Source organism: Homo sapiens, chromosome 11 (assembly GCF_000001405.40).
Source record: "Homo sapiens chromosome 11, GRCh38.p14 Primary Assembly".
Taxonomy (NCBI): Eukaryota; Metazoa; Chordata; class Mammalia; order Primates; family Hominidae; genus Homo; species Homo sapiens.
In genome coordinates, this window is record NC_000011.10 from 6871433 (window position 1) to 7159790 (window position 288358).

Here is a 288358-nt window from a genome sequence, read left to right on the forward strand (position 1 = left end):
TCTCCTCACCATCTTACTTCATTCTCATGCCCTTAAGCAGTGTTAGTTCTTTTAAGCTTACTGGTATGCAGTATGCATGTATGAGAGTAGATCAAAAGTTCACATGCATATGCCTTTATAACCCCAATAATTATTTCCTTCACACTAGATTCTTCCCAAGAAAAACAACCTGAGCTTCCCTAAGATCTCTATTCCATATTCAGGTTCTTATGTTTTGTTGAAGTAATATCGTAAATTTCAGTCATAGCTTTGCTTTGATGAGAACAAAGCTCCAGAATAAGTCTTCTTTAACCACAAGATTTCTCCTTCTTATAATCTGGTAGTACTCTATTTGTAGATGTGCCCTAATTTATTTAGCCAGTCTTTTACTACTACAAATCATGCTGTAAATAATGGACTTATCCATATATCTGTTTTTATATTTTTGCTAGTGTACCTGACAAATAGAAATCTAGAAATTGAGTTTCTTGGGCAAAAGTTAAATACATACATAATGTTGCTATATATATTGATTGTCTATCTAGCTCCCCTCTGAACTTATTGCACCATTTTATGCTCCCACCAGCAATTTATGAGGTGTTTGTTTCCCCACAACTCAACAATAACATTTCTCATGAAATATTTAGAATTTCGATTATTTAATATTTTATAAAAACTCAATGAAATTTTAATTTGAATGAAATAAATTTTGAAGAATAAGAAAGAAACAGATGATCAAATCAGAGGAAAGGTGTGCATTTCATTGAAACTTGAGTTATAGATTAGACGATTAGCAATTGGTGATGTCTTGGTGTTTTATTTTCTCTTCTTGAAAGGTTGTTTTTCACTTTTATTTTAGCCAAATCTATCCCATCTCTCAAGACCCCACTGTGATTCCTCAAGAAGCAGAAATCACTCTTTCTGTATGCACCCATTTCAAGTTTATTAATAAATACATTAAATTTTGTATATACTACATGTAGAAACTGTACATGTACTTATTTTTACATGTTTGTCTTCCTCCAACTTTTCTGTAACTCTTCAAAAATAAGAATTGTTCAAGTGTTTCTGGTGTTTTGTTTTGTGTTTGAGACAGGGTCTCTCTCTCTGTCACCCAGGCTGGACTGCGGTAGCAGAATTATGGCTCACTGTAGCCTCAAACACCTGGGCTCAGGCCATCTTCCTGCCTCAGTCTCCCTAGTGGCTGGGACTATAGGCGTACATCACCATGCCTGGCCATTTAAAAATTTTTTTTTAGTAGAGACGAGGTCTTGCTATGCTACCCAGTCTGGTATCGAACTTCTGAGTTCAAGCAATCCTTCTGCCTGAACCTCTCAAAGTGCTGGGATTATAAGTGTGAGCCATTGCATGCAACACAAGTGTTTCTCTTTTCTTTTCTTTCTTTCTTTTTTTTTTTTTTTTTGAGACAAAGGTCTGCTCTATTACTCAGGCTGCTGGGGTGCAATGGCACAATCTTGGCTCACTGCAACTTCTGCCTTCTGGGTTCAATCAATTCTCATGCCTCAGCCTCTTGAGTAGCTGGGATTACAGGCGTGCCAAGCCATGCCCAACTAATTTTTTTTTTGTATTTTTTAGTAGAGATGCAGTTTTACCATGTTGGAGCTCCTGGCCTCAAGTGATCTGCCTGCCTCAGCCTCCCAAGGGCTGGGATTACAGACGTGGGCCACCATGCCAGGCCAAGTATTTCCCTTTTAATATGACGTAGGCATTCCTGAAAAGCTTATGTAATGCAAACCTTTACATTAAAAATATTATGGGGAAGTAGGGCTAGGGTTAGGGCTAGACTCAAAATACATGCAACTTTAAAGACAAGGCATTAGTAGAAACAACATTTGGTTCCCAGAGAGACAATGTAGACTGCCCAGGCAGGCAGCTCATTGAGGCTGGAGGTTGCCACAGTAGATATTTAAAATATACAACAACAGTAGAATGAAAATACCAACAATGCTTGGATTAGAACAATGATGCTTGATGCTGAGACAATTTGTACTGGGGTAGGGGGTAGTCCTTAGTATGGGTAAAGAATTTGAAGTAAAGCAAACAAGAATAACCCAAAACCTAAAGAAAAAGTTGTACATAGTTTCAGGGAAAGGATTCCAACAGAAGAGTGCCACATGCACAAACACAGGAGTGCTGAGAGACTATGATGTGTGTAAGGAACACAAAGCATTTTTGTGTCACTGAAAAATCAGCTACACTGGGGATTTGAAACTGGAAAAATAAGCAGAGATCACAGGAAAAGACCTTGTTAAAGGATTTACTTTATCCCAGGGGCCATACGGAGTAATTGAAAGACATTAAGCAGGTAAGTGACTTAACCAGAGTTGCTGGTTAAGACAGCAACTGGTAAGACAGTTGCTGATAAGACAGATCACATACAAACCAAGGATGGTTTGAAGAGAATGAACCAGAAGCAGGTTCCTACCATACTCTAGGCCAGAGAAAATAAATCCAGAACCTAAAGGCAGTGGTGGTAGAGCTGGAGAAGGTGACACTGAATTAGTGTTTAGGAGTAAAAATAATCAAATTTGGGGCACAAATTAAAGGATTATATCCCAGTTCCTGGCTTGTACTTTGGGGTGGTGCCATTTACTGAAATGGGGTATCTACAAAGAGGAGGTTTGAGGTGGAGGAAGCAGACAAGCACATTTATATCTCTTATCATTGTTTCAGTCCGTGTGAATTGTATGATGCTATATTATATTCTTTTGTGCCTTTGTCTAAATTCCTTATGAATGGGGCTCACTGTACCTACTTTGTGTCTGTGTAGATGTTTCCCTGATTATTTACCACATTTTCTTCATTATCTATTAAATTATTCAATAACAATTTACTGGGCATCTACCTTTCTAGGCATTGGGGTAAAAAAATGAATAACACAATTTCTATTTCAAGGAGCATGTCATCTACTGTATGAGACAAATACATACAATAATGATTATTCTAAAATAAGAACTATGAAAGTGGTATTCCAGTTCTCCAATGTTACTAATATATTGAAATTTTCTGCCCATCTTTAGAAATTGTGTTGCTTTGTTCTTACTACCACCCTGTACTGGATACTGGCTTGTCCTCACCTGTGGGCTCAGATTTATTCCCATTCTGAAAAAATGAGTGCAAGTGTCACTTGTCGGCCAAATCCCTGACTTGGACTCAGCCACCCAGGATTCCAACACTTGCTGAAAAAACTACTCAACTTATCTGTGTCTCAGATTCCTTGACTGTAAAATGGGTATAATACTATCTGTATCTTCAGGTGTTGTGAGAATCAAATAAGATAATACATGCAAAACACTTAGAACGGTGTGTGGTGCTTATTTGCTGCTTCATAAATGCTCATTCTTACTATGAAAGTAGATGAGGTATCAAGGATGTTTTCATAAAAGAAGTGATTCCTTGGTTGAATTGTTTTAAATGAATATGAATCAGCAAAAAAATTAAAATAGCATTTTCTCATTTTTTTCTCTTTACCGCCCTCTTTCCTTCACCAACCTAAATTCACTTCTTGCACCTGCTCAGAACTTTACTCAAATATCATATTCTCAGTGGAGCTTTCCCTGACACTTTCCACCTCTAAATGTTTGTCTCCTTCTCTACTACTTTATTCTTCTCCATTGCTCTTATATACCATACTTTCTACTAACATAATTAATTAATTAATTAATTTTTGAGTGGAATTTTGCTCTTGTTGCCCATGCTGGAGTGCAATGGTGTGATCTCGGCTCACCGCAACTTCCGCCTCCCGTGTTCCAGCGATTCTCCTGCCTCAGCCTCCTGAGTAGCTGGGATTACAGGCATGCACCACCACGCCGAGCTAATTTTGTATTTTTAGTAGAGACAGGGTTTCTCTATGTTGGTCAGGCTGGTCTTGAACTCCCGATCTCAGGTGATCAGCCAGCCTCCACCTCCCAAAGAGCTGTGATTACAGGCGTGAGCCTCCGTGCCTGGCTTAACAGAATTTGTTTATAACCTGTCTTCCCTATGATGAGTTTTATGAGGGCAGAGATTTTTGCTTGTTTTATTTACTAATGTATTATCTTCAGTATCTAAAACAGAGCATAGCATACAGAATTATCTTCTGATAATCAATATTTACTGAATTAATTATTTTATTTTAGAGATTGAATAGTAGGGGCTATAGTGAGTTTTGGCAATGAGCTGGATAAGAAGATTTAGAAGATAGGTCTAGCATTATATCAATAATTATAATGGTTAACATTCATGGAACATGTACAGTATAGCAGACAACATGCTAAGTGCTTCAGATTTTATTCCTCCATATGTTTATAGTCATCACAAAGAATTTCAGGGTCCCAATTTTGAAGCTTCGTTATTAATGCAATGATGAAATCTTTTGTTTCCTTTTCATGGGATTTCATATTAGTCACACTTGCATATTTAAGTTGTATTTTATTAACATGTAAAATGTGAGCTTCAAGTTTCTTGAGAGTCAAGACACAAGTCAACCAAGAGAGCTGATGAAAAAGTTCATGCTTAACCCATCTAGATTCTGTCCATGGTTCTGATGCTATCTTGACACATACAACCACTTGGAAAATACTCATCCCTGGGATCAAGATAAGCCACCCTGACTATGTTGTGTGTCTTCTTGTTTACACTGCAATTTTCAGAGTGTAGAAATTGAGATTCTCACAATATAGTGAAACCTTCCTGAGTATGGGCTTCTTGAGATTGAGACACATTCGGATCTCCTCCTCAGGAATCATTTAGTAATTGCTGAATCAGTTTCTTTGATTTTCTCCTTCCTACATTTTTGTTTTGCAAAAAATATACCTGCCTGACCTCACCACTTTTCATTATGTGTCACGACCTCTCTCTTCATAAATGCTTGGCCTGCCTTTCTTAGCACCATTATTGAAGAGAGATAAGGTAGGAGCATGAACATAAAGCTGTGATTTTGCCCATTCTCTACAGAGAACAGAAAAATCAGGACATGTATAGATATATATAGTATGTTAATTAAGTCTGGAAAAGTAGAATTCTTTCCCCAAAAATTGTGAATCTAATGGTCAAATTTGTTTTATTATATTTTGGAGAGTATAGATGTTTGATCCTCAACAACTCTAACAAGGAAAGTAAAGAATGAGGCCACAGGAGGTCCCCTTTATAAGAATATAATAAAGGTATAAATAACATATGAGATTTCTTCTACCTTCCTAGATTTTGAATGCCCAGTGAAGTCCTGGGCAGAAGAATGATGTGGGAAAACTGGACAATTGTCAGTGAATTTGTTCTCGTGAGCTTCTCAGCCCTGTCCACTGAGCTTCAGGCTCTACTGTTTCTCCTTTTCTTGACCATTTACTTGGTTACTTTAATGGGCAATGTCCTCATCATCCTGGTCACTATAGCTGACTCTGCACTACAAAGTCCTATGTACTTCTTCCTCAGAAACTTGTCCTTCCTGGAGATAGGTTTCAACTTGGTCATTGTGCCCAAGATGCTGGGGACCCTGATCATTCAAGACACAACCATCTCCTTCCTTGGATGTGCCACTCAGATGTATTTCTTCTTCTTTTTTGGGGCTGCTGAGTGCTGCCTCCTGGCCACCATGGCATATGACCGCTACGTGGCCATCTGTGACCCCTTGCACTACCCAGTCATCATGGGCCACATATCCTGTGCCCAGCTGGCAGCTGCCTCTTGGTTCTCAGGGTTTTCAGTGGCCACTGTGCAAACCACATGGATTTTCAGTTTCCCTTTTTGTGGCCCCAACAGGGTGAACCACTTCTTCTGTGACAGCCCTCCTGTTATTGCACTGGTCTGTGCTGACACCTCTGTGTTTGAACTGGAGGCTCTGACAGCCACTGTCCTATTCATTCTCTTTCCTTTCTTGCTGATCCTGGGATCCTATGTCCGCATCCTCTCCACTATCTTCAGGATGCCGTCAGCTGAGGGGAAACATCAGGCATTCTCCACCTGTTCCGCCCACCTCTTGGTTGTCTCTCTCTTCTATAGCACTGCCATCCTCACGTATTTCCGACCCCAATCCAGTGCCTCTTCTGAGAGCAAGAAGCTGCTGTCACTCTCTTCCACAGTGGTGACTCCCATGTTGAACCCCATCATCTACAGCTCAAGGAATAAAGAAGTGAAGGCTGCACTGAAGCGGCTTATCCACAGGACCCTGGGCTCTCAGAAACTATGATTGGCTTAGATGGAAACTGAAGGGGTAAAATGTAAGTACACACACAAAAAATAGAAAAATGAATTCCTCAAGTGGATTTTGTGTTTCTACTCTTTCCAGGTGACACGGTATGCCTACTGAAATTTTTTACTTTCTACTAAGACCTATTTCTGAAAGAAAGAACATGAGTAATGTGCTACCTGACTTCAAACTATACTACAAGGCTACAGTAACCAAAACAGCATGGTACTGGTACAAAAACAGACATATAGACCAATGGAACACAACAGAGCCCTCAGAAATAATACCACACATCTACAACCATATGATCTTTCACAAACCTGACAAAAACAAGAAATGGGGAAAGGATTCCCTATTTAATAAATGGTGCTGGGAAATCTGGCTAGCCATATGTAGAAAGCTGAAACTGGATCCCTTCCTTATACCTTATACAAAAATTAATTCAAGATGGATTAAAGACTTACATGTTAGACCTAAAACCATAAAAACCCTAGAAGAAAACCTAGGCAATACCATTCAGGACATAGGCATGGGCAAGGACTTCATGTCTAAAACACCAAAAGCAATGGCAACAAAAGCCAAAATTGACAAATGGGATCTAATTAAACTAAAGAGCTTCTGCACAGCTAAAGAAACTACCATCAGAGTGAACAGGCAACCTACAGAATGAAAGAAAATTTTTGCAATCTACTCATCTGACAAAGGGCTAATATCCAGAATCCACAAAGAACTCAAAAAAATTTACAAGAAAAAAACAAACAACCCCATCAACAAGTGGGCGAAGGATATGAACAGACACTTCTCAAAAGAAGACATTTATGCAGCCAACAGACACATGAAAAAATGCTCATCATCACTGGCCATCAGAGAAACGCAAATCAAAACCACAATGAGATACCATCTCACACCAGTTAGAATGGTGATCATTAAAAAGTCAGGAAACAACAAGTGCTGGAGAGGGTGTGGAGAAACAGGAACACTTTTACACTGTTGGTGGGACTGAAAACTAGTTCAACCATTGTGGAAGTCAGTGTGGCAATTCCTCAGGGATCTAGAACCAGAAATACCATTTGACCCAGCCATCCCATTACTGGGTATATACCCAAAGGATTATAATAATACCAAAGGATTATAAATCATGCTGCTGTAAAGACACATGCACACGTACATTTATTGCAGCACTATTCACAATAGCAAGACTTGGAACCAACCCAAATGTCCAACAATGATAGACTGGATTAAGAAAATGTGGCACATATACACCATGGAATACTATGCAGCCATAAAAAATGATGAGTTCATGTCCTTTGCAGGGACATGGATGAAGCTGGAAACCATCATTCTCAGCAAACTATCACAAGGACAAAAAACCAAACACCGCTTGTTCTCACTCAGAGGTGGGAATTGAACAATGAGAACACATGGACACAGGAAGGGGAACATCACACACTGGGGCCTGTTGTGGGGTGGGGGGAGGGGAGAGGGATAGCATTAGGAGATATACCTAATGTAAATGACGAGTTAATGGGTGCAGCACACCAACTAGGCACATGTATACATACGTAACAAACCTGCACGTTGTGCACATGTACCCTAGAACTTGAAGTATAATAAAATATATATATATATGTATAAAAGAAAGAACATGAGTAATGAAAGAAAGCATTATAGTATCCCATAGTATCTATGGGATGGTGGTACCAATGTCTCTGGAGATGCTGCTAGTTTATATAAATTAGGATCCTCAGAAGATCGATAACTATAATCCACCATGTTTTAAAATTTGTTTTAATCTTTCTTGAACTCCCACATCCATTTCATTTTATAATTTTCTGCTTTAATTTCTTCTATTTGTCCAAAACCTACCTGCATATTTCTAGGCTGTCTTTGTTTACAAAGTAATTAAAATAAAAATAATAATGCTAATAAATTGTAGAGTTTTGTTTTATTCTTTTACTCATGTTTTTCAACAAATTTGAGTTTGAACTCAAAATTTTAACAAATTTTTATTCAGCACTCAGCATGTTTCAGACTTCGTTTAGGCCCTGAAGACACCTTGGTTTATAAAACAGATAAATTTCTTACCCCATAGAATTTACATTCTAGTGATAAAACAGATAATAAAAAGATACTTCAATCCTCCAGTGGTTTATAAAGTATACGTGTTTAGAGGACTAGCGACTGAAGAGTTCTGTCTCTGCTACCAGTCAGTCTGTGCCTTATCTGGAGAAAGACTACTCCACAACGACAACTGTCTAAATCTCACATTATTCACCTGGTGTATGAGAACTGCTTGATAGCAAAGGTATAAAGAACTCCCAGTCAAGTATAAGTGGGGAAATTATGGGGAACTGGTATAAAGAACCCAAAGATTCTTTGCTTACGAGATTTTTTTCTGTAATCTTATTGTGATTGGATGGAATCAATTGTCTTTTTCAAGCTTGTGTATCTTTCAACCACACAGTAGCCTCTCTATGATTTTATCTAGTGAACACAGTCCAACTCTGGACTCAGCAAACAGCAACGTTGTGTATGGGCAACATAACTGTGTGTAAACTTACTCCTGGCAATTCATTGATAATTACAGGGCAAAATTATTTTACTACACAGGCATGTCCACCTCACCAACTCTGTAAACAACCCTATCTCTGTGTGCCATAGAAGTACCAGGACCAGTTTCCTTTCCTGCACAAAGTGTCCTTCAGCTCTCGTGACACAAGGGCTTCAGAAAGATAGCTCATTCTGTAAAATGACCATAAGAATTTTCAAAAGAAAAGGCAGATCATGGGGTTCTATTTGCATGATGGCAATCACACAGTTAAACAGATTGTCACCATTAAATATTGGTAGTCTCCAATTTCAGTCAAATTTTAATCACTTGTTCACATTCCTTTTTCTTGACCTTGGTGGGTAAGGTAAATAGTGGCCCCCCCCCCGAAGATATCTATATTCTAGTCCCTGGAACCTGTGAAGGTGGTACCTTCCATGGTAAAAGGGCTGCAGATGTGATTGACTTAAAGATTCTTATATAGGGAGATTATCTTGTGCTATCTGGATGGACCCAATCTAATCACAAACATCCTTCTAAGAGGGAGGCAAGATGATCAGAAGGAGGGACAGAAAGATGTAAGCATGGGCAGAGGTTAGAGAAGACAGAAGGTGATATGCCACTGATTTTGAAATTAGAAGACAGGGCCATGATCCAGGAATGTAGGCAGCCTGTGGAAGCTGAAAAAGTCAAGGGGACAAAATTTTCCCCTAGAGCCTTCAGAAAATAATGTAGGTCTAGCTGACACCTTAATTTTAGCACAGTGAAACTGATTTTGGTCTTTTGAACTCTAGAATTCTCAGATAACAAATCTAGGTTGTTTTAAGCTACTAGGTTTGTGGTAATTTGTTACAGCAGCAATACGACATTAATGCACTTGGTCTTACTTTATTCTTCTCAGCTAATATCCAAGTTTTTGCTACTTTTCCCTGTACCACTCTTCCTTCTTTTATTCAAGAAAACAACTTCCACTTCATCAAGAAAATTGGGGTGATCAGATTTAAATGACTTTTACTCATGCCCTTACATCTAAAAATGTTTCCATCTATGCCCACATCTATGCCTATTTCTCTTAATCTGAGAAATACTTGATTGCATAGCCTCTTGTCTATGAACCATGCTTCTTGGAGTATCTCATCTGTTTCACCTGTAACTTCAATCTCTTCCCCTCTTTTGTCTCAAGCTGTAAACAGGCCCTGATCCTTAAAACAAAAACGAATTACAATCTTGATCACGTTTCTCTTATCTTTCTCATTTACGCTTGGACTACTTTTGTACCATCTTTATTGAAATAACTTACATATTATACAACTCACCCATTTAAAGTTTATAATTCAATTTTTTTAGCATATTCACAATGTTGTGCAACCATCACCACAATCTAATTTTACAGTTTTATCACCCCTAAAAGAAAACCCACACCCATTAGCATCAGACAACTTCTTGGGGAAAAAAAGTTTATAATTTCTATTTTATTTTCATTAAATTTACTATTTATTCACTGAAATCTAGTTTCTTCCCCTATCACTTCATTGCAATAGATCTTTCAAAATCATTAATGGCCTCTATATTAACCTGTCCAGTGTTTAATCTTGATTTTGCTACTCTATTACAACTCTTACATTGCTCATGTATTTCTTTTGAAAATTTCTACACCTGTTATTTCCCAAATACCATTCTGTTCTGGTTTTCTTTCTGCATCTCTGAACACTCGTTCTCAATCTTCAAGGAGTTTTCTCACAAACACTTAACCATTGGAAACACTATGTTCCCCAAAGTTCCAATAATAACCTTGGTGCTTTTTTTCACTCTGTTGCTTTTTTAAAAAATAGCTATATTGAAGTATAAGTAATATAGAGAAACTGCATATATTTAATGTATACAATTTGATGAGTTTGTACAAAGTCATATACCCATACCATACACACATGAACAAGGTGAGAGAAGGAGAGAGAGAAAGAGAGAGAGAAACCTCATCACTCTAAGCTTGAGAGTCAGATATTTGCAAGTGTCCATAAGACATATCCACATTGATTTCCAAAAGGCACCTCAAAGGTATCTTTTAACTCATGTCAAAAACTTAACTCATTTTCTTTATCAAATCCTGCTTCTTGAACTGAATTCCTATTTCAAAGACTGTCACTAGCACTACCTAGTCAACAAAATCAGAAATCTGATAATCAAATGAGGCTCATCCTTCATACCAGAAAGTCCAATAAAAAGTCCTCACCTAATCAGCACGTTGTCAGTTACTTTCTGCCACAATACTACATTACACATAATCTTCACTAAATTCTACAAGGACTGTATGATTCTTTTTCTGGATCATAATTTAGAAATACTGTTTACAAAGAAGAGTTAAGTTTACTTCTTCCTAAAACTTTTTATTGCCTATTTAAAAATTTTATTACTATTCTGCTCATTCAAAATATTGTGATATATTCATAAACTGACCATCCTTCAAGATGTATTTCAGATATTACCTCTTTCATGGCGTGGGTTCAATTGCTTCCAACCTGACAGTATTTTCTTCTCTGAAAACACATGCACACAAACATATGATCTACTTTTATTCTGTCCTACTTCTTTGCTCCTTGATTATACTGTTTTCTTGTAAGGACAGGGTTTATAACATACTTATATCTCCTACATGGCCTAGCACAGTGACTTGAGCATGGGAAAAATGCAATTAATATACATTTGATTTCCCATGAAATAAATTGGAAGTGATAAATAAGTCCAAACATTCAACTATCCAGGATCCCTCACAGATATCCATATATAATCCCTGCAGAGAAATGCTGACTTATCAATATTTTAGGTTTCCAATATTTAAAACAATTCTATATTTATGATTAAATGTGGGAATTAAAAATGATAAAAACTTTATATCTGTCCATCTGAAGGGTGTCTGTATTATCCAAGAAAATGTGTAAAATACATAACTTTTCTATCTACTCCCTGCCTGCAGTTAATCATTTCTATGTAAATTACATAATAGGGTTGGATTAGAAAATATAACAAAAAATATACATTTCTATAGTTTATAAGTTACATTTATAAAATTCTACTTTTATCTTTAAAACAGCCCTTTGAAATAACTATTGTTATTGTTATTCCCATGTTGGAGATCATCTAAAAGATTTTATCTGGTTTCATGCCTTTATATACTATGTACAGAGTACTGATCCCCAAAATTTTATCTTCAAATGTGATATCTCCCCTGAGCTCAAATCCAATATCCAATTGTATTCTTCATCCCTCTGCATTTATGTCAAGTAGGCAGCTCAAACTTAATTCATCCAAAACACTTCCATAAAACTTGCTTTTTTATTCCCCTCTTCTACTCACCAGCAAATATTATCACCATTTATTCAGTGACTCAAGCCAAAACCTTAAGAGCCATTCTTATTTACTCACTACCTTTCATCCCTCATATTGAACCTATCAGCAAACCTGACAAATGGTTTCCAAAATATATGCTATATCCAATTTTCTTTGATCTATGCTGCTATTATCCTAGACCAAGACACAATCGTTCTTTACCTTGACTACTGCAGTACTTCCTAACATATCTTCCTATTTCTATCTTGCTTCCCTATAATCCACTATCCGTGGAGGATCCTGAGTAGTCTTTTCAATATGTAAATAAGATTGTGTCATTCCCTTGCTTGAAAACTTTTCACAGCTTCCCATCACTATTAAAGTAAAATGCAAAACCTTTACTAATTCTACATTCCCAACTTGTGCTAGTCTCTATCCACCTTTCCAGCCTCACTTAAAATCCCCTGGCCTCTCAATTACATTGATATAGTACAATGATTTTGAACTGTGGATCAGAATCACCTGGATAACTTTAAAGACACACTTAATGTCAGCACTTCTCTTTTGGCCACAGAGAAGTAGCTTGAATTTAAATAATTCTCCCCAAAACAACTACACAACTATAAAAGATTGACAAAACACACAAAACAAGTGCTTAGAGATACAGGAGAGCAGCAAATGCAGGACTTGAAGAGAAAAGGTAAGAGGAGGGAAGAACAATAAGGTAAGTGCCACATTCACCCAAGTGTTTTCCCCAAGGGCGTTTGTCATTTCTCTAAGAGGAAAAGAGAGTGTTAGCATAAAGTAGCAGTCACTGAAATAAGAGGGTAGAAATTAGAATTCGGGGTTGCCAAACATATTAACATTGAGAATCAAATCACAAAGATGAGGGTACCACAGATAAACAAGTCCAAAAATTTGCATGCAATATATTTATAAGTTGTTTGTCACTCCTAAACGGTGTATGCACAAGAAAAGACTCAAGGAAACTCAAAAGAAAGCAGCATATGAAAGGCTAAAAAAATATATATATATGAGCTGAGCATTTACTAACCGATTGGTGCTGGGAGATAGAGGGTAGGGTTTAAGTCTTGTGAGGTAGATCACTCTGTGCTTTCAGCTGAGATCCCACAAAGGTAATAATTTAGGAACAAATGCAAAACTAGATAGAAAAAGCCTAAAAAAGCCTAAAACCAACCATCAATAGGATTGAATTGATCTGCTTATGTTTTTACCCTGTCAAAAGAAAACTGCATCCTCTTAGAAAGAAAAAAATCATCCAGAGCCTCTACAGGGGGACTATTTAATGAAAAAATTATAAAACATGCTAATGAAAAAGGGTCAAAAATGACTGAAAACCGAGAGAAAAAATGGGAAATTTATCTATAAATATTTGTGACATCTGTGACATTTGTTTGCCAATCTTTTATGGATAATTTATTTGTCTATGTTTAGATATATTGCCATTATTCATAAAAGATTTAGAGGTGATTTAGATATTAGAGTTCTAAGTTCAAAATAACTATTACTAATATTTTTAAGAAAAGAGAGAAAAAGATTTTTTCATGAGATAACTACAATTCATAAAAAGAAAAACAGACATAAAACTAAAAAATAAACTGAACTGAAAATTCATTAGGTAGGCTCAATAGCAAAGTCCACAAAGCAGAAGAGATAATTTATAAACTGTAGTCTTGTTCAGTAGAAAGTATGGAGACAGAAGCACAGAACAAAAAGGAGGGAAAATAAAGAAATGAGCATAAAAGTTCAACTAAGCAAAAAGGTCTAAATCATGGATAGTCAGATTTCCAGGAGAAAACAATAAAGTAAAAGAGATGCAATATCTGAAAAAAATACTAGCTCAGTGAACACCGATCGGATAGCTAAAACAAACAAATAAATAATCACATCAAAATGCTGAGAAAGATATAGAGAATATGTAAAAAGCATCTATACAATCACAAAATCAGTGGAAGACAGAAGACAGTGGGATAATACTTTTAAACTGCTGAAAGAAAATCAAAACTACTCTCAAGGACTTCTACTTTTAGCCAAAATTGAATAACAGGAATTGGATTTACCCCTCACCTAAAACAATAAAATAAGAAACACATAAAATACATGAAACAATGATCCTTCAAGACACAGGCATCAAGCAACAAAGGAAAGTAGCTGCTGAGAGACTGGAAACAAATGAGGTAAACCTTATGAATGTATAACAGAGAAGAGAGATCTGCAGAGAAAGAGAACCCCAAAGATCTAAAAGGGTTCCATTTTGCCTGTTCAATAGAGTCAAGCATATACATCTGAAGAAACTGTCCAAGGCTGGGGAAATAGCCATCAGAAAGAATCAAAGGAAGCATCAGAGGTGCTTGGCATGAACACAGCGTCCGTAGTAGTTCCTGTTCCCAACATTCAGGCTGGAAAAACTCGTAATTCATGGAATAGTGGGTAGAAGACACAGGAAGGTCCAGTTTCAGTAATGGGGAATACTTGTCCCTATACTGAGCACTGCTTCAGACCCACCTAACAATTCATACAGCAAAACACAAAAGGACAAAATTATCTCCAAGTGAATTAACTGAATTCTAAAACAGAGCTCAAGAAGATTTATAGGAATACAAAAAATACCCAGAATCCACCGGAGTACAATTCACCAAGTCTGGCATTCAATAAAATATTATGAGTTATGTAAAGAGGCAAGGAAATAACGACTTATATAATGAGGAGAAAAATCAGTATAAATCAACCCAGAACTGACTCAAATGTTACAATTAACAGAGAAAAATATTAAAAGTTATGTTATTGCATATGTTTAAAAAGTTAAGTAGAGACATGAAAGCTATAAATAAAAGACAAATTAAACTTCTAGAGATGAAAACTAAAATATCTGAGATAAAAAATATGCTGAATGGGATTCACAGCAGGTTAAATATTACAGATGAAAGATTAGTGAGTTTGATGAATAGCCATAGAAAATGCAAAATAAAACAGAAAAATGAATACAAAATATGAGAAGAAAATCAGTGAACTATGGGACAGCTTCACACTGTGTAACATGAAGGTAGTTGTTGTCACCAAGGCAGAGGAGAGGACAGAAAAAAAAATTGAAGAAATAATGGCTGAAAATTTTCCAAACTTAATTAAAACTATAAACCACAGATCAAGAAACTCAGTAAATGCTAAGCACAAAAAAATGAAGACACATAACTAAAGGCATGTAATTATCAAATTGCTCAAAAAACAATGATAAAGAGAAAATGTCAAAAGTGGCCAGTGGGAGGGAGGCGAGGCATTCTATGTATAGCGGTATAAAGATAAGAATAACATCAAATTTCTCATCAAAAACAATACAGGTAAGTCAAAATGAAGCAAGACTTTTATGGTATTCAAGAGAATAACAATTTTTCAACCTGAAATTCTACACTTGGAAAAATATCTTTCAGAAAGAAAGGGAAATAAAGATGTCTTCAGGCATACAAGACCTCAAAGATTTATCACCAGCAGAACCCACACCATGAGAAATATTAAAGAATGTCCTGTTGGCAGAAAGAAAAATGATACACGGGCCAGGTGTGGTGGCTCACGCCTCTAAATCCCAGCACTTTGGGAGGCTAAGGCAGGCGACTCATTTGAGGTCAGGAGTTCAAGACCAGCCTGTCCAACATGGCGAAACCCCATCTCTACTAAAAATACAAAAATTAGCTGGGCATGGTGGCGTACGCTTGTAATCCCAGCTACTCCGGAGGCTGAGGCAGAAGAATTGCTTGAACCTGGAAGGCAGAGGTTGCAGTGAGACAAGATCACACCATTGCACTCCAGCCTGGGCAACAGAGGGAGATTCTCTCTCTCATAAAAAAAAAAAGATACCATAGGAAAATCTGGTATTTAAAGAAATGGAGACCATAAAAATAGTAGTAATATAAGTAAATATATTTAAAAATTTACTTAGTATCCAAATTTTTTTTTACCAGAAACAACATTATTTAATGATAAAAAAGTCAATTTACCAGGAAGATATGACAATTATAAGAGAGAAATAGAAAACAACACAACAATAGTAGGAGATTTCAATATCCCACTACATCTATACACACACACACACACACACACACACACACACACACACATATTAAGTTCTGGGATACATGTACAGAACGTGCAGGTTTGTTACATAGGTATACACGTGCCATGGTGGTTTGCTGTGGCCATCAACCAGTCATCTACATTAGGTATTTCTCCTAATGCTATCCTTCCCCTAGACCTCCATCCCCCGACAGGCCCCGGTGGGTGATGTTCCCCTCCCTGTGTCCATGTGTCCTCATTGTTCAACTCCCACTTATGAGTGAGAACAGGCGGTGTTTAGTTTTTTGTTCCTGTGATAGTTTGCTGGGAATGATGGTTTCCAGCTTCATCCATGTCCCTGCAAAGGACATGAACTCATCCTTTTTCATGGCTGCATAGTATTCTATGGTGTATATGTGCCACATTTTCTTAATCCAGTCTATCACTGATGGGCATTTGGGTTGGTTCCAAGTCTTTGCTATTGTGAACAGTGCTGCAATAAACGTACGTGGGCATGTATCTTTATAGTAGAATGATTTATAATCCTTTGAGTATATACCTAGTAATGGTATTTCTGGGTCAAATGGTATTTCTGGTTCTAGATCCTTGAGGAATTGCCACACTGTCTTCCACAATGGTTGAACACAATGGTTGAATGAGTGAATTTACACTCCCACCAAAAAGCATTCCTATTTCTCCACAGTCACAACAGCATCTGTTGTTTCCTGACTTTTTAATAATCACCATTATCACTGGTGTGAGATGGTATCTCATTATGGTTTTGATTTGCATTTCTCTAACGACCAGTGATGATGAGCTTTTTTTTTTCATATGTTTGTTGGCCACATCAATGTCTTCTTTTGAGAAGTGTCTGTTCATATCCTTCACCCACTTTTTGATGGGCTTGTTTGCTTTTTCTTGAAAATTTGTTTAAGGACCTTGTAGATTCTGGATATTAAACCTTTGTCAGATGGATAGATTGCAAAAATTTTCTCCCATTCTATAGGTTGCCGAACAGACACTTTTCAAAAGAAGACATACAAGTGGCAAATAAGCATATGAAAAAATGCTCAACATCACTAATCATTAGAGAAGTGCAAATCAAAACCACAATGAGGTACCATCTCACACCAGTCAAAATGGCTACTATTAAAAAGTCAAAACAACAACAACAAAACAGATGCTGGCAAAATTGTAGAGAAAAGGGAACACTTTTCTGGTGGGAATGTAAATTAGTTCAGCCACTGTGGAAAGCAGTTTGGTGATTTCTTGAATAACTTAAAACAGAACTACTATTCGACCCAACAATGCCATTACTGGGTATATACCCAGAGGAATATAAATTACTCTACCATAAAGACACGTGCATGGTTATGTTCATCGCAGCACTATTCACACAGCAAAGGCATGGAATCAACCTAAATGCCCATCAATAGCAGGAAATGTGGTACATATACACCATGGAATACTATACAGCCATGAAAAAGACCGAGATCATGTCTTTTGCAGCAACATAAATGGAGCTAGAGGCTATTATCCTATCTTAACACAGGAACAGAAAACCAAATACTGTGTGTTCTCACTTATAAGTTGGAGCTAAATATTGAGTACACATGGATACAAATAATAGAACAACAGATATTGTGGCCTACTGGAGGGTTGAGGGTAAGAGAAGGGTGAATATAAAAAAAACTGCCTATCAGGTACTATGCTTATTACCTGGGTGATGAAGTAATCTGTACACCAAACCCTTGTGACACGCAATTGACCTATATAATAAACCTGCACATGTACCCGTGAAACTAAAAGTTAAAAAAAAAAACAGAATCATCAATAACTCAAATATTACAGGTAAGAAGTTTTAGGTTGCCACACCTGTTAAAAAACTCCAGTGAGCTGAGCTTAAGGCAGAAAATAAGAAATCCATGAAAGGGTAGTGAAAGAACAAGCTATAATTATCAACTTATGTCTGGGGCAGGATTAGGAGCTACAATAGCTATGTTTTCTGCTAATTATTTGCCTTTTTTGCTCTTCCTCTTTCAACTTACATAAATAATCATGACAGGAGCTATTCTTTTATGTAGCAAGTAGAAGTGTGAGCTACTTGATATCATGCCGCTATGATATAGTTCTTAATGGAACTTTATGTGTTCCCTGTATTAGAAATATGAATTAATCACTGAAAGAAGTGGATGCTGAGGGCAAAAGGTGTGTACTTCACCAGTTGACCTTTCCAGATCTACCTTCTATCCTTTTTCAGCTTGCTATGTGCTTCAGAATGTTTGACATCTTTTATGGATTATACCAAAAGGCTCCTTGTTCCCTGGCTTCTAATTGGAATACAATAGTGGGGGATCAGAAGGTGGGTGGAAAATGGGCTTGAGAAATATTTCTTCTCATGGCTTCCTTGCCTTCACATAGCCTAAGTCCACAGTTACTGCCTTGTGCCCTTAGCATATTTCTACCCTCTCCAGGTTCTAGTTCCCTCCTCTTGGTCATTCAGGCTTAGCGTTAGTTACAGCTTCTCACTCTTGCTATGTGTCACTATTCTTGGAATATGTCACTATTTCTTGCTGGTTTCCACAACTCCTATATTCATCTTTATGAAGATGTATCCTGATAAATATGATCCTTATGTTTCTAAAAGAGTGTGAGAAGGAGAGCAGAGCTCATATATTCTGCTTCATTGTACCCATGCTCTTCATTACCCATGTTAAGCACACATACAGGTGCACATGCCAACATACATGTAGCACCTAGCTCATAGTAAGTGATTCAGTAATGTCTATTTATTGATCATTTGATGATGCAGAGAGATTCAGAAGTACCAAAAGAAAAAGGACTTGAAGTAAGATCTGAAATAGACAGGTGATAATACACAGCATTATTAAAAAGGTAGATTTTACAAGGCTTATAAAATATGTGTGTTTCTCGGGGGATTTCTCAACCCTTAGGTGTCAAAGGACCAACCAGAAGGAAGCATATCCTCCTTCCGATTGCTCCACGAATTACTGTCCTTCTCCTTCTATGAAAGAAATGCAGGATGAAGGATAGAGGGTGTGTCTATGGATAAGGCCCAAGAATAAGAATCTTACCATATTTTTTATTAATTTTTAATTTACAATTGACATAATTATATATAGTTTGGGAATACAGTGTGATGTTTCAATGCATGGAAACACTGTATAATAATCAAATCAGGGTAATTACCATATCCATCACTTTAAGTCTTACCATATTTTAGATTCACAAAGAAGAGGGCTACCCAGCAAGTCTTCTTTAATAATATAAGTTTATTTTATCCAATATATTAAAATATTATTTTATTGTCATGCCATCCATATAAAATTACTAATGACATGATTTAAATTCTATTTTCATATAGGTGTGAAAATTTGAAATCTAATGTGCATTTTTTCTTCTTTTCAACTTTTATTTTAAAATCGAGGGTACACACGCAGGTTTGTTACAGAGGTATATCATGTGATGCTGAGATACGGAGTACAAATGAATCCATCACCCAGGTAGTGAGTAGGTAATAGGTAGTTTTTTTAACCCTTCCCCCTCCCTCCCATAATCTAGTAGTCCCCAATGTCTATTGTTCCCACCTTTGTCTTCATATGTACCCAATGTTTAGTTCCTACTTATGAGTGACAACATGAAGTATTTGGTTTTCTGTTTTTGTGCTAGTTCACTTAGGATAATGGTTTCAAGCTGCATCTATGTTTCTGCGAATGACATGATTTCATTCTATTCTGTGGCTGCATAGTATTCCATGGTGTATATGTACTTTTGTTTTCAAAGCAGGAGAAAGTTTATTAAAAAGCTTTAGAACAGTAAGGAAGGAAAAGGAAAGGAGGAAAAAGAAGGAAAGTACAACTTGGAAGGGGGCCAAGCAGGTGACTTGAGAAACCAAGTGTGCCAATGTACATTTTTAAAAATCCAATCCACCTGGGTTGATTCCATGTCTTCCCAGCAAGTCTTTGAAGTAGGAAGCCAAAAGGTTCTCTGAGCTCACTGTCAGTGTGAGATTCCAAGCCTTCATGGGAAATTCCTTGTGGCTACTTTCCTCAGAGCTGCCTTCACATCCTTGTTTCTCAGGCTATAGATGAGGGGATTAAGCATGGGAGTCACTATTGCATAGAAAACAGACACCGATTTTTCCTGCTGTTTGGAAGACTTGGGTGTCATGTAAGTGATAATTGCTGATCCATAAAAAAGTATGACCACCATGAGGTGGGAGCCACAGGTAGAAAATGCCTTGAGACTCCCCACAGTTGACTTCATCTTGACCACAGTTACTATGATACGGCCATAGGATACCAGAATCAGAAAAACAGGTATGAGGAGAATCACAACCCCCATAAGAAAAATGGCCATCTCTGATGCATGGGTGTCTGTGGATGCTAAGATCAATAGTGCAGGGGCCTCACAAAAGAAATGAGCAATGCTGTTACTGCCTCGGTAGGGTAGCCTCAGTATGAAGGTGGTGTCTACCACAGACACCAGAATGCCACTGGTCCATGATCCTGTTGCCAGCTGGACACACACTTTCCAGGTCATGATGTTAGGGTAACGCAGAGGATTGCAGATTGCAACATAGCGATCATAGGACATCACTGCAAGAAGGGCGCACTGGGTACACCCAAAAATGAGGAAAAAGAGAAGTCGAGCTGCGCAAAGTGTGAATGCAATGACCTTCTTTCTGGAAAGCAGGTGGACTAGTGCCTGAGGAACTATGTTGGTAGAGAAACAGAGGTCAGCCAGAGACAAGTTGCAGAGAAAAAAATACATGGGTGTGTGAAGTTGGGAGTCAACATGAACAAGGGAGATTAGAAGCAGATTTCCAAGCACAGTGACCAGGTAGACACCCAATAATACGATAAATAGCAGCTGCTCGGTGTGTGGCCCATCAGAGAGTCCCAGAAGGAGGAATTCTGTCACTTGTGTCTGATTTATCTGTCTCATAGTTTGTTGTCCTTTTCAGTAAGAAGTCACTATGTGCTAACCATAGACAGGCATACCTATAAAATTATATAATTCAGAAGTGCAGGCTTAGGAACTGCCCCAATTTCTACTGAAAATTTCAAGAACCCCCTTCATAAGATGATCATGTTTCTTTCATTGGAACATTTTCAGTGTTGTAAAACAAACTTTAAAAGATGTTGCATTCATTGTTGATGTCATCTGGCAAGAATAGATTTTTAAAATTATTTTTCTCACTCTGAATACCACACTTTTAATAATACAATATTAAATACAGACTGAGTTCATCTATAAAGTCCTGCCATTTAATTTCTGTTTGTTCTTAACTAAAACCCCTGAGTCGTAAGTGCTCTTGTCACATCTCCTCTTCCCCGCTTATGATAATATAGTTTTCTGTTGTATTTTCCGTGAAAGGACAGACACGAAGGTATAAGAAATCAGAAAGAGCCAAAGTACTGGTATGTTTTATTTAAGAAACTAACCTGTCTTACAGGAGCTGGGAAACCAAAGATTAACTCAGGATACCCTTGGGAATCCTATCTGAAGCCTCAGCTTGAGTTCTGTTCAGTCTCAACTGTGAATGAACTTCCAACATAACAGACACACCATCAAAACAGAATTTTCATTTTAAGCCACCAGCGTGACTAGTTTCATACTCAGCCCAAACAGCACTACTCCCCAGCTCTCTCTGCTAAAAATTATATGCATTATCTGTCCACTCCCCCCGCAAAAGTAAAAGTTCCTTTGAAAATAGTTTCCATGTCTTTTTCACCTCTGTGTCCTTTACGAGTCATAGCAGAGAACTTCATTTCATAAATGACCATAATTCATTAAACAAATAATAATTTGATCACATAGTTAAGCAGAGTCATTTAGAAGTTTTGCCAATATCCCTAGAGAGATTTGAAATAATAATCCAATTTTGTGGAGCTGTTCCAAAAAGAAGGGAAATAAATTTACTTTAAAGTGTAAAGTTTAAGATCCTATACACGGGTTGGGCTATCAATCCTTTAACTGTCTGGTGAAAGTATCTCAGAATAACGTTTTAAATACATCAAATAAAATGTATAGGATTACTAAGGAAACCAGTTATATCAAAATACAGTTATCGAAATAATTTTAGAAAACAGATTTGTAAACAGCAATATATGTGCTTCTTTATTAATACACTAAAATTTTGAAATGTAGTGGTGGGTCTAATAACCATCTTCATTTCAAAATAATGATGAGTTTAAATATTTGGAGATCTCTCCAACAACTGCAATACAATATAAAAATTCTTATAATTACTACTGCTGACAAAGTCATAAATACTTCTAATATTGGTGTGGGTTGGTTACTTGCATTCAAATTGGAAGGAAACATCAACTTTCAGTTAGGGGAAAATAAAAATAAAGAAGTAACATTTTACTCCAAGTTGCAGAACTCACTTGGGTTACAGGAATCCCCAGGAGATTTCTTAAAAAAAAAAAAAAGACATAATTACACCCTACATAATCTAGTAACAGAGTCTCAGCATCTGGATTGGTCTGTGAGTCAAAGAAATGAAAGATTTCAATTCCTAATTGGTCTTCAGACTAAAGTTGGAATTTGGCATTGGGAGGAAGGTCCCTTTGCACTTCTACTTAACTGTTTGGTGCTTTAGATTTTTAGCATTGCTCCCTGCTCACTTTGCAGGCAGAAGGCCTTAAGCAAACAGCTCAGTCCAACATGCATCACCTGTATGACAAAATCCAATTTATAACCCTTCCACCTTTGCCCACTACTGGTAAGCCATGGACTCTACACTCCTTTCCTCACTTCCTGGGATTTCTCCTGCAACATCTTTTCTCCAGACAGGAATGTAGCTGTCCTGGGCCAAAGTTACCACTAACAACCAATCTGGGAAAAGTTTGACCTAATTTCTTTTCTCTTCTCCACTTTTATTTTAACCACCAGAGGAAGAAGCCTGAAAACAATTTCACCTTACTGTTTTACTTTACAATGTACAGATTAATTACTTAAAAGGTTCTTTTTTAACTCAAAATACAGATTATTCTTTATGTTATTCTCCTCTTTTACACATCTAGGAAAATCTGTCAAAACAAAAACAGTCTCATATCAAATCATATAAATGTAATGGTTACACAATATTACCATTATATCAGGTAAATGGAGGTGTGGATGTTGATTCAATGGTAAAATAAAAACCAGTGCCACCAAACTCTAAAATCTTTGAAAGGATAAAAGCCTCTTACCTAATCCTTAAAAGGAACTCTATATTCCTCCTCAGTTTTGAAGATAAGTTACTTAATTTTAACATTTTGTTTGCTTAATTGTATTTTAAATATACATCAAATATATATTTTTCAGAACAAAAGAAAAAAATTAATAAATTGGACATCATCAAAATTAAAAATGTTTGTGCTTCAAAAGACACCATTAAGGAAGTGAAAAGACAACCCACAGAGTGGGAGAAAATTTTTGCAAATTCTGTATCTGATAAGGGACTTATATTTAGAATATATAAGAAACATAACCTGGTAATAAAAAGGCCAATAATATAATTAATAACTGGGCAAAGAATCTAAATAGACATTGTTTCCAGAAGAGGTATGCAAATGGCCAGTAGGCACATGAAAATATGTTGAATGTCATTAGCCATAAAGGAAATGCAAACCAAAACCACAATAGCATACAACTTTACACCTACTAGGATGGCTAGCAGGTTACCATATGAATCAGCCATCCCACCAGTAGGTATATACCCAAGAGAACTGAAAGCATATGTTGCACACAAAAACTTATACATGAATGTTTATGGCAACATTATTCATAATACTCAAAAAGTGCAGTGATCCAAAGACAAAAAGTGAAATGTCTTTGAATATATAAAGAAAAGGTGATATATCAGCTGGGTGTGGTGGCTCACGCCTGTAATCCCAGTACATTGAGAGACTAAGGCAGGTGTATCACTTAAGGTCAGGAGTTCGAGGCCAGCCTGGCCAATGTGGTGAAACCCCGTCTCTACTAAAAATACAAAAATTAGCTGGGCATCATGGCACATGCCTATAGTCCCAAATAGTTGGGAGGCTGAGGCAGAAGAATCATTTGAACAGGGTAGGCAGAGGTTGCAGTGAGCTGAGATCACTCCACTGCACTTCAGTCCATGTGAGAGAGAGAGACCCCACCTCAAAAACAAACAAACAAACAAACAAACAAACAAAACGGTGATATATCCATATAAAGGATTGAACATGGTACAACATGAATAAACCTTAAAAACATTATATTAAGTGAAAAAAGTAGTCACAAAGGATGACATATTGCATGATTTCATTTATATTAAATGTCAAGAACAGGCAAATCTATAGAGAAAGAAAGTAGATTGGTTGTTGCCTAGGGCTGGGGTTATAGGAGGACTGGATGATGATGACTAAGGAATGTATGGTTTCTTTTTGGAGTAACGAAAAACTTCTAAAATTGATTGTGGTGATGGTTGCATAACTTTGTGAATATTCTAAAAGCCATTGAATTATACACTTTAAATGGTAAGTTGTGTGGTGTGTCCAACATGCATCGCCCAAATGTATGGTAATAGTAAGTCTCTTTCCAAACACCCTCAAGCCCAATACCCTTTCCATTAGTAACCATAGATCACAGGTTGGTATACATCTTTCCAGATGTCTATTAATTCAAATTAATACACACACACAACACACAAACACAAATGCATATGTGTATGTACATGAGTATGCACACTTTTGTAGTTAACATATGATTTAATGACTTAATTTTCCCAACAATCGCTATTATCTTGGAGACACTTCTTGACCAATATATATAGCTATACCTATGTCTTGCTATTGATTTCATTATATTCCACACTACAGTTTAACTACAGTTAAACTACAGTTAAACCAAAACTTAGTTAACTATTCTCTTATTGATGAACATTAATATTGGGGCCAATTTATGCTACCACAAACAATTATGTTATGAACATTCCTATACATATATTGTTTTTCACTGTTACCAATATATCTGTTAAGGTAAACTACAAACATTCGAATTGCTAGGTACGAGCTTTATCCAAGATGGAATATATAAGGGTAGGCATATCTTTACTTTTGATAGATGCTGCCAATATCTAAAAACTGTAGTGCCTAGCAGTTATAGAAGTGCCTACCTTTATTTCAAGGGAAATCAACTCATTCAATAACTGATAAATAAAACATAATTATGAATAATTACATCTCTGCTTGATGATTACTTACGGCCCCACACTGAATATAGATAAATTCCACCCTCCCGTATCCATCTGCAGGCAACCTTACCAGCCTTATCCCATACCAACTAACTAGAACACACTGCATTTTTACACCCCACTGTTTTTTGCTCCGCATAGTCCCTCTACTCAAAGACATGCCCACTAAATCAAGGTATCATTACTTTCCTTGGGCACCCATCATACTTTGAATATTCAATCAATCTTATTTTTTGAGCAAATACTGTGTACCAAGCATATGCTAAAGACTGGGGATACAGACTGAAAACCCAGTTCCTAACACTAAAGAACTCCAGAGGGGAGGGGCCAAATTGTTTCATCCCCAGTGCCTACAGTGGTCCTTGGAATATCATAGATTCACAGCCAATATTGGTTTAAGGAATCTATATAATCTATCACATCAAACTAATAGAGAATTGCTTCTAAAGAGAAAAATAGTGTATTATCAAAACAGCTGATATAAAAATAAATTTCGAGAATACAGGTAATTTAAACATTGCTACATTTTGAATTGCCGTCCATCTGGTGGAAGGTGCTACCTGGTTAGTTCTTAGAGGCTCCGGGATTTGGTTCAGCTCAGGATCTTTAGACTCAGTACTCTTTCTGCCACAATTTTCACTCTTCTTAGAGTAGAATTTTTTTTTTTTTTTAGAATTTGATTACAACTGTATCAATAATGTATCTAAATCTCAAGGAAAATTAAATGATAGACAAACAATCTTTCTCAGTTTTGACAAAAGAAGATATTGAGCATAAAACTAAGCATTCTTCACAAAATTTAAAGTGATGACTACAATCAGTGGTTAATTTAATGAAAGTGAAGTTACAGGATATTGCTATGATTTCTATCCCTTCTTCATCTGGCTCATAACCATAGCCAGACGAATTTTTTAAGATTCTGTCTAGGAAAAATATACTCCAGAAACAATCCCACAAACTTTCCCTATTCCTACCTCCAATACACACGGACATACACACACCAATACACACACTCACAAACAACTAATCTATCTTAGATGCACAAGTATACCTACAGCATCTTGTACTTACCTCCATCACAGCTCTTAACAAATTATATTAAAATTATTTGTCTTTCTCTGTGACTGTAAGATAGTCAAGGGTAGAGATCACATCTGAATCATCTTTATTCACAGAAAATAAGAGCAGTCATCATACATTATAAGTGTCCAACACATGTTTCTTGAACTGATTTGACCTGAGCCAAAGTAGCAAGAGACAGAGAGGGGAATGTAAGGAAGAGATGAGTGTGATTTATGACTTGTCAGATGCTAGGAGTTCTCACTGACCCTGGGATTATGCACTAGAAGGCAGCACGCCAATCTCTCCTGATTTTTCTTTAAAAATGTTATTCTCCCATGCAAATGTAGAGGACGAAATGTTCCTCCAGGTGACATTGAATCTGCTCCCAGGGTCAAGAAGCTCCTATAAGAAAATCATGTTCACTGTCAACCTTTCTGCCATTTCATTTTACTTTTTTTCTAGATTTAACATACATTTGTGAGTTCATTTCTATAAAAATAAAATATGTCACTGGATATGGAAAAGGAAGACAGGGTCACAGAAACATGCATTATCTAACCTGATGTGAATTTTAGGAAGAAGAGACTGAGTAAACCCCTAAGGCACCAAGAGAAAACTACTAAATTTCTCTTCTGATTCCAAGATCCTTCACACTTAAAATCCTCTATTCCTTATCATCCATACCTATTTACTTTCTTCCAAATCAAGTTCAACAAGGCAAGAAAACACTACCCAAAGGAACAATACTGACTCCATGAAAATTCTGCCTATATCTACATAAGGTGAGTGTCAGGATTCTTCTTCTCAGGTAATTTTGCATTGTAATTGTGGTTTGATAAGGTAGATCCACTGTGGAATAAAACCTTGGCTAAATCTATTACAGAAGATTTAGCTCTATGAATCAGATTATTTGGACAAAATTAGTTGAATTTTAAAAACCAAATCTATGACAATGTTAAAACCAATTCACTCCCAATATATCAGTTATCCCTTCTTTGTTCATCTCATGCTTTATCTTCCCCCACCCTCTAATAATCTTACCAATATTTTGTCCTATGATGGAGAAAGATCAAATTGGCATGGAAAGCCAATAAAGACACTCCACTATTGATGGGAAAGTGCTTCAGGTGCACTGGAGGCAGCATGGGCAGAACACGGACAGCAGGGATATTTTCATAAAAGCAAAGGGCTCAGTAGAATCTCCAAAGTCAAGAACAAAGCAGGAAGGGGAATCCCCACAACTCCCATGTCCTTCTGCTCCAGCCAAAGGTCTTATCATGGACTTCACAGTATATTGTGCAACAATAGTTCAATTTAAATGAGGTGAACAGCAGGGATACTAGAAGCAGTCTCTGGAGCAGGTGAAGTGCTCAGGTGAATTCTGAATCATTAGGGGGGATCTTGAGCTGTGCTTCCTCTCAGAAGGTTCCCAAATGGTTATAAGGAGGGCAGAAAATAACATGCAGTTAGCAGTCACATCTCTGTTTACAGGTCCCATCATGAATTCTTACATGTCTTCTCTTTGGAGAAGCATTGTATTGTTGCAATTAAGTATTTGGTTTCTGAAGGAAAAAATACTAGGTTGCAACTTAAGTCTACTCCATACACCGTATAATTTTGAGAAAGTTCATCATTTGTAGATTATGAATGTGATGTGACCTAGATAATAATAATTAGATGAATGTGATTAACATAATGTATTCATGTAGTAAGAAGTCAATAAATACTCTCTCTGATTATTATAACTAGGGCTACCGGATTGAGATTATAAATAGGTATCTGAGTTTTGGCATTGTTCAGGAAATGTATTATACAGAAATGAATCCTAAATTGCCCAGAAAGAAGAGAGGCTGAAAAACCTTCAAGTACTCTGATTAGCTTTTTAAAATTCCTCCAAAGAGTATCTGAAGCCGTGTTGGGCATGAGTGGAGGGAGTGGAGATGAGGGTCTGAAAAGAAGAGAGCCTCTGGCAGAAACCCCACTCTTTCAGTTGCAACTCCTGAATGACTATCCTAAGACAAAAAGCCAACTGAACATGGACCAGCTCTCACAAAACATGATTGAATAGGATATTCTATCAGGTCAAGTTTGTCAATGGATGGTTAAAAATCTTCATATCTTTACTGATTTTTCTGTCAGTTTGTTTTCAAAGTTACAAAGGGAAGTTCATCAAAATACATGTGTAAATTTTATATTTGGTAAACTTTTGTTATTTTATAATTTTGTATTTAAAAATAATTTCAAATTTTCAAAAAAGTTAAAATTGTACAAAACTCCCATACCTCTCTTACTCCTATTCTCCAATTATTATTTTGTCACATTTTTATCATTTGTCTGTATTTACAAACATATCATTTTAAGAACTTGATAGTAAGCTATAGGTGTGATCCCCAGAATATAATGAACTACTAAAAATGAATAAGAAAAGTTGGAAATTTCCAGTTTTTTAAAATGGGCAGAAGACTTGAACAAGCACTTTCAATATAGGAGATAAAAATAACTAATAAGCACATGAAAAGGTGTGCAACATAATTAGCCCTCAGGGCATATAAACAAAAACCATAGTGAAATTCCACTAATCCTCATCAAAAAGGATAAAATGACTGAGCAATTTACATTGCTTATGGGAGCATAAATTCTTAGAGTCAATTTTAAAATTCCATTTGGAAGTATCTTTGAATACAGAGCTAAACATGCCTTCCCTATGACTCAGTAATTCCACTCCTGAGCATATACCTAACAGAGATGAGTGTTTACATCCACCAAGAATGTATATAAAGATGTTTATAACAGCTTTATTCATACTACCTCACACTGGAAACTATAAATTTATATGGGCAATAGAAAAGATAAATTTTGGTACAGTCATGCAGTGGAATACTATCAAATAATTTAAAATAAATGAACTACTGCTACAAATAACCATATAGATGAATCTCACACAGTGATGTTTTAGTAAACAAAGCCAGGTGGCACTGTTGCAAAAAATAAAAGACTAATAAACAAATAGAAGAGAATGAAGACCTCATAGATTGACCCATGTGGAAATCGAATATACAATGAAGTTCAGTCCAAAAATCATCACGGAAGGGAAAATAGTTTATTAAATAATGTTAGTAAAGTGGGTTTACTACATAGAGAAAAATAAAGCTGGACTCCTACCTAACATGATAGAAGAAGGTAAACTGTAAATGAATTAAATATCTAAAAGTTGCAAGAGAACAATGACACAATTGAATAAAACATAGAACATCTTTCTGACCTAGAGTGAGAAGCTTCTAAAGCACAAACCATAATAATAATTTTGATAATGTGATTTCATAAAAATCTGATATTTGTCTTCAATGAAGGACATCATAGACAAAACTAAAAGGCAGATGAGAGAATCGATAAGATATTTGCACTCTTTAAAACCAAAAAGAAATAAAAATCTAATACCAGGAATTTACAATAAACTTCTAAAAACCAATAAAAGAGGAAGAAACCTCCAAAAGAAAAAAAGAGCAGAGGTAATAAAAAGGGAATTTATTAAAAAGTAACTTCATTGGGCTACAAGAATATAAAGCAATACTCAAATTCATCAATAATCAAAGGTATGCAAATTAGAGCAACAAAGATATATCTAATAGGCATGCAGATATTCAGAAGTCAGATACTGTAAAGTGTTGACAAAAAAGTAGAATATAACACTCATTTACAGTTGGGAAAGATGTAGAGAAATGTAGCCACCCTGGAAAGGAATCTGGCAATTACTTGGTCACCTTATACTTGCTTATTCTGTTACAGTCACTATTGTTAAAGATAGAGCCAAAAAATTTGTGTTGCAGACATATATGGTACACTCCTGAAATGTTTGTTGGTCTGTTGTTTGTGTTGGTGAGGTGTTGTGTAATTTGGATATTACTTTACTCACCGGGAGAGAAGATGAATGAAAGTGTGACAGATGTATACCAAAGAAGATCCCACAGCAGTTAGAAAGAGATTAGATACACACGTGCAACTTGAATGATCTTAAAGACAGAGGTGGATGGAAAAGTGAGAAACAAAGAGGCATATAGCAAAATATCATTTATGTAAATTAAGAATACAGGCGCAAAAATGTCATTTTTCAAAAACAAAATAAAAGTATTGCATACCTTAGAATGGTTACAGGATCAGTAGGAATCAAGTTTGGGTGTAAATTAAGCAAAAAAAAAAAAACAGTAAATAAATAAATAACAAGAGAGGGGCTTTGAAATGACTTTGAATGCACAGCAATGTGTCATATACTGAGGTATTATTATTCACTCATTCCTCTGCATCTGATAATCAAACAAACAAACAACAACAACAAGAGTAATGAAGAGAAATTAAGATTGCATGATATTTGTATGGAAATATAAAGTCAGAAAAGGAACAGATTACAGGAAACAAAAATAGACTGAATCCAGCAGAAGTTTAGTATCTTGTATAAAACACATTTAAAATCACTGAGACATTTTCCCATAAGTGGTACTAACAGAGCATTTTAGGAAAACATCTAAGGTGGATTTCTATCTTACTCATTACATCAAAACAAATTTTAGATGCATAAAGAGGTAAATGAAGCCATATATGTAAGTAACCTAGGAAAATCTTAGAAGAAAAAAATGGGTGGTTTTTAAACAGCATAACTTTTAAAAACAGAAGCCTTTCAAATATTAACAAAAAATCATAAGGGTAAAGACTTCTTGATTTGCTTAGATTAAATTATAAAATATACATGTGATGCAAAAATACAGAAAGTCAACTGGAAAAATACAAAACAACTTATTTCCAAGGTAAAATCAAAGAGCTATTTTTTTTTCATGTTATTCAAGGATTTTTCAAAGCACTAAAGGAAAGTTGAACAGCCCAATTTAAAAAAAATGAACAAAGAAAATAACCAGTCACTTCACAGAAAACAGAAATGAAAATGACCAGCAAACATAGAATATTATACGCATCCTCAAGTATAAAGTATCACATAATATAACAATGAGATGCCATTTTTACATAAAAGACTAGTGAAATTAAAGAGTTTGAAAATATCAAATGTTAGTAAAGATATAACTAAATAGAACCTGTCTTTGATGGGAGTGTAAATTAATGCAACCTTTTAATAGGGAAGTTGGCAATCTATTGATATTTAAAAGAAATATATCTTTAGACCCAGAAATTAAGCCTCAAGAAACTTTTCCTTCATGTATGTCTGACAAGGGCACAAGCATGCATATTTAAAGACGTTCACTGTGGCACTGTTTTAATGTCTAAAGATTAAAAATAACCTTTGTTAGTCCATTTACATTGCTATAAAAGAACACCTGAGGCTGGGTAATTTATAAAGAAAATAAATTTGTTTTGGCTCACGGTTCTGCAGGATGTACAGGAAGCATGGCACCATCATCTATCTGCTCCTGGTGAGGGCCTCAAAAAGCTTCCACTCAAGGCAGAAGAGGGAGGAAGCATGTCATAAAGGGAGATAAGGAGCAAGAGAGAGTGGGGAGGCAACGTCAACTCAGAGTGAGAACTCACTCATTATGCGGAGGAGGGCACCAAGCTATTCATGAGGAATCAGCCTCCATGACTCAAACATCTCCCATCAGGCCCCATCTCCAATATTGGGGATTACATTTCAACATGTGATTTGGAGGGGACAAAACAGCCAGACCACATCATAACACAAGTGTCCACTAATATGGATTAATAGACACTTGGGTAATATTATGGACTATAGCTCAATTATTTTAATGAGTTAGGTTTATATGTGCTATGAAACCAAAAATAAGCTGCAAATAATGTATGAGCCAAGTTACAAAACCAATAAAACAAGAAGATTCAAATTAATAACATCTACTTAATGTGATGAGTGATGTTTTGCTGAAACTAAATTGCCATTTGAAATATGATTGAGAGATTGACTTCAGACCATTTTTTTGAACCTCACATGGCTATACTACCATCTAACTCAGGTCTTCCACCATTTTTCTCTTACATCTTTTGGCCTTTAGAGCAGCAGTCCCCAACCTTTTTGGCACCAGGGACTGGTTTTGTGAAAGGCAATTTTTCTACAATGAACTGGTGAGAATGGTTTCAGGATGACTCAAGTGCGTTATATTTGTTGTGTACTTTATATTATTATTATGTTGTAAGATATAATTAATTATACAACTCACCATAATGTAAAATCAGTGGGAGCCCTGAGGTTGTTTTCCTGCAACTAGACAGTCCTATCTGGGGGTTATGGGAGACAGTGACAGAGCATTAGGCATTAGATTCTCATAAGAAGCATGCAGCCTAGATCCCTCACATGTGCAGTTCACAATAGGACTCATGCTTCTATAAGAATCTAATGCCGCCGTTGATCTGACAAGAGCCCGAGCTCAGGTGGTTATGTGAGCGATGGGGAATAGCTGTGAATACAGATGAAGCTTTGCTTGCTCAACTCCTGCTGTGCAGCCCAGTTCCTAACAGGCCAGGAATTGGTACCAGTCCATGCCCCATGGACTGGGGACCCCTGCGTTAGAGGATATGGATGTAATATTTAGATATAAAATTTGCCTTTGTTTTGAATGTTATTAGCTAGAGAGAATTATAGGAATAATTCCATTTTGATGAGGTCAAAGCAAGTTCTTGATTTAATGGTTTAACAAACTGAAGTCTCATTCTACAAAACTGTACTTTGATGTGAATTATCCCCTCAAAAGAAAAGCTCTAACTTTATGTCCAGTAAAAGCATGCAACTTTATTATAAGAACACATTTGGAGGGTGGAGCCAAGATGGCCGAATAGGAACAGCTCCAGTCTACAGCTTCCAGCGTGAGCGATGCAGAAGATGGTGATTTCTGCATTTCCAACTGAGGTACCAGGTTCATCTCACTGGGGAGTGCCAGACAGTGGGTGCAGGACAGTGGGTGCAGCGCACCGTGCATGAGCGGAAGCAGGGCGAGGCATCGCCTCACCCGGGAAGCGCAAGAGGTCAGGGAATTCCCTTTCCTAGTCAAAGAAAGGGGTGACAGATGGCACCTGGAAAATCGGGTCACTCCCACCCTAATACTGCGCTTTCCCAACAGGCTTAACAAATGGCACATGAGGAGATTATATTCTGCACCTGGATCGAAGGGTCCTACGCCCACGGAGCCTCGCTCATTGCTAGCACAGCAGTCTGAGATCAAACTGCAAGGCGGCAGCGAGGCTGCAGGAGGGGCGCCCGCCATTCTCGAGGCTTGAATAGGTAAACAAAGTGGCAGGGAACCTCGAACTGGGTGGAGCCCACCACAGCTCAATGAGGCCTGCCTGCCTCTGTAGGCTCCACCTCTGGGGGCAGGGCACAGACAAACAAAAGGCAGCAGTAACCTCTGCAGACTTAAATGTCGCTGTCTGATAGCTTTGAAGAGAGTAGTGGTTCTCCCAGCACACAGCTTGAGATCTGACAACGGGCAGACTGCCTCCTCAAGTGGGTCCCTGATCCCCAAGTAGCCTAACTGGGAGGCACCCCCAAGTAGGGGCGGACTGACACCTCACATGGCTGGGTACTCCTCTGAGACAAAACTTCCAGAGGAACGATCAAGCAGCAGCATTTGCGGTTCACCAATATCCGCTGTTATGCAGCCACCGCTGCTGATATCCAGGCAAACAGGGTCTGGAGTGGACCTCCAGCAAACTCCAACAGACCTGCAGCTGAGGGTCCTGTCTGTTAGAAGGAAAACTAACAAACAGAAAGGACATCCACACCAAAAACCCATCTGTACGTCACCATCATCAAAGACCAAAGGTAGATAAAACGACAAAGATGGGGAAAAAACAGAGCAGAAAAACCGGAAACTCTAACAATCAGAGTGCCTCTCCTCCTCCAAAGGAACACAGCTCCTCACAAGCAACAGAACAAAGCTGGACAGACAATGACTTTGATCAGTTGAGGGAAGAAGCCTTCAGAAGATCAAACTACTATGAGCTAAAGGAGGAAGTTCGAACCAATGGCAAAGAAGTTAAAAACCTTGAAAAAAAATTAGACGAATGGATAACTAGAATAACCAATGCAGAGAAGTCCTTAAAGGACCTGATGGAACTGAAATCCAAGGCACGAGAACTACGTGACGAATGCACAAGCCTCAGTAGCCGATGCGATCAACTGGAAGAAAGGGTATCAGCGATGGAAGATGAAATGAATGAAATGAAGCGAGAAGAGAAGTTTAGAGAAAAAAGAACAGAAAGAAATGAACAAAGCCTCCAAGAAATATGGGACTATGTGAAAAGACCAAATCTACATCTGATTGGTGTACCTGAAAGCGACGGGGAGAATGGAACCAAGTTGGAAAACACTCTGCAGGATATTATCCAGGAGAACTTCCCCAATCTAGCAAGCCAGGCCAACATTCAGATTCAGGAAATACAGAGAACGCCACAAAGATACTCCTCAAGAAGAGCAACTCCAAGACACATAATTGTCAGATTCACCAAAATTGAAATGAAGGAAAAAATGTTAAGGGCAGCCAGAGAGAAAGGTCGGGTTACCCACAAAGGGAAGCCCATCAGACTAACAGCTGATCTCTCGGCAGAAACTCTACAAGCCAGAAGAGAGTGGGGGCCAATATTCAACATTCTTAAACAAAAGAATTTTCAACCCAGAATTTCATATCCAGCCAAACTAAGCTTCATACGTGAAGGAGAAATAAAATACTTTACAGACAAGCAAATGCTGAGAGATTTTGTCACCACCAGGCCTGCCCTAAAAGAGCTCCTGAAGGAAGCACTAAACATGGAAAGGAACAACCGGTACCAACCACTGCAAAAACATGCCAAATTGTAAAGACCATCGAGGCTAGGAAGAAACTGCATCAACTAACAAGCAAAATAACCAGCTAACATCATAATGACAGGATCAAATTCACATATAACAATATTAACTTTACATGTAAATGGGCTAAATGCTCCAATTAAAAGACACAGACTGGCAAATTGGATAAAGAGTCAAGACCCATCAGTGTGCTGTATTCAGGAAACCCATCTCATGTGCAGAGACACACATAGGCTCAAAATAAAGGAATCAAGATCTACCAAGCAAATGGAAAACAAAAAAAGGCAGGGGTTGCAATCCTAGTCTCTGATAAAACAGACTTTAAACCAACAAAGATCAAAAGAGACAAGGCCATTACACAATGGTAAAGGGATCAATTCAACAAGAAGAACTAACTAACCTAAATATATATGCACTCAATACAGGAGTACCCAGATTCCTAAAGCAAGTCCTTAGTGACCTACAAAGAGACTTAGACTCCCACACAATAATAATGGGAGACTTTAACACCCCACTGTCAACATTAGACAGATCAACGAGACAGAAAGTTAACAACGATATCCAGGAATTGAACTCAGCTCTGCACCAAGCAGACCTAATAGACATCTACAGAACTCTCCACCCCAAATCAACAGAATATACATTATTTTCAACACCACACCACACCTATTCCAAAATTGACCACATAGTTGGAAGTAAAGCACTCCTCAGCAAATGTAAAAGAACAGAAATTATAACAAACCGTCTCTCAGACCACAGTGCAATCAAACTAGAACTCAGGATTAAGAAACTCACTCAAAACTGCTCAACTACATGGGAACTGAACAACCTGCTCCTGAATGACTACTGGGTACATAACGAAATGAAGGCAGAAATAAAGATGTTCTTTGAAACCAACGAGAACAAAGACGCAACATACCAAAATCTCTGGGACACATTCAAAGCAGTGTGTAAAGGGATTTACAGCACTAAATGCCCACAAGAGAAAGCAGGAAAGATCTAAAATTGACACCCTAACATCACAATTAAAAGAACTAGAGGAGCAAGAGCAAACACATTCAAAAGCTAGCAGAAGGCAAGAAATAACTAAGATCAGAGCAGAACTGAAGGAAATAGAGACACAAAAAACCCTTCAAAAAATCAATGAATCCAGGAGCTGGTTTTGTGAAAAGATCAACAAAATTGATAGACTGCTAGCAAGACTAATAAAGAAGAAAAGAGAGAAGAATCAAATAGACACAATAAAAAATGACAAAGGGAATATCACCACCGATCCCACAGAAATACAAACTACCATCAGAGAATACTATAAACACCTCTACGCAAACAAACTAGAAAATCTAGAAGAAATGGATAAATTCCTTGACACATACACCCTCCCAAGACTAAACCAGGAAGAAGTTGAATCTCTGAATAGACCAATAACAGGCTCTGAAATTGAGGCAATAATTAATAGGTTACCAACCAAAAAAAGTCCAGGACCAGATGGATTCACAGCCGAATTCTACCAGAGGTACAAGGAGGAGCTGGTACCATTCCTTCTGAAACTATTCCAATCAATAGAAAAAGGGGGAATCCTCCCTAACTCATTTTATGAGGCCAGCATCATCCTGATACCAAAGCCTGGCAGAGACACACAAAAAAAGAGAATTTTAGACCAATATCCTTGATGAACATTGATGCAAAAATCCTCAATAAAATACTGGCAAACCAAATCCAGCAGCATATCAAAAAGCTTATTCATCATGATCAAGTGGGCTTCATCCCTCGGATGCAAGGCTGGTTCGACATATGAAAATCAATAAACATAATCCAGCACATAAACAGAACCAAAGACAAAAACCACATGATTATCTCAATAGATGCAGAAAAGGCCTTTGACAAAATTCAACAACCCTTCATACTAAAAACTCTCAATAAATTAGGTATTGATGGGACATATCTCAAAATAATAAGAGCTATCTATGACAAACCCACAGCCAATATCATACTGAATGGACAAAAACTGGAAGCATTCCCTTTGAAAACTGGCACAAGACAGGGATGCCGTCTCTCAACATTCCTATTCAAGATAGTGTTGGAAGTTCCAGCCAGGGAAATCAAGCAGGAGAAGGAAATAAAGGGCATTCAATTAGGAAAAGAGGAAGTCAAATTGTCCCTGTTTGCAGATGACATGATTGTATATCTAGAAAACCCCATCATCTCAGCCCAAAATCTCCTTAAGCTGATAAGCAACTTCAGCAAAGTCTCAGGATACAAAATCAATGTACAAAAATCACAAGCATTCTTATACACCAATAACAGACAAACAGAGAACCAAATCATGAGTGAACTCCCATTCACAATTGCTTCAAAGACAGTAAAATACCTAGGAATCCAACTTACAAGGGATGTGAAGGACCTCTTCAAGGAGAACTACAAACCACTGCTCAATGAAATAAAAGAGGATACAAACAAATGGAAGAACATTCTATGCTCATGGGTAGGAAGAATCAATATCGTGAAAATGGCCATACTGCCCAAGGTAATTTATAGATTCAATGCCATCCCCATCAGCTACCAATGACTTTCTTCACAGAATTGGAAAAAACTACTTTCAAGTTCATATGGAACCAAAAGAGCCTGCATTGCCAAGTCAATCCTAAGCCAAAAGAACAAAGCTAGAGGCATCACGCTACCTGACTTCAAACTATACTACAAGGCTACAGTAACCACAACAGCATGATATTGGTACCAAAACAGACATATAGACCAATGAAACAGAACAGAGCCCTCAGAAATAATGCTGCATATCTACAACTATCTGATCTTTGACAAACCCAACAAAAACAAGCAATGGGGAAAGGATTCCCTATTTAATAAATGGTGCTGGGAAAACTGGCTAGCCATATGTAGAAAGCTGAAACTGGATCCCTTCCTTACACCTTACACAAAGATTAATTCAAGATGGATTAAAGACTTAAACGTTAGACCTAAAACCATAAAAACCCTAGAAGAAAACCTAGGCATTACCATTCAGGACATAGGCATGGGCAAGGACTTCATGTCTAAAACACCAAAGCAATGGCAGCAAAAGCCAAAATTGACAAATGGGATCTAATTAAACTAAAGAGCTTCTGCACAGCAAAAGAAACTACCATCAGAGTGAACAGACAACCTACAGAATGGGAGAAAATTTTCGCAACCTACTCATCTGACAAAGGGCTAATATCCAGAATCTACAATGAACTCAAACAAATTTACAAGAAAAAAACAAACAACCCCATCAACAAGTGGGCGAAGGATATGAACAGACACTTCTCAAAAGAAGACATTTATGCAGCCAAAAAACACATGAAAAAATGCTCATCATCACTGGCCATCAAAGAAATGCAAATCAAAACCACAATGAGATACCATCTCACACCAGTTAGAATGGCGATCATTAAAAAGTCACGAAACAACAGGTGCTGGAGAGGATGTGGAGAAACAGGAACACTTTTACACTGTTGGTGGGACTGTAAACTAGTTCAACCATTGTGGAAGTCAGTGTGGTGATTCCTCAGGGATCTTGAACTAGAAATACCATTTGACCCAGCAATCTCATTACTGGGTATATACCTAAAGGATTATAAATCATGCTGCTGTAAAGACACATGCACACGTATGTTTATTGCGGCACTATTCACAATAGCAAAGACTTGGAACCAACCCAAATGTCCAACAATGATAGACTGGATTAAGAAAATGTGGCACATATACACCATGGAATACTATGCAGCCATAAAAAAGGATGAGTTCATGTCCTTTGTAGGGACATGGATGAAGCTGGAAACCATCATTCTCAGCAAACTATCACAAGGACAAAAAACCAAACACCGCATGTTCTCACTCATAGGTGGGAATTGAACAATGAGAACACATGGACACAGGAAGGGGAACATCACACACCAGGGACTGTTGTGGGGTGGGGCAGGGGGAGGGATAGCATTAGGAGATATACCTAATGCTAAATGACCAGTTAATGGGTGCAGCACACCAACATGGCACATGTATACATATGTAACAAACCTGCACATTGTGCACATGTACCCTAAAACTTAAAGTATAATAATAATAAAATTTAAAAAACCACACATTTAAAGCCTTCATTGTCATGTTTATATTAGGACGGTGCTAAGCAAATTATACTCCACTATGTAAGGTGGTCACACAGCACTCAAACAATCATGAACTGAAATGAAAGCACAGGCCTGAAATCAAGTTGGATTAGTCAATTAGAAAGTCAGCATCCAGGTGATCCAATACCTCCTCATTTTCATTTTTATTTAATTACCATATAAAGAAAGACACAAGTTTGAAAACTTATGAACCCCTGAGAATATATCTGTTGATGCCATTTTAAATGACAATGGTGTAAGGTTTGGAAGAAGCCTAAGTATGATTTAGAAACTTTAGTCTGTGGTTTCAAACATAATGCAAAGTGCCCCCCCAGGGTGTCTCAGAGGATGAAAAAAGGTAATAAAGTTGAGGGTTTTAAAAGCTCCAGGGAATGCCCTCTTGACGTAATTCTCAGGACCTCACTTTTAATTATTTTCTCAAAGAAAAATACGTTGTTCAGAAGTGTAACCTAGGTAAATTAGAATTTGTACCTTGAGCAAAGTAAAAAGGCTTGGAATGAAGTCAGACTCCTAGGATGACGCTAGTACAGGCCTTGGGAGGAATTGCTCAGGAGCCAACCTACAAACAGGTGAATGTCCTTGAAGTGTGGATCTGCAGACACAGAAGTTGCTCCCTTCCGTACTAGATCCTTGGTTCCTTCACCAGTGACCTCACAGTGCTGTTCCTGTTTTGTCTCTGCCCTCAGGTGAGAGAGAAGAAGCCACTGATAGGCCTCAAACTGTAGGATTCTCCAATACTGATTGGGGGTTGGAAGCGGGCAAGGTATTGGGAAGGTGAACTTTGTCATTTTATCGCTTACACATCAATTTTTCCCTTGCTAGATTCCCAGAGACAATTCAATTCCTACTCTTCTCCTCCAGAATCCCAGCCTGAAAACCCTCCTCCAGATCTTCTCCTTCATGGATAAGACTGTTTTCAGAGAGATCACAGAGGCTGTACCCTCCTACATTACTTTCCTCTTACTGTTGAAAAGTACCTCTGCCTGATTCTCCCCTGCCCTCGGCTGTCAGCCCTTCCGTCTTCATTGTCTCCCTCAGTTTGCATTTGTTCCACCATCTTCCCTAGTGTATGGCCCACTAAATAGGCAAAGAGCTGGAAGGACACTAGGAATCGTGCTTTCAGAAGCTTCATCAAGAGCTTGGTCATGCTCTGGGTCTAAGAGATATGAAAGAACCAAGATTGCATGAATACACTGTTGTAAGAATGCTGGCACTGCTGGCTCCAATCCCCTGGTGATCTAAGGCACATAGAGGAGAGTAGGTCCAATTACAATCAGTGCTGCCCTCCCAGAATGAGTAAGGATACCCACTACAGGTGCCATCACACATATACGCAATAAGCAAATATGCTTCCCATACAAGTCAGACAGAATAAGTTCCCACGTGACTCAGCCTTGGTCAGTATCCAGTTGGCTCAGTACCTCCTCTGATACTGTTTATTATGTGGAAGATTTGGTAGCCATGGGGATGCATAAAAAGAATATAAAATAATTGTGTGAGCGTATCTTGAATATCTGCATGTTCTATGAGATATTAAGTTTGTAAAGCTGAGAGGAAGTCCATGTGGCTTGGGATGTGTGTGTGTGACAAGGAAGAATTCCCTTGTGTGCAGCTCTGTGCCTGTGTGAGACTCTTAAGAGAAGATATCTGGCAAGGACATATTAATTAAAATGTTGTTAGGGCCTCAGAGAGATAACAGATTCATTTCTTGTCCTTTCAGTTTGGGGAAACAACCTGTCTTCCATCTCTCTTTCTGTACTCCTTTTCCTCTTTCTGCCTTCTCTCTACACCTCTGAATTCCTGACTTCTGTGTTCAGCTTCCCCTCCCTGATTTCTTCTAAAGTCTATTCTCTTTATTCTATTTTTACCAGTTATTTTTTCTTCTTCATTTTCTCTCTGCATTAGATAAAGAGATACCTTTGTTGAATTAATTAGGAAAGTTTACAAAGTTACATGAAATCTTCAGAGTGTGAAAGTATAATTATCCCTGGTCTTCCTTGGAATATGAGACTAAATTTCATCTTAGTCCTTTTGATTTATTTGACTCCTTTCCTGTTTTGAGATTAAGCCACATTCTTCCTAATCCACATATACACTCACATCCTGTCTTTGAGATATAGATAACCATTCCCTATATACTCTACCTGAATTCTAAGTTGTTATTGTGTGTTAAGAATTATTAGTGTGGTAAAGGTATTTTTTTAACAGTCATCTCTCACACACACGCTCTCATTCTCTTTCTCTACACACACACACACACACGCACGCACCATATATATAAATCATACCCATACACGCAATTTTGTAACCTACTTTTTAAATTCAACAGTATGTCAAACATCTTTCCATGGGAAATACATATCTACTTAAATTTTTAATGATAAAATTTATCATATTATCATCATAATAATAACCATCAACATTGCAGTCATTTCTTTACTGCAGTTTCTAGGCATAATGCAAATTTTCCACTAAGTTCTTAATTTAGTCTTTACATCTATATTATGAAGTTGTGGTTTTATGTTCATTTTACAAATTAGGAAACAGACAAAAAGGAGTTAAATTGTCTAAAGTTACAGAGCTAGGAAATAGGGAACAAAGATTCAACCAGGTATGTGTGACTAAGACGTCTGCACTCTTACCCACTTCTCTATACTGCATAGGTTCTATTATATAGGAAAACTATAATTTATTTAACGCAACACCTATTATTTGACTGTGGGTTGATTTAGTCTGGAAATAATTCTGGGTGTGAGTATCCTCTGAAACAAAGCTTTGTGCATACCTATAATTATTTCCAAAATATAAAGTCCTAAAACTTGAGCTGTTCAGGAAAAAAGAAAAGTTCATTTTATAATTTTTAAATATCTTCAAGTTGACTTGCAGAGAGATTTTATAAATGTACATGCCTACATTTTTCGTATCTGTTTGTTCTACTCTCAAAAATATAGTGGGTGATTTCAATCTATTTCATCTTTTCTAAAATGATGAGAAAGAAACAGTAACTACTTGTTTTATTTTACATTTCTCTGATTCTGAGTGAGGATGAACATTCTTTACATAGTTAGCTTTTTGGGTATTTGAATTTCTTTTATGAATTGCTCATTAACATTTCTTTTTCCATCCTTTCCATTGAGAAGTTCTTCCTATTCTTGATTTTTAAAGGCTCTTTGATGTGGTAGTTTTTCTATTTGTTACTTACATTTTACATATATGTGTTCTTTAACCATTCATTTAAAATAGTTGTATAATAAAATATACCAATCTTAAGTTAATGGTTATGGTTTTCATCATGTCCTTAGAAGGTCCTTTCCCACTCAAAGATTACAGAAAATAATTTAATCTTTACATCCATATTATGAAGTTGTGGTTTTACTTTCATTTTACAAATGGTTTTCATGGTGTCCTTAGAAGGTCCTTTCTCACTCAAAGATTACAGCAAATATTCACCTATTATTTCTCCTAGCAATATTAGGGGGTGTTTTTATTTTTTTTGTTTTATATTGAGATATTTAATCCATCTAGATTTTGGAGAAGAACTGATGTGAAAATACTTTCTTTCTCAACAAATAATCAGATATTCTAACACCATTTTAAATAATACACCCTTCTATCAATTTAGATGACATCTTTATCATTTGTTCCTCTATATACTTGAGTTTGAGTCATTTCTCTATTTTAATCCATTGAGGCATTGATATCTGCACTAGTACAATGCATATAAATTATCCTAATAGTAAATCATAAGGTTGGATAGGTTAAATCTCCCCACCCTCCCCATAACCACAATTCTTTTTCATATTTTTCAGATTTTTTTCTCTGAATATTTTTACATGTATTCATCTGGGTAAACTTTAAAATTATTTTGTTAAGTTTCCCATCAGAGATTGTTTATTGGCTTTGATTATAACCGCAGTTATTTTTTAGATAATTACTGGGGAATATTTCTCAAAATATGATTCATGGAATACTCATATCAAAATCACCAAACTGACTTGTTAAAAGGCAAATTTAATTGTTCAACCACAAACCTACTGAGAATCTCTAGAACTCAGGAACTTTTATTTTTAACAACCTCTCACAGAGAGAATTATTAGGGACGTTAATATATGAGAATCAATAATTTGTTAATGATATCTTTACAATATTTAAATCTTACATCTAGAAATTAGGTTTATTTCTCTATTTATGCATGTTGACTTTTCCTGTATTCTTTCTGAACATATTCATGTTAAATTCACACCTACATATTTTGGCAAAATATATATGTCTATATATAGATTTTTTTTGAGACAGAGTCTCACTCTATTGCTCAGGCTGGAGTGCGGTGGTGTGCTCTCAGCTCACTGTAACCTCTCCCTCCTGGGTTCAAGTGATTTTTCTGCCTCAGCCTCCTGAGTAGCTGGGACTACAGGCATGTGCCACCACGTGCGGCTACTTTTTGTAGAGACAGAGTTTCACCATATTGGCTGGGCTGGTCTCGAACTCCTGACCTCGTGATCCACCTGAGTCAGCCTCCCAAAGTGCTGAGATTACAGGCGTGAGCCACTGTGTCCGGCCATTAATTATATATTTTTAAAATTAATTTTATAATTAGTTCTGATTAATATATAAGAAAACCATGCACATAGTTACATATATGTAACTTACCTATTTACAGATTTTTTATTAGAACCAGTTTTCAGATTATATAAAAATTTACAAACAGAAAATCAACCTACAAGTAGTGATAAATTTACCCTCTCCTTTCCAATAATTATACCTGTCATTTCTAGTTTATATTTCTAATTTTTATTTCATTAGCTAACTCTTGGCAAATAAACAGACACCTTTTTTGTAACTCAGAATTTAATGTGAATATTTCTAGTATTTCACCATTAAGCACAATGCTAGCATTTTGTTTCAAATATCTATTATACAAAAGAAGAAATACTCAGATTTCTTCTTTAAAAAGTATACTTAAGTTCCTGTTTGACTCAAACTACTTATCAAGAATGAAATATGAACTTTATCAAGTATCTTTTGAGGCATTTACTAAGATATTTTTTCCCATTCTAATCTATTAATATGAAGAATTGTTTCAATAAATTTACTAATGTTGGCCTAAATAAGCACTTATGGTAAAAGCTCACTTGATCACAATGTTTTATTACAATGGAATACTGCTGTTATCTATACACTTTCATTTTATTTTGACTTTACGTCTATTTTATATGTATTCATTTAATGTCAACTTCATTAAAAAATTGACTTTTCCTTTTTTCTCTACAAATGAAGTAAATGAAATAGTAATCACCATTCCTTAAAAGTTCAAAATAATTCTGAATTTGTTAAAATGCTATTTTTATTATAATGCAGTTTAAAATTTCACTTGATTTCCTCTTTGACTCATGTGTTATTTACAATTGTATTGATTAATTTCCAAATGCTTGGGGATTTTCTAGATTTTGTTATTGGTTTATAATGTAATTCTGTCATGGTCAGGGAAATATGCCTTATGTGATTTCAATCCCGTGTTATTGAGACTTGATTTACTGTCTAGCATATATAGTCTAACTTTGGTGAACATTCCCTTTGCATTTGAAAAGAATACATATGCTGTACTTATTGGGTAGAGTAATCTATAAACGTCCTTTAGGCTAAGTTGGTTGTTCATGTTGTTCAAGTCTTCTGTATCCTCATGGATTTTCTATTTGTTCTGTCAGGAAGACTGTTGAAATCTTCAAATATTTCTCTGTTTTTTTTGCTAATTATCCTTTCAGTTACATCAATTTTTCTTTGTACATTTTGAAGTTTCATTAAGTGCATTCATATTAAGTATGGTTTTGTCTTTGTGGTGAATGACACTTTTATCATTATGAAATGTCCTTCTTTGTTTCTGGTAATACTTCATATTCATATATTCCAGTTTTTCTATGACTAGTGTTTTTGTGGTATATTCTTTTTCATCCTTTTATTTTCACACAACTGTTTTTATGTTTAAAAATGAATCCCTTGTAGACAACACATTACGTCTTTTTTGTCCAATCTGACAATCACTGCCTTTAATTAGAATGTTTAGTCCATTTATTTTTATTTTCTTTTTTTTTTTCTTTTTTTTTTTTTTTTGAGATGGAGTCTCGCTCTGTTACCCAGGTTGGAGTGCAGTGGCGTGCTCTCGGCTCACTGCAAGTTCTGCCTACCGGGTTCATGCCATTCTCCTGCCTCAGCCTCCCCAGTAGCTGGGACTACAGGCGCCCGTCATCACACCCGGCTTTTTGTATTTTTTTTTTTTTTTAGTAGAGATGGGGTTTCACCATGTTAGCCAGGATGATCTAGATCTCCTGACCTCGTGATCCGCCCGCCTTGGCCTCCCAAAGTGCTGAGATTACAGGCGTGAGCCACTGCACCCAGCCGCCCATTTATTTTTCATATAATTATGGATACAATTTAAGTCTACCATCTTACTTGCTTTGTAATATTCCTATCTATTCTTTGTTCTTTTATCCTCCTTTCTTGCTTTCTTCTTGAGTACCTAAAAATTATTCTATTTTTAGTTTTATTTTTAACTATAACTCTTATTTTATATTTTAATGGTTATTCTAGGGGTTACATTATGTATCCTTGACTCATCACGATCCTCTCTTACTGCCTACCCTCTCTGAGGTATCACCTTAGTGCCAGGGGTTTTCAGTGAAGGTTCTTTACTCTGGCAGACTGAAATTCCAAAATCTTGTAGCCTTCCATGAGCCCTCTGGCAGTTGCTGTTTTGGGACTTGGCAGTTCTATCCTGCGTATGTATAGTTTAATATTCAGCCAAGACTCAGAGAGATTCCTGAAGTCCCTATCTGCAGCTTCTTCCATTCTGCTATTCCCTTCCATAATTCAAGCTATCAATTATGGATCTCCGTCTCATCAGTTCAGCAAGGGTCTCATGCTCTCCTTAGGCTCCCGCTCTGTGGACCACAGTCCTGAAAGTGCCTCCAGGCATAAAGCTAGTGTGATCATAGGGCTTACCTTGTTTGTTTCCTTGCTATATGGCATTATTTTCTGAGTTGGCTGTTTGTTGTTCAAGGTCTGAAAATAGCTGTTTCACATATTTTGTTTTATATTTGCTTTCTGCAAGAGGGCTAGTCCTATAACAGTTACTTTATCAAGACTTCTTATCAAGCAGAAGTAAAGAAGTGACTTTAGAGCATCCTCAATTAGGTGCTACTAAATTTTCCCATTTTTATTTTTTTCTTATATTGGTAATGTAGGGCTTTTTAAAGTATCAACACATTAGAAAAGAATAAAAGTAACCTACCCGTAATTCCAGTACCCAGGGTCAACCACTCTCAACATTTTGGAAATTTTTTTCTTCTAGTCTTTTCTGTGCATTTTGAAAACATATATTAGCATTGGTCTCTAAGACAATAGCAAAACCACTTTTGGTAAGTACCAATGGGAGGTGATTCTCATTATTATTGATAATGATATTAATAATCATTATCTGTAGGATCCAAAGGAAATAGTAGTGATCATATAGACCTAGACCACCAGAGAAGGGGAAAAAGAAAATGACAGGTCCAACTATTCTGGAGGCTGAGGTAGAAGGTTGACTTGACCCCAGGAGTTTGAGGCTGTTGTGAGCTACAATAGCACTGCTGCACTCCAGCCTGGGTGACAGAGCAAGACCCTGCCTCTAAAAAAAAAAAAAAAGAAAATAAAGAAAGAGAAAAAGAAAAGGAAAAAAAGAAATGACAGACATTACTTTGGGGCTAACAGTGATATGTTCCTAAGAACATATAAGTTATTCTCTGTGGAATTTCAGAAATAATTGCAGGAGAAGAAGTGGTTCTTTGAATAGGCTGTTTCACTAATTTTGATAACTCCAATTATAGCTAAATAAATAGATACTGTGCCCTTATATTGTTGATATTTTGCCCATATTGTGCCCCCTTTCACTGTTGCAGCTACATATATTTGAAAACATGCTATAAGTAAATTTTTGAGACTAAATTTTGAGTATGGGGCAAATTTTTCCCTGCCACATTCTATTCAGAACTGGGTCAAAACACATGAATATTTAAGACTTTTACTGTAATTGGCAAAATTACTTTCCAGAAAGAGTAATACAAATTTTCCTAACCACTTGCTTTTGCAAATGTGTCCTGTTTTTGTACCTTCATTATACAGCTAATTAATTCTATACTTGTTAATTGTATAATTTGGGGACAGTAACTTAACCTTTCTGTGCCTCAGTTTCCTTATCTATAAGACAAAATTAATAGTATTTTAATTTACCTCATAATGTTATTGGGAAGATATAATAATATAAAACCCTAAAATTAATGCTGTTATGGGTTCAATGCTTAATGAATATACTAGTTATTTTTTGTTAAGGTTTTGGTGTTAAAATCTTAGATAATTACGCAAGTGAAAATTTATCTTTCATTGTTTTAATTATTGAGTTATAATAATATTGAATATTTTTCTTATATTTAGTAGCTATTTGTATTTCTTCTTTTAAATAGTCTGTTCATATCTTTGGCCCATTATTTCTTGGACTTCACAATTTTCATATAGCTTTCTACAAACTCTTAATGTAATCAGGTCATTTAATTTGACTTCTTTTCCTATTTGGATGCCTTTCATTTTTTTCTCTTCTAGTACTATATTGAATATGAGTGGTAAGAGTGGGTATCCTTGTCTTGTTCCAGTTCTCAGTCAGAATGGTTCCAGCTTTTGCCCATTCAGTAAGATGTTGGCTGTGGGTCTGTTACTGATATACCATCTTTCACCAATCAGAATGGCTTTCATCAAAAAGTCAAGAAATAACATATGATGGTGAGGCTGCAGAAAAAAGGGAACACTAATACGCTGTTAGTAGAAGGTAAATTAGTGCAGCCACTGTGGAGAGCAGTTTAGGGACTTCTCAAGGAACTAAGAATTAAAGTAATATTTGATCCAACAATCCCACTGCTGTATATACACCCAAAGGAAAATAAATCATTCCACCAAAAAGACACACACAATTATATGTTCATCACAGCACTATTCACAATAAAAAAGACATGGAATCAACCCAGGTGCCCATCAGTGGTGGACTGGATAAAGAAAATGTGGAACATATACACAATGGAATATTATGCAGCCATGAAAAAGAATGAAATCATGTTCTTCACAGCAACATGAATGCAGCTCAAAGCCATTATCCTAAGCGAACTAATGCAGGAACAGGAAACCAAATATCACATGTTCTTACTTGTAAGTGGGAGCTAAACATTGGGTACACATTGACATAAAGATGGGAACGACAGACTCTGGGGATGACTAGAGTGGGGAGAGTAAGGGGGTAAACGGCTGAAAAACTACTTCTTGGGTACTATGCTCACTACTTGGGTGGCAGATTGATTTGTACACCAAACCTTAGCATTTGTACTCCAAACTTTGTAACAAACCTGCATGTGTACCTTAATTCTGAAATAAAAGTTGAAGAAAAATAAAATTATTTAAATTTTTTTTCTGATACCTCTCTCCAATATTTTTCTCAGTTTGTGGCTTATCTTATGATACTATTATCTCACAGAAGTCTTTCCATTTGTGTGGCAAATTCTGCATATATTTTTCTCCATGGTTTCTTAGAAAGTATTTGTGTTTTTCAAGTCTGGTCCTATCCAAGTATCACAACAATTTTAACTTATTTTTTCTTTTTGTATTGCTTTAATTTTAATATCTTATTTCTTAATCCAAATAGTTTGGCCTTTAGTGTAGTATAGCTAAGGCTTTACTTTTAAATCCAGCAAAAGTCTGTTGCTTCTTAATAGGTCAAATTAAGTTTGATTCCTGAAAACTGCTTCACAGTTTTGAAGTATGTGTTATAATTAAATATGTCGTATTTTAAATAGTTAGTGGTAGAGTTTTCTGCATAAGGATAGTCCTAACAGTATATACAGTCATTTCCTAACAGTATATTTATAGCCAGTTAGTAAAATCCACATGAACTCTAACATCCTTACATCAGAACTAGCCAAGAGGGCTTTCACAGTATCATACTTTATCTATTAAAAAGCGGCACTGTGGAGAGAGGACTTGGAAAATAACTAAGTTGGTTTAAATTGCAACCAACTAATAATAATAAATATATATATTTATTGTTAATTAGAACAAGCTAGATAGCAAAGAGCTAGAAATACTCAACTAGGTGTCAGTTTTAACATGACCCTCTTCTACAAGACTTGATGTCACAGACCCAAAAAAATGTGTTCTTTTTTCTTGTGCCAAACAGGTAAACAGGCAAAAATATCAATGGGAGAAGAAAACCAAACCTTTGTGTCCAAGTTTATCTTCCTGGGTCTTTCACAGGACTTGCAGACCCAGATCCTGCTATTTATCCTTTTCCTCATCATTTATCTGCTGACCGTGCTTGGAAACCAGCTCATCATCATTCTCATCTTCCTGGATTCTCGCCTTCACACTCCCATGTATTTTTTTCTTAGAAATCTCTCCTTTGCAGATCTCTGTTTCTCTACTAGCATTGTCCCTCAAGTGTTGGTTCACTTCTTGGTAAAGAGGAAAACCATTTCTTTTTATGGGTGTATGACACAGATAATTGTCTTTCTTCTGGTTGGGTGTACAGAGTGTGCGCTGCTGGCAGTGATGTCCTATGACCGGTATGTGGCTGTCTGCAAGCCCCTGTACTACTCTACCATCATGACACAACGGGTGTGTCTCTGGCTGTCCTTCAGGTCCTGGGCCAGTGGGGCACTAGTGTCTTTAGTAGATACCAGCTTTACTTTCCATCTTCCCTACTGGGGACAGAATATAATCAATCACTACTTTTGTGAACCTCCTGCCCTCCTGAAGCTGGCTTCCATAGACACTTACAGCACAGAAATGGCCATCTTTTCAATGGGCGTGGTAATCCTCCTGGCCCCTGTCTCCCTGATTCTTGGTTCTTATTGGAATATTATCTCCACTGTTATCCAGATGCAGTCTGGGGAAGGGAGACTCAAGGCTTTTTCCACCTGTGGCTCCCATCTTATTGTTGTTGTCCTCTTCTATGGGTCAGGAATATTCACCTACATGCGACCAAACTCCAAGACTACAAAAGAACTGGATAAAATGATATCTGTGTTCTATACAGCGGTGACTCCAATGTTGAACCCCATAATTTATAGCTTGAGGAACAAAGATGTCAAAGGGGCTCTCAGGAAACTAGTTGGGAGAAAGTGCTTCTCTCATAGGCAGTGACCTCTGAGTCTGACTTTTAGAGCTATGGCAACATTCTTTAAAAAGGAGCAAGATTTTAGTAGGCAATTATGAATTAGGTTATTTCAGGAAGAAGTGTGAAAATGAACATGTTCTAAAAACTGTGAATACTACAATCTAAACTAGAACATAGGGAAAAAATAAAAGCATGAAAAGTTAGGTCATTTCTTGATTGTAAAAGGTGTTGGGTGCTACTGTGAGGAGTTTGTAGTTAATTCAGCTGCCATGGCATGTTTTAAGCACAGTCACAATTGAATCTAGGAGGTTTCAACCAGATTATTCTGAAATAACAGCTAATACAAATTGCAAGCATAATTCTAACATCAAAGATATCTCAAGTTTGTATGTCTTCAGCATACAAACCTTAGAATAGGCTCTGATTAAAACAATTAAAATATCTGTAAGAGTCTTTAATACTGGGTTCATTAGATCCTAGAGCACTTCAGCTTGTGAAAAGGTACCAGAGGAAATAATACTTCCTAGTTCTTCATGATCTCTCCTGAAAACCCCCCAAAATTTTATATAATCACCTCAAATTTCGTGTAAGCATAGACTATCAGAGTAAAAAGGGAATTCAATAGTAAAATAATCCAACCACATATCTGAGGCTTAAATTATTTCATAATATCTCATCAAATAATTGTTCAGCATTTGCCTAACCAGGAATGACACAGCTCCTTACTCGGGCCACTCTCTTTCATATAAAGGTAGTTTTTACTATTATAGAGATCTTCCTCATGATAAGTCAAAATCAGTTTTCCTGTATCTTCAATCTAGTTTCTCTAGTTTTAGTCCTAGAGCAATTGTCATTATTCTTCAATACTAGAACATACTGAGGTCAATTTCTGTATTTGCCCAAATTCAATTGTCTCTGCCAACTGCCCACTAGTTTCTTTACAATTTCTTTATCTAATATGCTTTGGTACCCTGTATTATCTTGGTCATCCTCTTTTGAATGAGCCCAATTTACCTAAAGAGTATTTCTTTAAAAAATAAAAGAGAAATTAGAATTTGGGGTGACCCCTTCATAGGCTTCAATGCCTGCACACCATGTCACACTGTGGCCCAACTTCTCTAAAATAGTCAATTCCAGAGTCTACTTCAGTTCCTCACAAACCCATAATACAAATAAACTGGCTGGTAGCCTCTTCGCTCTTTCACTTAAAACTTCTAACATTCACATGTTTAGAGGAGATTCTAAGTCACATGTTTAGAGGTGGTTTTCCATGGTAACTATTCTACAGCCATCACGCACTTGGGGTCCAGAAACCACAGACCTCAGATTGACTGTGTAGAAGTCCCCTCCAGTGAAGAACTATCCAATAGCTGTACTTATTTCTTTCTTCTTTAATTCATGTATACATGTGTCCATTTTTAAACCAGCTATTGATCTCTTACTTCATTTTATCTTCTCCAACTCTGAGTGTATTTGGTATACTCAGAGTAATGACTGAGACATAACGTATATTAATACACATTTTTTACTATCTTTTTAAAATTTACTGGAACTGTACCACAATAGGCAAACTTTAATCTGGGGTATGATAATCACTAAAAACCTTCATTCAAATGATATGTGTTAGTTGAGGTGATATAGAGAAGGATAAGAAATTTTTAGTTGAATTTGGTAACTTTGGCTGCTGGTTATGATCTAGATGAGATCTATTTCAGTGAATAGAGGAAAAATAAGAAAATGTAAACAGACATTTGGAGATGTTTTACCATGAGGGAGAAGGAGGAAATGAGGTATGGTTAGGAAAGTGGGATTCTGGGGGTTTTATTCATTTTATTTTATTTTAGATGCTTAGGCTACTCCCCCACCCATTCCTTGCAGATTCTAGCCCCTGACTCACTGCCACTCTCCTGAAGATACTGCTCCTGTGTTATAGTTGTTGGTTATTTTAATTTTCCCATAGAATGAAATATTCAAATAGTTTGCATTCTGAGATTCCTTAATCCTCGCTTCTCCAATGATTACAGCTACTCATTCCCATGGTCATATCTTAAATATTGGTGTTAATGATAACTGCCATCCCATCTGACCAAATTTCAAACACACTCCTGAGTAAAACAAAATGATTGCTATTTTAAAGCACTAAAGTTTGAAATGGTCTGTATGCAGCAATGGATTACTGACACACTGAGAATTATGTTCCCACTCATTCCACCAAAATAGATGCCAATGGGGCTTCTTCACAAAGCTGTCTGCATGAAACCACTACATACTAGGGAGGGAAGGGGAAAATAAAGACAAAAAATTCTAATGAAAACATACTTAATACATACACCTAGAAATCATCATAATGATGACGTATCAGTCAGGGCTTTTAGTTTCAAGCAACAGAAACTAAGCATGATTTAAGCTAAACGTAAAAATATTGAAATAGTATTCGAGTCATGTAGCCAGAACCACAGACCAAAATTGTACCACAGAATTGGCTCTATGAGGACAAGACTTCCATTCAGCACTAGAAGCATGATTTACCTGCCAACACCATCAGCACAGGACACTGCTGCCGGAGCTGCTGATTCTGGAAACTGAATATTGCTGCATCCATTGCCACTGTTGGAAAGAAAAAAAATGTCTTCTGACAAACACAACCTGAGTCAGGCGATCAAATTGAACACCAACAATGATAAGTCATGTTGATAGTATGTACCTGTGATATGATATAATAAAAATGGCACTCTATCTCTGTGACCTTCATCTCCAGTCTAATCATAGGAAAAATATCAGAAAACTCCCAATAGAGGGAGATCATACAAAATACTTGACCAGTACTCCTCAACACTGCCAAGGTTAGGAAACACAAGGAAAGTATGAGAAATCGTCACAGTCCAGAAGAGCCTAAAGAGACATGACAACTAAATGTAATGTGATATTCCAGTTGGGATCCTGCATCAGAGGAAAGAAAAAAGATAAAAACAAAACAAATAAACCAGCTAAAGAAGTCTGGTCCTTACCAGCCTGGACAACATGGCAAAAATCCATCTCTACAAAAAATAAATTTAAAAAAAAATTAGCCAGGCATGGTGGCAAGCACCTGTAGTTCCAGCTACTTGGGAGGCTGAGATGGGAGAATCACTTGAGCTCAGGGAGGTCCAGGCTGCAGTGAGCTGTCACACCACTGTACTCCAGCCTGGCAGCCTGGGTGACAGAGTGAGACCCAGTCAAAAAAAGAAGAAAGAAAGAAAAGAAGCAAGCAAGCAAGAGAGAAAAAGAAAGAAAGAAAGAAAGAAAGAAGAAAGAAAGGAAAGAAAGAAAGAGAAAGAAAGAAAAGAAAAGAAAAAAGCAAAGAAAATAAGAAATCTGAATAAAGTATTGTGGACTTAATGTATCAATGTTATTTTATTTTTTATTTTTATATTTTATTTTTATTTTCTTAGTTGTAACAAATATACCATAATAATTTAAGAGGGTAATAACAGGGAAAACTAGTTGTGGAGTAGAAGGTAACTCTGTATATTACCTTCTCAATTTTTCCAAAACTGTAAATCCAAAACTGCTCTAAAAAATAAGGTCTATTTAAAAAGAAATAAAAGAAACTATATGGTGTGTCCTTGTTTTTTTGTGTCACTAGCTGTTCAAAGTTGCCATCTTGTTTTACCTTAGTCCACTCCTGGCCTAGATATAAAGCTCTCTCTGGTTTAAGTTCTTTCACTCTGCTCCTACAGCACTGTCCACATGCCTCTAGGCAAGCACTAATCATATTATCATGTACTTAATGCCACCAAGCATTCTCTCCTTTGTGACACACACATCCCTTCCCTCTGTGTCTCCACACCCACCAGATTTCCTCCTACCTCTCAGGCTGATCCTCCTCTCTCTTTTTTGCAGGTCCGCCTTCCTGACTCAACCAATGGTGTTGGTGTTCCCTGGGCCAATTCCAGCCCATTTCCTTCTATTTTCTCTCTTCCTCTCTGTCCCTTTCTCTGCAGTCCTATTCCAATGGATAGCATCAATCACCATCTACCCAGATTGACCCAAATTTTACAGGTCTAGCCCCAGACATCTCTAAATTCCCAAATGCCTACATCCAAATGCCTAATTGACAATGCTTCTCAGATGCCACAAAGTACCTCAGTCTTAACAAGCCAAAACTGAACAACGAACTGCAAGCCCTCTCACTTCCATACAAAACTGAATGAATGAATCTGTGAACCAATAAACCAATAAAGACCATGTAAGAGACAATGTCTTGTCGAAATTGTCATTGTTTTTTGATTCCAGACAAATGGGGTGTGGGGAACAGAAAGGCGATTTGGACTAGTTTCCCCGGACGGGATGAGGCAGCGCCGGAAGTATGACGCTCATTTCTTTAAGCCACTAGAAGCTCACCGTGAGTCCATTCACAGGGCCAGAGTTCCAAGTGTGCGGCGTGGGCGGGGCCTGCAGAAAGGGACGGGGCCTGCAGAAAGGGACGGGGCTGGCAAAGGCCTGGTCTACCTCACCGATCCGGGTCGCGGGGGCTCCTAGGGGGTTCCTTCCACAGCTGGTGCGCGTGCGCAAGAGTGCGTCGAGGTTGTTCCGCGGCAATTTATGAAACTCGGAGCCGGCAGTGAGTTGAGGGTTCGGCGAGGTCAGGGATTCCTAGTTGCAGCGTGATTACCAACGCCAGCTCCCTTCACTGTCCAAGACAGCGATTCCGCGGCTCCTCTGAGAACTGGCGCTTGTGAGTGACTGAACGGGCCACTGGAGAGGAGCGGTGCTCACGGGTATCGTTCTCGTCAGCGGGCGGTGGGGACGCGGGGTCTTGGAATTGGGAATCACGCTTGAGGGCGTCCATGCGGAACGTGCAGCTTACCTCAGCTTGCTTGCAGTTACCCAGTTTCCACGCTGCCCTCCAAGGTCTGTGCCGGAAAACCTGGAGGAGGGCGCGAGCTGACGGGAGGGATGGAAACGTGGGCTGCGGAAGTAAGACAAGCGTTGAGAGCAGCGACAGAGGGCGAGGGGGTGGGCGGCGGGACGGCTGGGGTCAGGATCCAGCTCCGCTAAAGCAAGGATTTAACCACACTCCTGTCGCCTCTTCCACTCTGCAATAGGGGCAGTCTCCAGACGCGCAGAGTGGTTAGTATGTTATGATCAGCTGGTTTGGGAATGGCTGGTATTGATGCCTCATGGAAAAACCAAGCGTGACTGGATCAATCAACTGGGAAAGACAATGGAGTTTTAATTAATTCATATTGCCTTGTTTTCCCAGTCATTCCTGGCCACCTCCCTAAAAGATTAAAACCTCCAAGTATCGTACTTATTTTAAAATAATTCTTTCTCCATTTAACATAAATGACTTCTATTCAGTCACTTATTTGCAAACTGTTTTCTGTTCCTCTTTATCTAAGCTACTCTCGCCAGGTGGTTCTTACCTCAAGCAGCTGTCCTACCTACAACCTGTTTGATTAGAAATAACCCTCTTCACAGACAGTACCTTTTTTCCATAATTAGCAGCTGTTCGAGTTCCTTGCGGCCATAAAACCGTAGAACTGGTGCCACCTGGTTATATTAGTCTAACCATCCACTACAACTTCAGGTCCCTCCGTCACAGTGGTACTGGCTCCGTGTCTTAATCCTGAATCCCACCTTTATATCAGAGGCATCTATTCAGTACTTTAGAGTTTAACTGTTATATTTCCTGGCTTTGTATATTCCAGTGTTCATCATTTGCCACTTAAGCTACTTGCAGTCACGTCACACCTTGGATCTCTATCATCAAAACTATTCCACCTCGGAAATCTTACCTAAATGCAGCATGCCATCCTGAACGTCTCTCCCTGTCCTAGCTCTGTAACTGTTTACAGTGAGTAATTCATTAATTTGTGTTTTTCACCTACAAACCTCCCAGTATATTTGTTGCTTTTTTTTTATTTCCTGAGTTGGATATTTAATGCATCTCATTCTTGTTTAATTATATGTAAGGCTTTTCCATTGCCTATCAGGAGCTTCAGCTGTGCGCTTTAGATTTTGACGTACAATGTTTTTACTGTTTTTAGATACTTTGCAGTTGTCCTTTTGATTCTCTTTTATCTTTTTTTTTAGAAGCAAACATTTGAATTTTAAAGTAGGTGAAATTGTTTTTTCTATGTGGTGTTAATTTCTGGTTTTGCATTCTAGTAATAAATATGGTTTCCACTACTCTTGTTTACCATTTATCAAGGATTTTCTATTTGGTAGCCTAATAAATTGCTTTTGTAAACATTCCCTTAGGTGCTTGAATAGAAACTACATTTTATCTAGTTTTATTTATCTATTAGGCTAAGCATATTATTTATATCCACTATACTATTACTTTTTTGACTTTATCTGTCAGAGTCTGAGAAAGTTACCTAATATCCCATTTCTATTGTATCACTGTTGACTTCATTTCTTGTTTTCTGAGAATTTTGCCAAAAATGTTTCAAGTATGTTGTACATTTAATGAGTTATATTTCATTATGAGTTATAATCATTTAGTTTCCTCTAATGTATTTGTGCTTTTAATTCATTATAATTTTAATTCACTAAACTCTTGAATATTTTTTGTTTGCCTGGTATTTTTTAAAAATTCTTTTACATTTAGTTTTGGAGTTCTCGTTTCGGATGTCTTTTGAGTTTTATGTAGTTTGAGTTTAAATTTTTACCCGGTACATTTATTGTTGCAATTAACATCTCTGTTATTTTTACTTTTTAGTATAAAGCCTTTTCTGTTTTGTCTTTGACATATGGCCTGTGAGCTTTTATTTTTTCTTTCTCCATTTATGTTACTTTCAAAGTATCTGGGCCCATAGTTCATTTTTTTGTTGGACTAAATTATACTACTTCAGGACTATTCCACCAGTCATATTTAAGAGCTCTCTCTTGGCTGGTGGCTCAAAAGTGGAGCTAATGAGGCCAGATCAGGAGGGTCGTGGATGTCAACAGTTGTGGCGGGTTTTCAGTCTGTTGTATTGACGGTGGGCCTTGGCAGCTGCGAATGAGGAGAAAGATGGTCTTTTGTTATGAGTTTGGGGAGATGTCAAGGAGTACTCCAGAGGGATTCATTACAGGAAGCACTTGTTTCAGGGCAACTGGAAGCAATTTTCTATCCCGCGAGACCCAGGAATAGCCCATGAAAGGCACCATTACCCTTTTCCTCCCCTGGCCATGACAACCTAGATGGGATCTTTCAAGCCAGAAGGCACCTGCCTCTGTGGCTTTCCACTTGCTGTGGGAAATCCTCTGGGGAGCTTGCATTCACAGAGAAAAAAAGTTTCTAAATAAATTGGATAAAGTTACAGGAAAATAGAGAAGACAGTACAACAGAGTGTCCATATACCCCTCCACTAATTTTTCCTATTAGTAACATTTTGTATTAGTATAGAACATTTCTTACAATTAATAATACTACATTAACTAAAGTCCATGCTTTATTCAAGTTTAATTTTTACCTAATGTCTTTTTTACTGATGTAGAATCCATCCAGTATACCACATTACATTCTGTTGTCATGCCCCCTTAGGCTTCTCTTGGCTGTGACAGTTTCTCAGACATTCCTTGTTTCTGATCATGCTACAATTATGAGGAGGTATTGGTTAAGTATGGAGAACCATCTGTTGGAATTTGATGTTTTTCTCATTATTAGACTGGGGTTATGGGTTTAGAGCAGGAAGATCACAGAGGCAAAATGCCATTTTATCACATTGTCTCGAGGCTACATACTGCCAACATGACTTATCGCTATTAATGTTAATCTTGATCACCTGGCTGAGATGGTATTTGTCAGGTTTTTCCACTGTAAATTTACCTTCCCCCTCCCCCCACCCCACAGCATTTCCTCTTTGGCAGGAAATTCCTATGCAGAGCCCATACTCAAGGGGTGGGGAGTTATGCTGTACCTCGTGAATGGCTGAGAATTTGCATAAATTATTTGGAATTTTTCTGCATAGGAGATTTGTTTACTCTCCCCCATGTATTAATAAGTTGCCATTTATATCACTGCCTTATGAGTATTAATTTAATTGTTTGAATTATCTAATATTCTGTTGCTTATATTGTTCCAGATTTGGCCATAAGGAGCTCTTTCATTTGGCTCCTGTGTACCTTTGATGTGCCCCAATAAATGTTTCAGTTTCTTTTTTTTTTTTTTAATTTTTTGAGCATTTCTTTACTTTCTGGCAGTACAAGATGCCCCATGCTTATGTTGCATGAGCCTCAGTCCTAGAATCAACCATTTCTCCAAGAAATCCTGGTTCCTATTGGAGAATGGTATTAGAAACCAAGATCTGGGAGCTAATTATTCTTTTGCTGCTGGGCTGTTCTTGCTTCTAGACCTACTTAGCCAACACAGCAAGGAAATGTGTGTTTATACTAATTTATGTATATATACATATCTGTAAATATTTATGTAACCATCTTCATCTAATTCAGCCAAATACAAGTTCACACTTAGGTCTCCAACTCTAATCCATTATCACATGGATCATTCTAGTCTCCTTCCCTTGGTTTTCTGTAAATTTCTAGTCAAACATTGAGAAACCTGGCTCTTACCACTCATCTGCCATTAAACTGTCTTTTCATAGTTCTGTGTATCCTTCCCCTACTCTGTGCGCTGATACTTATTTGAATGTTGAATGATCTGTGCAGGCAGGCATTGCCATGGACAAGGTCACACAAACTTTTGGCCAATATGTAAGATCTAACATTGTAACATACATGTGTGCATATGATCTACTGAGAGCTTACTGTGTGTCAAGAAATGAGATGATAGCTCTTTTAATCCCTATAATTTGATCAGATATTTTTATATCCATTTTACAGTTGAGAATGCAAACTTGGGTTAATATAATTTGCTCAGCTTTATACATATAGTAACTAGTACATCTGGGATAGAAACTCATGTATCTATGACTCCAAAGTATGTAGTCTCATTTATATATTGCCTATAGCAGAGTTTTTAAACCTTGGAATTATTGACGATTTGGACTGGGTAATTCTTTGCTATAGGGGACTATCCTGTGTAGGATATTTAACAACATCCCTGGCTTTGACTTCCTAGAGGCCAGGTACAATCTCTAGCTGTAACAGTCAAAACTGTTTCTAAACATTGCCAGATTTCCCCTGTTGGTAAAATATCCTGACTGAGAACCACTGACCTTAGATAATCATAATAAAAGTGACACCTGAATAGTAAATTGCATCTGGACTTGGAGAACTGTAAATCAAATAGAAAGTTGTATCTGGACATCCCTGAATGTAGTGACTCCTATAATTTGGCAGGCTCTTTGAGACAACCCATAAAGTTGTGCTCAGTTGTTATGAGAGATACTGGCTCCTGGGGGAATTCTTTTGAGTCAGAGTGTTTCCTACACCACGTTTATGGGTCTCATCTCCCTGTACTTGAGCTAAATTCTGCAAAGACTCACACTGAAGAAAAGTGCATATTATTCTTCTGCTAGCAAGTTGTTTTTTGCCTTCTGAGTAAATTGGTGCCAAATATGACCTATGGTAGTCTTGCAAGTCTAAATGTTCAGTTGCGCCTAAGACATCCCTGGTGGGCATTGCGTAATTCTCCATAGTAACTCCTAACAAATATAAACTTTTCATTGTAGTCTGGGAATCCACTTTTTGATTTATTCCTAATAATAGTTTATGGATATTATTCTAGTATATTTTAAACAATTGTCTCTTACCTTAATTTCTAATGCTATTGTCAGTTTTACTCATAGAATTTTATTGGCATTTTAAAGAGAACTTTGGGTAAGGTTTTTCAGTCATATCTATTCTGAAACCTTAATATCCTACCTGAAGATTTGTGTTGCTTAATTTTAAGGTAAAAATGATTTGCTACCTGATATAGAATAAATCTAATTGTAATTCAATTACGAAGTTTTTTTAAATCAAAGGACTCTTCATCATTTGTTTTGGGATGTCTATTCGTGTGTGTTTCTTTGTCCTTTGGGAAACTGGTTAGGAGAAAGGGAAAGCATATTTTCTAGTTCTAAGAAAGGAAAATAAAAATAGGAGAATCCATAATATGCATTTTTCTTAGGCAATTTTAATAATATTTGTGTTTTAACACTATGCTAATAGATGTTTGTTCCCTGTGGGTTAATTTCTATCTTTTTTCAGTTGCTCAGGTACCTGAATATTGGCTTTGTGTCTAAAGTTTCTGGAACTTTCCTCCTTACCGTGAAATAACTTGGCTTAAATCACACTGCATATAGTACACAGGTGCTTAGCTCAAGCCTGAGAATTACTGCAATCTAGTAAGGCGGATTTGAACTACTGTGGGAGTTCTATTTAGGAAGATGCAGCCTCTGAGCAAGTTGATGGCTATCTCAAAACCTCGAAACCTGTCTCTACGTGAACAAAGAGAGGTTCTGAGAGCAGATATGTCTTGGCAGCAGGAAACCAACCCCGTCGTGGAGACACATGACTCTGAGGCATCTCGTCAAAAGTTCAGACATTTCCAGTATTTGAAAGTGTCTGGGCCCCATGAAGCCCTGAGCCAACTCTGGGAGCTCTGTCTTCAATGGCTGAGACCAGAGATTCATACAAAGAAGCAGATTATAGAACTGTTGGTGCTGGAACAATTCCTGGCAATCCTGCCTGAAGAAGTCAGGACTTGGGTGAATTTACAACATCCAAACAACAGTAAAGATATGGTGACCCTCATAGAAGATGTGATTGAAATGCTTGAAGATGAAGGTAAGAATATAAAGAAATTAGAGGTAAAATACTTGACCTTTCCCATGTAAAGAGAAATTATCTTTTTTTGAGGCCAGAGAGTATCAAGTGCCAGATCTTGAAGGACTTTATATTACTCTATTAGGAAGCCTTGACTTTATTCTGTAGGTAATAGAAATAGAGAATTAGATCTCACAGATTGGGTAGGGGAGTGAGACAGTTTGATTTGCCAGTTAAAAATATTATGTTGACATCAATTTAGAGCAGGAGTTGGCAAAATATGGCACACAGGCCAAATATTTTTTAAAATAAAGTATTATTGGAACATAGCTATGTCCATTTTCATTTTGTCTATGATTGCTTTTGTGCTATGACCAGAGTTGGTACTTGTAGCAGAGACTGTACTGTCTGCAAAGTCTAAAATATTTGTTATCTGCCCCTTTACAGAAAAAGTTTACCGACATCTCCTGTAAAGGAGAGAGATCTGAGGGTTCTGAAAATAGGAAAACCAGTTAGACTATTGTGATAGATTAGGTGTTAGAGAATGAGCTTTGGGAAAGCAGGAGTTTGAACCTAGAGGAATTATAAACGTATAAATAGGATACCTTTTGACATAAATTCACATGTACTGGCCTGCATGAGTGGAATTTGGGAGTGGGGGAGAAGGTGTAATACTTTAATTATGTGGCAAGTTTTATTTGAGGTCCCTGTGGGACTTTCACAATGAATAAACCAATATATAGTTAACAAGCTTCAGTGTTCAGAAAGAGAAGATTTGGAAGCTTATATGTATGAACACAGAAGTAGGAGAAATACAAATCCTTAGGGAGCATCAATATTGAAGAGCTGGTCTAGGCCAGGTGCGGTGGCTCACGCCTGTAATCCCAGCACTTTGGGAGGCCGAGGCGGGCAGATCACGAGGTCAGGAGATCGAGACCATCCTGGCTAACATGGTGAAACCCCGTCTCTACTAAAAATACAAAAAAAAAATTAGCCGGGCATGGTGGTGGGCGGGCACCTGTAGTCCCAGCTACTAGGGAGGCTGAGGCAGGAGAATGGCGTGAACCCAGGAGGCGGAGCTTGCAGTGAGCCGAGATGGCGCCACTGCACTCCAGCCTGGGCCACAGTGCTAGACTCCATCTCAAAAAAAAAAAAAAAAAAAGCTGGTCTAGCTATCAGTTACAGGAAATACAGAGGATAGTGGAACATGTTAAACTATACCGTGATAATACCATGTGTAAAATCCAAACTGGGAAACTATAAGACAGTCCAGTTTTTAAGGGAATAGGGAGGAGTATGGCAAAGTGATATAGAGATTAGTTATACATCTTTTAAGTTTTTAAAATCATGTGAATGTGTGGACCTTATAAGACATGAGGCCATGAACTGGATATCTGATGAGGAATTATCGATTGGGGACAGTGATTATATTGGTATTGTGGTTATATTTAGTCTTCGTCTAAAAATTTTCTTAATGAGCAAAAGAAGAGAAGCTTGATAAGCAGCCTGGAAAGTAATAATGTAGGAAATCAGAGAACCAGAAAAGATTGGTATCTGAGTTAAGAAAGGAGAAATTTTCAAGAAGTTAATGTTCAACAATGGTATAACAAAAAGGTCACATTAAGATGAATTTTAAAAATAATTCATTGAAATTGTTGATTAGGAGGAATTTTGAGGTTTAGTTTGAGCAGTTTTAGCAGATTTGAGGGGTGCTTATTTGTAGTGAGTTATATTAGTTTTCTATTGCTACTATAATAAATTACCACAAACTTGGTGGCTTAAAACAACATGAATATATTATTCTACAAGCCTGTACATCAGAGATCCAACACGGGTCTCCCTCAGCTAAAATCAAGGTAGTGGTGGTACCGTTTTCTTTCTGGGGCTTATGTTCCCCTTCCCCTGTCTTCAAAGCTAGCAACAATGGGCCAAGTCCTTTTCACACTGCCACATCTCTAATACTTTATTCTGTTGTCATAGCTCTTGCTCACTCATGGTGCTTCTCACTGTCTCACCACACTGGAAAAGGTTCCTCACTTTTCAGGATTCATGTAATTAGGTTGTGATCACCTGAATAATTCAGGATGATCTCCCTCATCTTAAGGTCCTTGACTTTAATCACATCTGCAGAGTCTCTCTTGCTATGTATCCAAGGACTAAGACATGGATATCTTTGTGGGCTGATATTCTGCCCATCATGTGGGTTAAAAAAAATAGGTATGAGGTGGGAATGTGATCATTATAGCCTATTCTTGAGAAATCTAGCAGAAAAGGCAAATGAGAGGTTGCAGGGTAATACAGAACTGAAGAAAGGCTTTTGGTTGTTTCTTTGGTTTGTCTGGTGGCTCTCTGAAAAACCTGCTCATAGGGCTTGCCTTTATTTTACCTAGTTCAAAAGTCACTCAGTACTGAGGTGGCTACCTGGGGGTATTTTTCAAAAACATTTCATGGAAAATGTATTAGCTACTGCTGTCTGAGATAATAAATAACAGTTGGGATGCTGGAGAATGATATGCTTTGAGGGAATAAGGGATTTTGAAAGCTCGCATGTATATCTGAAAATCTGGAAGATTGAAGACATGTTCAGAAAGACCTGAGAAAGCCCTAACTCTTATCTCTAGCTGACCTTCAAGTGCTACACAAGAAAGAAGTGAAGAATAACATAGAGTTAAAAGTGTCTGAGTGAGTGTGCCCTAATACACACAATGCATCTGCAGAGACCAGTTGATGGTTTTTGTTTTTGATATTGTTTTTATGTTTCAAGGCATTTAAGGAAATCTCTGTGGTATCACAAGCTGACCAGTAAGCTGAGGGAACAGATTCATGCAGGTAAACATAACATAGCATATAGAGTTTACAAAATTAGTTCAAAAGTTACTAAATGAGCAATAACTACAACAGTTAGAGCCTCAAAATATATGAAGCAAATACAGAAGTGAAAGAGAAATAGATCAAGAATAATAATTGGAGATTTCACTCCACTTTTATTAACAGAAATACTAGAAAAAAAGATTAAAAAGGAAATAGAAGACTTGAGAAACACCATAAACTGACTTGAACTAACAAATATACAGAGCGTTCTACCCAAAAAACAACAGAAGATACATTTTCAAGTATACATGGAATAGTCTCCAGGATAGACCAAATGTTAGACTAAAAAACATGTTTCAGTACATTTAAGTAGATTGACATCTCATGAAGTATCTTTTCCAACTATAGCAGAATTAGAAATCAGTAACAGAAGGAAATCTGGATAATTCACAGATAAGTGGAAATTAACAGTCACATAATCAGTGGGTCAAAAAGGAAAGCACAAAGGAAATGAAAAAATATTTTGAGAAATGGAAACAAAAATACAACATACCAAAACTTATGACATACAGTGAAGGCATGGCTCAAATTGTAGCTATAAATGCCTACATTAAAAAGATCTCAACCCTCCACCTGAAGGAACTAGAAAAAGAAAACCTAAAAGCCAGATGAAGAAAGAAAATAAATATTAGAACAAAGATAAATGATGTGGAGCCCACAAAAATAATAGAACCAACAAAACTGAAAGTTGGTACTTTGAAAAGATCAGCAAAACTGACAAAGGTTTAGCTACACTGATCAAGAAAAAAAGGACTCAAATTACTAACATCAGGAAAAGTGGGGACAATACTACTGACTTTGCATAAAATGAAAGGGCTCATAAGAGAATACTAGGAGCAATTAAATGCCAACAAATTAGATGCACTTAGATGAAATTCACAAATTCCAAAAACACAAATGACCAAAACTGACTGAAGAAGAAATAGAAAATCTGAACTCAACTCAGCAATAACAAAAGACTGGTTTAGTTATTTTTAAACTTTCAACAAAGAAAACTCAAAGATGATATGGCTTCACTGGTAAATTCTACTACACTTTTGAAAAATTAACACCAGTATTCTCAAACTCTTCCAAAAAATAGGAGGAACACTTCTTAAGTTATCCTGTGAGGCAAGTATTAATCTGATGCCAAAGCCAGACAAAGACATCACAACAAAAGAAAAATGGCAAACCAAATCCAATAGCGTTTTAAGAGGACTATACAAAATGACTTAGTGGGATTGATCCCAGAAATGCAAGTATGGTTCAACAAATGAAAATATATCAGTGCTGTACATCATATTAATACAGTGAAAGGGGAAAAATTACACGATTATCTCAATTGATGCAGAAAAAGCATCTGACAAAATCCAATGCCCTTTTATGACCAAAAAAAAAAAAAGGACTAGAAGTGAACTCACTCAGCCTGACAAAGGACATTTATGAAAAACCCACAGTTAACATTGTACTTGATAAACTTGATGAAAAAGTGAAAGCTTTGTTCTTAGAATCAGGAACAAGACAAGAATGTCCACTCTTGCCACTTCTATTCAATGTCATACTAAACGTTCTAGCTAGTGCAATTAGGCAAGAAAAAAAGAAAAGGTATCATGATTGGAAAGGAAGAAGTAAAACTATCTCTACTGGCAGATGTTATACTCTTATATATCCAAAATCCTAAAGAACCCAGTAAAAAACTATTAGACCTAATAAACTCAAAGTTGCAGGATGCAAAGTCAACAAAAATAGGTTATGTGCCTATAGCAATGAACAACCCTTAAAAGAAACCAAGAAAATAATTTCATTTATAATATGTCAAAAATAGAGGTGTAGGACTTGTCTGCTGAAAAGTACAAACCATTGTTGAAATTAAAGACCTAAGTAAATCCTGCGTTCATGTATTGGAAAACTTAATATCATAAAGATAACACTCCCCCAAAGCAATCTACAGATTCAAATGCAATCCCTATCAAAATCTCAGCTGCTTTTTTTTTTTTTTTTTTTTTTTTGTCAGAAATGGACAAGCTGATCCTAAAATTCATAAGGAATTGGAAAGGACCCAAGATAGTCAAACTGCCTTCATAAAGAAGATAGTTTTAGAATGTATACTTCTCAATTTCAAAACTCACTAAAAAGCTGCAATAATCAAAGCTATGTCGTACTGGAATAGAATTAAGAGTCCAGAAATAAACTCATACATCTATGTCCAGTTAATTTTTGACAAGGGTGTCAAGGCATTAAATGAGAAAATAATAGTTTTTCAACAAATATTGCTGGGACCCCTTGATTTCCATATGCAAAAGATTGGAGTAGGGGCCTTACCTCATATCATGTACAAAAATTAACTCAAGATGGGTCAATTGTCTAAATATAAGAGCCAAAATCATAAAATTCTGAGAAGAAAATATAGAAATAACTCTTCATCACCTTAAATTTGGTAATCAATGCTTAGCTATGACACCAAAGATACAAGCAACAAAAGAAAAAATAGATAAATTAGACCATCAAAATTAACACTTTTGTGCATCAAAAGATACCATCAAGGCAGCGAAAAACCTACAGAATGAGAAAAAACATTTTGAAAATCATATATCTGATAAGGGTCCAATATCAGGAAAATATAAAGAACTCTTACAATTCAATAACAAGATAAGGAACAGTTTTTTAAATGGACAAAGGACTTGAATAGATATTTCTCCAAAGAAGATATACAAATGGCCAAAAAGTATAGGAATAAATGTTCAGGATCATTAGTCATTAGAGAATTGCAACTCAAAACCATAACAACACCCACTAGGATGGCTATAATAATTACAAAAGGAAAACGAATAGGGTTAGCTAGGATGTGGAGAAATTGTTTGGAATTGTATATCGTTGTTGGGAATATAAACTGGTTCAGCCACTGTGAAAAACACTTTGGTGGTTCCTCAAAAAATTAAACATAGAATTACCATATACCCCAGAAAATTGAAGACACATATTCACATTAAAAAGTGGAAACAACCCAGATGTCCATCAACTAATGAATGAATAAACTTTGCTATATACATACAGTGGAGTATTATTCTGCCATAAAAAAGAATGAAGTACTGATACATGTTAAAAAAAAAATGGATGGACCTCCAAAACATGCTAAGTGAGAGAAGTCAGACCCAAAAGGTCACATACTATATGATTCAATTTATGTGGAATGTCCAGAATAGGCAAATTCGTAGAGACAGTATAAGGAAAGGGAGTGTGTATGAGAGTGACTCCTAAATTAATATGGGGCTCTTTCTTGGTAATGAAAATGTTCTGGAATTAGATAGTGGTGATCATTGTACAACATTATGAATGTATTAAAAACCACTGGATTGTATTCTTTAAAATAGCTAATATGGTGAATTTTATATTATGTGAATTTTGCCTTTTTTTAAACTTAAATTCTAAGCTTAATAGAGAATGAAGTGACTTCACTAGAGCCACGATAGAATGGGAGAAAATTAAAGAATCAATGTAGTGTAATGGGACTCTGATAAAAGTTGGAGAATATACAAAAAGCAAGGAAGTAAAAATTGAAAGGATAGGAAGATGCATTTAGCTATTGATTTATCCAATTTTATACTCATGGCAGGATAGTTCTAAGTAATAAAGACCAGAGTATGAGCAAGGAAGTAGATTGTTTGCTGATGGTCATTAGAGATAAGAAAGTCAAAGGTCTATCAGTCTGGGTTGCTGGAAGGGGTGTCTGTGTCAGTGTTGAAGCAACCTATTAAAAGACTGTCAGGATTTGGGGTGAAAAGCAACAATGTGAAGCAAGTAACTGAAGTTTTTATTGGCCTAGTACAATTACTTTAGTGTTGGTCATTCACAGTACATTAGGCTCTCTGAGGGCAGGTATTTGTGTATCTCGCACATAGGAGATAGTAAATATGTGTTGAAAAAATGAATGCGCAATAGCTTAATATATTACAGCATCAAGAACAGTATAGCTAAATGGCATAGACTAGTAAGAAATATTTTTGCATGAGAGAAAATACTAGGAAGTGGAAGGGAGGTACAAGTAGATCAGAACAATTTCCAAGATCGTAGTGCTTAGAGGATAGAAAAAGGTGCCTTTGATGATGCCAAGATCCATTTAGCAAGGGAGAAGGAAGAGTCTGTAAAGAACTTGAGAATGTATATAGATTTTTCTTTGAATGGAATGAGGGTTTCAGAAAACATGACGGTAAAACTTCAAGAAGGGGAGGTCAGCAGGGAAGAAGTAAGGGAAGAAAAGGACATTCAGAGAGAGCAATAAATAGGATAGCTGATTGGAGAGATTTGCACCTTTCCAAGATACCTCAGGTATTTCCAAGAATGTCAAGAACAAGGAACAACATTGTATTGATTGTCCTAAAGATTATGGAATTGAGCAGATTGACATTCCACAAAGTGTACAGACCTGAATAAAGTTAACAGATCTCAGGACCAGGCTCACACTTGTAATCCCAACTCTTTGGGAGGCTGAGGCAGGAGGATCACTTGAGGCCAAGAGTTCAACACCAGCCTGGGCAGCATTGAAAGACCCTGTCTCTAAAGAAAAAAAAAGAAAAAAAAAACATTATCCAAGTATGGTGGCACATGCCTGTAGTCCTTGCTATTCAAGAGGCTGAGGCAGGAGGATTGGTTGAGGCCAGGAGTTTGAGATTGTAGTGAGGTGTGACTGTGCCATACTGCACTCCAGCCTGGACTGAGCAAGACCCTCTTTAAAAAAAAAAAAAAAAAAGTTAACAGACCATAATATTTGCAGCATTCACACGGTATGTTGCTGAGAAATTTGGATTTTTGTTTGCTTTTATTCAGACAGGGTCTCATTCTGTCACCAGGGCTGGAGTGTGGTGGTGCGAACACCACTCACTGCAGCCTCTACCTCCTAGGCTCGGGAAATCCTCCTGCGTCAGCCTCCCAAGTAGATGAGACCACAGGCACACACCACCACACCTGGCTAATTTATTATGATTATTATTTGCAGAGAAGGAATCTCCCTATGTTGCTTAGGCTGGTCTTGGATGCTAGGCTCAAGCATTCCTCCCACCATGGCCTCCCAAAGTGTTGGGATTGCAGGTGTGAGCCACCAGGCCTGCCCTGATGTGTTTTAAGAAGTCCCTATGCAGTTGTTTAAATTGTTGAACCCAATTATACATTTATAATAGAGAATTAATGCTGATTATGATGTAACTGCATGGTTTTAAGATTTTTGGGGGGTTTCAAAGCTCATTAAAAGTTTTAAAAATGGGGGTGGAGATGATCCAGATTTGCCAACTCTTTTTAAGTAAAAACATTTTTTAAATCAATAATTAACATATTAGAAGACATTTTAACATCAAAAGAAAGTCCCTTATATTGAATAAATGTAATGTTTTAACAAACTTACTACATTGTTTCTACTCTTTATTTCACCGTGAATCAGTGAAAACTTCACAGACCAGTGTGACACTTGAGGATCACTGATGTAACTCATGAATCTTCCAGAGTGGCCCTTGGATAAATTTCTCACTGAATGGCTGGATAAGAGAATTGGTTGTCCCTCAGAATTTTATGTTTTGAAAGAAGCAATAGTTCAAGGTGGACAGGTTGCTTAGGTCTATGTATAGTAAGCACAGAGCAACTTACAGGAAAACAATCCTTGGATAGAATTCTCTCTGGAGTGTTTGAAGAAGGGATTGGTTGGATAAAATATTATAAGCTCCAAGTAGAATTACAGCCTGTGATGGCTACGCTGTAGTTAGGCTTTAGTTATGACAGAATTAGTTATTTTTTGGAATCTGCTATAAACATAGATGAGGTCTGAAAATATTATTTTGTCCCTCTTTCTGATTCAGTAGATCTCAGCCCATGGTAGCATATCAGAATCACATTTAAAATATTTTAAAAATACAAGATCTAGGCCTGACCTTTGAAGATTGTGATTGCTGGCAGGGCCTGACATTATTTTTTTCAAAGTTCTATGGATAATTCCTGTGAATATCATATTAAAACAACTATAATTATTAGAAGTTGCTCCAGGGCAAAACTTGTCTCCCTAATATTTTCCTTCATCTTCCTCAGATATGCCCTGCAAGGACTCTGCCCTGCAGATGGGGAGCATCAAGGAGAAAATGAAAGCTGGCTCACGAACAGGCAAACCACAGGTGAATTAGGATTCTAGTCTTTACTGAACACATATGCTCATTTTTAGTATTACCTGCTTTCAATTTTTTGATCTTTGAACTTGTGCCAAACATGGTTCCATCCAAGAACATGAGACTTTTATTTTCCCACAGGACACTGGACCTATTTTAGTTGGTGATACACTGTTAGCCATATAGTCTCTGTGTATCTGTTCCGTCAATAATATAGTTTCTATTTTATCTGTAGACACTATAGATGTAGAGCCTACTCAGAAAATGTTGAGAATTAAGCCTCAAGAGTAGAATCCAGAGCAATGTCGCTTACTAGGCAAGAGTAGAAGAAACCTCAAAGCATACTAAAAAGACAGGACCAAAAGATGTAGGGGAAAACCAGGAAAATGATGTCACTGAGACCAAGGGGTAAGAATATTTAAGGGAGAAATGCTTTAAAGGGTCAAAATAATACAGCCCAAGTAGTGTCTGTTCACTTAAGGAGATACTAAAATGCACTGGAATCTAAGCCAGACTGTGGTGTGTTGAGGAAAGAGGAAGTGAGGAAGCAGACAAAATTAATGCAGACAACTTATTCATAAAGACTGGCTTGAAGGAGAGGAAAGGAAGATGTTTATATATTTCAGTGTGATTGAAGGTGCCAATAAAGACAAGGTTGAGGATGCTGGAGAGAGAAGTGGAATAATTGATGGTGTGATACAGGAGGGAATTTATTAGCCAATATTTATGTAGTGCATAATATGCCAGATACTGTTCTGAGGGCTGAAAATATGATTGATAAACGAAATCCCAGCCTTGTGAAGATCACATTCTAGTAGACGTATACAGGCAAATACAAGCAAATAAGGTAATTGTAGATAGTAATAATAATTACACAGAAAATAATGCAGTAGTAACTGATTAGTAGGGAGGCTACTTTGGGCAGTCAGGCAATCTTGCCCATTTGATGAGTGACATTAAACTGTGAGTCCCAAATGATAAGAGTTATCAGGCAGCATTTCTTAATTAAAGAAAATGCCCTACCTCTCCTTCCAGCAGAGCCTACATTTTCATTACAAATCTCTCTTAGAACTACCACAAACTCTTGCTGTTTTGAACTCCTTTTAGGTAAATTATTTGTAAGGCATAGTAATTTTTTGTTCTACAGTTATTCCAGTTGTCTTTTTTCCCCCTCAACCATGTATTGTAAGCTACTTTAGAATAAGGACTGCACTTCACTTTTCTTTTGTATCCCTAACAGAGTATATATAGTACCAATTTGTTTGGCCCTTACTAAAATTTGATTTTCATCACTTAGAACCTCAAACATTGTCCTCAGACATTGTCCTATCAATTTCTGGTGTATTCTGGCTCCTACCCTATTCCTTCAAATCCATTCCTTCTCTGGTAGTGTTTTGGGGAGTGACACCTTTGATTAAAAAGGAACTTAATGTTTTAGGAACCAGTGACATTCAAAGATGTGGTTGTGGAATTCAGCAAGGAAGAGTGGGGGCAACTGGACTCTGCTGTAAAGAACCTGTACAGGAATGTGATGCTGGAAAACTTTAGGAACCTGAATTCATTGCGTAAAGGTGGTTTCTATATGTTTACCTAATCTGTCCATTTAGTAATCTCTTCCTACCGTTAAAAGCTATAGGACTGCTGAAGTGGCTAAGTTCACTTTTGGGTCTGGGTTGAGGTTTGCTAATATCCTTTGGACACAGTAGCAGATTTTCTGACTCATCTGGATGAAAGTCCTTTCTGATATTGAGCCAGAGATACACAAGTCTATGGTGCTCTTCTGGCCTTACCCTTCAGCAGCTTGGATTACTGTGTCGGGATAGAATTATCTTCTCTATAAAAATGTCTGAAGTGTCATATATGTTTGTTGTTGTTGTTCTTTTTATTTTCTCCATGAACAGCACATCTACTTTCCAAACCATTTGAGAGCCTTAAGTTGGAGAGTAAGAAAAAAAGATGGATAATGGAGAAAGAAATACCAAGGAAGACTATTTTTGGTAAGAACCAGGTAGATATGAGGCCATAGTAAGAAGCTTCTGTTTCCTAAACATACAGACAATGTGCAACCCAATCTTTGAATTGTTAGTTGGGAAGGAGATAGCAAAACCTAAACTTTGAGGGGGAAAAGACATTATTCGCTTTTGTTCACAGGTTCTTTTTCTTATGTGGTAAAACAGTCACATAAGGTTAGGGATAGGACCACAGACACTTAAAGCTGTGTGACCTGAGAGAGCCTTTCTGCCAGTTTCCTCATCTGTAACATAGAGTTAATAATAGTATCTACCTCCAGGTTACTGTGAGGACTAAATGAGTTGGTGTGCCTAGTACACTTAGAATAGTGCATGGTATGGCTGGGCGTGGTGGCTCACGCCTGTAATCCCAGCACTTTGGAAGGCGGAGGCGGGCGGATCACAAGGTCAGGAGATCGAGACCATCCTGGCTAACACCGTTAAACCCTGTCTCTACTAAAAAATACAAAAAATTAGCCGGGTGTGGTGGCGGGCGCCTGTAGTCCCAGCTACTAGGGAGGCTGAGGCAGGAGAATGGCGTGAACCCGGGAGGCGGAGCTTGCAGTGAGCCAAGATCGCACCACTGCACTCCAGCCTGGGCAACAGAGAACAGTGCATGGTACATGGTAAGTGCTACATCAATGAAAATTACCCCACCTAACTTTGAATGTTATTCTTTATTTTAAAGAAAAGAAGTCAACTTTATACTAGAGTGATTTCTAGTAATCTTCCATTTTTCCTTTTTTTTTTTTTTTTTAAACTGTATCACTTATTTTATTTTCTGGGAACGGAGTTCTCACTGTGTTGCCCAGGCTGGCCTCAAACTCCTGAGCTCAAGTGATCCTCCTGCCTCAGCTTCTACCTGGAGAACTTCTTAACTTTTGCCTTAACTCCCTATCTTCTTCATTTTTGTTTATTCCTCATTCTTGTTAATACTTTGTAAGAGAAAATAAAATTGTGATATTAATATAAGTTCTAGTAAGTGTAGAAAAATAAGGAATATAACTTGCTCATTACTTCAGTATCCAGAGCTATGTAGTATTAACATTTTTTAAGCCATTTTCTTTGTTTGTAATGTTTTATCTCTGTGGTTTCTGAATATTTCTTTTCTGAAATTGTGGAACAATTTTCAAAATTTTTCCAGAATTCATCAGGAATACGTCATTTTATATCCTCTTTTCACCTAACATACCATCGTGATTACCTATTTCACTAATTTTGAAAATGTGGTTTCTAATTCCCATAAAATATTCAATTATATCATAATACATTTAACCATTCCCCCTGCCCCTCCACTGTTGGACATTTAGATTGTTGCCAATTTTTCAGGCATGTCTGATAACTTCCATAGGATACCCTATTAGAAGAGGAACTTGACATTAAAGAGTATAAATATTTTTAGTTGTCTTACATTATGCTAAATTGTCTACAGAAAGGTTATACCAATTCATACTCTAATAATAGAGTATTATTATCTCTTTATCATCATCCTAGCAAACACTGGGTATTACTTACCCGAATTCTTTATTAATTTCATAGGCAAATTACTCTTTTCTTCCTTTCTAAGGTAAATACCCTCGGTCCCCGCTCCCATTGTGCTTTGGACCTCATTTGTCCCTACCTTTTCTCACTTGTATTTTCACCATTTCTGTCTCATTTTTCCATCAGCTTTTTAAACTTTTCTGGTCGTTACTGATTTTTAAAAGTTTTCATTCAACCCTACATCCTCCTCTAGCTATTACTCTTTTTCTCACCTCTTCTTTGTAGCCAAACTTCTCAAAGTACTTTATGCTTGTTTTTCTCATTTCCTCACCTCCTATTCCGTACCCTATTTCAATTTAGCTCTTACCCCAGACATTCACCTGAAACAGTTGTTGCTAAAGTTTTTAATGACTTCATGTAGCTAACTCCAATAGATATTTTTGAGACATTCCTTATCTCACTTGAATTCTCAGCAGCAAGTCACACTGTTAACTATGCCTTTTTCTTAAAACATTTTTAGGTTCTCGTAATACTTCTGATTTTCCTCTTTGGTTGGCTATTCTATCTCTGTCTTTTGCAGACTTAGCTTTCTCTAGCTATCTGATAAATTTCAGAGTTTGTCAATATTTAATCTTGTTTTGTCTTCTCTTCTTGCTCTTTTCTTCCCTAGTTTATTACATCCACAACTAAAACTTAAATTATTTCACATATATAGGATTTACAGATGTATATCCTTGGATCAGACTTTTTCTCTGGAGATTTATATATGCTATGACATTTCTCTGGGATATCTTAAAGATGCCTTAAATTCCATGAAACTGAAGTCTGATTTTTTTTCCCTTTCTACTCTTCTATTATTCCCTGAGTAAATGACACTGCCCTCTACCTAGTTACACAAGATACAGTTTAACTATTCTTGACACAACTTCTTCTCCTTCACTTCTCTAATATTTGTTCCTATTTTACTTCCCCATTATCTCTTGAATGTCTCCACTTTTGTCCAACTGCAGTGCTGCTTTGCTAGTCTAGGTACCATCATCTCTCACCTGAACCACCACATTGGCATACTTCTCAGCTCTATTATTATTGCCGCAACTCCAATCTTGGAACCATACTGCAACCAAGGAGATCAGATTTTGTGATCTGCATTTTTTAAATACTATATTGATTTCAGTATTGTTTATTTCACAACATTCTATTCTCTGCCTACTTCTCCAATCTCACCTTGCACCACATCCTCCCCTCACTCTTTGTACTCAAGCCACACCTATCTACTTTCAGAAAATCAACATCAAATATATATTAAGCATCTATATACTGTGTCCTAAGCACTCTCACAGGTGTTGGTGTGCAGCAGAGAAAAGATGATTCTAAGGGAACGCATTCTGGTTGTCCCTGGAATGTGGCTTGTGTTCTCCCATCCCAGCTTTTGACATAGGACACTCTTCCCCCCGTTCTTTACCTAATTGACCCTTATTCCTCAGATCTCAAATAAGTGCACATTTCCTTAAGGAAGTCTTTCCTAACTTGGTTTTTTTCAGTTGTACGCTTGTGCAGCACCTTACTCTTCCTTTTAGCAGTTATCACAATTATATTTTACATGTGTCTCTGTGAATATTTGTCTCCCACATTAGGCTGTATGTTCTTTGAGGGTAGGCATAATGTTTCTTTTTACCCTACCTGTACATCTCCAGCCCGTGGTGCATATAGGAATAAGAGAAAAAAAGACGGATGGATAGATATTAGATAAGAAAGGTAAAAATTATTTTTTGGGTTGTCATTTAGTAAAGGGCTGTTTATGTGGTTTATTGATTAAAACTGTAGGGGTTTTTAATGTATTAACATCTTATTTAAATTCTGTGGATCACAGTTGTGGCAAATGGGATATCTCAGAGTTTTGTTTTTTACTTTTATTCATGGTGTCTGCCACACTTTTTTAAAATTTATGTAACTCTGTATTTCCCCATTGTTTTATATCTGTTCATTTTACACATGTTTTTCCATCTTAAAACTAGGAAACATTTTCTGATTATATTCTACTTTCATCTATCTCCTCATCTAAACATAAGAAATTAATCTGGAATTTACTTCAATAAATGTAACTTATTTTCTCAAATAGTTAATGGATTGTGGTGGATTAAAGATGACCACAAAATCTATGTCATAGTCTCCATCATGATGTAGACTTTGCCAAGGCAGGAGGACTTCTTGAAGCCAGGAATTCAAGACCAGACTGGGCACCATGGCAAGACTCCATCTCTACAAAAAAATAAGCTGGGCATGGTGGTGCATACCTGTAATCGTAGCTGCTTGGAGGATTGCTTGAGTTCAGGAGTTGGAGGCCGCAGTGAGCTATGATTGTATCACTGCATCCCATCCTGGGCAACAGCAAGACCCTGTCTCTAAAATAAATAAATAAATAACAAAATAAAAAACAGTGAGGAAGTTATATGAAAAATGAGTTGTACAAACATGAGTAACAAAGATTTAATTAGGGAAATACAATTGGAAATTCTGCTATTACATAAATACTACTAGAACACTGTTTTTGGTTATCTGTTACTTTTAACAGATTACCCAAAACATAGTGACTTAAAAGAGCAATCATTGTATTCTCAAATTTTGTGAGTTGACTGAGGAGTTCTTATGTTCCATACGATGTTAGCTGGGAATGCAGCATTCCAGGGCTCAAATGGGATGGAATGTCCAAGATGGCACATCACATGGGTGGTAGTTAATGCTGGCTGATTCTCAGAACTTAACTGTTCTTATGGGCCAGAGCACCTGCATGTGGCCTCTCTTTGAGGCTTGGGCTTCTCACAGCAAGGTGGCTGGGTTCTAACAGGCAACATCCTGAGAGAAATCAGAAGATGTCACCTTAAAGACTAGGTCTAGAAGTGGTATAGTGTCACTTCTGCCACATTCTGTTGGCTTAGCAATCATTGGATCTGCCCAGATTCAAGGAGAAGCAGAATAAACTCTACTTCAGGATGGGGAGTGTGGCAAAGGATGTGCAGCCATTTTGATCTACCATAATCTGTCCTCTGGCTACAAAATATTTGTGTTCTTCTCCCTTGCAAAATATATTTACTCTCTCATAATAAGACCCCCAGAGTCTCACCTACTATGGCATCAAGGTTGAAGTCTAGGATCTCATCTAAATTAGGTCCAGGTTTAGAAGACATTTCTCTCTCTGAAGACTTGTGAATTAAAGGAACAAGCTATCTGCCCCCACACACCCAGTGTACACTGGTGAGGCGGAGACAGGAAATTTTATAAAATAATAGAACCAAAGCACAGATTTGATATGGGAGACGAAGGACAATGGTTATTGTTTTTTTATGGACTCCAGTATAAATATTAGAAAAGCAAAGACTCAAAAATGAAGACACTGAAGTTTTTTCAATATGGAAGATGACTTCAGTCTCTCATTTGTTAAGCTAGAGGACTATGATAGTCAAGTGGAGATGTCCTAGAAAGTGATGAAAACAAGGAACAGTAATGTATGTGAGTGCGAAGCTGACATGATTTGGTCACCAATAAATGTTGGAGAATAAAATTATTAGGCATACTTGAAGTTACAAGAAAAAAGTCAGTGAAATTTAATTTTTTTATTTTTATTTTATTATTATTATACTTTAAGTTTTAGGGTACATGTGCACAATGTGCAGGTTACACTTGTATACATGTGCCATGCTGGTGTGCTGCACCCATTAACTCGTCATTTAGCATTGGGTATATCTCCTAATGCTATCCCTCCCCCCTCCCCCCACCCCACAACAGTCCCAGAGTGTGATGTTCCCCTTCCTGTGTCCATGTGTTCTCATTGTTCAATTCCCACCTATGAGTGAGAACATGCAGTGTTTGGTTTTTTGTCCTTGCGATAGTTTACTGAGAATGATGATTTCCAATTTCATCCATGTCCCTACAAAGGACATGAACTCATCATTTTTTATGGCTGCATAGTATTCCATGGTGTATATGTGCCACATTTTCTTAATCCAGTCTATCATTGTTGGACATTTGGGTTGGTTCCAAGTCTTTGCTATTGTGAATAGTGCCTCAATAAACATACGTGTGCATGTGTCTTTATAGCAGCATGATTTATAATCCTTTGGGTATATTCCCAGTAATGGGATGGCTGGGTCAAATGGTATTTCTAGTTCAAGATCCCTGAGGAATCGCCACACTAACTTCCACAATGGTTGAACTAGTTTACAGTCCCACCAACAGTATAAAAGTGTTCCTGTTTCTCCACATCCTCTCCAGCACCTGTTGTTTCCTGACTTTTTAATGATCGCCATTCTAACTGGTGTGAGATGGTATCTCATTGTGGTTTTGAGTTGCATTTCTCTGATGGCCAGTGATGGTGAGCATTTTTTCATGTGTTTTTTGGCTGTATAAATGTCTGTTCATGTCCTTCGCCCACTTGTTGATGGCGTTGTTTGTTTTTTTCTTGTAAATTTATTTGAGTTCATTGTAGATTCTGGATATTAGCCCTTTGTCAGATGAGTAGGTTGCGAAAATTTTCTCCCATTTTGTGGGTTGCCTGTTCACTCTGATGGTAGTTTCTTTTGCTGTGCAGAAGCTCTTTAGTTTAATCAGATCCCATTTGTCAATTTTGGCTTTTGTTTCCATTGCTTTTGGTGTTTTAGACATGAAGTCCTTGCCCACGCCTATGTCCTGAATGGTAATGCCTAGGTTTTCTTCTAGGGTTTTTATGGTTTCAGGTCTAACGTTTAAGTCTTTAATCCATCTTGAATTAATTTTTGTATAAGGTGTAAGGAAGGGATCCAGTTTCAGCTTTCTACATATGGCTAGCCAGATTTCCCAGCACCATTTATTAAATAGGGAATCCTTTCCCCATTGCTTGTTTTTGTCAGGTTTGTCAAAGATCAGATAGTTGTAGATATGCGGCGTTATTTCTGAGGGCTCTGTTCTGTTCCATTGATCTATATCTCTGTTTTGGTACCAGTATCATGCTGTTTTGGTTACTGTAGCCTTGTAGTATAGTTTGAAGTCAGGTAGCGTGATGCCTCCAGCTTTGTTCTTTTGGCTTAGGATTGACTTGGCGATGGGGCTCTTTTTTGGTTCCATATGAACTTTAAAGTAGTTTTTTCCAATTCTGTGAAGAAAGTCATTGGTAGCTTGATGGGGATGGCATTGAATCTATAAATTACCTTGGGCAGTATGGCCATTTTCACGATATTGATTCTTCCTACCCATGAGCATGGAATGTTCTTCCATTTGTTTGTATCCTCTTTAATTTCATTGAGCAGTGGTTTGTAGTTCTCCTTGAAGAGGTCCTTCACGTCCCTTGTAAAGTGGATTCCTAGGTATTTTATTCTCTTTGAAGCAATTGTGAATGGGAGTTCACTCATGATTTGGTTCTCTGTTTGTCTGTTATTGGTGTATAAGAATGCTTGTGATTTTTGTACATTGATTTTGTATCCTGAGACTTTGCTGAAGTTGCTTATCAGCTTAAGGAGATTTTGGGCTGAGACGATGGGGTTTTCTAGATATACAATCATGTCATCTGCAAACAGGGACAATTTGACTTCCTCTTTTCCTAATTGAATACCCTTTATTTCCTTCTCCTGCCTGATTGCCCTGGCCAGAACTTCCAACACTATGTTGAATAGGAGTGGTGAGAGAGGGCATCCCTGTCTTGTGCCAATTTTCAAAGGCAATGCTTCCAGTTTTTGTCCATTCAGTATGATATTGGCTGTGGGTTTGTCATAAATAGCTCTTATTATTTTGAGATACGTCCCATCAATACCTAATTTATTGAGAGTTTTTAGCATGAAGGGTTGTTGAATTTTGTCCAAGGCCTTTTCTGCATCTATTGAGATAATCATGTGGTTTTTGTCTTTGGTTCTGTTTATATGCTGGATTACATTTATTGATTTGCGTATATTGAACCAGCCTTGCATACCAGGGATGAAGCCCACTTGATCATGGTGGATAAGCTTTTTCATGTGCTGCTGGATTTGCTTTGCCAGTATTTTATTGAGGATTTTTGCATCAATGTTCATCAAGGATATTGGTCTAAAATTCTCTTTTTTTGTTGTGTCTCTGCCAGGCTTTGGTATCAGGATGATGCTGGCCTCATAAAATGAGTTAGGGAGGATTCCCTCTTTTTCTATTGATTGGAATAGTTTCAGAAGGAATGGTACCAGTTCCTCCTTGTACCTCTGGTAGAATTCGGCTGTGAATCCATCTGGTCCTGGACTCTTTTTGGTTGGTAAGCTATTGATTGTTGCCATAATTTCAGAGCCTGTTATTGGTCTGTTCAGAGATTCAGCTTCTTCCTTGTTTAGTCTTGGGAGGGTGTATGTGTCGAGGAATTTATCCATTTCTTCTAGATTTTCTAGTTTATTTGCATAGAGGTGTTTGTAGTATTCTCTGATGGTAGTTTGTATTTCTGTGGGATCGGTGGTGATATCTCCTTTATCATTTTTTATTGAGTCTATCAGAGTCTTCTCTGTTTTCTTCTGTATTAGTCTTGCTAGTGATCTATCAATTTTGTTGATCCTTTCAAAAAACCAGCTCCTGGATTCATTAATTTTTTGAAGGGTTTTTTGTGTCTCTATTTCCTTCAGTTCTGCTCTGATTTTAGTTATTTCTTGCCTTCTGCTAGCTTTTGAATGCATTTGCTCTTGCTTTTCTAGTTCTTTTAATTGTGATGTTAGGGTGTCAATTTTGGATCTTTCCTGCTTTCTCTTGTGGGCATTTAGTGCTATAAATTTCCCTCTACACACTGCTTTGAATGTGTCCCAGAGATTCTGGTATGTTGTGTCTTTGTTCTCACTGGTTTCAAAGAACATCTTTATTTCTGCCTTCATTTCGTTATGCACCCAGTAGTCATTCAGGAGCAGGTTGTTTAGTTTCCATGTAGTTGAGTGGTTTTGAGTGAGTTTCTTAACCCTGAGTTCTAGTTTGATTGCACTGTGGTCTGAGGGACAGTTTGTTATAATTTCTATTCTTTTACATTTGCTGAGGAGAGCTTTACTTCCAAGTATGTGGTCAGTTTTGGAATAGGTGTGGTGTGGTGCTGAAAAAAATGTACATTCTGTTGATTTGGGCTGGAGAGTTCTGTAGATGTCTATTAGGTCTGCTTGGTGCAGAGCTGAGTTCAATTCCTGGGTATCCTTGTTAATTTTCTGTCTTGTTGATCTATCTAATGTTGACAGTAGGGTGTTGAAGTCTCCCATTATTATTGTGTGGGAGTCTAAGTCTCTTTGTAGGTCACTCAGGACTTGCTTTATGAATCTGGGTGCTCCTGTATTGGGTGCATATATATTTAGGATAGTTAGCTCTTCTTGTTGAATTGATCCTTTTACCATTATGTAATGGCCTTCTTTGTCTCTTTTGATCTTTGTTGGTTTAAAGTCTGTTTTATCAGAGACTAGGATTGCAACCCCTACCTTTTTTTGTTTTCCATTTGCTCGGTAGATCTTCCTCCATCCTTTTATTTTGAGCCTATGTGTGTCTCTGCACATGAGATGGGTTTCCTGAATACAGCACACTGATGGGTCTTGACTCTTTATCCAATTTGCCAGTCCGTGTCTTTTAATTGGAGCATTTAGTCCATTTACATGTAAAGTTAATATTGTTATGTGTGAGTTTGATCCTATCATTATGATGTTAGCTGGTTATTTTGCTGGTTAGTTGATGCAGTTTCTTCGTAGCCTCGATGGTCTTTACAATTTGGCATGATTTTGCAGTGGCTGGTACCGGTTGTTCCTTTCCATGTTTAGTGCTTCCTTCAGGAGCTCTTTTAGGGCAGGCCTGGTGGTGACAAAATCTCTCAGCATTTGCTTGTCTGTGAAGTATTTTATTTCTCCTTCACGTATGAAGCTTAGTTTGGCTGGATATGAAATTCTGGTTTGAAAATTCTTTTGTTTAAGAATGTTGAATATTGGCCCCCACTCTCTTCTGGCTTGTAGAGTTTCTGCCAAGAGATCCGCTGTTAGTCTGATGGGCTTCCCTTTGTGGGTAACCCGACCTTTCTCTCTGGCTGCCCTTAACATTTTTTCCTTCATTTCAACTTTGGTGAATCTGACAATTGTATGTCTTGGAGTTGCTCTTCTCAAGGAGTATGTTTGTGGCATTCTCTGTATTTCCTGAATCTGAATGTTGGCCTGCCTTGCTAGATTGGGAAAGTTCTCCTGGAAAATGTCTTGCAGAGTGTTTTCTAACTTGGTTCCATTTTCCCCGTCACTTTCAGATACACCAATCAGACGTAGATTTGGTCTCTTCACATAGTCCCATATTTCTTGGAGGCTTTGTTTGTTTCTTTTTATTCTTTTTTCTCTAAACCTCCTTTCTTGCTTCATTTCATTCATTTCATCTTCCATCACTGATACCCTTTCTTCCAGTTGATCGCATCAGCTCCTGAGGCTTCTGCATTCTTCACATAGTTCTCGAGCCTTGGTTTTCAGCTCCATCAGCTACTCTAAGCACTTCTCTGTATTGGTTATTCTAGTTATACATTTGTCTAAAATTTTTTCAAAGTTTTCACCTTCTTTGCCTTTGGTTTGAATTTCCTCCTGTAGCTTGAAGTAGTTTGATCATCTGAAGCCTTCTTCTCTCAACTCGTCAAAGTCATTCTCCGTCCGGCTTTGTTCCGTTGCTTGTGAGGAACTGCGTTCCTTTGGAGGAGGAGAGGCACTCTGCTCTTTAGAGTTTCCAGTTTTTCTGCTCTGTTTTTTCCCCATCTTGGTGGTTTTATCTACTTTTAGTCTTTGATGATGGTGATGTACAGATGGGTTTTTGGTGTGGATGTCCTTTCTGTTTGTTAGTTTTCCTTCTAACAGACAGGACCCTCAGCTGCAGGTCTGTTGGAGTTTGCTAGAGGTCCACTCCAGACCCTGTTTGCCTGGGTACCAGCAATGGTGGCTGCAGAACAGCGGATTTTTGTGAACCAGAATGCTGCTGTCTGATCGTTTCTCTGGAAGTTTTGTCTCAGAGGAATACCCGGCCGTGTGAGATGTCAGTCTGCCCCTACTGGGGAGTGCCTGCCAGTTAGGCTGCTCGGGGGTCAGGGTTCAGGGACCCACTTGAGGAGGCAGTCTGCCCGTTCTCAGATCTCCAGCTGCGTGCTGGGAGAACCACCGCTCTCTTCAAAGCTGTCAGACAGGGACATTTAAGTCTGCAGAGGTTACTGCTGTCTTTTTGTTTGTCTGTGCCCTGCCCCCAGAGGTGGAGCCTACAGAGGCACGAAGGCCTCCTTGAGCTGTGGTGGGCTCCACCCAGTTCAAGCTTCCTGGCTGCTTTGTTCACCTAAGCAAGCCTGGGCAATGGCGGGAGCCCCTCCCCCAGCCTCGCTGCCACCTTGCAGTTTGATGTCAGACTGCTGTGCTAGCAGTCAGGGAGACTCCGTGGGTGTAGGACCCGAGCCAGGTGCAGGATATAATCTCCTGGTGCGCCATTTTTTAAGCCTGTCGGGAAAGCGCAGTATTAGGGTGGGAGTGACCCGATTTTCCAGGTGCCATCTGTCACCCCTTTCTTTGACTAGGAAAGGGAACTCCCTGACCCCTTGCGCTTCCCGAGTGAAGCAATGCCTCGCCCTGCTTCGGCTTGCGCAGGGTGCACTGCACCCACTGTCCTGCGCCCACTGTCTGGCACTCCCTAGTGAGGTGAACCCAGTACCTCAGATGGAAATGCAGAAGTCACCCGTCTTCTGCGTCACTCACGCTGGGAGCTGTAGACCGGAGCTGTTCCTATTCGGCCATCTTGGCTCCATATATGAAATTTAATTTTTAAAAAATTGCTAGAATATAGAGTATACAGAGTATATAGAAGCTAAATGAGAGGAATTTTGAGAAAGGAAGTGGAACATAATTAAATAAAACGGAAATGAGGACAGGTGAAAGGAAGAGACCCAATCTTAATTAGAACGGTAAAGTTTTGAATTCTAGGAAGTACAGTAGAAAAGTACCAAAGCACTAATGTTGGAATTGGGAGTTATTTTGAGCCCAGAAAAAGGACTTCCTGCTATCTTATATTAGAGTTCTTTTTGCCTTTGTTATATGTAGGGAGTAATTGTGGCTGTATGGAAAATGGGGGCACTATGATTGCAAGTTTGCTTTTAGCTGGTTAAGGTATGGTGCCTGGGAATACAGACATGTTCTTAAAATTATTACTGGTGTTTTATAGAAAGGAATATTTATTGGTAAACAGCTTGGGATAAACAAGATGCTAGAAGAAGGAATATTAGGCAGAGACTTCATACACTAGTTACGAACCAGTGATAACTTGAATTATGATATGATATGCCACCCGCATCCTTGTTCATGTAAAGATATTTTACTCGAGCCCTATACCGTTTTTTTAGTATTCCAGAATAGCTCTCCTATTTTATTTACTAACCTCCTTTTAACATTTTTGTACCATTTATTTCTTTTATAAGTATTTTTTTCTAACCTTGCCTCACATTTCCATTCTGTATTTAAGACCCGTGGTATATGCATATACCTTATACAGTTCAGCCTCCATTTCCTATTGAAGCAGTTTCCCTTCTAGTTCATGGCATTTTTTATTTCTCTTTAGACATGAAGAGTATTTCTGGAGAAGAATCATCCCATGGAGTGATTATGACAAGGCTTACCGAAAGTGGACACCCTTCTTCAGATGCCTGGAAAGGTGAGAATTGGTTATATAGGAACCAGAAAAAATGGGACATAAATTTGCCACAAGAGGCTTTCATTCCTGAGACAATTTACACTGAGGAGGAAGATTTTGAATGTAGTGAAAATAAGAAAAGCTTTGATATTAATTCAGTTAGCTCAATTTGTGCTATACAAGTGGGAATTCCTTCAAGAAAGGGGTCTCCAAAATGTGATAAGTTTAAAACTTACTTCAAATTTAATTTAGACTCAGTAGGTAAGCAACATTCAGAATATGAATATGGGAATGACTTGAGTTTGAGTACAGATATTCGACACCAAAAAAGTCATACTACAATGAATTCCTATGAATGTTATCAATGTGGGAAAGCCTTCTGCCGAAGTTCATCCCTTATTCGACATCAGATCATTCACACAGGAGAGAAACCCTATAAATGCAGTGAATGTGGGAGATTCTTCAACCGACGTACAAACCTTACTAAGCATCAAAAACTTCATGCTGAAGCAAAGGCCTGCACAAGCAATAAATGTGGAAAGGCCTTCAGTAAAAGTGAAGACAGTAATAATCCAACACTCCATTTTGGAAACAATTTCTATCAATGTGTTAACTGTGGAAAATCCTTCAACCGGAGCTCCTCTCTTATTCGACACCAAATGATTCACACGGGAGAGAAACCATTCAAATGTAAGGAATGTAGTAAAGCCTTCAACAGGAGTTCAAACCTTGTTAAACATCAAAAACTGCATACTCGAGATAAGTCCTGAAAAAAGAAAAAATGAAAGATTACCTTCAGTCAGAATGCAGAACTCATTTAACATCATGAATTTATGCTGGATAAAATCTCATGAATATAATGTAAGAAAACATTTGTCAGATTTTTCTTTAAATGATATCACAGAATTAATGTTGGATAGAAATATCATTGGATAGAAATCTGTTTGAAGGAATTTTCCTGGTTTTCAGATGAAGCCATAAGGCTTTGGAGTTAAACCACAGTATCACCATACAAGTATTTGTTTATCATTATTTTGATATCCATTACCCTCACCTCTCCCTAGTTCATAAATAGGTCTATAGCATACTAATATCCACCTGATTTATTGACGAAGTAGACATTAGGCAAAGCCAAACAATACTCTTGGAGTTGATATTTAATAAAACTCAGCCCTTTTAAGAAGGTCACAAGAAATCATTAGCTCATGCGAATATAAGAGAATACTTCTAAGGACAGAAATCTCTGAATCAATGGCTAAGACAACAGTAACAGCCATTTACTCCACTCCTGACAATACCCTTTGTTGTCTTGCTGTTGAATGGAGACTAGAGTTGGGAAAGGGTTATCAACTGCAATGGGAGAAGTATGTATTGCTGTTAATCTATATGTATTCTTAAAATCTGCATTTGTTTATAGCAGGTCCTTGAAAAATGTTTTTGTTTTGTTATAATGTTATAATTGTTATGATGTTGATGAGAAAAATATCGATTCCCAGCCAGGGACACTGTGTGGAGTTCGCACACTCTCCCTATGTCTCCGGGTGCTCCAGTTTCAAACCCCAAAGATGTATACATTAGGTTAATTGACATATCTAAATTATCTCAGTCTGAGTTTGTGAGGAAGTGTGCCCTGCAGTGGAATGGCTCCTAATCAGGGTTTGTTCCCACCATTGCCCTGAGCTGCTAGGATGCGCTCTGTCCACCCATGGCCCTGTACTGGAATAACAGGGTAAATAATTATCTTATCTGTTTTTATTAATCCGTCTTAAATGTGTATATAGCTCAGATTTATTTTAATGTCTGATATTGGAAGCGTTTGGGGTCTTTAGAAGTTTGATGATGTTGTGACCAGACATTTGCCTTAGGAACTTAACTCTTGTTTGTATCCATTAGTCTATGGTAAAATTGGTTTTGTTATACATCATTTCACTTAAAGTTGCAGTTCCTAAGAACCTATTGATGATGTTCAGTGCAGACTTACTGTACCTTTGGGAATTTAGGCTGGAGAGACGTCCATAGCCTTAGGTATATCATTTATACCAGACATTATGAAGTTATTAAAGTCTCCTATACTCTGTACACCAGAACTGTGTCTTCTGTAAACTACCTCAGGATCCCATCTGGTTCTTGAGCCAAGAAGTATGACTTAATCTGCCCCAAAAAATTCACACTGGAGACATTCCCAATTAATGATGATGGTAGCTTTTTGTGAAGGTTCATACCTTATTCAAAGGCAGAAAAGGTATACTGGAGTGAACTCCTATGATTAAATAATGTCAAAATCTATGTTTGTTCATCCTTTATATTGCAACACAAGTTTTATTAGGACAAAGCCCTACATAAGTAATTGATATAGAAATTCGTATAAACAAGAGATAACTTGTAGAGAAGCCTAACAAGAGAAAAGCACTCTGAATGTAAAAAATTCTTGAGGTATGTTCATTCATCATAGTACTTACATTAAATACAATGGATTCTGACTTTTTAAATTTAGGTATTCCAAGTCCAATATTTCAATTTTTGAAAATAAGCTGTGATTTTCTTTTGGATGGTTGAAAGATAGAAGTACTATTTTCACTCTTTATCTTTTCTTTGAACAACTAGCTATTTGAGCCTAAGTAAAATACTTATTTTTTTCTCCTAAATCTCCAAGCTTTCTTAAAAAAGTGTTTACTATGTTCACTAAGTTTAACATAACATAGTTTCAAATAATAATTTTTGGAGTGCATTTAAAGCTCTTGCAGAGCATTTATAGCCAATTAACATCTTCTCGCAGCCTTGTTTCACAAGCCTGTTTATTTAGTACATTGTATTAGCGTTCTCTAGAGGGACAGAACCAATAGGATAAATGTATATATAAAGGGGAGTTTATTAAGGAGTATTGATTTACACTGTCACAAAGTGAGGTCCCACAATAGGCTGCCTGCAAGCTGAGGAGCAAGGAAGCCAAGTCCCAATTTTACATAAGAGTCCAAGTCCCAAAACCTCAAAAGTAGGGAAGCTGACAGCGCAGCCTTCAGTCTGTGGTTGAAGGTCCAAGAGTCCCAAAGCTGAACTCGGAGTCTGATGTTCAAGGGTAGGAAGCATCCGGAACTGGACGAAGTAGTAGGCTGGAAGACTAAGCCAGTCTAGTCGTTCCAATTTCTCCTGCCTTTTATTTTGGCCACACTGGCAGCTGATTAGATTGTGTCCACCCAGATTGAGGGTCGGTCTGCCTTTCCCAGTCCACTGACTCAAATGTTAATCTCCTTTGGCAACACCCTCACAGTCACACTCGGGAACAATACTTTGCATCCTTCAATCCAATCAAGTTGGCACTCAATATTAATCATCACATATTTGAGTTTTACTATATACCATCAAAGGTCGATATCTAAGCTGAAACATGAAGAGTGTAGATTAACCAGATTGTGTCTGGCAAGTGTGGAAATGTTAGGAGAGATGATAAAGGCAAAACGAGGGGCACAAAGCTATAAAGGGATGAGGGCATGGCAAGTTCAGGAAACATAAGTTCATCTACTAGAATACAGCATTGGGAAAGAATGGAGCTTTCATTTCATAGAGGTAAAGCTACAGAGAGACTCAAGGGGCACATCATGAGAGGTCTTGTAAGCCACTTTAGAAGTTTGAGCTTCAGCCTAAAGGTAATAGTGAGATAAAATTGTTGTTAATTCCATGTTTAGTACTCTGAAAATGCTAATTGAAGTAACAAGATAAAACTCCAAAGGAGGAGAAAATCATTTGCTGCTGATATGGTTGACTCATGACAACCTAATAAAATTCGTTGAAAAACTGTTAGATTTAATAAATGAATTTAGATAAGGTAAATATAGCAACTTTGCTCAAAAATAATCTTGAATAAGAGGAAAGCTGTGTCTGGAATGAGAAGACTACTATAGAGATTTTGAGTCTCCACACATTAAACTACAAATGAAAAATTCTAATCAGATATTCAATGGGGAGGATTTATTTCACAAAGTGATTATAAAGTTTACTTTGTAGAAGTAAGAAAATAGCTGTGACCATTTTTTTAAAAGCAAGGTAATGAGAACATTACTAGTAACATAGTGTGATACTAGTCTATTCACATGTGTGAGACAATTGTTTATAACTAGACCTAGGTGTTTATAAGAATTTAGCATATCGTAAATTGTCACTTCAAATTAGAGTGGAAACTATTCAATATTTACATATATATCATATACAGATGTATACATATATGAATATATATGATATATGTTGATATATTTTTTGAAAATTTGACCATGCTGTGGAAAACTGGTCTAAAAAGTTAAATGCCAATCTCAACCAATAAACAAGGGAAATGTTCTATTTTCACTAATACTAAAAAACTTAAAGATCACATATTGGGCTGATAGACAACATATAAAAGGAATAATAACACTCAGTTTTAGTGGGACTCTTAAGAAATGTAACTCACATGCCACTATGGGAATGCAAATAATTACTAACTTTCTGGAGGGCCAACTTGACAATATATATTGAGAGCGTTTAAAAAGTCAAGTTACAGGAGGGAACAGCGCAAGTTAGGATTCAAAAAATCACAAGACCATATGAGCTCCAAAGAGTGACAAAGAATGCGCAGTCTGCATAAAGGAAGAGCAATGGGAGTTGAAGAAAAGACCAGCATCCAGCCTACAAAGAGGAAGAAAGGAGCTCCATAACTCAGCCTGAGCAAGCGAAAAACAAGTTTGAGTCAAGAACCACCAGATTCCCACTCAGCAGCATCAACAATCACTGAGAGGTGAGGCCAAAGATGAGGATAATAGGGTAAAGCAAGTGCTTCACCCAGGCTCTCTTCCTTCTACTTAAATATATCATAAGCACCTTACTAGGCTGTCCAGCTATTTCATTTTTAGAGAGTTGTAACCCAGGTGTCATTGCCATAGATTGCCCTGGATCGATACCCTGATTACTTCACTCGTCACTCTGGCACTGTGGAATTAAATGATTAAGAGCAAGAAACCCATTTCCAGGGCAACAGCTTTTACCATCATCTCCAGCCTTCAGAAAATGGACACTACAGAGCTCTTCAGGGTTGCCTTTGCTTCTTTTTCAAAATATCTTTAAATCTTTGGTGAAGAGAGTACTAAACTGATTCCAATATTCTATCACCCTGGACCTTTGGATTCTTCTCTCTATGGTATGTCAGAGAAGTTTTGTTATTAGCTGTAGGTCAAATTTGACTCTAGGCTTTAATTAGCCAACTTACCAGAATAGGTTGCTCTTTCTGGTGTTTCCATTGAATGCCAGAATTAACAGAATAGGTTACTCTTCTGGTGATTTCATTAAATCCCAGGTTTCAGATGTTTGCATCTGAGACAATAAATCCAACCCAAATGTAACTTACATTTGGTCCATCGTAGAATTTGCTCCCACATGTATTCTCCAGGCTTTTTGCTAATAGAATTGCCAAGCCTGTAACTCTTAAAATAACAGGTATTTCCTTCTGTAGGAACAAAGAATGCTTGCATTTTTTTCTGTCAGGGTTATATTCAGATCTAAGTCTCATTATGACCCTGGAGCCAATGACAAGTGGTAGGGGTGGGAGCTGAAGAGAATTGGTATCAGCTTGTAAGGCAAATGTAAGGTGTAGTCAAGAATATGCTTTAATGGAGAGAAGGTCTGATACCTTCAAGTGGATAAGGAGTACCATTTCATTGGCAAGAGAGATTCAAAAGAATGGGGTGCCCAAATTCTCAGCTTCATCAGTGTCTGCCCAAATACCTTATGTAATATTCTCACCAGTTCTCTTACCTTCACTGTCACCAGGATATGCATTTAATTGGTGCGGCAATTCTGCAACACTTTATGTTGAGTAGGGTTTGATTGTCAGCCATATCTACCTTACAGCCGCTGGGTTTCAGACTGCCATCGGGCCTTTTGGTTATCCTCTTTTGATTCTTAATTGTGTATTCACAGCTTTTAGTTGCTCTTCTTCCATATGTTCATTCCCTAGGGTGACAGAATCCAGGTGGCTCCACATATTTAAAAATCATTTTTTTCCACCATAACTAATGCCACAACCACTTGCACTCTCGACACCTTGTCCTTTACCTGCACTTTTATTCTATTCTAACAGTGATAATCTGAGAAATCTTGATGTCCTCAAATGCCAATGTTTCCCCAACAGAAAGGTTATCCCTGTGCTTTTCTGCAGCCTAATGCTGAATCCTGCTTAGAGGATCTATTTTGTAGAGCCGCTTTGGTCCCAATCTTTGTTTTCCTCTGGGTCAGCAGGAAACAGATGTCATTCTCAATTTTAGAATAAGAATAGTTTAATATTACGGGACTATTTTTAAAGGTGTGGGCAAAGCTTAGGGAAACCATAAGAAATAGGAAAATACCCAAAAGCTAGTAATAAGGGTTTTTTTTTGTTTGTTTGCTTTTTAATCCTTAGGCCTGAAAAGGCAAGACAAAGGAGTCATCACCAGAATCTAGGAGTCATGTAAAGAGGGCACTTTGGTAAGAGCTGCAACCTGAGATCTAGGAAAGCAGCAGTCAAAATCAACCCTCTTATCTCCTGCCAGGGACTCCCATTGGCTATAGCCATGGAGTTAAAGAACCCATTGATGTCATCCATTTAGGCCAGGCTCCCAGAGAGGAGAAAAGTGGAGAGTGGATCTAGAAGGGAGAATAGAGGATATCTGGTATGGGATCCAAATTGATCTGATAAGGGACTTAGAGTGAACCCCAGCCCTTTTATATATTATCTATGATTCACATCCTTGGAAGTCCAACTCCTTCTTGGACTGGTTTCTGTACTCTATTATGTTATCTACAGCAAGTGGAAGTGTATTTTTTAAGTTTGACTGTTCATCTCACTTGGTAATGCTTGGTGTCTTCACCTTGTAATATAGTGTCACTGGTTCTTACAGGGTGGTCCCCAGACCAGCAGCATCAACATCTGTTGGGATTTGTTACAAATATCAGTCCTTGGGCCCCAGTGCAGACCTAATCAGGCAGAAATTCTGGAAAATGGACAGTAATTTTTCTTGTAACAAGCCCTCTAATTCTGATGCAAGTTTGCAAACCTCTGATCTAAGCTTGACATCTGGGCCTAATCTTACCAATGACGCTGATTGTAAGTTTCAGTAATGTTTCTAAAATTGGCCTTGCATCAGCTATCACCTATATTTTTCCTGTGTCATGTTGTGTGTCATAAGTCCTTGTTTCTGAAGGGCCCTTGTATTCTAGGTTTCTCTTCAGTATATTCAGTATATTCAGAAACTATCAATTCTCAAGCAAATTAACAGCTCTACCCATTTTCTTAGTGCCCTTTATTTCTAGTCTACTCATCCATCTTTCCTGGGCATGGGCATTTAATTAGTGAATTCAATTGAATTAATCACACAGTCATGTAACTACCACCATAATCCATATATAGGACAGTTCCACCACTACAGAAAATTCTCTCCTATTCTTTTATAGTCAAGCTGTTCCCCCAACCCCAGCCCTCATGACCCCTGATTAGGCCTATCTATATATAATTTTACCTTTTCAGAATGTGATATAGGTGGTTTCATAGAGTATACAGGTTTCTTAGTCTGGCATCTTTCCCTTAGCCTACCTAATTGAGATTCAAACATGTTATTGCATGTTATTTATTGCTGAGTGGCAATAAAATAAAATTGCTATTAAAATATGGTTACATATATTCTACACTATATATGAACCATCTGAGTTCTTCACATATATGTGTTATTCATTTTAAATTTGTTATTCATATATATAGGAATAACTCATTCATTCACCAGTTGAAAGACATTTGGATTGTTGCCAGTTGGAGTTAAATATAAAAAAAGTTACAAATATATATATAACAGTTTGTGTTAAGATATGTTTTCATTTATCTTGGTATATACCTAGGTGTGAGATTGTTGTGTCCTATGGTAGGTGTATGTTTATCTTGATAAGAAACTGTCAAACTATTTTACAAAATGACTGTATCAATTGGCATTCTGACCATAATGGATGAGAGTACCTGATGTTCCACATACTAACATTGGATATTCCCAGTTTTGCTTTGCTTTAGCTATGGTGTACTAGAATAAGCTCACATTGGCTCACAAAAAATAACTGTTAAATTATCACAAATTTTGTGAGCTAAGTGAAATTATGTTATAGCTTGGAATCAACCAAGATTTACACCACAGAAACAAATGCTGTTAATCCGGGTTTTTTAAATGTTTTCTGGAGACCTAGCTAAACATTTACCATACCACTATGTTAGCAATTGTAATAAGTATGTAATAGTACCTCATTATCACTTCAATTTGCATTTTCTGAATGACTATATTTTCATGGGCTTATTTGTCATATATTTTTGATGAAATGCCTTCTTAAATCTTTTGGCTATTTTTAAATCTAGTTGTTAAGTTTTGACAGTTTTTTATATATTCTAGATGGAAGTCATTATTGGATATGTATTTTGTGTAAATATTTTTTGCACAGTCCATGGCTTGTCCTTTCATTTTAAACAGTGTCTTTCAAAAAAGTTTATAGTGTTGATGAAGTTCATTTTATCAATTGTTTCTCTCATTGATTGTGCTTTCACTGTCATACCTAAAATATTTCTCCTGTTTTCTTCTAGAAGTTTTAGAGTTTTAAGTTTTACATTGAGGTTTATGATCTATTCTTAGTTAACATTTGTACATTATGTGAGGTATGGGTCAAGCTTTATTTGCTTATGGATATCCAGCAGTTTCTGTACTATTTGTAGAAGACTGTAGATTGAATTACCTTTGAACATGTGTCAAAAGTCAGAGAACAGTTATGTCAGTCCATTTCTGGAGTCTGTTTTCTTTCACTGATCTTTGTGCCTATCCTTTCAGTAGTACATTAGTCTCTTGATTAATGAATATTTAGCCTTGAAATCAGATCATGTAAGTCTTCTTAGGTCTTTTTTTTTTTTTATTTTTAATGTCTTTGGCTTTCTTGTTCCTTTGCAGTTCCATATAAATTTTTAGACTTAGCTTATTTCTACAGAATAATCAAGATGAGTTTTTATTAGGGTTGCATTAAATCTAAAGATCTTCTTTTGTATATGTGTCTTTTAACACTGTTTTACATAAATTAGTGTGTGTATTCATGCACTGAAATAACATTCTCAAATGAGTGCCCAAGTAACAATCTAAGAAACTCTTTTATACATTTGTATTTAAACAAAGTTTTACATGCATTACATCATAGTGAATACATTCATTTACTGAAATAATACTACCAACAAGCTGTACAAGTAGAACTCCTACATCATCTTTTATACATGGGTCTTTACATGCATCATTTGTGGTGAACTCAGATGTGGCCTCCATATTAATGTGAGTAAACAGTGTTGAAAGACAAAGATGCAGAAGAAATATCTGAGTGAAACTTCCACACCAAATTGAGAACAGTGTTATTTCAGTAAAGGCATATTGAACACGGTAGTACATGTTATACAGAGTTTAAAGTCACACATGTAAAAGTGTTGCTGAGAGTGCCGCTTGTGTACCAGGTTGAAAATGGTGTTATTTCAGTGACTGGAGGTATTCACTAGTATGCAATGATGTAAAACCTGTTTTTAAACACGTGTATAAAAGATGTTTCCAAAGTGCTACATGGACATCAATTTGAGAAACATGTTTTTAGTGTACAAATGTGTTCACTCTATTCAAACAATGTTTAAAGATACCTAAATAAAAGATGTTTCTAGAACTATTTATAGACAAATCTAAAGATCAATTTTGGGAAATTTCACATCTTAAAAATACTGTGTCTTGCAATATGTAAACATGGTGTGTCTTAAGGTTTTTTATTTCTTTTATCAGTCTTCTGTAGGTTTCAGCATACAGATCTTACAAAGATTTTGTTAGATATACTTCCATGTAATTAACATTTTTAGTACATTATAAATAGTACTGTTTTTATAACTTGAATTTCCATTTGTTTATTCCAGTGTATACAATTATTTCATATTGACTTAGCTTCCTATGAGGGTGCTAAATTCATTCTAGTAGTTTTTTGTGATCTCATTGAGATTTTTTTATATAGTCAATCATGTCATCTGTGACTATTTTTTAGTATTTTAGTTCTGTCTTCAGTATACTGGTCTTTTTCTTGTATGCCTTGGTCTAGTTTGGATTAGACTAATGCTGGTATAATTAGGTGAGTTGGAAAGTTGTTCCTTATTTTCTATTTTCTGGAAGAATTTCAGTAAAACTGGTATTATTTCTCCTTAAATATCTGATAGAATTATCCAGTGAAGTCTTTAGGCTTTGAGCTTCCTTTGTTGGAAAGTTTTAAATTATGAAATCTATTTTTTAAGAGGTATAGAGCTATTCAGGTTGTTTCTTCTTGAGTGAGCCTTAGCACTTGGTGTCTTTCAAGAATATACCATTAAATATTACACAGCCATAAAAAAGAATGAAATCATGTCCTTTGCAGCGGCATGGATGGAGCTGGAGGCCATAATCCTAAGCAAATTAATGCAAGAACAGAAAACCAAATACCGCATGAGTACACATGTGCACAAAGTAGAGAACAGTAGACATCGGGCCTAGCTGAGGGTGGAGGGTGGTATGAGGATGAGGATGGAAAAACTACCCATCAGGTACTATGCTTATTATCTGGGTGATGAAATAATTTGTACAGCAAACCCTAGTAACACACAATTTACCCATGTAACAAACCTGTACATATCCCCCCCAAACTAAAATAAAAAATAAAAGTTGGAAAGAAAAAAAAAATGTTTATATCATCTAAGTTGTGGAATCTATAGGCATAATATTCTATGGACAGAATTGTTCACAATATTACCTTGTTTTCCTTTTAATATCTATAGGATCTATAGTCCCTTCTTTCCTGATAGCATAACTTGTATTCTCCATTTATCTCTTAGTCTGGCTACTGGTTTATCATTTTCATTGATTATTTTTCTATTTTTAATTTCATTTTTATTATTTTGTTCCTTCTGCTTGATTTGGGTGTACTTTTTTGTTTCTTAAGGTAGATGCTTATTTTTTTTTAAGTATATGGGAAGTTGACATTTCTTTTATTATTTATTACACTTTAAGTTCTGGGATCCATGTGCAGAACAGGCAGGTTTGTTACATACGTATACACGTGCCATGGTGGTTTGCTGCATCCATCAACTCGTCATCTGCATTAGGTATTTCTGCTAATGCTATCCCTCCCTGATTCCCCTACCCACCGACAGGCCCTGGTGTATGATGTTCCCCTCCCTGTGTCCATGTGTTCTCTTTGTTCACCTCCTACTTATGAGTGAGAACATGCAGTGTTTGATTTTCTGTCCTTGTGTTAGTTTGCTGAGAATGATGGTTTTCAGCTTCATCCATGTCCCTGCAAAGGACATAAACTCATCCTTTTTTATGGCTGCATAGTATTCCATGGTGTATATATGCCACATTTTCTTTATCCAGTCTATCATTGATGGGCATTTGGGTTGGTTCCAAGTCTTTGCTATTGTGAATAGTGCTGCAATAAACATACATGTATGTGTGTATTTATAGTAGAATGATTTATAATCCTTTGGGTACCCAGTAATGGGATTGCTGGTCAAATGGTATTTCTGGTTCTAGATCCTTGAGGAATCTCCACACTGTCTTCCACAATGGTTGAACTAATTTACACTCCCACCAACAGTGCAAAAGCATTCCTATTTCTCCACATCTTCTCCAGCATCTGTTGTTTCCTGACTTTTTAATGATTGCCATTCTAACTGGTGTGAGATGATACCTCATTGTGGTTTTGATTTGCATTTCTCTAATGACCAGTGATGGTGAGCTTTTTTTCATATGCTTTTTAGCCACATAAATGTCGTATTTTGAGAGGCATCTGTTGATACCCTTTTGTTTGTTTTTTTCTTGTGGATTTGTTTAAGTTCTTTGAAGATTCTGGATATTAGCCCTTTTTCAGGTGAATAGATTACAAAAATTTTCTTCCATTCTGTAGGTTGCCTGTTCACTCTGATGATAGTTTCTTTTGCTGTGCAGAAGCTCTTTAGTTTAATTAGATCCCAATTTGTCTATTTTGGCTTTTGTTGCCATTGCTTTTGGTGTTTTAGTCCTGAAGTCTTTGGCCATGCCTATGTCCTGAATGGATTGCCTAGGTTTTCTTGTAGGTTGTGATGGTTTTAGGTCTTACGTTTGTCTTTAATCCATCTTGAGTTAATTTTTGTATAAGGTGTAAGGAAGGGGTCTAGTTTCAGTTTTCTGCATATGTCTAGCCACTTTTCCCAACACCATTTATTAAATAGGGAATCCTTTCCCCATTACTTGTTTTTATCAGGTTTGTCAAAGATCAGATGGTTGTAGATGTGTGGTGATATTTCTGAGGTCTCTGTTCTGTTCCATTGGTCTATATATCTGTTTTGGTAGTAGTACCATGCTGTTTTGATTACTGTAGCCTTGTAGTATAGTTTGAAGTCAGGTAGCCTGATGCCTCCAGCTTTGTTCTTTTTGCTTGGGATTGTCCTGGCTATATGGGCTCTTTTGTGGTTCCATATGAAATTTAAAGTAGTTTTTTCTAATTCTGTGAAGAAAGTCAGTGGTAGCTTCATGGGGATAGCACTGAATATATAAATTACGTTGGGCGGTATGGCCATTTTCACAATATTGGTTCTTCCTATCCATGAACTTGGAATATTTTTCCATTTGTTTGTGTCCTATCTTATTATACATTTCATCTCCTGATTGCTCTGAATTACACTTTAAGCTCTCTGTGTGGCTCACATATATGGAGCCTTTTTTTTTTTTTTGAACAGGCACTCTGGTATGTAACAAGGTTTGAAATCAAATTTAAGCCTGGGCACAGTGGCTCACACCTGTAATCCCAGCACTTTGGGAAGCCAAGGTGGGTGGATCACTTGAGCCCAGGAGTTCAAAACCAGTCTGGGCTAAAGGGCAAAATCACATCTTTACAAAAAACACAAAAGTTAGCCAGGCATGGTGTCACATGCTCATAATCCCAGCTACCAGGGAGGCTGAGGTGGGAGGATCACCTGAGCCCAGGAGGTTGAGGCTGCAGTGAGCCATGAGCATGCCATTGAACTCCAGCCTGGGCAACAGAGCGAGACCCCATCTCAAAAAAAAAAATTTAAATTACTTATAATTCATGTCCCTTTTTCCTGGGTAAATGTTTTAATAAAACAAGGCTTGAATAAAACAAGCTGCTTCTGGTTTTCCAAATGCCTCTCTGATTGTTCATTACATTCTATGATTTCTTTGCATGGGAATTAGTCACTGGCCATATCTTTCCATTATTATGCCATGTGCTGATTCTTCCTAATAAACTGGGTACTTTGGTGTTGAATCACTGGATTTGATTCAGGTTTCCATTTCTAAATGAAATCCAAAATGTGAATTTATTCCATGTCCTTATGCTTTTAAGAAAGAAAGAAAGCCCTCATATTGACAATTAGAATCTCAGTAACAGTGACTTTGCTTCCAAGGATAAACTTGTAAGCTGTGAAAGAACATGTCAAGCATATTGTCACTTTAAGTCCATTGCAATTTCTGTTTACTTTCCTGTATCAAATTTTCTCCAAATATACATTTGAGCTACTCCTTGTGGAATTAAGAAAACTCACATTTTTCCTGATTATCTTAATCTCTGATTACTGAGGTATGATTGCCACCACAGAGAAAAAAGCTCTACTAAAAAAAATACTTTTTTCCAAAAGCAAACAAGAAAATTTTCAACCTATGTGTACAAATAACTTGAATGTACTCCATTTTAAATTTTGACTTTGGAATCATATAAATGTTTAATTAAACATAATTGCATCAGTAAAGTGAAAATAGCTAAAAAAAAAATGTAGTTAAAACAAATGAACCCAACTATATATTGGTAGCAAAAGCACAGAATTATCTCAAGATTTAAAATATAGTATACTTATTAAACATGATGGATTATATCCTAAGAAAAAAAATTGCAAAGAGCTTTAAACTACATACTAAGGCTCTCATCTTTTCATAACTAATATTAGCATTGGTAGTCTGTTATTTTTTATTTTTTGAGACGGATTCTCGCTTTGTTGCCCAGGCTGGAGTTCAGTGGTGCAATCTTGGCTCACTGCAGTCTCCACCTCCTGGGCACAAGCAATTCTCCTGCCTCAGCCTCCTGGGTAGCTGGGATTACAGGCACCCACCACCATGCCTGGCTAATTTTTTGTATTTTTAGTAGAGATGGGGTTTCACCATGTTGGCCAGGCTGTTCTCAAACTCATGACCTTAAGTGACCCGCCTGCCTGGGCCTCCCATAGTGCTCGGATTACAAGCGTGAGCCACTGTGCCTGGCCAGCATTGGTATTTTGAAATATATATCACCCCCTATGACATATTCTTGTTAAAACAATTAAACCTCAATCTATTCAAGCTTCTAGGTCTGCAAGTGCAGAAAAACATGGAAATACGAATAATACAAGATGCTGATAACACTACAAAATGCAATCAGTGAAATAAAAATGTAAAAATTTGTACAGAAAAAAATGATCCAATTTCTTTAACAAAATGCATGAGAACAAGTTATAGATGACAAGCAACTTAAGAGGCATATTAACCAAGTCCAATGTTTTGCCCTTCTTTAGATCCTGATATGAACAAATCTGTGAAAAGACATTCTTGTAACAAGTGGGGAAAATTGAACATGGACTAAGTGTTAGAAAATATTTGGGATTTACTGCTATTAACTTTGTTAGGTGATAAAATGTATTTTGGTTATTTTTTAATCCTTGTGTATTAACAGTACACACTAAAGTGTTTACGGGCGAAGTAATGCCTAGGATTTGCTTGAAAATACAGAGAAAAACAAGGGATAATTTAAACAAGAATGACAAATTATTGACATTATTTGAAGCTTGGTGATGAATAAGTGGGCATTCATTATACTGTTCTCTGTATTTTTGTGTATTTTTGAAATTTTCCATCCTGAAAAGTTTTAAAAATAACTTACCCTCTCTATCTCACCTGTGTCAGTGTGCAGATACCTACTACAACATATGCTCTGCTTCTTACTGAGCACAAAACTAGATATTCCGAGACATCCTTCCTTGCAGGTACATGTATACATGTGATAGTTCTAAACAATGGAATGTGCACCAAACATGATAAATGAAGCTTTCAGATCTGCCCCATACAACCCTGTGGGGGAACTTTATCATGCTCTTCTTCCTTGCAAGTGATTGGTAGAACAATAACCAGAGCAATCTTGAAAGCCAGGTGTTGCAGATGACAGAGTGCAGACATCCAGAGTAACCTAAAGGGTCATGTGGAGGAAATACCCCTTCAGCCAACTTTAAATATTAGCCCTGGACTGTTACATGAAAAAAAAAAAACAAATTTGATTAAGTTTGGATCATTAAATTTGAGTGTATTTCTTAGAGAAGTCTGCCTCCTTAACTAATAAGGATCGTCTCTTATTCTTGCCTGAATCCTCATTGCCTAGCACAGTGTCTGAACATAGCAGATGTTAAAAAATGTGTAAGTATAATCTAAATCCTTTCCATCACATCTGTCAACAGTGAATTAATCATATCTCGTTCTATGAGAGATTATTCTTCCTCCATGGCAGAGTTGTTGCTCCTTTGCATTTACATAGTTCTTTGGGCTAGCTTGTATTACAGTCTTTTTATTGCAGTTTGTTAATGCCTTCTCCTCTATCTCCCTGAAGACAGCAATAAATTTTTCTGTACTATTTTGTATCCCATCACCAATCAGAATGCCAGGAAGATAGTAGATGCTCAATAAATGCTGACTAATAAATGCCTATCATAGAGAAAACACAAAATGGATAGATTAAAACATGAAAATCTTTGAGTTCTTTGAGTACATATCCATAGAAAGGAGTAGAGAAGAAAAGTGAGAATTATTAGATTTTTCTTTAAGAGGAGAAGCCAAGAAATAGGAATTAGAGACATAGAAAATTGTTAGGAAGAAATATATGGAATGATACTATAAGTTCACACATTCTGATTCAGCCTTAGTTAAAATTTATCATCGAAACCATAGACATAAAGTTAAAACAACATTTAGCAAGAACTCAAGCTGGGAAGAGAATATTGATAAAGGTGTTTTTGAGTACATAAAGCAGGGTTAGCCATTGTCTCTTAGGAATAAACTGGAAAATGTTATAGAGTACTTACAGAATAGCTAACAAATTTTAAATTAAAGTCATTTTTAAACTACATATTGGCACTGTAAGGTTGTTTTTGCCAAGTCTATTTACTAAAGGAAATTTTTTTTCCCTGTACTACTCAGAGATGTGTTTTAATAGTTGTCTTCCCAAGACTACTCATCTAGAACCTTGAGACTGCCTACTATTATCTGGGAAACTACATTAAATGTTTGAGTGAGATAATTATATTTGTAAATTTAAAATTAAAGACCAGGCATCAGTAACCTTTTGTTTTCTTTGTGGAGAATGAGATAGTAAATATTTTAGACTTTATAGGTTATATAGTCACTCTTTGTCAAAACTACTCAATTTTTTACAAAAGCAGCCATAAACAATACATAATGAATGGGTATGACTGTTAAAATAAGACTTTATTTACAAAAACAGGTGACAGGCCAAATTTGGCCCACATAATTCATCAGCCCCCGTTAGACTAAGTTTATCCTAGGAGACTTTTTTTTTTTTTTAACCAATATTGTAGCAGTTTACTTCCTATAAATTCACAGATTGTTTTTTATATTTAACTTAATAACTATTGAATAACTACAAATACTGTAAACTCTCCTACTAAATTGGGAATGTATCTTTAAGCTTTTCTCCTTGCAAGAGATTTTTGCAAGTAAAATTCACGAGTGATTTTAATAAATGGATTTTAAATTAGAGTGGAAGATCTTTTACTTTCATAAATACCAAAACTCTTATATAAATCAATGGAAGGTGGAATTTCAAGGAAAGCAGAAATCTTCCCTGGCAAATGCCAAAGAAATTTTGACAGAGATGAAACTGAAATAATTACATTGTATTTTCCTATAAAATGATTATCAAGACAGTATTACAATAGTGTGAACTATAATTGTAGGGCTCAAGAGACTAGAAAGAGCTGATCTGTCGAGAAATTCAGACTGTGCATTTCCAATGTCATAAAATAGCCCTTAGCATTGAAAGGATTTTTTTAATTTTTTTTATTATACTTTAAGTTCTAGGGTACATGTGCAAAACGTGCAGGTTTGTTACATGTGTATACATGTGCCATGTTGGTGTGCTGTACCCATTAACTCGTCATTTACATTAAGTATATCTCATAATGCTTTCCCTCCCACCCCACAACAGGCCCCGGTGTGTGATGTCCCCCTTCCTGTCTCCAAGTGTTCTCATTGCTCAATTCCCACCTATGAGTGAGAACATGCAGTGTTTGGTTTTCTGTCCTTGCAATAGTTTGCTCAGAATGATGGTTTCCAGCTTCATCCATGTCCCTACAAAGGACATGAACTCATCATTTTTTATGGCTGCATAGTATTCCATGGTGTATATGTGCCACATTTTCTTAATCCAGTCTATCATTGATGGGCATTTGGATTGGTTCCAAGTCTTTGCTATTGTGAATAGTGCCACAATAAACATACGTGTGCATGTGTCTTTATAGCAGCATGATTTATAATCCTTTGGGTATATACCCAGTAATGGGATGGCTGGGTCAAATGGTATTTCTAGTTCTAGATCCCTGAGGAATTGCCACACTGTCTTCCACAATGGTTGAACTAGTTTACAGTCCCACCACCAGTGTAAAAGTCTTCCTATTTCTCCACAACCTGTCCAGCACCTGTTGTTTCCTGACTTTTTAATGATCGCCATTCTAACTGGTGTGAGATGGTATCTCATTGTGGTTTTGATTTGCATTTCTCTGATGGCCAGTGATGATGAGCATTTTTTCCTGTGTCTGTTGGCTGCATAAATGTCTTCTTTTGAGAAGTGTCTGTTCATATCCTTCACCCACTTGTTGATGGGGTTGTTTTAACCTTGTAAACTTGTTTGAGTTCTTTGTGGATTCTGGATATTAGCCCTTTGTCAGATGAGTAGATTACAAAAACTTTTTCCCATTCTGTAGGTTGCCTGTTGACTCTGATGGTAGTTTCTTTAGCTGTGCAGAAGCTCTTTAGTTTAAATTAGATCCCATTTGTCAATTTTGGCTTTTGTTGCTATTGCTTTTGGTGTTTTAGACATGAAGTCCTTGCCCATTTCTATGTACTGAATGGTACTGCCTAGGTTTTCTTCTAGGGTTTTTATGGTTTTAGGTCTAATATTTAAGTCTTTAATCTATCTTGAATTAATTTTTGTATAAGGTGTAAGGAAGGGATCCAGTTTCAGCTTTCTACATATGGCTAGCCAGTTTTCCCAGCACCATTTCTTAAATAGGGAATCCTTTCCCCATTTCTTGTTTTTGTCAGGTTTGTCAAAGATCAGATGGTTGTAGATGTGTGGTATTATTTCTGAGGGCTCTGTTCTGTTCCATTGGTCTATATCCCTGTTTTGGTACCAGTACCATGCTGTTTTGGTTACTGTTGCCTTGTAGTATAGTTTGAAGTCAGGTAGCGTGATGCCTCCAGCTTTGTTCTTTTGGCTTAGGATTGACTTGGCCATGTGGGCTCTTTTTTGGTTCCATATGAACTTTAAAGTAGTTTTTTCCAATTCTGGGAAGAAAGTCATTGGTAGCTTGATAGGGATGGCATTGAATCTATAAATTACCTTGGGCAGTATGGCCATTTTCATGATATTGATTCTTCCTATCCATGAGCATGGAATGTTTTTCCATTTGTTTGTATCCTCTTTTATTTCATTGAGCAGTGGTTTGTAGTTCTTGAAGAGGTCCTTCACATCCCTTGTAAGTTGGATTCCTAGGTATTTTATTCTCTTTGAAGCAATTGTGAATGGGAGTTCACTCATGATTTGGCTCTCTGTTTGTCTGTTATTGATGTATAAGAATGCTTGTGATTTTTGCACATTGATTTTGTATCCTGAGACTTTGCTGAAGTTGCTTATCAGCTTAAGGAGATTTTGGGCTGAGACGATGGGGTTTTCTAGATATACAATCATGTCATCTGCAAACAGGGACAATTTGACTTCCTCTTTTCCTAATTGAATGCCCTTTATTTCTTTCTCCTGCCTGATTGCCCTGGCCGGAACTTCCAACACTATGTTGAATAGGAGTGGTGAGAGAGGGCATCCCTGTCTTGTGCCAGTTTTCAAAGGGAATGCTTTAAGTTTTTGTCCATTCAGTATTTTATTGGCTGTGGGTTTGTCATAAATAGCTCTTATTATTTTGAGATACATCCCATCAATACCTAATTTATTGAGAGTTTTTAGCATGAAGCGCTGTTGAATTTTGTCAAAGGCCTTTTCTGCATCTATTGAGATAATCATGTGGTTTTTTGTCTTTGGTTCTGTTCATATGCTGGATTACGTTTATTGATTTGCATATGTTGAACCAGCCTTGCTTCCCAGGGATGAAGCCCACTTGATAATTTTTGTGGGTACATAGTAGGTGTATATATTTATGGGGTACATGAGATATTTTGATAGAGGCATGCAATGTAAAATCACATCATGGAGAGTAGGGTATCCATCCCCTCAAGCATTTATCCTTTTTGTTATGATCCAGTTACACACTTAGTTATTTTTAAATGTACAATTACTGACTACAGTCCCATTGTGCTATCCAATAGTAGGTCATATTATTCTATTTTTTTTTTGTTCCCATTAACCATCCCCACCAGCCTCCCAGCCCCTAACTACCCTTTCCAGCCTCTGATAACCATTCTTCTATTCTCTACGTCCGTGAGTTCAATTGTTTTAACCTTTAGGTCCCACAAATAAGTGGGAACATGTGATGTTCGTCTTTCTGTCTTAGATCTCCGGTTCTATCCACATTGTTGCAAATGACTGGATCTCATTCTTTTTTATGGCTGAATATTACGCCATTGTATATATGTACCACATTTTCTTTATCCGTTCCTCTGCTGATGGACACTTAGGCTGATTCCAAATCTTAGCTGTTGTGAACAGTGCTGCAACAAGCACGAAAGTGCAGATATTTCTTTGATATACTGATTTCCTTCTTTTGGATACATATCCAACAGTAGGATTGCTGGATCAGATGATAGCTCTATTTTTAGTTTTTTGAGAAACCTCCAAACTGTTCTTCATAGTGGCTGTACTAATTTACATTCCCATCAACAGTATACAAGGGTTCCCTTTTCTCTAAATCCTCACCAAATGCTATGCCTGTCCTTTGGGTATAAGCTGTTTTAACTGGGGTGAAATGATATGTCATTGTAGTTTTGATTTGCATTTCTCTGATCAATGATGTTGAGCACCTTTTCATGTGCCTGTTTGCCATTTGTATGTCATCTTCTGATAAATGTTTATTCAAATCATTTGCCGAGTTTTTGACTGGATTATTAGATTTTTTCCTATAGAGTTGTTTGAGCTCCTTAAAAGGAATTATTTCTTAAAAGGAAAAACAAAACAAATCTCAGTAAAAGTGGCCTGAGTATCATAAAATTGATTTATTTTCCAAAAAGTCCAATTAATGTCTTAAAATATGAAATGTTGACACAGAGACCAAGGATGCTAAAAATAATATCTTATGATGAAAATAAGGGCACAGTAGAGGTTACCTGAGAATAAATCCAGAGAACTGGCAGTGTTTAATTGATGAAGAAGCGCCTACATTGAGTCCAGAAGATCGTATCAGCTAATGAATATATAGAAAATATGTGAAAATGATGTTGCAGTATTGAGGGAACTTAACTGACTTTAGTCTTGTCCTCAGACAAAGGAAACTTGGAGGAGTTTTTGTTGTTGTTTTATTTAATAATTCCATTTAAGAAGAAATTGCTTCCTCTCTGACTAGCAAATGCTTTTTGGTTCTCACCTGGAGAGGTAACTTACAGATTATTTTATTCTCCACTAGTCACCACTCTTCCCCATGCTCTAGCTGAGTGATTACAATTGACTTGAAAAATCAGTATCTTGTTTGTGGAGAGAAATACACATGTATATGTTTTCTGTTTCTTCTATAAGTTTCCTGTGGCTGCTATAGCAAATTACCACAAACTTAATGGCTTAAAACAACTCATCTTTATGTTCTGATATCAGACGTCTGAAATCAGTTTCAATGAGCAAAAAGTCAAGATGTTGGCAGCATCGTGCTGTCTCTAGAAGGTCTGGGGAGAATCTGTTCTTCACCTTCTCTAGCTGGCATTCCTGGGCTTGTGGCTACATCACTTCAATCTCTGTCTTTGTGGTTGTATCGCCTTCTCTTCTGTGTGAAGTTGATAGGGACTGAATTGTGTCCTCCAAAATTCATGTGTTGAAGTCCTAATTCCAAATACCTCAAATGTGACTGCACAGTAGTCCCCCCTTTTCCATGGTTTCACTTTCTGTGTGGCCAACCACAGTCTGAAAATATTAAATGGAAAATTCCAGAAATCATAAGTTTTAAATTGTGAGCCATTCTGAGTAGTGTGATGAAATTTTGCTCTCCTGCTCTGTCCCACCCAGTCCAGCACAGGATGTGAATGATCCCTTTGTCCAGCATATCTGTACTATATACTCTACCTGACTGTTAGTCACTTAGCAGTTACCTTGGTTATTAGATTTTTTAAAATATAGATGTATATAAGGCTCTGTACTATCCGAGGTTTCAGGTATCCACTGGGGGTGTTGGAATGCATCCCCTGTGGATAAGGAGAAACTATTATATTTGGAGATAGGGCCTTTAAAGAGATGATTAAGTTAAAATGAGACTATTAGAGTGGGCCATAATCCAATCTGTCTGGTATCCTTGTAAGAAGAGGAGATTTGGACCCACAGAGAGACCTAGGTATGCATGCAAATACAGAAGGAACATGTGAAGACAGATGGAGGCCTCAGAAGAAAACCAAACCTGCTGACACCTGGATCTTGGAATTTTAGCTTCCACAATTGTGAGGAAATAAATTTCTGTTGTATATGCCATCCAGTCTGTGATATTTTGTGATAATGAATACACTCTTGTGACAACAAACCCACTCCCAAGATAACATTAACTCATTCATGAGGGCAGAGCCCTAATGACCTAATCACTCATAAAATTGAAATATATATACTCAACACTGTTGCACTGAGTTTTAAGTTTCCAAAACATGAACTTTGAGGGACACATCTAAGTCACAGCAAAAGGAAACTATAAAGATCAGAGACTCAAATCCGGGAAAAGGCAATAGCTCACTCTGTTGGTGAATTTCAATCCCATCAGTGTAATGCCTCTTTTTTCTAACTAACATTACTAAGCATTTACTACTCAGAAACTGATTCAAAAGTAATGTTATCTCCCATTGATATGAAATGTCGAATGTAGGTAAAACAGTGTTCAGTTAGTGAACCCAAGTGTTCATCAGTAGGAGAATGGATAAATTTACAATGATATATTCATAAAAATAACACTCAGCAATAAAAAGGAATGTGCCCCTATACATGCAACATGGATGAATAAATGTGAAAAATACACTGATTGAATGAAGCCTTAGAAGAGAAAATAATCTATGGTTTCATTTATATGAAGTTCTTGAACAGGCAAAACTGATCTATGGTGGGAAACATTTAGAACAGAGATTACCTCTGGTGGATGGTGTTGGCGACTGATTAGAAAAGGGCATTTGACAAAGCTCAGTGAATATACATTTAGGAGCCGAGTTGAAAACAAATACTGAACTCTGATTAATATGTGTGCTGCGATATGTAGGAGACAGCATACTGATGTCTCTAGTTTCACTTGAAATGATTGAAAAATATGGATTGATGGATGACAGAAAAGTAGATGGACAGGTATGATATATCCAATATGGTAGAAGGTGAATAGAAGGACAGGTGTAGTGGCTCACAGCTGTTATTCCAGTGCTTTGGGAAGCTGATGCAGGAGGACCACTTGAAGTCAGGAGTTCAAGACTAGCCTGGGCAACATAGCAAGGCTCCATCTCTACCAAAAAAAAAAATGTATTCACTGTAATATTCTTTCAACTTTATGCTTGAAAATGTTCATAATAAAATGTTGGAAATGTGGTTAATATAATCCACCTATATACTTAATTTTAAAACATTAATTGGAATTAGTTGAATTATAAGATGAACAAAAATGAGAAATGTAAACTCATAAAATTGAAGTATGTTTTCCAGCTCTATCACTGCTAAGATAGAGTTGCTGCCTAACAGCAGCACTTCTGCTCACTATTATAATAAAATTACCGTGTCCCCCATTGCCTAAATTTTATGCTGTTTTAAAGCTCTTATCCACCAAAAGGAACAAGCACACCTTGCCATGTAATGGAATACAAATTTTGGATCAGTACAACATAGGGATATATGTGCCAATTACCAATTTATTGTCTCTCACCCCCAGTCCACCTTTCTTTGTCCAACTCTATGATACTGTACTCTGAGTGACATAGTAGCAATACGGTTTCCAAGAATATCAGGGACAATGTTGAAAGGATAAAGGAATAAATCTAGAGGGACTTCTGCTAGCAAATTTTACAATTTGCTTATTGAATAACACAGTAATAATAATAATGATTGTGGTATATTAGAACAAGCTGAGTCTGTGAAAAACCATAGATTTATAATAACTTGATTTTTAAGCATTTAAAAGAAAAGTTTCTCTATATGGACACTGCGTTTTTTCTGTTACTTATATCTGTTTATAAGTACTTGCTCTTTCTGTCTGTGTAAGCAGGAAAGACAAATACTGTGAATAAGCCAAATAGTCCAATTAAAAGGAGGAACTATTTTAGGAACAGTAATGAGTAATCAGTGCTGTGATTTCCACATAACATCCAAGTAGAAGAAGGAGGTTAAGTAGCATGTTTAAATGTCCTAAGGAGGAGAAGTAACTTGGCCGAATTGATTCTTCATCTCCTAACAGGTAGTTCTATTAATTATAATAAAATACTAATAAAAATTTTTGTTGCTTTTAAATGTTATTAACAGACTAAGTCAAAATGACGTAATGACTTATAAAGTATTGACTAAGAAAATAATTTTAAAATATATTGCTGAGAGGACTGGGGATGGGGGCAAGAAAATAAAACCTACGTGACAGCTATAAACGTGATAGACTTACAGATGTAAAATATTTTTTAAAAGCTTATTTATTTTATTTTGTTTTTCAACCAACTTCCTGAAACATAACCTAGAAAATTGTCAATTGTTAACATTAAAAAGCAACAAGTACACATGCACATGCGTGCAACACACAACAAAATTTAAACGCTAAAAATGAGGTTCAGCCCAATGATCGGTGGTTCAGGATCATATTATTTTGGAAGAAGCATTAAGTTCCTTTGTCAACAATCAATCAGTTAACAAATCCCAGAAGCTATGTATGTATGCCTTTTGTGTTTGTTAAAATTACTGCAGTCATTGGAAGAAATCAAAATAATACTAAAACTCCAATAAAAATTAAAAATACAGCTTATTTTGCTACAAAAATTATATAAAAATTAAAATAATAAATGAATTAAACATATGTCATTTTAGAACAGGTTTAGATGTAACTATAGCAATGTTCTGTAATCATAAATATCAGTTTGATATTTAATGGTTTGGAAGTGATTCAAAAGTCTACAATACTAAATTCAGTTGCAATCGTTTAAAATACTTCAAAGTTTTAATAAGTCAGTGCTCTAGAAAAATCCGTTTTCAATGTTTGAATTATTAAACAGTTTAATAAACTAAGTGTACAAATAGTTGCAGTTTTCCTTTTTGTTCTTGAGTATTAAGTAATAAAAATCAGCCAGTCATTTGAAAAATGAAATTAAACTGATCTTAGTTTACTTTTTATTATTATTATTATTATACTTTAAGTTTTAGGGTACATGTGCACATTGTGCAGGTTAGTTACATATGTATACATGTGCCATGCTGGTGTGCTGCACCCATTAACTCGTCATTTAGCATTAGGTATATCTCCTAAAGCTATCCCTCCCCCCTCCCCCCACCCCACAACAGTCCCCAGAGTGTGATGTTCCCCTTCCTGTGTCCATGTGTTCTCATTGTTCATTTCCCACCTATGAGTGAGAATATGCAGTGTTTGGTTTTTTGTTCTTGTGATAGTTTACTGAAAATGATGATTTCCAATTTCATCCATGTCCCTACAAAGGACATGAACTCATCATTTCTTATGGCTGCATAGTATTCCATGGTGTATATGTGCCACATTTTCTTAATCCAGTCTATCATTGTTGGACATTTGGGTTGGTTCCAAGTCTTTGCTGTTGTGAATAGTGCCACAATAAACATACATGTGCATGTGTCTTTATAGCAGCATGATTTATAGTCCTTTGGGTATATACCCAGTAATGGGATGGCTGGGTCAAATGGTATTTCTAGTTCTAGATCCCTGAGGAATCACCACACTGACTTCCACAATGGTTGAACTAGTTTACAGTCCCACCAACAGTGTAAAAGTGTTCCTATTTCTCCACATCCTCTCCAGCACCTGTTGTTTCCTGACTTTTTAATGATTGCCATTCTAACTGGTGTGAGATGGTATCTCATTGTGGTTTTGATTTGCATTTCTCTGATGGCCAGTGATGGTGAGCATTTTTTCATGTGTTTTTTGGCTGCATGAATGTCTTCTTTTGAGAAGTGTCTGTTCATATCCTTCGCCCACTTTTTGATGGGGTTGTTTGTTTCTTCTTGTAAATTTGTTTGAGTTCATTTTAGATTCTGGATATCAGCCTTTTGTCAGATGAGTAGGTTGTGAAAATTTTCTCCCATTTTGTAGGTTGCCTGTTCACTCTGATGGTAGTTTCTTTTGCTGTGCAGAAGCTCTTTAGTTTAATTAGATCCCATTTGTCAACTTTGGCTTTTGTTGCCATTGCTTTTGGTGTTTTAGACATGAAGTCCTTGCCCATGCCTATGTCTTGAATGGTAATGCCTAGGTTTTCTTCAGGGTTTTTATGGTTTTAGGTCTAACGTTTAAGTCTTTAATCCATCTTGAATTAATTTTTGTATAAGGTGTAAGGAAGGGATCCAGTTTCAGCTTTCTACATATGGCTAGCCAGTTTTCCCAGCACCATTTATTAAATGGGGAATCCTTTCCCTATTGCTTGTTTTTCTCAGGTTTGTCAAAGATCAGATAGTTGTAGATATGCGGCATTATTTCTGGGGGCTCTGTTGTGTTCCATTGATCGATATCTCTGGTTTGGTACCAGTACCATGCTGTTTTGGTTATTGTAGCCTTGTAGTATAGTTTGAAGTCAGGTAGCATGATGCCTCCAGCTTTGTTCTTTTGGCTTAGGATTGACTTGGCGATGTGGGCTCTTTTTTGGTTCCATATGAACTTTAAAGTAGTTTTTTCCAATTCTGTGAAGAAAGTCATTGGTAGCTTGATGGGGATGGCATTGAGTCTATAAATTACCCGGGGCAGTATGGCCATTTTCATGATATATGCACCCAATACAGGAGCACCCAGATTCATAAAGCAAGTCCTGAGTGACCTACAAAGAGACTTAGACTCCCACACAATAATAATGGGAGACTTTAACACCCCACTATCAACATTAGACAGATCAACGAGACAGAAAGTTAACAAGGATACCCAGGAATTGAACTCAGCTCTGCACCAAGCAGACCTAATAGACATCTACAGAACTCTCCACCCCAAATCAACAGAATGTACATTTTTTTCAGCACCACACCACACCTATTCCAAAATTGACCACATACTTGGAAGTAAAGCTCTCCTCAGCAAATCTAAAAGATCAGAAATTATAACAAACTGTCTCTCAGACCACAATGCAATCAAACTAGAACTCAGGATTAAGAAACTCACTCAAAACCACTCAACTACATGGAAACTGAACAACTTGCTCCTGAATGACTACTGGGTACATAACGAAATGAAGGCAGAAATAAAGATGTTCTTTGAAACCAACGAGAACAAAGACACAACATACCAGAATCTCTGGGACACATTCAAAGCAGTGTGTAGAGGGAAACTTATAGCACTAAATGCCCACAAGAGAAAGCAGGAAAGATCCAAAATTGACACCCTAACATCACAATTAAAAGAACTAGAAAAGCAAGAACAAACACATTCAAAAGCTAGCAGAAGGCAAGAAATAACTAAAATCAGAGCAGAACTGAAGGAAATAGAGACACAAAAAACCCTTCAAAAAATTAGTGAATCCAGGAGCTGGTTTTTTGAAAGGATCAACAAAATTGATAGACCACTAGCAAGACTAATAAAGAAGAAAAGAGAGAAGAATCAAATAGATGCAATAAAAAATGATAAAGGGGATATCACCACCGATTCCACAGAAATACAAACTACCATCAGAGAATACTACAAACACCTCCACGCAAATAAACTAGAAAATCTAGAAGAAATGGATAAACTCCTCGACACATACACCCTCCCAAGACTAAATCAGGAAGAAGTTGACTCTCTGAATAGACCAATAACAGGCTCTGAAATTGTGGCAATAATCAATAGCTTACCAACCAAAAAGAGTCCAGGACCAGATGGATTCACAGCTGAATTCTACCAGAGGTACAAGGAGGAACTGGTACCATTCCTTCTGAAACTATTCCAATCAACAGAAAAAGAGGGAATCCTCCCTAACTCATTTTATGAGGCCAGCATCATCTTGATACCAAAGCCTGGCAGAGACACAAGCAAAAAAGAGAATTTTGAACCAATATCCTTGATGAACATTGATGCAAAAATCCTCAATAAAATACTGGCAAACCGAATCCAGCAGCACATCAAAAAGTTTACTTTTTATAAGAATATAAATTCCAAATGTATCAAAGTTTTAAATATGAGAACTAAAATAATTTTTAAAAACTAGAACATAGATATATCTTGTTAAAAATATTATGAAGTGGAAATAGCAAACTCAGAGACATTGTTTTAAACTTGTTAAAGTTTGTATATATTAGAAAATACGAATAAAACCAAAAATAAACTGGGAGAAATAGTTTCATTACATATGGCAAAGGAAGTGCTAATATCTCTAACATAAAAAGCTGATAAAAACAAGGAAAAGACAAAGCATCAAGTAGAAATCTGGCAAAGAATATAATCCAAAATTCTACAGGAAAAGTCCAAATGAATGATAAATCCATATAAAGGTGATAGGCTTATCTAATATTTAAAGAATTATAAAGTTTAACACCAATACAGTATTTTTTCTCTTATGAGACTAAACGCCTAAAACATGATAGTACTCAGTATTGGTAAAGGATATAAAAATTAACATACTCTCAAACGCTATCTTTGGGGGTATGAAGTGGTAAAATATTTCAGGAAGATAATTTGACAATGTCCCTTAAATTTTTTTTTTTTTCAGATGGAGTTTCCCTCTTGTTGCCCAGGCTGGAGTATAATGATGCAGTCTCGGCTCACTGCAACCTCCACCTCTGGGTTCAAGTGATTCTCCTGCCTCAGCCTCCTGAGTAGCTGGGATTAGAGGCACCCACCACCATGCCTAGCTAATTTTTTGTGTTTCTAGTAGAAATGGGGTTTCACCATGTTGGCCAGGCTGGTCTTGAACTCCTGACCTCAAGTGATCCGCCCACCTCAGCCTCCTAAAGTGCTGGGATGACAGGCGTGAGCCACCACGCCCAGCTGTCCCTTAACATTTGAAATGTGTATATCACCTCATTTAGCTATTCTGTTTCTAGAAACTTATTTTTACAAAGAAAATTCACAAATGCACACGAAAATGTATGCATGAAGATACTTGTCACAGCGTTGGTTGTAATAATATGGAATTAGGTCAAATATTTATCAGTAAAAGACTAAGTCATATTGTGCATATACTGAAATATGTGATAAACCTAAATTTACTGACAATCTGCCCATGATTTACTTTTATGAGAAAAAAGGGAGGTGAAATTTATTGTATATGGTATGATTCCATAGTTTGAAAACTAAGATATAAATTGGTATGTTGCTACCTGCACAAAGAGGGGAAAATTACATAAACTAACTTTTTAGAAGCCATTTTATCCAGATAGTAAGATTAAATTGGGTTTTCACAATCTTTTACATTTCTCTTATAGAAATAAAAAATAGTTAAAAAGAGAACAGACCAGTAATAGGTTCCAAAATTGAATCAGTAATAAAAACCCTACCAACCAAAAAACTGCACTGGTCACGATGGATTCACAGCCGAATTCCACCAGATATACAAAGAAGACATAGTATCAATCCTACTGAAACCATTCCAAAAAATTGAGGAGGGGGGCTCCTCTATAACTCATTCTCTAAAGGCAGCATCACCCTGAGACCAAAACTGGCAAAGACACAATGAGAAAAGAAAACTTCAGACCAATGTCCCTGATGAACATAGACACACCAATTCTCAACAAAATACTAACAAACCAAATCCAGCAGCACACCAAAAAGATAATTCACGATGATGAAGTAGGCTTTATTCCTGGAATGCAAGATTGATTCAACAAATGCAAGTCAATAAATGTGATTCATCACAAAAACATAATTAAAAGGAAAAAAACTAATCTCAATATTTACATAAAAAGCTTTTGATAACGTCCAATGTCCCTTCATGATAAAAAGCCCCAACACAATAGACACCTAAGGAGCATACCTCAAAATAATTAGAGCCATCTATGACAAACCCACAGCCAACATTGTACTAAACAGGCAAAATCTAGAACCATTCCCCATGAAAACTAGAACAAGACAAAGATGGCCACGCTCACCACTCCTATTCACCTTAGTAGTGGAAGTCCTAGCTGAAACAATCAGGTAAGAGAAAGAAATGCATCCAAATAGGAAAAGAAGTCAAGCTATTTATCTTCACTGATGATATGATTCTATACTTAGAAAACACTAAAGACTCTGCAAAAATGCTCCTAGAGCTTATAAACAATTTCAGGAAAGTTTCAGGATACAAAATCAATGTACAGAAATCAGTAGCATTTCTATATACCAATAACATTTAAGCTGAGAGCCAAATCAAGAATGCAATCCTATTTACAGTAGCCTCAAAAAGAATAAAATACCTAAGAATACAGAGAGCCAAGGAGGTGAAGAATCTCTACAAGGAGAATTACAAAACACTGTTAAATCAAAGATGACACAAAAAGAAAAAAGGTCCCATGCTCATGTATTGGAAGAATCAATATTATTTAAATGGCCATACTGCCCAAAGCAATTCACAATTCAACACTATTCCTATTAAACTATCAACATAATTTTTCACAGAATTAGAAAAAACTATTCTGAAATTAATGGAACCAAAAAAGATCTCGAATATCCAAAGCAATCCTAAGTAAAAAAGAACAAAGCCAGAGGCATCACATTACCCAACTTCAAACTATATACTACAATGCTACAGTAACCAAAATAGCATGATTCTGGTATAAAAACAGACACATAGACCAATACAACAGAATAGAGAATCCAGAAATAAAGCCACATGCCCACAACCATCTTATCTTTGACAAAATCAACAACAATAAGCAATGGTGAAAAAACTCCCTATTCAATAAATGATGCTGGGATAACTGGCTAGTCATATGCAAAAAAATGAAACTAGATCCCTACCTAACACCATAAACCAAAACTAACTCAAGATGTATTAAAGACTGAAATATAAAGCCTCAAACTACAAAAATCCTAGATGAAAACCTAGGAAACACCCTTCTTGATATTGGCCTTGGGAAATAATTTATGGCTAAGTCCTCTTGCAACAAACCAAAAACTGACAAGTGGAACCTAATTAAAGAGCTTCTGCACAGCAAAAGAGATCATCAAAGGAGTAAACAGACAACCTAGAGAATGGTAGAAAGTATTTGTAAACTATGCATCCAACAAACGTCTAATATCCAGAATCTACAAGGAACTTAAATCAACAAACAAAAACCCCATTAAAAATGAGCAAAGGACATGAACAGACACTTTTCAAAAGAAGATATACAAGCAGTCAACAAATATATGAAAAAATGCTCATCATCACTAACAGAAAAATGCAAATCAAAACCCCAATGGGATACCATCTCACACCAGGCAAAATGACTTTTGTTAAAAAGTCAAAAACAAAAACAAAAACAAAAACAGATGTTGGTGAGGCAGCATCTGTTTCTCTGTTTCCCTGCAGAGAAAAGGGAATACTTATACATTGTTTTTGGGGATGTAAACTAGTTCAGCCAACCGTGGAGAGCAGTTTGGAGATTTCTCAAATAACTGAGGGTTGAACTACCATTTGACCCAGCAATGACTTCTGGGTACATACACAAAAGAAAATAAATCATTTTATCAAAACGACACATGCACCCATATGTTCATTGCAGAACTATTCACAATAGCAAAGACATGGTGACCATCAATGGTGGATTGCGTAAAGAAAATGTGGTACATATATTCCAAGGAATACTATGAAGCCATAAAAACGAATGATATTATGTCTTTCGCAGCAACATGATACAGCCGGAAACCATTACCTAAGCAAAATAACACAGAAACAGAAAACCAAATACCACTGGTTCTCATTTATACCACGGAGCTAAACATTGGGTACACATGATCATAAAAATGGGAAAAATAGACACTGGGGAATACAAGAGGTGGGAGGAAAGCAGTGGGGAAGAGCTGAAATAAACTACCTTTGGGTACTATACTCACTAACTGGATGACACATTAATTTGTGCTCCAAACTTCAGTATCATGTAACATACATTTGTAACAAACTTGCACATGTATCCCCGACTGTAAGATAAAAGTTGAAAAAAGAAAAAAGCAAAAGAAAGAAAAAGAAATCCACACATAGGCATCTGGTATGTATATCTATCTTTTGTTATCTTTTCAAGAATTTGTTTAGAATGAGCCAGTTGCCCTGCAGCTTATTAACTCAGAGAAACTAGTCACAGTCAAGTTTCTGAAAATGCAAAGATGCAGGTAGATGATAAAGCACTCACCAAAGTAATAACATCCATTGTAGTCTCTAGTAACCAGTCAGTTGTTCTTCTGCTATAAATCTTGACATATCACAGTATGTCTTCTTTCAAATTGCACCCCACTAACCCCACCTCTGACAAATTACATGGCATTTCAGCATGGAGGGAGGAAGGACTTACCTGGGATTTGGCCATTTCTTCTTCTTAGGAAAGTGGAAAACTGGAACAAAAAAAGAAAGAAAAGTAATTATAATCAGAGCTTGCCTTACAGCTCCAGATTAATCACTTTTAAAACCTCACTTATCAACTATATCTAAGAACATTCTGTAGGAGACTGAATCCCTGTGTCCTATGTAAGGAAGAACCATGTTGAAGTAGTGTGACCTGTCAGATTAAATGTTAAGTAAAAATTTGGAGCAACAGCAATTCATAATCATAACCAATGCATAATCTGTTCAATTACCTTGTAGAGAATTATACCCATGACTTATACCTTCTTCCTCACATCGATAGGGAGAACACACTGAAGGAAGCAGAATGAGGGGCACTAAGCACTGCAGGAGAAGATGGGGATGGCAGACTCAGCCTGACCAAAGAAATCAATCACATCTTGGTAAAGTAAGCCACTCTCATTTGTGTCTGGATTAGAGTAGGATGAACATCAGAAAAGGGCTCTGTGATCAGCCTCCTTTACTAGGCTTTAATGTAACTGATTTTCCCTTTATTATCTCCTAAACTCCTAATTTAGAACAGCATATAATAAAGCCTTTTTGTGCAGCTTTCTATCCAGGCACCAAGAGGGGAAACCAGCTCTTATATGCAGAAGTGACATACAATGCCTTCCTCCAAAATGCTAGCAACAACCATCTCTGTACCCTCAAAAGTGAACTTGTTGAGGGCAAGACTTAGGTGTCCTATCACACTGAATCCCAGAGAAAGCAAACAAGATAGAATTAAATTGGCCTGTGTTTGTTCTTCAGCCTCCCCATCAGAGCTGAACTAGAGATGACTCAAACACAAAATCATTAGGCTTCCTGGGGTTTGTGGTAAAATGGAATATGAGATATGCTAAAGATGTTTTCACTACAAAACACTCAAAATAACCAAATAAATATAATACCTTGATAATTTTGAACTTTACCTGAGCTATGTGATCCTATAATCCTCTTAAGAATCTAGGGTGTGGTGGCTCATGCCTGTAATCCCAGCACTTTGGGAGGCCGAGGCAGGCAGAACACAAGGTCAGGAATTTGAGACCAGCCTGGCCAACATGGTGAAACCCCATCTCTATTAAAAATACAAAAATTAGCCAGGCATGGTGGTGGGTGCCTGTAATCCCAACTACTCGGAGGCTAAGGCAGGAGAATTGCTTGAAGCTGGGAGGCAGAGGTTGCAGTGAGCCCAGATCGTGCCAATGCACTCCAGCCTGGGTGACAGAGATCCGTCTCAAAAAAAAAAAAAAAAAAAAAAAAGGTATTATGTTGGTGCAAAAGTAATTGCACTTTTTACAATAAAAGTAATGGTAAAAACTTTTGCACCAAGCGAATAAAATTGCTGGGAAAAAACATCAGCAGTCTGATCAAACATCCCACTTTCCCAAACCTACTTCTTTCTAGCCACGTTTATGCCTTCCTATAAAAGAAGTAGACATGGGTTCTGGAGCAAGGACATTATTTCTGGAGAAGATAACTAGTCACCCTTTGAAAAGAAGCTTCTGATATACTACTAGGCCCTAGTGGACACTGAACACCTACCTGGAACATCAAATGACTAGATAGCCACACCCACCCATGAACTGAGTATTGTCAGATCAACCAAGTTATAAAATTGGATAGGTACTATAGCAGTCCATCATAGGAGGGAAATGGTATGTTTGAGATTGATTCAGAGGGCTAAAATTTCATGAATAGGTGGCCCAGACTCCCATGTTCCCTAGCTCTGCTGCACTCTTGGCTCTTCCTAAACTTGTATCCATGGCCCTACAAGTAGCTTCCTGTGACCAGCTGACAGAGGAAGTGAAAACACAGGCCTGGGTCACAGAAGAGTTGGCTCAATATTGCAACCACCAGACAAATCTGGTTCAATTTTTATGTAACAAGGTTGTGAGTTATTTTTCAATTCCCATGGACCCTCAGGTCATGTAACCTGAGTATGCCCAGATAAACCAAGCCTGCAACCATAGGGAGAACCTAATGCTCAGACCTAGCAGCAGAAACTGAATTAAGAAGCAGACACTGCATGTCATAACCCAGGATCAAATCAAATTGAGCTCTGGCATCACCTACATGGCAGGATGCAATCAGATAATGCCTCCCAGCACTACCTTATTGCAAGATCCAATCAGATCATGCTTCATTGCCCTATGCTTATAAAACCCAACCCTGCCCCTAGCTCAGGGAGACAGATTTGAACCTTTCCTCCTGTCTCCTTGCAAGTCAACTTGTAATTAAGCTTTTTCTATTTTTGAAAGCTTGTGCCAAAGTATTGGTCTCCATGTGTATCAGGCAGCAAGCCCATGGATTTCTTCGTAGCAGTATGTTGGAGCCAAAATCATACTGCTGCTGTACCTCAGCCCCACTCAAGGATAGCCTTAACAATGGTGAAGGGAAATCTTTCCAGTGGCAAAGTCACAAAAAAATGTTGAAAAACCTCATCTGTTAAAGTATTATACACAGAGCTGTGTATGGAATATGCTACTATTTTTATTTTTAAAAACCAAAAAGGATATGCATATCTATTTGCTTGTGCATGTATTAAAAATGCTTTGAAAGAATTCATTAGACACCAGAAAAAAATGGCTGCCTCCAGAGATAGGTACTGGATAGGTGAGAGAAGTGAGAGGGAGACTTACACCTTACAACCTCTGTATCTTTTGTATTTACAGCCACATTAATGTATTATCTATGTTTTAAAGGAAAATTAATGTTCATTATACAATGGAATACTATCTTTCAAAAATTCTTAAGAATGTCTTTCTGTTGTCTTTATATATATTAGGTGGATATTACCTAATTCTAATTTGTCAATTCCAGATCCCCAAAACACACACACACACGCGCACATGTGCGCACACACACAAAGGGGACTTTGAAAAAGAAGGGTGATGAGAATATATTTGTCCCTACCAGGTATATATTCACATTATAAAACCAAAGTCATTTAAATTAGTGTGGCACTCCTGCAAAAATTCAACAGACCAGGAAAAATGAGAATCAAGCAACAATTATAAGAGCTTGTTTATGAAAAAGAATCACAAACCAGTGACTGGAGAAGGCATTATGGAAATTGGCAAAATATGTAGGCATAGGCAGGAAATCAAGTTAGCATCACACTTGATATCACATACCAAAATTATATCCTCCTTTTCAAAGCTTTCCAGCCTCATCATGTGAGAAAAGTGTTTTCATCAACACCCTGACTTTAATCCTGGACAAGCTGCCTGGACTGTGGGAAAGGGCAAAGAGTCTCAGGTCACAAACCTTGTAATAATCATGGTAGAGTTCTGGACAACCGCTTACTATTTCTTTGCCTGCGTTTCTTCATGGTCAGAATGGATGGCTCCTTGTTATCTGTGATTCCACTTTCCCCTAGCCTCCCTGCTTCCCTCCAGGATGTCCAGCACCAGCCAGTGTACAGGCCCAAGGTCTGGACACCCTCCCTGCCTCTGGTTTCCCTAAGACACTGCCTGCGGCAGGGCTGGGGCTGTGGCAGCACACACCGTCGGGGCTGGTACTCCAGTGCTCCCCCGCCCACCACAGTGGATGAGGGCCCTACCCTAGAGCCCCCTCAGGCCTCCTGCACTTACTGCCACCAAACTCCAAGTCACCCCTACACACCCGCAACTGCTTTTTTACTTCCTCCTTAAGAGCTCAGGCTAAGCCTTCCTTTTCTCTTTGTGCTGTCAGTATCTCATCTCAGTTCAACATTTGTAAGTAAACTAAACAATGCTTTAGAATCTTTATGACTTCTACACTTCTAGAGTTCTCATATTTTCATTGCATGGCTCATATTTTCATGATTTTGTGTCCAAATTCTACTTTGCCCGACTTTCTGTATGATTAATCATAACTCCTCATTTGGTAATATTTTAATACCACTTTTAATTTCCAATATAATCTCTTACATTGACTGGTTAGCCAGAGCAAGCTTATTATTACTACAACTAGTTACCTGTCAATTTGTCAGAACACCACTGGCTCTACTGGCATCTCCCCGTGAACCGCCTCTTGGTGTTCATAACGTTGTGTAGTCCCCTTCCTGTGAATCTAGGGTGGTCCTGTCACTCTTCTTCCTTAATAGAATATGGCAGAAGTGATAGTTTGCACTGAAATTTCATGAAGGGCTGGAAGTTTCTACTCTTGAGCTCTTAGGATCCCTGAGCAACTCAGGAAGAATCCAGGAATTCTGCTGGAAATGCCATGTAGAAACTATGTGAAGAGGGAGAAGTCCTGAAACTACATGGAGAGAGAAAAAGCACAGCCCAGCTTGTTCCTTAATGCAATCACAGGAATGCACACTGGCAAGACGAGCAGAACCAAGCAGCTCAGCTCAGCCTAGCCCAGATTTCACAATTGTGAGCAAATAAAATGGTTGTTGTTAGGTAAAATGGCAATAGGTAACCAAAACATCAGTGTTAGCAAAGTGGCATAATTAATATATTGTCAAAGTTGTATTTCAAGAGTGAAGACTGCTAATAATGGCCAAAGAATCTGTGCTGCTTCCGCAACCATCAATAGGATAAACATGCTATGAATAATATGACAGGATATCAACTTTGTCTTAAATCAACCTTTTTACACTAACAGTAAAGTATAAATAAAATGTGTAAATTGTCCTCAGAGGGAAAAATACTCAGCTGTATTAGATTTCGAGGACAGGACTGACAGATCGTGCTGTGCCACAGAATTATGTCACATGCTGTGAGAAAGCTGTTCCTCACCAAGGGGCCCATAGAATCAACCATTGGGACTTTTCTTTCAGCTTCTACAATGAACACATTTCTAACATGTACCAGCTCTGAGGTCTGAACGAGTCATCCAGCTATGTATGCTTTCATTCTGGGACATCTGACCCAGGTTAAGATTCTGGCTAGTCACATTATTGTTAAGTAAACAGGAGCATAGGAGAGCTACGGTAATACTATTTTTAAATCAACTCCATCGTAAAACCAGCAAGGCACATTCCTGGCCAGTCACAATGCACAGTCATAACATGTTTTTGGCTAAGGAAGCAGTTTAGTAATGCTTGCAAGGATAAACTCCTATGATGGCAGAATGTCCAGATGTCCCGGTATCACATAACAATGTATACTTTTACGATATAGTCATGCTTTGATGTACTTATGCACTAAAATGCCACAGAAAACTTTTTAAAAACAAAGTACTAAATTTTGTCACGCTGTCAGCCTACCCCCACATAGACGTAATAGTTTTTACATAGATAAGACTCCTATACAAGAACAGTTTAAAACAAAGAAGGCACATTCCTCCATTTCGTTTCTGAGGACACCCTACTCTGTATCTGGGTAGCTTTCAATAAACTCTCTTCTCACTGTACTCTGCAACTCGCCTTGAATTCCTTCCTGCTTAGACCCAAGAGTTCTCTCTTAAGGTCTGGATTGGGACCTCTTTTTCTGGCAACACTATTTCCTACTTCATTTTAGCCTCTGATCCTCAGAGAAATCACTTTGAGCTGATTCTTTTTGTATCTACCTACCTATTTCTAAATACTGCACTATGCTTATGCAGTAAGATTGACAATTTTAGGTACTTCCTTCTGCTTTTTTTCTATTATGGGAGATGGAAATTTGGTGTTTTTATACCCCCTCTCACTTACCCTTCCATGATCCTACTAACATAGTTTCTATCAATTTTTTGTTAATTTATTTTCAGTGATCACATTTTTATGACTATGCCATATTGTCCAAACAGAGATAAGCAGTGTTCTATGATTACATTTTCTTCCTTATCCTATTTTTTGTTCTTTCTTATGCCTTTATGTTTGATTGGCTTGCCTAGATTTTATATACAGTTTAACCTCATTACTAATGGATTTCATATTTGTAAATTCACCTACTCACTACAATTTATTTGTAACCCAAATCAATACTTGTAGCACTTTCCCCAGTCATTTGTACACATGTGCAGAGCAGAGCAAATTTCAAGTTGCCCAAGGTGCATGTGACCAGCTGAGGTTGAACAAAGCAATGCCATACCTTCTTGTTTTAGCTCTTCTACCATAAAAAGCATCCTTTCACAATATATTTAGTGCTGTTTTAGCATTTTTGTGCTTTTTGTTGATTTTTGCTGTTTAAAATGGTCCCAAGTATAGTGCTAAGGTGCTGTCTAGTGTTCCTAAGTACAAGAGGGCTGTGATGTACCTTAGGAAAAAATACATGTGAAAGAGAAGCTTCCTTCAGGCATTATAGTGCTGTTGTCTTGTGAGTTCAGTATTAACAAATCAATATAGTAAATGTTATTTTATATATATTTTATATATTATATATTAATACCATTTAATACTAATATCGCATATTAAAGGCAAATTATGTATTGATCCGTTGACAAAAATGTTGTGATAAGAAGCTCATAGGAATCTTACCCTCTGGTGAATCATGAACTTTTCTATGCCACAATTTCTCTTGACTATAGAATGTGCCTTGTGGGACCTTTCTCAAAGCAGTTGTGAAATTTTAATGACATTAAACTTCTAAGACTGAGAATCAGTGTGCTGTGAAAATTAATACTTTATTATGTGAATAGGCACTATTCTAGAGAAAAGATCAATTTGTTTGGGCAGTAGCCTTAGGACTCATCTTATTTCGACATTTTATTTTATAGCTGAAGCTGCTTAAGCTCAGAGAGGTCAAAAGATTATCCCAATCCCATAACATCAGTAAAGGACAGATTCTGGGTAAAACCCCAGTGAGCCTTTTGGATCCTTCAGCCACTGTGCTGTCACTGTTCACCAGGAAACTATTTTGAAGAATGTTAGAGTTCTAATTCATCTGACAATTAATTTTAATGTTCAGTGAAGGATATCTTATGGGTGCAGTGATTGTGGTCTGTATTCCAAATTTTAGGGCCTGATTAGACAGAAACAGAAACACACCATAGCATTGCCTTTTTGACTGGGTCATAGTTTTTCAGCCTCTGCATACCCCATATTAATATTCAATAGATATTAGGATTTAATCATTCAATTTGATAGGAATTTCTGACAGGATCTGCCTGACTCTGATACTTTTCTCACCAGAATTGCTGATGAGAGTCTGTATTACTCCCAGTTCACACTGAGCCAATGATTATGTTTGTTGACATTAGGTAGAAATATACCTTGTCTTCCCAAAAACTGATCTCAGCTCAGGAAGCCTTGCTCTTAACCAATAGGCTATATTTATTCCTAAAACTGCATTTTTCTCACTTTGCTTGAAACACTTTTAACTCCTCCTTGTCCACCCCCTCAGGTTATTGCAATTTATTCTGGACTAAGATGAGAACCTCTCTCTTTGGAAAGCCTACCCTGACTCCCCAAAGTTGGGCATGACTATTCCCATGGCACGACTTGAACTTTATATTATCCAAATGAAAAAACAAAACCCTCTAGTCCCTTAAGAGTAGCTTAAATCTCAACATTGATATTTGAGGTTAATGTTTTAATTAATCTTGAAACATTAATCTAGACAGACTGATTTCACAGTCCCTAAAACACTGTGTTCAACTGTAAGATTTTACAAGCAATTCTTCCTGTCTGTAAAGTAGTAAAGGATTTTGGCCTCCTTTTTACCTATTAAAATACTAAATAAAGTCCAGTTTTAAAATTAATTTCTGATATATTCATCATGGTCAAAATATATCCAATATTTGATTATTTCTGTCACCTCCACTGTTAACACTATGTTAACACCTTATCTCTTTTAGGGGTAACTGCAATACCTCCTAATTGGAATCCCTGCTTTGGCTCTAGCCTCTACTTTGTCAGTTCTTAACACAGCATTCAGAATAAGCCTGTTTAAATTTGTTAGATCACTTAAAACCCTCCAGTGGCTTTTTACTTCACTTAGAATAAAAGACAAAGCCTTTACAATTACTTACAAGGCCCTATTACCTTTAATTTCCCTCTGTTTTCCTCCTCCCTTACAGTGCTGCAGTACATTCCAGGTCCATTCCTAGCCTCAGACCCTTTGCACTTGCTCTACCCTCTACACAGAATTCTTTTTCCATGGAGAGCTCCATGGCTCACTTGCTCCCTCACTTGTTTTAGTGAGATAACATCCTGGGATCTGAGTATGTGCATATGAGCTTCTACCATATGATGTTACATAACCCTGTTCTTTACAAGCCCCCTAATAGTATGAAACTCTATTTCCATAGAACATATTCCTGTAGAATTACTGTAGCAAAGAGTAACAGCAATTTTAAGGCTCAGGATTGGCCAAATTGTTTTTCCAAAAAGTCGTTATCAATTTACCCTCAACATAAGCATAAGTATACATCACTCCATACTCTTGCTGAAAATGGCTATTGTCATTTTTGTTAATAAAAGTGATACTGCTTTGCTTTAATCTGTTTATGTTCTTCGTCAAAATTTTAAATTAGGTGTCCATTTAATTAAAAAGAGTTTGTACTGTCACAATCATGGCAAATATTTCTCCTATTTTTGTCTGACTTATATGTTTTTCACCCAGTTTAAAAATTTTTATGTGGTCAAATTGTGTATTTTTTCTGAGTGTTTAAAAATCCCTCTAGAGAATTTTAAATATTTTATAGTGGAACCTCCTTTAAAAAAACAAAATCAAGTCATTTTTGCATATGAAGAGATAAAATGTGGCTACACTTGCAGTTCTTTTGCTTCTGAAGATACTAGTCTTCATGAAACCACATGGAGGTCCATGGAACACAGCTTGAAAACCTGTATTCAATCAATGTTTTATTCTGATATAGGTCATGAAATGAAAGTCTTTTTTATTAAAGAGTTAAATAATGATCTCAGCACAATTTACTGAATAATCCTCCTATTCGCAGATCTTTATCATGTGTGAACTCTATAAGCATATGCACTGTATGTTCAAATACACATATATAATCCATACACTGGTATATTTCTAAGCTATTTAGTGACTTAGAATCCTAACTTTTTTTTTCAAATATACAATTAAATTCTCCATTATTACAACTTCATATACCAATATACAATTTATTATATGTTAGGGCAATATCATTAATCTTTCTTACAATTATCTTTGCTCTTCTCCAATGTCTATTTTCCTTAAAAGACTAGAACATCTTTATCTCAAATTCATTGGGATTTTCATGAGATCTGAAACAAATATATAAATTAGGAACATTCCCTTAAGGAAAATTAAGACTCCTCTAGTCAAGTCCTCTTTTATATTTCCCCGTTTTTTATTATTTTCATTCTGCATTTTTGTAAATTAAAAACCAGATTTTTTGACAATTACATTTCCTGAATATTCCAAGAATTTAGAAAACTAATGATTTTGTATTTTTGCCCAACTTAATGAGTTTAAATTAGTGCACTTTTCACCTTTAAAAACATATTGTAGGTACTCCTTTATGTTTGTCTAATAAACCTTCACCTGGTCTCACATTTAAGCAATATCACATTTTCATCTGTTATAGCACATAATTAGAAATTTTTAACCCAGTGTTTTCAACATTTTAAAATGAAGCATTGAACGTGTTTTGATACATTTGGCTTTAATCATCTTGATCCGTTTATTTTAATATTTTAGGCCAACTTCTTGGGGATTTTTTTGGTAGTCATTGCTACAGAGACTGAATAATTTTTGCTTTTATCTTCTCCCATTTTGAAAGGTATATGCACTTTTTTTAGTTTTATTAAGTTGTAATTTTAGGTTTGTAAAAAAAAAAAAAAAAGGCCTTTCTTAAATTGTCATTCAAAAAGAAAATGTTATTATGAGTCCCTGCTATTTAAGATCAGAAATGTGGCACTTATGGTCTCTCTCCAGTTGCCGGATGTAGCAACTAAAAACAGAAATGACCAGTTAAATTTGAATTTCAAATGTATGAAATTTTAGTGTAAGTCCCATGCAATATTTGGGACACCCTTATACTAAAACAATTATTCTTTGCTTATATGAAATTCAAACTTAACTGGGTGTCCTGACAACCTTACTCTCCTACCCAGACTCAGCATTTGTACACTTTACACTCAGCATTTGTATATTTTTATTGCACATTTAATTTTTTGAAGTTTTGGAAACTATCCAGACAACTGCATATCTAATTGATTTCAGTGCTTATCACTAGTCCTTTTATACCATGATTTCCACATTCACAAACTCTCTTTAAGGCACATATACGCTACACTGTTTTCTTGCTTATCAAAAATATTTGTTTCCTGCACATATGAAAGACACTTTTGTTATAAAACTGGTGATAATAAACTTTTCAAATCTCAAAATTCTGAACGTGCTGCTCCATTGCCTTCTGAGTTACTGTTGCAGAGCTCTGTATCCACCCTCCCTTTCTGGTTTTGCAGATAACCAGAATTTTTCTTTCTGCATGCTTTTAATTGCTTCTTTCTAACCTGTTTCTAAGGTTGCTTTAATACTGGTTTTGCCTAAAACTTAGTGACCATATACTTTTAACTCAGAGAAAGTTTCTTAATGTCTTTGATCATTGATTCTATGCCAAATGTTCTTTCACCTTCCTTAGAGACACCTTTAATTCTCACACTGGACCTCCATCCTCTGATATTCATATCTGTTCTTTCTTAGTTTCCATCTCATTATCCTTTTCAGATACATTTAAGATCAGATCAAGTTTATCTATTAACTATCAATTATTTTATATTCTTCAGTGTTACTTTTTATTGCATTTATTTTGATACAGTATTTCAGAGCTCCCTGAAGTCCTTCTTTGTTGTATCTATTTCTCTTTTCACTTTAGATACTCTTCTCTACTTGTATATTTCTACTCTATCTTTACTGAGTTCAGATTCTCTGTTATGCCACTAAGGACACCAACATTTCTGGAAATTTCCTCTGAAGCCTGCAGCAGCTAATTTTCAGGGCAATAAGTTTCCAGGTCTTTAGGATGATATTCTTTTCTTCAGTATTGCAATTCCCTCTAATTTTCCTAAACATGTCCACTTTTTTTTCTCTTGGTATTACTTCAGCATATTTGTGTATCAATAATTAAGACTGTGTATTCCGACTAACTCTATTCTGAGATAATGGCCAAACTCTCTTTTTACATAATTAGCTTCAGGGTTCATCGTTGCACAGAGTTCTGAGTTCAATGCTGTCCTTGCAGATATTTCTCTATTACCACTCTGTTCTACTGAGATTAAATAAAATTCTACTGCTTGGATCTCTAATTCCGAACCAATGGAGTATCTTCCATTTCTAGCACTTTTGTCCATACCCTTCACACCTTAGAGAAAATTCTGTACTTCTTGTTGTTTGGTATCTGAACCTATTATTAAGCGTGGAAAACCGGAAAGGGAAGGGATGAGTGCACTGTAGTCACCTCAAAGTGAAGCACCCCTGCAACAGAAGGATGGTCCCTGGGTTTTCTGGTTGACAGAGATAACAACTCAGATACACTGTCTCAGACACAATGTCATACAATGCTTTCCTATCTTTTATTAGGTGGCTTTTGTCCATAAACAATTGAATTCTACCGGCCAAAACTGAGTTTTAAGTTCTATGTGTTTCCATCTTTTCTGTTACTTCCTAGGGAGTTTTTAGGGGAGTTAAGAGATGTCGTTTAACAGTTGGCCAACCAGTTTCAATTCAAACCAAAATTTAAGTAAATATTTTGAAGACAGTGAAAATACAAAATTGAACACACAATTTCATGCACATTAAAATGCACAGAAAAAAAGACTAGAATGAAATAGAATGAAGAGTTTTCTCCTTAAATGTTTAATATATTTATGACTGTATTATATTTATAGTAGGTAAAGAAAAATACACTATAATTTTAAATATATAGGGTTTTTTCTAAAGATCTCCTTTTGAAGCAAATAATTCTTAGTGGGAGATAGGGGAAACTATAAATGTTGCTTGGGATTACTTGTGTTATTTATAAGATTTCCTTAACAGCAGGATTTATAGGGTTTAAAGGTTAGGTAAACTTTGATTAAAGCTGTTAACTAAATGAACAATATTTATAAGTTTCCTCTTCTATGATTATTGTGAAGATGTGAATTATGATCAAATCCCTTATAATATTCACGGCATTTGTAAGGTTTCTCTCCTGCATGGACTCTTTGATGAATTCGAAGAGCTGAGCTATGACTGAAACCTTTACCACACTTAGCACATTGATAAGGCTTCTCTCCTGTATGGACCCTCTGATGAATGTGAAGATTAGAACTGTGACTAAAACCCTTTCCACAATCATGACATTTATAGGGCTTTTCTCCTGTATGGACTCTCTGATGAATGAGAAGATGTGAACGCTGACTGAATCCCTTGCCACACTCTTCACATTTGTAGGGTTTCTCTCCAGTATGTACTCTTTGATGAGTGTGAAGCTTTGAACTCTTACTGAAGCCCTTCCCACATTCAGGACAAGTATAGGGTTTCTCCCCTGTATGGACTCTCTGATGAATGCGAAGATCTGAGCTGTGACTAAAGTCCTTTCCACAGTCATCACATTTATAAGGTTTCTCTCCTGTATGCACTCTCTGATGAATTTGAAGATTTGAGCGCTGGGTAAAGCCTTTACCACAGTCTTCACATTTATAAGACTTCTCTCCTGTGTGTACTAACTGATGAATTCGAAGATTTGAGCTCTGGCTGAAACCCTTACCACACTCATCACACTTATATGGTTTTTCTCCTGTGTGGACTCTCTGATGAACATGAAGTACTGAACTCCGATTAAAACTCTTACCACACTGATTACATTTAAAAGGCTTCTCTCCTATGTGAAGTCTCTGGTGAATGTGAAGTAATGAATTTCTACTGAGGTCTTTATCACACTCAATTTTATAGAATTTCTCTTCTGTGTGGACTCTTTGATGATTGTGAAGACTAGAGATCTGGCTGAAGCTCTTACCACATGCATTACAGCTATAAGGTACCTCCCCTATGTGAACTCTCTGATGAAAGTGAACTCCGGAGCTCTGATGAAAGTTACCGTCAACTTCATCACATCCGTACAGCTTCTTACCTATGTGGTTTCTTGGATGTCTATACAAGTCTGATCTCTGAGAGAAGCATGCTTTACAGATGGAGCATTGACAGAGGTTTTCTCCAGGTTGATTTCTCTTGTGGAAAACACACCGTGAGTTCCAATAATAAATTCCTTTACATTTATTACATCCACAGTACTTTTCTTCCATTGAATCTCTCAGTAGGTCTTCTTGACATATCACCCCAACATACTGTGGAAGGGCTTCCTCCACTGGGATATAAGAATGCTGAACTATGAGCTTCTGTTCTTTTTCCATGGAGAGGTTTTTCCTGGATATGCCAAGACGGTATCTGCCCCCTTGAAAACCATGTGAACCACTCATGTAGATTTCTCTACCATAGTCTTGAGTGGTTTTTGTTTCTAAGGACTGCCAAGGCATAAAATTTTTATATTTTAAGTTCCTGAGACTTTTGCTTTCAAAAGTCAGTTCATAGTTCCCATACCCTGGTACTTGTGTGGAGAGTATTAACCATTCCTGACACTGGGAACGATCTTGCTGTGTGAGGTCTTTGGAATCTGTCCCTTGAACAGTTTCCCCATAGTTCTGATTCTCATACATCTGGGCGCCAGCATTCCACCAGCCTTGCCAGTAGGAAAAATTTTCATATTCTAAGTATCTGAATTTTTCTTCTTGGGATTTGTAGCTCTCATTCCAGTTTTCTAGAAAAATAAAAAGATAATCCCATGGTGAGATAAAAGCTGTGTTGAAAAATTTCCAACTATCTAAATCAATGACCTTTAAATGATAGGAATATATGTGTGGCTGGGGGTAGGAAAGAAGGGTTATGACTCTGCCTGCTCCATTTGGGTCTGAAATTCATTTATTTTGTTCATTCATGTATGTATTCATTCATTCACTTATTTATTCATTCCACAAACATATCTTGAGCAGGCACTGTTAGAAAGATTTAACTTCTATTTACCACGCACTGTTAGAAATGAGAATAATGCCAACTGCTTCATGGAAATAGTCGTAAAGACTGAGATTTAATTAGATTACTTCATTTTGTATGCTCTTATAAGAAACAAAATATATTGTTCCTATTTTTCTGTTCTAGAATAGCATGGTAGATTGAGAAAAAATGACTACATTAACTCACTACTTTACCTACACCTTTGGTGTTCTCCTTCCACACTCTCTCTATGCTTGGCTACACAATTTGCGTTGGTAACTGGGAAAATAACAAAAGTAACACAAGCAGAGACTTGAAAAGTCCTTGCCCTCTCTCGATGCTTTTGAAAATCCCGTGACCACCACCATGTAAGTGTGCTTGGGTTGGCTTGTTTGAAGAGAGATATATGGCCAACACATTCCCACTACCTCCACTGATACTGAGCCGACTGCCCCACATTTGAGTCAGGCCAGGCAGCTTAATCTTAGACCATTCAACCACAACCAAATCCTCCATGATAAAAGATCATCCAGTCAATGAGAATCATAAAAAATAATAAAGTTTGTTTTTAAGCCACTAAGTCTGGCATAGTATGTTATACAACAAAAGCTAACTTATACAAATAGCATGAAGAGAGAAAAAATTTAGGACCACACAAAATTGACTACATATGGAGATATGTGTTTTAAGGGTAATGCAGAGAATAACTAAAACTAATAATCACAAGTATCTATTAATGATATAACCTAGGTGTCCTGGAATCTGTCTTGCTTTATCTTCTATTTGTAACATGATTTAAGAAACATTTTTGAGAATATCTCTTCCAACACCTCAATATAACACCCAGATAAAAAAACAAAATACTCAACAAAACTGCTCCTAGAAGAAACTCTATTCCCTATGAGACGGGATAACTTTACCTACTGACATGACATTTGTGTAGTTCTCCCACATGACCTCCCTGTAGAGTCTTTTTTGAGAAGAATCCAGGAATTTCCACTCCTCCCATGTAAAAATAATAGTCACATCTTCAAATGTTACTGCCATCTGGTCAAAGATCAGGCTTTCTAGGAAAAAGAAATCTAAGTGAGAAGATGGACAAAGATAAAGACATTTAGCAGATAAGATATGTGGCAAGCCGAATAGAAAAAACAAGAACTTCAGTAAAGGAGAAAACCAAGAAAGGTAAGGAGAGGTAATAACAATAGTAGTTAAATAGCTAAATAATATATCCAATCATGAAACATCATCACTATCAAAAGAAACACCTATACAGCACTTGTCTACTAAGTTTTTTACCTATATTTCAGTTACTCCTCACAGAAATCCCATGTTGTAGGTAGCTTTCTACTACTATTATGCATTTTAGAATGGAAAACAGATAAATATATGTATTAAAACTGCCTAAAGTAATTATTTTAGTGGAAAGAACAGATCATAAATTGGTTATGTGACAAAGCCATTTTATTTTTTAAAATTTTCATTGTATCTATTTGATCACACATTCTCAATTCTAAATTTCAATTTAAAATATTGAGTACCTACTAAGAATAAAGGAAACAGATACTTTTAAGGAGTTTACAACAAAATGGAAGGAAAGCCAAATACTATCATCATCAGCAGCAGCAGCAGCACCATCATAGCTGCAGCTAAATCTTATTGAATGTTTATTGTATGAATAGGGCTATGTTATCTCATTTACTCTCAGAACAATCCAATAAGGTATTATTATTCACAATAAATGAATACGCAATCTAACGTTTAGCAAGACTAAGTTACTTGTATAAGATTATGTAGTTACATCATAGAGGTTTTTAAACCCAGCACTACCTATTAAATAAAAGTGAGATAAATTAAAAATGTTTGATGAAGGGTTGTCAGTTGAGATTTCCATATACTGTCATAATGTGTTAATGAAGAAGGGCAAAGGAAAGATGTACTGAAATATTCAAGGGTAAAAAATATGCCACCAAACTACTATTTTCCAAATAAACTACATGAAAATACATGTCTAAACAATAAAACATTAACCACAAATAAGAACTCAAGAATGAGAACATTCAGAGCCATGTATTTAAATACCTAGTGGTATATTTTTAATGTTTATAAAATAAGTTTAATAAATTTTAAATATAATGAATCCACTTTAAATATATAAATTAAAAAAAGAAAAATTTGGGATGCTCAGAAACTCAAACTACAGGACTGAAAACTGTGAAAGTTGGTATCTGGAAAATAAATGGACTCACTGATCTCTAATTTTATAAAAAGTACAATAAAAATAAAACTCAATCTGTAGTTACTGGATTTGTTATTTTTTAAAAAATTTAAGGATTTATTTTAAAAACATACTAGCAATTAGGAGTCTAATTTCTTTTACTGGAAATAAGTTCATAAATATTTAAAATACTGAAATAACATAAGTAAAAATTAAAAGCCTACCTTCCCCCAAATAATTTAAGAAATAACCACTATAACCAGTTTTCACTGTGTTCTAACCTTCTTCCATGTATACACAACACACATTCATACTTCACTGATTTTTTTCCTTAATAAAGACATGATAATTCTGCAATTTTCTTTTTTTCATTTAATACATAGTGTACAACTTCCCACTTCAGTACAGGTAGACCTGTCTTATTTGTGATAATTTTTAAACATGCCCACAAATTATTTGATCCTTTCCATTCAAGAAGTGAAGCCTAATTCCCCACCCCTTGAATATAGGCTGAACTTGGTGAGTAACTTCTGATGAATAGGAAATAAAGTGGATAAGGAAGTAGTGGCATGCAACTTTGGAGGCGGGGTCATAAAAGTCACTGCAGCTTCTTTCTTGCTCTCTCTCTGGGATCACTAGCTCTGGGAAAAGCTATATGTCATGTCATGAGAAAACCTAGGCAGCCCTGTGGTGAGGAACTGGGACCTTCTGCTTTCGTTGAGAAATGAGACATCTTGCCAACAGCCATGTGAGTAAACTATCTTAGAAGTGGATCCTCCAACCACGGTGCAGCTTTCAGATGACTACAGTCCCTGCTGACAGCTTCACTGCAACTTCATGAGACACCTTGAGACAGCTTAGCTTCTTCCAGATTCCTCACCCTCAGAAACTGGGTGAGATAATGTTTGCTGTTTTAAGTATTAAATAATTTGTTATGCAATAATAGATAACTAATATTATTTGTAAAAGTTACGTAGCATTTCATTTTATTGATGTCCAAGACTTAAATGTTCCCATATTAATGGACGTTAAGATCATTTCCAGTTTCTTGGCTACAACATATAGCAAAAGAATTCTCTTAAATATATCATATTTCTATTGTAATATTTATATATGATAATGTCTATATGATAAATATAAATAATTCTATATGACAAATAGATATATTTCTGTATGATAAACTTCTAGAAGTGAAATTGTCAGGCATCTGTATTTCAGTTTACTAAAAAATACTACAAAATGTCCCTTGAAAATATTTTTAAAAATATGTTACAAATATTTTCCCCCAGTGGAGCAATAAAAGCAAGACATCTATATTCAAAATTAGTAAGTACAATAAATCTAAACAGAAAAGAAGAAAAGAATTATATAAACAATAAACTAAGATGACAAGCCTATTGATAGAGAAAAGGATACTAAAATTGAGTTTTAAAATAAAGTGGCATACTGCTTATAAGAGATATACTCCAAACTAATGAATTCTGAAGGATTAAAAATGATCTGGCTAATGTTTTCTTGTGGTGTTTAAGTTCTTTATTCACTTCCTGTTAGCTGGTTCTTTTGTTCCAGGGACTTGATTAGACTACAGTTCATTCTTTCCGACAAGAATACCTGCCTATATACTTCCTATAGTACATTTTAGTTAGCTAAACTGAACAATGGCTTCAGGTGCTGTCAGCCCAGTCCTTCCATTCTAAGATTCTCTTAAACCTTTCACTAAAAGTTTTAGCAATAGATGATCATTTCCTGGATTTGTGATTTCATTAGGTTTTACAAATTGGTTGTCTAATTCTGTAATTCTACATACCTTGTGCATACATATGCTATAATTCTTCTATAATGAAAAACTTGCCATTACAAATTTTCTGGTTATCCTGAAATGTAATCCTAATGAAAAAGATAAGATAAAATGCTTGATTATCTCCCAAACTTACTCTCTTTCAAAAATCAATTTTCAGAGTAATGAGATGGGGCAAAGCAATCACCAACTATGACCAGTGAGATTTGTATTATTTTGCTTTTCAGTGTTTTCATACTCACTGATTCTTACATACTGGATGGATTGCAATTAAATTGCAGTCATTTTTCTTTTCGATGTGCAAGATTCTCTCATCTCAGACTAGTAGGAATCCCTTCAGGTTGGCTCCTGGGTTTGTAATATGACCTTTTTTGGTGTTTGAGAGCTTCCTTACTTTCTGGCACAACAAATGTCCAGGTTCATTCTTGTTCCATTTCCTTGACCAACTAGGATGTATTATTTCTCCCAGGAGTCTGATAATTTTCCACTCCTTTTTTGGTATATAAGTAACCCCCCAACAATATTATATAAACTTGATATCTCTTTTGTCCTCTCATCTATGAACACAGCTCTCTCCGATTATTAGTTTTCTTTAAGGTCCTTTTCAAGAAAGGTCAGTTAAAATCATTCTCTATACATCTGGAGTTTTGATTCCTTCTTCTAATATTGTCAGATTTTGCTTATACAATTTGAAATGGATTCTTAGCTACATATTAGTTCATGACTAATACATCTCCTTGATGGATCTTAACTATTGAACATTATTGACCTTTTATTGTGACATTAAATAAGTCTCTTGTAAAGAGCACAGAGAAAGATTTCTGTTTTTCATTCAATCAGTATGACTCAGTTATTTTATTATCCATGTTCATTTATTGTGATTACTAATACAGGCTTATTTCTAACATATTATTTTTTATTCTTCCTTTCCTGTCTCTTAGATTGACAGTTTTATGCTTTAATTTCTTCACATCGCCACCTTTTCATCTATATAGATTTCAATTTCACACATAGTTTCTATTATTTTAATAAGTAACCTAAATATATTTTAAACATATACACTTACCTATTTTTCTAATAAGTCAATTAAGAAGAGAAACTAATCCAGGAAAGGCTGCATGAAATATGACAAGAAAGGTGATCAAGTACCTTGGTGAAGTTTATTGTTATCATAAAACAAAACTAACAACAAAAGAAATAGGAGTGAACAAAGAAAAAAGGAGACATAGAAAGTATATCAGTGCCTACATATCTGAACTACAATTCTTGACAATACAAACATGAGGGGAGAAAGAGACAGATATAAGAGTGTGCTAAAGTCCATGTCTTATTAAAAATATGACCTAGATATTAATACATTTAAAAAGTCAGTAGGGGTAAATAAAAGTCAATGTGGGTTTTAAGTTAAGCACAACCATCATAAGAAACAAAATGAAATCTATGAAAAACAAAATAAAAACAGAAGACAACTTGCTCCACGGGAAAACAGAAAATAAGAAAAGATGGCAAAAATAATAAAATAATTATAATAAATTTAAATAATTTAATATTACAGATTAAAAGACTCAGATTAAAAAATAAGATTTAGCATGTGGTTTAGAACAGATACACTAAAAAGAAAAATATTTAAAAATACAAGGATAAAAAAAGATTGCAAAAATACGAATCAAAAGAAAGCTGAAATAGCAAACTTAATTTCAGATGAGTAAAATTTATGGCAAAAATACCATAAGGGACAAAAATGTTTTTTATATGAACAGTAGGAAAAAATATCCAAAATAAATTGAATCCACAGATAAAATTTCAAAATGTATCAAATGACAAGTGTCACAAATGTGAGGGGAAATATACATACCATTAGTTGTAATGATAGATATTAATATGTCCCTCTCAAAAAATTATAGCAAGCAAACAAAAAACCCTAATAATATGAAGACTAAACACTACAAATAATAAGCTTCAGTTATTTTATCTGTGTTGAACTCTACACCATCAAAATACAAAATACAGATTATTTTCATGAATACATAGTACTATAAGATAGACCATGTATTAGTCCATAAAAGAAATCATGATAAATTCCAAAGCATCAACATAATATAGAATACATTATCTAGCTACAATGTAATAAAATTTGAAATTATTAACAATAGAATTTTAAAAGTCCACACTTCTGAAACCCAAGTAACATACTATATTATTAAATAATCTTCAAATTTAAAAGAAAAATATAACAATTCTTAATTGTTTTTTCTTCAAAATCTAAATGTAATAATGACAATAATTACGTAAAAAATGTGCAAGATCCAAATGAAATACTTGAAGGAAACAAAAATGGCTAGAGCAGCTGGGCAAAGTGGCACACACCTGTAATTCCAAGCACTTTGGGAGCCCCAAGTGGGCGGATTGCTTGAGCCCAGGAGTTTGAGACCAGCCTAGGCAATATGGAGAAATCCCATCTCTACAGAAAATACAAAAATTAGCCAGGCATGGTGGCCCACACCTGTGGTCCTAGCTACTCAAGAAGTTGAGGTAGGAGGAGCAATTGAGCCTGGGAGGTTGAGGCTGCAATAAGCTGTGATTGTACCACTGCACTCCAGCCTGCAAGACAGAGCGAGATGCTGTCTTAAATAAATAAATAAATAAAATTAAAAAACCCCAGCTAGACTAACATCATACTGAATAGGTGAAGGCTCAAAGTATTTACCTTGAGAACCAGAAAAAGACAAGAATGCCCACTCTCACCACTCCTATTCAACACAGTACTGGAAGTCCTAGCCAGAGCAATCAGGCAATAGAAAGAAAGAAAAGGCATCCAAATAAAGACAGGAAGTCAAACTATCTCTGTTTGCAGATGACATGATTCCATACCTAGAAAATCCCAGAGTCTCTGCCCCAAAGCTCCTTTAGCTAATAAACAACTTCAGGAAAGTTTCAGGATACGAAACCAATATACAAAATTCAGTAGCATTTCTATATACCAACAACATCCAAGCTGAGAGCCAAATCAAGAATGCAATCCCATTTACAATAGCCACAAAAAGAATAAAATATCTATGCATACTGCTAACCAGGGAGGTAAAAGATCTCTACAACAAGAATTACAAAGCACTGCTCAAAGAAATCAGAGATGACATAAACAAATGGAAAAACATTCTATGCTTATGGATAGACTCAACATAATCAAAATGGCCATACTGAAGCAGTATACAGATTCAATGATACTTCCATCAAACTACCAATGACATTCATCACTGAATTAGAAAAAAAAAACTATTTTAAAATTCATATGGAACCAAAAAGGAGCCCAAATAGCCAAGGCAATCCTAAGCAAAATGAACAAAGCTGGAGGCATCACATTACCTGACTTCAAACTACAAAGCTACAGTAACCAAAACAGCAGGGTACTGATATGAAAACAGACACATACACCAATGGAACAGAATATAGAGCCCAGAAAAAAATGCCTCACACCTACCACCATCTGATCTTCAACAAAGTTGACAAAAACAAGCAATGGGGAAAGGACTCCTATTCAATGAATGGTGCTAGGATAACTGGCTAGCCATATGCAGAAGATTGAAACTAGACCCCTTCCTTATACAATATACAAAAATCAATTCGACATGGTTTAAAGACTTACATGAAAACCTAAAACTGTAAAAACCCTGGAAGATAACCTAGGGGATACCATTCTGGACATAGGACTTGGCAAAGATTTCATGATGAAGACACCAAAAGCAATTGCAACAAAAACAAAAATTGACAAATGGGACCTAATTAAACTAAAGAGCTTCTGCACAGCAAAAGAAACTATCAACAGAGTAAACAGACAACATACAGAATGGGAGAAAATATTTGCAAACTATGCATCTGACGAAGGTCCAAAGTCTAGAATCGATGAAGAATTTAAACAAATTAACAGGCAAAAAACAACCCCATTAAAAAGTAGGCAAAGGACATAAACACTTTTCAAAAGAAGACATACATGCAGTCAACAAGCATATAAAAAATGCTCAACATCACTAATCATCAGATAAAGGCAAATCAAAACCACAGTGAGATACCATATCATACCAGTCAGATGGCTATTATTAAAAATTCAAAAAATAATAAGATGCTGACAAAGTAGCAGAGAAAAAGGAATACTTAAATACGCTGATGGTGGGAATGTAAATTAGTTCAGTCATTGTGGAAAGCGGTGTGGTGATTTCTCAAAGAACTTAAAACAGAATTACCATACCCAGAAATCCCATTACTGGGTATATGCCCAAAGGAATATAAACTGTTCTACCATAAAGACAATAAGCATGTGTATGTTCATTTCAGCACTATTCACAATAGCAAAGACATGGAATCAACCTAAATGCCCATTAACAATAGACGGGATAAAGAAAATGTGGTACACATATACCATGGAATACTACACAGGCATTAAAAAAGAACAAAATTATGTCCTTTGCAGCAACATGGATGGAGCTGCAGGCCATTATCCTAAGTGAACTAATGCAGAAACAGAAAACCAAATACTGCACGTTCTCAATTATATTTTCGAGCTAAATATTGAGAACACATGGACACAAAGAAGGGAGCAACAGATATTAGGGCCTACTTGAAGGTAGAGGGTGAGAGGAGGAAGAGGATAAAAAAACTACCTATCTGGTACTATGCTTTACCTGGTTGACAAAATAATTTGAATGTCAAACACTCATGACTCACAATTTATATAACAAAGCTGTATATATAACCCTAATCCTAAAATAAAAGTTAAGAAAATGGCTAGAAATAAATCATTCAGCTCAGGAGTATAAAAAAGAGAAACCATCCCCCATTAAAAAAAAAAAAAAAGAGCAAACTTCAAAAAAGAAGAATAAAGTGGAAGTCAAAGATATAAGAAACAAATAAATGATTGAGAAAATGCATAAAGCCAAAAGATGTTCTTAAAAATTTAATGTCAGACCAATGAAAATCAGATTTTTAATAACACGGTTATGAAAAAATACAGAGCAAAATAAGGAAATAACTTTTGACATAAGATTTTTCAATGATGCAAGGGTGTTGTGAACTATATATATAAGGATATTTATGAGCTATAGGCAAATACACCTAAATATGTACCTAAATAAATGGATCAATTCCCAGTGAAGTATAAAAAAAATAAAATGGCAAAATAGATGAAAGACTAATAAAAAATCATATAGACTAGTAAGTACTAAATTAAAATGGTAGCCATGCTCTTCCTCCCTCTCCCTAATCCCAAGGCTCTAAGAGTTTTATAGCTGAGTTCTAGCAAACATGTAATTAACTTAATTACTATTACAATACATAGTTTTCAAAAGTAGAGAGTGAAAATTGCCAACTTATTTTATGTAGCTAGTATAATCTTGGATTCCAAGACCAGATAAGAATGATACAAATAAAATTAAATTACAGGCACATTTGTAAATTTTGTAAATATACAAAAATCCTAAATAAAATATTAGCTAATTAAATTCAGTAATATATCAAATATATGCATCATGATCAGACAGTTTATTATAGGAATGCAAGGATCGTTCAACATGAGAAAAATCTATTAACACAATTCACTATATTAATAGACTATAGAATAAATCCATGATAATCTCAACTGATGCAGAAAAATCAAGTGCTATAAAGTTCAGGAAGTTCAACACCGATGTATTCTCTTAAAAACACTTGTAGCAAACTAGAGGAAAAAAATAAACTCCCTAAAGTGGCAAAGGTTAAATATCAAGAACTTTAAGCTTAATGGAGAAACTTCACATATATTCCCTTTACAATGGTAACAAGAATGACCACCGTCACTGCTGCTTTCAACACAGCACTAGAGATTCTGGCAAATACTATAAGAAAAAGAACTAAGAGCTACAAGAATTAGAAGCAAAAATATAAAATGTCATTATTTGCATAGTTATGGCCATCTACCTAGAAAAAGAGTATACAATAAACTATAAATTAAGAGAGTTCAGCAAAACTATCAGATACAATAAATAGTTTAATGACTCAGCAATCAACTACTAGAAAGTAAGATACCATTCACACCAGAAAAAAAACCCTATCTTAACCAAGAATACAAATAATTATTTGAAGAAAACTTTCACATTCCAATAAAGAAGAAAGATTATCTAAATAAAAGGAGAAGCATGCTTCCACGCTCTTGGATGCAGTAACTTAAATTCAATACATTCCAGTCAAATATTCAGATGGCTATTCTGAGGAACGCAATAGACTTCTGTTCCTTAAAATTGACAAGGAAGGAAATAAGTTGGTAAAGACAAGTAAACCAAACAGGAAGACTACCAGATACTGACATATCACCAAAACTACAGTAGTAAAATCAGAAGAGACAAATAGACCAGTAGAACAGAGCAGAGGGCTCAGAGACTAACCAATGTGCTTCTTTATCTACAAAAACATATTAACAATAGAGGTGGCATTAAAAATCAAAGACAGAGGTAAGGATTATTTACCAGATAGCATTATGAAAACTGATTAACTATATGAGATAAAATAAAACTGGATTCCAACTTAATACCATATACAATGGTTAAGTATATAGATCAAGTAAGTACTTAAATGTTAAGGGGAAAACTATAAAATTAATGAAAAAAGATGGAATTAATGAAAAAAAAGATGGAATTTGAAAACATTTACCACTGTTAAATGAATCCAAGAGCCAGTCCTTTGAGAGGAAAAATATTAATAACAAAGTAGATAAATCACAAGCTAGTTAATCAAAGGGGGGAAAAGGAGCACAAATAGAAAAAAATAAAAATAAGATTAGGGAAATAGCAACTACAACCTTTAAAAATAACTGGAACAAAAGTTTTCTCAAATTCTTTCAAATTTTCAAAGAACAGATTATTTGATGCTATGAAATTATCCCAAGGCATCAAAAACTGTTCAAGGCATCAGAAACGAAAAACTCTTCAAGACGTCAGAAATAAAGTGAAACATAAGGCCAGTAAAATCCAGCAGCACTTGAATTCATAATCTACTACCATATCACTAATTACTTCAACATTTAGTAGCTTAAAACAACAATAATTATTTACTATTTCTTATTTTTTTTTCTGGGTCACAAATTCAGGAGTGGCTTAGCTAGGCAGCTCTGGTTTGGATCTCACAAGATAAGTTGTTGGTTACATCTGCAGTCATCAAAAGGCTTGACTGAGAAGAAGGATTCAATTCCAGGGTGGCTAACTCCCATGGCTGGCAGGCTGGTCTAAATGTTGATGAGAGATCTGTTTTTTCTCCACGTGGTCCTTTCAAGTGGCGGGGGCTATCTGTCAGCATGGTGCAAGTTGCCCAAAAGAAAGTCAAGCAAAAGCTGCATTGTTTTTATGACTTAGCCTTGGAGGTCACATCCTATCACTTCTACTGTACTCCACTGATGAGGCAATCACAAGCCATGGCTGTATTTGAGAGGGGTGGGACACAGACCCCACCTTTCAGTGGAAACAATGTCAGTCACATCATAAGAAGAGCATGAAAACAGCATAAATTGTAAGTGTTGGGAAAAAGCTGAGTGTTGTGAAGGAAACTGAGGCAGGGTTTGCATAATGTCCTTTGGAATGTGTCTAGACTTGCTGGCTCCTTGCTTCTAGCCCTCCTAGGCTCCTATTCCCACTATCTAAAGTAGCAGAACATGTTCCATATAAATGCTAAACTATCGCAGCTGTAAATCATGTGCTTAATGCAACGTGTCCTTTTGACCTCCACATTCTCACCACCTGTTTCTCTGTTGGATTACCAATAAATAGCGTGGGCTCCCAGAGCTTGGGGCCTTCGCAGCCTCCGTACAATAGCGATGGCCCCCTGGTGTTCCCACCTCCTTTTCTCTCTCACTGTCTTTTTCTCAATCCTTTGACTCCGCCGGACTTTGTCACCCCCACGACCTGGTGTTGGGTCTGATCACCCCAACAATAAGTAAGGCCATCTTTGGAAAATTCAATCTGTTATAATACCAAAGCATATTATATCATGGTAAAGTGGTAGTTTATTCCAGAAAGAAAAGGAAGGTTCAAATTAGGAAAGCTATTAACTTTAAGCTTTTATAATAACATCAAATAAGAAAAGCCATATGATTATTGTAATGGATGCCAAAAAGTATACTTATTAAAATTCAACATGCATCCTTCATTTAAAACTACAGACAAAGCATGCAAAACAAAACAAAGCAGAAGACATACAAACATATCTTAAACCCAAAGATAAAGCATTAAAGTCATTCTCATTAAAACTGGAAACTTGACAAGGATACTGCAAGTCCACAACTTTTAAACTACTGTGAAACTACAGCATAATGCAATTAGACAAAATTATCTGTAGAGGATATGACTGCATATCTGAGAGATCCAAGAAAATCAGCTGAAAACTACTGGCAATGATAAGGGAATTCATGATCCCAGAAATTCTGTTACTAGAATTATAAACTAGACATTACACATGTATACCAAAAGATCTGTACAAGAACAGTTAGAGCATAATAAATGCTGTAACAGCAAAAAACTAAAGCAATCCAAAAAGTCCAACAACAAAACAGATAAGTTGTTCATACTATGAAATAGTACACAGCTGTGAAAATGAACAGCTACATGAATCAACATCGATGCACTGTAAAATTTAGCATTATGCAAAAGAAGCCATTCATGGAAGAATATATAGTGATTCAATTTTACAATGTTCAAAAATATGCAAAACTAAACAATTGTGTTTAGAAATGTACCTGTAGTTAAAAGCGCAGGAAAAAACAATTAAGGAATAACAACATTTAAGATAGTGGCTGCCCCTTTAGGAGAGGGGTGGGAAAGAAATTCTGGAGTCATCAGAGGGCTTTTACAAGTATATGCTGATTTAGGCTGGGCATGGTGGCTCACACCTATAATCCCAGCACTTTGGGAGGCTGAGGCAGGCAGGTCACTTGAGGCCAGGAGTTCGAGACCAGCCTGGCCAACATGGCGAAACCCTGTCTCTAACAAAAAAAAAAAAAAACAAAAAAAAAACACTACCCAGGAGGTGGAGGTTGCAGTGTGCTGAGATCACGCTACTGGACTCCAGGCTGGGAGAGAAAGCAGTCTGTCTTAAAAAGAAAAAACAGTGTATGCCGAGTTCAATGGTGAGTGTCCGTGTTATTATATTTTAAATTGTACGTATGTTTTCATATATTCTTTTGCTTATAGGAAATACATCATAATAAAGTTCAAATTACATAAAATCTAAGAGTATACAAAAAGAGTTCAGACATATAAATAATAATTAGAATTTTTTTTTTTTTTTTTTTTGAGACAGAGTCTCGCTCTGTTGCCCACGCTGGAGTGCGGTGGCATGATCTCGGCTCACTGCAAGCTCTGCCTAAATGAAATTTATAATAGCAATAAGAATATAAATTCCTAAAAATAAATTTACCAAAAATACCAGAACCTATATAAAGATAGTTTTAGAATTTTGAGTGCTAAAAATAGGGTTGGGGTCGGGTGCGGTGGCTCATGCCTGTAATCCCATCACTTTGGGAGGCCAAGGTGGGCGGATCACTTCAGGTCAGGAGTTCGAGACTAGCCTGGCCAACATGGTGAAACCTTGTCTCTATTAAAGATACAAAAATTAGCCAGATGTGGGGCTCACCCGTGTAATCCCAGCTACTTGGGAGGCTGAGGCATGAGAATCACTTTAACCTGGGAGACAGAGGTTGCAGTGAGCCAAGAGTGTGCCACTGAACTCCAGCCTGGGCAACAGAGCAAGATGACTCTGTCTCAAAACAACAACAAAAACAACAACAACAACAAATAGGCTTGAAAAAACAAGATGACTCTGCTCAGTCTTAGGAGAAATAAATATAATTTTGTTCTAACTAAACTTATCTCTATTTTCAAGCAGATTTAATCAAGATATTAATCTTGATTTTGATGTGGGGTTGGAGGAGCTGTAACAAACTGATTTTCAAATGCTTTTGAAAGAAAACCATTTTGAAAGTGGAATAATGAGGAGAGGCTAATTCAATGGCATATTAAAACTTTAATAAGGACTCTGCAATTCATAACATGGCTTGACATACAAGTAGAGAAGATCAATGGAAACGGGTACAAATCCAGAAATGGACACAAGTACAACAGTGCATTTTACACATGACAAAGGTTACATCAAATTTGTGGGGGAAAGACGGCTTATTCAATCAATGATGTTGGGACAAATGATGACATCTGGCAAAAAAAAAAAATTAAGCTTGATACTCTGTCTCAATTCTTACGTCTTAGTGACTAAAAAGAATTATATCAGATATGCATTATAGTTCAAATAATAGCTAACAATGCAATCAATTGTTAGTTCTTCATGTCCAGCACTGTTCTAAGTTATTTTTACATGTATGATCTTGTTTAACATTCTTAACAGCCCTACACAGCAGCTGTTATTTCTCCACTATAAAGATGAAAGCCTAGCTAAGTGATTCAATCTAGTTCACAGTATTAAGAAGTGACAGACATGCAATAAGCTTAGGTAGTGGATGTAGAGCCTGTACTATGACCAATGTGCTATATTGATTAAACATAATGAAAGGTTAGTATATACTTATTATCTAAAACTTATTATATATATGTTCCTTTTACATCTTTTTGACCAAAATGGAAATCATCAGAATATTATTCTGTGGAAAAAGCCATCCTCTCTCATTTTTATCTTCACTGAGTGAAAAAGAAATGCTACATTCTTCTTCATTGCGTATTAAATGCACTACATATAAAGGGACAACAATAAAAACATTCTGATACCAGTGTAAGAATTGAGAAGAGGCTCCACAAAACAAGACAGCCTCAAAAGTAATCTTTGTATACATATGTGTATGTGTAATTTGTATATGAAAAGGTAGCACCACAGTCAGTAGAGAAGATAAATGTTAGTAGAAAAATTAAATAACCTAAGTAGGAAGTAAAAAGAATGTTTAAATTCTGTCATTTCTCACATCAAAATAAATTCTTGATAGATTTAAAAATTAAATGTTTAAAATAACACAATTAAGAAACAGGAAAATGAAAGCAATTACATATTAAATTTGGAAGTGAAGAAGAGATTTCAAAGCACAGAACTATATAAGTAAAAGAAATGAGATTTCATTTTATGCAAATTTAAAACTTATATAAACAAGTCCTTAAAGTAAAAGGCAAATGATAAACTAGGAGAAATATTTACAGCATATGACAAATGATTTATATGTTTTCCACACAAGAATATCTAATATCAAGTGGAAACAAAAAATTCAGTAGGAAAACAGTGATGTATATCAAAAGGCAATTCATCAAAGAAGGAATATAAAGAGTCAACGAATATATGTGAAAAAGTCAACCCTACTAAGGATTAAAAAGGATGCAAATCAAGGCAAAATTTAAAACTTAATACTCAGTGCTGGCAAAGGCTCAGTAAGATAGAATCATTCATCAAATGGTTGTAGGAGTTCAAGTTCACATAACATTTCTAAAAGAGAACTTCAGTTTTTCAAAAGCCTAAAACATGCTTATATCCTTTGATTCTGTTTTCCTATTTCTCAGAGTATATCTTGAGAAAATAAAAAGACATATACTTAACAAATTATGTATAAGAATATTTATTATAAGATATTTATAACAACAACATATTGGGAAATACTTAAATTTTCCCCAGTAAAAAGCAAACTTAATGGGAGTCCAAGGTGGGCAGATTGCCTGAGCTCAGGAGTTCAAGACCAGCCTGGGCAACACGGTGAAACCCCATCTCTACTAAAAATACAAAAAAATTAGCTGGGCATGGTGGCGTGCACCTGTAGTCCCAGCTATTCGGGAGGCTGAGGCACGAGAATTGCTTGAACCAGGGAGGCTGAGGTTGCAGTGAGCCGAGATTATGCCACTGCACTCCAGTCTGGGCGACAGAGCGAGACTCCGTCTCAAAAAAAAAAAAAGCAAACTTAAATAAAGCATACTATATACCTAGAATGGAACACTATACAGTCATTAAAACTCATGCTACCAAAACATGCTTGGAAAAATGCTCATTATATGTTAAGTGAAAAACGTATACAAATAACAGCTATTCATACATTGAATAAATATTTACTGAGTGCTTAGTATACGCACAGTACACTTCTATATACTGGGAACATTTCCTTCCCTCATGGAGACTATTTGTCATGAGTCAAATTTTTTAATTTAATGTTTTATATATACTAATCTTTTTATATACGTGTGTGCATATACCTAAGTTTATATTTGTACATGTGTATGAACATGTATACATACATATCAGTATTTGTACAGACTAGTGAGTACATATATACAATAAGTATTAAATAAAAGACTACAAGTAAATACACCCAAAGGTCAACAATGGCTGTCAATATGGTTCATGTGAAGAGATGCACAAGAATAAATAACAAATTTAAACATTAATTGCCTTCCACAATGTGGCTTTATACATTCATGTTTCACTTCCCTGTCACTAGCCTGGTTTCCTTATTTGTTCCCTCAAATTGTACCTGAGAGTAAATGATGGCTTTCCTATTTAGAATATCTTCCTACTCATAATTGTTCAAATCTGAGTTTCTGTTGCTGTGTTTTAAGTGCCACTCATTCTGGCACTGTTTAATGTCGATAACTTCAGAAATTATTATTAATCTCATATAGTTTATTACCCCCAATGTTAAGACTTTTTTTTTTTTTTTTTTTTTTTTGAGAGGGAGTCTTCCTCTGTTGCCCAGGTTGGAGTGCAGTGGTGCCATCCTGGCTCACTGCAACTTCAGCCTCCCGGGTTCAAGCAATTCTCCTGCTTCAGCCTCCTGAGTAGCTGGGATTACAGGTGCCTGCCACAATGCCTGGCTAATTTTTGTATTTATAGTAAAGACGAGGTTTCACCATGTGGGCCAGGCTGGTCTCAAACTCCTGACCTCAAGTGATCCGCCCACCTTGGCCTCTCAAAGTGCTGGGATTACAGGCGTGAGCCACCGCGCCTGGCGATGACATTCTTATAATTCTTTATCTCAGAACACCAAGAACAGCATGAATTATACACTAGACTTGAGTGACTGAATGAATGAATGAGTAAATGTTGGGAAAAGACACTGGGTTGGGGCAGGGTCAAGTCTGCACGCTCGAAAATTTCACAGGCAAGCGAGGAACGTTTTCTGTCCAGTCATCCATCCATCCTCATTGCCACCTCCACCACCCATGGAGAATGCAGGGACATTTTGTAAATGAGAAAAGACAATCATCCTCACTTGGGATCAGACTATGAGGGAAACAGTGTACATTCCTTCCTCCTTTGTGTTCCTCTTCTGGGGAAGGGTAGAGTGCTGAGACGGCTGAGCTGAGGAGGAAGGCAGACTGAAAACCTGGGTATGGCTTTAAATTCCCAAATTCATTAAATTTCCCATATACTAACTGGGTATGACGCACACATCTCCTAGCAAGAGGTCCAAAAGAAGCCTATGAATGCTCTTGTTTCCTTTCAACGACCAGAAAGGAGAGCTATGAACACTGGCACCTTGAAATTTATTTCCAACCCTCTAGAAACTTCAAAAGATACAACTCACTTATTTATTGAGATTATTATTACTACTAACAATAATAGGAAAGCACCAGCACACTTAAATAGTATCTATTCTCAAGGTATTTTTCTTATTTTGTTCAGTTTAAGTAGAAAATCATTCCATTGTCCTCCCCTACTTGCTAAACAGGAATACTGGATTTACTATCAGAAAAGTACCTGGAGTCTTAGAGAAGTATCCCAGAACTGGAGCTCCCAGGTCCTGATCAAAGTCTCAACTGTGCCATCAAGCACTTGTAGAACTTTAAAGAGGACCAAACTTATAGATCTCCAAGATCTCAGTTTCCTTACCTGTAAAATGGGGGCATGAGCCTTTGCCACCCCAGTCCTTCCTTGCTGATCAAAGGTAGGTTCCTGGGCAAAGTAATAAGCAATTAGTTAACCCTCTTTCTCTAGGGAAAAAACGTTTCATGCGTGCCCCAAGAGCAGGACAGGTTTGGGCTCCCCCAACGCGTCACGGGCTGCCCAAGTGTAAGCACCAGAGAACCAGACACACGAACGGTTCTCTAGGAGCGGGATCTCCCGGTCTCCGCCACAGACCCGGGGGTCCCCTGCTCCTGCACTGAAGACGCGCGCGGCCTCCGTTGCTTATCCAGATCCCCGGCCAGAACTCTGCCCCGGCACCGAACACCGGGCACCCATACCCCGGGGCCCAAGCTGCTTCTGCCCTCCTCTACTTGCCTTTATTAAGTCTTAACGTGGGAGAGAAGCCGTGATGTACCCATCTACACGGGTGTCTCTGGGGTTTCTAAACCGGAGTAGCTTCTCAGTCCCTGACCCTCGATTTTCTGCCCCTCTTCCTTCAAGCACAGCTCGTCTTGCCCTGTCCGCTTCTGGCTCAGTCCTCCTGAGAGTTCATGTCACTTAACGGAGCCTGTGAGAGTGGACCGGGATGGCCAAAACACTCAGTCCACACAAACAATGGCCGCAGCCCGGCTGGACCGAAACGGAAGTCCCAGGTCTTGGAGTAGACACTCGCAGTGTTTCCATGGATACGGGAGGGGCGGGGCGGGAAGAGAGAGCGCGGGAAAACGTGACTCCTGATTGGCCAGAAGTATCCCGCGCCTCCCGACCTTTGGCCGCTGGCATTCCTGCGCGGGCGGGAGCTGCGGGCGCTCGGGGGATAAGGCGAGGACGCACCAGCATTAATGGAATAGGAGAACTCCCGAAGCTTTTAGGGCCCTGGGAAAGGGGGCGTGGCTGGAAACGGAGCTACTGGCTTCGGAGAATTCTGTGACCCTCACCACCGCGACGACCCCGAGGAAACGCTGTCAGGTCGCCTTTGGTTGGCAAGGCGTGGTTGTCCTCGCTGTCCCGCGCCTTGGCGGAATGGGCACCTCACTAGCCCTGGCACTAGCTAGCATCGCTCTAAACTCAAGGTTAGAGGTTTTCAAATTCCGTCCTATTGTTGCCAGACACCCTCTTCGTTCCTGGTCCAGTGAGGCTTTCCTCCCTCCCGCCTTCTTGCCAAATCCCAGGCTCCTCTGGAGACTCCAGGCAGAGAAGGGAAACGCACAGTGGAGCTGAAATGAAGCCATGAGAAGGAGCCCCTCCTCAGTGTCCTGGGACCACAGAGAGTTGCAAGAGCCTGTTCTATTATTTAGCTGAGTGTGTTATATTAGGAAAATACTTTCGCATCTTTGGGCCCTGTCCTTCAAACTTGGGCTGGATCAGTAATATTCAAACATTTTATTAGGCAAGGAACTTTTGGTAGGATAGTCATTACAAGCAAGGGACTCCTTGGATTCAAATCTGACAACACCACTTACGAGATCTTGGCTGGATTACCTAACCTTTAAGCATCAGCTTAATAGGCGTAATATTGATAGCCAATAATAATAGTAACTATGTAACAGACTTGTTAGATTGAAATGAGTTAGTGTAGTTAAAATGCTTAAACCAGCCCCTTGCACATAGGAAGTAGTCTTGTGAACTATATATTTACAGTTTGGTGTTTAGCAGGGGTGGGTGGCCCAGCGCCTATCTGCTTGAGTTCACCACACAATAAGCTCTTGCATTTTTTATGACTCTGGAGACCACATTTTGAAAATTACTGGGCGTGGGCCTTCCCTGGTTTGAACATTCAGAGAGCATAGCATAGCATTTTAAAAATGTGGGCTTTGTTGTCTGACGGAACTGACATTAAGAGCTGTCAATCATTGTTATCCACTAGGTGGTGGTAAGCAAGTTGTTTAACCGCTCACCCTTAAGTATTTTCACCTGTAAATTGCAATGTATTTATTTATTTATTTTTTATTATACTGTAAGTTTTAGGGTACATGTGCACAACGTCCAGGTCAGGTTTGTTACCTATGTATACATGTGCCATGTTGGTGTGCTGCACCCATTAAATCTGTCTCTGCATTCAGTAATTCAACTATCAATTGCGGCTATTTAAATACATTAAAAAGCAATGTATTTAAATAGCCGCAATTGATAGTTGAATTACTGAATGCAGAGACATTGACCGGTAAGAACGAACACTGGAAGTGGGCTGTTCTGCCACACTGCTTCCAACCTGAGAATATTACCTGAACCTCATTGAACTAACCAAAATTAAAAGAAAAAAAAAAAGCTAAGAGGATCCAGTTTTCAGAGAAACAAAATGTGTATCTGAAGGAATATACCTGCTAAAGGGCAGAGGCCAATATGAATAACAAAGAGCACCAAGTATAGCATACGCAAGACTTTTAGGAATGAATTCTACCCAGTTACAGTTTGGGGTTTAGCAGGGGTGCCCGGCCTAGAGCCTATCTGCCTCCGTCCACCACACAGTGAGCATCTGCATTTTTTATGACTCTGGAAGCTACATTTTGAAAATTATTGGTCATGGACCCTCCCTGGCTTGAATGTGCAGAGACCCAAAGCACCAGCTTTGATGGGGGTCCTGGGAGCAGTCACCAGATGCCTAGAGATGTACCCAGGGTAGGAGTGAAGAAACTGCCTTGCATGGGAAGAGAGGGATAGCCCAAGTTCCTAGTCCAAGATGTTGCAGATTCTTCATAGCAAATAATTGAAGAATCTAAGAATATGACTGTGGCTTGAAGGCATAGAATTTTCCATAATTTTGGTTAATGTCACATAACTAAGAACAAAAATTGGAGTCAAGTCTGACAAGACAGCAAGGGATTTAGGGGCCAAGATCCTGATGAAAAGGGAATCTTTAAGCAGCCAACCTAAAACTTGGTGGTTTTCTCTTCAAACATTAGCAGAATTCTTAAGATGAACAGGGAAAGAAGATAAGAAGAAAGCTGTTGAAGTGCACAGAAAATTTTCAGAAGTCTCATCACAGATCGGAGGAGATAAAGATTATAGTTCAAAACCCATCAAGGAATAGATACCCAACTAGAATTCCTGGAGAGCAAAAGAATAAGAACAGAAGCAAACTGGCAATAAATAGAGATATAGCTGCAATTCAACTTTGAGTCAGCTCCATACCTGACTGGATTGTTATTATCTGCCCCCTCTCTATCTGCCTATGAGAGGAACTCTCTCAGGAGGAATATTATCATTCAGAACTTCTACAGTGTTTCGTATACAATGTCTGATAATTCACCCAAAAATTATAAGGACAGAAAGAAAGACAATAGAAACAAATTCATGGATGACTAAATTATTGAGCCAACAAATATATATTTTAAACATAATGGTGATTAATATGTTCAGTAATGGTGAAGAGTTGACAAGATCAGGAATTTTAATTGAAAATCAAATTAAAATTTTATGAATAAAAATAAAATTGAGAATGTAATAGGTGTGTATGACAGCAGATCAGATCCACCAGAGAAGAGGAAAGAATACGAATACCTGAATGAGAAGATAACCATTTTATATACACATATAAAATTTTAAATATGTTTAAATTTTAATTTTATATATATAAAATCTTAAAATAGGTATTTTAAGATTGATAAAGTATATATTTTATAAAATAAAATTTTAAATATATAATTTTAATTATATTACATATATAAATATATATATCATGTTTAGCTTGGAAATTTTTTATATAAAAACATTTTTATATAAAAACATTTGTACTATAAAATTTTTATTTTATATATGTATAAATCTATTTTTACACAAAAATATATAAGTATAAATATATAAAAATTTATGTATTAATATATAAAATATATTTATATTTATATTAATATATTTTATTTATATTTATATATAAAAATCTCCAAGCTAAAGTGCAGAGAAGAAAGCACAGAAAAGAACATAAGAAATTATATTAGGCCATCTTGCATTGTATAAATAAATAACTTGAGACTGGATAATTTATAAAGAAAACAGGTTTAATCTCACAGTTCTGCAAGCTTTACAGGAAGTACGGTGCTTGCATCTGCTTGGCTTTTGGGGAGGCTTCAAGAAGCTTACAATCATGATGGAAGGTGAAGGGGCTATGGGCATGTCTCACATGGTGGGAGAAGCAGCGAGAGAGGGAGAGTAGGGAGGGAGGTTCCTCACACTTAACCAGATATCATGAGAACTTACTATCACAAGGACATTACCAAGCCATGAGGGACACACCCCCATTACCCAAATACCACCCACCAGGCCCCACCTCCACTGTTAGAGATTACATTTCAACAGGAGATTTCAGTGGGGACAAATATCCAAACTATATCAGAAACATATGAAACACAATGAAACAATGATCTAACATACAAAATTAGAGTCTCAGAAAAGATAAAATGAGCAAAGATCAATATGTGAAGAAATAATAATTTAGAATTTTCCAAGCCTGATGAAAAATACTAATCCACAGTGTATAATTTCATTGTAACTCTCAAATGGTATATTGAAATCCTACAAATATTTCCAGGGATGCTTGGAGCCATGGTTTTGATCCTTGGCCAAACCAGAATAGAATATGCTACATAGGAATTAATGCAGTTTTGTGCTAACGTAGTTTTCCAAAAAATACCAAGAGGGAAATCTGTAACAGCTTGCCAATATTGCTTATAGAAAATTTATTGATTCATGGTTTGCATCTGGTTTCTGTTATGCTATCTTGGTTTCTGCTATTGAACCTGGTCCCATATCCTGGTTTCAGCTACATGACAGGAGTAGTATAAAAGACCCCTACTTGAATGAGCTGTGCCTTCCCTGAAATCAAAATATCTTAGTAGTTCACTTGCTGGCCATAAAGCACAACCTTGTGACTGAGAGAGGTCTCTGGAATCTGTGTGGGTATTGTGGACCTCCTTTCTTACCCCTGCTGCTTTGTGTCCATATCTGTCACAAATCTTTCATGAGTGTGTGTGTGTGCATGCATACAAGTCTATGTTATGCTGTATTTTTATAAATATCTCTAATAAGCTTAGAACATTTGTACATTTTAATGGAAAAAATATGTGAGTAAAATGTGAAAAAAGTATGTATTTCTAATTAAGCATGTTAGCAATTGAATTGGAGGAGAAAAAATGGTCACTTTTTGTATCAAAAGGTATCCTATATGATTTGGTTAAAGAAATACCTGAAAGCATAGAAGAGGAAAAAGATAGAGATGGAAATCATGAAAAAAAGATGATAGGCTTAAATAGTAGATCTATAAGACTTAATATGTAGACACAAAAGTTCTAGAAAAAAAGAAAGAGGAGTTTATAAAAGTGAAGAAACAAATGACTAACAGAATAATAGAAAATGTCTTTGTGTTGAAAATTTTTGAGAAGGCATGAATGTAGACCAAATAACTCATGACATTTCAGTCTGGATTAGTGAATAAAGACACACTAGACATAAAAAGGTATAATTTCTATACTGTGAGGGTAAAGAGAAAAGCTTTTAGGTAAAAAGGGTAAGTTATCTAAAAATAAAAATGACATTGGACTTCTCTTTTGTAATGTTGGAAGCTAAAAAATTGTTCAATAGCAGTATAGACTAGTAGGATAAAGGGGCTTCAATACATCAGCCAAAATATCATCTCTCCCTAATGTAGTGAAATAAATGTTTAAGGATTTTCAAGAATTCAGAGCCTGTATCACTCAGATGTCCCCTGAGTTCACAATTCAAGAAAGTACTCCAAACAAATAACAAACCAAAAACAGAAATACCCCACAAAAAATTATGGACAAGGAAACAGAGAAAGCCAAGATATAAAATAAATAATAAACCAAAAGTTACATGTATAAAGGATGCAATAAATTATTAGTCATTATGCTAAATGTGAATGGACTGAATTTTTCAATAGAAAGAAACTCTCAGAGTCACTCAAGTAACAAAATCCAACCCTATGCTGTTTTCTAGAAACATCTGTGAGGTGAGTAAAAAAAGATACGAGGCAAATGAGCAAAAATGTCAAATAATTGAAGGTTAATTTAAGAACTAAAGAAAGAGATTGGCCTTATATTTTGATAACAGGTACAATTTATGAAGAAGTATAATGCCATCAAACCTGCTAAATACATGGAGCTAAATACATGCATAAATTTGAGTACTTGATTAAAAAAATACAGTTCTATGGGAAAATTCAATATTTGTGTTTCAGAATTAGAACTACAATACAATAAAATAAAGCCACGCACAGATTGAATAGTATAATAATCTGAATTTCAAAGGTATATATAGAAACCTTATAACCCTAGAATTGATAGTATATTTTGTGTACATAGAACATTTACAAAACTGATTATGAGTTTTGCCATCTTCATCCTCAACTGATGAATGTGTTTTTAATTGCTCTGCATAGGCATGGGCAAGGACTTCATGTCTAAAACACCAAAAGCAATGGCAACAAAAGCCAAAATTGACAAATGGGATCTAATTAAACTGAAGAGCTTCTGCACAGCAAAAGAAACTACCATCAGAGTGAACAGGCAACCTACAGAATGGGAGAAAATTTTCGCAACCTACTCATCTGACAAAGGGCTAATATCCGGAATCTACAATGAACTCAAACAAATTTACAAGAAAAAAACAAGTAACCCCATCAAAAAGTGGGCAAAGGATATGAACAGACACTCCTCAAAAGAAGACATTTATGCAGCCAAAAGACACATGAGAAAATGCTCATCATCACTGGCCATCAGAGAAATGCAAATCAAAACCACAGTGAGATACCATCTCACACCAGTTAGAATGGCAATCATTAAAAAGTCAGGAAAAAACAGGTGCTGGAGAGGATGTGGAGAAATAGGAACACTTTTACACTGTTGGTGGGACTGAAAACTAGTTCAACCATTGTGGAAGTCAGTGTGGCGATTCCTCAGGGATCTAGAACTAGAAATACCATTTGACCCAGCCATCCCATTACTGGGTATATACCCAAAGGATTATAAATCATGCTGCTATAAAGACACATGCACACGTATGTTTATTGCAGCACTATTCACAATAGCAAAGACTTGGAACCAACCCAAATGTCCAACAATGATAGACTGGATTAAGAAAATGTGGCACATATACACCATGGGGGGTAGGGGGAGGGGGGAGGGATAGCTTTAGGAGATATACCTAATGCTAAATGGTGAGTTAATGGGTGCAGCACACCAGCATGGCACATGTATACGTATGTAACTAACCTGCACATTATGCACATATACCCTAAAACTTAAAGTATAATAATAATAATAAAAAAGAAAAGAAGCAAAGAGAACTTCCATACCCTTGCCCATCCACACAATGCATTCACACACCTACCTGCATCAGTGCCCCTTTTTAGCTAGAAGCCTGTTCATGTAGTCACTAGTTTCCATCCATTCTTGCTCACATGCCACATGCACCTAACTCCAGTAATTCCCCTCCCTTTCAATGTCAATTTTTCCCTCTATACTATATCCTTCCCATCATCAAGTATGCTGTCATTTCTCTAAAACAAAACAATAAAATTTTCTGGGGCCCTGTTTTAGTTAGTGTAGGCTCTTATAACAAAATACCATAAACTAGATGGTTGACAATGACAGAAACTCACAGTTCTGGGGGTTGGAAGTCCAAGATCAAGGCACCAGCAGATTCAGTTTAGTGAGGGCCACTTCCTGGTTGATTTATGGCTGTCTTCTTGTAGAGTCCTCACATGGCAGAAGGAACCAGGGAGATTTCTGGAACCTCTTTTATAAGGACACCAATTCCATTCATGAAGGCTCTGCCCTCACAACCTAATCATGTCCCAAAGTCTCCACCTCCTAATATCATCAGATTGAGGATTAGGTTTCAGCATATGAATTTGGGAGGACACATGTAGTCTATAGCAGGCCTACTTCCCTCTCAGCTACTGTATCGTTTCTGTCCTTCCTTTTGAGCCAAACTTCTTAGAAAGTAGTCCATTGTCTTCAATTTTTTCTCCTTCCAGTCTTTTTTGGCCTAGTTCAATTAGGTTTCACCCTACCGTCTCACTGAAACTACTGTTTTCAAAGTAACTATTGATCTCAATGTTGCTAAATTCAATGGTCAGTTTTCAGTCTCATCTCGTTCTATCAGCAGAATTTGGCACAATTGATTTCAAGCATTTGGTACAATTAATCTCTCTTTCTACCTTGAAACATTTTCTTCACTTGGAGTTTTAGACAGCACGCTCTTCAGGTTTTTCCTCTCTGGATGTTCTTTTTCATGCTTTTTTGAAAACAATTTTATTACCGCCTCCCAGGTCTGCTCCCTCTCTGTGACTTCTAAACAGTAGAGTGATTCCTCAGGGATCAGTCTTTGAATGTTCTATTCTCACTCCCGGAATGATCTTCCATGGCTTTAAATTCCACCTATAAGCTAGTGACTTCTAGTTTGTATCTACTGCTCAGACTTTGAATTCTAACTCCAAACTCCTTCCTTGTCAATTTGACTTCAATGTTTAATAGGCATCCCAAATTTACCAAAAATGTACTCCTGAAATGCCTCATAAACTTGGTTTTTTAAACAATCTTCTCAATCTCTTTCTTCCAGATTCCCAAGTCAGTATCTTAGATTTGCCTTTGACTCCTTTCTTTTGTCTTACCTCCCAATCTGTTCTGTCAGCAAATTCTTGCAGTTCTATCTTAAAAACCCAGAATATGACTACTTTCAGCACCACGACTGCTACCGGCCTCGCCCTAGACATCATTTTCTCTCATCTGGATTATTATAATAGCCTCTTAACTGGTCTGCTTGCTTCTGCCATTGCTGTACTCCAGGATACTTCATATAGAACCAGGATGATTCTCTTAAAACATAATAGCTATTATTCACTTTGCCCAAAACCCTCAGCTGGCTTCCTAGTTTACTCAGAGTGAAAGCCAAGGAATTACAGTGACATATAGAGCTCTACATGATATCTCTCTTCCTACCTTTCTCATTTCCCCCCATTTCTCTGATTCGTATTCCATTATTTCGCTGCCTTATCCCATATTAGCCATTCTGGACTAATTGTTATTTCTTCAACTTGCCATTCTTGTTTTCACTTTACTCCCTTCTTTCATTAATGAGGTGCTGTTGATTGATTCATTCACTGCTTTAGGTACTGAGAATTAAAAAAATGAATGAAATAAAAATCTTTATCTTTTATGGATCCATTCTCTAGGTGGGAAGGTGTGGAGTAAGGAAAGATCAATACCCACTAAATAAATAAGTAAAATTATTTATTGGGTGAGAGTAAAAATACAAACAAAAGAGTAACTCAAATTTTGTTACTTGTATTTGTGTGTGTGACTGTTAATTTAATTATGCAGCATGAAGAAAAAATGTAAAAGGATACATACCAGAGAATTGATATGTTCAATGTGTATTGTTTATTGGGAGGGATTGATGTAAGTACAGACAGGAAGAAATTAGGGGCCTATAAGGAAGTCTCTCAAACTCTTAGTAAAAATGGAATACTACCACTTTTATTTTACCTTTATGCTTGTGGTAGACAAGCGAAGTGACAAGTTCTTTCAATTTGGCAAAGAAATCCTACAAGCATTTTTACCTTTTTGCAACACAGAGATGTCATTTAAAGTATATTAACAGCAACAAATGAACAAGTACTACAATCACTCATATTTGCAGACCTTTTAGATATTAAAGATCACTTTCACGAGGCATTGCAATAACTTCAAAAGTCCAGGTTTCTTATAAGATCTCTCTGAAGAAATAACACTTCCAAATATAAGTTTATATATAAACGCCTCTATCCTCTTCCACACATTTACCACAGAAGATACAGTGTTCAATATAGGATCTTTGCGCTCAGCAAACCTGTGGGCACACGTCCTTCCAAAACAAAAATAGAACAAGATAATAACAGTATGAATATTTATACGGATATCTTTCATGGGACAGCAAAAATGTTCTATTTCATGGTTTTATGTGCATGTTAGAAACAATTTCAAAACCAAACCTAGAATTTATAGTTTCTCTTAAGATGCACATACTCGTGAATGTAATATTCAGCACATTATAGCAATTTAATATAGTATGTTGTAACCAAACTAAAAAGAGTTTACCTTTTCTCTCACCCTACACTTGGTTATCCTTTTGAGGTAGTTTTTGTATGAATCTTTATAATCTAAGCTTCTGATTTCTGGTTGTTATTGAGGTTGTTGGGCCCATCTTGCTAACTAGCATGCCTGAGTCCTTAGTATCAGTTGCCTAGAGTGTACATTTTCTTAATGCCAACGAATACTGGCTCCTCCTTTGCCAATAACGCTTAAAGTTCTCCATGAAGAGTCCAGCTGAAGAAATGCTGTCTTAAATAAGGATAAATCACCCAAATCTGGCTGCTATATGAATATGAAAACTTGTTCCAAATGGGTAATCCTTAGAAAAAGGAAGCCATCAGAACAGAGCATCCATTTACCCATGTGATCCAGAGGTTTCTCATCTGAGAGGCAATTCTCAATCCTGAAGCTACTGGATCTATTAGCTTCTAAGACTGTCTTCAGGGGCCAAGGCCATGAATTCATCTTAGAGCAGTTCTAGTCATGTAGGATTTGAATGAAATTGCACTATCCATAAATCAACACACAGCCTTGGTGACTACTGTGGTCGATTTGACTCAGCTGTTCCTTAAATATATCGAGTAGGCTCTTAACTGAGGGTCTCTGCACTTGCTATTTCTTCCTCCTGGAATGCTCCATCTCCCAGATATCTGCATTGTTCACACTTTCACATTCTGCAAATATCGCCTTAGCAGTGGCTTCTCTTGCTATTCAAAGAGAAATAGGACCCACCCCCACTTTTCACCCCCAGCGCTGTATTCCTTGCCCCACTCTGATTTTCTCCATAGCAATGATTACCACCTGGTATACTACAATTCATTATTTGTGCCCCTTCAACAGAATGTAAGCTCCATGGAGGTAAGGGCTAGATGAGCAAGACTTTGGATATTTTATTCACTGCTAGACAGGGTCCAGAAAACTGACAGGCACAAATAAGATGCTCAATAATCGTACGGATTTTAGATGGACGAATAAAGGGACACTGCTTATTGGGAGTCAGCCAGTCTGGGAAAGGTCCTTCAAAGCTGGGGTTCAATTCCCCGACTTCCTCTTTCCCACATCGGGAAAGCAAGGAGGAAGGACGTGCGCCCACAGGTTTGCTGAGCGCAGGGGATCCTATATTGAACACTGAATCTTCTGCGGTAAATGAGTGGAAGAGCAAGCATAGAGGCGGAGAGTGGGAGCAGAGCTCCCTTGGCCCCTCCAGCCAATGGGAAGAGAGATTCGCTAGGTCAGGCGGTGGGGTCCAACCACCCACGCTGGCCCGCAGCCCTCTTAGCGGGTTTGCTCTTCTCTCAGGGGAGGAGGAAGGTGAGGCATTAAGGGCCAGAGTGCGTTCCCCTTTCTGGTGGAACAGCAAATGCCTGTTGATCCTTTCCTGTCCTTCTGAGGCCTGGCTTTTGGCGCTTATACCCTTTGCCACCGACGCCTGGTGAGACCGAGGTATGGAATGACTCTCCTCTTCTCTGGATGCGTACTTTGTCCACTCTAAAATGGGAAGTTGGGTTCTGTGCGAGTCCATCCAGCGTCCACATTCTGTGTGGAAAATGAAAGGGATGTGGACTCAGGGCCCAAGAGGATGAGCTGCCAGGACACCCCAGGGTGGGACACTTCTGGGCATGGCGCCGGCCATGACCAGGGTGGAAAAGCGACCTTGAGGGTGCGAGTCCACGGTCACCTGCAAGTAGTCTTCGGCTGGAGACCTAGTGTGGCCTGTATCCATTTGTCAAATTCCAAAGAGATAAATGAATGCCTGCCAACTGTGCTTGAATTTGGCAGGCACTGCGTGCAGTGCCCGCTTCTTGAATCTCCTGGATTAAAGCGGTATGAATAGCCCCACTTTCACCAGCCTTGACGAATGGAGGCAAGCCCCTCGCCTCTCTAACCAGGAGCAGGTGTTCGTCCTTCAGTCTGAAGCTATTCCCGCCACCTGTGTTCTGCCGTCTTTCATTCACTCTGAGTCTTCCCCTAGCCCCTCTCCCTACTGAAAACGAAACAAACCGCCTGAAAACTGCTTTGCAGGTGCAACAGCTGCTCTCACTGGTGCTCCAGGTTATCAGTATCTGTCTCTCCACTTCTCCCTAGCAAAGTTCAAGAAATATTAGTAAGGTAGCACATGCTTGCTCCCGGCGTTGGTCATCCTCTCTAGCCTATAGTGCTTTAGTGCTTTAGCACCCCCACTCCCTCTACTCCAGCAGTGACCCAAAATTGCTCTCTCTATGCAAGTTAGCAATTATTGCCAACACGCCAAATTCAAGTACAGATGGCAGGCATTCATTTCTTTAACTTTTTGGAATTTGGCAAATGGATATTGCCTTTTTACCTTTTTATTTCTCCACTTATTTAAGGAATGTATTCTAATGAGAGATAATTGTCAAAAATTGTCCTAAACTCAGTTGTGTTTTGAGTTAGGACAATTTGTGGTAATTATTTTAAGTACATTTTGGTTTTTTTTATGTAGAGGTTTTGTTTTCTTTGCTTAGTTGTAATCTTCATATACCTGCCAACTGTTTTGCTGTATGACGAGGTCATTTTCATGACTAAAAATCAAGTGTGTGCTATATTTTTATACATTCATTATAATTGAATCCTTATTGACAATTATTTACTATTCTAAACAAACACCCTTATGCACAAAACTTTCTTTTCTGTATTTAGGATTTTTTTTTCAGTGGATGATTTCCCAAAGAAGATACTGTTTGAAAACTCATGCATGTTTGTAAAATTCTCAGTAGACATGCAGACATGCAGTTTTTCAAGAGTGTAGCAATTAACATTTATATTAACTCCTTTTATATGGTACTGCTTTTTAAAGCTTATTTTTGTCATTTTGTTCTTTGAGAAGGGCTGTTTCCTGGTTTGCATTAGTTGTGCTATCTGCCTAAGTTTGAAAATTTTCTGAAATACTTGTTAGCCATTTGCTTTTTGCTTTTTTTCCCCTTCTATGAATAGGCTATTCACAATAAATTTGCTTTATTGCTATTCTGATCTATTTGTATCATGTCATTTTAGGGATATGAACATTTTCAAGACAATATTTTAGTGTGAACTGTAACTCATAAAAGACTGCACTGAGCATAAACATGCAGCTTGGTAAATGATTACCAAGTGTTCACTCATGTAAAACATCAGCAGGTCAAGGAATAGGACATTCGTTACCAGGACATAAGGCCCCCTTCATCCCCCTCCACCTCATCTCCACAGAGGTATTAGGAAATGGACTTTTATAATAGCTACTTCATAATCTTGTTTGATTTGGCTTCTTCCACTAGTTATGAGATTTATTCTAGTGGCATATAGCTTCAATCATATGTTTTCTTTGCTGTTTAGGATTTCATTGTACGAATTTACCACAATGTATTGATTGGTTCTACTATAGATGAACTCTTGGATCTTTTCAAGTGCTTAGGAATTACAAGCAGTGCTGCTGTAGTTATTGTATATCTCCTGGTATACCTACACACATATTTCTATTGGATATTTTCTAAGAACTTTAATTGCTCTGTCATAGTGTATGTATATTTCCAGTTTTAAGGAATAACCATTTTAGAATAGTATTTTTTAGAATTACAGAAATTTCTTGTCACCCAATTTCCCCAATTTTTAATATCTTGCATTACTATGGTATATTTGTCACAATGAAGACAATAAGGCAATTAAGTTGCACTTAATTTGAAGTTCACTAGTTTTTCCATAGTGTTCTTTTTCTATTCCTGAATATTACATTTTTCTATTCCTGAATATTACATTTACATTTATTATTACAGTACAGTATTGTCCTGGGTGGACATCTTCAATTTTAGTAGTTAATACAAACAGTTTTAAAGTGGTTTTATTAATTTACACTTCAGTTGTCTATTTGCCATATTCCCTGTAAACATTTTTCTGTTTTTGGTTGGCCATTTGTGTTTGAATTCTAAGGACAAGAGGTTTTAATTTCAGCATAGTTAACGAACATTTTGTCTCTGTAGATTCCTCTGGTCTGTGAAAGTTTCTCAGTCTTTCCTTGTTTTCTGATGACCTTGACAGTTCTGAGAAGTACTAGTCAGGTAATTTGTATCATGTCCCTCACTTTGTTTTTTCTTATGGCTAGACTAGGATGATGGGTTTGGGGAAGGAATATCATGGTGGCAACATGCCATTCACAGTATCAATAGCACATACGATCACAATGACTTATGGCTGGTAATAGTAGCCTTGATCTTGGGAGAGTGTTTGTCAGGTTTCTCACTAAAAAGTTTCTCCACTGTCCCCACCTGCTCCCATACTGCTCTCTTTGGAAAGAAATCAATAAGCACAGTCAGCGCTCTGGGAGGTGGGGTGCAGTTGGGTTAACCGCCACTTCCTGGAGGGAAGAATATCCTACACACAGTATTTGGAAATCTTCTCTAAGAGAGATTTGTCTCTTTTCTCTCATATATTCGGACATTTGTCAATATCAGTACGGACTCATGGACATTTGCTTTGTACTTTGGGCTATAATCCAATACTGTTATTTATTTTGGCCATCAGGAGCTCTTTCTGGTTTTATCTTAGGTCTTTTTGCATACCCCATTATTTTCCTTTCCTTATTTCTGGCACTATGAGATGCTATCGGCTCATCGTATCTATTCCCTGTCCCAGCCCTAGAATCAGCAGTTTCTCAGAGGAGCCCTGATTCCTTTTATTGGCAAATGGTACAGTTAGAAACCAAAATTTGGGCCTGGGTGGACATCTCCAATTGTAGTAGTTAATTCAAACAGTTTTAAAGTGGTTTTATTAATTTACACTTCAGTTGTTTATTTGCCATATTCCCTGTAAACATTTTTCTGTTTTTGGTTGACCATTTGTGTTTGAATTCTAAGGACAAGAGGTTTTAATTTCAGCATAGTTAACAATATATCTTCAAATATTCATTGTGGTTCTTGGTCAATTCCCTTACTGTGTCCAAACTGGTAAGTCCCTTCTTTCCTAAGTTGTGATGAATATTCTTTGCTGTTTTCTCCTCCCTGGTTTGAAGTATTAATGATGTACTACTTACTATATCTGGGATTTATTATGAGGATACTAATTAATTCTTGTCAAAATGGTTTACAAGTTGTGCTAATGAACGACCCTGAATTATTTCCTCCCAATTATGGTGTCTCTTCTATAATATATTGAAATCTAATGAGAATGTATTTTCTTGGCTATCTACTCTTTTTCTTTGATTTAATTATCATGACAGAAGTTGTACATTTAGGCCAGGCACCATGGCTCATGCCTGTCACCTGTAATCCCAGCACTTTGGGAGGCCTAGGTGGGCAGATCACTTGAGGTCAGGAGTTGGAGACTAACATGGCCAACATGGTGAAACCCTGTCTCTACTAAAAATCCAAAAATAAATAAATAAATAAATAAATAAATAAAATTAGCCAGGCATAGTGGCAGGCACCTGAAGTCCAAGTTACTTGGGTGGCTAAGCCATGAGAATCGCTTGAACCCAGGAGGGAAGGCAGAGGTTGCAGTGAGTGGAGATCCACCACTACACTCCAGCCTGGGCGACAGAGCGAGACTCCATCTCCAAAAAAACGAAGTTGTTCACTTAGCAGTAGAGGTTAGACTCTTGAAGTTTTTTCAACTGGGGGGAAATTTGCTGCCCTGGGGTCATTTGGCAATATCTAGAGACATTTTTTGTTTGTCACAACTGTAGAAGATCCAGGGTTCTAATTGGCATCAAATAGGTAGAAGCCATGAATGCTGCTCAACATCATATAACGCACGTATAGTATCCCCCAAGGAAATATCCAGCCTAAAATGTCAGTACTACTGAGGCTGGGAAACTGCTATAGGAGATTTAATTAGAGCGACCAAGAAAGGAAATCAATCCGGACTATATGAAAAGGGTGGAAACACCTGGCTTCCTAGGTCAAATCTTACCTCCCTGAGACCTCCATATCTCTCCCCTCTCTAGGTGAGATTCCCTTCTCCCTTTGTGTCCTCCTAGAACTACTCTGGCCCAGATGATAGTCATGCTATATTTAGAGGTCTTCCTCTTCTAGTCTGGTGTTCAGCATAGGGTCTGCTATCACAGAGCATGGCCACACAGATTTTGTATAACTCTGAATTTCCAATGCCTAGGAAAATGAAGTGAAATTAAAAGGCAATGCTATGTAGTAGAAAGAGAATGAGCTTTGTAGTATGATAGGCCATTTGTCAACTCTATGACCTGGGCAAGTTTCTTAATTTCTGAGACTCCGTATCTATAAATGTGGATAAAATCAAACTTTCAGGTCTGTTTTAAAGTCTAGAGAAAATTTTTGTAAAGAATCTATATACACTAGGTCCTCACAAATATAGTCATTATTAATATGAGCTAATTATTTTGAACAAATATGCTTTGTTATAGGCAAAAATTTACATCAATAAATTTGCAAATTAAAATCCTCATAGACCATGGGTTCCCATTTTAGTTCAGGGCATTTTTGAATGAATGAATGCCTTCCTATAAGAGAAACAGTGCCAAACATGTGTTCCTCTTTCTAAAAAGGTAAAAAGCCAAAACAAAACAACAAATTCCTTCGAGGACAGCGTAAAACCTTTGGGAAGGAGACTATAGTATATTCTACTCTACTATAATTGTAGATATCATATAGTAGAAAGCTAATAGGGTTCAGACTCATATAGATCTCGGCTCAAAGGGACACCCAGAAAGGAGGAGGAAAATGAAAAAAGTGTGGGATTATGACAGCAAAGAGACAAGTGTAAATATCAAGATGTAAGGCATTGTTAAAATAGTATTATTAACATATGGCACCTTGTTAAAGTTAGGTGCATGCGTTAGCTTTTTTAATCCTTGCAGAGGTAGGTACTCTTGCTATTCCTGCTTACAGATGGGAAAATTGAATCCCAAAATGCCCCTTGAGTTTTGTAACAAGGAGGTTATTGGTATGAGTTATTTCAGTGGAATTGTGGTGGCAAAAGTTCTATTGCAGTGGATTGAGGAGGTATAATATAATAGGTGATAGAGTATAGAAGATTGAAGAAGTTTGACTATGAAGATGAAGGGGATTTGGAGTAAAGGGAATATTTGTAAAAGACTAAGTGAGATTTGGGCACATTTAAGTGCTAATGAGTAGGACTTAGGGGACAGGGAGAAGTTGAAGATCAAGAAGATAGATTTCTAATGGATTAAATCCCTTCAGGAACAATTGCTTATGAGATTTAGATCACAGGTAGAGAAATAAGCTATAGAAAAGGGAAGAGAGCGCCCCTCATTTGTTACAGGAAAGACAAAGATAAAGATGGACCCACATGTAGGGATACCTGCAGATTTCTAGAAAGGAAGCGGAAGATGTATTCTGTGCCTTGCTTTCCCTCACCTACCATATTCTCTATGTCCTGGAGAAATTTCAGAGTTCTTTTTTGAAGTTTCCTCAAATCTTTTCCTTTATGCTTTTTAAAAAATTACTATAGGACTTGTTTTTGTCAGATTTATCTGTAATCTAGAATATTTTTACCATGTAGTTAAACAAACAACCTTAAAACAGCTGATAGCTCACCAATTACTGTAGGATAAAATCCAGATTTACTATATGTTTCGAGACAATTCACCTTCTGTTTAAAAGAAAAACTCTCCCTTCTATATACTTTTATTTCCCCCATCCGTCTTTTTTTTCCAATCATATTAGCAAGAATTGGGGGAGACATTATGAAAGACTGGAAAGGGCAGGAATTTTAGTGAAAGATCTAAGTTGAGTTCCAGCTGCATCACTTACTAGCTCTATCTCTTCAGGCAATTCACCAAAACAGATTAAGAAAACTTGATGGTGCTTGGGAGAGTATGGATTAAGTGATTAATTGGAGCACCCATGCTGAATAAGAAATTGAATAAGGCCCTTAAGATGGCTGATGAGGGGTAAACGCAGGGCTCAAAAGGATTTGATGATGTTTGAAGAACTGTCACCGAGTAAGGGCATGAAACCACTCAGTTAACTGGAAGATATTAGTAAAAAATGGGTTATGGGAGTTTGCAGCTTAAAAGTTTGAGTAGTCATTGACAAAGCCTGGGGTGAGAGCATTAGAGTAAACTGCCAGAGAGCAGTAAGGTCATGGGAGTTGATGTCAAAGACGTGAGATGAGGATGTTTTTGATGCACTTTAACACTGAACTCACCCAGACTAACTGTGGTGTTGGGGAAAGTGCATGAAAGGAGCTTGTGTACTACAAAAGACCCTCAGTAATTATATATGTATTTATGACCAGAAATGACATGACAAGAAGAGGTAGATGGTGGCATATTCTAATTGCATGTGTTTGTTGAGTAATAATGTGTTGGCAGGGGTGCAATAACAATGTTTTATAGGTTGAGATGTATATTAGATGTTGTTGGGGGATAGAAGGGATGAGGATGGACAGTTAGCAATACTTAGGAGGAGCCAGTTCTGTGCCAGGTGATATATGAACCCTATCTTATTTGATCCATACTAAAATTAGAGGTTGGCTCTGCTATCCCCACTTAGCAGAAGAGTAAGTTGAGGTTCAAAGAGAGGAATTACCTTTATTTATATAGCTCATAAGTGGTAGGACTGGGAACAGATCATAAGAAGATGGAATAAATATACAGTACAGTGGTCTATATCAGAGGAATGCTTTGTGAAAGAAGATATATTACAGAGGACACTAGGTCAGTACCGAGCCTAATACAGTGGGCTTCTGCAAATGTTTGTTAAATTAATCTATATAAGTATTTCATTTTCAAATCTGTCTTTTTCATGTGTCCCATTTATTCCATGTGCTTTTGGTTATTTTTTTTCCCCCCACAGAGGCCTGAATATTTGGACAAGATGGCAGATTCATCATCATCTTCTTTCTTTCCTGATTTTGGGCTGCTATTGTATTTGGAGGAGCTAAACAAAGAGGAATTAAATACATTCAAGTTATTCCTAAAGGAGACCATGGAACCTGAGCATGGCCTGACACCCTGGAATGAAGTGAAGAAGGCCAGGCGGGAGGACCTGGCCAATTTGATGAAGAAATATTATCCAGGAGAGAAAGCCTGGAGTGTGTCTCTCAAAATCTTTGGCAAGATGAACCTGAAGGATCTGTGTGAGAGAGCGAAAGAAGAGATCAACTGTGAGTGATGCTAGGGGCAAATCGGGGGCTAGGCAGGAAGGAAGTGTTTCCTGGAGCCCAGTGGAATGTTTCTGTAAGAGGGATTTAGGGATTAAACCATGTTGGGGGACATAAGCTCCATGGTGGTCTTGTGCATGGGGAGCTTGTTGAATTATTTGAGGAAGGAAAGGCAGAAGCGTTTTGAGTACTGTTACTCAGCCTAGCTCCTTAACTGGCGGCAATTCATCCATCTTGTACCAGTTGAAATGATCAAAGGAATTGAGTGATAGGAATTGTCCCATAAAGTGCCTTCACCAAAACTACAAGTTATAAGTTAGGCAACATTTTGAGGAATCAAATATGATTTAACATATTTGCTGAAATATGAGGAATGGGCTGAAAATTATTATTGGACGTAATCCAAGGCAGTATTTTTAGTCATTCTCAGGTATGAAATATTATAGACCTCTAGAATTCCTTACGCGTATACAAGGCTTTAGAGTTATATATATATATGTATATATATAATATTCATATCTATTATCTCCTTTGCACCTCACCGTATCGTAGTGAAGTCAGTATAGACAAGGAAACTGAGGCTTATACACTACACTATTTGCCCTGGAGCTACAAGGTGGGGGCCATGGCAAGAGGTCTCCTACTTCAGTGTTATCTGTATCACATTGTTTCTTCTCTCAGCTAAGCTTATGGAGTCTGAGGCTCTGGCAGCTCTAGTTTTCTTAAACCCAGATAGTCATAGAATTGGACCACTTATGTGAATGCTGGCCTCTGTTCTAGCCATCATGAAAGCTCACTTTGTTTTCATTAAATATCATGATCCTATCGGAACCTGTTGCAGGGTCGGCCCAGACTATAGGACCAGATGATGCCAAGGCTGGAGAGACACAAGAAGATCAGGAGGCAGTGCTGGGTGAGTAGTTAGGCCTTTCATCAGATTTGGGAGGCATTCAAAGTTTTGATACAGGACGGTGATTTATCTCCCGAGGACTTTTGTTCAAATCTTGTTAACTTCTTCTAATACCCCACCTGTTCCCTGAATGTCACCCAAAAAGGATCAGCAAAACACTCCCTGGCCAAAGTCAGAATCAGGGCCTTGTTAATTCAGATCCTCAAGAGAACAGTGTTTAGAATGCCTGCTAAAAGAAGGGCTGACGCACAAAGGTATATTAATGTTTATATTTTATGGACTAAAAGTCACTGAATTGGGAGGAAACTTTCAGTTTATCACATCTACTTTCTTTAAAGATGGTGCTGTAATTAAATTCTAGGAGTGGTGACCAACTGGTTCATATAAAAACTGATTTCTAGAACCAGGTCTTCTCAGTCATAGTTAACACAGGGGTCCCCAACTCCTGGGCCACAGACCCCTACTGGTCGGCGGCCCCTCGGGAATCAGGTCGCATAGCAGGAGGTGAGTGGTAGGCCACGGGAGCTTTACCACCTGAGCTTCGCCTCCTGTCAGATCAGCAGCTGCTTTAGTCTCATAGGAGCACGAACCCTATTGTGAACTGTGCATTCAAGGGATCTAGGTTGTATGCTCCTTATGAGAATCTGATGATAAATGTAATGCAATTGAATCATCCTGAAATCATCTCCCCTCCCTGCCCTGCCACCCCTGCCTCCTACATCCATGGAAAAATTGTCTTCCATGAAACTGGCCCCTGGTGCCCAAAAGATTGGGGATTTCAGACCACTGGTTTATTAACACCATTTCCCCACTTTGTTTTGAATTCTACATAATTTAATTCCAATTTATATAAATGGAATTACAGTAGAAAGAAAATTAGATCAAGTGAGAAACCTTTATTCTTAACCCAGCCACATTCTAACAAGCCACATTATTTCATTCAAGAAATAATTGAAAACTTAGTTCATCCCAAGCACTAAAATAGAAAAATTACTTGTTATCTTAAATGACCTTGAATATAACATCCCACTGTGACCTTAATTTCTGATTCAATATAAAGAAGTATATCTTTATGGTATGAGAAAAATCACATGGCTAATAATTTTTGTTTTATTATTATTTCAAACCTAATGGCTATTTCCCTCTTATGTGCAGATAATTGCACACAGATAGCTAATAAATGTCTTCAAATTATTATTTGAAAATTGTGATAAAAGTAAACTATTTATTATGGGAACTTTGGAAAATACTGTAAGTACAAAATAGAAAATAAGAAGTACAGCAATGATTTACTGATTATTTTCTCTGTGAGTATACCAATATCACACTGTTTGAATTACTATAGTTTCGTGGTAGGTTTTAATTTTGGGTAAATAGTGTTTTTCTTCTCCCTGCCTGGCCAATCATTATTTTCGCTTTTTGGGATTTTTTAGTTATCATTTGTTTATGTTTTATCTTTGTTTTTAAACTTCACATAAGCAAAATGAGCTATTTTTTTAAAAAAGATTCAAATGTTTTAAAATTACATAAAGTGAGTTTCTCACTCTTCCCACTCCCCATCCCCAATCCTACTATTCAGAAATAACCAGTATTAATATATTGGTGTATATGGTACATGTTTTCAGATACATAAAGTTTGTTCATCTTTTTTCCAGGAGAGGATCATATTCTACATAATTGCCAGAAACTTCATATCTTTTTTGGTTATTATTTGGGGGGATATTAGTACCTATAGTTATACCTTATTCAAAAGTTGTAAAGTACTCAATTATATCATTGTATTCTCATTTTTTTATTGCACAAATATATTTGACACTTATGTGCACGGAAATGTGTTAGACACTGACCATGCAATGATGAAGCCCCTAGCCAAGTGCATCATTTATTTTAAAAATAAAGTAATTGTAGCTAGTGACATGTACTGTGAATGAAAAATATACTGTTTTGAGAATATATAAAAAGGGGAAGTAGTCTAGCGATGAGGTTCAGAGAGGTCTTCCCTGAGATCCTATCCTTTTAATAGAGATCTAAAGGAGGGATCAGACTTAAACAAGTAAAGATGAATTATATTTTCATTCTATTTCACTCAGGATGTTTTTCTTTTTTCAAAATATTATTTAAGCTACGATTCAATGTTTATTTCTATTAACTTTTTACTTGTACAAAGAAAATTATTTTGATCTGTAGATTCAGGTCTGTCTTGGGGGTCTTCCCTATTATTGTTAATGGTTGCCTCTGTTCTTTTTTTTTTTAATCTGGATGACATCTCTGTTCTCCACATCTATTATCTTTTTTCTATGTAGAAGGAAAAGTACAAAGAAGAAAAAATATTTCTAAAGTGAATCCAGTTTTTATTTCCCATCACAAATTCATTTTTCTGCATCATCTATTCTGGTTTTTATTACAGTATCTAATACAGGTTTTAAATCTATAGGAATATTTTTATTTATATTATTTTTAAAAAATCAAAACCAGCTCTGATTTCAGCCTATGTTCTTTCTTGTTCCTAATTCCAAGTTCGGTATTCTTGACATTACATTTCATAGAATTTGTTTTGATCATGTGTCTTTGTTTTTGTTTTTTTACCTTTGCCATTCTGACTTAGGTGATGGAACAGAATACAGAAATAGAATAAAGGAAAAATTTTGCATCACTTGGGACAAGAAGTCTTTGGCTGGAAAGCCTGAAGATTTCCATCATGGAATTGCAGAGAAAGATAGAAAACTGTTGGAACACTTGTTCGATGTGGATGTCAAAACCGGTGCACAGCCACAGATCGTGGTGCTTCAGGGAGCTGCTGGAGTTGGGAAAACAACCTTGGTGAGAAAGGCAATGTTAGATTGGGCAGAGGGCAGTCTCTACCAGCAGAGGTTTAAGTATGTTTTTTATCTCAATGGGAGAGAAATTAACCAGCTGAAAGAGAGAAGCTTTGCTCAATTGATATCAAAGGACTGGCCCAGCACAGAAGGCCCCATTGAAGAAATCATGTACCAGCCAAGTAGCCTCTTGTTTATTATTGACAGTTTCGATGAACTGAACTTTGCCTTTGAAGAACCTGAGTTTGCACTGTGCGAAGACTGGACCCAAGAACACCCAGTGTCCTTCCTCATGAGTAGTTTGCTGAGGAAAGTGATGCTCCCTGAGGCATCCTTATTGGTGACAACAAGACTCACAACTTCTAAGAGACTAAAGCAGTTGTTGAAGAATCACCATTATGTAGAGCTACTAGGAATGTCTGAGGATGCAAGAGAGGAGTATATTTACCAGTTTTTTGAAGATAAGAGGTGGGCCATGAAAGTATTCAGTTCACTAAAAAGCAATGAGATGCTGTTTAGCATGTGCCAAGTCCCCCTAGTGTGCTGGGCCGCTTGTACTTGTCTGAAGCAGCAAATGGAGAAGGGTGGTGATGTCACATTGACCTGCCAAACAACCACAGCTCTGTTTACCTGCTATATTTCTAGCTTGTTCACACCAGTAGATGGAGGCTCTCCTAGTCTACCCAACCAAGCCCAGCTGAGAAGACTGTGCCAAGTCGCTGCCAAAGGAATATGGACTATGACTTACGTGTTTTACAGAGAAAATCTCAGAAGGCTTGGGTTAACTCAATCTGATGTCTCTAGTTTTATGGACAGCAATATTATTCAGAAGGACGCAGAGTATGAAAACTGCTATGTGTTCACCCACCTTCATGTTCAGGAGTTTTTTGCAGCTATGTTCTATATGTTGAAAGGCAGTTGGGAAGCTGGGAACCCTTCCTGCCAGCCTTTTGAAGATTTGAAGTCATTACTTCAAAGCACAAGTTATAAAGACCCCCATTTGACACAGATGAAGTGCTTTTTGTTTGGCCTTTTGAATGAAGATCGAGTAAAACAACTGGAGAGGACTTTTAACTGTAAAATGTCACTGAAGATAAAATCAAAGTTACTTCAGTGTATGGAAGTATTAGGAAACAGTGACTATTCTCCATCACAGCTGGGATTTCTGGAGTTGTTTCACTGTCTGTATGAGACTCAAGATAAAGCGTTTATAAGCCAGGCAATGAGATGTTTCCCAAAGGTTGCCATTAATATTTGTGAGAAAATACATTTGCTTGTATCTTCTTTCTGCCTTAAGCACTGCCGGTGTTTGCGGACCATCAGGCTGTCTGTAACTGTGGTATTTGAGAAGAAGATATTAAAAACAAGCCTCCCAACTAACACTTGGTAAGTGTGTTAGGGCCATTCCCTGGAAGTGCCCTGTAAGGGAGAGACGTAGATATTTGTCAGAGGGAGGAGGCGTTTAGCTGAGGTCCCAGAGCTGAGATAACCCTCTGGAGTTGTCCCATCTTGAGGCAGGGAGGCTAAGCATTTAAACCCCTTATTGACCAATCATGGCTACTGGTGAGGAGTGGGCAAAAACTTTCCTGAGATGGCTTTTTTTGGCCTGAAGGCAATACCAGGAGAGGGACTGGGCTGAGGACTCTCAATTGTTGACAATCTCAACAACTCAGGGGGAATGAGCACTTCAGTCTTCAAGGAGGAATGTGGCATGGCACAAACTTGCATCCATGATAATAAGTATATTTGATTTCTAAAGATAATGTCATCCAGAATAAGGGACCAGAAATTTTCTGCTGAACCTGGTAAACACAGGTTATCTCTCTGTATTATATTCCTCCGTACTCCACTGACCTAGCTCGCTTTCTCTATTGCCCAGACATTGGTTGGCCTTTGTTTTGTAGTTTGTGAAGGGTCTCAGCCCTTTAATGCCTATCTGGAGACACTGGAGGTTAATAAGAAATAGTAGGTGCTAAATAAATATTTTTGAAAAAAGAAATGAACCTTAAGTGTTTTACGTACATTATTCTACTCTACCTCCTTTCTCAAGTTGCCTTTTCTGACTACCCATCTAAATCTGAGGAAAGATTTGAACTATGGAATTCATTCCCAGATGTATATAAAATTAATTGAGGACTTCCTATGTGCTATATAGTTGTATAGTGAACTGGATATTTAACATAATGTGCAATTTAATGTTGTTGGCAACCATCTCTATTTTTAAGATTACAAAACTCAGAGACATATACCTAGAAAATTTATTGATTCAAGCACACATCAAATAATAGTTAAGTGGCTAAGTGCTTATCACATAACCTGACAGTCTTCTAAGTCCTTGATCTCATTTAGTCTTCTGATAGTCTTATTAGGTAGGTGCTATTATTTCCATTTTACTTAGGACAAAATTGTGATACCAAGAAGGCATATAACTTGACTGAGGTCACACATCTGATTGTAATTTCTTGGTTTGCTAACTTTATCCAAGCTGTTTCAGTACCATTATATACAATTGCAGAATCACTCCTTTCTTATAAGAGCATACATTTCATTTATTTGCAAACTGTGGGAGTAGAAATTGTGGGCCCTGATGCTATGACCTTTACCCACCTTGGAAAATTGTGAGTAATCGTCAGTCAATTTTCTTAATTCTGACTTCAGAGTTCTATTTAAAGAAGATGTGATTTAACAGGGCATTAAAACGTCTTTTATGCCTAATAGTAAATGCTAGAACAGTATTCTGGCCACTAGATTGCCAGTTCTCCTGCTAGCTTTCCTTACCTATGTTGTAGAGTTATCTAGTACTAGAGTTGATTGTTGCTAAAATAAGGAGCCAGAGAACCCAATGTTTTAAAAGAAAAACTGTAGGTGACCTCAGTCTCTTCTATAATATAACTACATTGTAAGCTTTGTGAGAGCAGGAGCTCTGTATGGTTCACCATTTTATCTCGTGTTCGCACAGAGGAAACACTTGAATGCTTGAAAGAATAATTTATTATCCTGTTTTTATAAATTTAAGACCTCAAGTGATATAGACCATCACTATGAACTGTCATTCATTCCAATTTAAGATATGGGAATGAATATTTATTGACTAGCTGTTATATATAAGGCAACACACTAGACTTTTACATGTTTTGTATATATTATATTTAATATATACATATATATGTATATAACAGTTACTGATTACTAGGAACACTTATAGCATGAGACATTTGCTAAGCATTTTCTACATACTGCCTTATTGAATTTTCACAGTTGTCCTAAAAAATAGATACTATTATCTTCATTTATCAAGATCATGAAGCTGAGGCTCACATAGGTTAGTAAATTTTCCAGAATAACTAAGTTCAGTGAGTGGCAGTGTTGAATTGGGACTCAGAGCCGCTCCATTGTCGAGCTTATAAACACCAGGTTGTCCCCTGTTTTATTACCCTTTATTTGTTCATGAGTTTATTGATAATATTCCTAATAATTAAATTATAAAGTATTTAAAGTTTACAGTGTGCTTTTGTGTACCCTTTAAAATGCACTATTAAATTTCCACATCTTTGTGAAAGGAGACATTTCCATTTTATAGATGATGAAAATTTGCAAGTTATAGAACTTATGCAACTCTCTTAAAATAATATGGCTAGTAAGTGGTAGACCTGGGGCTCAGGCCTGTGGTTTTTAATCTATACCACTTTACACCTAATGTCTACCCACTAATCCTAATCATATTCTTTGTGACCAAATTTTATTTTTCTTTTTGATATTGGCTCTTCAAGTATTTGAATACTTCTCTCTTATCCCTCCTGAGTTGCTTCCTCTAAAGTAAAGCTTCTCTGGTTTTTATTTTGTGTGTGTTGAAGGGAGTGGATGGGAAACGGGAGAGCTATTGGACAAATAAGACCTCTGGAGTGCCCAGAGGAAGACTTCCTGGTGGACTGTGCCCACGGTGGAGCTGCACTGGATGCTCTTGCCTTTCCAAAGTACACTTACTTTTACTCCAATACTATCCTCTGAGAGTTGGCTAGGCTGAAATAAAATCAGCATTGTTTTTCTTTTCTCAATTATTTATGCAAAGGGATGGTGATCGCATTACTCACTGTTGGCAAGATCTCTGTTCTGTGCTTCATACAAATGAACACTTGAGAGAATTGGACCTGTACCATAGCAACCTTGATAAATCAGCAATGAATATCCTGCATCATGAACTAAGGCACCCAAACTGTAAACTACAAAAGCTACTGTAAGTCTGGTATGAGAAAATTTAATGGAGTTATTCTAATTTCTTTCTGTGTCCCATCTTCCACTCATACTCGTTAGGGGAAGCCAATGCTAAACAAATACTTACAATCCATTTTGTAAAATAAACAGGAACAATGGAATCCTCTGGGGACATGGGATCATTACTAACTGGTTCTCAGAGTGATTCCACAGGGCATAGTAGCTGTTCACATGGGTTTTTCAGGCTTGATTAGGAACTTTCTAAATGAAGAGCACAGAGCTAAAACATTCTAGGCAGGTCACCAATGCACTTTCAAGGACATGTTCTGGAACTTACTATCCTCTTAAATTTTTTTCTATTGAGGAAAAATTTGCATTTAACAAAGTCCACAAATAATGTTCAGTTTGTTGTGTTCTGACAAGTGTAAACATCTTTATAACCAACACACCCAAAACAAGATAGAAAATATTTTCATTTATCTCAGAAAGGTCCCTTGTACCCCTTTCGTTTTTTTTTTTCCTGAGACAGGGTCTTACTCTGTTGTCCAGGCTGGAATGCAGTGATGCTATCGCAGCTAGAACTCCTGGGCTCAAGCAATCCTGCCACCTCAGCCTCCCAAGTAGCTGGGATTACAGGCATGTACCACCATGCCAGGCTATTTTTTTTTAATTTTTTGTAGAGATGTGGTCTCACTGTGTTGCCCAGGCTGGTCTGAAACTTCTGGGCTGAGGAGATCCTCCTGCCTCAGCCTCGTAAAGTGCTGGGATTACAGGCATGAGCCACAATGTCCAGCCTATCCCTTTCTGTTCAATCTTCTCACCCCATCCATTCCCAGAGACAATCATTTTCTAATCTCTGTCACCAGAGTTCAGCTTTGTATCTTTTTGGAATCATTTTGATTGATTTATACAGTATGTATTTTTTTTAATTTATCTTCTTTCTCTTTCTTTTCTTTTCTTTTTTTTTTTTGAGACAGTCTTGCTCTGTCACCAGGCTGGAGTGTAGTGGCACAATCTCGGCTCACTGCAACCTCCGCCTCCCAGGTTCAAGCCATTCTCCTGCCTCAGCCTCCCGAGTAGGTGGGACTACAGGCACGCAGCACCACACCTGGCTAATTTTTGTATTTTTAGTAGAGACAGGGTTTCACCATGTTGGCCAAGCTGGTCTCAAACTCCTGACCTCAAGTGATCTACCCATCTTGGCCTCCCAAAGTGCTGGGATTACAGGCATGAGCCACCACACCTGGCTATATCCATCTTCTTGTGCTCAACAAAATGTCTTCTAAAATTTATCCATTTTGTTGCAACTTTTAGTAGTTTCTTTTTTATTGCTGATTAGTATTCCATTGTATAACTATACTTATACTATAATTTGTTTATTCATTCTCTTGTTAATAGACCCCTGGAGGTTTCCCTAACCTGTTAGGAATAAGGGTAATCTTTGCCAACATTAGATGCTGTCAGTCTTTTTTAAATTTTAATTTATCTTAATTGGATTCTAGATAATCACTTTAAAATGTTGATTGTTCACATGTCTCTTACCTTTTTGTGTAAGGACTCCACTAGGAGCTGAAACTGATCCTAATCTCTGTATTTTGTGCCTGTCAATATGTACAAGGTACATTTGTTGCTTAGTATGAACTGAATGCTGAACAAATGATAGATCTTTGTTTCCATTAGCACTGAAAATAGATGTTCTTTTGGGTGGGGGCTGGGGACAGGCTTCTCACCAAATATTTTCCTCCTGATCTCAGTGTTTTTAGTGAGTTCTGACCTTAGATTTCAAGCATCTAGAGTAGGCTTGGTCTTACATATAGATGTAGTAAGACAACTAGATGTATGTTATGATTACGGGGTTCCTGGAAGTCCTTTCCACTCATCCCTAAACATTTCCCCCATATTGTCCCTTCATTGGATGTCATCAATCCGGATCTTCACAATAGCCAATGCCTTCTTGGTTAACTGACTTCCTTTCTTAGAATGGGAGGGTTGCATCAGTGGGATGACACCATGATGACTGTTCTCAGTCTGTGCCACCTTAATGTGGTCTGTCTTACTGTGGTCCCTTTTTCCTAATAAGTGAGATGGTGCCATTTATGTTTACTGAGTGCCTTAGGCACTTTTACTAGATGAGGATGGTTAGTGCTATAAATGGGTAAAGGCTTTATTTTCCTGTGTGTACTTGCCTGGGGTGAGGGGAGTGAGGGTGGAGGGTGGGTGGTGGGCCGAAAGGAGGAAAGGTGGTGTTACAAAGCGAGGTTTTGGACAGTGAACAGAAGGGCATTGGGGACTAGCAGAGACACTATAGAAGAATCAGAAATATCTGACATTGACTGAGTTAGGAGGTAGAAAGTAGGAAAAAAATTGGCAGATTTAACTTCATAATATTTTGCTTGGGCTGCCTCCGTACACCTGCCTCCGTATGCCTAACGAAGTCCCCAAGATGGCACAGCATGTTTTGCAACAGCGTTTTGTTATTACTGCACATCAGACAGTTGATGCTAATTTTGAATTAACCTTGGATTATTTAAAGATTTGGCTATTGTGAATTAATGTTATTGTAGTACTTGGAATGGCCCTGATAATTTTTGATAGTCATTCCTGGGATTACAAGTTAAAGAGGCTCCTCTTCTGCTTTTCATGATGTTATCACCTTCTTTTCCGTTAAGGTAAAAAAAACTGGGGAGTGTCAATTATCAGGTCATAAATAGAAATTGAAGTTATAACCCAATTGTTTTAGATGAAAATAAGATAAAAGAATATTCATGTAATATCCAAGAATTAGATTGAAAAGAAAGGGATCCTGTAACCAAGGAGAGAAATGGTTTTGTAATACCTCCTGCATATTTTTCTTCTGAAGGTTGAAATTTATCACTTTCCCTGATGGTTGTCAGGATATCTCTACTTCTTTGATTCATAACAAGAATCTGATGCATCTTGACCTAAAAGGGAGTGATATAGGGGATAATGGAGTAAAGTCATTGTGTGAGGCCTTGAAACACCCAGAGTGTAAACTACAGACTCTCAGGTAAGCTTTGAATTGTTTTGTCTTGTTTTGTTTTTATAATTGAGGCTTTTGTCTATCCAAGTAGACTCTTACAGCCTGGATTTGCTATTCATAGGACCGGCTTAAATCTACTTTCATGATATGGGGTAGCAAGCATCTGTAGAATCAAGCTGATTTCATCCTGGTAGGACTTCTCATTCCTCCCATCTCCCCAGGAAGATTTCTCATTGTGTAGTTCTCTGTGTCTCCATCTCCTAAATCTGCTGGTGGTGGGAATAAGAGCAGATTCAGAATTATAAATATTTAACACTTCTAATATTTAAGTGCTGCAATAGATTCGTTGTATCTTTGAACTCTCGTAGAAAATAATACAGTGGGGGATGTTCTTTAATGTAACTGGGGGCAGTGCTGGGGCAGACTCACTATTATTTGATTTTTGTTGGTGACTCCCCCTCAATTTAGAACTTCAACTCAGTGACCAGCCCAGAAGGCTGAGAAAGAAGAGCATGGAAATGGTCCTCTTTCAAGGTGCTTGCTGGCTACCACACACTATTGATCTGAGTGGTGACTCTTCTTTGGCCGATGAAAGTGAAAGGATTAGCAGTCATACTGTTCTCCACATTGTGTGACAGGTTTTAAGAAAGATCTTATTTTTCAATGAAAGTCAATGAAATAGGTTTCTGACAAAACCAGACAAAACAAATAGTTACAGTAAGTTTTGCATTAGAAGTTTTTATAAGCCCTGGACTCAGTTCAGGGTGGCCAAGACTGAAGCTTGATGCATGAAGGGCCAAAGTAGATCTGTATTTGTAGGAAGCAAATTATAATCCAGGTGTAGGAAAAATAAATGAAGTCTGGAATAAGACTTTCTTTGACGTTTTAAAAACTCTTATCGGTTTTTATAAGATGGAATTCACTTACAGCATATCTGGAAAGTTGTTGGATAATTCTCAAACATAGGTTGAGTTCAGTTGTTAGGAGGCCAGGTCAGAGTAAAGGTTTTACCTACTAAGCAGTTTTAAGATATTATGAGGCATTTTCTGTAACCTACATATCTAGTCTGAAACTCAGGTAAGAAGTATGTCACTGTTTCCTATATCTAAAAATAAAATGTATTAGTAGCAAAAAGCTGTTAAATTGAGGAAAAGAGGAAAGATGTTTTCTTACAGTGGGAGCTGTGGATCCAAGACAAGAAAAGCTTGGTGCTTGACAGATCAGTAGGACTTGATAAGATCCCTTCCATTTGAGGTTTGAGTAATGTCGTCCGCTGGTAAGCCTTGATACAGACCAAGTTGCCAGGATTTCAAATAGGAAACCATCTTTCTGGGTCAACTAGTAGGGCTCCTTGCAACAGTAAATACAATGCTTTGGCAAAAGTCATCAGAGCTTTGTAATAATCTCATACTCCATTATGTGGGACTGCATGTTCCCCCAGTGTGGATGGCCACTGAGGAGCAATCAATGGTCCTATTAACATTTCGTGTGGGAGAAGGTCCAGTTTTCTGTTTGCTTCATATCTCATGTTATAAGAGCCATGGGTAGTATGAATGTCCTCATTAGTTTGGTTTGTGTATAGACCATGCACAAGTTTTTAGAATTGCATTTTGATGTTATACTCTCTCTGTAGATGTGGGCAGTGTCGATACATCAGTAGGACTTTGCCAGTCTGTCTTGCAACATATGATCCCCAGTGATTGTTAGAACTTGGCTAATTTAAAAATAAAATACCTTCTAAAACTTTAAATTGCTCATATGAGCCCCTGTACATGAACATACTGAAAGGATACATAATCACTAATTTTCTTCTTTCTTTTTTTGAGACAGAGTCTCGTTCTGTCACCCAGGCTGGAGTGCAGTGGTGCGATCTCGGCTCACTGCAGCCTCCACCTCTGCCTCCTGGGTTCAAGCGATTCTCCTGCCTCAGCCTCCTGAGTAGCTGGGACTACAGGCCCATGCCACCATGCCCGGCTTATTTTTGTGTTTTTAGTAGAGATGGGGTTTCACCATGTTGGCCAGGATGGTCTCGATCTCCTGACCTTGTGATCCGCCTGCCTTGGCCTCCCAAAGTGCTGGGATTACAGGCATGAGCCATCGCACCTGGCCCATAATCACTAATTTTCATGAGAATGCTTTACTATAATATTTACCCAAGGCCTCCCTCAAGAAGAGGAGAAAGATCTATTCTCTTTGTCTTGATAATTTTTTTCCACATTATAGGCCTTATAATAGGTCTTAAAATATGCTTTAAGGTAAGCTCTTAAAATTTGCTGAGCAAGGAGAGACCAAAAACAAAAACAGAAACCTTGGCATAGTCCAATAATTTCTGATTGTGCCCAGGATCTCTTCTTAGTTTGCATATGCTCTGCTATTGGGGCTTTATAAGCAAGGTAAGGGAATGATTGTTGCTTCCACAAAACAGCCACCTGAAGGGTACCAAAATGGCATATAAATGCAGAGCACTCTCTATATCTTCATAGACTTTGAATTAGAAGACTAATATTTCAGAAGGGGGGCAACTAGAATAGTTAGATAAGGCCGGGTGTGGTGGCTCACGCCTGTAATCCCAGCACTTTGTGAGGCTGACAACCTTGGATCACTTGAGGCCAGTAATTTGAGACCAGCCTGGCCAACATGGCAAAACCCCATCTCTACTAAAAATACAAAAACTAACTGGGCATGGTGATGCGCACCTGTAATCCCAGCTACTCAGGAGGCTGAGACAGGAGAATTGCTTGAAACCTGGGAGGCGGAGGTTGCAGTGAGCCAAGATGGCGCCACTGCACTCCAGTCTGGGCAACAGAGCAAGACTGTGTTTAAAAAAAAACAAAAACAAAGCTGGCTAAGAGGAACTTGCCTGAGAATGGCAAATATCCACAGCTGTGTCTCATTATCAACTAGAGTAAAATATTACTTAACAGGTAGATAGCATATGGACCAATAGAAATTTTTGCTTCTTCAGGAGTGAGGAAACTCTGTGGCTCAATACAATTGTTTATAATCATGAAATGCCTAATGAATCATCATAAATGTAAACAGAATTTGGGGAAATGAGAATACACCGTTTAAAACCAGAGGTTCTGCCACCTGGGAAGACTACCAGCAAGCAGAGACTAAACTACCAGTCCTCTTCTCCATTCAAAATTTCTTTTATTCATTAATAAACCATGATATATATGTATACACAGCTTCATAATCATACCAAAAAAGTTTAAGTGAACTATCCTTTAAAGGCTGAGACCATAACTTTTTGAACAGAAATAATATTGATTATGAGACAGTATATTGATTTTTGCTGTCTTTATTTTAATATGAAGAACAAATTGTGTGGTAAGACTGTAATTTATTTTCCCACTTTGAAATTAAACCTCTCTAGAAACATTTAGATAAATTATAAACTAATCTTTAAAATACCGTATTACTTCAACATTTCAAAATCAGTAAGTTTGGAAACTGTATTTAAGTTAATATTAGGAATAACATAACCACTGTTGATAACTAACAATATAGCCAAACAATGTGATACCTCAAAACTTGACCCAGATAGTACAAAATATTTATAATCTTGGCTGATTCCCAGATTTACAAGCTTCCGGTTTATAAAGATGCTCATCATTTAGTTAACTCATTTAAATCATATATATATGATTTAAATTATATATATATATATACTTTAAAATATTAGTGTAAGTAATATGTCTACAGGAGAATTGTAGGATACTTAGGAAATTATTTAATTTAGACTTCTCATTAAAGAAATACAGAAGTTTTGTGGTCTAAAAAGCCATCATTTGTATTTTTTTCTGAGAGGATTTTGTATTTTTTTTTACTTTCACTTCTGTATTTTCAATTTTTTAGGTACATAGTAGGTGTGTATACTTACGGGTTACATGCAATATTTTGATACAAGCATGCAATGCATAATAATCACATCAAGGTAAATGGGGTATCTATCACCTCACGCATTTATTTATCCTTTGTATTAAACAATCCAAGTATACTCTTTTAGTTATTTTAAAATGTACAATTATTTTTTACGTTAGTCACCCTGTTGTCCTAGCAAATACTCAGTCTTATTCATTATTTCTAACTATTTTTTTGTACCCATTAACCATTCCCCTCTTCCCCTCATTCCCCCACTGTGCTTCCTAGCCTCTGATAACCATCATTCTACTCTCTATGTCCATGAGATATCTCCATATTTTCATTTTTCACTCCCACAAATAAGTGAGAACATGGAAAGTTTGTCTTTCTGTGCCTGGCTTATTTCACTTAATATAATGATCTCCAGTTCTATCCATGTTGTTGCAAATGACAGGATCTCATTCTTTTTTATGGCTGGATAGTACTCCAGTGTGTGTATGTACCACATTTTCTTTATCCATTCACCTTTTGATGGACATTTAGGTTGCTTCCAAATCTTGGCTATTGTGAATAGTGCTGCAGTAAACATGGGAGTGCAGGTATCTCTTCAATACACTGATTTTCTTTCTTTTGGGTATATACTCCACAGTGGAATTGCTGGATCATACGGTAGCTCTAGTTTTGGTTTTTTTGAGGAACCTCCAAACTGTTCTCCATAATAGTTGTGTTAATTTACACTGCTACTAACAGTGTATGAGGGTTCCTTTTTCTCCACATCCTCACCAGTATTTGTTATTGACTGAATTTTGGATAGGTCATTTTTACTGGAGTGAGGTAATTTCTCATTGTAGTTTTGATTTACATTTCTCTGATTATTAATGATGTTGAGCATCTTTGCATATGCCATTTGTGTGTCTTCTTTTGAGAAATATCTATTCAGATCTCTTGCCCATTTTAATTGGATAATTAGATTTTTTTCCTGTAGTGTTGTTTGAACTCCTTATGTAATATATTCTCGTTATTAGCCCCTTGTCAAATGGGTAGTTAGCACATATTTTCTTCAATTTTATGGGTTGTCTGTTCACCTTATTGGTTGTTTCTTTTGCTGTGCAGAAGCTTTTTAACTTGCTATGATCCCATTTGTCCATTTTTGCTTTGGTTGCCTATGCTTGTGGGGTATTACTCAAGAAATCTTTGCCCAGTCCAATGTCCTGGAGCATTTCCCCTATGTTTTACTTTAATAGTTTAACAGTTTGAAGTCTTAGATTGAAGTCTTTAATCTACTTTGGTTTGATTTTTGTATATGTTGAGAGATAGGAGTCTAGTTTCCTTCTTTTACATATGAATATCCAGTTTTCCCAGCACCATTTACTAAAGAGACTGTCCTTTCCACCATATGTGTTCTTGGCACCTTTGTCGAAAATGAGTCCACTGTAGATGTGTAGGTTTATCCCTGCATGTTGTATTTTTATTTATCATTGTGGTAAAACCAAAATCTCAAATTACAGAGCCAATTAATTTATCTGATGATTCACCTTGGTTTAGAATAGGCCCATGAAGCCTATCCTCTTAGTGGAAATGCTCCTTCTCTTGGCAATATCATTCCTCTGTCACCTGCAGTACATTTATATTGATCCTTAGAAACAAAAAGCTCCTGCAACCATATAGCTTCGGCAACAACTCTCCTGTTATCTCTCAATTTCTAATTCATATCAGAAAAATAATCTCATACTCAAAAAACAAAAATAAATTACGAAGTTCTTGAGCAACCTGGAAATTACACAGCAGACATTTTCAGAAGGGAAAAATACATTCACGCAGCATCTTTGAGTTCCTGGGAGTTCATCTTCAGGAGTTAGCAGTTCCTCTTTATTGAGGAATAGCCCCTTTTTCAGGTAATGGCAGTTTTCTGATTCTTGTTTGCTAGCAGGACAGGAGAACTTACTCCAACAGGGCTCAACTCATAAAGAAAGCTCCAGCGTCTTGCATCCGTTAAAATCCTACCCTGACCAACTCTCAAAGCAGAGCTTATTCTAGGTAGATGGAACATGGGTTCTCTAAGTCAACAGCATCTGTACCATCTTATGGACCTATACCAAATAACAGCTGGTCAGTGCTACAGATAGCAAGCAGTAAGGACAACAAAAACATTTATAACTTGCTGACTTTTAAGGAGCTTTGGGCTTTGGAAATTTTTGCCAAGGATGTTGTTTTGGTAGCACTATTAAGAGGAAGTCGTGCAGGCTCTTAAGAAGGAACTAAATATAAGTGATAAGCTAATCTGTCTCCTGTTTTGCTGGCTTACATTTAGGGGTCAGTTTGGAGCCATAATCCTCAGCTTTTGGCTTCCCTTTTGATTGAATCACTGGTGATTGATGTTATATATTAATACAGGTGAGAAAAAACCTCCAAACTCTAGAAAACTAGGAAAGAGTTTTATTTTTTATTACTTTATACATGTGAGAGGAGAGTGTTAATGATTTTTTTTCTGATTTGAAAAAATCTTTCCAATATTTATAAAATTTAGGAATTCAGAAATATCAATGTGAATATTACAAGAGTGACACAAAGCAAGACAATTGATAAAAAGTACAGACTTAATAGTAGGTAAGGGTTGTTTTCACAAGGCATAGCAATAATTTCTAAAGTCCAGGTATCTTATAAGATTTCATTATTATAATAAGACAAAATCATTCTTATAAAAGATTTTCTGATTTGTAATGATCTCTTCTTTGCAGCTGCAAGGGAAAGAGGGAACATTTTATTTTAATGAGGCTAAGATTTCATACATAAAGAGTTAGGCAGTCCCATAGCTGAAATTCTATTAGCACTAATACAAAAAAAAAAAAAAAAAGAAATCTCAAGAAACTCATAATATGGGAAGGATAAGAGAAAATGAACTATCAAGCATTTAATATTTATATCTACAGTTAGAAACATTTAAAAATGTTTTCAGTACCATTTTTCCTTCATAAGTGGGATATATTTTCTTTCATTTTTGTTCTGTTTTGCTTCCAAGATTTGGAAGCAACCTAAATGTCCATCAAAAGGTGAATGGATAAAGAAAATGTGGTACATATACATTTGTGTCCAGAAACTTCCAAGTAATTTTTAACTTAAGGTGATTATTAGTTATGGGTTAGTGCAAAAGTAATTGTGGTTTTGGGCAAGCTGAGCTTTTTCAGCCTTAGGCCATGTTCTAGGTCATCTATTAAGATTTAATTCTGGGCTTAGGAGGAAGCTTCTCTGTTCCTTCCTCTATAGACCCTGATTTTGATGACGAGAAACAATTCTTGAGTGACTCAAGTTGGTAAGTCTTTGATTATAAAGGAATACCCAGAGAAATTCCAAATACCAGAAATGCTGCTGCTGCTGCTGCCTGACTCATTACAAAGGGTTAGTATTACTCCCCAACATGTACAAGGCACAGGTTGTCTCTAAATATGAGTCTCTCTACATGTACTTTTTCTGTTTCTCTTCCTTTTAATCTTTAGAAACAATTTTGTTTTATTTATGATTTACTTATTGTTTTTCACTCTTAAGGACTGGATTCGTCAGAAAACACGGGCTCATGAATAAATGAGCTCACGGGAGACACAGCTTTTGCTCCCAACTTCCTGTCCATTTCTGTTCTGTTTCAGAAGTCAGAGTGTAGAATACAGTCATCCTTCACGCCATATCTTCCAAGTTGTAGTTAGCGGAAATTCCTCCCAGACTAAAAAATATTATCATTTAAAGATATTTTTGAATGCTCTCAAATGTATTTTCATAGGGAATTAAGGGGATGGGAATGTGATAAACAATCTCCTTCCCTTCCCTCCTTAACTCTGTCAGAGCCTTATGCTTTAGTTAAATAACTTTTTTTCTGTGTAGAGAAGTTGGATTTTTCAGGCAAGATTCCAAAGATTAGGAAACTTCCTACCTTTGGGATCGGTAGGTGTTGGTTGTAATTATTCTCTAAGGAGTGGTCATTCCTGCTTTTCTGTGTTGTTTTCCAGGCTGGAATCTTGCAACCTAACTGTATTTTGTTGTCTAAATATATCTAATGCTCTCATCAGAAGCCAGAGCCTGATATTTCTGAATCTGTCAACCAATAATCTGTTGGATGATGGAGTGCAGCTTTTGTGTGAGGCCTTAAGACATCCAAAGTGTTATCTAGAGAGACTGTCGTGAGTGTTTCTGTTTTGTTTTCTGTAGAGTCATTTTGCTTGGTTCTGTGTAGCTTAATTGTGATCTGATAGGGAAACTTCTTGGGTCTTGGCACTAACTGGCTCGTTTGTCAATTCTGAATAAGCTCTACATGCATCCCCCTTCTCTTCCTCTACTTCCCTCTCTTTTACTTCACTTTTAGACCTATCATTTTTTTCTGATTGACCTCTTTATTTTCATTCTTTTCCAAGCTTCCCCTCTCCCCTTCCGTGTTTTGTTTCATCATATCCTGCATACAGCTGCAATGGAATTCGTAATTTAAATAGGTTTGTTGAGGTTAATTTTATAGTTGAGGTATGGGGGTTATAAGTGCCACTGATTTCCCTGTGAAGGAGAAGAGAAGCATGGGCTTTGGGAATTGACAGATCTCTTCTCATCTCTTTCTCTTTCAGCTTAGAAAGCTGTGGTCTCACAGAGGCTGGCTGTGAGTATCTTTCTTTGGCTCTCATCAGCAATAAAAGACTGACACATTTGTGCTTGGCAGACAATGTCTTGGGTGATGGTGGAGTAAAGCTTATGAGTGATGCCCTGCAACATGCACAATGTACTCTGAAGAGCCTTGTGTAAGTGTCTTCAAGTTTTTATCCTTAATATATATTGTACATTTTGAAATATGTTTAAAATAGTAAAATATTATGAACACATTCTGTCCCTTGCTTTTTCCCTGTTACCCTTAATGAAGAAGGTGAAAGTGATATTAATAATTGCCATTTATTGTGTCCTAACTCTACTCTGGATCTTGTTTTAAACATGCTTAATCTGCAAAATAGTACCCGATGGTGTCAAATTGACCACCCAATTTTGAGGGGCCTCACTCTACAGGTGAGGAATGTGAGCCTTAGGGAGATAATGCACCTTGCTTAATATCTCACAAGAAAATGATGAATTTAGAACTAAAGCCTACCACCTATCCTAGTCTATGATCTGAGCTCAGAACAGAAATATAGCACTCTGTTGTATGTCTGAATCACATTGTGATTATTCTGCTCATTTTTGTTAGATAATTTTCTAAACATTGAATTAATAAGCCAAGGTTTTAATTTGGCCAAATATGGTTAAATTGCCTTCCAGATAGATTATTTATATTCCCAGCAGCAGTCTAGGGACCTGCACTTTAACACCCTCATTGGACATCTACAATCTTTTTGATCTGTATTAATTAAATAGTTGAAAAGTAACTTTTAAAGTAATTTAAATCTTGAGCATCTTTTCAAATGTTTTTGGCCTTTTATATTTAGGAATTTCCTCTTCATGGGCTGTTTTTTTCTGATGTTTTCTATTATATATATCTTATAGTTATTAATATCACATATATTATTATTTTTTATATATTACAAATAATTTTCTTAGCATGTTGCTTTATTTCTAACTTTCTTTATGGTCATTTTTAGAACAGATAAGTTTAAAATTTTTTGTGATGTCAAATTCTGCCTCATGACCTCAAGGAGTTTGGAAGTACCTTTCTTTTAAAAAAAATACACATATGTCATCTCATACTCTTCATGGTTTAATTTTAACGTTTACATGTTAAATTATTCCAAATTTATTTTGTTATAAGGCTTAAACTTATTTTCCCCCATATATCAGATCTATTGTACAAAAGCAATAATGGCATAATATGGATTTTCCTTACTGTTTGAAAATGCCGCTTCTATTACATACAAAGAGTACTTACTTTATTAAGATTACTCTTATTCTACTCCATCTGCCTGTTCTTCTAGTCCATGGAGCTACTTCTACAACAGAGTACTATGTATATGTGTAATGTAATGAGGTTAGCATTTAATTTATTGTAAGAAAAATGCTGAAGAATATGAGTCTAGTTTGTAGCCCAATTTGATGTATATCTGTTTCCCAAGTGAGACAGGCTGGCAGTGAGGGTGTTTCATCTGAGATGGAATGTTGGCAAATAGATAAGGGATCAAATCATGAAATCTCTTCAGAGAAAGAAATCTCTGGACAGTAGAGCAATGATTCCATCTTTCTTCACATTGTCCTTCCTGTAGGCTGAGGCGTTGCCATTTCACTTCACTTAGCAGTGAATATCTGTCAACTTCTCTTCTACACAACAAGAGCCTGACGCATCTGGATCTAGGATCAAACTGGCTACAAGACAATGGAGTGAAGCTTCTGTGTGATGTCTTTCGGCATCCAAGCTGTAATCTTCAGGACTTGGAGTAGGTTTTCTGTTGCTTTACTTTTGTGTAGTTTCAACAACAGAGTGTCTGGGGAGATACTGAAAGAAAGGCTGAGAACCGAGCATCTATCAGAGAAAAGAATATAAAGCTGATTTTCCCTCTCTCTTCTGCCTGAGACAAGCTGGGGAAGTCTGCTCATCAGATTTCTAAAAATAATTACCATAGTAATTCTAATAAACTTTCCTCAGGTAATGAGGACCAGAGGCATCAGGCTGAACAGTGGCCATTTTATTCTTTCCTTGGTTGTGCCCCAGTGAATCTACTGTGTGTCCTCTACTTTTAATCCAGAAGCTAAAATTGTTCTCTACTAGTTTTTCTCTTAGATTTATATTTAAACTCAGGTTTATAATTAGGTCAACTTTCAAAGAAATTGGGAAGGAGATTTTTACAGTATCCTACAATCTATTGCTGAACAGTAGCCATTTTATTCTTTCCTTGGTTGTGTCCTAGTGAATCTACTGTGTGTCCTCTACTTTTATCCATGAAGCTGAAATTGTGCTCTACTAGTTTTTCTTTTAGATTTATATTTAAACTCAGGTTATAATTAAGTCAACTTTCAAATAAATGGAAAGGGGATTTTTAACAATATCCTACACATTTTTAAACTCCAACCATTTTCATTAATATTATGTTTTCTCACTCTATGAGCAGATTTGCATACATATCCATTGCATGTGCATACATAATTGTGATTGCTTTATGGACATGATTTGGGGTTTCCTTTTCACTTGATAGTATTTCAGAAATACATTTATCGAGGTGTGCATGCTGAGAATAAAAAAAGAAATACATTGAAATACTTATTTCAAATTATCTTCTTGATTATTTTAATGACTGTATGGTATTTAGTATTTCATTGCATAAATACTTTGGCCAGCATGAATCAAAACAGAGGCGTCACTTAGCAACCTCAGCTCACTTTCCTACCAGGGCCTCCCAAGTGACCAGCAACTTTTGTGAGTCATTAATGGTCTAACCCCAACATAGTTTTTTAGAGCTATAAAGTCAAGCTCTTTGGTTGACCCAGAAGTATTTGTCTTGACCAGACTGACTCATGATAACTAAACTTCCAAATGAGTTTAATAATTTAATGTGACACCTATAAACACAAGGCAATTACACTGTAGGGTTCAATAAATACATTTACTTACTTTAGGAAAATGTAGATGACATGGGTTACTATGTGATTCTCTGGAATTTCATTGATCATTATTCAACTGGAAGACAAAGTTTTACTTAATGGATGTTGTTAAATCCAATGTCTTCATTTAACTACAGACGTATAATTTCTAAGTGACCTATATACCCAAGGTCTTTGCTAGCCCACTTTCTGTCCTTAGCATTGCTGTAAACAAAGCTGTACTTTCTTAATTACCTTCCAAAGCCTCTATGCAGACCATGTCAATTCTCTTAACCAATATTTTCAACCAATATGAACTAGATGCTGAGGGAACTAAAAGTCATTAAGGTGATGCTTTTGTCCCCAAATAACATAAAATGCTGATAACAGGGAAATAAATATAAAGCAAATTACAATATATTCCATACGTTGTTATAAGGATATGACAACAGTCTCAGGGATTGAGGCTGGGACTTCTCAGTGGAGACAGAGTTACTTTAGGCTAGAGAAATGATGAAGATTCTGTTATGTGGGGATATGCTAAACAGAAGGAAAGGAGAGAGAATAGAAGAGACGCAACAACAAATATGGTTTAGTTGGAGAAAAATGCATGTGTATGGTTAGAGAATAATGTGGGGACAAAATATGGAAAGAGAAAGCTTGAGGCCAGATTGTGAGTGCTCTTGAATGCCATGCAAAGGACCTGGAATAAATATCTTTTTATATGTAGCTTTCTTCTTTGAAGATAATACTTTGAGATAGATTCCAGGAAACTTTTTTCACTTAAAGATATATTAAAAACTGAAAGCACAGAGATCTATTAGTTCCTTGGGAAAGTTTATATTCATTTTTTTAAGTATTGGTAAAAATAAATGTTTATACCCTTGATTTTTAAAGCTCTGTAGATAACCTGTTTGTGGAAGAAAACAGTTTTACCTGCTGGTTTATTCTGCTCATTAAGAAATCCCATCATTTTTACTGATAAATTAGACCCTCCCATGTATGTCCTGGATTGTAGATAGAAAAGAGTGAGAAAAGAGGTTCAAATACCTGGGTATATCTCCTAGGAAGAAACTTATTTAACCTCACAATGGAAGGATTCACTTTTCCTATTGTAATTCTTACAGATTGATGGGCTGTGTTCTCACTAATGCATGTTGTCTGGATCTGGCTTCTGTTATTTTGAATAACCCAAACCTGAGGAGCCTGGACCTTGGGAACAACGATTTGCAGGATGATGGAGTGAAAATTCTGTGTGATGCTTTGAGATATCCAAACTGTAACATTCAGAGGCTCGGGTGAGTTCATAGTTTTCCATTAGGAAAATGATGCCTATTTGGTAGCTAGTATAGCTAGAAGATATTTAGTGTATGGAGAGAGGATAAAAACTAAATGGGGCTAGAAGGTAAGTTACTCTCAGAAATAAGAATCTAAATTTCAAATAAATGGATCAATGTACTGCATGTTCTTTAGTATAGAAGCCATATTTCACATTTCTTTGTGTCCCCTTTAGTACCTTGGACAGATACTTAGTACGCAAATGGTACCTGGTTTGGGTCTTCATGTTCTGTCATCCTTCAGATAGTCTACTTGTCTTTGAATTAATTTTTTTATTAAATTGAAGACTTTTACTAATTATCTTCTATCTGTAAAATACTATGTTCTTAAGGAGCTTGTAATAAAATCACATTCTGTGTTGTGGACATTTCTTACGTTCAATTCTGTGTTTAGATTTTTATTTAATTTTGAACTGATATTGGCTAGTACATTTTCACTTATACAACATGAATTATTGACCTCAGGGTCAAGAATTGTGCTCTATGTGTGGGAAGCTCAGACATAATGACATGTGTCATCCTTTAGAAATTTAACAGTCTTCCAGAGAAATCTCCCCTGACTCTTCCAAGAAAATGAAGCTGTTATATTTCCATTGACTATATATTTTTATAATAGCAATGATGATGATGTAACTGTTAGGTCTGAGATTTAATTTTATCCTACTTACAACCTAATAAATTCACCGGTTACTGTTTCATGGATGCTGGACAAAAAACAAAACCAAACCCACAAGACTCTTAGGAGAGACAAAGGACTTTATTGCTTGTAGCAGAGCAAGAGCATGAGTATTAGCATGTTTGCGTCAGTTCCTTTTGTCCCCCGAGTCTCACAGGGCTGATGAAGAGGGTCCAGATGGATGCCTGCACATGCAACATTGAGACTGAGAGACCTAGGATTTTACAGGAGGCAGTAATAAGCCTGCTGTTTGTCCCTCAAGGTTGCTCATTACAAACACAATCCTGGAAAATGGCCCAGGTAAAGCGCTGTCAGGGCCTTGCATTTTTGTTAGCAAACATGTAGCAGAGAGAAAGACCTATGGAAGAATATCTCCCCAAAATATCTACCCCTTGTTTCTACACAGTAAAATCTTGGCTTCTGGTGAATTTTCACATAAATATGCTACTCCATTGGCCACTCTGATTAACAGAGACTGGGACCAAATCTGTTCAGTTAATCTCATCTACCATTTAATTAAGGCCACTAATAACAAAACTCCAAGCATGTGATGAGCCCAACTTGTAGTATTGATTTCAAACATTCCCACAGGGGTCTGACTCAGTCAACTGAGTAAGTCCCAGGAAGGACTACTAGGTCTTTTATGCTTTAGAACCCATACAAGGGAGTCTAAAATGAGCTGCCATTCTTTGGTGTCACTGGCAATAAATAAACAAAGATGGGCCAAAAGCAGCCCTCCTCCCCAGTAAAGAGACAGTTAGCAGTCCACTCTTCCCCACATGCAAACATGTAACTGAAAGGGGTAGAGGTCACTCTAATTTTGGATTTGCTGTTATATTTTATTTGGTTAGCCATTGCACTAGTTTGGTTAAGCCAGGTAAGCAGTCTCACTGGTAGTTGTAGCTTCCTCATTCTCATACGTGGTATAGTCCAAGGCTGTTCTAGCATCAAGAGAAGCTTGCAGATTTGTATCGAATTGAAACAAGGTTGTGCTAGTGATTGTGTTTGTATACATATGATAAGATTCCACATTAGGAGGTTGCTATTGATGGCATCAGGCACAGCAAAGTAGTTCAGGACCTGCTATGTCTACATGAGATTTTCTATTTTCATAGTATATAGACAGGCATGACAAACCAGGCCGAGGGTCAGTCTGTCAGCTGCAGTTGCTGCTTAGACTCCACAGACCACATAATTATTTTGCCAGGCCAAGGTGTTGGATCTAGGAGAAAAAAGAGAGAGTGAATTGTTCTCCTCACTCTCCACACCTCCAGGTTCTAAAGTGTTCCATTCCAAATATTGTTGCTGCTCTTCCCCTACACCAATGAAATCAGTTTGTGCCATCCCAGTGGCTAGAACTTCACCTATTCTCCAATTATCCTTTACTTGCATGGAGACCTTTGGTCTGGAGGAATCATACAAATGGGAGAGAGAGAAAAGCATCTTTACAATATTTACAGAAACCCATTATATCTTATACATTATATACCAATTCTATATTATCTGAATATCAAAGGCAAATTAGGAAGCTTTGGAGCCTCTAATCTACCTTTTAAAAATATATGTAGCTGTAAAGTTCAATTTTATAATTTTCCTATATACTCTTTTTTTTTCCAGCAAAAAGTATTGAAATTTTTATCCCCTCTGCTTGGTAGGGACATCTTTGTTATAAACCACATTTTCATTGGTGCGTGGATCTGTTCCTGGGTTCTGTTTTCCTTTCCACTGACCTGTTTGTAATTCCCAGTTCTAACAATGCTGTCTTAATTAATATAGCTCTATGATAAGCCCTGATACGCACTACAGCAATTCTTCCCATCTTCTTAAAGAGAATTTTGGCTCTCCTTCCCCTTTACATTTGCAAATAAATTGGAAATATCAACTTATCAAGTTACATACATATGTACTGCCCCCCAACCTACCTATATGTTGGCGTATTGAATCGAATTGCATTAAATCTATCAGTGAGTCTCCTGATACACCAAAAAGACATATCTCATTTATTTAGGTCTATCAATAAAGCTTAGTAATTTTTTCTTGAGTGGTCTTGTATTTTGTTACTGGTTAACTTTATTCCAAAGTGCTTACTATATTTCATGCTGTTGTAAATGATTGTTTTAGTTATTTTTTCATTGTGTTTATACATAGAAACATAGGAGTTTTTAAAGTTGGTTTCTTATCCAATAGCCTGCCACATTCTCTTGCTTATTCTAGTTGCTAATTTGTAGATACTTTTGTATTTTTTAGGTATACAATCACATCATTTGGGAATAATACAATGTAGTTGTTTTTTCCTTTTCTGTTCTTATATTCTTTTTTCATTTTTTATATGCCTTAGTAACTGTTAATATATGTGATATAATGTTAATATGTCTGGGGATAATGAACTTTCATATGTTGTTCACAATGTTTGAAGCACAACTTCAGTGGTTCACCAATTTATCAATTTAAGGAAATTGCCTTCTACACCTAGTTTTCTAGGAGTATTCTTTTTCTTTTTTTTAATTATACTTTAAGTTCTGGGATACATGTGCAGAATGTGCAGGTTTGTTACATAGGTATACACGTGCCACGGTGGTTTGCTGCACCCATCAACCCATCATCTATATTAAGTTTTTCTCCTAATGCTATCCCTCTGCTAGCCCCCATCCCCCAACAGGCCCTGGTATGTGATGTTCCCCTCTGTGTGTCCATGTGTTCTCATTGTTCAACTCCCACTTACAAGTGAGAATATGGGATGTTGGATTTTCTGTTCTTGTGTTAGTTTGCTGAGAATGATGGTTTCCAGCTTCATCCATGTCCCTGCAAAGGACATGAACTCATCCTTTTTTATGGCTGCATAGTATTCCATGGTGTATATGTGCCACATTTTCTTTATCCAGTCTATCATTGATTGGCATTTGGGTTGGTTCTAAGCTTTTGATATTGCAAATGGTGCTGCAATAAACATACATGTGCATGTGTCTTTATAGTAGAATGATTTCTTATCCTTTGGGTGTATACCCAGTAATGTGATTGCTGGATCAAATGTTATTTCTGATTCTAGATCCTTGAGGTATCGCCACACTGTCTTCCACAATGGTTGAACAAATTTACACTCTCACCAACAGTGTAAAAGTGTTCCTGTTTCTCCACATCCTCTCCAGCATCTGTTGTTTCTTGACTTTTTAATGATCACCATTCTAACTGGCATGAGATGGTATCTCACTGTGGTTTTGATTTGCATTTCTCTAATGGCCAGTGATGATGAGCTTTTTTTCATATGTTTGTTGGCCACATAAATGTCTTCTTTTGAGAAGTGTCTGTTCATATCCTTTGCCCACTTTTTGATGGGGTTGTTTTTTTCTTGTCAATTTGTTTAAATTCAGATTCTGAATATTTGTCAGATGGATAGATTGCAAACTTTCTCCCATTATGCAGGTTGCCTGTTCACTCTGATGACAGTTTCTTTTGCTGTACAGAAGCTCTTTAGTTTAATTAGATCCCATTTGTCAATTTTGGGTTTTGTTGCCATTGCTTTTGGTGTTTTAGTCATGAAGTCTTTGTCCATGCGTATGTCCTGAATGGTATTGCCTAGGTTTTCTTGCAGGGTTTTGATGGTTTTAGGTCTTATGTTTAAGTCTTTAATCCATCTTGAATTAATTTTGTGTAAGGAAGGTATAATGCGTAAGGAAGGGGTCCAGTTTCAGTTTTCTGCATATGGCTAGCCAGTTTTCCCAACACCATTTATTAAATAGGGAATCCTTTCCCTATTGCTTGTTACTGTCAGGTTTGTCAAAGGTCAAGTGGTTGTAGGTGTGTGGTGATATTTCTGAGGCTTTTGCTCTGTTCCATTGGTCTATATATCTGTTTTGGTACCAGTACCATGCTGTTTTGGTTACTGTAGTCTTGTAGTACAGTTTGAAGTCAGGTAGCATGATGGCTCCAGCTTTGTTCTTTTTGCTTAAGATTGTCTTGACTATACGGGCTCTTTTTTGGTTCCACATGAAATTTAAAGTAGTTTTTTCTAATTCTGTAAAGAAAGTCAATAGTAGCTTGATGGGGATAGCATTGAACCTATAAATTACTTTGAGCAGTATGGCCATTTTCATGATACTGATTCTTCCTATCCATGAGCATGGAATATTTTTCCATTTGTTTGTGTCCTCTGTTATTTCCTTGAGCAGTGGTTTGTAGTTCTCCTTGAAGAGGTCCTTCACATTCCTTGTAAGTTGTATTCCTAGGTATTTTATTCTCTTTGTAGCAATTGTGAATGGGAGTTCACTCATGATTTGGCTCTTTGTCTGTTATTGGTGTATATGAATGCTTGTGATTTTTGCACATTGATTTTGTATCCTGAGACTTTGCTGAAGTTGCTTATCCTTGAAGAATTTTGCCAAATGTGATGAATCACATCGATATAATATGCATTATATCAACCTTGCATTTTTTGGAGTAAAACCAACTTGGACATATCTCCTGTGTACATTGTGTAATTTACTTTGTTAATGTTAATATTAGTGACAGCATTTAACCATTTTGTTCATAATGGAGATAGGTTATAATTTCTTTTGCAGTCTTCATCAAGTTTTTGTGTCAGAATTACAGTATTTTGATGAGTTCAGGAGTGTTTCTTATCTTTTAGTTTCCTGAGAAGATTTTTGTAAGATTGGAATTATTTCTTCTTTGAACTTTGTAACAATTTCTGGTGAAGCTGTCTAACCTGGAGTTTCTTTGTATGTAGGATTTTTGACTTCTGATTCAATTTTTTAAATAATTATTTAGGTTTTCTCTTTCTCATAGGGTACTTTTTAGTAAGTATATATTGTTGATTTTATCTATTTCATCTAAATTTTAAAACTTATTGGCAAGCATCTAGTATTTTATTATTTGCTTAACTTCTTAATCATCTATAGTGATGTGTTTTTTCTCATTTCTGATATTGAATTTGACCATTTCTTTATTTTTTATTCAAAGAACACAACATTGATCCACTCTGTTGTACATCTACATTCTATTTCATTAATTTCTGTTTTTATCTTATTTTTCTTCTTGTACTTTTGTTGGGTTTATTTTACCATTTACTAAATTCTTGAGTTGTATGCTTAGACATACATATTCCCTTTCTTCTTCTCCAACAAAGATATTTAAGGTTACAACTTCCCTTCAAATGACTGCGTTAACTTAATCATAAAATTTTGATGTTGTATGCAGTGTTTTTGTTATTTTTGAGTCCACAATATTTGTAAACTTCCCTAGAACTTTTTTCTTCAACTAATAGGTTATTTGTAAACATACTCCTTAATTTTCAAGCATGAGGCTTTTCTTTTTATATTCAGTCTGTAGAATTGTTGTCTGAGAACATACTGTGCATGAGTACAGTTCTTTGAAGTTTGTTGTCATTTGCTACATGACTTTTTAAACATACTTAAGAACACAAAAAATTGTTATTTCTAATTTAATTTATATTTTTTCTAAGTACGGGGTCTTTTTCTTTCACCCAGGCTGGAGTGCAGTGATGTGATCATAGCTCACTGTAGACTTCAATCACCTAGGCAACCAAGCCTCCCAGCCTCACGAGTAGCTAGGACTACAGGTGTGCACTACCATGTCTGGCTATTTTTTTCTTCTTTTCTGGTAGAGATGAGGTCTTGTTCTGTTACCCAAGCTGGTCTTGAATTCCTGGCCTCAAGCTACTCTGTTCTCTTAGCCTCCCAAAGTGCTGGTATTACAGGTGCCAGCTACTGTGCCTGGGCAGTGGCAGTATTCTGTATCAGTTAATTAAGATTATTAGTTCTGTTTATCTAAATTTTAGTGATTTTTTTCCAGATAACTCAGTTACTGTGAAAAATGTTAAAATTTTCATTAAAATTCTAGATTTGAGTCTTTGCAGTTCTGTTCGTTTCTGTCTTCTATATTTTGAGACTATAATTTGTGACTGAAAATATAAAATGATTATATTTCCTGATGAATTCATGATAACACTTTGTTTTACGATGCTTTTTCCCCTAAGGAAGATTTTGTGTGATATTTACATACCCTGTCTCATAATTAGTGGGACTATCTCTTCATCACATAAATGTGATCACTTAACAAAAAAAAAGTTTTGTATGCTCAGCATCTATATAGGTACTCAGTTGTTCAATGGCCAGGTAAACATAAGGTGAAAATTAGATTCAAATTGTTTAGGAGAATGTTAGATGCAGAAGGCTGAGTTTGACATACTTCCTCAGTTCACGTATATACTATTATCGGCTTGTGCAGAGGCCCTTGGCTGACAGATGGGTGGGTTGGCTAATTTATCTCCATTAGCCATTCTCTTTCCCACCTATAGGCAGCTGACCTAATGTATTCGAAATAGGCCATGTAATTGCATTTTTATTTGCATCAATGGCATGATGCTAGAGACCTTATTATATTTCTTGCTTATTTTATTTTATTTTTTTTGAGACGGAGTCTTGCTCTATAGCTCAGGCTGGAATGCAGTGGTGCGATCTCAGCTCACTGCAACCTCTGCCTCCTGGGTTCAAGCAATTCTCCTCCCTCAGCCTCCCAAGCAGCTGGGATTACAGGCGCTTACCACTACCCCCAGCTAATTTTTGTATCTTTAGTAGAGACAAGGTTTCACCATGTTGGCCTGGTTGGTCTCGAACTCCTAACCTCAGATGATCTGCCCACCTCAGCCTCCCAAAGTTCTGGGATTACAGGCATGAGCCACCATGCCTGGCCTATTCCTTGCTTTTTAAACACTCACTACCAAGCTTCCAATATCTAGTTATAGTGATGTATTTTTAGTGATGTTCAAGGATTCAACTGCTTCATAGTATTTTGTAACGTGCTTGCATATTTTATTTATTCCTTAATAATTACGAATTTGTAATTCATGATTTTGGAAGGGATAAGTTCAGCCTAGAAATATCTGGTAATAATGAATATTATAGGTACTTATAGTCCTTGAATTTATACTAACTGTGCTCATTTTTTAAAGTTTCTGGAATTATCCTCCATTCTGAGTTCACAGATCTCTTGTGGGCTTTGTTGTGTCATCGAATAAATTCATTTTTATCTTTTGTCTCTCTTCTCTACAGGTTGGAATACTGTGGTTTGACATCTCTCTGCTGTCAAGATCTCTCCTCTGCTCTTATCTGCAACAAAAGACTGATAAAAATGAATCTGACACAGAATACCTTAGGATATGAAGGAATTGTGAAGTTATATAAAGTCTTGAAGTCTCCTAAGTGTAAACTACAAGTTCTAGGGTAAGTCTCCATTGGCTTCTCAGGGGGAGCATTTCCTATAATGAGGGATTTGGGGAGCCACTCATTAATACAGGCCTCAGAATCCACCTAATTGTGTATCATTGGGTATTTTCTAGACACTTATTTGTTTTTCTGTCATAGAACACTGAATATTGAGAGATACAATATAGCATAGTGGTTAAATATTGAGCACCCTGGAACCAGCCTAGATGAGCTTGAATTCTGACCCTACCACTTACTAAATGTTTAATTAAGGCTAGTCCCCCATCACTCTTTGTTTTGATTTGCTTATGAGTAAAATGGGTGAAATGATAAAATCTACCCATAAGGTTATCATGAGGATCTGAGTCAATATAGGCTAAGTACTTAGAATGGTGCCTTGCATGATAATAAACAATAAATATGTTCTCTGTTTTTATTATTATCAGTAGTAATATTAATTTTGCTTGGATAGCAAAAGGCTCTTGGAGGATCCTTTTTAATTTTAATTGGTTTCTCTTTCTCTTCTGTTAATTTATTCTGTCTTCCTTCCACTACTTTATCTCCCTCACTGTATCTCTCTCAGTTCGCTTCCCCACTCCTCACCCATGTTATAATATTATCTCTCTATTTTAACAGAACAGTTTTTTTTCTCCTGAAATAAATCCTTTACAGAGAAAGTGGAGGGCTGTAGGGAAATTGAATGCAGGAAAAGAGATGTTCCCTTGTTTTCTCAGGTTGTGCAAAGAGGCATTTGATGAGGAAGCCCAGAAGCTGCTGGAAGCTGTGGGAGTTAGCAATCCACACTTAATCATTAAGCCAGATTGTAACTATCATAATGAAGAAGATGTGTCTTGGTGGTGGTGTTTCTGATTTGAAGAAACTGACATTCCTTTAAAAATATAAATATAAATACATACATACATAGATATATACCCAGACTTGGGTGCTTAGCTTCAGATACTCTATGCCCAGAGATAGTGCACTTGGCAGCTGTCAGATACCATTCATCTACTTCTCTGTAAAATGTCTGTTCTACTTCACACAGTGGTCGAGAGGCTAAAATAAAATGAAAAGCATAAAACTCTCTGAAAAGTATGTTTTTAATTGGATACAGAGCTTAAGAATGCAGGTAAGGGAAGCCTGGATATGAGGCTGGAGGATGCAGACAGGGAAGATCAGTTAAAATGCCTTGTTTTTTCCTTACTTCCACTGACATGGCTTAGTTCACAGCCCTGCTATCTCTGGCACGTTTTATTAAAATGTGTCTCCATATGTGTTCTTGGGATCACCAGTGTCAAGATCACTTGGGTATCCGTCTTAAAATGGAGATTCCTGAACCCCACACTAGACTTACCAAATCAGAATGTCTGCTACCAGCTAGCAACCAGCATTTTTGAGAATTTCCCAGGCAAATTCTTAAGTATACTAATAGTTGAGAGTCACTAGTTTCAATAGAAATGGGAGTCTACTTCTACAATGAATACTTTCTATAGCTTATTGTAAAGATAAGGAGGATTAATTTCCTTTAAGGGAATATAAGGTTATTTGGGCTAGAGCTAGAAACAGATTCTTTCATTTGGCAAGAGCGTGACACAATAAATTTTGTGTGTGTGTGTGAAAGACTGTTCTGGTTATTTATTGATCGTGTAACAAACTATCCCAAAACTTGGTGGCTTAAAACAATAATGATTTTATTAAATCTCATAACTTGGATTGGAATTCAGAAAGGGCCCAGCTGAGCATTTCTTATACTCCACATGGTATTACTTGGGGTCCCTTGGTGGTATTCACCTGGCAGCCAGATTGCTCTGGAGGCCCCAGATAACTTGGACACGTCTGCTGCCTTGGCAGGGATGGCTGAAAGGCTGGGATGAGCCAGACCCCTTTTCCTGTTATCAGCCGGAAGTCTAGTGATTCTCAGCAATTTTGATCCTTGCCCCCTCAGAGGAAAGAATTCAACTGAGAGGCAGAAGTAGGTTTAAAGCAGAGGCAAAGTTTATTAAAGAAAGCAAAGTACACTTGGAAGAAATCAAGCAGGCCACCTGAGAGATTCAAGTGTCTCTCTTGATCCTTGGTTTGAGACTTTATACATTGACTCATCTTCCAGGCTCTTCTCCCCTGTTGATCCCTCCCTTGGGCGGGTTGTTGCTTGATTACCTGTGTGCAGTGGCCTGTCACCACTTGTGAGAGGCCCCGTGCACGGTGTGTTTACTGAAGTTGTATGCATGCTCCCTTGGGATGATTTTTTCTTACTGGTTGAGCTCCCCCAGAGGAAGGTCATATACAGGTCAAAGTCCACCATCTTGCTCCCCTTTGCACACAGTTGAAACTTTATCAGGGATTGTGGTTTGCTGACTCCAGGTGTTTTCTATCTGTTGGAGGAGTCCTTTCCTTCCTGGTGGCAGTTGTGGCCACTTATTGTCTCAGAGAGATAGTTTTATGCTCACCTGTCCTTCACCTGATGAGAGCCAGACTTCTCTGGGGGCCCTCCCTTGTCCTGTTCATTATCTCAGAGGAAAAGGTTTACGAGTGCTTGACTATGGCTCAAGAATTGCTTGGCATTCCTGGGGGCCCTCTCTCCTGCCCTGCTCTCATATCTGTCTAACTACCTACTCTAACATTGCTTGTAGTCTTAGGGCCTCTCCATGTGGTTTCTGCAGTGTGGGGATTCAGGATTTGAAAGGGCCAAGAGGAAGCTGCCATTTATCTTAAAAGCTAGGCCCAGAACTGGCATAAAGTCACTTCCATAATCCTCCATTAGTGAAAATAGTACAGGCCAGCTCAGATTCTGGGAGAATCAATTGTTGATGGGAGTAGTGTCAAAGAATTTGTGGCCTTCCTTAGTTCACCACAAACTTAATGTTTTTCTCCTTGTCTGTGGGAGAAAATAAAGCCTTTTAACTTATTGTAAGGCAAAAACCAACACTTTTTCTTTGATAAGACTGTCAATTCCCATGCAGTTCTGGTCACCAAAATGTGTGGGTTTTTACCACACCAAGCAATTTTCCAACACCAGCTGGGTGTCCTATAATTCAATTCTATTCTGATATTATCATCCTGGAGGTAGCATTGTATCCCACAGGTGAGGATCTCAGTCCCACAAGACTCTCCCCTATTTGAAGTACCAATTGCAAGTTCCAGGTTGTGACCTGTTCTTCTGACAAACTGGCCATAAGTCAGGGTTCCCACAACTCTCTTTTCCCTGGGTTCCATAATTTGCTAGGATGGCTCACAGAACTCAGGGAAGTACTTTGCTTATGTTTACCCATTTATTATAAGAGAATATTTCAAATGATACAAATGAACAGCCATATGAAAGAGACACATAGGGTGAGGTTCGGAAGGTTCTATCCCTGTGCATTTGGCTTGTGCTACCTTCTAAGCACATGGATGTGTTTAGCAACCAGGGAGCTCTCTGAATCCCATCTTTTTGTGGAAGCTTCATTAGGTAGGCATGATTGATTAAGTCACTGGCCATTGTCATAAACTCAACCTTCAGCATCCCCTTGCTTCTTTGGAGGTCGGGATGGGGAGTGCTGAAAATTCCAACCCTTTAATCACATGGTTGGTTCTCCTAGCAACCAGCCCCCATCCTGAAACTATCCAGGAGCCTCCAACTACCAGCCATCTCATTAGCATACAAAAACACTTACTGCTTCAAATATTCACAAAGTTTTAGGACCTGTGTGCCTTGAAAGGGGCCAGGAAATCACACTCGTATAATATCCCCTGAGTCAATGTGGAGGACTGGAGAATAGACCTTGGCAGTCAGAGGGGGCAAATGGTTTTCGTGAAAATTTGCAAGTAATGTTACTGGTGCTGATATCCACACAAAACAGTAATACTGCTGCTCACATTTGGCATAGGTGATACATAGAGAGGTGGCTTTACTGAGGTTGATTCCCAGTGAGGACAGTCTTGCTAGTTAGAGGAATCTAACTGGGGCTATTATAACAAACACAGAAAAGAAAGTATACACCAAAGTGGTGACACCTCTTTCACATGATAGCCTTGGGCTGCAGTCATCGTCTCATCCTTCACAGACAACAGGATTTCCAAGCTGCCCAAGGAAAACTCCAACAAAGGTAAATGTTTCTTAAGATAATTTCTACCAGACTGTCAGAAAAAGGAAAATTCTTATATTTCTGAAACCATTTCAGAGCATTATAGAGGAAGACAGCTTTTCTAATTCATTTTTTAAAGATGAAAACTATTGATAATAGAACCTGACAACCAAAATGAGTGATTGAGGCATAAGTCTCAAATCATCAGGATTTATTGAGCCAGCTTGAGAATGCATCTAGGAAAAATAGGGGTCACAGGTGCATCTGTGGCTGTTTTTTCTGTAGCGGATCTGAAGAGGTTTAGTATTTATACATTTTCCTTTAAAAAGGGGACGTGTCAGTGAAATTAATGATTATATAGTTTTCAGACTTTAGTGCCCAGTAAATCTACATTTTATATAAGGTGAACATTTGAAGAAAAAAGGAATAAAGTAAGCAGATGTCTCAGGAGTGAAGGAATAATTAATCTTTGTCTTTTTGGTGCACCTGGGGAAGATAAGCTAGTTGTTGACATTATTGGTGTGGAGCCTTTTGAAAGGGCTGGTTTCTGTTTAGCCTGTAGGGAAGAAAGCCTAAGGGTAGTTAACTAAGGGGAGGGAGTAATGTGGTGTGTCTGACCTCCCGTCTCTCCTGACATGAATGGGAACTCAGCTTCCAAGGTTTTTCCAGGGTTCCGTTGGCCAACTGGGGATCCATTCAGTCAGTTGGGGACTTTGGATTTTATTATTTCTCAAGCCTAATAGCACTATCACGAAATTTAAAGATGAATGTCACTTATGACTATGCAAAGACCTAGTATTAAAATTTTTGAAAATTTCAACATTTAATTAAAATATACTATGATTATTGTGACTTAGAAGTGCAAGAGTGGGCTGATAGGAGGAATATTATAATTTATCACATTAATTGGATGATGCAGAAAAACCAATTATCTCAATTTACATTGAAAAGGCGTTTAATAAAATTCAGTCTCTTTGTGAGGTAGTTTTATAACATGATGAGGAATGTTTATCTTAAACTGATAGCAATACGCTTAGAAGCATTAGCATTTAAATATTAAAAACATGCCTGGTGGTATAACTGAGCCTATATTACAAAAATCATTATGTGTTCATTTTACTTATTATTTGTCTTTGTTCTTTTCTTCCTCCATGCAAGTAAGCATGGAGTATACAGTCATTTTGAGGGAATATAGTCACTAGTAATTGTTTAACTTCATATCCTAAATTCTGGGGCAACCTGCAGAATTAATGAACTCATTTTTCTTTTAAAGAACAATGATCCTTAGGTCATGCAGACCTCCTTGATGGCACCCAGAAGTTTGATCACCCTAGAGATGCAGATAGCTTTGATCATCGGGGATCTCCCCTCCTGCATGTCTACCTTATTCATAAAAGCCCACAGTTATGTTCGAAGGCAGGTCAAATTTGAGAGCTCATCTCTCCTGCCCTCTCACTTTAGCCAAATTGAATAAACTTTTATCTGCTCCTAAGGGATGATGTGTCAGTGTTTCACTTACTGCACATCAGATATATGAACCTAAATTTTGGGGTTCTACAACAGTGTCACTGCTGTGGAACAGTGGTGATGGTTAGAATAAGTCAAATGAAAATTTTGATATTTTGATCATTATGGATATTTTTGCACTAACTTTTGTCTCTAAAAATAGTATTTATCTTGGTTACTAAGTTTTTTTGTATCTCCTTAAATTTTGTGCATCAGGCAAGTCACTCCCCTCATGCTAAACTCAGCTCTGGGGAAGAAAGGGTTTGCAATTTTAAATAGAGTCAAGTCAGATTGTCAAAAAAGCAAATAGAGTCTTCAAAACTAACTTTAGTTTTTTTTATTCTTTATGTTTTATCGTTTTCTTTTTAATTTTTTTGTGAATTTTTATTGCATTATTTCTGCTATCTTTAAATTTATTCTGTTAGTATGCTAACTTCTTAAGTTGGATTCTTCTGATTCCCAGCCTTCTCTCTTTTATTATAAGCATTAAGGCTATGCATTTCCCTTTGCATACCTGATCCTCTCTGGCCACTCAGCTCCTCTTCCTCCTCCTTACAGAGCTGGCTCTGGATGATCCCTTAACCTGCAGTTGAAATATCGCCTCCTCAGAGAGGTTGAGCACTCTATCTTATATATCATCATCTCCCCCTCCCCTTTCCTACCAAAGCACCGTGTTTCTTTTTTTTTTCTACCACTATCACAGATATGTATTTATTTTATTTCCCATCGCTTGTCTCCCTCATCACAATGTAAGTTCTATGAGAACAGAAACCATGAGCCTTTTCTTCACTATTTTATTTCCAGCCTACAGCACAGTGTCTTCTTGCACATGTGGGCTATGATTCAAGAGTGAATGAATGAATGAATAAAAATTGATGAATGAATGAAGAATGAATAGAAGCAAAAGCATCCTACTCTTCCAGGGAACACTTGTATTATTTTCCAACTTCCCAGCAACTCGGTGAAGATAGGTGATCTTGTTATCATGGGAAGCCCCGCAGACTCCAGCAGAAGTCACTGCCCGAAACACCTAGCTCTCTGGAGACTCCCTAGAATCGCATCCGGTGGGAGTCCCGGGATTCTATCCCAGGGTGCCCCACGTTTCTGGTTGTCTTTTTACATTTCTTTAATTGGGTGTGACGAATCAGCTCTCAGGCCCTGACCTTCCGCTCCTCCTCCTGTGTCCCTGAGCCAGACGCCCTCGGAACTCGGCGTGGGGCGCCTGGTAGGGGCGTGGGTGCGGCTGGAAAGGAGGTGACCCCAATTCTGGTCTCCATCACCAGAGAAAGCAGGACCCTGGACAGCGCCGAGAGCCCACAACGGCTAGCATTCCTTCCTTTAGTTCTGAGTTCTTTGCCCGCAGGGGGCAATTTCGCCAATCTGGGCCGAGGTCCCAATCTCTGAAGCCACTCTCCTAAAGACAGAAATGGATTCCAGAAAAGTGGATGCTTACCATTCATTGAAGTAACATAAATATATGTGAATTAAAAGTCAGCCACTCTTTTGGTTCATGCTGTTTGAATAAATGAGGGTGTATTAGTCCGTTTTCAGGCTGCAGATGAAGACATACCTGAGACTGAGCAATTTACAAAAGAAAGAGGTTTAATGGACTTACAGTTCCATGTGGCTGGGGAAGCCTCACAATCATGGCAGAAGGTGAAAGGCACGTCTCACGTGGCTATAGAAAAGAAAAGAGAGTTTGTGCAGGGAAACTCCTCTTTTTAAAACCATCGGATCTCATGAGACTTATTCACTATCATGAGAACAGCATGGGAGAGACCTGACTACATGATTCAGTTACCTCCCACTGGGTGCCTCCCACAACATGTGAGAATTCAAGATGAGATTTGGGTGGGGACACAGCCAAACCATATCAGAGGGGGTTCCCAGTAGTCAAATTTATAGAGACAGAAGAATGGTAGTTGCCAGGGTCTGGAGGTGGGGTGGGGGGGACCCTGGGGTTGTTTAATGGGTATAGAGTTTCAGTTTTGCAAGACAAAGAGTTCTAGAGTGTTTGCACAACAATGTGAATGTACTTAACACTACTGGAATATACACCTAAAAATGACTAAGATGGAAAATTTTATGTGCATTTTTACCATAATTTAAAAAATAAATTGGATGAAATTAAGTTTAAAAATTGAATTAGGCTGGGTGCGGTGGCTCATGCCTGTAATCCTAGCACTTTGGGAGGCCAAGACGGGTGGATCACGAGGTCAGGAGATCAAGACCATCCTGGCTAACATGGCAAAACCCCGTCTGTACTAAAAATACAAAAAATTAGCCGGGCATGATGGCGGGCACCTGTAGTCCCAGCTACTCAGGAGGCTGAGGCAGGAGAATGGCTTGAACCTGGGAGGTGGAGCTTGCAGTGAGCCCAGATAGCACCACTGCACTCCAGCCTGGACGAAAGAGCGAGACTCTGTCTCAAAAAAAAAAAAAAAAAAAAAAAAACAAAAAAATTGAATTAGATTAAATTACATTTTAAAGAAATTAGAGGGCTGGGCATGGTGGCTCACACCTGTAATCCCAGCACTTTGGGAGGCCGAGGCGAGTGGATCACCTGAGGTCAGGTGTTTGAGACCACCCTGGCTAACATGGTGAAACCCCGTCTCTACTAAAAATACAAAAGAGCCGGGCATGGTGGTGGGTGCTTGCAATCCCAGCTACTTGGGAGGCTGAAGCAGGAGAATTGCTTGAACCCGGGAGGCAGAGGCTGCAGTGAGCCAAGATCGCACCATTGCACTCCAGCCTGGGTGACAAGAGTGACACTCCGTCTCAAAAAAAAAATTGATTAAATCTTTTAAAAACAAGGAGGTATCCAAATTGGGAGTCTCCCTCCCTACTACTGAAGAATTGTGGGATAGTATAGAGCCATGGGGTTGCTCCACATGTCTGGACCATTGAACCAGAACTCAATCCCTGAAGATAGCAGGAACAAAGTAAGGGTCCCAGGCCACAGGCACTTCGTTCTGCTGCAGGGAAGTTTCCCTGACCTTTCTAGTTGGAAAGAGTCTCATATAATTGTCTTAGGGAATTATACCCTGAGGAGATAGGGATTTGCAAGACAATTCTTTGCATTCTCCAACTCTTCCTTGTCAGGACATAGCCCTGTGCAGATTTTCTGGGGGGCCAGAGGAAGAAGATGATTCCTTTTTCTCTTTCTCTATGGTGGATACGTTTATCTTCTTCATCTTGGAGCTTCTCCGCCCCCTAAATTCCCATCTAGAGTTACCTGTTCCAGTTACTCTCTTGGAGGATATGGAGGCCAATGTAGCCAGTAAGATACTCTGTAGAGAATGCCCCCTCTTTGCCTGTTTCTCATTCCTTTGGTGTACTCTTCTTTGTTCACCAATATTCACACCTTCACTCGTCATTCAGATCTACCACAATTCTCTGCCATTAGTTGTAAAAGGAATAAAAAGTAATCGTTCTTTATCTGGTCACGTAGAGAACAGTGTATAAACACATATTCATCAATTGTATTTTTGCAATTTCGGGTATTATAAGTATACATTAAAATATTACTTAATAATTTTTCAAAATAAGTAGTCTAGACCATGGGTGTTAGAATTTTTGAAGACCATATATGTTAGAACCTCTTCATTGCAGTTGGCTTGTGTTGGAAACAAATGCTTGGTGCCACAAAGAAGAACTAGCACTGAGACAAAAGACAAAGGGTCTCTCAGCAAGGCAAATTTACTTCTGCAGAAGGGTGCATCTCACGTATGGAGCAAGGGCAAGAGCACATAGAACAAAGGAAAGCAGGGGTTTTTATTATCTCTAATGCAGCTTCTGCTTCTGTGTCTTTCCCCCATTGGCTAGGGTTGGACCCCACAATCTAAGCTGAACCCGATTGGCTAACTTGAAAAGTGCAGGAATGCGGTTACACTGGCGGGAAGGCAGGAAGATCAGTGTCAGTGGGAGAAGCCATTGCGATAGGAGGGGTAATTGACAGCATGGGTAGCAGATGTGGAATGTGGGCTGTATAGATAAGGACTGGCGGGAAGGTTGTTTACCAGGGCAGGGGGAACACAGAGAGTAAGGAAGTCTGGCTTTGAAAGCAGAGAACAAAGGACAAGGAAACTTCAGCAAGCTAAACCTTTGAAGAAGAATTTCTTACGTATTTAACAACTTGGCAACTGTTTAGGTATCCTGGGGACCCCATTTGCAGCTGGCATCTGAAGTGAGGGCAGCCTTATTGGGACTAAGCCCTTAAAGTGTGGGTCTGCACTAATTCCTGGTACTTAGTGTCAGAATAGAATTGTAGGACACATGGTTGGTGTCAGAAAATTAAGAATTGTTGTTGGAAAATGATATACTATCTATCCTTGATTACTACAGTAGTCTCCTAGCCAACTTGGGGGTTCCTACGATGCCCTCAGATTCAATAATTCATTACAACCATTCACAGAACTCAAGAAAGTACTATACATTTTGTCGTGACCAATGCAAGATTAGAAATAACCAGGTCCATGCATGTTTGTGTCTTTCCACAATGTCAGGCTTTTATTGATGCTATTTCAATCACAAATGCCACCTGGAGTTCCCACAGAAACAATTCTCCATAGTACTTCCTGTTTACTCCCTAGCCAGAGCTATGGTCACACAGGTTCAAGCCACTCCACAAGTCAGTCAATATGACATATCATACATAGCAGTGTGCTTAACCAATATTCAAATGTTATATGTTAAACATTCCACAAAAGCAAAATAATATTTATCACCAAGGGGAAAAAGAGATAGCGTAAGACTTAAAGAAAGAGGAAAGAAACACGAAACACGGCTTGGCAGTCAAAGACAGGTTTTCTTTAGTTAAAACATGAGAGGTGCTCCTGGCCGATTGTGGTCAGGATCACTTTCTCTTACAGACTAAAAGTATATATTGGTTTTAGGGTGAGGGGGCTTATCACAAGCTTGGAATGTTTATGTGTGTGGGGAGAAGTTTATGGTGGGGTTGGAATCTCTCAGTTAGGAGGGGAGGTTGTCTTGGGACAGAAATCTTTCTGGCCCAGAGCGGAGTTATCTCGAGGCTGGCATCTTCCTGGCCGGAGGGGTCTTATCTAGGGGCCAGCATGTCTTTGGTTAGGGAGGAGTTTGAAATGTTTCTGGTTGGAGATGTTATTTGTGGTTTATGGTCATGCTGACCTTAGCCATTAGGCTGATGCCCTTTGGATTTAGGTGGTTTTTTTTATTAAGGTGAACTTTAGAATTAGGGCCTTGTCCCAAATGGTGATGCTCCTGCTCTGTCAGATAGGAGAAACGGTTAATGAATCAGTCCAGGGAAAGTGAAGAAGACAGAATCCTGGTCTGAGCCAAGTGGTCTAGGTGGTCTGTTGGTCTTGCAAGGCAGAGTCTTTGACTGCAAGATAGTATCACCCAAGATGGGCATTTTGAGCTGCTGAAAGGCTAATCTTTTATAGTCACAGAGTCCTCTGATGAGAACTGATAGTGGAAGAGTTCTTGTTTGTGTCTTTATGTGATTGGATGCCATCTTTTTTTTTTAATTTGTTTATTAAACAAAACATCTTATCCTTGTTGGCAAAGTATCCTATGAAATATAAAGAGGAGTCTTTTTCTAAGATGGAGTTAGTTATGTCAAGGGTGCTCTATACACTTGTGATTACAGTTTATTATAAAGGATAGGAAGGAACATCCAGATGAGGAGGTACATAAGGCAAGGAAGGGGGAAAAGTGTACAGTTTCCATGCCCTCTGTGGCATGCCACCCTCCCAGCACATCCATGTGTTTATCAATTCAAAAATTCCCTAAATCCCACTGCTTGGAGTTTTTATATGAGATCTCATTATATAGACGTGACTGATTAAATGATTGGCCATCAGTGATTAAACACAACCTCTAGTGCCTCTCCTGTCTCTGGAAGTCAGGGTGGGAGGTAGGGCTAAATTTCTGACCCTCCATTCACAGAGTTTGTTTCTCTGGTGAACAGCCCCCACCCTACAGTAATCTAGGGCCCCCACCATGAATCACATCATTAGCATAAACTCAGGCATGGTCAAAGGGGCTCTTTATGGATAACAAAAGACAGTCCTACCACTCAGGAGTCTCCAAGGATTTTAGAAGGTCTGTACCAGGAACCAGGACAAGAACCAAATATATATATTTTTGTTACATCACAGGATACCCCTTGGTCTTTGACCATGAATTCTTTATAGCAAAAGGATCATCTGTCTGAGCAACATTTTGAGGAAGGAGTGTGGTATAGGAATAGGAGGCTTTTAACTCATTTTTTTTCCAATTCATTTGACTATCGATATTGGTATTATATTTTTTACCAACAATGCAAGTGTAAAACAATATTACATTATGGTAGATGTAACTAAAAAATAAAGTCGAAAGATGCTGGCATATTACTAGAGTCCCATTCAGTTCTTAATAATTAGTTCAGTCTATTATCATATTTCATGAAAATGTCTCCTGGGATGAGGCCACTCCAGTTTGCAGGCTTTCATTTGATCCTGCCTAGTTCCAATAGCAGGAGCGGTGTCAGCAATAGATGGTTTCACCCTTCGAGGCATGAGATATAACTGAGTAAAAGATAATAACATCTTTTGCTCTGAGCCTCTTTCAAGGTGTTAAAGTACTATTGAGTTTCCGTCATTACAGAACCCATTTATTTGTTGCATTATCCTCATCTACTATTTCTCCTTCTCTCCATTTATACAAATTTTTCCACCTTTGGAAGGGACATTAGGTTCAGCCACTGTGCTGGTCTAATTGCAGGCAGCAATACTAATCTAGCAAGTACCTCTCCATCAGCCCACTACCATTCACATAGGGAGCGTTACATAGTTATAGAAATGGGCTATTTTTACCATTAGACATTATAATTGTGTTCACGGTCAATCCCAGTATTTCTAGATGAGGTGAAGGCACAATCTGACCCATCAGGCCTGTAGGAATTCTGACATAAAGTTTAGAATAGAGCTATACTTTATTGTTTAGGAATCATCACTGCCTTCAGCACTTGCAGTTGCAGCCTTGAGCCTGTGACCATGAAGTAGGAAAAACAAAGTTGAAGTGGCACGGGGAAGAAAGAAGAAAGTATAGTCATCAGTCATCTTCCCTGTGGGAGAAATTGCATAGTCATACCAGCATCTTCTCCCACTCCCTATCCTGCTGATCTACCAGAAAACCAGGAATCTATCTAGGAGATGCTTGTCTCCTTGTTGTTGAGTGTGAGCACACATTTGCAAAGGCATGTAAGCCAGCTCTTCATGCTTTTATATTCTCCCATTTTAGGCAACCAGTGTTTCAAATGCCCATTCCAATTCTCTACTGAATTATTATATTACTCTGAGGAAAATATCTCTCTGCCAATTCTTGAAATTATAGATTGTGAGAGGTGTTCCTCGGTCTGATGAAATGTTACTTGGTAGTCCAAATTGATGCAATATCTTCTATTCCGATTCTTTGACAGTTCTCTGAATATTTGCATCTATCACATGGTAAGGAAAGCCAAGTCCAGTGTCTATTCCCATCAAGACCCTCTCATAGCCAGCATCAGTCCCACCTACCAGCTTGTTCAGGGTCTTCTCCCAGGGACTGTTGACACACAGCCATCTGCAGTGTCTGTCTCTTATTTTTGGAAGGCAAAACAGTTTTTAGTGGTATTTTGTGCTTCAGAGGTGCAAGAGGAATATGTCTAGAGTTCATCCATCTTTACATTGCTGCAGGCCCCCAGTGTCCACTCATTTCATGGACCCAGGTGGCTACTTCAAGCAAGCATACTGGGATATCTACTGGTCAATTGCAGTCACCTGCTGAACCTACAAATGGATTCTTCTGTTGGGTACCAATGTGTTCTACCTTAATGCACTCCTCCCCAAATTCTCTTACTGATTTTCCTATGGGTATGCCTTTAATAGGCAGTTTTACATTGCTCTCTGTCTGGCCACATGGTCAGGCCATTGGTCACCATCCACAAAGCAGTAAAATCTCAAGTGGGGGATTTTTGTCTTTGTTCAATTCTTCCATCACTATAAGGAAAATAGCACATAATGTTGCCCATCAAACTGGTTTGTTTTTTATGTTCTTCAAACATAGAGGTGGCCTTCCAAATAGGATGCTGTCCATTCACTTTGAAACTGCTATTTATAAACCAAACAACTTTCTGCTAGTCATTTGAGAACTATTCACAGGGTACTATCCATAGTATAGAATTTGGCACCTCCTCACAATATTCCAAAGTCAGTCCTGGGGAAAAGAGTCTACCTGCTCCTCCAGTAGTGTATTCCTATTTTGACATAAGAAATATGTTTTGTTTCTGCTCGCAGTTACTGACACAGGTCTTAAAACCTTTGGAACTTCCTGGGAGATAGGAGTACGCTTTGTTTTATTGAGGTGACTCTTGGCGGGCTACTGGATAGCTTTGGGATGGCTGCTGGTCACCAGAAATACCAAGCCATGATTAGAGGTGGAGAATTTTCAGCCTCACACCCCGTCCTCCAGGGAGGGGAAATGGACTAGAGATTGACTTAATCAATTGTGTCTATGTCATGAAGCCTCCATAACAATCCCGAAAAGGCTGGCTTTGGAGAGCTTCCAGGTTGGTGAACACATTCACCTGCTAGAAGGGTGGCTCACTCCAGCTTCATGGGTCAGAAGCCCCTACACTCCAGACCCTTCCAGACCTTGACCTATGTATATCTTCATCTGTTGTTCATCTGTATCTTTTATCATAATCTTTATAATAAGCCGGAAATGTGTTTTCCAGATTTCTGTGAGATATCATAGTAAATTATCAAACCCAAGGAGAGGGTTGTGGGAATCCCCAATTTGTAGCCAAGTCGGATAAGCAGTGTAGGTCATCTGGGGATCCACTTCTTGTGACTGGTGTCTGAAGTTGGGGGTAATCTTGTAGAAATAAGCCCTTTGAGGTCTGCAATACTTCAGGTAGTTAGTGTCAAAATTGAATTATAGGACACCCAGTTGGTGTCCAGGAGCTGGAGAATTGGTTGGTGAGGGGAAAAACTCTGTGTTTCAATAAAATTTAAACTGTGGTAAAATACATATAACTGTGTTCACCATCTTAACCAGTTTGGTAGCATTAAGTATATTCATATTTACTGTGGTAAAATACATGTAACATGGTGTTCACCATCTTAACCAGTTTGGTAGTATTAAGTATATTCATATTTACTGTGGTAAAATACATATAACATGGTGTTCACCATCTTAACCTGTCTGGTAGTGTTAGGTTTATTCGTATTTACTGTGGTAAAATACATACAACATTGTGTTCACCATCTTAGCCAGTTTAGTAGTGTTAAGTGTATTCATACTGTTGTGTAACCAATCCCCAGAACTTTTTCATCCTGCAAAGCTGAAACTCTGTACTCATTAAGCAACAGCTGTTCATTTTCCCCTCCTAGCCCCTGGCAACTACATTCTACTTTCTGTCTCTATGAATTTAACTAGACACCTCATATAAGTAAAATCATACAGTATTAGTCTTTTTGTGACTGGTTTATTTCACCTAGCATAATGTCCTTAAGGTTCATCCATGTTGTAGTATATGTCAGAATTTCCTTCCCTAAGGCTAAATAATATTTTATTATGTGTATATAGAATAGTTTCTCAGTATTTACGGGGAATTGGTTCCAGGACCACCAAGGATACCACTAAGTCCCTGATATAAAATTATGTAGTATTTGCATATAACCTGTACATATTCTCTCATATACTTTAAATCATCTTTGGATTACTGATAATACCTAATACAATGTAAATGCTACAGAAATAGTTTTTATAAGGTATTGTTTATGAAATAGTGACAAGAAAATGAAGTCTGTACATGTTCAGTACATACACAGTGTTTTGTGAAATATTTTTGATCCTCTGGTGGCTGAATCCATAAATGTAGAACCCACAGATATGGAGGGCTGACTATGCTACATTTTTAAATTAATTAATCTGTCAATGGACACTTGCATTGCTCCCACTTCTTGGCTGTTGTGAATACTGTTGCTATGTGGGTGGGTGTACAAATATCTAAGAACCTACTTTCAAATCTTTTGGTTATATATCCAGAAATAGTGTTGTTGAATCCTATGGTAATTCTATTCCTAATTTTTTGAAGAACTGTCATACTGTTTTTAATAGTGGCTGTACCATTTTATATTCCCACTAGCACTACACAGGGGTTCCAATTTCTCCACATCCTTACCAACACTTATTCTTTTTGTGCTTTTGACAATAACTATCCTAATTGATATAAGATAATAAGATTATTACATTTTCTTCAGTCATGGGGAAGTTTCAATTAATGTCCGAGATTGAGCTAGTAATTGACTCAGATGTAAATTCTCCACTTCAAAGTACCTGTAGTTGTTGCTGGAAGGCCCTCCAGGCTTTTGCCACAAGCCCTAATCTACCCTCCACACAGGTCCACTATGCACAGAATTTGTGCATCCTAGCACTTCAGGTTTTATTCTATACTGTGTGGGCTTCAACAATCTTGTTCATTTCTATTTAGCAAATATAATTAATATTGCTTAAAGGCAGAATTTATATGCCTTGTGTTTTATAGCACTAGGTAGGGAAACATTCCCCAGTCAGACACAATATCCATTCCCAGAATACATTCAGGTAAAAGAGACACAATCATTTCACATAAAGCCTGTGTAAGCCCTCCAATTTTTGCCCAAACTTTGATCTTGATCCTATCATTTTTTGCAGAGCAGAGACCCTGTTTCAGGGGCCTCTGCAACCCCTCTCCCACAAATATGGAAATAAAGGAAAATCTGGAGTTCCTTTAAAGGAAATTCCATGCATCTAGCTAGCCCTGAGGAATGAAGTTAAGGAACTTCATCAGATTCCTTAAATGAATAAGGAACTTGATAAGCAAGAAAGTAATAGGAACCTAAAACAATAACCATGGAAGTTAAGAGTCAGGAGATTTTTTGTTCCCCTATAGACACTAAATATAATGTCTTAACATATGTCCCTGAGTTGTCTTTCAGAAACCCAGATCCCACCAAACAGTTCCACAGACAGGTAGACCTCAGATAAGAGGGAACTGGGGACTAAACTCTGACAACCATTCTTTGTTCTAAATATCTTCCTGAGGGGCCTGGATGGAGTCACACTCAGGAGCCAAAGCTCATTCTTTTCTGCTGACTGCAAATTCTCTTCCTTCACCAACTGCAAATCAGAAAATCTTTGAATCTACCTATGACCTGTAAGCCCCCCACTTCAAGAGATATCTCTCCTTTGGGCCAATACCAATGTGTAACCTCCATGTATTGACTTATGATTTTGTCTGTAACTTCTGCTTTCCTGAAATTTACATTTTCCTTTAAAAACCTTTACCTGTAAGCCATCATGGAGGTCAGAATTTAAGAGTAGCTGCCTGGTCTTCCTTGCTTGGAGCCCTGCAAATAAATGCCCTCCTTTTTCCTGCTGCAAACCTCAGTGTGGCTATCTGGTCTTATTGTGCCAGGAGAGCATATCTCAGTTAGGTTTGATTAGTAAGTGGCACAAGTGAACCCTCTGGAGTGATGGAAATGTTATAGATTTTAATGTGGGTCATGGTTACATGGATATACACACGTAAAATTAAGCAGTAAACTTGATTTTATAAGTAAATTTATAAACTTAGCATTTTTAAGTTAGCATTCAATAAAAACATTAAGGGCAGTCATTCGAAAAAGTAGAAATAGAAGGCATAACTTCTTCCATAGTGGAGGAAAAAGAAACAAAGACAAATCACTTACTACAAGAAAAGGCAAGAAAGATGGAAAAAAGGAAGAAGGAAAGGTTTGGCTGATAGCAAAGATTTAGGAAGAAATTGCAAAAGTACCGAAAGTTATAAGCATCACACAAAATGGACTAAGGTAAAAAGGTTTTTACGAATAAGGAGGATCATTACATAAAAAAGGTATTCACCAGAAATACGTAGCAATTCTCAATTTTTATATATCTCACAATATAACCTTAAATTACATGAAGCAAAAACCAGACATAAAGACAAAGAGAAATTTACAAATCCACAATTATGGTAAATTTTAAGACAGTTCTAGTGTTTGGCAATTCTATCAAATAAAAAACAAGTTAGAAAAGGGAAGATTTAAATATCAGAAAATAAGAAAGAACTTTGTCCAACATTTAGAGAATACACTTTCTGCTCAGTATATATGGAACATTAATTACACCATATTAGGTCACAAAGCAAGTCTCAACGAAAAACAATGGATATCGTACAGAGCATATTAAAAAATAACCAACAGGCACATATGTTTGAAAATTTACAAACATACTTCTTTAATACATGGTCCAAAAAGGAAATAACAAAGATGAGAAAATCTTAGGAACTGAACAACAATGAAAACAACATATATTACAGCTCAAGGCATGATATTAACCAGTGCATAGAGAATAAGTTTTAACCTTAAATATAACAATTAGAAGAAACATTTTTTAAACTCTTAATGTGCTAAGTGTCTTATTTAAAAAATTAGAACAAAATAATATAAACAATAAATCCAATAAATGTAGAAAGAATAAAGACAATAGCACCAAATAAAATCAAAACAGAGGATAGACGAGGCTAAAAGCTGATTAGTTTAAAAAGATCAGTAAGGTAAAATTTAAACTTGTTAACTGTTATTACTCTATTTTTCAATAATTGAAAAATGATTTTTAACTTAATAATTTTAGTAATTTAAAAAATTCATACTATTTTTTTCTGTTTGAAAATGGTTTGGGTAGCTTAGGTTTGGGATCATTACAATTGTTCTCATTAAAACTAATAGAAAAAAATTTTTTTCCACCTAACGGCTTTTCCCTGAGCTTTCAGGAGGCCATTGAAGCCGTTAAGACCGGGTCAGGTGAACAGGAAGTTAAAGACTGAAAAGGAGACACAAAACTGCCGACTTTCCCGACGGCGAATTGGCCCTCTGGAAACAGCCGACCAATCACAGGCAGCAGGGGCGCGCCCTGCAGCGGGGCTCCGGCTGCGGTTCCGTGGACTCGGCGACTAGGCGCCGCCTGACCAGTAGGAGCCGCCCTCGACGAGCGAGCTCGAAGGCTGCGACTGGCGCCGCCTCACCGCCTCCCACCGCCACTGACCGACCGTTCGACCGGCAAACATGGTTGAAGCGGATCGCCCGGGGAAGCTGTTCATTGGGGGCCTCAACCTCGAAACCGACGAGAAAGCCCTCGAAGCCGAGTTTGGCAAGTATGGCCGCATCGTCGAGGTGCTCCTGATGAAAGACCGAGAAACCAACAAGTCGAGGGGCTTCGCGTTCGTCACCTTTGAAAGCCCCGCAGACGCCAAGGCCGCCGCCAGAGACATGAACGGCAAGTCCCTGGATGGTAAGGCCATCAAGGTGGCCCAGGCCACCAAACCGGCGTTCGAGAGCAGCCGGCGGGGCCCGCCGCCTCCCCGCAGCCGCGGTCGCCCGAGGTTCCTGCGCGGAACCCGCGGGGGTGGCGGCGGCCCGCGGCGTTCCCCATCCCGGGGCGGGCCCGATGATGACGGCGGCTACACGGCGGATTTCGACCTGCGGCCCTCCAGGGCCCCGATGCCCATGAAGCGTGGGCCGCCGCCGCGCAGGGTCGGCCCACCCCCCAAGAGGGCCGCGCCGTCGGGCCCGGCTCGCAGCAGCGGCGGTGGAATGCGCGGGAGGGCCCTGGCCGTGCGGGGGCGAGACGGCTACTCAGGCCCACCGCGCCGGGAGCCGCTGCCCCCGCGCCGCGACCCCTACCTGGGCCCGCGGGATGAGGGCTACTCGTCCAGAGACGGCTACTCGAGCCGAGACTACCGCGAACCCCGGGGTTTTGCCCCCTCGCCCGGAGAGTACACCCACCGCGATTACGGCCACTCCAGTGTCCGGGACGACTGTCCCTTGAGAGGCTACAGCGACCGAGACGGCTACGGAGGTCGCGACCGTGACTACGGGGATCATCTGAGCAGAGGCTCCCATCGAGAGCCCTTTGAGAGCTACGGAGAGCTGCGCGGCGCCGCCCCAGGACGGGGGACACCGCCATCTTACGGAGGAGGAGGCCGCTACGAGGAGTACCGGGGCTACTCACCCGATGCCTACAGCGGCGGCCGCGACAGTTACAGCAGCAGTTATGGCCGGAGCGACCGCTACTCGAGGGGCCGACACCGGGTGGGCAGACCAGATCGTGGGCTCTCTCTGTCCATGGAAAGGGGCTGCCCTCCCCAGCGTGATTCTTACAGCCGGTCAGGCTGCAGGGTGCCCAGGGGCGGAGGCCGTCTAGGAGGCCGCTTGGAGAGAGGAGGAGGCCGGAGCAGATACTAAGCAGGAACAGACTTGGGACCAAAAATCCCTTTTCAACGAAACTAACAAAAAGAAGAACCTGTTGTATGGTAACTACCCAAGGACTAGTACAAGGAAGAGTTGTTTTTACCTTTTAAGAATTTCCTGTTAAGATCGTCTCCATTTTTATGCTTTTGGGAGAAAAAACTTAAAATTCGTTTAGTTTAGTTTTGGAATTGTTAACGTTTCTTTCAACAAGCTCCTGTTAAAAGTATATGAACCTGAGTACTAGTCTTCTTACATTTACAAGTAGAAATTCGATTAATGGCTTCTTCCCTTGTAAATTTTCTTGATAAATGAGGCAAACAGTTCTAAGATCTTTGATAAACATCTGCTCACCTAAAATGGAAAAACGGATCATTCTGCTCATTTAAACCAACTAGATTTTGGGTGGAGAGTGGGAGGGATTGGTGTATGCTACTCTTAAGATTTCAGGGTATCTTTCAAACTGAATCTTTGTTTCCAGTATTAAAAAGCAAACAACCAGCAACAACAACAACAAAAGTGATTTAGATCAAATGTTTATGTAAAGAAAATTATTTTCACTCAGTAAATCTGAAAAGTAAATGGATAATGTTGGCCATGTTTTGCCTTTTTGCTTTTTCTTTGGGAATCTACAGGATCACCTGTCCCCTCACTCCCAAAAGTACTATCTATGTTTTGAACAACAGTGGAATACTATATCAAAGGTTTGGCCAACCAACCACAAAGCTACAAAACAAGCAAATCCCAAATCCTTCAATTGATAGCATTCATTTTCACTACCAACAAATTTATTAAGAAACAAGTAGAAAATAAATCAGTGGTCGACTTGGGGACCGTAATGGCTTCCATTCCTAACTCCAAGCTACTTGCCTTTGGCTCTAGAGCCAGCCACTGAGTCCTGTGGAGAGAATTGAGCTTCTTCCCTTAGGGGTGGAGGAATCAAAAGTGAGCAGCTTCAGAGCTCAGGAGCAAAGGTCAGAGAATCCCTGAAAGAGCTTGGCGTTTCAACCTCTGAGGATCTCAAACTGGCATGAAGGGGCTGGTTTTCCTGTCCACAAAAGGCGAGGGGTTGGATGGGTTGTTTCCTAGTTTTAAGGTGGGGAGAAGGGCTTCAACAGAAAAAGATTAGAGTCTTTCTCCAAGATCTGTCAAGAGGAACGTAAGTTTCCTCTTAAACATCTTTTCCATTCAGCACCTGTGGATTCCCCAATTTATCTGTGAGAAAGGTAATTGTACAGTCAAGGGACTGTAGCAACCAGAGAAAGAAGGATGGGGTTAAGGTTGATGACCCATGTTCAGTGTAATAATTGCTGGAGGAAACAGATAAGGGAACAACAGCAAAAAGTACTTAAAGGGATCTGAATGCAACACACATACACAACTTTTAACAACATGATTTTTTTTGACAATAATAAAGTAGGTGCATTAAAGGAGAGGACACACTAGTGGCTCAGAAGAGCAAATGCAAGAAATAGCTAAAAAATGATCCAGGAATTAATCTAACAAAAATATGTAAGATCTTTATGAAAAAATTAATCTTTATTAAAGGACATAAAAGAAGAACTATAAGAGATTGATATACTCATGGTTGGGAGGACTTCATTATCAACTATTCTCAACCTCATCAAATTAATTTGGAAAAACAATACAACTTCAAATGAAGTCACTTCATGATTTTTTTCACACAGCTCCCCTCCCCTCTTCCCGAATAACACCATTTATTTGTGTTGATCAATGATGGAATAATAAAAGATTTGGTAAACCAACCACAAAAAATCAATAGCTTCATTTCACCACCAACAAATTATTAAGAAACAAGTATTTAGAAAAGAGACACTAATGGGAGATATAGCTAATCTTCAAATTTGCATGGTGGAATAAAGAGCAAGAAAAGCCAAATCAATTCAGATGAACAGTTGTTAGGAAGGACTCATCCTACAGATACCAAGACTTATTACAAAGCTCTAGCAATTTAATTGTATGATGTCAGCAAACAAGGATAGACAGACCAATAGACCAAAACTGTGATCCTAGAAACAAGTCCACTTCTGTCACATTATGCAACAGAGGTAATTTTAAAAGTCATTGGTGGCAAAATGAAATTCTAAAAAAAAAAGACTATTTGTTAAAAGTGAGATTCCATAACAGCATACACAAAAATACATTCCAGATGGTTTGAAGATTTAAATGTGAAGAGGAAATTTTTAAACACTTAGAAGAAAGTGAAGAAATGTATACACCACGGTGGGGTTGAGAATTCCGTTTTAAGACAAAAAGTACAAACTTGGAAAATATTGATAAAATTTTCCATATTATTATTAAGGTATTTTAATGATAAAAGTGACTATTAACAAAGTGAAATTTCAAGCCATAATATTGGAAGAATATATTTACATTGAAATGACTTCCAAAAGAATGCTTAAAAATCAATAATAAGAAAAAAACAAGAAAAAAATGGACAAAGACTTACATTTTTGATAGATGTATAAATTGATACAATCATTTTGGAGATAATTTTAGCAATGCCTAGTAAAGTTGGAGGATGCATACTTTACGACCCAGAAATTCCATTTCAAGGAATGGACTTAAAGAAATTTGTGCATATTCACAAGGAGATACGCACAAGATTGGTCAGTAAAGCACCCTTTGAATGTTTACAACAAAAGTAGTCTACCTGGAGTGGATCAACTGAGATTTATGATGAAGCTCAGTGTAGAAGCTAATATGAATCAGCCAGGTCTACATGTATCATTATGATAAATATGAAAATATTAATATTTGGTGAAAAAGGCGAATCGCATAAATATAGGTATAGTAAACAAAATAGGATTTGAATGATAGCATGAAAAATCAGGATATTTAGAGTTAAGAGGAAAGGAAAAAGATGGGAGGAGGAGTGAACTTTAGCTGAATGTTTTATGTCTTTAAAAGTGATGGCTCTTAAGCAAAACTGACAAGTTTAACATCTTAAATTTCTGTGGTCTGTACATTGGCATCTCTTATTCCGTAAGTTCAAAATATTTTATAATACACATTTTAATATTAAAAAATAGAGCTTAGCATACCACCCAGCATGTAATTACTGAAAAATGTTTGTTATTAATATGCTGAAACTCAGCTGCAACATTCTTATCTTGGCAATGATTCTTTCTCCTGGCTTTGTTCTTTCATCAATATGGGTGATGCCTTATTCTATTTAAATGAGTTTTTAAAACCTTTCTATCTCGGACTGTGCCCACAGCTTGTTTACCATAATCTCAAGGGTAGAACCGGCAATACCTGAGAACCAGATCTTAGAGGAAGGTGCAGTTTTTCCTTTTGTTGTCTGTTTTGAAGTGTAATAGCGATGAAAAACGTTTTCCAATCAACAAGCTGTTTCTGAAGAGTAATCTCCTGAATATTGAAACTATTAATAAAAACAAAGTATTAACATTAGGAAAATAAAGACTCACTGGAGTTCAGTGAGTTAATTTTAGAGATTATAGCATACAAAGGTTGTAGATCTCTCATACATATATAATACAACAGTCTCAATATTTCTTTACTGGAAATATTTTTGTAGGAAAATATGCCAGAGGTCTAGTCAATTGAGAACTCTTTATAATCACTTTCATAATGATGAGAGAGAGAGAGAGCTTATCACATGTTTTCCAGAACTCACCCACTGAGTAAAATTTAAGGAATTTGTATCTCAGTGAAAACCTTTATATTTTCTATCATGTGCTTTTCTCCGATTACTCCTGAAACCCCATCTCCTCCATATTTCCTTCCAAAATGGTTTCAGGAGTATTCAAATTGTCCATGTGGCAACTGACAGCATTACCGAATCCCCACAAGATGAAGGCTGAACATCTTCTGTTTCTGATCACAACCGGAATTCTACTGTGGCTCCTGTGACTATCTTAAAGAGTGCTAGAGGTAGAATTTTTTTTTTCCCCCATAGGGCAATAGTTCCCTTTTCCCCTTGCCTTAGGCCAAGTGAGATAGAGAAGGCTTCTCTGCTAGTGTTCCTCCTAACTGGGGCCTCTAACATTTTTCAACCTTTATGTGGTTTCCATGCCCCCTCCCTTTTAGCCTTTATTTTAAAAGTGATGTAACTTTCCTTCTTTTCCTCCATATAAATGTTCTCTCTGGGGATAGTTACTGTGTTCTCATAAATGTTTTCCTCTTTAGAATGTGTTTAAGAACTCACCAAGCAAAATAAGGCTGTATTGCTCTTGCTGTGCACACATGATATCCAATGCTCATGGCAATTTCTTTCAGAACCTACATGTTCTATTTGTGGTGAAGTTTATTCTGAAGCTAATTACTCTTACAGTGTAGCACATCTAAGAATGATTTTAAAATGATTTTGATAAATATTTTGTGAGTGACATTGAATGAACATATCAAGCACAGAAAATTAGAGGAACGACATAGCAATGATGTCCTTGTTGAATGCATCTCACTATCATATTTATTAAAGTGCTCAAGGGGAATAAAAAATATGAGGACCTATTATGAAAATTTTAGAGAAAACAGTAGGAAGAAATAGTAAAGCTTTCTCAGGTTTGAAGGCTGCTTGTTATAGTAGAGAGAGAATCTTTTGATCATATGCAGAAGCTCTCATTCTGTTATTCATGTAGCTTGGACAACTTTCTTAAAACTTTAGACCTTCCGTTTTTTTCATGTGTGGTGATAATACAGTTTCATCATATTTATGGAAGTTTTAAATAAGATGACTCATATACAGCACCCAGCACAGTGCCTGGAATGCAGTGGGGTTCGTTAAGTGGTAGTATTACGGCATTCTGCAAAGCAGTAGCACAGACTTTCCTTTGGAATTTATCATTTATATTCCTAGTAAAATTGCTTCTATACTCAAAAGTCTTCAGAAAAAGTACACTTGAGAGTTTTAATTGTATTTACTCAAGCTGCACTCATCCAGCTTGAAATCTTGGAGATATATTTGACTCTTTATAGTCCCCATTAATTTTCTGCTGCCTCTTTCTTCTTCACCTCTTCAGTTGAGGGGACCAGAACTTCCACCATGGGCTCAGTGCCCCATTCCTAACCAGTCAGAAGTAAAGCAGGTTGATGTTATTATAAAGGCTTGATTCCTTCTTATCTGTTAGGGTTTAGAATTATTGCTCTCTGGCATAATTGGCTTAGACTCAATTTTGCCCCAGAAATAAAGTGCCTAGTGCAGTGCCTAGATTTTTAAAAAATGTAGCTGTTTTTATTGTTATTTACAGTTGACTCAGGCTTTGGGGCACCTAGAGAAATCTCTGAGTTGAAGAGTGTAGTAATTTAGAATAAGTAATATGTAATCTTGTAGACCTGAATTTAAATCCTGTGTCCACCATTCACCAACTGTGATCTTGGTCGGGTTACTTAATTACTCTTTGTGTTTTTTTCCCCTTACCTATAAAATAGGGTCAAGAATGCTCCCCTCATGAGATTGGTTGTCTATCTATCCATTTATTCATTGAATCTAATTTTTATTTATGTAGTACCCACCAAATGGCAAACGCTGTGCTAATATCACGCCAACTAAGGCAAACAGAAAAGCAGCACCAAGATCACAGTTAGTGAATGATCTTGGTCAGGTTGCTCTTTGTTTTTTTCCCTTATCTATAAAATAGGGACAAGAATGCAATCATACTTATTGGCCAGATTAATATTCATTAAGGACGATTCACAGAGACAGTGGAGTAGTACTTGCTAGTTGCCCAGATGCATTCTGTGGGAATACACAGAGATTTAGCATGACTGGACTTCAGCTTTGGGAGAGGAACTCCCACATTTGGGCTGTGGGGCTTTTGAGTTGCATAATATAGGAGATTCCAGCCCCTACCCTGGAATAATTAGGGGTTAGGATATAATAGCAATATGTCATGGCAGAAATAGCTATAACCCTGTCACTTCAGTGCTCGTGGTTGTGGATTTGCAGGAGTTGAGGACTTGATAATAACATCAGTCTGCCCTAGACAGGTTGACAATGGGTCACTGAACCTTGCAGTCAACAGCTGGAGAAGGGAGAGACAGTAGAATATAAATGGGGCTGAGAAGAACATGTTTTTTGTGAATAATACTTTTATCTAAGGTGGTAAAGGGCTGGAGTCAAAGTCTTGTAATTGAAGCTGTATGGCAGCAAAGCAAACTAGAGGCAGGACTTGCTACATCAGCATTCAAGATTGAGAATGTACTAACATTATAGCTGCAGGGGTAACTGTGGCCCAGGCTGTGCAGCTGACCATGATTGACTGCATTAAAAATGGGCTAAAAGCAGCTTTCAGTGAAATTTGCAGAAGGCCAATCCTTTCCAGGATGCCAATCTACTGAGGATTAGTTTTGGATAAATTAATCCTTGTCTCTTAGCTAAGCAATGGAGACATATTGGTGAGCCAAAGTAGACATTGTTAATCCTCACATGGAACAGTGTTCAAAAGGTAAGATAGACTGGTTAAATTGTCATACAAAAAGCAACATTTTAACCATGACAAGCACTATGAAAGAGAGATACATAGCACTATGAGACATGTTTTTAAAAGCTTGATGTAGTATAACAGGGATCCCCAACTCCTGGGCCAGGAACTGGGCTGCACAGCAGGAGCTGAGTGGTGGACGAGCTGGCAAAGCTTCATCTGTATTTACAGCCGCTCCCATCACTTGCATTACCACCTGAGTTCCACCTCCTTTGAGATCAGCAGCAGCATTAGATTCTTACAGGAGCATGAGCCCTATTGTGAACTGCACATGTGAGGGACCTAGGTTGCATGCTCCTTATGAGAGTCTAATAGTTGATGATCTGTCACTGTCTCCCATCACCTCCAGTTGGGACCATCTAGTTGCAGGAAAACAAGCCCAGGGCCTCCACTGATTCTACTTATGGTGAGTTGTATAATTAATTCATTATGTATTACAATGTAATAATAGTAGAAATAAAGTGCACAATAAATGTAATGTGCTTGAATCATCATAAAACTATCTCCCCCGACTCCCTGGTCCCTGGAAAAGTTGTCTTCCACAAAATTGGTCCCTGGTGCCAAAAAGCTTGGGGACCACTATATATAGGACACCTAGAGAATGCATCCTTAAGTGATAATTGAACTAAGATGTGAAGGATGTATAAGAGCTAAATTTCTGTGAAAATTAAATGAGATAATATATAAAAAAGCATGTAGCACATAGTAACCCTCAGTGAATGAAGACTGATTTTCTTATACCTATTCTCTTTTGACATCAAGGTAGTTTTCGCTGGGAGTTTGTGCTATATAAATAAAGGTGAAGGAATGCAGGTGAATTACTAACAGACACTAATTTAAGAGAGCATATCTTGAGGTTGATTACCAGGAGAGGGGAAATGAGAAACACAGAATGTGAATCAACAAATAGGAGAGGCAAATAATGTGAGATCAGTTCAAGGTCAAACTAGTAAGAAAAAAACAGATGAAATGAAGAAGTTGGGAAAAAGACAAGTATTGGCTGGATTAATGCCCTGGGAGTAACTACTGATACCCCCTTTAAAGTCTCAGAGCCAAGTTCACAGATAAAGTAGCTTTTAAAGGTATCAGGGTTGTTTGAATCTGAGATGAATCAGACCCTCTTTATCCTTCAGGCACTCATAGTTTAGTGTGGGTAACATTTTTCTGCATAAACTACCTAAAATGCAAAACAGAGCAAGAAATGTTATCAAATAGGCATGGGCAATGTGCTAAGCAAACCAATTAATTCTGATGAGGAGGCTTTCCAGAGGTGGTAAAATTTCAAGATATTCCATGAAACAGGGAAACTCCTCTTTCATTTGTGTATGTTATCCACTTTAAATACAGCTAGGTTCATTTGTTTCTATTTGTAATTAATTTTAGGAGTGTCTTCATCTTGTTGATTTTATATCCCATCTCTGCTAATTTACATGGAAACTATTGAAACTTCTGAAGATGGGAGTGATTATCTGAGCTGCAGTTTGGCACCTGAGAGATGGACCGAAGAGAAAGGTTGGAGGGAGAGAGCCATCTAAACATACTAAGGCTTGCATTTTTATTTGTATTTAAAATTGCCCTAGTTGATTAAGAAGCTGAGTGGAGGAAAGCATGCTTCCTGACACGGAACAGAAGTTACCATATGATAACAGTCCACTAGATGTCACTAAAAGCTCAAGGATTGGTGCTTTATGTTTCCTTTCTTGAACCTGCCCCTTGGAACTTGAACTCTAGGGTCTGTGGATTTAGGCTAGGTGCTGCTTATGCTTTTAACTGGAAATCCCCATATAATCAGGTACTGCAAGTTATGTACAGTTGAAAAGACCAGAAGTATATCCAAGTATATATAAGCATTCAAATTGGTGGGAAAAGTAATTCAATAACTGATGCTGATTTAATTGGCTAACCACTTTGGAAAAAAGTCCTAATGATTTTGATCATTATACACCAAAATGAGTTCTAGGTGGATTAACTTTTTTTAGGTAGGATTTTAACTTTTTTTTTTAAGTGTGGTAAAATACATATGACAAAATTTACCATCTTAGCCATTTTTAAGTGTACAAGTTTAGTGGCATTAAGTACATTCACATGGTTATGCTGCCATCACCACCATCCATCCATAGAACTCTTTTCAACTTGCAAAATTGTGGATTAATTTTTTTTTTTTAATTGAGATGGAGTTTCGCTCTGTCACCCAGGCTGGAGTGCAGTGGTGTGATCTCGGCTCACTGCAACCTCCGCCTCCCGGGTTCAACCAATTCTCCTGCCTCAGTCTCCTGAGTAGCTGGGATTATAGGCATGTGCCACCACACCTGGCTAATTTTTGTATTTTTAGCAGGGACGGGGTTTATCATGTTGGTCAGGCTGGTGATCCGCCTGCCTCGGCCTCCCAAAGTGCTGGAGATTACAGGAGTGAGCCACTGTGCTCAGCCAGATTAACTTTTTAAATGTAAAAATAGAAACAACAAAAAGTTTAGAAGAAGATCTATTTGTGTTTTTATATAATTGAGTTTTGGAAAATTTTTCTAAGCCCAACAGTAAAGGAGGTATCAAAAGTTATATATTGATAAATTTTATTACCTAAAGATTAAAATTTTGTTTACATCTAAATGCCTCAAAGTTTATTCATTTATTATATATATGAATAATTTATCATATATTCATTATGATGTGGTTATAGGACTTGCTGGTTTTCAGCTATGGAGCTGCTGTCAGTTCCTAGGGACCTCCCACAATTCCTTGCCATGTGCTCCTCTCACATGTCCTTTTACAATATGGCAGTTTATTTCTTTTATGCCATAGCATAAAAGCTCAGATCTCTCTTTTATGATATCAATCTAAGTAGCTCAGTTCTCACCCTAAAGTTTTAGGAAAAATTAATAAATAAGGAGTATTCACTCTCTAATAAGCATGCATATTATAGAAAAATATGTAATGAGAAGCAGAAATACATTAAAAATTAGTGTATAGATTACTTAACAAAGATAAAGCCCACACAACATCTAGTTTCATCCAATATGTTAATACCTTTTTATAACTCCCTCTTTGTACTTCCTCCATGGAAAAGATACATGGGTAGGACATGAGGACATCCTGGATATTTGGTATGGCGTTCTTTGCTGGGTACTGACTATTTTTAATTATTTTGACCATTAGCTTCCTTACAGTTAGCATATTATCACTTAACTTGACAGTTGTTTTGAATTAAGAAATCTCACAATCAATCTTGAATTGGAACTGATATGTGTGCTTTTAAAAACAAAATCTATAGTGTTGTTTGGTATCAAATCCAGAGTTAAGCTCAGCTTTGTCAGAATGTTGGGGCATACTTCCTTCACAATGGCTGCTTTCTAGTGGCAGTTGTCAGGGTATAACTTGAGGTTAAACCATTCTCAGTGTTCCATTCCCTGGTTTAATCATGCCCTTACCTGAATCCTTCAACTACCTCACAGGCAGCAATTCATTGACTCCTATCTGGTATGAGATTGTAAACTGAAAGATGTCCTGATTTCCCCGTTACAAGATGATATTGTCTTCTGTTTTATCCATCAGCTATCTTTATCAGTAACACCAGAAAATTATATATAATATGATTTTATCTCTAGTCTCAAATTTGTGCTGATGAACTTAATCATCATAATGTTCTTATTTTCATTTGTGTTTTGTCTTATTATGTGGCCACAAATACATAGACAGTGTATGTGGTTTTAGCCTTCCATTGTATCTGGAAATTTAATTGTTATAAGCCTTTTCTTGTAGACCTTATTCTGTATTTGTATGAGATTCTAAACCTTCTACAGTGGCTACAATTTTGTTGGTCCCTATCAAAATCAGAGATCTGGGAAAACAAACCATAATGTTTATATTTTCCATTAGGGGAAACGTTCTTGGGAAAGTAATCACTCTGGGTATTTAGACAGCCTGGAAATGCAGTTCCACTTTTCAGATGCTTACTGGTTTCCACGAAAATGTTCATTCCATGAAAATGTTCCGTTGAGGCGGAATGAAGGGGCTCGTGACAGGGAACCACTGTGTGCTTGGCGTTGTCCTCAGCCTTCTGTTCACTCATTTAGTATAGACCAGTATATACTACTGGCTGAGCATGGTTCTGAAGGGTAGAAATGCAAATATGAGACACTAATTATGATCTCTATCTTTGAGGATTTATTTCTCAGCCTTGTGAGGAAGAAAAACACTAACTAGAAATTGCAATCCAACTCACATATGAGTACAAATGAAAACACTTCATCCTGGAAGCAGAAAATACGCTTCTGCTTTGGAATAGAAGCAAAATTGAAGACTAGAAGTGAACCTGAAAAGAAGGCAGAAGTGAAGTAGGATCTGCATAAACTGTTACATGTTTTCTCTTTTATGTCCAGTTAAATATTTTTGACAGTAGAACTGCAAAAATACTTAACATTGAATTGAAGAATTTCTTTGTAGAAGTGTTGAAGAAACACCATTTCTCTGATTTAAGGAAGTCATAAATATATTTGAATGTTTGATATTCTAAAATTGTTTAGTAATATTAGTTTTCACTAAATGGATTTTATGACCTCAGTCATAACACTGCTTTATTTACTTTTATTATTTCCAGTGGAGTAAACACTCCACATATAACTAATATATTTGGAATAACTCCTCTGTCCTTCATTTGTTTTAGGAAGGATTAGAACAAAGCTAGATTTAGGATCCTCGCGGGAGGGGTGTGCTTTACTGAAACACTCATTTGATTTTATAAATGTTTCTAGATATCCAGGAGAGATGGAATTAACCAGTCCTCAGCTCCTTAAGGATGTAAGTGCTGGCTAACCAGAACAATAACTATCAAATTAAAAATAGCGGTGAAGCGGTACTCAATCTAGGGCTAATCCAGTACTATGGCAACAAGCACTATTCTTGGCCCTAGTGAGGGACAGGTACTGCTCCTCCTAATCATTTTGGGTTGCTCTTTCCCCAGTCTCAGATAGCTTCCTCACACATTTGCATGAATCAATACTTGGCTAAATATTCTAGGTGGACTCTCTGGAGATGTCTGGAGTTTTTTCTTAGTGCAGCCTCTTTTCTCTGTTACTCTGGCCTGCAAATGGTAGCACCTTTTTTCCCTTCTGAACTGTTGTCTTTCTATCTTCAACTAAGGTTATCAGCCAAGCTCTGCCTGAGTTCTTCCTCCCTGATTTCCATAAAAATGGATATTTTAATGGAAAAATATAATTCATAGAAATTGACTCAAGGATAAGTAGGATATATAAATAGGGTAATAACCATGTAAGCAATTTTAAATCTGTGAAAGAATTCTCTGAAAGCATGCTTACTTTGGTTAGATTGCAAATAAGTAAAATAAAATAATTTCCCTGTTATATAAATCACTGAAGTATATTTTAAAAGATAGACAATATTTAAGTTCATTTTACAAGCCAGTGTAAACTTGCTATCAAAATCTGGCAGATATGAAAACATGAAAATTATAAACACTTTTTACCCATGAATATAGGTAAGAAAATATTCTAAATAATAGTAAGAGTTGGATCACACAAAGTATTGAAGAATATCATGAACAAATAGGAATGTGGTTTTGTAAAACTTATTAATAATTTATATCGGTAGACCAAAAAAAAGTCACATGAGCATCTCCATAGACGCCCATGAAATATTAATAAAAATTCAATATCCGCTTTTGATACAAACTCTTGGTAAACCAAATGTAGAACATGGCAAAATGTATCAATCTCAAGGTATCAGCTGACAGAAATTTTAATAGTAAGAAGGAATCTGAAGTAAGAAATGAGAAATTTATGATTGATCTAGAATGTCAGAAAATGAAAAAAAGCAAGTTACAAAGGGAAGTAAAGGAATAAATAATATTAAAATATAATTATTTGCTGACAACATGATTATTTACATTTAACTTTTTAAAATGAGGAAGGACCTATGCTTTCAATGTCAAGAATGAAAGTATTTTTGCCCCCCACCCCAATTTTTAAAAAGAAAACTATAATGTATCAGTTTCCTAGTTTCTTCCCATCTCCCTTTGGCAGTTTTGAATGAAATCATTGGGATTTTAAACTTTTACAATTTATGTTATAGATGCTCTGCCAAAAATAGTGACAAATTACATTCAATTCCATTTGGATATTTTAAAATTACATAGATTAAATTTTGTTTTCAATACTTACTACCAATTTTTTTTTAATACCATCTTCCCTTTTATTAAGTTAAAATGTTAACAATTGATTTTGTGGTTGGCTGAAATAGAACCAGTAATAACTTTTAAGAATGGAAATGTGGTTGGTAGATTTTCTGAGTTCTTATATGGTTGGTAATATCTTTCAGCAGATTTTCTAATGAATGTGTGCTTGATCAAATAGAAAACGTTCCTACTGTATGTCTGTCGTTTTTAAGATTCTTTAGCCAATGCTAAACTGGCATTTTTTGTTATGGTGCAGAAATCTGAGGCCAGCAGGACACTATTTTTCCTTTCACCTTTTCTTTCTAGTGAGAATTTATTTTTTTAATCCTTAACATTCACAACTTTTATGAAGCTATGCCCTCTTAAAAAATTATATTTGCTTTTAGTTGAAGTTAGACATTTCATCCCCCAAATTCAAGCAGTCTTTTAGTTTCAGGCATGTTTGTCTTTTATTTCATTGATTTTGCTTTTCTTCTGTTGGTTTCTCTTTTGGGGATGGTCTTTACATGCATATTCCATGTTCTTGATTTGTCCTCCATGTTGCTAACATTTTCTCTCCTCAGTTAAGTCTATATTGGGTGATACTGAGTTATTTCTCTTGAGGTTTAGTTTTTCATTAAAATGTATCTATATCTAGTTCATTATCTCAATTTTTTCTCCTGACAAATCTTCTGTTTGCTGACTCCATTAAAATAATTCAGCAACTATGCTTTTCAAGTCTTGAAAAAATATTTCCTGATCTCATATTGTGCTTTTTTCATAATTTTCTATTTTAGTTTCATAAATCGTAATGTCCCCCCCCAATCTTTTTGAATGTGTGAATTATAGATTTTTCGATGATTTTTTCTTTCTAGGAAACAAGTCAGTTTACTTGGGGTGGCAGAGGGTGAAACATTGCTGGGATTTGTCAGCTTGATCCCTCTTTTTCAGTGCTGAGCATTTTTACAGTCCAATTATCTTTTTTATTTTTCATTATGTCTACGGAGGAGTGTCTCTGTTATATCAGTAGGAAATCAAGGTGGCTTTTTCAGAGACTGTGTTGGTTCCTTTCAAATATTTGAAACACTGACAGAAGGAGACATTTTAGATTTCCTCAAAGTTTACATTGCCATTTTAGAAATCTAGAAGCCTATAAGGAAAATTAAAACTGTAGAACTAAGAGCAGCCAACACAGAGAGCATTCTCTTGGTGTTCTAAAGCTAGGATTCCACAATTATTATGACAATTCAAGTTAGAGAGGTGTGTGTCCTCATCTTTCCTCCTTTTCTTGCTCCTTCTCCACTGTCGTCTTCATCCTAGTAGTAGTATTTATTTTGTCATAGTTTTCTATTTAATGTTTATTGAAAAATGTATCATACCTGCATAAAAGAGCATAAAATTATTTATACACTTTACAGTAAAGCTGTAAAGTGAACACATGTGTAATCACTAACTAGATCAAGATAGCACACAAGGAGTCCTTCATTGCCTCTCCCCAAATGTAACTCCTCTCCCTCCTGGAAGTAACCACTTTCCTGACTTTTGTAAAATCATGTTCTTGTTTTTCTTTATATTTTAATAACCTAGTTATATTCTTAAGTAATATGATATAGTTTTGCTGAATTTTATAATTTTATGTGAAAGGAATTATATATGCTTTTTTGCCTTTTCTTTACATTAGTACTTTATTTGGGATATTTATTTTTTTGAATGAGGTTATAATTTGTTAATTTTTGTTGCTATCTGGTATTCCATTGCATGACTATAACACAATTTATTCTTCCATTTTATGGTTGTACATGTCAGCATCACTTCTAGTTTGGGACAGTTATAAACAATGCCACTCTCAACATCCTTGTATTTCTGTACCTAGAGTGATTGCTAAGCAATGCCAAACTGCTTTCCAAATGTGATAATTTCAATATATCATTCACCTAGCTGTAAATATCTATTGTTTCACCCCCTTTCCAACCCTCGATATCATCACATATTCACTTACCAATCCATTTAGTGGATGTTCAGCTCAGTGTCAAAGCAATCCCCAGGCTGTGTGAGTAGGTGAGGCAGTTTATGTCTGTCTTGCTCTTACCCTGAGAGCACAGCTCTTTGGATTCCCAGCTCTATGAGAGGAAGGTCTCCTTTTAGAATCCTCATCAATGTGTACCGTGGATTTGGTCTTCTGTCTTCCGAGCCACAACAAGCCTTGGAAACTACTGTTAAAGTTCAGAGGACTTGGCAAATGCTGTCCTATCAAAAGTTCCTTCGCTTACATATTGACCTGATAACTCCTTACTATTTTGGCATATCTTTGATGCATTTAACATTTTTTTGTTATGTCTTTTGTTCAGTTTTTCGAGTTTTTATGAAATGTCTCCAGAGCAGATTGGGTGGGTCCAAATATTAAGTCCACACTTTTTGGACAATGTAATTTCCCGTAAGTTAATTGATTGATTGATTGATTGATTGGTGTATAAGCATCCCCCTTTCTCTGCAATCTCACCAGCATCTGTTATTTTTTGACTTTTAAAAAAATTTAGTTCAATAGTTTTTGGGGGAGCAGGTGGTTTCTGGTTACATAGATGAGTTCTTTAGTGATTTTTGAGATTTTGGTGTACCTGTCACACAAGCAGGGTACACTGTACCCAATGTGTAGTCTTTTGTCACTCACCCCCATCCACCCTTCCCCCTGAGGCCCCAAAGTTCCTTATATTATTCTTATGCTTTTGTGTCCTCATAGCTTAGTCCCACTGATAAGTAAGAACGTACCACATTTTGTTTTCCATTTTTGAGTTATTTAGGTTGGTACAAAGATAATTGCGGTTTTTGCCTCAATTTCAATGGCAAAACCACAATTGCTTTTCACCAACCTAATACTTCACTTAGAATAATGGTCTCCAACTCCATCTAGGTTACTGCAAAAGCAGTTATACACACACACACACACACACACACACACACACACACACACAGATATACCACATTTTCTTCATTTATTTGATAGATGGACATTTAGGCTGGTTCCATATTTTTGCAATTGCAAATTTTGCTGCTATAAACATGCATGTGCATGTTTATATAATGTGTCTTTTTCATATAATGACTTCTTTTCCTCTGGGTAGATACCCAGTAGCGGGATTGCTGGATTGAATGGTAGTTCTACTTTTAGTTCTTTAAGGAATCTCCATACTGTTTTCCGCAGTGGTTGGTTATACTACTTTACATTCCCACCAGCAGTGTAAAAGTGTTCCGTTTTCACCACATCCATGCCAACATCTATTTTTTTTTTTAATTATGGCCATTTTTGCAGGTGTAATGTTGTATCTCACTGTGGTTTTAATTTGCATTTCTCTGCAAATTCGTGATGTTGAGCATTTTTTCATATGTTTGTTGGCCATTTGTATATCTCCTTTTGAGAATTGTCTATTCATATTCTTTGACCACTTTTTGAGATTGTTGTTTTTCTTGCTGATTTGTTTGAGTTCCTTGTAGATTCTGGATATTAATCCTTTGTCAGATGCATAGTTTGTGAAGATTTTCTCCCACTCTGTGGGTTGTCTGTTCACTCTACTGATTATCTATTTTTCTGTGCAGAAGCTTTTTAGTTTAATTAGGTCCCATGTATTTATTTTTGTTTTGTTACATTTACTTTTGGGTTCTTGGCCATATCTCTTTGCCTAAGCCAATGTACAGAGAGTTTTTCCCATGCTATCTTCTAGAATTTTTATGGTTTCAGGTCTTAGATTTAGGTCTTTGATCCATCTTGAGTTGATTTTTATGTAAGCTGAGAGATGAGGATCCAGTTTCATTCTTCTACATGTGGCTTGCCAATTATCCCAATATCATTTGTTGAATTAGGTATCCTTTCCTCACTTAATGTTTTTTGTTTGCTTTGTTGAAGGTCAGTTAGCTATAAGTGTTTGACTTTATTTCCGGATTCTCTATTCTGTTCCATTGGTCTACATGCCTATTTTTTTAAATTTTTTTTTATTATACTTTAAGTTCTAGGGTACATGTGCACAACGTGCAGGTTTGTTACATATGTATATATGTGCCATTTTGGTGTGCTGCACCCATTAACTTGTCATTTACATTAGGTATATCTCCTAATGCTATCCCTCCCCCTTCCCCCCACCTCACGACAGGCCCTGGTGTGTGATGTTCCTTATCCTGTGTCCAAGTGTTTTCATTGTTCACTTTTACACTGTTGGTGGGACTGTAAACTAGTTCAACCATTGTGGAAGACAGTGTGGTGATTCCTTAAGGATCTAGAACTAGAAATACCATTTGACCCAGCCATCCCATTACTGGGTATATACCCAAAGGATTATAAATCATGCTATAAAGACACATGCACACGTATGTTTATTGTGGCACTATTCACAATAGCAAAGACTTGGAGCCAACCCAAATGTCCATCAATGATACATGCCTGTTTTTATACCAGTACCATGCTGTTTGGTTAACTATAGCCTTGTAGTTTCAAGTCGAGTAATGTGATGCCTCCAGATTTGTTCTTTTTGCTTAGTCTTGATTGACTAAGTGGGCTCTTTTTAGGTTCCATATGAATTTTAGGATTTTTTTTTCTAGTTCTGTGAAGAATGATGATGGTATTTGGATGGGAGTTGCATTGAATTGGTAGCTTGCTTTTGGCGATATGATCATTTTCACAATATTGATTCTACCCATCTATGAGCATGGGATGTACGTGTTACCATTTGTATAGTCAGTGATTTCTTTAATCAGTGTTTTGTAGTTTTTCTTATAGAGATCTGTCACCTCGTTTGTTAGGTATATTCCTAAGTATTTTATTTTATTTTTTTGCAGCCGTTGTAAAAGGGATTGAGTTCTTGATTTGATTCTCAGCTTGGTCGTTGTTGGTGGATAGCAGTGCTATCAATTTGTGTACATTGATTTTGTATTTTGAAACTTTACTGAATTCATTTATCAGGTCTAGGAGCTTTTTGCATGAGTCTTTAGGATTTTCTAGGTATATTATTATATCATCAGCAGACAGCGACAGTTTGACTTCCTCTTTACCAATTTGGATGCCCTTTCTTTCTTTCTCTTGTCTGATTGTTCTAGCTAGGACTTCCAGTATTATGTTGAATAGAAGTGGTGAAAGTGGGCATCCTTGTCTTGTTCCAGTTCTCAGAAGGAATGCTTTCAACTTTTCCTCATTCAGTGTAATCTTGGCTGTGGGTTTGTCATGGATGGCTTTGATTACATTAAGGTATGTCTCTTCTATGTTGATTTTGCTGAGGGTTTTAGTCATAAAGGGATGCTGGATTTTGTCAAATGCTTTTCCTGTGTCTATTAAGGTGATCATGTCATTTTTGTTTTTAATTCTGTTTATGTTGTGCATGACATTCATTGACTTGAGGATGTTAAACCATCCCTGCATCCCTGGTGTAAAACCCACTTGATCATGGTGGATTCTCTTTTTGACATGCTGTTGGATTTGGTTAGCTAGTATTTTGTTGAGAATTTTTGCATATATGTTCATTGGGGATATTGGTCTGCAGTTTTCTTTTTTTGTTATGTCCTTTCCTGATTTTGGTATTAGGGTGGTACTGGCTTCATAAAATGATTCAGTGAGGATTCCCCATTTCTGTATCTTTTGGAGTAGTTTCAGTAAGATTGGTACCAATTCTTCTTTCAATGTCTGATAGAATTCAGCTGTGAATCCATTTGGCCCTTGACTTTTTTTGTTGGCATTTTTTTTTATTACTGTTTAAATCTCACTACTTGTTATTGGTCTGTTTAGAGTTTCTGTTTCTTCCTGGTTTAATGTAGAAGGGATGTATATTTCCAGGAATTTATCCATCTCCTCTAGATTTTCTAGTTTAATGATCTTTTGTATTTCTGTGGTATTGGTTGTAATAGCTTCCATTTTGTTTCTAATTGAGCTTATTTGTATCTTCTCTTCTTTTTTTGGTTAATCTCACTAATAGTCTAAATAGTCTATCAATTTTATCTTTTCAAAGAACCAACATTTCATTTCATCTATCTCTCTCTCTCTCTCTCTCTCTATCTATAGCTGTTGTTGTTTCAGTTTCATTTAGTTCTTGTTTCATCTTTGTTATTTCTTTTCTTCTGCTTGGTTTGGGTTTGGTTTGTTCTTGTTTCTCTAGTTCCTTGAATGTGACCTTAGATTGTTTATTTGTGCTCTTCAGACTTTTTGATGTAGCCATTTAGTGCTATGAACTTTAGCCTCCTGAAACACTGCTTTTACCATATACCAGAGGTTTTGATAAGTTGTGTCACTATTGTTGTTCAGTTCAAAGAAATTTTTAATTTCCATCTTGATTTCAGTGTCGACCCAATGATCATTCAAGGGCAGATTATTTAATTTTTATGTATTTGTATAGTTTTGATGGTTTCTTTTGGAGTTACTTTCCATTTTTTTTTTTTTTTTGAGATGGAGTCTCACTCTGTCACCCAGGCTGGAGTGCAGTGGCGCTATCTTGGCTCACTGCAAGCTCCGCCTCCCAGGTTCATGCCATTCTCCTGCCTCAGCCTCCCGAGTAGCTGGGACTACAGGTGCCTGCCACCACGCCTGGCTAATTTTTTTTTGTATTTTTAGTAGAGACGGGGTTTCACCGTGTTAGCCAGAATGGTCTCGATCTCCTGACCTCGTGGTCTGCCTGCCTCGGCCTCCCAAAGTGCTGGAATTACAGGCGTGAGCCACCACACCTGGCCTACTTTCCACTTTTATTCCAGTGTGGTCTGAGAGGATACTTGATGTAATTTTGATTTTCTTAAATTTATTGAGACCTGTTTTATGGCGTATTATATTGTCTGTCTTGGAGAATGTTCCATGTGCTGATGAATAGAATGTATATTCTGCAGTTGTTAGGTAGAATGTTCTGTAAATATCTGTTAAGTCCTTTTGTTAGTTTAAGTGCATTGTTTCTGTGTTGACTTTCTGTCTTGATGATCTGTCTAGTGCTGTCAGTGGAGTATCAAAGCCCCCCACTATTATTATGTTGCTGTCAATCCCATTTTTTAGGTCTAATAGTAATTGTTTTATAAATTTGGGAGTTCCAGTGTTAGGCGCATATATATTTAGGATTGTGGTATTTTTGTGTTGGACTAATTCTGTTAGTTTTACTGGATACACAGTTCTTGGCTGACAATTATTTTGTTTCAGGAAGCTAAAGATAGGACCCCAGTCCCTCTGGCTTGTAAGGTTTCTGCTGAGAAATATACTGTTAATCTGATAGGTTTACCTGATGCTTTTGCCTCACAGCTCTTAAGATTCTTTCCTTTGTCTTGACTTTACTTGATGACTTTGTGCCTAGGTGATGATCTTTTTGTGATAATTTTCTCAGATATTCTTTGAGCTTCTTGTATTTGGATGTCTAGATCTCTAGCAAGGCCAGGGAAGTTTATCTCAGTTATTCCCTCAAATAAGTTTTCTAACTTTTAGATTTCTCTTCTTCCTCAGGAGCACCACTTATTCTTAGATTTGGCCATTTAACATAATCTCAAATTTCCTGGAGGGTTTGTTCATTTTTAAAATTCTTTTTTCTTGGTCTTTGTCTGATTGGGTTAATTTGAAAGCCTTGTCTTCCAGCTCTGAACTTCTTTCTTCTACTTGTTCTAGTCTATTGTGGAAACTTTCCAGTGCATTTTGTATTTGTATTTCTCTAAGTGTGTATTTTATTACTAGAAGTTGTGATTGTGATCTGTCTTCAGGTCCTGTGATCTGTCTTCAGGTCTCTCAGCTGTGGATACCAGCACCTGCTCTTGTGGAGGTGGCAGGGGAGTGAAGCAGACTCTGTGAGAGTCCTTGGTTGTAGATATGTTTAGTATGCTGGCTTTCTCAAATGCTGAATATACTAGCAGTGAAATTGTCACATGGACAGACTCAGGACCTCTGATTAGCCAGGATGTTGCAGGCAGTGGAATTAGCTGTTGTTTTCTCCTTCCTGGAAGCAAGGTTATTCTCTCCAGTAGTATTTCAGTGGGCCTCTTTTCCTGAAAATGTTGTAGCCCTCCCTTCAGCATCAGATAAAGACGCAGCGAAGATGACTATGGAGCCAGGTTTGATTAATTAGGAGTTATCTTGGCATTGAGTTCCACTTATTCCCAGACAGGCTTTCCTGCTTCTTGAATGGTATTACAGTTTGGTGTTCCTTTTTACTACCTTGTATTTATTATATTTTTTGATATATGCTCAATGTAACTGACATGTAAAATACAACCTTCCATAGTCTGCTCACTGATTGATTTCCTGCCCTATTCATTATAACCCTTTGGTCCTTTCAATGGCAATTTGGAAAGGATTGAATGTAGGTGTTAAACTATTATGTTTGTGATGCCACTCTGAGCAAGAATTTTGTGTATCCTGAAACTGTCTTTCAGTAAATGTTCATTTTGTTATGTTTTTATTCTGGGATTTACTATGCCCCTCAGGTATTTAGCAAGTATTTAGGAAAAAAATTTTGTTTTAATTTCAGCTTCTTCCCTTTGACTAACTTTTCCCCATCAGCATTTACACATGCTCAGGTCTCTTAAATTTAAAACTCTCATGACCCTCCACATCCTCTCTAGCTATCACCTACGACCCTCCCTCTTCACAGCCAAATTTGTCTCCATTTTTTTATGTCTCAAGTCTTGTCAAGTTTTCCCTGTATTATAAAATTGGAAACCAGCTTGTAAAGTTTCTTAAAAATTATTTTAGCTTTTGATTGGGAATATACCAAAATTATAGATAAATGTTGTAAGAACTGGTATTTCTAAAATACTGAATTTTCACATCTAAGAATACAGTTTGTTTCTCCATTTAATCAAGTTTCTTTTACGTCCTTAGGTAAAATTGAGTCCCTTTCTTCATATAGATTTTGCACATTTCTTGTAAGGTTTATTCCAAGGTATTGAATAATTTATCTTCTGCAGTTAATGCTTTTCCCTCTCAGTCTTTTCTAATTATTATTACTGGTTGGTAAAGGAGGCTATTGATCTTTGTAGACATGTCTCATATAATACCTACTTACTCAATACTTATAATTTCGAATAGTTTTCAGTTGATTGTATTGTATATTCTAGGGAGACAATCATATCGTTTGTAGGCCAGGAGCGGTGGCTTACACCTGTAATTTCAGCACTTTGGGAGGCCAAGGTGGGCAGATCACTTGAGGCCAGGAGTTTGAGACCAGTCTGGCCAACATGGCGAAACCCAGTTTACTAAAAATGCAAAAACTGGCGGGGTGTGGTGGTATGTGCCTGTAATCCTAGCTACTTGGGAGGCTGAGGCAGGAGAATTGCTGAACCTGGTAGGTGGAGGCTGCAGTGAGCCTAGATCCTGGACTGCACTCCAGCCTGGGTGAGAGAGTGAGACTGTGTCTCAAAATAAATAAATAAAAATAAACCCATTTTTATTAGTAGCAGTAATAATGAGAATCCTTATTAACTTTACTGCAGTTGTTTAGTGGGATTGCTTTTGATATTTAACATGAGGCATGTTATTTGCTGTGGGGTTTGTTAAGAGAATTTTACTTTATTCCTAGTTTACTAAAAATACTGGGGCTTTTGTTTGTTTTTACCAGGAATATTAACAATGTTCAGTTGTTGAACATTAACAACTGCTTAAGGGACATCTCTCAATCAGGTTATATGTTTTCCTTCAAACCAATGATGTAGAAATGTCTTCAGATAAACCTACAGAGTCACGATGTGTTATTTTTTAATGTAGCACTAGATTCAGTTTTCTAAGATTGATTTATATTTTTTTCATCTGTGGTCATAACTGAGATTAGTCTGTAGTTTGTGTTTATGTTTTTTCTTTTACTTTTCTAGTTTAGCTATTAGGGTAGGTTAGCCTGGTATAATGTTACTATTTTGCTGTAAGTCTGTGCGTTACTTGAAGATAATATGATTTTCATTATAATACTTCAGATAACCAATAGAAAAACTCTAGTATTTGAATTAATGAGAGAATTAGGCAAGATTGCTAGATATTAACTTGTAAAAATAAATGTCATTCCTCTAAATGGGCAATTACTATTTGTAGGAAATAGAAAATGAGATAATATTACAATAATGGCAAAAAGTGTAAATTACATGGAAACTAACTTAAAGTTTTTCTAAGACCTTTAAATAGAAAAATACTAAAAGCTATATGAGGATCTAAAGAAAACTTCATATGCCATGTTTAAAGGCAGACTGACTTAAGATTTGTAGAGGTTCAAATTTCTTCAAGTAAACATATAAATAAAATAAAATTTGAACAAAAATCTAGCAAGTTTTTTGAGAAAAAACATATATTTCTCAAAATATAGAGTCTCTATATATGAATGTCTTCTCAGTTTTAGATTTTGCAGATATCTTCTTCCAATTGATAATTCATCTGTGTCCTCTTTCTGTGATAACCTTGACTAAAAAGTAATCCTTAATTTTGATGAAAGATATCAGTGCTTTATTGTCTGATTTAAAAAGCATTTTTCCTTCAAAGATACAAGGATATTAACCTATATTTTCTTCTATTAGAAAATATATATGAAATAATACGAAAAGAACAAAAGGAAAGCTCATTCTACCAGACTTTAAGACCGATTACATAGCCAAGTAAGGTGAGAATGACAAAAGTACAATGGAACAGAGTACAAAGCCCAGAAATAGATTATAGATTTGTGTGTATTTAACTTCTTATATAATACAAGTAGCAGTGAGGGAAATAATTGTTCAATAGATTTTGTTGGGGAAACTGGCTTGTTCTATTGTGAAAAACAGAATTAGATCACTATCTTATATCATAAGCAAAGGTAAATTTAAGACCATGTAAGTTGAAGACCAATAGGTAAATAGTTAAATTATGAAATTAGTTGACAAGGGATTAATATCTGTAATATATGTACAATTCTATATAAATCAAAGTAAATAGAAAGAAATGGGCAAAGGAGAGCTATTTACAGAAAGGAAACACTGAATGGATAACAAGTATATGACGAGATGCTTAGTTTCACTTGTAAATAGAGAAATACAAATGAAAACCATGAAATACCAACTCGTACTAACAAAAATTAGAAGGTTAAATGTGGTAAACAAGAACCTTCATGCTCTGCTGGTGGGAATATAAACTAGTACGGTTATTCTGGAGAGAAATCTGGCAGCATATGGGGAAATTAAAAGGGTGTATAGGCTGGGCGTGGTGGCTCATGCCTGAAATCTCAACACTTCCAGAGGCTGAGACAGGCGGATCGCCTGAGCCCAGGAGTTTGAGTCCAGCCTGGGTAACATGGCGAAACCCTGTCTCTACTAAAAAGAAAAGGAATAGCCAGGTGTAGTGTTGTGCACCTGTAGGCTCAGCTACCAGGGAGGCTGAAGTGGGAGAATTGCTTGAGCCTCAGAGGTTGAGGCTGCAGTGAGCTGTGATCACACCACTGCACTCCACCCTGAGTGCGAGAGTAAGACCCCCCTCTCTCTAAAAAAAAGGTGTATATTCTATAATCCAGCAACCCTGATCTTGGAACTTAACTGAAGAGACTCTCCCATGGGTTTAATGAAGAGAAATGTAAAAGAATACATGTCACTGCATTTTGGGTGGGGGACATTAAATTGTAAGCCCATTGTCATACCTTAAAACTAGTCATTGCATTTTAATGCAATCCCTCCATTACCTCTACTCCTACTTTTTGCTCTCAAACAAGAAGCTACCACCTTATGCTTCATCTTTTAGGCACCATCTTTATTGCAACCAGGAATCCATTTAAACCTACCATTTTTCATAAAACCTTCCTTTCTTCATGTCTTCACTTCTTTCCTACCCAGGTTACATTTTATGGTTCAACTTAATCACTTCATTAACTCCTTTGTCTCTCTCTTGCTCTGATATTTTCACCTGGCAAAACCCCAACCCTGTTAGATCTAACTCTCCACACTTCACAACTATACCAAGGGAGATAAATATGGTTAGGGAAATTTTCAAAACACTGCTGTCTGGTATCACTTTAAATTTATGGTCATATATATCAAGTAGATTCTTAGTGCTGCCAGCAAACAATGTGTTGCCAAATCTGTTCATCCTCCTACTTTTCAGAATCAATGAATGTGTTATACACAGAGCAATATGGGAAGATAATTAAAACAATGTTGATTGAAAAATAAGAGAGTGAAATCTACAATAAAATATCCTTTAGGTAAATTTAAAATGCATATTGCAAAACAACACTAAAGTATATATAAAATGTTCCCATTTTTCATGAATACATACATGTTTAAGACCTTATGGAATGCATTTAACTGGGTGCCCATGAAGGGAAATGGAATACAAACCATATGAGATAATAGGAAAAGAACAAAAGGAAAGCTCATTCTGCCAGACTTTAAGACTGATTACATAGCCAAGTAAGGTGAGAATGACAAAAGAACAATGGAACAGAGTACAAAGGGTGGATGGGAAATTAAGAGAAAAAAGAAATAGACTAAACTATAATAAGAGAAGTGCCTTGCACAGACTAATAGTGACCTGTGGAGTATGATCGATTTCATTCCCTGCACCTGGAGTTTAGTTTTTATATTGAATAAAAGAAAACAGACAAGCAAATGATCTGTCCAGAGAGAGCAAGGGCAGCTAGTCGGGTGTGGCACTTCAGAATAAAGTTGTCTTCATCCTACTATGTAAGAATTCTCCAGCATAAAGTTTCATCTCCTGCCTTCTTACTCTCAAGTAGATATTTTCAGTTCTGATGTCAATAAGAAGCAGATAGGTCACACATATACACATGTGTAAAATGGGCTTCAAGCAGAATAGCTACCAACTGGTCTGCTGACATTTGTCAATGTGGGCCTAGTATTGCTAGAACATTTACAGTTATTTTTAAAAAGAAATCAGAAATATAAATTTTATGTGAGACTTCCCAGTTTTAGATTATTTGCAATCTAATTTATAAAGTTCAAATCACTACATGAGTCCTGATTAGGCTCATGGGCCAATAATTTGGTATATATGAACAGATGTGAAGCCTGCCAGTTGCTAAATTCCACTTATTTACACAGAGCTCGTCAATACTACTCCCTTATTCTTAAATATGAATGGGCAACTGTGAGCCATTATATATTTAAGGAATGCCTGTAGCATGACTAAGGTATACATATTGAAAAAAGCAATCTCTTGGGAAACAGAGATAATTCTGGAAACAGAAAAGAAGTTTAACTATCACATATCATAGTAATCTGCTTTCCAAGTCTAATAACTATTTCTGAGTTCCTACACTGACTTTTAGGAGGTCAAAAATTAGTCTCCTTATTGTCCAGCTGGGCTTTTTGGACATTAGATATTTATTCTAGACTGTAACTCACGTTGTAAAATACTACTGTGTTCATGGATTAGTTACTTTTGACTTTTTTTCTCCATACTGTCTTCAGAATAAGATAAATGTCACTACATCACCAGAGTTCTCAGGTGGCTGGCAGAATGATGACAAATTTAATTATCGCAAGAAACACCGCTGTATTGGTGCTGTACATTGTTCTTGAGAAGGTGTATCGGTCTCTCCAGACCCAAATCCAGATTTGATAACAGGAAATCATCAACTGCATTATGTTACCCTATTAACTCTAAATAAAATATCATGATATTTTAAAATAAAATCATGATTTTAAATCATGATTTTTTAAAAAAACATTATATTTTAAAATAAAATATATAAATATTTTATTTATATTAAAATAAAACTAAATAAAAATATTATGATATTTTTAGTTACATAAAAAGAAAGTGTCAATTCCTTCATCTCTTTTTTTTTTTAGAGTAATAAGACAGAAGAAGCCCAAGAGCAAATATTTTATTATAATGGGCTATATGCTTTTAAGGGATAAAAAGAGGGAATTACAGACATCCTTCGTTTGAACTTCAGTCTTACCAGGGATTTTAAGATTGATGAATTCTGACCTTTTAGTAGAAAAGTAAAATAAAAATTTGCTTGGAAATCTTGGCCATTTATTAAAGTTTTGTGCCTTTGATAATTTTTTTGTTGACTAAAGTTTACATTCTCCATTCAGAACTGTTTGCCACTTGCCATAGAGTTTTGTTTTTTCATTTGTTTAACTGAAATATACTGAGCAACTGCCAAAGCGCAAGACCTGGGATGGGGTGGAGGAGGGATACAAAGATCAGTCAGATGTAGGCTGTGCTGTAAAAATGCTCATGCTCACCATGCTGAAAACTGCTGGTAATTTGCATTAGGTCCAAAAAGAATGTTGTATTATACTTTGCCCAAAATAGAATAATTGCAGGATCTGGAGTCAGACTGCCAAAGTTCAAATCAGCTGTGCAACTTAATAGTGGTGTGACCTTGGATCAATTTCTTACATTTTCTGTTTCTCTGTTCTCTTATCTGTACAGTTGCAGTAAAAAAAATAGTGCAGACATAGATTGTTGTGAAGATTTAATGCAATACTACTTGTACAAGGGAGGCGAATTGCCTCTGGATTCTCACATTATATAGAAATTTGGGGATTTAATTCTTGTAATTATCTTTGAAATAGATTTTATTATGTCTGGCGATTAAAAAAAACAAAGGTTTTTTTAAAGAGTGAATAACATTTTTAAAAATTCATAGACAATACCAGAGCCAAAACTGAATCCTTATTCAATTTTTACATTGCAAACAGGGTTATAGAATTTTCTGAGAGAGTCACATTTTCAGATATTCTGTGTCATTATACCACAGTGTCCCAATTTTGGGTCTGTAAACCATAATCTCTATAATCCTCACTGCCTCTTATGAATTTGGAGTCTGAAATGCCTGGCATTTTCAAGCCCCAAGCCCCAAAAAGCAATCAGAGAAGGAGAAAGGAGCAACTCCTGTTTCAGGGAAAATTAAGAGATTTTGGAAGACCATGTTCTTCTTGTTTCTTCCCTTCAACCCACAAGCCTGGTCTTGCACAGTGATGCCACTTGGTATGATTTAAGGAAAATCTCCCTGCATCAGCCTACTTTCCTGAGAGGTTCATTGAACAAACACCCAGAAAGGCATAAAATGGCTATTAGGAACTAACACACTAGTGTGGCTTCATTTAATCAGCTTGCTTTCCTAATGCAAAGTAAAGTCCAACGGAAAGAGCAGTAGGAATTGTGTCGAGTTAAGGCACAGGATAAGAATGAAGTGAGGAAGATAACAACATTATTGAATGCCAGAATAAAAGCTACAGATGCATAGTGGATCAGCAGAAAGGAGTAGAGGGCATAGTAACGTTGAAAGAGGCATCAATGGGGAAATAAAAGGGCAGAGATTGAGAGACCATATATAAGAATGTATGTTATAAACAGGTGGAGATGTGAGAAAAATCCTTTCTACTCGAAGTGTGGTCCTCAGATCAGCAGTGATGTATCAGCTGGAGCTTGTTAGAAATGCAGGATCTCAGACTCCACCTATAATTAAAATGCATTTAACAAGATCCCCACTTGATTTCAGTGCACATTAAACTTTGAGGAGGGTGCATCAAAGGTACACACATGGATGATGAGAAAACCTTGCAGATGGGTGGTGGAGGGAGCAGCTTGATGGATGAGATGAAGACATATATATATATATATATATATATACACAAAAATGTGCCAGGAGGAAGGTGGTCATGGAGTAGTTTGTGGGTAGTTTAGCTGATTATGAATTATATATTAGTTTCCACTCATGCTTTCAGAGCCTCAATGGTATGAGACAAAGCATGAGAGTGTTAAGGAATGGAGTGGGAGATTCCTAAAAGATTCTGATGTTATTAGGAATTGGTTTTAATTTTAGGCTTTTGTCACTGAATGTACATTTTTCTTCCCTTTTGTTTGTTTGGCTATTTTTAATTGAGAAAGCTGTATTGTGGGGAGCTATTCAAAAGTGACTTAAAGCAAGAAGTCACTCCCATAAGCTTGGCTTCTGAACATTCTTGCTTCTTCCTCTCATTCTTCAATCATTTTCTCATAGGCTGTTTTGCAAGTCTTCAAGTCTTCTAGGCATCCCTTGGATGTTTTTGTTTTCAGGATCTGTTCTCGGCTGTCTCTTCTCTTTTCACAGAACAAAATTCTCTAGGTTGTATAATCGATTATTGCAGTTTCCACTACCACTAATACACTAGTGACTTTCAGAGTTTTATCTTCAGTCTTGTTCAATTGGGAGCGTCAGACCTACTGCTCAGTTCATATATCTTACTGGATATACAACAGGCAACTCACATGGTTATGGACTGAATGTCTGTGTCCTTCCGAAATTCATACATTGAAAAATCCCAACCCCCAGTGCAGTGGTACTGGGGGAGGGTCTTTGGGAGGTAATTAGGTCATGAGGGTGAGGCCCTCAAGAGTGGGATTAGTACCCTCATTAGAAGATACACAAGGGAGGTGATACCTATTTCTGCTATTTGAGGATATAATTAGAAGATGGGCATTTGTAAACCTGGAACAGGGCCTTCACCAGAACCCAACTATACTGGCACTCTGATCTTAGACTTCCAGTCTCCAGAACTGTGAGAAATGAATGTTTATTCTTCAAGCCACCTAGTCGATGGTAATTTGTTATAGCAGCCTGAGCTGGCTAAGAGAGAGACTCAAGAAGTCACAAGCTGAATTCATCATCTTCTTTCTAAAACACCCTCTCTATACTCTACCAGTGAATGTTACTACCATGATCTCAGTCTCCTATGCAGGGATCATAGATGTCCCTGTATGTTTCAAGTTTTTCCACGTTCTCCATCTCTAATTATCATTAAAACATATTGATTCTATCTCCTTAACACTTCTGCATCCACCTTCTTATTTCCATTCACATGGCTATTGCCTTGGTTCAGTGCCTTCTAGATCCCTTCCCTGATATATCACAGCAGTCTTTTAACTATTTGCCACCTTCAGTGTAGCCCCATTTCAATTTTAATCTCAATGCTTCAGACAAAGTGGCATTTTAAAAACTCACATTTAGAACTAAAATATCTCTCATGTTAAAACTAGACAATAGCTCCCCATTAACTATTGAATAACTTTTAAACATTTTTGTAAATAATGTATAAAGCTTGTATCCTGCATATTGTACAGCTTTATCTCTCATTGCAGTTCTCTCTGCAGGTTTTGTCTTCTGCTTAAAATTTTCTGAATAGAAAAATCTGTTTCATACCTCCATATCTTTGTTCGTGCTGTGCACTCTACCTGTACCTTCTCTGTCTCTTCTCTTTGCCAGATATAATTTTAAGGGCTGAACAGTGATTAGCTTATACATAAAGTCTTTCCTAACCACCCCCTCCATCTTTTGTATGTACACTGAACCTTATGCAGCCTTGGATTATCACTCACATGTTCCACCAACACGGCAGTTCTAAGGCCCTGGTCTGTTTACATTATTGTTCTTACTCTTCTGATGCTTAATTGCAAAAATGTCTATTCCTGCGAGACTGCAAGGCCTGGGTGGAGGAGGCATTTAGGGCCTAGGAGACAGCATTGGCTAATGGATCCTGTGGGGCTGGAGCTAAAAAGGCATTGTTTATAAATAAAGGAAATGGCCAAAAGTAACGGGAGCCAAGTTTCTCACTGTAAGAGAAAGGATATTCAATAATTTAAAGGGTGAAAATTAGAACAGAATGGTGTTCCATCAGAATTGGAGATACCAGTATGATGAACTCTTGAGAGAGATATATATTTATATTATACACACACACAAACACACACACACACGAGAGAGAGAGTGAAAGAAAGGAAAAGGACATAGCCCTGTATGTGCATGTGTAGATAGATACATGTGTGTGTGTGTACATTTTCTATATTTTCTAGCTTTTTCTGCTGAGACAGCCTAAAAGCAATGGAGCCCCAGCAGCAAAGAACACACATAGTGTCCAGATCTGGACTTATATATGTATGTTTCTCCAATAAGAGAAACAAAGACTTTTTAGAGAAATGTTTAATTCCAGGGCTGGGGCAAGGAAAGTACAAGATGAGCCCAAAATATCTTGATTTGTCATAAAACAAGAGAATGATTAAAAACAATGTGGACTTATCAAAATGACACAGTAAGCAGCCAGAAGGACCACTGGGAGAGTTTCAGCATCAAAATAAATAAAGATAGTAATGAATTATAACCTATTGATTAAAATAAGGATCAGTGAGTCCATAGTGAGATAAATGATTAAAGAAATATGGGAGAAGCAAAAGCTCTTTCTTACAGTACAGAATCAACTAGTAAATGTAGAAGGAATGATAGAAAGTTAGGAAGTCATTATTAGCAAACATCATAGTAATTATTTAGGCATGAATCATCAATAGAGTATAAAACTAGTGGGTAAAAGTTTGATGAGGAATAAGATATTAATGTAATATCAAAGGATCTCTCCACAAAATACTTAATTGTAAAGGGAAGACTACAAATTTATAGTGAAGAAATTTGGCAAGCACCACCTTTATCTAGTGATAAAAATTAACATCATTTAGAATGATACAAATCAACATTGTCTTCTTGTTATGATCTGCTGAGAAGAACATAGCATCATTTCTGTGATGTTCCTGCCATAAATGCATAACCTGAATCTAATATTGAAGCAGCATTATTAAACTCAAGTTGAGGGGAATTCTACAAAATAGCTAGCTTGTACTATTCAAAAATGTCAACATCATGAACGAGAAAAGACAGAAACTGTTTCAGACGGAAGAAAATGAAAAGTGACAACGGTAGCATTTTATCTCAGGCAGAACTTGAACCAGAATATTCTTGTACTTTCCTTTGCTATAATGTACAATATTGGGACTATTTGTGAAATTTGAATGGAATTTGTGAATTTTATGGTCTCAATGTTCATTTTCTCAATTTTGTACTTATATAGGAGAGTGTCCTTTTCTTAGAGATATAGGCATAATGGATTATCATGGCTTCCACTTATTTTCAACTGGTTTGGGGGGAAAATGTGTGTGTGTGGATAAAGGCAGGGTGGAGTGGGGAGAGAGAATGGCAAAGAAATTGTGTCAAATGTTAACAATTGGGAACCCTGACAAGGCATACTGAAATTCTTTTTACTCATCTTACAACCTTTCTCTAACTTTGAAATTATTATAAAATAAAATGTTTTTAATCACTATTTCTTTGCCACTTTTTGTACTTCAATTTTCTTTCCCAACTTCAACTACCTTCTAGTGATCTTCAAAGGCTCATGGAAATAAATTTATAAAATACAGAAATGAATTCATTAAAATAAGAAGTGTAACATGGTGTTTAAGCTTTTGTGCTCTTGAATCAAACTTCCTGAGTTCAAAATTCCAACCCATATGTGGTTTTAAGGCAAATCACTTAACTTCTCCATGTCTATTTTCTCATCTGTACAATAGGAATGATAAAAAAAAAAAAAAGCTCACTTTATGATTGGGGAGAATTAAGTCATTCAGCATATTTAAAACACATAGCACAGTGCCCAGCACATGGTAAATAATTAATGTATATTCAAAAAATTTTGAAGGACTTATTGAGAAAGATTACTGCAGAAAAAAGCTGATTTGTGTAGCATTTTGTTTACTAGAATCTCTGTAGAACCTGAGTGGCTGACAATCCTAAAGAACCTCCATATCCACATAATAATAATTTAATATCTGCAAGCCATGAAAATCTGAGCAGAAGACTGAGGAATCAATCCACGTGAGAATTTTAATTATAAGAATGAGTGGGTTTTCTTATTAACATACTTAAAAACCACTGCCACCACTGCCCAGATTCATCAGACAGTAGGGAGGATGGGGAAGCATAAGGCAGCTACTTTTACTGAGATTCAGAACGGAACAAACCCTGGATACTGCAGGCAATGCCCAATAGTTTTTCCATGAGCTATTTAAAAACTGGAGAAGTATTGGATTTTATGAGGTCAGTCAGTGAAGCAGAAAAAGCTCAGTTTGCCTGTGATGCTCCTGGAATACAAGTAATATATCTGCATTGCAGCAGAGGAGCAATGTAGGGAAGGAAATGTAAGAAAACTGGGTGAAGAGAAACACAATTAAAATCACATGCTCCAAGCTCTCAGTCTAAAATAAAATCCTTCTCAAGTTATTGTCTTTGAAGGACATTATGGCAGTCAAGAGCACTGGTTTTATAGCCAGACAGATCTAAATGTGAATCTTGGCTTTGTCACTTGATGCTCAACAGTTAATCTTGAATAAGTTACAGAACCTCTCGAAGACTTAGATACCTGAAATAGAAAATGGGATGATAGAACTTGCCTCAGAGTTTTATGTGAGCACCAAATGAGGTAATATTAAAATGACTGTCACACGTGTTCAGTACACATATTTATTGCTCCTTTTCTGACAGAAAGCATGAAGCAACAAGAAAAAAAGACAAATTTGGGAAGAAAAAGTTTTTATTTATTTTTCACTATTAAGTTAATATTCTTGTAGTTTTTTGTTAACTTTTTATTTAGAGATATACATTATTAATATAATACATTAAGAAATAAGAAAATATTAAATTATTAAGAAATAATACAGAAATATTCCAGTTTGAAGAACCTTTATTCAATTTAGTCAGTTTAGAGTAACCCTCATTAAACTCTTCCAAGCACGAATCTCCTCCATTTCTATAATTTTGTATTTTTAAGAATGTTATATAAATGGAGTGATGCAGTGTGTAACCTTTAAAGATTGGCTGTTGTTTTTTTAAACTCAACAAAATTCTCTGGAGATGCATTCAGGTTTTTGCATGTTTTAATAGTTTGTATCTTTTTATTGCTGATTAGCATTGCAAGGTATAGATGCATCACTATTTTTTGTTGTTGTTGTTGTTTTAGACAGTGTCTCACTCTGTCGCCCAGTCTGGAGTGCAGTGGCTTGATCTTGGCTCACTGTACCCTTGCCTCCAGGATTCAAGTGTTTCTCATGCCTCAGCCTCACAAGTAGCTGGGACCACAGGTGCCCACCAACATGCCCAGCTAATTTTTGTATTTTTAGTAGAGACAGGGTTTCACCACGTTGGCCAGGCTGGTCTCAAACTCCTGGCCTCAAGTGATCTGCCCACCTCGGCCTCCCACAGTGCTGGGATTACAGGCGCAAGCCACTGAGCCCAGCCAGATGCATCACAGTTTAATCATTCACTCCTTGTTTTTTTTTTCCAGTTTTTTAGTGTAATGAATAAATCAGCTATAAATATTTGTTCACAGGTTTTTGGGTGAACATAAGTTTTCATTTCTCTGGGATAAATGCCCAGGATCATAAATTGCTGGATCATATGGTAGTTGCATGCATAGCTTTTTTAAAACACTGCCAAATTGTTTTCCACACAGGCCGTACCATTTTACATTCACACCAGCAATGTAAGAGTAAGCCATTTTCTCTAAAAGCTTGCCAGCATTTGGTGTTGTCACTATTTTTAATTTTAACCATTCTGATAGATGTGTAAGGAGGTCTCATTTGTGGTTTTAATTTGCATTTCCTGAGTGGCTAATGATGTTGAACATCTTTTCATGTGCCTATTTGACATATGCGCATGCCAGAGGATAACTACGCATATCTGCTGGTGAAATGTCTCTTCATATCCTTTTCCTACTTTGTAATTGAGTTGTTTATTACTGGTTAGTTTTGAGAGTTCCTTATATATTCTAAATATTAGTAATTTGTTAGATATGTGGTTTGCAAATATTTTATTCCACCCTGTAGCTTGCCTTTTCATTCTCTTAAGTGTTTTTCACAGAGACAAGGTTTCAATTTTTGCTGTTCCATTTATCAGTTTTTCCTTTTATGAATCAGTGTATCAAGTCAAGGAAATCTTTGCTTAACTGTGATTCCTTAAGATATTTTCCTAGGTTTTTTCTAAAGTTATCATAAGTGTTACATTTTACATTTATGGGCATAATTTATATTCATTTTGGGTTAATTTTGGATAAGGTGTAAAACAGGTTGAGGGGTGTGTGTGTGTGTGTGCACACACGCACGTGTGGCTACTTTTGGTCTATGGATGTCCAGTTGTTGCAGCACCATTTGTTGAAAAGGCAATCTTTCCTTTATTAAATTACCTTTATTTCCTGTGAACTTTTGTCAAAAATCTATTGAACATTTTTTAGCACATTTCTGAATTCTCTATTGTGTCCCATTGTTCTACTGATCTATTCCTCCACTAGTACTACATAGTCTTGTTTACTCTAACTATACAATAAGTCTTGAAATCATATAGACCAATTCTTTCTGATTTTTGTTTTTAATTTTTTTTTTTTTTTAGCTTTTTTAGTTCCTTCACCTTTCCATATAAATTTTAGGATTGTCTATCTCATCTGTATATGAAAAATCTTACTGGGAAATTGATAGGAGTTGTGTTAAACCTGCATATGAATATGGGAAGAATTGGCATCTTTACTGTTTTGAGTTTTCCAATCTGTTAAACCAGTATGTCTCTCATTTCTTTTGATCTTTGATTTCTTTCACCAGCATTTTGTAGTTTTCAGCATCCAAATCTTGTACATTTTTTTAGATTTATACCTGTGTCATTTTTCAAGTGATTATACATGGTACTGTATTTTTAATTTCATTTTCCATGTGATCATTACTAATGAATAATATTTGTATATTAATCTTGTATCTCATTACCTTGCTGAACACACTTACTAGTTCTAGGAATTTTGAGGGTTTTTTTTTTTTTGTAGATTCCTTGATATTTTCTATCTAGACAATCATTTCATTTGCAAACAGGGGCAGTTTTATTTCTTCCTTTTCTGTTTGCCTTTCGTTTCTTTTTCTTGTCTTATTGCACTGGATGGAACTTCCAGCATTATTTTGAATAAGAGTGGTGAATGCCTTGTTCCCAACCTTAATGGAAAAGCATCTTTCTCCATTAAAGATAATGGTATTATAGGTATTGTGTAGATGTTCTATCAAGCTGAAGGTATTTCCTTCTACTCCTATGCTTCTGAGAGTTTTTACAATGAATGGGTGAAGAATTTTATTAAATGTCTTTTCTGCACTGGTTGCTATGTTCATGTGGTTTTGCTTTTATAGTCTGTTAAAATAGTGAATTATATTGGTTGATTTTTAATTATTGAGCCAGCCTTGCATTTTTGGAATCATTTCAACTTGGTCATGGTGTATAATTCTTTTTACATATTGCTGAATTGTATTTGCTAATATTTTAAGGACTTTCTCACTTATATTCATGAGGGTTATTGTTCTTTAACTTCTTTTTCAATATACTGTCTTGTTTTGATATCATGGTAATATTACTTCATAAAATAAATTGGGAAACGATCCCTCATCTTCTATTTTTTGGAAGCACTTATGTAGAATTTATGTTAATTATTCTTCTAATGTTTGGTAAAATTCTCTGGAGAAACCATCTGAGTCTGTAGATATATTTTGGGGGAGTTTTTAAAATTCAATTTTATTGTTATAGAATTAGATTATCTCTTTTATATTGGGTGAATTGTGGTACTTTGTGTTTTTTGAGGAACTAGCTCATTTCATCCAAGTTGGCACATTTATGGTTTCAGTAATGTTGATACTATTTCCTTACAATCCTTTTTATGTCTGCAGGGTCTATAGTGATATCCTCTGTTTCATTCCATATATTGGTAATTCGTATTCTCTTTCCCTCTTTCTTAATATCAATTTTGTTAAAGGTTTGCCAATTTCATTATCTCCCCACCTTCGTCCGAATGATTTTTCTCTTTTTTTCTGTTTTCAGTTTTATTGATTTCCATTTTTATCTTCATTACTTCATTTCTTCACTTGCTTTGGATTTATTTTGTTTCCCTTTTTCTAGGTTCTTGAGGTGGCAACTTAGATGATCACTTTGAGACTTTTCTTCTTTTCTAATGTATGCATTTCTTTCTTAACATTGCGTTAGCTGTGTTCTAAAAGTTTTGATATGTTGTATTTTCCTTTTTATTCAATGAGATATTTTTTTAAATTTCCTTTGAGACATTCTCTTAAGACCAATAGGTTATATAGAAGTGTATTTATATTTTCCAAATTATTTGGACATTCTTCTGTTATGTTTCTGCTTTTGATTCCCAGTTTGATTATATTGACCACACTATCTAGAATTTCATTTATTTTAATTTTGTTGAGGTTTGCTTTATGGACCAGGGTATGGCCTATCTTGGTATATGTTCTGTGGGCACTTGGAACAAAAATACGTTCTGCTGGTTTTAGGTGTAGTGTTCTATAAGTGCTGATTAAATCCTGTTGGCTGATAATGTTGTTGAGTTATTCATATCTTTGGTGATTTTATGTCTAGTTGTTCAATACATTGTTGAGAGAGGTCTCCACATGTAACTGTGGATTTGTCATTTTCTTGTTTCTGTTATATCAGTTTTTGCTTTGTATATTTTACAGCTCTTTTTTTTAGGATATAAACATTTAGGATTACTATATGTCTTTTTGGTGCATTGACCTTTGTACCTCCCTGTCACTGGTAGTTTTCTTTGTTCTAAAATATATTTTATCTGACAATATTGCCACTCCTGCTTTCTTTAATGTTTGCACAATATCTATTTTTTGATCCTTTTACTCTCACTCTATCTATATGCAATATATGAAGTGAGTTTCTTTTACACAGCATATAATCAGGTTGTGCTTTTTAATTTCACTTTGCCCATCTCTGTTTTTCAATTAGTGAATTTAGATAACATATAATTATTGATAATGCTATGGTTTAAGTGCACCCATTTTTCTTTGTTTTCTGTTTTTTTCCCTTTATTTTCTTTTTCTTGTCTTCTTGTGGTTTACTTGAAATATTTTAGAATTCCATTTTGATGTATCTGTAATGTTTTTTAATGTATCTCTTTATATAGCTTTTTTATTGCATGCTCTAGATATCACCTGATATCTATCTGTATTTATAGCTGTCTATATCTATGTCTTTGTATATCACTTATCCTAGTCTACTGGTATCATTTTACCAGTTTGCATGAAATGTAGAAAATTTATTTTCTATTACATCCCTTTCTACTCCCCCATTTATATATATATATATATATATATATATATATATATATATATATATATATATATATATAATTTTTTATTATACTTTAAGTTCTAGGGTATATGTGCACAATGTGCAGGTTTGTTACATATGTATACATGTGCCATGTTGGTGTGCTGCACCCATTAACTCGTCATTTACATTAGGTATACCTCCTAATGCTATCCCTCCCCACTCCCCCCGCCGACAACAGGCCCCGGTATGTGATGTTCCCCTTCCTGTGTCCAAGTGTTCTCCTTGTTCAGTTCCCACCTATGAGTGTGAACATGTGGTGTTTGGTTTTTTGTCCTTGCGATAGTTTGCTGAGAATGATGGTTTCCAGCTTCATCCATGTCCCTACAAAGAACATGAACTCATCATTTTTTATGGCTGCATAGTATTCCATGGTGTATATGTGCCACATTTTCTTAATCCAGTCTATCATTGTTGGACATTTGGGTTGGTTCCAAGTCTTTGCTATTGTGAGTAGTGCTGCCATAAACATACTTTTGCATGTGTCTTTATAGCAGCATGATTTATGTTCCTTTGGGTATATACCCAGTAATGGGATGGCTGGGTCAAATGGTATTTCTAGTTCTAGATCCCTGAGGAATCACCACACTGTCTTCCACAATGGTTGAACTAGTTTACAGTCCCACCAACAGTGTAAAAATGTTCCTATTTCTCCACATCCTCTCCAGCACCTGTTGTTTCCTGACTTTTTAATGATCGCCATTCTAACTGGTGTGAGATGGTATCTCATTGTGGTTTTGGTTCACATTTCTCTGATGGCCAGTGATGATGAGCATTTTTTCATGTGTCTGTTGGCTGCATAAATGTCTTCTTTTGAGAAGTGTCTGTTCATATCCTTCGCCTACTTGTTGATGGGGTTGTTTGTTTTTTTCTTGTAAATTTGTTTGAGTTCTTTGTAGATTCTGGATATTAGCTGTTTGTCAGATGAGTAGATTGCAAAAATTTTCTCCCATTCTGTAGGTTGCCTGTTCACTCTGATGGTAGTTTCTTTTGCTGTGCAGAAGCTCTTTACTTTAATTAGATCCCATTTGTCAATTTTGGCTTTTGTTGCCATTGCTTTTGGTGTTTTAGACATGAAGTCCTTGCCCATGCCTATGTCCTGAATGGTATTGCCTAGGTTTTCTTCTAGGGTTTTTATGGTTTTAGGTCTAACATTTAAGTCTTTAATCCATCTTGAATTAATTTTTGTATAAGGTGTAAGGAAGGGATCCAGTTTCAGCTTTCTTCATATGGCTAGCCAGTTTTCCCAGCACCATTTGTTAAATAGGGAGTCCTTTCCCCATTTCTTGTTTTTGTCAGGTCTGTCAAAGATCAGATGGTTGTAGATGTGTGGTATTATTTCTGAGGGCTCTGTTCTGTTCCATTGGTCTATATCTCTGTTTTGGTACCAGTACCATTCTCTTTTGCTACTAGTACCATGCTGTTTTGGTTACTGTAGCCTTGTAGTATAGTTTGAAGTCAGGTAGCTTGATGCCTCCAGCTTTGTTCTTTTGGCTTAGGATTGACTTGACAATGCGGGCTCTTTTTTGGTTCCATATGAACTTTAAAGTAGTTTTTTCCAATTCTGTGAAGAAAGTCATTGGTAGCTTGATGGGGATGGTATTGAATCTATAAATTACCTTGGGCAGTATGGCCATTGTCACGATATTGATTCTTCCTATCCATGAGCATGGAATGTTCTTCCATTTGTTTGTGTCCTCTTTTATTTTGTTGAGGTGTGGTTTGTAGTTCTCCTTGAAGAGGTCCTTCACATCTCTTGTAAGTTGGATTCCTAGGTATTTTATTCTCTTTGAAGCAATTGTGAATGGGAGTTCACTCATGGTTTGGTTCTCTGTTTGTCTGTTATTGGTGTATAAGAATGCATGCGTTTTTTGCATTTATATTATCATTGTCTTAAACATTTCTTCTACATGTATTTAGAACTGTGTCAGACAATATTATGACTTTCTGCTTTAACCATCAAACATAACTCAGAAAACTCAAGAGGAAGAGGAAAGCCTATTGTAGTTATTTATATTTTTGTTTAGCATACTTTTTTTCTTCCTAATTTTCCACAATATTTTCTGCTGTCATTTCATTTTTGTTTAGCCATTGTTTTAGGTAGGTCTGTAGGTAACAAATTATTTTCCTTCATCTGACAATTTCTTGATTTCACCCTTCATTTCTGAAGAATATTTTCACAGAGAATAGGATTCTGAGTTGACAGTTCTCTTAGCACTTGAAAAGTACTGTGCTACTTCCTTCTGACTTCAGTGGTTTCTGATGAGAAATCCACTGTCATTCAAATTGGTTTTCCTCTATAGGCAAAGTGTCATTTTCCTCTGACTGCTTTCAAGACTTTTCATTTATCTTTAGTTTTCAGAAGTCAAGTTAATATAAGTGTGGTTGGATATCTCTGGGTTTATCTTTTTAGCTTCTTCAGTATATAGTTAATGCTCCTTTCCAAATTTGGGAAGATTTTATCCATTACTTCTTTGAGTACTTCTTCAGTCCCTCCCTCTTTCTCCTTTCTTCCTGGGATTCTGATGACACAAACATTAAATCATTTGTTATAGTCTCACAGATCTCTGAAGCTCTGTTAATTTAGTCTATTTTTTTCTCTGTTGTTCCAATTAAATAATTTCTACATTTCTTTCTTCAAGTTCACTGATTCTTTCCTTGGCAAATTTATGGCAGGCCTGAATATGCACAGGTCTTTAGGCCCTCAGCTTGAAAACATGATTGTCAGCATAATGAATGCCTAGATCTGAACCTCAAAGTGTACTCACATTAAACAAGCTCATGGAGGCTAATGACAAAAACCTTAAATGCCAATTAATTTACTTAATTTAAAATAAGAAGTTTAACCATCAGGTAGACTTAGAACAAATGGTTTCTCGGTAGGCAAATGAAAATGGAAAACCTTAATTATAACTAAAAGGCTGCTTAGTTAGCCTGCAACTAGGAAAAGAGGAGTTATTTGGCAATTTTAATGCCTGATGTCATAGAGCCCTGGAAATTACTAAGTACATCTCCACCACAGGATCATATCTGCCATATCACCTGGTTGGTTATGATACTGGGCCAGGACACTCTCTCTTCTGATCGTGAAATAAAATACTACCACGGTTTGACTTTCCTTTTTCTAAACATCTTTTATTGGCTAAATATCTTAAAGACAGTCATGTTTTTACTCTATATGTGCTAGTACATTTAAACACTTCTGTTCAAGTCTTGGCTAGAGCTTATTCTGTCTCTGCTTTGTGACTTTATATACCTCTCTAATTTAAATGATTATTTAAAAAATAGTTTAAAATTCAATGTGCAACTTTCTTTCCAACTTTCTGAAGGTTCTCTCATTGTTTTCTCTATGAACCACATACTAAAATTACTGGACAACAAAGACCAAGTAAGAATTGGTCTTTTTCTTTTGGGCAAAAGCTTTTTTTTTTTTTTTAATGGAGTCACAGCTGACAAGACCATGTCTGCTCTATAAAATCAGCTTTAAGAAATAGAAAGAGAAATTAGAGCTCTTAGAAGGTGGGAGAGAGTGAGTTCAGTTTCATGCCTATACTTCTGGTTTTAGGGGTTTGAGGGAAAGAGTGGCAGTAGGGGGCAAAAGTTAGGCTATGAGGGCCATGTCCAAAAGTCCCTCAGGTTCTGTCTTTGGAGAATTGTAGACTGCCTTTAAGGGAACTGCAAGGTTTCCTTCAGTATACGTTGGATTAATTGGTTCCTCTGGTTAAATAGTTACCATGCTTAGTTTTAATACAACTAATTGATTTCTTATCATCTGTCTAATAATTTAGTTCAAATTCTTTTCCATTTAAGGACAGAATTCTAATGTTCTCACATTTAAGAAGGAAATTTAGCCAGGTGCAGTGGCTCACACCTGTAATCCCAGCACTTTGGGAGGCCTAGGTGGGTGGATCACCTGAGGTCAGGAGTTCAGGACCAGCCTGGCCAACATGGTGAAACCCCATTTCTACTAAAAATACAAAACAAAAATTAGCTGGGCGTGGTGGCACACACCTGTAATCCCAGCTACTCCAGAGGCTGAGACAGGAGAATTGCTTGAATGCAGAGGCGGAGGTTGTAGTAAGCCGAAATTGTGCCACTGCACTCCAGCCTGGGTGCCAGAGCCAGATTCTGTCTCAAAAAAAGAAGGAAATTTATATTCTGTCCTGTTTAATTGTTCAATAACAATTTGCCGAGCTCATAACTAATCTGTTAAGCATAAAACAGTTTCTATCACTGAAAGTAAGATAATAGTAAAATTAAAAATATCTCAGATATGATATTTCATTGCCCATTGGACAACTACTGACTTCAGAGTCAAAGTCAAAGTCTTTAGCTTAACCTACAAGTCTTTATGGCATAGCCTTTGCTTAACTTCATCTTTCTCAATTCTCTCTGCTTCTAAAAGAAAACTTTCTGACTATAGGGAGCAAGTAGTCTAGTAGGGAAGATGGGAGAGAGTGAGTTTGGTTTCGTTCCTACATTTCTGATTTTAGAGGCTTTGAGGGAAGAGTGGCAGGAGGTCAAATAATCAGACAAATAGAAGTAATATCATAGTTGTAACAAATGCCACAAAGGAGAAAAGCATGTTTTTATAATAACATAAAATAAAATGTATTTCATTTTATCCAGGATGTAAGGGAAGTCAAAAAAGTCTTCTCCAAGGAAATGATTCCGTTGAATTCTAAAGGAAAATATAGAATTAACAAGACAAAGAGGGGGAGGGAAAATGTTGATGTAAGGAGGAAATAATATGTTCAGAAACCTTAGCATGAAAGCAGACTGTCGTACACAAAAGACCCATGTGTCTTGTGTAAAGTGAGTGACTGAGGTACACGGCTTCAGATGTAATTAGAAAAATAGATATGGAATGAATTATATTAAGGAATTTATCTTTATTATAAGAGCAATGAGAAGCTGCTGAAATATTTTAAACAGAAAAGTAACATGAAAAAATATATATTTTCAAAATAACATACTGGCTGCTATGTGGAAAACAAGGACAGATGTGGATTCAGGATGACCATTGATTTGTAAGCCTATTGTAATAAGACTATTGTAATAGAATAGTTAATTGATGACAGTGGCCTACTCAGGGCAACGTGATAAAAATGAAGTTTAGATGGATCCTAGAGACATTTATGAAGCAAAATCAAGCAGATATTGTGCTTTGTTAGATGTGGGGTTTTGAGAGGGAGGTGGGAAACCTTTTTTTTACTGCATGCTCCCCAGGATTGGGTTAGGACCACCTTCTGTATATTCCTGTAACTCCTTGTACTGCCATCTTAGGATTTCTCATTTGATATTAAAATTGCTTGCTTACACTATATATTGTATATTGCAAGCTCCATGTCTTGCTCATTATTATATTTGTTGCACCTACTACCATGCCTAGTACACAGCAGTTCTCAGAATTTGTGCAAGGAAAAAGTAGAAATGTAGAGACTTTAAAGTTGAAATTATTTTCATAGATGTTTAGAAAAAGGACAATTAGCTTTCAATATAAAAAGCAGTAAGGTGTACTGAAAAGCAGTAAGATATCCTCAATGTTTAACTCTCAGCAGTGTTACAAATGTTTTCAAGTTTAGAGATGGACAAAGAATGCTTGCATACTCCAATAATGTCCACCTCCAATGAAAGCAAAGCAAACAGCAATTCCATTTGCAGTTATGCAGGACCTCAAGAAAGGGGCTTATATTAAACACCTTCAGACACAGATACTAATTCTAAGACCTGATAAATGCAGCATTTCTTCAACATTCTCTTCAGCAGTTATCCTCAGAGCTTAAGTCAATTCTTAGAGCTACTACCTGTGGCTGAATTGGAGGTGTCCCAATCTCCAGACTCTCTTAAAATGGAAAATAGTACTCTGCATGCACCTTCATCTAAGGGAATGCTATTTTCTCAACCCTCTTCTTCTTTTCCTTTGGCCCATCCTCCCTTTTTGTTGTTTGTAAAATCTATGCAAGGATACCAATCAGTGTTTCTAATCATTTGTATTGTTTTTAAATCCTCTTCTATTCCTTCATGAACCATCTTGAGTCACATTTCACATTTGATTACCTTGGTCTTTTCCTTTTGTACTTCAGATTTTTTCCATTTATCTGGTAATTCTCTTTTGCCTACTGTGGCAGCCAACCTCCAAGTAAGATGGTCTCCAGTGATCTCACCTTCTGACATTCATGTTCTCTCTTAAAAAAAAAATAGAGGCAGGATCTCACTCTGTCACCCAGGCTGGAGTTCAGTGGTATGGTCATGGTTCACTGCATCCTTGACCCCCTGGGCTCAAGCAATCCTTCAACCTCAGCTTCCTGAGTAGCTAGGACTACAGGTGTGTGCTACCATGCCCAGCTAATTTTTAAATTTTTTTGTAGAGAGGGAGTCTTGCTGTGTTGCCCAGGCTGATCTTAAACTCCTGGCTTCAAGCAATCCTCATGCTTCAGCCTCTGAAAGTGCTGGGATTACAGTTGTGAGCCACTGTGCCCAGCCAGCTATTCATGTTATTTTATAGTTACCTTCCTCATTGTATTTGATTTGCTCTGTCTGACCAGCAGAATATGGCTGAAATGATGGTATGCAATTTTACAGGTTAGGTAATAAAAGGCAGTGTTGTTTCCTGCTTCCTATTTTGGATCATTCACTCTAGAGAAAGCTGACTTCCATAACATGACAAGCGGCCCACATAGCAAGAAACAGACCTCTTGCTAACAGCCATGTGAATGAGCTTAGAAGCTGATCCTTCAGCCCCAATTAAGCTTTCAGATAACTGCAGCCTCAACCAACATCTGGACTGTAACCTCAGGAGAGACCTTGAGCCAAAATGGCCCAGCTAAGCAGCTTCTGAATTCCTGACCCTCAGAAAGTATGTGAGATAGGCCAGACGCAGTGGCTGACACCTGTAATCCCAGCACTTTGGGAGACTGAGGTGGGCGGATCACCTGAGGTCTGGAGTTCGAGACCAGTCTGACCAACATGGAGAAACCCCATCTCTACTAAAAATACAAAATTAGCCAGGTGTGGTGGTGCACGCCTGTAATCCCAGCTACTCGGGAGGCTGAGGCAGGAGAATCACTTGAACCTGGGAGGTGAAGGTTGCGGGGAGCCAAGATTGCGCCATTGCACTCCAGCCTGGGCAACAAGAGCGAAACTCTATCTCAGAAAAAAGAAAAAAACAAAGAAAGAAAGTATATGAGATAATAAATGTTTGTTATTTTCAGTCATTAAGTTTTGAAGTAATTTGTTACATAGCAATAGATAAGTTAAACATCTATCCTTTTTAAGAACAGAGGATAGGAGAGCTGACTAGGAGATCTGTGTTTTAGGGTGGGCTTGGTAACTGGAAGTCTTTCCTTAAAATGAATTTTTAGAAAAGGAGAAAGCTTTGTGAAAGTAGGGGCTAACTTTGGTATGATAACAGCTTCATTAGACACCCTCGTTTTCCCTTAAGAGTTCATTTAATTTATTCATTATTCTTTTTCCTACTGATGATTCTTTCTGTTATGGCGAGGGTTGAAAGACTGTTCTATACACAGATCTTCAACTAATCTTTTAGTTTGCAACCAACTTCTGCCCTCATCTAGGGTTTTGTCAGGCATATAGTTCCCTTTTCCCTTTGGTGCCTTGCAGCTATATTCAGACTATGATTCCCTCCAATTTATTGAATTTGTCAGCATTCTTCTATCTGCTTTTCATTTACAGAAATATGTTGAAATATTTGCTGGAACTGCATCTTCACACTTTCTTTTACCTTCTGTTGTTCTCTTTGCTATTTTGATTATATAAGTTAAAAAGCTTATTTTACTATTCTTTTAGTAGGATTCAGGGATTAGGGAAGGCGAAGTATGCTCAATCTGCCATCTAGAACCAGAACTCTTCTATGTGGCATATTTTATTCTATTCATTCAGTACACAGCACTTCACTTTTAAGGATCTACAGCAGGGTATGGCTGTTTTGTGGTCTTTATCAAGAGATCTCGTGGGCCATTGCCCTCCCTTTATTCACTCTTCATATTGTCTTGCCAGTGGGGTCACTATCCTCTCTCTAGGCTATTTTTCCATTCATTCAAAAATTTCCTTCATTCCCCAAGACTATCAAAGGTATCTTATGGAACCTTAGGCCTCTGGAAGAGTGATCCTCTCATGTCTAGGGTCATATAGTGGAACTCAGTTGGGAATGATCCATTGATACAGACCTCTAGTCAAGTCCTGGCCCTCTTTCATGTAGCTATACAAAATGGAGCAGGAGGGAACAATCCCTGCTACCAAGGCTAGCATAGCAAGTCAGTATGATGAGAGATGAAGACTCCATTCACCTTTCCCCTGCCAGAAGTATCCTCAATCTCCATGGTCTACAATATACTCCTTCTCATCAATCCCTGTATCACAAGAAACCCTTGACCACAGAAAAAGAAAATGTAGTTCTTAGAATAAAAGAACATCTCTTCCTCCCTAAACTAGAGAAAGGCAGCTCTACAAAAGATACTCTTGGTAACTGTCCAAGTTCCTAAACTATCTGTGCATATCTGTTTCACATCAAGGTTTATAAAATAATGTTTGCAATTTTGGCATTTTAAGTTTCTGAGGGAGTGGTGCTGTCCATGTCTGGATGAATGATTTCTCCTTTTTGCCTGTAAAATATTGGTGAACAAAAAAGACAATTTAAAATTTTGAATCTGGATCCTTTATTGCCACCATATTGACCCCTGAAAAGATGCATTTCTTTTGTGTCTTTCTTTTTTTTAAGTATAAGAAAATGATATTTATTTATTTATGTTTTCCTTTTTTTATTTCTTCTTCTAAAAAAAAAGAGGGGATACATGTGCAGAAGATGCAGGTTTGTTACACAGGTATACGTGTGCCGTAGTTGTTTGCTGTACCTATTGACCCAACCTCTAAGTTCCCTCCCCTCACCCCTCAACCCCCAACAGGCCCTGGTGTGTGCTGTTCCCCTCTCTATGTTCATGTGTTCTCAATGTTTAACTCTCACTTAAGAGTGAGAACATGCAGTGTTTGCTTTTCTGTTCCTGTGTTAGTTTGCTGCAGATGATGCTTCCAGCTTTGTCCACGTCCCAGCAAAGGACATGATCTCATTCTTTTTAGGGCTGCATAGTATTCCATGGTGTATATGTACCACATTTTCTTTATCCAGTCTATCATTGATGGGCATTTGTGTTGGTTCCATGTCTTTGCTATTGTACGTAGTGCTGCATGTGTGCATGTGTCTTTATATGTGTCTGTATAGTACGTATAGTACGTGCATGTGTCTTTATAGTAGAATGATTTATATTCGTTTGGACATATACCCAATAATGGGATTGCTGGGTCAAATGGTATTTCTGGTTCTAGATCCTCGAGGAATCGCCATACTGTCTTCCACAATGGTTGAACTAACTTACATTCCCACCAACAGTGTAAAAGTGTTCCTATTTCTCCACAGCCTCACCAGCAAACAGACATATAGACCAGTGGAGCAGAACAGAGACCTCAGAAGTAACACCACACATCTACAACCATCTGATCTTCAGCAAACCTGACAAAAACAAGCAATGGAGAAAGGATCTCCTATTCAGCGAATAGTGCTGGGAAAACTGGCTAGTCATATGCGGAATACTGAAACTGGACCCCTTCTTTACACCTTACACAAAAATTAACTCAAGATGGATTAAAGACTTAAATGGAAAACCCCACACCATAAAAACCCTAAAAGAAAACCTAGGCAATACCATTCAGGACATAGGAATGGGCAAAGAGTTCGTGACTAAAACACCAAAAGCCATGGCAACAAAAGCCAAAACTGACAAATGGGATCTAATTAAACAAAAGAGTTTCTGCACAGCAAAAGAAACTATCATCAGAGTGAACAGGCAACCTACAGAATGGGAGAATAATTTTGCAATCTACCAATCTGACAATGGTCTAATGTCCAGAATTTACAAGGAACTTAAACATATTTGCAAGAAAATAAAAACCTTTCAAAAGCAGGCACAGGATATGAACAGACACTTCTCTCAAAAGAAGACATTTACATGGCCAAAAAACATGAAAAAAAAAAAAAGCTCAACATCACTGATCACCAGAGAAATGCAAATCAAAACCACAATAAGATACCATCTCATGCCAGTCAGAATGGCAATTATTAAAAAGTCAGGAAAAGGTGTATTTCATGTGAATAGGCAGTGGTAAAGAAACCCAAGATAATTGCGTGGTATCTTAGGAATACAGTGTAAATGATATTTAGAATTATCTGGGCAAGTTTTTGGCATTTGGAAGATCTGATCACAGAAACAGGGTCCCAGATTGAGGATTCACTTAGGAAATAAACTCCATGACACTGGGAAGGAGTTTTTCAAGAATGTGGCAGGACCACAGTTACAGAAAAGAACTGACAGATGAGGCAGGCCATAAGTCAGTAAGTAAGGGGCTCAAAGAACTTCAATTTCATCAGAGACCTTGGGGAAATGCCAGAATTGGACAATGTGAAAAGTGTATGCTATGCTTTTCTTCTTGCTTGAACTAAGTTTTAAAGAACTTACCCACATCAAATAAAGAGAAACCTAGACTTAGTATGGTTTATCTCTGGTGGAAGAATTACCAGGAGTGGAAAGGCTGCTTAAGATAGTGGTGAATTTGTGCTCTGAATTTTATTCACTCCTTGAAGGACTCTCTCAGCTCAGTTTCAACTGAGCCCATCCTTCTAGGCCTGGTAATCACCACATCTTTGGCCTTTGCAAGTCCAAGACAGACTGAAGCTGCCAAAGATAGAATATGAGGGAATAGCATAGAAAAAAAATCAGAAATAGGCTGGGTGCGGTGGCTCACGCCTGTAATCCCAGCACTTCAGGAGGCCGAGGTGGATGGATCACGAGGTCAGGAGAGCGAGACCATCCTGGCCAACATGGTGAAACCCCCTCTCTACTAAAAATACAAAAAAATTAGCAGGGAGTGGTGGCGTGCACCTGTAGTCCTAGCTACTTGGGAGGCTGAGGCAGGAGAATCACTTGAACCCAGGAGACGGAGATTGCAGTGAGCTGAGATTGAGCTACTGCACTCCAGCCTGGCAACAGAGCAAGACTCCATCTAAAAAACAACAAACAAACAACAACAACAACAAAAATCAGAAATTGATGGAATGTCAAAATACTTTATTTAACAAAATCCAGTGGTCTAATCCCTTCATCGTAGTTTTGTAGCATTTTACCATCCCTTTGTAGATTTGTATTGGCCCTAGTTCATTGAAATCTCATCTGTGTCCCTTGCTTTTTAGTTTCTGGTCAGTCTCTATGTACCAGTTTTAATTTTGACCACCCCATTTCCACCCTCTCACTGATGAACTTCATTAAAAAATTTCATCACTTCTCAGGTCAAAAGAGAATTTTTTACATATCTGTTACATATATATCTTTTGAATATCTATTTGTCTACTTTTTCAGTTCCAGTTTTCAATCTGAAAAATGGGCTTATTCTTTGTGTGACTGACACCAGGAATAATTTTATATACCTGTGGGTTTTATTGTAGGCTGAGATGTTTAGCCATCTCATTCAAATGCAGACACATTATCCTTACGACCAGGGTTGCACATATACCCTGTGGTAACGGGTGAGTTATTCCCTCATATAAGGACCAGTTACATATATATTAAAAGCAGCTCAGTCTTTCTGTTTCTTAGGAAGTAAAGGAGTATAAGAAGGGTTACTCTACTCTTTTACTTATGGAGAGGACACAGAGTTACCAGTGAAAATGGGGGAAATACTGTAAATAGTGAACTCTTAAAAAAAGAAACTGTGAACAACTAGAGATGATTCCTACAGAGGAGGAGACAGATTCAGGGGAGATAGCTCAAAATAAGTAATGTGTCCTTGTCAGGAAAAAAAAAATGCTGGCATTTGGTAAACTGTAGGTGTTATTATTTTCAGGGAACCTAGGAATAACTGAATTGTGTATCACACCAAAGCTGTACATCCCCATTAAGTTCCGAAGAGAAATCTTCCTACAAGGAGTAATGGAAAATGGGAAGCCAAATAGACTGGGCCCTTAGCTTTAAGGCTGAGAATGCATCTAAGTTGTACTGGAGGACACAGTTAAGGGGCTTCTATTTCATGTTCCTTCTTAGAAGCCCCAAGGCACAATCTCAGAATTGTGCATCTACTGGGAGTGGCCCAAAGGCAATTTGCCATTTTGTGAAAAAGTGGAAAAGAAAGGAGAGAGAACCAACATACGGGCAATTTTTAAATCTACAATCACCTTTTTCATTATTAAATGTGGCCCAATTAGTGATCTGGATCCAACTAATCAAAATGATGTTCCTTTTTGGTAGGAAGAATTCAGAAAAGGCAGGCATGGTATAGGAGAAGCATTGATAATTTTGTAATTATCTCTGAGTTTCTGTTCCCAGTCCAGCAAGAGGCACATATAAAAAGGATGTTCTGGTGAATGCTCATTTTAAAAAATAATCTTACTCTAAACCATTCTAGCTCTCTTCATAATATTTTACTTGAATGTTCACCAATTCCTCCTTCCTATCTATATAACTGCTTTTTGTTTTTGCCTTTTGTATGATTGCTGATTTTTTCTACTTGATCTATTAAATCTTAATAAAGTTAGATTAAAATAGCCTTTTATGATGGTAGACTTGTTAATTTCCCCGGTAATTACAATAAATTTTGCTTTCTATGTTTTAAAGCTATGTCATTAATGCCTACAATTTTAAAATGTTCATATTTTTCCAGTGAATTGAAACTTTTGTTAATTAACAGCACCTATTCACAATGAAAATGAAAGCTCTATAGGCACATGCGTCAACATAGATAAATCTCAAAGACATAATGCTGAGAAAAACATGCAAATTACAGGAGAATACGAACATTATGACACAAAAATTCAAAACATTAAAAAAAATAGGAACGCATTATTTAGGGACACGCTATATAGATGGGAAAAATCTTTAACAAAATCCAGGATAGTGGCAACTTATAGGTGAAGTGTGAAGGTTGTGATTATGGAAGAGTACTCAGGGGACTTTAAAGGTTCTGGTGATGCTCTGTACCTTATGTAGGTTGGTAAGTATACAGGTGTATGTTTTATTTGTATTATATATTCTTTTGTAATGATATATTTTATAATAAAAATCAGTAAATAATTGTATGAAAAAGGTGGTTAAACACAATTTTAAGACTCTGACCTGCCCGAATACCTAAAGCCTGGGGTCATTACCACCTCACCGGAGATTCTTAAACACATGCTTATAAGGTCGGGCTAATCTATAAAGCCACACTCTCAGCAAGGGTTTCTAGACCTGGACCAAGTGTAACAGGATAGATTGTTTTCACTCCCACATTTATGACGATGTTACAGTCACCCAATCTCCTGTTCTGAGAAAACCTTCACTAAATTTTCAAACCCAAAAACATTCCCAATTCTCACTTAATTTCCTTCCTATAATTAGCCTTCTGCATTAGTTCCTATTGAGATAACCTATAAAATAACAACAGAAATTAAATTGGAATGCTTACATATTCTAATTGCGAGGATTTACATATTTTTAGTGTACATATATTGATTTAAACCACTTTATAACAGTCCTGTGAAGTGAGTACTTTTAGTTTTTTTCACTTTGCATATGAAAGAAATCAGGATAAAAAGAGATTAAATAGTTTTCCCAATATTTTTTGGCTCTGAAGTGAGTCTGAAACCAGACATCCTGGCTCCAAAGTCTGCACTCTTAACCACCAAAGTCAGGCCTTGTTCTTGCCAATTCTCTTTCCAAAAACTGTTGTCTTGTCCCTGAACTTCAGTCCAGCCAATTAAGCAAAAATATTTTGGGTGCCAGCAGCCTGTCTCTGGTCCTTCAGAGTTTTTCCCACAATGGATTCCCCATCACTGCACTCGACCTCCTGTTGTTTCAGCAGCAACTTCAGTACCATCTTTCTGCCCAACACTCAGTAGTTCTCCAACACTGAGATTGTGGACGTGGCTTGACAACCACTGTTAGCCAAGAGGGTCACTCAGTGTCTGTTTGCCCTGTCCAAGTGGGTGAACCCATTGCCAGGTTGTGGTGTCATTTCCTACCTGTATTTTTCTTACTGTGAATAAATGACTAGCTTTGCCTATGAGTTACAAGCCATAAGTAAGTGCAAAATAATAAATAAATAAATAAATAAGATTAAAAATCCAACAAGAAGAAAAATACTGCTTGAATATGAAGAAGAAAAGTGCCTGCAAGGAAACCCAGAGACTGAGCATGGACCCTCTCCTCAGAGAGTGTGGACAGAGCTGGCAGAAGAGAGTAATAGAGAGGAATATGGGTGTTTGTAGCCCCCTGAGCAAGATGAAAGAAGTGGATGATTCCTGGCAAAATACCTGCTACATAATAGGTGATCAAGACAAAATATTTGCTTGTGGAATAAATGATTGAATAATGTGCATACCTGATTCAAATTATGAACCTGGCAGGGACAGGATATTTATTGTATGAAGGAGAATAAGAATTAACTGGATATCTGTAGGAACCTCTGGCTGAAAGCAGTCTAGAAGGACCTGGATTCTTCTTGAAATTTTATTTTCCAAAAGTAGAACAAACACTGGGAGATATAGCTACAAAGGGCCTGTGGTGATTAATCCCGTGATGATTAATTTTATGTGCCAACTTCACTGGGCCACAGGATGCCAAGATATTTAGTCAAATATTATTCTGAGTTTGTGCATTTCTGGATGAAATTAACATTTGAATTGGTAAACAATTCAAATTGTGTATTGGAGTATACATTTGGATTGGTATCTAATGTATCTAATGTTTAACAATCCAAATGTATACATTGAATATATACAATGTCTACAAATATATACACTGGCATATACATTGGTACATACATTTTAATTGATAAACAATTCAAGTTGGTAAACAATTCAAATTGTGTATTGGAGTATATATTTGAATTGGTTAAAATTGGATACCAATTCAAATGTATACATTGGAGTAGATATTTGAATTGATAAACAATTCAAATTGTCTATTGAAGTACAGCAGATTGTCTTTCCTAATGTGGATGGGCCTCATCCAATCAATTGAAGATCTGAATAGAACAAAATGGCTAAGAAGGTACTCCTCCTGCTTGACTGCTTGAGCTGAGACATCAGGCTTTTCCTGCCTGCAGACTGTACCTAAAACACTCATTCTTCTTGGCTTTCAAGGCTGCAAGCTTTCAAACTGGATCTTGCACCACTGGCTCTCCTGGGTCTCAGCAACTGCAGATCTTGGAACTTCCCAGCCTCCATAAACATATAAGCCAATTCCTTTTAATAAGTCTTTCTCCATGTGTAAGTGCCTGCAAGGAAATACGGAGACTGAGCATGGACCCTCTCCTCAGAGAGTGTGGACAAAGCCAGCAGGAGAGAGTAATAAGAATATATATATAATATATACATATATTATACATATATATATGATACACACACACACACACACACACACACACACACACACACACACACACACACAGTTTACCAATTCAGTCATGTGCTGCATAACAAAGTCTTGCTCAATGACAGACTGCATATATGGTGGTGGTGTCATAAGATTATAATGGAGCTGAAAAATTCCTACTGCCTAGTGATGTTGTAGCTCTCATAGTATCATAGCATAACACATTACCTTTTCTGTATTTACATATGTTTAGATACACAACTACTACCATTGAGTTACAGTTGCCTACAGTATTCAGTACGGTAAAATACTGTACAGGTTTGCACCCTAGGAGGAATATGCCACAGCATTCAATCTAGGTATACAGTAGGCTGTACCATCTAGGTTTGTGTAAGTACACTCTGATGTTTGGACAACAATGAAATTAGCTAACAACACATTTCTCAGAACATATCCTTGCAATTAAGCAATAATATGACCATAACAGGATATATATATCCTGTTGGTTCTGTTTCTCTGGAGAATCTTGACTAATACAGGGTCGAATTCTTATAAATAAGGAGAAATTTTTTGCTGCTGTAAAAATTGCACAAAAGTGAAAGGGTCATATTAAATTTGGAAATAGAGATATGAAATATTTAACGTAGATATTCTAAAGATAAGAAAAATGATGATCATAGTTCTGTACCATGAGACTTTAAATTGAAAGTTGGCTTTGAAAGTATTGGAAAATTCTGACTTAAAAATACAAAATATACTAAGTAAAGAGAAAAAATAGAAGAGGCACATGAAGATGCTAAGAAGACTGTAGAGGGAGCTGTCTGATCAGCTTAGATACTAAAGGACAATCTAAGATGAAAGAAAAGAACACACAATCAAAGACTGCCTTACATGCACTATTCTCTGAGAAGTAACTTATTAAACATTTGTGTGAATAAAGCTGAAATAAAAGACAATTATGTTTAAGAATTGTGTCTAGAAAATTTGTGTTCAAATATGCTAGAATTGCAAAAAATGCTGTGTGGGAAAGAAAGGGTAGGGTGCTTTGTTTTTAGCCACTGGCAAAACTAAGAAAGAGCAGAACAGACCCTGCTTGAGGATCATGCTCTAATAAATATTTTTGCAGATGGAGAGAAAGTAGATGTCTCAGTCCTGGTTTGGTTCTGTCTTCTCTTTCAAGGTATAATATTGGGCTGGGAAGGACTCTGGACTTTTGAAAGAAGGAAAAGAGTGCAGAGGGAGAGTGGAACATCAGAGAGTTTCAGCTCATACCAGACCTAGAGTTTACAGTCCACCTTCTAAGAGTTTGCAAAGGGGATTCTTAATATATTCACAGTTTGGTCATTGAAATAATCATTTATTAAGCATTCTGTCCTATTCCTGTCACCAGGCCAGACACTGGGAATACAGATGAAGACAATACAATATAATTTCCTTGGGAGTTTGAAGAATTCCAGAGTATAGGACCACAGCTGGAGATGAGGAAATGTTCTGATTTCTCCTGGGGGAATGAAGTGTGTTCCCTGAATTAGTGGCTTCCTGGTTTTTAGACAATAAGGCTTCAAACCAGGTTGACACATCCCATGTCAAACATTTGGTGGGCAATAAAAGTGAGATTCAGTCTTCTGAGTCTATAACTCATCTTACTTTGATTCTGCTCTAGCCCCTAGTCCTTCTTCTTTGCTATGTCCTCCTAGCTTCTAGTCCTTAGCTTGGTCTCTTGGTTATAACTCTGTCCTCACTCTCTGACTAAAATACTGAATTGACTTTAATTCATTCATTTAATCAACAAATATTGACTGAATGTCTGTCATATGCCAGCCTTTATTCTAGATGCTGGGGATACACCAGTGAGTAAAACAATGTCTCTGTTTTAATGGGACTTACCTCTGGTACTGGTCAAAATATAAACTCTCTCTCTCCTTCTCCTTATTATATATATATATATATAATATATATTATATATATATTATGTATATATATTTTATATATATATGCTGTATACTGTGTATTTATGGTATGTGTTATGAAGAAAAATAAAATCAGTGTAAGAAAGACAAGGAGACTGGGGGTTATAACACCTGAACAGAGATTGAAAGGAATTGAGAGTGAGAGCCATGCTTGTATCTGGTGAGAAGAACATTTCAATAAAGGGAAATACCAGTGTAAAGGCTGGAACAGAGTGAGTGGGGGAGACTGGTAAGAGGTTATAGTTGTAGTGAGAGCAAGGGGAGCATAGGATGTAGAGCCTGCTAAGCCATGGTAAAGATTTTGACTATAATCTGAGACTGTGAGCTCCTGAAGGGCTTTGAGCAGGGAAGTGCCATCATCTTATATGTTTTAATAGTGTATCTTGGATTGTCATATATAGAATAGGATTGGGGTAGGGGTAGATAAAATTAGAAGAAGAGAGAAGAGTTAGGAGTCTATCGGAGTTATCTGAGAAAGAGTTGATGGTAGCTTGGAACAAGTTGTAATAGTACACGCAGGAAGAAGCGATGCAACTGTGAATATATTTTGAAGGTATAGCGGAAAGGATTTGCTGCTTGATTAGATGTGGGCTATGTAGAATAGAGACGTAACATTCCTGGCTTTGGCCATAGTGTCCTCTAAGACATGGCTTATCCTCATCTTCTGATTTTATCCACTTCTAGATACTTTGGAGGCTGACTCTTCCTACTTCCATTGAGAATCCTGGCACCCAACTCTGACACTGGCCTTCCTTGACTGTGCCCCTGCTAGGCTTGCTCTAACCTCCCCACAACCCTTCCCAAAGGAGAATTAAACAGGCTTTTTCTTCTCTCAAGTTAAATAAACCCCCTAATTAAAATGACTTTCATTGTGTCTTAAAAATGTATGTAAATCTAAGGAAGATTGGGGTTAACTATGTAGAAATCTGTAGCATTTTATTTATGTTTCTTCTTGACTAAGGAATCAATGTTTAGGGACTTGAGTGATCATAAAATAAAAATGGGCACAGAAATCGTGACTAAGGAGGAGAAGGTTCCAGGAAGATGAACTTGTGTTTTCATATCAAGCCAAAAGACAGATGATTCAGAAGTCTTTTCCTCCATGTCATGGTGATGAATTTATTCCAGAAACGTCTAACTTATTCTACCAAGAGTCTAATGGCTACGAGAGAAACTAAGTGCTGATTACTGTTCTATTTTCTACAGTTGCAGTGCATGTCATGCTTTCTCCCCTTTACACTAATTGGATCCCAGGCCAATGTCTTTGTAATGGGAGTTAAGGGTGGTATTACTGCATCCCTGGTCAGACCAAGGGAATCCAGCTTTTCTTCTCTGTTTTGACTGTTGCACAGTTGCCTTGCCATTCCCAAAAATGAACAGGAGGTGATTAGCACTCTGGTGCCCTATTTAAGCTTTCTGGCTCCAAAGAGAAGCTATTTTGAAAAGTGAAAAGATTACACTCTGATAATAGACCAGAGGCCTTACACATGTGAATGGCTCACAGAGGATTAAAAGAGCAGACCCAGAATAAATGCAGCCTATACCTGATGGAGCAAAGAGGGTGAATCGCCCGCACCCTTGACTGCAGGAGCTGTTTGAAGGAAGCACCTTACTCAGATTATTGATGCCTCTGTGATCCAACGTAATGGTGGGAGGTTTAGGGGGGCAATGTCTGATCCAACTGTTGTCTTCTCAAGAAACCAATTAGACTGCTTCATAGTCTTCTGATGTCTCAGGGATCTTAGTTCCTAATTGGTAGACTCTTCCCTTCCAACTTTGATCTCTTTCTGAGTGTTCCTGCCTGGGAACATTTTCCCAAGGTCACCAATCATCTGAAGAAGTGTATGCATGAGGGAATTCACAATTGTTCCAACTTATTTTAAACACAAGATGATGCAAATTGGAATTTTGTTAATTTCAGGCCAAGACCCCTAGAAGTTGCACTAAGAGGGGCCCATTAGTGCACAAGGCCTTTAAGTCCTATAGGTCAGATTTAAAGAGGCCAAAGCTCTGGGAAGACTAGTTCACTCAACTGTGATAATTCCAGTATGTTAATGTGTTCATGTACTAGGAAAAATTATATGTTCTGAGGAATCAATGTTTATTGTAAAATTGGTCTCAATTATTTTCTGTCCAGGAAAGCTAACCTAGGAAACTAAGAAATTAAACAAATATATTCAATAACGTGATTGTTATTAAACACATATTATGTGTCAAGAGCCTTCCCTTGACACATAATTAGGTCCACTTGGTCCAGAGCTGAGTTCAAGTCCCGAATATCCCTTGTTAATTTTCTGTCTCATTGATCTGTCTAATATTGACAGTGGGGTGTTAAAGTCTCCCACTATTATTGTGTGGGAGTCCAAGTGTCTTTATAGGTCTCTAAGAACTTGTTTTATGAATCTGGATGCTTCTGTATTGGGTGCATATATATTTAGGATAGTTAGCTCTTGTTGCATTGATTCCTTTACCATTATGTATTGCCCTTCTTTGTCTTTTTTGATCTTTGTGTGTGTAAAGTCTGTTTAATCAGAGATTAGGATTGTAACCCTTGCTTTTTTTGCTTTCCATTTGCTTGGTAAACATTCCTCCATCCCTTTACTTTGAGCCTATGTTTGTCTTTGCACATGAGATGGGTCTCCTGAATACAGCACACCGATGGGTCTCCTGAATACAGCACACCGATGGGTCTTGACTTTTTATCCAATTTGCCAGTGTGTGTCTTTTAATTAGGGCATTTAGCCCATTTACATTTAATGTTAATATTGTTATGCGTGAATTTGATCCTGTCATTATGATGCTAGCTGGTTATTTTGCCCATTAGTTGATGCAGTTTCTTCATAGTGTTGACGGTCTTTACAATTTGGTATGTTTTTGCAGTGGCTGGTACCAGTTTTACCATTCCATATTTAGTGCTTCCTTCAGGAGCTCTTGTAAGGCAGTCTTGGGGGTGACAAAATCTCTCAGCATTTGCTTGTCTGTAAAGGATTTTATTTCTCCTTTGCTTATGAAGCTTAGTTTGGCTGGGTATGAAATTCGTGTGTTGAAAATTCTTTTCTATAAGAATGTTGAATATTGGCCCCCACTCCCTTCTGGCTTGTAGGGTTTCTGCAGAGAGATCCACTATTAGTCTGATGGGCTTCCCTTTGTGGATAACCAGACCTTTCAATAGATGCAGAAAAGGCCTTCGATAAAATTCAACACTGCTTCATGCTAAAAACTCTCAATAAACTAGGTATTGATGGAACGTATCTCAAAATAATAAGAGCTATTTATGACAAACCCACAGCCAATATCATACTGAATGGGCAAAAGCTGGAAGAATTCCCTTTGGAAACCAGCACAAGACAAGGATGCCCTCTCTCACCACTCCCATTCAACATAGTATTGGAAGTTCTGGCCAGGGCGATCAGGCAAGAGAAAGAAATAAAGGGTATTCAAATAGGAAAAGAAAGTCAAATTGTCTCTGTTTGCAGATGACATGATTATATATTTAGATAACCCCATCATCTGAGCCCAACATCTCCTTAAGCTGATAAGCAACTTCAGCAAAGTCTCAGGATACAAAATCAATGTGCAAAAATCACAAGCATTCCTATACACCAATAATAGAGAAATAGAGAGCCAAATCATGAGTGAATTCAAAATTCACAATTGCTACTAAGAGAATAAAATACCTAGGAATACAACTTACAAGGAATGTGAAGGACCTCTTCAAGGAGAACTACAAACCATTGCTCTAGGAAACAAGAGAGGACACAAACAAATGAAAAAAACATTCCATGTTCATGGATAGGAAGAATCAATATCATGAAAATAGCCATACTGCCCAAAGTAATTTATAGACTCAATGCTATCCCCATCAAGCTACCTTAACAGAATGAGAAAAAACTACTTTAAATTTCATATGGAACCAAAAAAGAGCCTTAATAGCCAAGACATTCCTAAGCACAAAAAACAAAGCTGGAGGCATCACACTACCTGACTTCAAACTATACTACAAAGCTACAGTAACCAAAACAGCATGGTACTGGTACCAAAACAGATATGTAGACCAATGGAACAGAACAGAGGCCTCAGAAATATCACCACACATCTACAACCATGTGATCTTTGACAACTCTGACAAAAACAAGCAATAGGGAAAGGATTCCCTATTTAATAAATGGTGTGGAAAAACTGGCTAGCCATATGCAGAAAACTGAAACTGGGCCCTTTCCTTACACCTTACACAAAAATTAATTCAAGATGGATTAAAGACTTAAACATAAGACCTAAAACCAAAAAACTCTAGAAGAAAACCTAGGTAATAGCATTCAGGACCTAGGCATGGGCAAAGACTTCATGACTAAAACACCAAAAGCAATGGCAACAAAATTCAAAATTGACAAATGGGATCTAATTAAACTAAAAAGCTTCGGCACAGCAATAGAAACTATCATCAGAGTAAGCAGGCAACCTACAGAATAGGAGAAAATTTTTGCAGTCTATCCATCTGACAAAGAGCTAATATCCAGAATCTACAAGGAACTTAAACAAATTGACAAGAAAAAAACAACCCCATCAAAAAGTGGGCAAAGGATATGAACAGACACTTCTCAAAAGAAGATATTTATGTGGCCAACAAGCATATGAAAAAAAGCTCATCATCACTGGTCATTAGAGAAACACAAATCAAAACCAAAATGATAAACCATCTCATGCCAGTTAGAATGGCGATCATTAAAAAGTCAGGAAACAACAGATGCTGGAGAGGATGTCGAGAAATAGGAACACTTTTACACTGTAGGTGGGAGTGTAAATTTGTTCAACCATTGTGGAAGACAGTGTGGCGATTCCTAAAGGATCTAGAACCAGAAACACCATTTGATTTAGCAATCCTATTACTGGTTATATACCCAAAGGATTATAAATCATTCTACTATAAAGACACATGCACCCGTATATTTACAGCAGCACTATTCACAATATCAAAGACTTGGAAAGAACCCAAATGCCCATCAATGATAAAGTGGATAAAGAAAATATGGCACACATACACCATGGAATACTATGCAGCCATAAAAAAGGATGAGTTCATGTCCTTTGCAGGGACATAGATGAAGCTAGAAGCCATCATCCTCAGCAAACTAACACAGGAACAGAAAACCAAACACTGCATGTTCTCACTCATAAATGGGAGTTAAACAATGAGAACATGGACACAGGGAGGGGAACATCACACACCGCGGCCTATCGGTGGGTGGGGGGCTAGGGGAGGGATAGCATTAGGAGCAATACCTAATATAGATGAAGGGTTGATGGGTGCAGCAATCCACCATGGCATGTATCCCAGAACTTAAACTATAATAAAAATATTGTTCTAATAACTTTTAAAACCTTTTTATTTTATACTAATTTTAGATTCACAGAAAAGTTATAAAGATACTATAGAGAGTTTCCATATACCCTTCACTCAGTTTCCCGTATGGTTAATATCTTATATTACTATGCTACATTTGTCACACCTAAGGAAGTAACCTTGGTAAATTATGATTGAACTACATACTTTATTCAGATTTTACCAGCTTTTCCCAATGTAGGGCTTTAGAATCATTTTCATATACAATACTAGTTAGTAATATCTGATTTAGCACTGTCTATGTCAGAATTTGATATCAGTGTTATGTTTACTTCGTAACCTTTCTTTATGTTCTGGAACCATTTCACAGGGATTGGAATTATTTACCTACTGGTTTTGAAGAGCTGATCTGTGAAATTGTATAGTCTTAGTATTATTTGGGGGAAGGTATATTTACTGAGACAATGGGTAAGAGAGGAGCATCAGTGTACTAGCCAGGACTTTGGTCCCAAACCCCAATGCAGTCCTCACTTGAGCTATGCTGGGGCACTTGGAGAATTCTCACTTAGGACAGGTTGATCTGTATGCCCTTGTATAATACAAGCTGAAATGCTACCTGAGCCTCTTTCCTGTAAGCTCACACATGAATCTTGGATTTTATATCTCTTTGATAAAGAAAGCCCACCACAGAGCCTTCTAATTGCTGAAGAAATAAGAAAATAAAAACCAAGTCAGAATTTGATCTAATTCTTAGAGATCCCCATTTTAATCCTTTCAGGCTCAGGCCCACCCACAGAATTTTAGTCCAGTAGGTGTAAAGTGGGACCTAAGATTTTATATTTTGAACAGATCTTCAGATGATGCTTGTGTTCTAGGGACCACACTTTGAGAAGCATTTCTCTAAGATATAGTTTGTGTAGAGAAAACCTGAATAAATGCTTGATCATTTCTATTTATTTCTCAGTTTTTGGAATAATTATTCAGTTCCTTAAAAACCTTGAAAGGTGACCAGTAATTTTTGTTCTAGTGACATTAAGAACTCAAGCATTTAAAAACAGATTTGATATGGTCCAATTACTTGTAGTTGTTCATTTTGTTTTTGGTCCTCAGATTGTCTCATGTTTGGACAATGGGAGCCCCTTCAAAGTTGACTCCTGTGTTCTTTTGGAATGACCTACCCCAACAATCTTTGAAAGCTTCTCCACTTTTGGGTACCAACAAAATGCTTCATGCATATCTTATAAATTTTATACTACAAATTTGAATTCAGCCATTTCTTTAAGGCATCTTGATTTCTTTTAATATGAGTTTGTATTGTATTTTGCTGTGTTTTCTAATTATAAAATCATATTCTCAATGCAGAAATGTGGAAATAGCATAATAGTGTGACAAAGCAAAAATTATCCTACAATTTTAAGGGAAATACAGGTAACATTTTAATATATGCTTTTCCAGATCTTTTGCAATGAAATTCTACATAATTGAAATAATGTTACATATAAATTAATATATTGCATTTTCGTTTCAAAAAAAATTCATAACAACTCTCATTTCATTCAAAACTTCACGAGCATTATTTTAACAGTAGCATCATGTCCCACTATATGGACTTCATATAATTTCCCTAACCATTCTCCAAATATTAGACATTTAACTTGTGCTTATAACTTATGCTTTAAAAGACTGCTGTGTATTTAAGTCTTTGATCTCATTATATGTATATTTATTTTAAAATCTAATCCAGAAGTAGAACTCATGGATCAAAGGATATGAAGATATTTAAAACTCTGGAAACCTATTACTAAATTGCTATCCAGAAATAATTATACTGTACCCTTGCCAGCATTGAGCATTCTCATTTTAGAATAAAGTTTGCTACTATGATGGGTGAAATATTACTATCATTGTTTTCATTTGAATTTGTATTCCAGATATATTAACACTTGATCTGTTATGTTACTGCAAATGTTCCCTGGTGTATCATTTGATTTTCAGTTTTTGATTTGTTTTTGATCCACAGAAACGTATTTCATCCGCCAGTATCTTCTTTTGAAACTTCTTTCAGTGCATTTATAATGTCTACGTTGATAACAGAAATAAAAGGCATATTTATATACAGTTTACGTAAATTAACTATAAAACTGAGTTTAGTAGAGCACATATGTTCCATAAAGAAAGAAATAAGAGCAAGAAAGAGATTAGCTAGTGTACTGCATGGCCATGTCAGTGGAGTCCCTGGCCTCACTGTAATCTGGATGTGGCAGAGCCCTTTTTTTTTTCAGCTCTGTTCATCTGTGAGGGGCAACCAAGTCTCTCATATCTGGCAGAGGTGATCTCTATCAGGATAGTCACTGCTGATAACCAGTTGTAATTTAACAATCCACCTCGGCTAAAACTTTTTTTTTTGAGACGGAGTCTCGCTCTGTCGCTCAGGCTGGAGTGCAGTGGCGCAATCTCGGCTCACTGCAAGCTCCTAGCCTCCCAGGTTCACGCCATTCTCCTGCCTCAGCCTCCCAAGTAGCTGGGACTACAGGCGCCCCCCACCACGCCCGGCTAAATTTTTGTATTCTTTAGTACAGACGGGGTTTCACCGTGTTAGCCAGGATGGTCTCGATCTCCTGACCTCACGATCCACCCGCCTCGGCCTCCCAAAGTGCTGGGATTACAGGCGTGAGCCACTGCGCCCGGCCCACCTCGGCTAAAACTCTTAAAAACCAAAGTCCTTTGATGGAACCAGCAACGACAAAGCCTTCCTCTGGCAGCTCTGCCAGAGTCTCACTGTTTTTTATCAGAGCAAACAGGCAGAGCTATGATAATAGAAGGGAAGGATGAGGTCATCTCAATATAGGAGCATGGTGTGGGAGGAATAAGCTCAGGACTCATTCTAGAAGTCACTCTTTGCACAGAGTTAACTTTTAAAAATGTAAACCAAACTTGCCACTTCCTTGCTGAAATACTCAAATGGCTTAACATCCTGTTCATAATAAAATCAAATCTCCCCATACTAGCCTACAATGCCCTACAAGGTCTGACTCTCTCCAGTCCCTTCTCTTAGCATTCTTCCCTTTGCCCTCCAGCCAGGAGACTTTCTGTATGTGGAACAGGAAAGTTCCTTCCCACCTTAGGGCCTCTGCAATTACTATTCCCTTTGCCTGCATTGTATTTCCTCTGACTCCTTAGTTTCCATGGCACATCCCCAGAGAGGCCTTTTTCAGACACCCAAGTTAAAGTAGTTCCCACTCTTATCACTCTGATATTTTCAAATTACCATTTTTAAAGTTTTTTTTTATCTATCTACCTATCTTTATATCATCTCTCTCATCTAAACTAGCTACTAATATATTGTCTAATATGGTGGGGGTGGGAAGAGAATGGTGAAAGATGAATGAATAATTAAATGACTGGCTAGTTATGAATTCATTCACTAGTATTTCTCCCAGAATTAGCCTGCAAGTTCCATGGGAGTGGGGATTTTGAATGGATTCTCAGCTCCTGGAATGATGTCTAGTGCATAGTAGTCATCCAATAAGTGTTTATTGAATGAATGAAAAGGTTGAGATGAATAATTTAAAAAATAAAGCAGATGTGTTCATGTATTTTTCTTAAGAGCATGAAGTGCATCTCACCTATTACACATAAATAGTTAAAATGTTTTAGTGTTTTCCAGGAGAAAACAAATATGCAAAATGCTTTCCAGTGTCTCCTTTAATACTTACAACCTTCTGAGTTACATGCTATATTAGTTCCATTTTATAGATGGAGAAACTGAGGCTCAAAGAGATGAAGTAACTGCTATTTAAATCAGAGAGTAGGATCTGTGATCATTTGATGCTATCTAGTGAACTGTTCATGTGGTTTTATCTTATTAAAAGTGTGCTTATTGTAGTTACACCTTTTCTAAGTAAGATTTTATACATCTTAGAACAGCAGTTAACAACAAATGGTAAAAAGCATCCTTTCTTGCTTCTTTCTTGTTCAGGGGGTAGTGCTAGCTTTTGGTAGAAACAGTTATCTACAAATGACCAGGTTATAAATTATCAAATATGGGAACAAGGCTTTATCTGCTCCAGAATATATATAGATAATAATATAGAATGCCTCTTCAGCTTGTGGGAAAGGAATAAATGAAGGAGTGACATAATCTGTTATTAAAGAATATGTAAGAGACTCAGTAGCAAACTAATGTGTCTTTCTCTTATGTAGGAAAAACACTCTGCAGTTTCCTTTGGGAAATCCAGACCCCTTTTGGAGGCAGAAGTTTGCCTCTCTTAACTTCATGGGGTGCCCCACTCCCAGGAGCAGCCTGCTTTGGAAGGTGGCCTCCACTTCCAGCTTTAAGTAGGTCTGGCATTTGTCTCTTTGTTGGCTCCATGACAGACAGATGGAGCTTGATTCTAAACCGACCTGCTGGGCTTGGGTATGAGGCTTTCAGACATGAAATCTTGATTAACAGCAAATGTTAATTGAAGCAGTGAATTATTAAAGTGTTTTTCCATAAATGATAAATGCTGTTGTTGGCTGTTTTACCCTTCGTGACATCATAAAACTTTCCAAGAAATTGCTAGCTGTGACCAAGAAAAACAGGAAGAGATGGCAGCATTTGATGGTGTTCACAGTGATCTGCTTATGCTCTGTGGCCAGGCCCAGCTGGGGATGACACATCTTTTTTTTTTTCTGGAATCCCACATCATCTCAATGAAACCAACAAATCATCTTTCCCTCAAATGCAGAACTCTCTGCAAGTGATCTCATCCAGCCTCCTAGCTTCAGCTTGTACCAATAGCTGATGACTCTCAATCTTTACCTCAAACCCAGATTTTCTCCTGAGCTCCAGACTTACAAATACTACAATTATTATTGAGCAACTTCACCTGATGTCTAATAGGACCTCAAACTCATATTCATTCATCTAACAAATGTTTATCAAGTACGTGTCTTATGTTCTCAGGGTCACTTTATTCTAGGTACCAGGGAAACAATAATGAACAAAATAGCTGTAGCTCCTTATGGAACTTACATTCTAGTGGTGACAGGAGGAGAAAAAATAAAGCAGAGAAAGAGGATCAGGGAGTGCTGAGCATTGGTGGTGGTTGTGGTGGTGGCAGTGGTAGGGGTTTGTATAGGGTGCTCAGAGAATATCTTGTTAGATGACATTTGAGCAGAGACTTAGAAGAAATTCTAGATAGATCTATGTTTTTAACATAAAAAGTAAAATTATGAAATATACCACAAATAGATTCTCTGTCTTTCTCTTCAATTTCCCCCTTTTCCTGCATTTGAAATCTTGGGGAATGTGTTGTGCAGTCATTAGAGTCACATGCATGAGGTCATCTTCCTCCCCCATTCTGATATTTGTAAGGGAAGGTATCCTGTCACCCATCCTGAATTCCTGCCAGCCCCAAGCAGGAACTTATGCCCTCACAGAGGTATCAGATAGGGCCTTCTGCCTCTTGTCCATCTTTCGTTGGCTTGCTCCCACGGGAGAAGAAGTGATGGATCTAATAGACCAGATGGAGAAAATAATCTACTAGTCTAGTTTCTCAGCACTTGTCAAACTGTAATGTGTATAAGAGTCAGCTGGAGGATCTTCAAGTGCAGACTCTGACCCAGTGGGTCTTGTCTGGGGTCTAAGATTCTGCATTTTGATTAAGCTCCCAGATAATGCTGAGGTGGCCACTCTGTGGATCATACTCTCAGTAACAAGACTCAATGGGGGTGCGAGTCGACTTCAGTTCTCCATGCTAAGTGCTTTCTCAGAAGCTCCAACTCTCCTCACCTGTAGGGCCCAACATATGAGCTACGGAGCAAGTGTTAGGGAGTGCATTTTTATAGCAAATCCAAGCCAGAGACACCAATCCAGATTTATCAGATTGAAGCTGATATTTTGATTTCTATTTGACACTTGTCTGATCCCCAGTTGGTCTAGAAGTCAGGAGAGAGAGGCTTGGTATTATCATTTCTATTTTACAGATGGTGGCTTAATGGCAAGCTGAACAACTGGGCTAAAGCCAATTGGGAGAAAGTGCAGACTGGGATTTGAAGCAGATCAGTCTGGCCCTTTTACCTGTTGTTTTATACTGTCTCCAGTTAAAATATCCTGTCCCACATAATCTGTCCTCCCCACAATACGATCCTGTCTTTCTTTGTATACTGTAGTCACTATATCCTGCTTCATATCCTCAACACCTGTCCTAGCTTCCTTGTCCCTTTTTACTACTTGGCCACCTTCTCATCTATCAACATGAAATCAAGGTCTGTTGCCTTTATGAAGCTTTTCTTCAATGCTTCAGCATGAACTAGGCCTTTCCTATGTGGCTCCTGGTTTACTGTGTGCAGAATTTCGTATGTTCTTTTGCCATAATTATTGTATTTATTTGTTACTTGACAATTTCCTCTTTCTATCTTTTGAAAGATAGGAATCATGCCTGATTTATCTTTTCTCCCCAGCACTCTGCTCAGGGTGTGTATGTTATTAAGTGCTAAATATATACTGAATGAATACTTAATACTTAGGTTGGAACTTAGTGGCTTAATATTTCTGTGCTCAATCTTCCTTTTTCTGTCTCCTTTTCACTCCTGTGAAGTTTGTTTGAAGTGCCTGTTTCCTTCTCCACTGTATGAGCAGAAATAGAGAGAGCAGGATCAACATATTATTATGTTAGAAACCCACTCATCACGTGATGAGGAACTTGCACAAACTTGTGGTAAAATAAAAGTTGGATAATATTTTTTTTGAGATCGAGTCTGGCTCTGTGGCCCCGGCTGGAGTGCAGTGGTGCGATCTCAGCTAACTGCAGCCTCCACCTCCCAGGCTCAAGTGATTTTCCTGCATCAGCCTCCTGAGTAGGTGGACTACAGGTACGCATCACCAAGCCCAGCTAATTTTTGTATTTTTAGTAGAGACAGGGTTTCACCGTGTTGGCCAGGCTGGTCTCAAACTCCTGACCTCGTGATCTGCCCACCTCGGCCTCCCAAAGAGTTGGGATTACAGGCATGAGCCACCGCACCCGGCCATAATAAAATATTTTTATATCCTGAGAAGTGCGTAATCAAACATTTAACTCAAAGGTAAGAAGAACCAGCTTTTTTTTTTTTTTATTAATTAGTGTATGGTCTTAAGCTAGTTACCTAAATTATCTGAGCTTTACTTTTCTTATCTGTAAATTGGTGGCTTGGACATCTATATCACAGTATTATCAAAAGATTAGATAAAACAATACATCTTGAAGAGCAGCAGGGCTCCAAAACTGCCAGTCTCCTTGCTTGCTCTTATTCATTCAGCTACCGTGATCTTTAGGCTCTCATCATACTTGCCTCTTTTTTACTTTCTGTCTCTCCCATTTCCATACATTTTACATCTGCTCCCATGTTTCACTCTCCACATGTAATATTCATCCCAATGCTCTTCTGCTCTAAAATCCTATCACCAAGAAGATAAAATCCAAAGAGCCTTATACCAAGCTTCTCCTGTAATCTTCCCGCATATCCTGACACCAGTTCCTGCTCTGGGCAAAGTGGGCAGCCACTCTTTTTGAAAATAAAAATTTTTTTTTTGTCCCTGGGATATTTCTCACATGTTCCATCTACTAATGGAATGACCGGCTAGTTATGAATTCATATGCCCAATTATTTAAGAATCCAAATCCCCTCCTCAAAACATAATGCAAGTCTTAATGCAAATACCAGATTCAACGTGTGCTTGCTTATCTGACCTGTGTGTCCCATTTATATAGTAATTAGTTTTTGCATTTTCCTGTTGGAATAGTACTTTTTCTGTTGTTTGAAAACACCCTTTAAATTTTGTCTCACCATTTTTTTCTCTCCTACCGGATGGCACCAGGCACTATGGGTTACTCAAGAACAGGGACTATGTCTTGTATTCCACATAGATTTGTATTCTGATCACTGCCTAACATGCAACTGATATTTATTCACTCCATATTGAGCAGTTTACACTGTGCCAGTCACTCAGTACATTAAAATCAGTATCAAGAGGAGGCTCATGAAGATTCCTCAATCTAGTTATGGAGATAGACAATACACAGGTGGAATGCACTGAATTAGTGGATAAAAATGGCCATGGATTCTTTGCAACTGTTTTCATCGAAAGGTGAAGTCTATTCTCTTGTCTCTTGAAGCTGGCTGCTCTTGTGATGTGATTTTTCAATGGAATGTAGCAGAAGCCACATTGTATAACTGTTTGCAGCATCTTCTCTCATCCCTTGGGACACTTCAACCATGAAAACAAGTCAACGCCAGCCTCGCTGAAGATGATAGACCATATGGAGTGGGGGCAGCCCAGCCTTCCCAGCTATCTCTCTCTAGATGAGTAAACCCAGCCAACCATGTGGAGCAGAGATTCTGAATTCAACCCAAATTACCGACCCACTGAATGATGAGAAATAAATGATCATTATTTTGAGTGACTGATGTTTGGGAATGGTTTTTGGTACAGTGCACTAAGTGATGTGATACATTAATATAATAAAACCCAGCCTACTGGGGCAGAGGCCAGCTAGGGAAAATCTCTAGAGATGATATTTTACCTTAATATTTTATGAGTAGAAGTTTCCAGAATGAATAGCTAAAGGGGGAACACATAGTAGGTACTTAACAAAATTGTGTTGCTTTGGTTATCAAAAATACTCTAAATAAAATTTAAGAAAAAATACAATTATGTCATCATCTCATTCCTACCCACAATCAGACATTTAACAAAGATGTAAGTTACTGGACAAGTGAATGGAGACAAAAAAATATTATAAGATGAGTTACTACTGTGAAGCAGCTAACACTTTAAGTGAAATACAGCGCACATAGGCAAAAACAAGATACCAATTCAAGGCATATGTAATAAGTGGAATAGGCAGTGGACTAGCAGGTGGGCAGAGGGAGGAATATTAAAGAACCAGGTCCCTTAAGAGAGCTTCATAGAAGAGGCAGTATAGGGACAAGATTGTAAAGTATAGAGAGTGCATAAAACAGAGAAAACTGAGTTCGAAATAGGAAGAAATAGGACATTATTCACAAAGGAAAATGTCAAGAGCAAAACACGGAGGCAAGCCTATGGCTCATCTGGATCAGGAGCAGACACTTGGAAGTGCAAGTGTAAGGGGATGGTTTTGTAAAGGTAGTTAAGGACCTTATAGTAATTGGTCTTGAATGCCATAGTAAGAAAATGTTGGCTGGGAGTGGT

General features: G+C 37.2%; 8 protein-coding genes and 2 long non-coding RNA genes across 41 annotated transcripts in view, besides 5 other annotated features; 6 read left to right on the forward strand and 4 right to left on the reverse strand.

Moving 5' to 3' along the window:
- OR10A2 (olfactory receptor family 10 subfamily A member 2) overlaps window positions 1-3285 on the forward strand; it is an 11661-nt gene extending 8376 nt beyond the window's left edge. The window contains exon 2 of the mRNA NM_001004460.2: window positions 1-3285. This exon is cut by the window's left edge and continues 1810 nt beyond it. The gene's annotated coding sequence lies outside the window, so the exon portion shown is untranslated.
- A 1907-nt stretch (window positions 3286-5192) lies between these two features.
- Window positions 5193-6187, forward strand: OR10A4 (olfactory receptor family 10 subfamily A member 4). The gene has a single exon (NM_207186.2). The coding sequence runs from the start codon at window positions 5216-5218 to the stop codon at window positions 6161-6163; it is 948 nt and encodes a 315-aa protein (NP_997069.2). The 5' UTR covers window positions 5193-5215; the 3' UTR covers window positions 6164-6187.
- Window positions 6188-20141: 13954 nt separating this feature from the next.
- Window positions 20142-21068, reverse strand: OR2D2 (olfactory receptor family 2 subfamily D member 2). The gene has a single exon (NM_003700.1). The coding sequence runs from the start codon at window positions 21066-21068 to the stop codon at window positions 20142-20144; it is 927 nt and encodes a 308-aa protein (NP_003691.1).
- A 5412-nt stretch (window positions 21069-26480) lies between these two features.
- Window positions 26481-76039, reverse strand: LOC107984019 (uncharacterized). Of its 3 annotated transcripts, none has more exons than XR_001748111.2 (4): window positions 75998-76039; window positions 54920-55730; window positions 53066-53143; window positions 26481-26796 (listed from the first exon to the last, which is right to left on the reverse strand). It is a non-coding gene; the product is annotated as an uncharacterized LOC107984019 (long non-coding RNA). The 3 variants fall into 3 exon arrangements; XR_001748112.3 differs by having other exon boundaries at window positions 54385-55730; XR_007062575.1 differs by lacking the exon at window positions 75998-76039 and adding an exon at window positions 68493-68583.
- On the forward strand, window positions 49570-50562 carry OR2D3 (olfactory receptor family 2 subfamily D member 3). Its single transcript, NM_001004684.1, has one exon. The coding sequence runs from the start codon at window positions 49570-49572 to the stop codon at window positions 50560-50562; it is 993 nt and encodes a 330-aa protein (NP_001004684.1).
- Window positions 54994-122991, forward strand: ZNF215 (zinc finger protein 215). 19 transcript variants are annotated; one of them, XR_002957191.2, is made up of 9 exons: window positions 54994-55253; window positions 56230-56375; window positions 60662-61240; window positions 70139-70221; window positions 71651-71783; window positions 72114-72209; window positions 84258-84350; window positions 116784-116888; window positions 119642-122991. XR_002957191.2 is itself a non-coding variant. In XM_047427572.1 (8 exons), exons 3-8 carry the CDS (start codon window positions 60841-60843, stop codon window positions 116795-116797), a joined length of 819 nt encoding a protein of 272 aa, XP_047283528.1. In that variant the 5' UTR covers window positions 54994-55429; window positions 56230-56375; window positions 60662-60840; the 3' UTR covers window positions 116798-117498. The 19 variants fall into 19 exon arrangements, 17 of the variants coding, with proteins under 17 accessions (XP_047283528.1, XP_047283527.1, XP_024304451.1 ...); XM_047427572.1 differs by lacking the exon at window positions 119642-122991 and having other exon boundaries at window positions 54994-55429; window positions 116784-117498; XM_047427571.1 differs by lacking the exon at window positions 119642-122991 and having other exon boundaries at window positions 54994-55296; window positions 116784-117498.
- Window positions 82614-83115: an enhancer, noted in NCBI's record as "H3K4me1 hESC enhancer chr11:6975277-6975778 (GRCh37/hg19 assembly coordinates)". NCBI's record gives its function as "activates a minimal SCP1, AML or CMV promoter by ChIP-STARR-seq in naive H9 embryonic stem cells {active_cell/tissue: H9 hESC(naive)}" and the evidence as "EXISTENCE:reporter gene assay evidence [ECO:0000049][PMID:30033119]".
- On the reverse strand, window positions 84261-91799 carry LOC102724711 (uncharacterized). Its single transcript, XR_002957236.2, has 3 exons — window positions 90108-91799; window positions 84809-85095; window positions 84261-84342 (listed from the first exon to the last, which is right to left on the reverse strand). It is a non-coding gene; the product is annotated as an uncharacterized LOC102724711 (long non-coding RNA).
- Window positions 119866-120160: a silencer, noted in NCBI's record as "tiled region #9308; HepG2 Repressive non-DNase unmatched - State 21:Repr, and K562 Repressive non-DNase unmatched - State 7:EnhWF". NCBI's record gives its function as "represses a minimal TATA promoter and a strong SV40 promoter by Sharpr-MPRA in HepG2 and K562 cells {active_cell/tissue: HepG2 | K562}" and the evidence as "EXISTENCE:reporter gene assay evidence [ECO:0000049][PMID:27701403]".
- A 2661-nt stretch (window positions 122992-125652) lies between the features above and the next one.
- On the reverse strand, window positions 125653-148914 carry ZNF214 (zinc finger protein 214). 10 transcript variants are annotated; one of them, NM_001354830.2, is made up of 4 exons: window positions 148641-148914; window positions 148251-148313; window positions 131277-131419; window positions 125653-130123 (listed from the first exon to the last, which is right to left on the reverse strand). In NM_001354830.2, exons 2-4 carry the CDS (start codon window positions 148265-148267, stop codon window positions 128430-128432), a joined length of 1854 nt encoding a protein of 617 aa, NP_001341759.1. In that variant the 5' UTR covers window positions 148268-148313; window positions 148641-148914; the 3' UTR covers window positions 125653-128429. The 10 variants fall into 10 exon arrangements, 9 of the variants coding, with proteins under 9 accessions (NP_001341759.1, NP_001341760.1, XP_006718372.1 ...); NM_001354831.2 differs by having other exon boundaries at window positions 131277-131423; XM_006718309.5 differs by lacking the exon at window positions 148251-148313 and having other exon boundaries at window positions 131281-131419.
- On the forward strand, window positions 149014-219468 carry NLRP14 (NLR family pyrin domain containing 14). Of its 3 annotated transcripts, NM_176822.4 has the most exons (12): window positions 149047-149338; window positions 167134-167443; window positions 168282-168353; window positions 170956-172552; window positions 175236-175400; window positions 178239-178406; window positions 186245-186415; window positions 186848-187018; window positions 188462-188632; window positions 190901-191071; window positions 198854-199024; window positions 199741-200094. In NM_176822.4, exons 2-12 carry the CDS (start codon window positions 167155-167157, stop codon window positions 199874-199876), a joined length of 3282 nt encoding a protein of 1093 aa, NP_789792.1. In that variant the 5' UTR covers window positions 149047-149338; window positions 167134-167154; the 3' UTR covers window positions 199877-200094. The 3 variants fall into 3 exon arrangements, with proteins under 3 accessions (XP_011518346.1, NP_789792.1, XP_047282823.1); XM_011520044.2 differs by lacking the exons at window positions 186245-186415; window positions 199741-200094 and adding an exon at window positions 217397-219468 and having other exon boundaries at window positions 149014-149338; XM_047426867.1 differs by lacking the exon at window positions 186245-186415 and having other exon boundaries at window positions 149053-149338; window positions 199741-200626.
- Window positions 201186-201480: an enhancer, noted in NCBI's record as "tiled region #5166; K562 Activating DNase matched - State 8:EnhW". NCBI's record gives its function as "activates a minimal TATA promoter and a strong SV40 promoter by Sharpr-MPRA in K562 cells {active_cell/tissue: K562}" and the evidence as "EXISTENCE:reporter gene assay evidence [ECO:0000049][PMID:27701403]".
- Window positions 205709-205908: a silencer, noted in NCBI's record as "fragment chr11:7098372-7098571 (GRCh37/hg19 assembly coordinates)". NCBI's record gives its function as "represses an EF-1alpha promoter that drives an FKBP-Casp9 reporter gene in an ReSE screen in phorbol 12-myristate 13-acetate-treated (for megakaryocytic differentiation) K562 erythroleukemia cells {active_cell/tissue: K562(+PMA)}" and the evidence as "EXISTENCE:reporter gene assay evidence [ECO:0000049][PMID:32094911]".
- Window positions 208326-208620: an enhancer, noted in NCBI's record as "tiled region #4980; HepG2 Activating non-DNase unmatched - State 24:Quies, and K562 Activating DNase matched - State 8:EnhW". NCBI's record gives its function as "activates a minimal TATA promoter and a strong SV40 promoter by Sharpr-MPRA in HepG2 and K562 cells {active_cell/tissue: HepG2 | K562}" and the evidence as "EXISTENCE:reporter gene assay evidence [ECO:0000049][PMID:27701403]".
- Window positions 217566-219716, forward strand: RBMXL2 (RBMX like 2). Its single transcript, NM_014469.5, has one exon. The coding sequence runs from the start codon at window positions 217689-217691 to the stop codon at window positions 218865-218867; it is 1179 nt and encodes a 392-aa protein (NP_055284.3). The 5' UTR covers window positions 217566-217688; the 3' UTR covers window positions 218868-219716.
- Window positions 219717-288358: the final 68642 nt, after the last annotated feature.

What these genes read in the sequence shown, in the direction of transcription:
- OR10A4 (NM_207186.2), top strand. Translation starts at nt 5,216, where the DNA reads ATGATGTGGGAAAACTGGACAATTGTCAGTGAATTTGTTCTCGTGAGC.
- OR2D2 (NM_003700.1), bottom strand. Translation starts at nt 21,068, where the DNA reads ATGAGACAGATAAATCAGACACAAGTGACAGAATTCCTCCTTCTGGGA.
- OR2D3 (NM_001004684.1), top strand. Translation starts at nt 49,570, where the DNA reads ATGTGTTCTTTTTTCTTGTGCCAAACAGGTAAACAGGCAAAAATATCA.
- ZNF215 (XM_047427569.1), top strand. Translation starts at nt 60,841, where the DNA reads ATGCAGCCTCTGAGCAAGTTGATGGCTATCTCAAAACCTCGAAACCTG. An exon ending in TGAAATGCTTGAAGATGAAG is followed by an intron (nt 61,241 to 70,138) that starts GTAAGAATATAA and finishes CATCTTCCTCAG; the next exon opens with ATATGCCCTGCAAGGACTCT. An exon ending in CACGAACAGGCAAACCACAG is followed by an intron (nt 70,222 to 71,650) that starts GTGAATTAGGAT and finishes TTAATGTTTTAG; the next exon opens with GAACCAGTGACATTCAAAGA.
- ZNF214 (NM_001354830.2), bottom strand. An exon ending in CACAAATGTCATGTCAGTAG is followed by an intron (nt 130,124 to 131,276) that starts GTAAAGTTATCC and finishes TTATTTTTCTAG; the next exon opens with AAAACTGGAATGAGAGCTAC.
- NLRP14 (NM_176822.4), top strand. Translation starts at nt 167,155, where the DNA reads ATGGCAGATTCATCATCATCTTCTTTCTTTCCTGATTTTGGGCTGCTA. An exon ending in AGATCAGGAGGCAGTGCTGG is followed by an intron (nt 168,354 to 170,955) that starts GTGAGTAGTTAG and finishes ATTCTGACTTAG; the next exon opens with GTGATGGAACAGAATACAGA. An exon ending in TGTAAACTACAAAAGCTACT is followed by an intron (nt 175,401 to 178,238) that starts GTAAGTCTGGTA and finishes TTTCTTCTGAAG; the next exon opens with GTTGAAATTTATCACTTTCC.
- RBMXL2 (NM_014469.5), top strand. Translation starts at nt 217,689, where the DNA reads ATGGTTGAAGCGGATCGCCCGGGGAAGCTGTTCATTGGGGGCCTCAAC.